We start from the raw sequence: 288,358 nt of genomic DNA on the forward strand, positions 1-288,358 counted from the left end.
TTTCAGATGAGAGTCTGGTATGCCTTTGAACAGTATCCATTAGAGGATCAAAGCAAGGGAAAGAAACATAGGTCAAATATGCAGTAATATGCTTTAATAAACTAGAGATGTATACATTGTACTTTGAATATAGTGCTCTCTACATTTGTCAATTTATATAATTTTTTCTTGTGCCTTTTTATGGTTCATTTATTTCTTTATTTTCCAAATTTTGTTTCCTAATGAAAAGCCAAATACAAAGCTAACCCTGCTCATCTGACAGGCAGCAAACTACTTCTGCAAAAATAGAATGAAGAGAAATGAATGGAGAGAAATGATGAAAGTATTTTTAGCATGTGATTTACATATGTAGTATTATTTTCTCTTCTCTGTAATTAATTACATTGGTGGAGATTATTTCCAATTTATTAGTATATGTAGGGAGACCGAATAAAATTGAAAGTTTTTTGAAGGAAGGACAGCACAAATAGTATAATTATTTAGAAAGACTGTCAAAGCCCAATGAAATTGCAAGGAGAAGGGGAACAAGGGAAGGAGAGTAGAAGAATGAATAGAGGGAGGGAATAGAATACAGACAAAAGTACATCATACATACTACTGAATTGAGAAAAATAAGAGAAGGGGTGGGTCAGAAGGGAGTGAAGATGTTGAAGGGATGACACAGATCAAGATGCATTATATAGATAAATTGCTTTGTTAAATAGCAAAGAACAAAGTCAATATGTACCTTAGGTTTTTAAAAAGTGAGGGAAGCAGCAGGGTGAGAGGGTGGATGACAATGTTAAAAGGTGCATTGGCTCACGCCTGTAATCCTACCTACCCAGGAGGCTGAGATCTGAGGATCTCAGCCCAGGCAGCCCCAGCACTGAAGTTCAGTGCCCATGAGACTCTTATCTCCAATTAACCACCTGAAAAGCAGAAGTGGGGCTGTGGCTCAAGTGGGAGGGCAGTAGCCTTGAGCTGAAGAGCTCAGGGACTATGCCCAGGCCCAGAGTTCTAGCCCTGCAACCAACAAAGAAAAATAATATTGAAAGGGGGAGACACTGTTCAAGAGGCATTTTATTCATCAACTGTTCTGTTGAATGGTAACTTCTTAAAGATAATAAACATATGTTTTAAAGGAAGCAAAAAAAGTTAGTAAGTAATAGAGCCGGAACTGAACTGAAGTGGAGGTTTCTTCTTCATTTGTTCCCAAAGCCATCACATTAATACACGCTTGAAGAGCTGAGAGGATAGAAAACAGGGGTAGATAGAGAAGTGTCATGTGGGGATACATCTGTGTGGTTTATTAAAATGATGATGGGATGACAAATTCAATTAGAAAGGAAGCTAGGGTGAGAGTAACGTAGACTTTGAAATCAGGAAAACACAAAGATGAAAACAAAATGGAATCTACGTGTTACATAATGCTATCCCGAGTGAAGCTTTTATCTAGAGCTTGTATTCCTTCTTTTCAAATGGGAATGGCAGCTGCCATATTGTATGTGTAGGAACATTTGATAACATGGTAAAGATGGCATCTATTGTGTAGTAGTGCTCAACTTCATTCCATTTTGTACAAAACTTTGCTTTTGGACTTAATATAATGCCAAACTGTTGTTCATTTTCAGGTGTTTTTCAAATTCTGATCAAAACAGTACTTAGTACCAACGTAAGGATTAAAGTTGCATCACAACTGATATTTGGTGGAAGAAAAGCTCCAATAACCACATTCAGATAAGAAAGGATTTTAAATCAATTAGGAATAAATAATGAATTAAGTATGGTAAAATTACCATATTTTAAAGAACTATTCACAAATATAAACTGAATTTAGTAATTTAGGAATAGTAAATAAGCAATCTATTTACTTACCTGAATCACATATAAAGAGAATTATAAATCATTTTAATCTGGGGAGGTGTGATAATTATTTCAATTTTCTTCCAGATTTAATTTGTAGATGTAAACCTAGATTATTATAAGTATCTTAATTTACCTAGCCAATAACCCTATTCATATTTGGCGGAGTGTTTTCAACATCTAATTTCAATTCCTTGATAACACAAGAGGACCTTAGCAGATGTTCAAGGGTTCTGTTTTCAGTCTCCATTGCACAAACTTGGTGAGAATTTCTCAGCTGATTTGTTTAAGAAAGTGTGATGTCAATAAAAACTGGTTTTAGTTTATTATCCTCTGCTAACCCTCTTGAAGTTCCTGGAAATGTCTATCATTAGCGTCACTTTAAAACGAAGAAAATGAAAATGTGAATAACTTACACAAATTTTCACAAGGAACTTCACATGTGAAATTCAAATACTGGTTCACTTGGTTCTAAAGTCCAAGGATATAAATGCTCTCATAAATGAGATTTCGGAGAAGGCTAAAAGGCTTTTTTTTTTTTGGCCGTTATCAATGGGTTGCTTTTCTCTGATTTGATTCACAGTGAAGGTTACTTGAATAAACACCTACCCTGATAAAGAATTATAATCAGACAGAATACCACCAAGAAAAGAGTAGTTTAAATTACCCATGCTAGAATTTACATTCAATCAAAAACCATTTATTGCTTTTGTACCTTGGAAGAATTACTGTGCTATGAATTGTATGAATCAGCATGAACTTGAAAATAAAAATAATGCAGGAAAGAAATATTGCAGAAAGACTTCTAGGATAACTTCATATATAGACAGGCAATTTCAATTTTTCACTAGATATCTAATTAAAAAAGAAAAGAGAGAGCCCTCTAGATTGAGTGCAGTGAGTAAGTATTTTTAAAGACAGCATGGTATTGGTCCCTAGCTTGCCATTCCTTCATTGCTTTTTCCTCATTGCAATGCTGAGAACATGGTCAAATCTCAGGCTAAATAAGGTGTCATTCTCATATCTTGGATGTAAAATTCACTGACTTGGGCTCCTATTTCAGATTATATTGTTGCTGTTTATGGTTTGTTTTGTTTCTTATCTGAGGTATGCTAACTGAGGTGGTCAGGAAAGCTCTTTCTTATTGACCTAAACCTACCATCAGAATTTCATTACCTAGTCTGTTTTGCTTCACTCCCCAAGCTTTGAGCATTGCACAGGTGCTCTTCTTTATTTCCTCCATCTCAGGCAGAGCATTCTTTGTTGGCATATTTCTTTCTGACAGCTTGTTGCTAACAACCATATCTATTACTGACACCACCATTATTCAATTTAGGGGAAAACACATTTAGCCACAGCTAAATTTAATTTATGAATCTAGTCCACTTTTATTGATGAGTTCAATATAATCTTGGTTACACTGTACGCTTTAAGCCCCAACATATTATTTTGAGCATCTTGTATAGTTGACCAGTCTATAATGGCACCATCTTTATGGGATGCCTGGGAAAACGAGTCAGTTGGTGAGTGTGAAGACTTCAGACTATATTGGGAGCACACATATCTGATGCCCTAGGCTGAGTCTTTTCCAACCAAAGGCTGGTGGGTGAATGATTTGGTCCTCAAGATGAAAGGGAGGTCATTAGGTCGTGAAGGAAGATCAAGGGACTCTAGCGCCATGAGATAAGTACCTTTGCTTCACAACCTTCTCCCCTCATGATTCACTGCTTCTCCAAAAGCCTAAAGCCAGGGAGTCTGTGTGCCCAAATAACACCTTCCTTCTTATAAACTGATTATCTGAGTGTTTGTGTGGTATTTTTATTTCCTTGGGTTTGTGTTTCTAAGAGTATTGAAATATATGCATCGTTCTCAGGGAAGACTCCTGACTGAAAATGACTGACAACTCTTCTTTTATAATCATTGTATCCCCTCAAATGTCATAAGATTTCCCCCAAAAGAACCTCTATAAAATATTCTTGAGACCCTGTTTTAAGATGCGAGGATAAGTAAATGTCTTCCTTTGGCCTCCCTCAAATTACTGGGAAATGAGAAGATGACACATAAACTAGGGCTTCACTATAACTACAGGCCAGAGTATGAGGAACCCGTTATCAGGTCAAGCAGAGGTGAAGCAAGATGCACCTGCTGTCACAGGTGCAGCCGTCAGAACTGGAGACTTGCCTCAGGAGAGCTCCATGCTAGGTATCATACCCTGAGGACAGAGGTAATAGAGTTTGTCAGGACGCTAGGACTGGTGAACACACTTGTTTGGACCCTGTTAAATGCTGCAGATTGGGACTGTTGGGATGAAAACATAATTCAAGAACACATAGAGCTTAGATTGAAACATACAAAAAGAGATTATGTTGTGATCTAGCCAGTATCTATAAGGAAACAAAACAAATAAATCACTTCTATGACCTGTGTGACTTTCAATAATCACACACACACACACACACACACACACACACACACACACACACACACACACAATTTGTGCACATTATTTTCCTGGCTTATTATTTTCTAAATCAGAATGCTGGATCCTCTTCTATATAGACTGCATCAAAGCAGCTCATCACAGAAGAATGCAAATCACTTCAATAGGAGAGATAATCTGTCTTCAGTACAAAAGTTAAGAGCATATATAAGAGGAAAACAAAGTACAACTGGCATGGCAGGAGAGTGACATGAAAAATAAGCTGGCACTGCTCAAGCATTTTTCTCTGTTGAAGAGAAAAATAAAATCACAGGGGGAAGAAAGGTCACTTTGAAATACAAAAGGAGAGACTAAACACAATGGGAAAAACAATAAATGCCAAAGTGGGGAGAGACTAAGGAACAACTAGTAAAATTCTGAGAAATAAAGGAAAAGATAATGATGCACAAAATTAGAGATATGGACTTAATGAATGAGACATTAAGAAAATTATAACAACCAAAGCATTTTGATTGAGAAGATAATTTAGAAATAATAGGAAAACATGATTCATTTGATATTGAAAGTACAATATATCTCCAACATTACTGAGAGAAAGTGAAAGAGGAAAAGAAAGAATGAGAGGGTTGTGGAGGAGAGAGAGAGAGAAAGAGAGACAGAGAGAGACAGAGAGAGACAGAGAGAGAGAGACAGAGAGAAAGAGAAAGATCCTTAAATATGGATAAAGAAACGTGGAGTAAAGTTAGGCCTTCTAAAACATATACAAAGTATCCCCTATGGTAGAAGAGGAAAACATGTTTCTGTCTATTGAGCCTATGAAAGAATTTGGAAAATTTCCATCCTTCAGGATATTTTCTTAAGTGCCACAGTCATTTTTCACTTCCTTGCCTTGGTTCTACGAGGTCAGAACTCTTTGTACCTCACTTTCTCCCTTGGATAGATAAGGCTCCTGAAGGTCTGTGGATGTTTCTTACTTTGATTGTAGGAAACTGGTGCTCCAAGAAAATCAGTTTTGGCAAAAAATAAATTTTAAAAAAGCATCAAAAATTAGGATTCCAGGGATACAAAAGAAAATCAGTACTGTTATCAAAATCAATAGAATTTGCATTTGTTATGTCTTTGACCACAAACCAACATTACAATCTGTAATTCTATGATTTGCCTCTAGTTAGTGGTAATTCATGAAGAATAAAACAACTAAGGGGCCAGGAATGTGGCTCAGTTGTAAAGGGTATACCTAGCATACATGAAGCCCTGGGTTCCATTCTTCAGTAGCACTTAAATAGAAAAGGCCAGAAGTAGTTTGTCTATACAGTTGTTCAATTCTGAAGTTTCTCTGTTGAGTTTTGGCCTGGTTGATCAGTCCATAGGTGAGAGTGTTTCGACCTATCTGTGGTTTTAGTGAAAGTAAAGTTTGCTTGATGAAGTTTGGTGCTCCGGGATTAGGTATATAGATATTTAGGATGGTTACGACCTCCTGGACAAGCGATCCCTTTATTAGTATGTAATAATCTTTGTCTTTTCTCACTAATTTTAGTTTGAAGTCTATTTTATCTGATATGAGGATGGCAACTCCAGCCTGTTTATGGGGACCGTTAGCTTGATAAACTCACCCATGTAAGGGAATGGAAAGACTTAAAAAATCATATTAAGTGAAGTAAGCCAGAATCAAAGGAACATAGGCTCAATGGTTTCCCTCAGTTGTCATAATCAGTAAAAACCTTGGGCTCTCCTAGCAGAGATTTGCAATAGAGCAAAACCTAGATACATAAGGCCATATAGTGTGGCACTAAATGAAAGGACATCCAGGATATAGAAACAAAAGCCATATAATGAGTGATTGTTGTCTTTAATATACTATGTTATCTCTCATCTCTTTTGCTGTCCCTTGGTTATCTCATATTGTTACAATATTTCACCTTGTTATTTGATATGTTGTTTATATGTTTATTTGGTTATTTGGAATAGGATAGGGAACGGGGGAAAACAAGATGAGGGGTGGGGATGGGGGGAGGGAAATAGGGTATCAATGTTTGTGAAGTAATGCACCTTCTATCTGGTGAATATAATGTAACCCTCTATTAATTACAATAAAAATATATGGAAAAATAACTAGGCTATTAGTTAAAGGAAGTAATGTTCTGATCTTTGTGGGCTGGTCCAAAATGTATAATCTATTTCAATGTACTCCTCTTTATTACTCATCCCTATCACTGAATAATTGGAAGTTAATCTCACATTTGAGCACTTACTATCATCTTCTCATGAATTCTTAATATAGTATTGCTATTAAGTTTATAATACACCTCATATTACAAGTAAATAATTAATAAAAATAGTGAGCCCTGGAAAAAAAAGAAAAGGCCAGAAGTGGCACTTTGGCTCAAGTGGTAGAGTGCTAACCTTGAGCAAGACAAAAACAAAAATAGGTGACTATAATATATTCCTGTGTGTGAGAGATAGAGAGGTATTAAGGATGAGGTAATTCCACAAGGCAGGGTCTTTTTCTTTTTCTGGTTCAGGTTGAGGCATATATTGCACTAAGATGATATTCAAAGCAGTTTAGGCTGCTATTCATTTATTTATGTTGAACTAAAAGTTGAGATCTACTTCTTGGCCAGTTCTTTATCAGCTGCTTATATCCTTCATATCTTAACGGACACATAATGTTGCATAAAATTGGTTTGTCAGAAGTACCCACTGAACCTTAGGTTTCTGTGAATGGTAAATGGCATTATGGAGAAAATGTACTACTTTGAGTCTCCATCTCTATCTTCCAAGTTTATGAAGCATGCATTTTTGAGGAGTTAAAGAAAGACCATTCAAATCTGATGTATTTGCCTATTCTCTCTCTCTCTCTCTCTCTCTCTTTCTCTCTCTCTCTCTCTCTCTCTCTCTCTCTCTCTCTCTCTCTCTCTCTCTCTCTCTCTCTCTCTCTTCCTCTCTCTTCCTCCCTTCCTCTCCTTGTCTTTCTCTCTCATTTTCTCCCTTGGTAGGATTAATGTTTAAGTGAACAAACAGAACAAATGAAAATAGAATAAGAGGAAAGTAAAAGAGAAAGAGAAAGAACAGAAGGAAGGAAGGAAGGAAGGAAGGAAGGAAGGAAGGAAGGAAGGAAGGAAGGAAGGAAGGAAGGAAAGAAAAGAGTGTGGGGAAGAAGGAGAGCAGAGATGCAAAAACAGCCCAGGATCCCAGGAAAACATTTACAGTTTTGACATCATCTTACAAATGAAACCAAACAAAATAAATGAAGATGCCAGAAACATCCAATCACATTGGCACAATCGCCTAAGGCTGAGTTCTATGAATCAATTTCACAAAATATAGGCATTGCAGTAACAACTTCATCGATTAATATTTATTGAGCAGCTCCTAAGGTACATGACACATGAACGGATAAGATTAACTTTCTGCTCTTTTCTCTTCTCTTCGGAAAATAGGCTAGTACAAACTCAAAATATATGCCTAAAGAGGCAAAAATGGACTTGCTGTAACAACCCAAACAAACATTATTTCAAGAACTAATTTTCCACTTATCTGGCTCTTTCCATCCCAAGTTTCAATATCCAGTAATGTCACGGAGTATGAACTAATGCAGTCAAGAACACAATTCATGTGCATTTCATTTGTCTAATATTTCACATTAATATTTCTCTTTAACAGTTTTTACTACCTTTGGCCAGTGGTCATTGTTTGTCTCAATTTACAAAAAGCAATGTATAGAATCTGAGTCATTTATTCTAGGTCTGTTTGTTTGCTTACACTTCAAACTTCCTGACATTTGTGCATTATGGAAACAAAAAGAAAAATGATACCAGTTCACTCAACAGTGCTTTAACAGGCTGCATAGAACTGCATGTTATTTTCCTTGTTTGTTATGAAGTGCACTTGTGAAGGTTGAGAAAGGGAAAGCAGAAGTATATTCAGCATGGTTGTGCTGTTAGCTTCATTGTCTCCTGGACTGTAACCTTTTGGATAAATGCCCAGAACTACAATGGCTGGATCATAGGGTAGTCCTACGTTTAATTTTTTGAGGAGCCTCTACCCTGCTTTCCAGAGTGAGCTAGTTTACATTACCCTTCCACCACCACCCACACACGTATACCCCCATGACATTTAGGGTTCCCTTTTGATTCTCCTCAGCATCTATTATCCTTTATTTTCTTGACAATGGCCATTCCGGTGTGTGTGTGGGGGGGGGGGAGTGAGGTGTAATCTCAATGATGTTTTTATTTGCATTTGCTTTATAGCCAGAGATGTTAACTTCTTTTTTCTTTCATGAGTCTATTGGCCATTTTTACTTCTTTTTCTGAAAAGTCTCGATTTTAGCTCATTTACCAATTTACTGATTGGTCTGTTGGTTGTTTGAAAGATTATGAACTATGATACAGTGAAGCTACCATCACAACCTTGTTTGTTAGAGTACTTTTCACCATAGCCTAGGTATTGGATCAGCCCCAAACACCCCTAAATGGGAAAATAGATCCAGAAAATGTGTTCGTTATACATGATAGAATTTTGCTTATGCATTAGAAAGAATGATAAAACGCCATTTGAAAATAAATGGAATAGCCCAGACAAAAAATAGGTTAAATGAAGTTAAGTCAAACCCAGAGAGACATAGGGTACATGTTTTCCCTTATTTATTAAAGCTAGATTAACATATGAATAAATTCATTGGTGCTCTGCAAGTGTATACAAACGTATTAATGGAAATATGATAGAGTCAAGGGATAACTCATATAGTTTAATTCCTTAGAAAGGCAGAGACAAAGTTTAGCAGAATAAAATGTCAGAAAGCAGATACTCAAAAGGGTTGAGGCATGCTCAAGGGAGAACGGGGAGACAAATGAAGAGGAGAACATGTAGCCAAGAATTTAATGTATATCCCACAAAATTAAGAAAAATAAGGCAAGGGCTGGGTGAAGAAAAGATGGGTTAGAATGTTGAGAGGAGTGGCGTTGATCAAACTATGATGTATTCATAAACTGCTTTGCTAAATGGTAACTTCTTTTTACAACAACTAAGAATAATAATTACATAGGTAAAGCAAAGAATTCTAGCTTTAAAAGATAAGGAAGAGAAACCCTACTCAATGGCAGTAAATGCTTATTAGTGCACTCCTATGCTAGGTTCTGTACTAAACCTTTTGCATTTGTTACCATGTTTGTGTTCATGAATAAAAACTGCTGTTATTTAGATTACTCTTATTTCAGACAAACTTGCAGCTACTTACAAAAATAGTTACCAACTAAGTGGTACCGCTGAGATTAGAACTCAGGTCTTTGGATGTCAGTGTCTAAGTTCTGCACTACTTCAGTGCATTGTGTTCATTTTGTAGAAGCAATTAATTTAGCCTTGTATTTTCTTTAGGTCTGTGTGTTGTTTTACATGACAAATTTGTTCTGACTGCAGGGTCATACTGGCCCTGTACAACATCTTTGCTAAATATCTTAATAAAAAGGATGTTATAAAAACCCACTGCAGAACTTGATTAGTTTGTATATTCCAAGACTGTGGTAGTTTTAACTTACTTGGATGCATCAAAGTGTGATCAGTACTACACAGAGAGAAAACATTATTATAACAATGAGATCCATAATTGAACACAGCTAACAGGGTTCCAGGTTTAAGGCATAAGCAGCTTACAATGTAAAACTGTAGTAAAAAATCAACTGAAATTAGAAGGTGGTTCTTTTCTAATTCATTTGTGACACGTGTAGAACTGTTTAATTTATGACAAATGGAATCATGCAAATTTTGTATCCATAGAAAAGCTATCTTCTTTTCTGCCTACAGTAGAGAGAGTATAAATTTCATAAAGAGCTCTCAGTATACAGCAGTAAAATATTTTGAGAATTCCTTGTATTATTTTATAATTCAGAATGCTCTAAATGTAGGTCTGAAACATGTTATCACTTTCAATATTGTAACACTAGGTTGTTTTTGTCATAATGTTGTTTTGGCAAAAAATTAAAGAGCTTCTCAATGTCGTTTATCTTTTCAAAACCTGAATAATGGCTTCATTGATTCTAAGATTATGTGTATGGCACTTATTTTATTAATTTTCATGTCAATATTTGCTACTTCATTTTTGTCTTCTAACTTGAGGTTTGATGTATTCTGATTTTTCTAAGGGCTGAAGGTTCCTCAATATGTTATTTATTTTGTGTGTGTGGATCATGGGACTTGAACTCTGGGTCTGGGTGCTCTCCCTGAGCTCTACAGCTCAAAGCTACCACCCTATCCCTTGAGCCACAAAATAAGCAAATGCAACAAAATGTTGCAGTTCCTTTCTATGTGACACTCAAGCTGATTGTTGAAATTGTTTCTCTTCAAATAATGCTCTTTCTCTCTAATAGATGCTACTGTCTTGTCCTGAATGGGCTGCACAAAGTAGATAGACTTGTAAAGGCTGTAACAAGTATATAGCAGACCCAAGACCAAACTCGATATGCCAGGAAAAGAAACATATCAGAAAATGGAGAGGAGGAAAATGTCATCTGCTAATGAGTCAAGAAAGTGTAAGATATCCATTATTTATTTTGCAAGTAGAAGTCAAGAAAGCTTGATATTTTTTCAAGGGAAAAATACCATCTCTTCCTTTCAATTAACCTTATAAAAGTGGTCAGTAAATTTTGTTTGAAAAATATTTCTGTTAGTTTTAAGGCATAAATTGTTTTAAAGGAAGATTTTGTGAAGATAAATGAAGACCCAGTTGAAGCTTGAGGTATGATCAAATTTGCCTGTGAAGGATTGGATTCTGGAAGCATGCCTCCAGGCCTAACTTAAATGCCCTACTCATTTACTGTAAGGTACAGTGAAATGTCCACATATATTTTAAGAAAAAAAAAAGAAGACAAGTTTCTTTCTTCATCGAATATAAATACAGCTTCATTTATCCCATGTTATTTTTGCTAGATTATAAGATGTTTCAAGTCAAAGTTGTTACAGAATACCAGGATTAGAAAAACAAAGAATTGCAAAAAATGAAATAGTATTAATTTTGAGTTAATCTAATTAGAACAAAACTTTTGTGGTGTGTGTGTAGCAAGTTATTAGGATGACAAGGTTACCATTTGTTTAAGATGTTTCAAATTTTTCTTTGTAAAGTAGAAGTAGATTAAATGATACATAATTTAAATCAGTACATAAACAGAAGGAATGAGTCTAAAGGATGTTGAGTGAAACATTTTAATGTTTTCTATACTATGGAAAATATAAGTAAAAATCTTAAATAATAAACACAATTGGTAACACATGCATAGGTAAAATCTGGAAGTTGTGCTGTGGCTCAAGTGGGAGAGCTCTAGCCTTGATAAAGCCCAAGGACAGTCCTCAGGCCCTGGGTTCAATCTCCAGGACTGGCAAAAAGAAAAGAGAAATAACATCTGATGTATACAAGAGGTCAACATATGATCAGATTATAACATGGCAACTAGAATTCAGTCTAAAATGTATGGAATTGGCGTTAGATTATACTAACATTTCCTAAGACTGCATCTGGCAGTAAGTGTAACATTATACACTTATATTTCATTCATGGATAGATTTTAGAAGATCAACATATGCTAAATGCACAAATATAGTAGGATTCAAGTATAGAAATGATAGCACACATTTTACCTTTAAAGAGTTTATAGAGTGGGAGGCAGACTCTGCAAATGAGTATTTATACTGCAGTAAGTACATAGTGTGTGTCATGATAGGAACACAGGCAAAGTGCTGCTTAGATTCACCTAAGAGAAAGTTGGTCGTGGTTGATTACAGTTGTGTTGTGAGTATAACTTTGTTTGAGGTGGGATTGAAAGGATGGATCCACAATGTTCTAATCCACATCACCTAATAAGGAAACAGAGGAAGCAGGGAAAGGAATCTCCAAGATAGAATCAACTTGTTCATTAATATAGAAGTTCTGAATATCACTAACTACCCAAGAAGGATTAGCCTTTGTGTAGAAAGAAGCAAATGGAAAAACAAAAAAAAAACACTGCAGATTTTTATGATAATTCTATTTAATGTGGACATATATACAGATCCCATATAAATTACGGTATAGGCTGAATAATTGCACACATCAACTATGCTTTTCGGTAGACTTACACATATGATTACCTACACATATGTTTTATGGGAGGAAACAAATCAAATGAATAGCATTTGTTTCCTCTGGAGATTTTAATGAGATGGAGGCAATAACATTATTTTTTTATGAGAATGAATTTGTTTCTTGTGTAATCAAAGCCAATTAAACATAATGTATATTATAAAACACAGTTAAATTAATAATCTGTTTCTTCCATATCTCAAAACCTGAGTTTTCTTTTTCAATCTCTAGGATAACTTTGGCTTTTCTTGGGGCCTTACTGAATTACCTACTTAGCTTGGTTTAAAATATTTATTTTCTTTTAAATTTTTCTTAATAAATTCCTTCTATTTGTACCCTCTGTCTTGTTATAAATCTCTTACTTGGATTTAACAGAAAGAATCTAACTAATACAAAAGATGAAGAGATAGTGTATAAAAATATTTGATTCTTACTCATTTTTCTTCTATAATTTAGGGGACATACTCTCCTTGGAATGTGGCTAATTTTTTTCTATGTGTCACTTTAGAACGTATTAGACGAATTCTCATTAATAGTAAAAACTGCTGGGAGAGGAATGTTACAGGAATACAATTACCATCCTGGACTTTGGACAACATACCAGGATCATGTCTCTGTCAGAAAGTGCTAGGGATGTGTTTCAGGTGTGCAGGATCAGGACCTGAATTTTGCATATCATCGGAAATCTTGGCCCCTGTCAGCATAGCAGGCCCTAGCAAATGTGTTCTGAGACTGACCGATGGGTCTGAACAGAACAGAAGACACTATTTATGGCATTCTGTACTTCTTCCCTCAGCAAATCTTATTTTTCCTGAAGAGCAGGTTGTTAAAAATCACATCCATAGAATGACAGTCTGATGCTGCTGACAGCAGAGAGATTAAGCACCAATTGTACACAGATCACACAGAATAGCAGAAGGGAAGCAATGGAGAAAGAACCCCTCTGTAGAAGGCCTGGAATCCATGTTCACGGCTAGATTCCTAACACTCTGTTATTTGAGGCAAAATTTGAGGAAACTGCAGTAATTATATTTGGGGTGGGTAAAAATAAGCATAGCTATGAATTTTATTTCAACCTGTAAAATATTTAAGACCTCTTCATATATCTTCCTAAATATGTAACTTATATTTATTAGCCATCATTGCTTCATTTCAACCTCTGGTCCTTGACCATCATCTCATGTTTTGAATTATTAAATTATACTGAGGGAGAAAAATCTGCCTCCTTCAACATTCTGCATTTCATACCAGTTTTCCTATATCTGATACACTATTCAATAATCAAAATTAGTCCTAAAAAGGCACAATTGTTGGTTGGGAATGTGGCTGAGTGGTAGAGTTTCCCTGGCATGCATGATGCCTTTGGTTCAATTCCTCAGTACCATGTAAGTGAAATAAATTTTAAAAAGTTAAGATAGGCACAATTGTAAAATCAGAGATGTTTGCCTTCTGAATTCACCAAGGATGTATGTAAAGGTGTTAATGCTAACACAACTCTGTGCTCAGTTATTTGGCCATGTTCAATTTCTACCAAATCCTAGGAAGAACTGCTTAAAAGGTACTTTAAGCTGGTATTCTTTTTTTAATGTGTGCTATTAAAGGAAAAAGGCAAATAATGGAATAGGGAGATATTTTATGGCATAAACTCCAAGGGAATATTTAAATCAGAACATTTGCTGATCCATATGTTTTATAATATGGGTGTTATTTCAATTTTCCACTGAGAAAGGAGATGTATAAGAAATGAATCTAGCATGACTTTTCCTGTTAAAGTTGATTTGTGAATATAAAACAAACACACAGGGAAATCTCTTGAATTAAAAGAACATTGTACTTGATTTTCTGATATACAAGGTTGTATTTATAATACTTGCTGCTGAGAAGACAGAGAATAACATAATTGGTAAACCTGACTTTGAGTCTAACATGCAGAGGGTAAGACAGGTATGGGGGAGAAATTCATTACTGACTGTGCAGTAAACAAAGGTGAAACTAGAAAAGAATAGTGACTTAATACAAGAGTTCTTTTTTTCTTATTTTTATTGTAATTAATAGAAGGGTTACATTACATTTGCAAGATGGAAGGTGCATTACTTCACATACGTTGATACACTTTCTCATGTCTTGGTCCCCACTGCCCTCCCCCACACCCCCATCCGCCTCTTGTTTTCCCCCCTTCCCTAACCAATTTCAAATAACCAAATACAAATATATCCAATATATCAGATAACAAAGTGAAATACTGTAACAATATGAGATAATCATGGGACAGCAAAAGAGATGAAAGATAACATAGTATATTAAGGATAACAATCATTCATTATATGGCTTTTGTTTCTATATCCTAGAGGTCCTTTCATTTAGCTTCATACTGTATGGCATTATGTATCTAGGTTTTGCTCTATTGCAGATCTCTGCTAGTAGAGCCCAAGGTTTCTACTGATTATGACAAATGAAGGAAACCATTGAGCCTAAGTTCCTTTGAGTCTGGCTTACTTCACTTAATAGGATCTTTTCTAAGTCTTTCCATTTCCTAACAAATGGGGCTATGTCATTCTTTCTGACAGCAGCATGGAATTCCATTGTGTATTAATACCACCCCTTGTTGATCCACTCATCAACTGAGGGACATCTAGGTTGGTTCCATATCTTTGCTATGGTAAATAGTGCTGCAATGAACATTTTTGTGCTGGTGGATTTAGTATGTCTTTGTTTCTGGATGGTTGGGTAAATGCCAAGTAATGGAATTGCTGGGTCATAGGGGAGTTCTATGTTTAGTCTTTTGAGGAACTACCATACTGCTTTCCGTAGTGGTTGAACGAGTTTGCACTCCCACCAACAGTGTAGTAGTGATCCCTCCTGGCCACATCCCCTCCAGCATCTGTTGTGATTAGTTTTCTTGATCCTGGCCATTCTAAGGGAGTGAGGTGGAATCTTAGAGTTGTTTGATTTGCATTTCTTTTATGACCCGAGATGTGGAGCATTTCTTCATGTGTCTATAGGCCATTTTTGTTTCTTCTTCAGAGAAGACTCTCTTTAAGTCTCTGGCCCATCGTTTAATGGGATGGTTGTTTCTTTGGAGATTAGTTTTGGAGTGATTCAATTTCTTGAGCTGTTGATATATTTTAGATATGAGTCCTTTGTCCATTGTATGGTTGGTGAAGATCTTCTCCCATTCTGTAGGCTTCCTAATTAATTTACTAGCTATGTCCTTTGCCATACAAAAGCTCTGCAGTTTAATGCAGTCCCACTTATCCAGCCTTTCTCTGATTTGTTGTGATTCTTGGTCCTTATTAAGAAAGTTTCAACTTGTGCCAAGGAGGCCTAGTATGTCTCCTATTCCTTCTTGTAAAGTTTTCAGTGTGTCGGCTTTTACCTCGAGGTCTTTGATGTGTTTGGAGTTAATTCTAGTACAGGGTGACAAAGAAGGATCCAACTTTAGTTTTCTGCAGGTGCTTAACCAGTTCTGCCAGCACCACTTGTTGAAGAGGCTGTCTTTCTTCCATTCTATTTTTTTGGCTCCCTTGTCAAAGATTAGGTGGCTAGAGGGCTGTGGGTTAATATCTGGGTCCTTAGTTCTATTCCATTGATCTTCAGGCCTGTTCTTATGCCAGTACCAAGCTGTTTTGATTATTATAGCTCTGCAGTAGAGTCTGAAGTTTGGTATTTAATTTCCTCAGGCGCTGTTCTTTCTGCTAAGAAGTGTTTTTGCTATAAGGGGTCTTTTATTATTCCATATGAAATTTTGGATTGCCTCTTCTATTTCTTTAAAGAATGACACTGGGATACTGATGGGTATTGCTCTGAATTTATAGATAGCCCCTGGCAAGAATGTCATTTTCTCTATTTCATTCTTCCAATCCAGGAGCATGGGAGGTTTTTCCATGTCCTCAGTTCTGCTTTAATGTCGTTTTTCAGGGTTTTAAAGTTTTCTTCAAAAAGTCCTTTACATTCTTAGTTAAGCTAATTCCTAGGTACTTTATTTTCTTTGAGGCTATTGCAAAAGGAGTTGCTTTCTTGATTGTTGCCTCGTTCCTCTCACTGTTGGCGTAGAGCAAGGCAGTTGATTTTTGAGGGTTAATTTTATACCCTGCTATCTTTCCAAAGTTTTGAATCAGCTCAAGGAGCTTGGGAGTGAAGCCTATAAGGTCCTTTAAGTACTGAATCATGTCATCTGCAAAGAGGGAAAGTTTCACTTCCTCTTTCCCTATTTGGATCTCCTTTATGCTTGCTTCTTGCCTTATTGCTCTGGTTAGGAATTCTAATACTATGTTAAAGAGGAGTGGAGAGAGTGGGCATCCTTGTCTCCTTCCTGATTTTAGAGGGAATGGCTTTAGCTTTTCGCCATTAAGTATAATACTAACTGTGGGTTTGTCATAGACTGCCTTTATTATACTGAGGAATGTTCCATGGATTCCTAGTTTCTCTAGAGCTTTTAGCATAAAAGGGTGTTGGATCTTGTCAAATGCCTTTTCTGCATCTATTGAGACAATCATGTGATTTTTGTCCCTGCTACTGTTGATGTGTTGAATTATATTAATTGATTTGTGTATGTTGAACCAGATTTGCCTCCCTGTGATGAATCCTGTTTGATCATAGTGTATAATTTTTTGACGAGTTGTTGTAGACGGTTGACCAGTGTTTTGTTGCAAAGTTTTGCTTCGATGTTTATCAAAGAAATGGGTCTATAGTTCTCTTTCTTTGATGAATCTCTGTCTGGTTTGAGGATGAGTGTGATAGTGGCTTCATAGAATGAGTGGACAAATGGTTCAAAAAATATGGCACATATACACGGTAGAATTCTATGCTACCATCAAGAAAAATGATATAGTACCAAAAGTCAGGAAATGTTAAGACCTGAAAAAATTTATAATAAGCAAAGTAAGTCAGACCCAAAGGAATATATATTGTATGGTTTGAGTCATGTGTGATAAATACAATTTGACTATAAATCTATAAATAAACATACTAGACAGTTTAAAAACTGGGAAGTTTTGTTTATATTGATTAACTTTTACAATTAGGAAAAGCAGAGTGAGTTTAAGTTTTAAAGAATGAAGCTCTCAGTAGTGGGAAATTCTCATAGAGAAATCTGATAAATTAATTTCATCCTGTAAAGTCATTCATATAATGATATATATGTAATTTTTTGTGTTTACCTCATGGGGCTTGAACTCTAGGTCTGGGTTGTTATCCCTGAGCTCTTCAGCTCATGGCTACTGCCCTACCCTTGCACCACAGCCACACTTCCCATTTTTTAGTGATTAAAAGATTTTCAATCTTTTATTAGCAGTTTTGTGAAATCTTTTTTGCTTGGGATCCTGTTCAAAACATCCTTATTTATTACAAGAAGTTGAACCACCATATTCACATTTATTTGTTTAAGATTTATAGTTTCACATGTTACATTCACATCTTTAATTCATTCATGTTGAGTTGCATTTTGTAACTGGTAAGCAATAAAAGCAGGGGGTAGAGGGAAAGGAAGTACCTAATCAATGGTTTCTAAGTTACATGTAGACAGAAGTAAGTAACAAGTTGTAGTACACACAGCAGGGTGACTGGAGGTAACAAATACATCTACTTATTTCAGAAATCTAGAAGGAAGATTTGGAATGCTCTCACTTTTAAAGAAATGGTAAGAATTTGATAGGATTTTTTTTTATCTTTTTTTTTTTGCCAGTCCTGGGCCTGAGGTCAGGGCCTGAGCACTGTCCCTGGATTTTCTCAAGGCTAGAACTCTACCACTTGAGCCTCAGCACCACTTCCGGCTTTTTGCTATGCATGTGGTACCGAAGAATCGAACCCGGGTCTTCATGCATGCTAGGCAAGCACTCTACCACTAGGTCAAACTCCCGGCCCAAGAAATGGTAAAAATTTGATAGGATTTTTTTTACCATGGTTTAAATATTATATTTAAATATTACATTATACGTACATGCAATGTGATGGCACATAGTTACCCCATAAGTAGGTATTGAATTTGTGTTTTCTATATAAATTGAATAACGAATAGAAAAATAGCCATAAGAAAGGGGAATAAGACATATCACTTTTTCCATTTTGATTATCTTTCATTGTATACCTCTCCACATTGCCAAAAATGTTCTTCCCATCGCCCCAAGGATTTTATGAACATATGCTCACATTAAAACAAAAACAAAAAACAACCAAATGAGCTGATCTAGCTAAAAGGTTTTTGTTTGTTGTTTTGGTTTTGGTTTTTGCTTCACCTAATATCCTCTACTGGTGGCAATGGCAGATGAGTTGAGCTGAGAACTCTTTTAACTACAAACAGAAAAATATCTCCAAGTGACCCTTCTAGACAGGGGAAATGTGGCCATTTTTTTGATTACTAAATGTGAAGGCTTACTAAATGTAAAGGGGTAGATGTAATCACATGGTAAATGCTATGTCTTCTGTTAGACAGTGGTAACATCAGAATTGCTCCCAAATTTCTGTCTGGAGGAATTTTTTGAAGAACAATGTAATCAAATGACCATGTGAGCAAACCAATTAGTCCCCAAGGAGAAAACAAAATTCTGAGGTCAGCCTGAAGGATTGATTGCAGTTACAATACTGGATGCTGGAAAAGAGGTTTCCGGAATCCAGCATGGATGTCTCAAGATCCATCTAGTTTGGTGTTTGGCCAAAAAAAGTTGCTTTCATTTAAGATGAATTTATATGAGTTCTACAAACAAGTACCAACCAACCAACTGACCAACAAAAACAAAAAACAAAAAAGAAAGAGTTATAGGGAAAAGTAGGCTGCAAAGCCTAAAAAGGCAGAAGAGTCTGAACTTGAAAGGTGAGAGATCATTTTGATTGATGTTACCTTTTTGGTCAGGAGTCCAAAAACTAATTTGCTAACAAGCCAAGTGCTTGAATGATATACTAAGGCTAGTCTTATTTGAACAATACTGAGACTATCCCAGTAATTTATGAGTAAGTTAAATCCCAAAATAAAACTCAATATTCCTTAAAAGAAAATGGTGAAAACTAGAAACAGCATTAGATATATTATATACATACAAATGATCTATGTATATAATATTACTTTTCTGTTTATATATAAATACATATGTATATTGTAGGCTAATAAATATACACATATAAATTTATATATACACACATATATACTCATATAAATTTATACACACACACACACACACACACACACACACTTGTGTGCTCAAGGAAAGTACACTACCTCTTTGAGCCACAGCTTGACTTCTAGCTTTCAAGTGAATATTTGAACTCATATAAATTCTCACTGACTTTCCCATGTAGGCTGCCTTTGATTCGCAATCCTTCCATCTCAGCCTTCTGAGTAATTGGGATTATAGATATAAGCCACCAATATATGACACACTGGAGTTATTTTTTAAAACTCAAAAAGTTATAGCTTGCATAGACATATAAACTAGCATAGACATATATAAACAATTACTGTTGCCTATAGTTAGGAGTAATGAACACAATTTCAACAGAATCACAAAGACAATATTTCCACTAAAACACAAGGGATGAAAACATTGATGTTTATTAGATTATATAAAGTATACACCTATCAGTTAAAAGCAGGGAGGGAAAGCAAGGGAATTTCAGTGAAGTGATGTCTGGGATAAATTAAAATGAAATCATCAAAGGTGGCACATATATTGAGAATTTCAAGCTGGCATTTAGAAATGAGTGTGATTAAGATGAATAGAAGTACTGGGATCTGTAGCTAGCATGTATGGGGAATTTTGGCAGAGAGAACCTCTCTCAAGCAAGGATAATGATCCATATTTTAAGTCCCAGTAGTGTGGGAAGCTTAAGTGATCATGGCCCAAGGGTTTCTCTGGAAAAAAAATTAGACTTCATGGGAAAAATAACTAAATAAATGGGGGTTATTATGTAGAACAATTTGTGGAACACTTATCAAGCATGGGCAAAACCTTTGGTTCAAACCCCAGTCCCACCAAAACATCATGCACACGTCACTCTGAGAAATTAATTAATGAATTGTGCAGTGTTATGGATTGAACTCAGGGCCTCAAGCTCTCTATGTAATTCTATACCTCAATTAAAAATACACAAAATACATACAGGATATCATTTAATAGCATCAGTGAGAAAAATATGAATATGGCACTTGATGGAGACCAGTGTACTTGCAATCAAGAGTAAGTGAAATTATTGGTTCATTTTTCTCCTTATATGCTCTATCTTATCTTAAACAAGTATCTCAATATATGAATTTGGCTAGCAACTATTTCAATGTCTTTTTACATTAGTTTAATTACAGGGGAATTTGACTGAGATAAAATGCAAGTAAATATCTGACTGTAAGTGGTTGAATAAATCATCCACACTCTCTGGAGATTTTTCTGACAATCATATTTAATCCAGGATGTAGAAGTTCAAGTTTGAAATTCAATTAGTTTATGGTCTTTGGGGCTTGCCACAAAATTTATTCATTTCTTCTCTTTCATGTTTTCCAAGTGATTTCATCAGGCATTCCAATGTTTCCACAATGAATGATGTATTATCATAACATCTTCTTCATGAAAAGGAAATCTAGCCCACTTATTTAAAAAAAAAAAACAACTTAGGACTTTACATAATTTTCTTTTCTCCAAGTAGCTCAGGTTCTCTACTTATTGGTTAAACTTGAAGGCTTTCATACTGCTATTGGAATTTACCTATGACCATCTTTTTCTGGTCAATAAAGAAAGTACAGTTGATGAGCACAGGCCCATTCTTACATTCTCCAATCTTTCCGTGATGTGATCAGACTCCTTTTATTATCTCAAAAGACCATTTGATTTCCTGCTATGCACCTTTTAAGACCTTAACACAACAATTTGTTTTGTTTCTATATGAAGCCTCCCAGACAACTCTATCTTTTACAATGAAAACAATGTCCTCTTCCTATGTCTTCTTCCTTGCCTACTTCAATTTGACTGATTGATCGCATTTGCAGATTTTTCCAGAGCCTCTATCCATGTCCTGTGTCCAGTAATACTTCCAGATTTTCTTTTTTTTCATATATTTTTATTGTAATTAGTAGAAAGGTTACATTATATTTGCCAGATAGAAGGTGCATTAATTCACATACATTGATACCCTTTCTCATGTCTTGGTCCCCATTTCCCTCCCCCCCAACCCCCACCCCTCATCTTGTTTTCCCCCCTTCCCTATCCAATTTCAAAAAACCAAATAAATATATATACAATATATCAGATAACAAGATGAAATACTGTAACAATATGAGATAGCCAAGGGACAGCAAAAGAGATGAGAGATAACATAGTACCTTAAGGACAACAATCATTCATTATATGACTTTTGTTTCTATATCCTAGAGGTCCTTTCATTTAGTGTCATACTATATGGCCTTATGTATCTAGGTTTTGCTCTATTGCAAATCTCTGCTAGGAGAGCCCAAGGTTTCTACTGATTATGACAAAAAACTACAACTGTCAATAGTTCCAGATTTTTTTTGAGGAATTTGATCGGTTGGAAGACTGATTATGTCAAGCAAAATTGTGCATAAATTGCTTTGCTTTGAAATAACATTCTTGCTTATCTAATATTTTACTTGTTTTGATGTTTAATTTCTTGTTTTGAACTACTACTTTTGTCTTATTTTGGTATTAACTTTTGTGACTCAGTTGATATACTTATTCCTACAACTCTGCTTTCTTTACTTTCTCCCTTGCCTCTGTCTTTCCTCTTTCTATGTCTTTCTGTATCAGTTGACTTCTATTCATCTTGAGAAAAAAAACATAACTATTTCAGCCACTGTGTCTACATTAATCTTTGAGTTCTCAACAGAAATTAGGTATAATTGTTTTTTTACTTCTTTCTTGATCCATTGTGGATCTTCCTGTGATCAACCAGTGTGGATATATAATTGCTTGACTCTAACTTAACATGATATCTTAGAAGGACAAAGATTCTTCTAAGATAGGAGTTTCTATACCTATATTAGAAGAAAAATGAGGCTAGTATGTTCAAGAATATTGATCTGAAAATTTATTAATATTTCTGTTTCATTCCAGAAAATGACGTTTTAACTTTTCTTTTTCCATTTGTGGAGCTTGAACTCTGGGCCTGCGTACTGTCCCTGTGATCTTCAGCATAATGTTACCACCCTACTCCTTCAGCCACAGCACCACTTCCTTTTCTTTTGCCTAAGCTGTAGCCCTGATAGGACTAAAAGGAGATGCAATTCAAATTACAGTTTGTATTTGCTATCTTTCTAACTATAAGTGAATTTTAGTCTATCTATTAGAATATTATCCCCTCTTATATCAACAAATCACCTTGTTTTCAATATATCCAACTCCAGTGTCTTTTCTTTTTTTCATATATTTTTTATTGTAATTAATAGAAAGGTTACATGATATTTGCCAGATAGATGGTGCATTAATTCCCATACATTGATACCCTTTCACATGTCTTGGTCCCTATTTCCCTCCTCCCCACCCCCACCCCTCATCTTGTTTTCCCCCATTCCCTATCCAATTTCAAATAACCAAATACAAATATATCCGATATATCAGGTAACAAAGTGAGATACTGTAACAATATGAGATAACCAAGGGACAGCAAAAGAGATGAGAGATAACATAGTACCTTAAGAACAACAATCATTCATTATATGGCTTATGTTTCTATATCCTAGAGATCCTTTCATTTAGCGTTCTACTATGTGGCCTTTTGTATCCAGTGTCTTTTCTTACTTACATCCAATTCTTTCTATTCTTCCAGGAGGAACAAATTCTCTCTATTGTCTACTTGTTTTAGATTTTTAATTTTGGAGATTTACTGCTTTCCACTATCATTACATTTGACTGATGTTGACATAATAGCACTACTTCTGTGTTCTTCACTTATCTTATCCATTTGTTTTCTCCATAGGATAGGAACAAGTTTTATTGAGCTCCAGTAGCAAAGATAATATGCATTTGTTTAGATTTACCTTTCGAAATTTACCATTCTTCAATGTCAGGCAGATGAGCTATAATTATAGTATAGAAAGCAGAACCAAATACACATAGACTCTTTTGTTGAAATTTCAAACAAGTTATCATTATAAGGTTAGATAAGTAAAGATTGTGTGGGGGGGGTTGTGAATTCAAGATGTAACTGTGCTAGGGAAAAGAAAATGCTTCTGGAGGAAATGTCATTTTCCCAAGCTCACTACATGAATCTATGTTCAAACACATTTCAAGATGAATGACTGGAAACAATTCTATATATGAAAACAGAAATAAGGCAAACTATTGGAATCTGGGTTTGCTCCAATATCTATTACAGCTCCATTTATGTGGCCTTCTTCTCTGATAAATTGTCCATGTTCTGACATGCGTGAAGCTGAACTAAAAGCCAAAATTGTGACATGAAAAAATATTTAGCAAAATGCAACCAAATGATTTTTTTATTTACCTTCCTTCTTCTGACATACTTTTGGAAATTATGCAACTGGGTTGCATAATTAACAACTTTTCTTATTTATTAGATATTTTGCTTCCAAGATGACTCTTTCATCATGGAACCTTTAATTAGGAAAATTGAATAATTTAAAACAAATAAAAGCAATTTTTGCAAGAATAATAATGATAGAAAAAGTAATGCTTCTTTTTTTCATTCTGCCTTAGCTGATGTCCATTTAAGAGTTGTGACATTTGTAGCTATGTTATTGTACCAACTGACTACTACTAAATATATTTATAAAAATCAGTCTACCAAAATATTATTAGAGATTATTGTGAGTAAAATCATTTTCTGGAACCTTTAGGAAGTCATCTATCTTGGTTAATTCTGAGGAATTAATTCCACACTGTGGTATTTATGCGACTTATAGTAGTATAACAATGGAACTAATGTGTCAGAATTTGTTAGACACTTAGGATGAAAGAAGTATTATTCTAAATATTGTATGGATATTATCACATTTCATTCTTACTGTTAGTATACATAATTCTCTTTCACAAAGGTTGCTAAGTTGCCTTAAAAAATCACACAGGTAATAAGAGCTAGAGCACAAATCCAAACCCTCATTATCTGATAAGATATCACACTCTATTCAATGAATATCCAATGGAAGTACAAAATTTGAGGGGGGCGCTAGGTGATACTGATCAAAATGTATTATACTTATCAATTGATGCACTGAATAGAAACACCTTGACTACTAAAAGATAATGAAAATAAAAATTATTCTCATTCATTACACTGGACTATAGCAATAATTATAACTTCCTTTGCCATCAGTTCTCTCCCAGAGCAGGGTAATTTGCTACATCATGTGGGTGCTGGAATTTGGTAAGCTATGATATCCTGCTTCCTCCCAGAGGGAATAAATATCTTCTAACATCAAGAAGACCTCAGTCCTTGAGTGTTTTTGTAGGGTTGTGATGGCTAGACAGCCTTTCCACAGCAAAGGCAGACAGGCTTTCTGAGACAAAACCAGAATTCGCACCATCATAACTCAATCAGAGGAAGCTACATTCACAGAATTCTTATACTTCAATGATTTCCAATTCTTCCTTAAATAAATTAAAAATGACGTGCAGTGTTGAGCCCAGATAGTAGAATCAAGATTTCTCCTCCTACTCACTAGAGACGTCAGATGAGATAAAGGCACGATACAGGAAATACAGAAGAGAAAAAAATACAAGCACCAACTCCAAAATGAGCATCCATGCAGAAACACAGACCACTCTTTCTAGATTTCACAGCCAAAAGAAAATCCTGGCAAGCAAATTACCTTTCATATCATTCCAATCAAGTGATGATGAATGAATAGCTAGCTGTTTCTCTCTCAAAATGTCAATTGTGCTCTGGCCCTGAGAGATAATATTCAGCCCTGACCTACACAGCTATTTCATCTGCCTCACAATAAGGGATGTACATTAGTTATTATCCCTGTGAAAGAAATGATTACCATTGTCTTCCCATGAGCAAGCCCATAGAAGGAAGACCTTGGCTTGTGTAGATGTAAAAGCCATTACCTTTGTTGTCAGCATTTGAAACACAGACTACCTGGTTTTCCAATTCATTTAGAATATTTAGTATACTTCGCAATGAGATTAGACTTACTCGTTGACAATATACTTAATCTGTTTATTCATTTTGTGGCTCCATAAAGGCGAACATACGATGTATTTACAGGACACAGAAAAAGCATTGAAAAGCAAGTGTGCCATTTTTTTTTTTAAGAAGGTGAATGTGAAGCTGGTGAACACAACACAAGCTAGGAGGCAAATCTAGGTAATTTTGTGGAGTCAGGAAATCAAATAAATCACAAAGGGACCATTCCTAGCTGTTATCCTTAACAGACTGGAGTTGGTTCATGCAGTAGTTTATCTTTGGTTCAAAAAGAAGTGTGATCAGCATGACTGAGATTGCAGGATTGATATGTAGATTTTGTTTACTTTTGATCAAAAGCTTTGTTTTTGTTTTTAAGTTTGCACTCAAAAACTTAGTCAATAAATCCAACGCATGTTATCACGAAAAAAAAAAAGAACTGTGATCATTGATTTTGGATAAAATAAGTCATTACTGACTCTATTTTTGTATGTTGAATCACAAAAGAGCTGAGGTTTTGGTGATGCAGACTTTTAGAGATTATTTACTGCACACTTACACCTGAGGGTAGAAACTTCCCACCAGAGCAATCACGATTGATGTTGATACAGTCTCTAGTTGAATAGAGTTGTTGATGGATTAGCTATACATCTGGCAGTATAATGTTCAATAATTTGACTTGTCTGATGGTTATAACCATGTCCATTAATCTGAGCTGAAATTCGTCTCACTGAAACAACACTTATTTTGAGACAGTTGTCTTTCCAGGCCTCGAGTTTCACACTTGTTTTAGGAAGGGCTTACAGAACACTTAGTATCCCAAATATGTGCTTAATTATGGAGTATTTCTCTTGAGAAGTACTCTACAAATAAACCAAATGTCACAATCTGGAAGTACTCTCTACCTTATCTGAACATATCTACATTTCCAGGGATATAACACATCCTGTGTTAAAATGTGAATGTTAGATGAAAACTTATCTCAGTTTCCCTTGTGGACTAAGATCAAGAGAGCCAAACAACTTTGTCTATTTCTACTCTCATACTTTTATGTTAATTAAGAATTTGGTTCTTAAGTGACCAATACCATCTCCCATGACATTTTCTATTGTCAGATTGAGGGTCCATCTTGCTACAAATGTTCTTTGCTTCTTTTCCCTCCTATATTCTTGACTTTTATTCTTTAATTTTTGTTTCTCCTTACTAGAAACATATAATACCCTGAGTATCTGAAGATCTAAATATGGCACTATCATTCATATCTGAACAAACACACCAGTATGCATACAGCGTGTTTATAATAGGCTAAATATAAAAAACAATGATAAATATAACAAATAAATATCTCATTTGCATTTATTTCTAACATTTCTGAAGGATTAATATTTAATGGCTTGCTTTTATATAATGGTAATTTTCTTAGATAATTCCATATTATAATTTCCCTGTCTTCTGTACATAGTTAGTCTGCTTATTTCATAGGTAAAAGTTGAGTCAAAACTTCTAAAATAGTTAAAGCTACACAGAATAGTAGAAATAAGACTAAGATGTCTATTCTTGATACCTAATATTCTGTAAATACAGCATAATCAAAATCTAAGTGTGTGTGGCATGCACTTATACAAGTAAAAAAATTATTCTTGATTTTCATATTATTGACCAATTCTTGCATGGTTTATAAAATAGCTCAACAGCAACCTCTAGTCATCATTAATACAAATGTTCTAGGATTAAGAGAATGTTCAATGCATTATGATAACTTTAAAGCAAAACCTCAAATAAAGCAGTGTACGTCAAAGTCAGTGAGTGTAAATTCAGAAGTTTTCAGTTGGCTTGCATTACATAGTGAACTTTACAATTCTTAGCAAAATCTCCCAGTTTAATAAAAGTTAATCATTCCTTAAATAAAGCCACATGAGTAGTTCAACATGTTATAAAGGCGTCTAAAATAAAACCACTTTAATTTTCACACTTTCCTTTTTCTCTAGTCTAATAGGAGCACTATACACTTGAATGTTCAGTGAAATCAGTCTTGGAGGTGGCCGTTTATTTTTAAAAGTCATTCTGTAGCCTACCAATTGCTGAATCTAGGAGCTCATCATTGGTACTCCATTTAATAAACTAGCAAGCCAGACATATTTATTTTAAAGTTCAGGTTTAATTAAAAGATAAGACAAGAGTGACAGCATGCAAAGCGGAGGAAGGATGTAAAATTTTTTGTTTATTATTGCAGAGCAGCTGCTTTTATTTTTAACTAAGCTCCATTAATGTCATATCAAAAGGCAGCACTTCTTATAGGCTTTGGCTTTTACCTGCTACCTGCTTCCCTTAGGAAATTACTATACATTTCCTCATTCTTATTTGAAATCCAGAATGTGTTGTTATTGCTTAAGTGGAAGTTCTGAGAAATAACTGACATAAATTTTACTTTCTAATTGAACTGCACTTTTTTATTTAGCAGTGTTTGTTGGACATCTACTATGGATTGGCCCCAGTTTTGAATATTGGCTAACTACTCAACAGCCAAACCAGAACTGGAAATTCAAGTATAACATCTTCAAATCCTGAGAACCGCTAAACAAGAGTCACTTTTGTTAGATTTGAAAATAAACTTGATATTTGTCAATTCAAATTACACAAAGCCTTTCTGGATCTTAACCTCTTGATTTTTTTTGTAGGGCCTGATTTATTCTATTATACAGCTCTCCTCCAAGATTATTGAAGAGAAACTAAAGTAAGTCAAGAGAGAACCTACACTTGGGAATGTCCTTCTATATTAATTCTTAGCAGAAACACTGTTATTAATGTTTACTGAGTCTTGTAAGACATTTAATTGTAGGAATTTCAAGCCGTTTTAGTTGGCTGTTCTTAAATCTAAGGGTCAGTAGCCTGGTGTGTAACAGGGTAGGCTTGCTTTGTTTTTGTACTAGTGCATTTACCAGAATTTTGGCTGGTAGTTCAAATAGGGAAGATAGACGTGTGGTAAATGAGATTTCTTTTTGATGCGATTTGAGGATATGTGGCAGATTGGAAGCTCAGACATTGTTTTCTGATGATTGAATTTAAGGACTCATGTTTACTTGAGCCACTCCTCCAAGTCCCATGGCAATTTTTGACATAGGCTCTTACGTTATTCCTGGGCCTGCATGCATCCGTTCTATGTTGCTACCCTGTATCACTAGGAATGATAACTGTGTACCACTGTGTCTAGCCAGTCAATCCTGATTCCTCAGTGGCTGGAGTAACAATCAGATACCACTTATTCTAGATATTGGCCAAAATGAAATCTCACAAATTTTTTATGCTCATGATGCTTTAGACCAAAATCCCTAATCCATCCTCTCTTTCCTTCTTTCCTTCTTTCCTTCTTTCCTTCTTTCCTTCTTTCTTTCTTTCTTTCTTTCTTTCTTTCTTTCTTTCTTTCTTTCTTCCTTTCTTCCTTTCTTCCTTTCTTTTTTTTTGGTCAATCTTGATTCTTGAGCTAAAGGTCTAGGTGCTATCCCTGAGCTTTCATGCTCAAAGGCTAACCATCTATCACTGGGTACCACAGCTCCACAGGTGTTTTTTAAGGGAGGAGATAATAATCTCATGGTCTTTCTTGTCTAGACTGGCTTTACACAGCAATCCTTAGATGTTAGCCTCCTAAGTAATTATGATTTCAGCCATGAGCCACCAGTGCCTGGTTCCCTTGATGTTTTCATCCCATGTAGCTAAGATTTCAGGTGTGAAACACCATGCTCAGTTAAGAGCACAGACTTGGAAGTCTGGCAGTTGTGAACTTATGTTTGCATTGCAAACGTAAGTAAAGATTTTAGTCTTTCTAAGCTGCAGTATTTAATAATGATTGTAATAATAATTTGATAAAGAATATTTAAACAAAATTAAAGAATATGTACACTGAAATAACTTTTCTAATTTGATCTGCAATGAAAAGAATTGACATTATTAGATTTGTTTCTTACTACTGTGATGCATCCTCATTAAAACAGGGTTTTTTTGTTTCTACGATTATAGATAATTTGATTAACATGTAAAGGGAAAAGTGGATATTTGATTATTAATTTACATATGCTTTATTATTACTAATTTTACTTACTTTATTATTACTAATTTACTATTATTACTATTATTTTATTAATTTACATATACCCTATTTCTAAGTTCTTATAGAACTTTGGATAAGCCTGAGTTGTAAGATGAGATTTAATGATACAATTTAATTTCAGAAAGGAGTATCTCCAAAAAGCATATTGCATATTTTTTAAATATTCAGACTTTTTAAATAAGCTAGAGTAAGGTTTTGTATATCACCTTAAGTTTTCTAGGGTACAGCTCTAAGAAAAAAGAGAAATATGACTCATGAAATAATCCTTTATTTGTGGCCAAATCCTATAAATTAGGCAGGAGTTCCTGAATAAAGTTAAAGGATATCCTTGAGATACTTTTAAAAAGGAATTTATGACAAGTTGCTACTTAAGAGAATCTGAGTAACAAAATGGATTGTCTACGACTTCATGAAAGACAGAACTACTGTCTGAAAGCAAAGAAAATAGAACATTATTAAACTGCAGCTCACTGAGAGGCTGAGATAATTATGCCTTAAATCCAGATTCATGCCAGTGATCTAAACTAATACAAGAACTGGGATTTAGAGGAAATATAATGGATATTGAGTCTCTCTCCATCCTAATATTCCTTCTCTCCAATATCTTATGTCTTAAGCCGGCATTTGACAGGTGTTAAATTGTGGTGCATTCATGATTGAATTCTGTAACAGGTACTTGTGGTACTGATAATCTATTGTGCTGTTTAAAGTACAGATCATAAGATTTAATCACTTCTGACATAGACATTGTGTGCAGAAAAAGAAAAGGCAAAGGACACAGATTTTCTACATGGGTATGCCAGCAGCACAGGGCATGGACGAGCTCTGTCTCAAGGTCATGCACTTAAAGCCAGGCTGAATCTCCACTGGTCCCAATCCTGTGCCCAGCAAGGTTTCAAAAGTAGTTCCTAGAACTCTGACATTATTTCTGTCTGGAAAATTCTCAGCAAACCCATAGAAAGGATATAAGAATTGATTCCTTATGTTTATTTTGATGCTACCACACTGTATTTCTCTATATATGTAAGTAACACTAAATGGATGAATGAATGAGTTAAGGGGGAAAAAGCCCAGTGATGATTCTAGGATATTTAGAATTGGACTTGGGTTCACCCCGGGAATGAGGAAAATGGAAGCTTAGTGTATCCTTGTCTGCATTCTACTCATTTTTCCCTGTTCAATCTTATACCTCTCTCCCCTGCCTCCTCCCCTACAAGTGCCCATTTTCTGATACTTTGTCAAAAGATAACCTAAAAATTAAGAAAAGTGAAGGAAGCAGTAGGGTGGGAATGCTGGATGAGACTCTTTTATTGTGATTAATACAAGGGTTACATTATATTCACCAGATAGAGGGTGCATTACTTCACAAACATTGATACCCTTTTTCATGACATGGTCCCCATTTCTCTCCCACCCTCCCCCCACTTATCTTGATTTCCCCCCTTTCCTATCCAATTTCAAGTAACCAATTAAGCACATATAAAATATATCAGATAACAAGGTAGAAAATTGTAACAATATGAGATAGCCAAGGGATGGCAAAAGAGATGAGAAATAACATAGTACCTTAAGGACAACAGTCACTCATTATATGGCTTTTGTTTCCTTATCCTGGACATCCTTACATTTAGTGTCATACTATTTGGCCTAATGTCTCTAGATTTTGTTCTATTGTAAATCTCTGCTAGGAGAGCCCAAGGATTCTACTGATTATGACAAATGAGGGAGACTGTTGGGCCTATGTTCCTTTGAGACTGGTTTATTTCACTTAATATGATTTTTTCTAAGTCTTTCCATTTCCTTACAAATGGGGCGATGTCGTTCTTTCTGACAGCAGCATAGAATTCCATTGTATATAAATACCACATCTTGTTGATCCACTCATCAACTGAGGGACATCTAGGTTGGTTCTATATCTTTGCTATGGTAAATAGTGCTGCAATGAACATTGTTGTGCTAGTGGATTTAGTATGTCCTTGTTTCTGGACGATTGGGTAAATACCAAGTAGTGGATGAGACTCTTAAAAGAGGTGACATTGACCAAGAAGCTAAGTGCTGTCTTTGTAAACTTCTCTGTTGAATGGCAGCTCTTTTGTACATCTACTTAAAGAAAAATTCAACAAATACTATACACAAAAGATGAGCTATGTTCCTCATCATACTAGGTGGAAAAAGTCAACTTCCATTTTCTGCTCCCATATGTATCTAATAACTTTTCTTACTCTCGTATATGCCATGTTCACCTTGTGAACATTTAGATAATACTCTCAGGAGAGTATTTACTCTCCATCTCCCTCTCTTGCTTTCTCTCTCTCACTCTCTCTCTCTCCATATATATATATATATAAATATTCAAATATATAGTGAATATATACACATCTATATATATGCCATATATGCACATATTTTACAAAGCACTAACAGTACCTTATTACACAGGAATAACAAATATTAACCTTAATGATGAAATTTTGAGAGTTCTAAACATAGCCCAATTGTTCTTTCCAACAGTCTCAAAACCTTCATCCACCTCACTCAGTTCACTGCAGTGTTATACATGTTGTTGTTTTCAGACATAATGACATGTTTTTAACTGACATGGCACACCTTTCTCAGTGGATTCAGTCTTATTCATTTACAGTGAATTTACTCATTGGCTAGAATGTGAAGAAGATAAAATGCAGTTTTTCCCAGGGCACAGAAACTCTGGGCATTGTTTTGAGAAGAACTAGGTGAGAAAGGAATTTAGTGCCTTGGACTTAAACTTATTAAACATCTTCACAATGAAAGATAATAAAAATAATATTTTAAAAATGTGCCTGCCAGCAGGCACGGCAGCTCACACCTGTAATCCTAGCTACTCAGGAGGCTAAGATCTATGGATCAAGGTTCAAAGCCAGCCTCGGTACAAAAGAACCTGAGACTCTTAGCTCCAATTAACCTCTAGAAACCAGGAAGTGGGGCTTGGTTTGAGGATAGGGCAGTAGCCTTGAGCAGAAGAGCTCAGGGACAGTGTCCATGCTGAGGTCAAGCCCCATAACCCCCCTCCCCACCCACACACAAATTGCCTGCTGCCAGGAGAGGTGGCTCATGCCTCTAATCCTAACCACTCAAGAGGCTGTGATCTGAGGATCGTGGTTTAAATCCAGCCCAGGCACTAAAGAACGTGAGGCAAAAATGTGAGACTCTTATCTCCAATTACTTCAAGAAAACGAGAAGCAGGGGCTGCAGCTCCAGGGGTAGGACGGTAGCCTTCAGCTGAAGAGCGCCAGGACAGTGCCCAGGCCCAGAGCCAAGCCCCAAGACAGACAAAAAATAATGCCTGAAAATTCCTTTGTTCCCTTTCTTCTTGCTAGCGATGACCCCTTTGTTCAATGGATCATCCAAGGCAAAACTAGTAAAAGCAGCATTACAAAGGGCCCATAATAATACCAACTTCAGAGCTCTGTCACACCAGTCCATACTCAACTTCAAAAAGCATCAAGGCCCAAAGTATGATTGATTTTGTTTCACACTGTTTTATTTATTTATTTTTTTCAGATGACACAATCACCAAGCAAAAGCTGAAAAACCATTCGTGTTGCTTTCTAGGTTCCCAGCTGAATTATTAATCTTTCTGTCGGTCTAATTCCTGACCCTCGATTTAATTCTATTTCACCAGCTGATGCCTCTATTAGCTTCACTGTACTCCAATTCTGTTGTTTCCTGGGCTATGGTCTGCTGAGAAACGGTCATTGGTGTGTTGGTGTGTGTGTGTGTGTGTGTGTGTGTGTGTGTGTGTGTGTGTGTTTACTTAACATATATTTTATTGACTCACATTTTAATTTCAAATACTGTTCTTACTGGTCAGCCAGCCACTCAAAAACAAATGTTCTCAGGTGCTTCCCTGATGCAGTCAGAGGTGACGGCAAAATATCACATATATCCAAGGACATAAATTAGAAGTGATTTTTCTCTCTTTGTATCATTTCATTTTTATACCACTAATAAGAATAGGAGAAGTCAATGGTTTTTGTGTTGCAGTTGAAAAAACATGGTTTTATAACAACTGAATACAGAGTCATTTATAAATTGGTATGAAAAAGAGACTTGTGCCAGATTTCACTGATTTTGAATTATTATCTACTATAACAGAATAAAATGTTTAAATTAAAGCATAAATTTGGAGTTCAAATTAAAATAAGAGGCAATCTAGTAATTAATACAAAGTAGTTCTATAGCAAAAGATCACTATAATTCAATGAGATGACTTCATATTTTGGGAACCACCTGTCTTCAGAATACATAAAACTGACCATGCCATGATATAGTGAGTCAATCAGCTAAATTGCCTCAATTTTATGACTGAACTCTTATCTCCAGTGGTTACAGAATTCTAACATGTATATAGCAGGAGTGTTTCAGGAAGTAGAGTTCTTCAGGACAGTTTTGATCGGAATTGATAGAAATAGATTGTTTGTTTTCTTTGACATAAAATTATTGGTATCTCTTCTAATTCACAGTCTTGCTGAATATCAAACCCACCCCAGCACCCCACCACGATTAAACTTGTGTACCTTGTTTCTCTCCTTTAGTGATAAAGGCATACCACTTCAGAAATAAATTGATTTTCTTATTTGTTTGATTTTAATAATTAGCGAATCTATTCCTATAATGAAATTTTTTAGTTCCTACCACCAGCTATCAATACTATAAAATTATTGTAAACAGTGGAATTATTTCCTTGTCTTTATAATTGGATTTCTAGGAAATCACCAAGAAATTTCAATTTCAGCCTCTGCTACCCATTCTCTGTATTGTTCCACATATGGAATTATTTCTCTTTCCTTACATATTTGATTACATTCCTGCTATAATGAGATTTTATGTTTCAAATTTATTTTTTGCTGAAGGATAACAATGTGCTGATACTCTCTAGCATCAACGTCTCTTCTTTGCGATCTCACCATGACTACTGAGTCACCGAGAAAATACTTAAACTGCATTTTTTATCTGTAAATAGTTGTAAAAAGGACTTGCCATTTGACAAAGCAGTTTATGAATATATGCATATTGAACAATATCTTTTAATACTCCCCTTCCCTCCCAAACCTATCACTTTCCTCAAGTTTCTTGATTTTTGCAGGCTGTGCATTGGATTTTATGACTGTGTTTTTCCTCCTCCTTTTCTCTTCATTCATAAAGCCCCATTCACTATTTATTTTGTTGGACTGTGAGCCTTTCTAAAGAATTATACTCTGTGCCCCAAGAATCTACCATATTTTGGTTAATACATTTATGTATTCTTGGATACCACCTCAAAGTATTTATTCATATATTTATAAATAAATTTTAGCTTCCACCTATGAGAGAAAAACACGTGTATCTTTAGTCCTAATGACACCAACCTGATTCCCTCCAATTCCAAACCTCTTCCATTTCTTTGCTAATGATGAAGTATCATTCTTTTTAGAGCATGAACAAAATTGCATTGTGTACATAATCTCTCACTGGTGAACATAGATGCAAATCTTTTCAGTACATTTCTGGCAAACCAATTGAACAACTAATAAAAGTATGCACTACAATCAATATATGTAAATCAATAAACATAACACAGAAGTAAAAACAAAAAATATCAAATGATCATCTCAACAGATACAGAAAAAGCCCTTCCCAAGATCCAACATCTTTTTATGACAAAAGTTCTAGCTAGGCATATGTGAAACATTCCACAACACAACAAAGGCTATTTATGACACATCTGTAGCCAACAACCATCATACTTAATGGTGAAAAAACTAAAACTATTTCTTTTAAAATCAGGAACAAGACAAGGATGTATACTTTCTCTATTCCTCTTCATTATAGTACTAAAATTCCTACCAAGGACAATATGCCAAGAGAGAAAAGCATGAAGTAAATCTTTGAGTCCTTCTTAGAGGGCTTTCCCCTGTGATCCTAATTGGTGTTAGAACAAAATTCCAGGCACAAACTCTATTCCCTAGAGAAAGTCTGAGGACAATAAAGTATAAACAAGCAATTCTAATTGAATGTTATAAAGAAATAAATATCAGATGCTGTAAGATGCTACTTTGCATAGCCTTACAGAATACAGAAAGACCTCTCAGGAGGGATAATGGTAAGTATAAATTATAGTGAAGGAGTACGTAACTATGCAACCAGAGGAAAGTGAGACCTTTTAGAAACAATAAGGAAAAAGAACAAAGAAGAATAAGAAAAGCCATGATATGCTTATTTCCTAGCAAGCAGTTTATTGGTTTTCAAAAGATGGACATGAAATGCAAATGACCCCATGGCAATAAACAGTGGTTGGCCCCTAAAGGCATTTGTATACCTTGATATGTATGCTAAGTTCACAGAGAAAATGATCACAAACTAAGGGCCTGATAAACAGACCTGTATAATTCTCCCAAGTTCCAGAGAAATTCATCAGAGACATCCTTCCTCTACAGACAATATGGCAGAATTGATCCCACAGGTGACTGGTTTGTTGCCTGGCTCACAGAAGGAGAACTCTCATTTCAGTTTCAACCCTTAACTTTATCCTCAGTATGATTTTCTGTTCTCTTCTCCAGAAACCACACAACGATCTGCAGGTCCACTCATAATCCAGCATAATTTCAGAATATTTAGCAAGTTCATCTGAAAAGAATCTAATCTTGAAAGTCACTTTCTGAGTTTCCCCCTATCTGTGGTATTGGAGAGATACTATTCCAAATGCTAAAGTATTGGGGTTTTGTTATCATGCAGTAGGAAACTTGGTTATATAACTTCTGTACATTAAAATGACAGAAATATAATAGCAGTTATGAGATGGAATGTAATTCATTTAGTTTGGGTAAACAAATCAGAATATGTGAAGATAGTTATATGGTGACTTTAGAGGGCATCTGATGTACAAGTATTTCTTCTTTTGTAAATAGGATTGATGATGGATAGACATAGTCACAGGTAGAAGCACAGATAAGTTATTCCACTTATCATTCACATCCTATTAAGGATGATTTTTTTCTTTATTGAGTAGTTGGTAAAACAGACAAAGATTCGCTAAACAATGACTTCAAATTACACATATACTAAGTATCAGTTTGGTGATTAAAACGCAGCTTTCATCAGTTGCTAATATCTAGCAAGTGAAAAACTTACGTAATATAGTCAGCTTATAAATTCTTTTATTAATGAAATATATTTACATCCAGAAATGAAAGTAACATCTTCAGTACATTTATAAAGCAATCACTCTATAATAAACACTATTTGTTTCAATATCATCTTGCTATCAAAACCATCTTGCTTCAATATCACCTTGCTGCTAAAATAGAAACTTTCCATTAAGTGGGTATACCAAATAAATTTCACAATGCCTCAAACTCAAATATCAGGCTTTAAATTGATTCTAGTTTTTAAACTGATTCTAGTTTTATTATTTGAAAAAATAAAAAAATGATTTAAAATGAGCTAGAATTAAGCGAAATATATTTCTTGCATTCATTCCATCTCACACACACACACACACACACACACACACACACACATATTTCTAAGTAGTTGCACAATTCAACATGTCAACTTATGAGTACAATACATCTTGATCAATGCCAACCGCCCTCTCGTCCTCCTTATCCCATTCTGTGTTTGCTTCCTGGTATTTATTTTGTAAAACTGTAATTTACTTATTCAAAGAAGGTACACCATTGCAATCCTGATGTGCCTTCTCAGGTGTTTTTCTCTTCTATCTCAACAGCCTGAACTTTTAAAAAAGTTGGCTCACATTCTTATTCTTCAATGGAATACCCTTTGGTTAATTCTTTCTTGTCTGATCTTAATGTTTCTCTGCCTACATTTTGAAACTATCTTAGCCAGTTTTATGCTTAATCTGTGCTGTGTTGTTGAGCTTTAACATTAAGAAGCACTACTCAGAAAATAAGATAGTTACTACATCCTATTTATAATTAGTGTCTTCCTCTTCCATTGATGTGATGGCAACATGTAACCGTATATTGTCATGTTTGATTTTGTGGTACAGACTTTCAGCCAGAGAATTAAAATCATCCTGCATTCAAAGAACTGGTTTTGTTAGGTTATGTGAGAAGAATGCTACCATCTGTTCGTTTATAAAAATACTCTCAGTAAAATAACACAGACATCACATCTGGGATTTGCTACCATTTATTTCCCTGATTTTCTATTTCAATTTAAAAAAAAACTCCCTGTTTGTCTTTAAAAATTCCTTGAATAAGTCCGGACTCCATGGCTCATGCCAAAATCCTCGCTACTTAGGAGGCTGGCCCATGGGTGGAAAAATCCCCGTGAGAGTCTTTTTTTCCAATTAACCATCCAAACCTGGAAGGGACAGTGTGGCTCAAAGTGCAAAGCTCTAGCCTTGGCAAAAGAGCTCAGGGACAGCTCCCAGGCCCTAAGTTCAAGCCTTACAACTGAGAAATAAAAACTAAAATTCCTCAAATATTTTGCATCTGCATCTTTTATAACATACGTGCCTTTATGAAAAGATTTTCTGTATCTGGAGCTTTCCTGTTGTCTTAAGGGTATCTTTAGCAGACTTTTCTATTTCTGACAAATGTTTTGCTTATGATTTTTATCTTATTCATTTGGTATTTTACCTAAAAATTCATCAGAAAACCTAATGTTACCTATGTTTTTCTTTTTCTTCTTTTTCTTTTTGGCTGTTGTTTGTTTTTGAAAGTCCTGGGGCGTGAAATCAGGGCTGGGCACTATTTTTGAGCTTTCTCAAAGCTAGTACTCTACCACTTGAGTCATAGCACCACTTTTGGCTTTTTCTGGAGATGAGGTTCCAAGGAATTGAATCCAGGGCTTTCTGCATGCTAGGCAAGCACTCAACCATTAGGCTACACTTCCGGCCCCCAGTGCTTTTTCTGTATAGTTTTTATTTGCAGCACTATTTACCATAGCAAAGATATGGAACCAACCCAGATGTCCCTCAATTGATGAGTGGATGAACAAGAGGTGGTATTTATACACAATGGAATTCTATGCTGCTGTCAGAAAGAATGACATTGCCCCATTTGTAAGGAAATGGAAAGACTTAGAAAAGATCATATTAAGTGAAGTAAGTCAGACTCAAAGGAACATAGGCTCAATGGTTTCCCTCATTTGTCATAATCAGTAGAAACCTTGAGTTCTCGTAGCAGAGATTTACAATAAAACAAAACCTAGATACATAAGGCCATATAGTATGACGCTAAATGAAAGGACCTCTGGGATATAGAAACACAAGTCATATAATGAGTGATTGTTGTCCTTAATGTACTATGCTATCTCTCATCTCTTTTGCTGTCCCTTGGCTATCTTATATTGTTACTGTATTTCACCTTGTTATCTGATATATTATATATATATATATATTTATTTGTTTATCTGAAATTGGATAAGGAAGGGGGAAAACAAGATGAGGTGTGGGTGTGGGGGGAGGGAAATGGGCACCAAGACATGAGAAAGGGTATCAATGTATGTGAAGTAATGCACCTTCTATCTGGTGAATATAATGTAACCTTTCTATTAATTATAATAAAAATATATGAAAAAATATAAATATTGAGCTCTATTTTATTTTGAGTTAATTTTAGTGAAAGGTGAATGAATGGCTGTTTAATTACTATTGTAACAGTTTCTGATGAAAATCTTTTTCTATTGAATTGTCTTTGTTTGTGAAGCGCAGTTGATGGTCTGTGTAGTCCTTTTGAGGACTCTCTCTTCTGTTCCACTGATTTCTGTGTCTGTTCTTTTGACAAGATCATGCTACCTTGATTATTGAAGATTTAGAGTAAATCAGAAGCATGGTCATTCCAGTCCATCAGTTTCATTCTTCAATATATCTCGTCTATTCTCAGAATTGTATGTTTCAGTGAACCTTCAGATTTTTTTAATCTTATTAAAGGCCCAGCTTTTGATTTCATTTTCAGATCCTGCTTTCTCTCTTTTCCTTCTTCTCTTTAACTTTTATTGTATTTTCTTTCCTCCTCTCCTTTCTTCTTCCTCTTCTCCTTCTCCTACTCCTCCTCTTCCTCCTCCTCTTTCTTCTTGTTCTTGTTCTTGTTCTTCTTGTTCTTGTTCTTGTTCTTCTTCTTCTTCTTCTTCTTCTTCTTCTTCTTCCTTCTTCCTTCTTCCTCTTCGTCGTTGTCATCATCATCATCGTCATCGTCCTCCTCCTCCTCTTCCTTCTCCTCCTCCTCCTCCTCCTTCTTCTTTTTCTTCTTCTTCTTCTTCTTCTTTCTTCTTTATTCTTTCTTCCTCTCCTCCTCCTGGTATAATAATTATTTTTCTCTAGATTTCTAAGTCTAAAATTATACTATTTTTAAAATATCTAACCTATTTTTAAGTAATTTCTTTGATGGTGCTCTTAAAATTTACCTTTACTACAACTAGCAAATTTGGTAGGCTGTATTTTGATTTTCATTTAAATTCATAATAGTTTATAGTTGCTTTCTCCACATTCCATGGCTTGTTTATATTTTCTTAAAGTATGATGGAAAGCTCAGATATAGTTTTATCATTGCGAATACCCCCCAAATTAACTGAACGTTAGAGAATATAATATCAAAATTAGTTTCCCGAAGTTAAAATGAATATATAAAATTCATGCTATATTTTAGAAAGTCATAAAAACTACACCATTAGCCAAAGATATGAACCTATTAAATAGTCCTTGGAAAGGAACAATATGAAGAATGCAGCTTCATTTGTGTGAAGCACAAAAATCTCATTTGCTATTAAGGCAATTTTATTATTGCAGAACTCACTTGTATTAATGAAACCTAGAAACTCTGCAAAATAAAGAAGCTTGTTTTCCTCATCATAATTTTCTAAAAACCAGCATTTGTGTTTGTTTTTATGCAAGAGAAACACAGGGAGACAGAGAGAGGAAAAGAGACATATTTTTAGCTGATCTGATTAAAATTAGTATTGAAATGTCTCTCTGTGATTAGCTTTCTTAAAATTTCATAAAAATATTGACACATCACTGAACAATTCATTTCTTCCGATTCCTTTGTTTTCCAAATAAACCACTTCTTAGACTGGTGTATTGAGATGTTACTCTTTTTGGTTTTGTACCCTTTGACTTTTTTTTTTTTAGACATAGCTTATGAATTTATTTTTATTCGATGAATTCTAACATGATGGAAAGACACAAGAGTCTGTTTCTGATACAGCTGGTTCATGATACTTGGTTCCATTCTGGACCCGCTTTCTTACTATCTCTCAGAATTTCAGTCACCCATTGTGCAATCCATTATTTTGTTCTTTAATTTATTTTTTTCATATATTTTATTGTAATTTATAGAAGGGTTACATGATATTTGCCAGATACATGGTGCATTAATTCCCATACATTGATACCCCTTCACATGTCTTGGTCCCCATTTCCCTCCCCCCACCCCCCATCTTGTTTTCCCCGTTCCCTATCTATTTGGTTATTTGAAATTGGATAGGGAAGGGGGAAAACCAAGACGGTGGTGGGGGGGACTACACAATTTGGGGGTGGACTGGGAGGGGAAAAACTGTTATTAAATAATGGAGTGGTTGACACTGTTGAAAAAGTAAGATATTCACCCCCTGAATTATGTAATGGTAACGTGTTCATCACCTTTACAATAAAAGTTAAAAAATAATTTAAGAAAAAACAACTGAATGAGAGTTCAGAAATGCACCTGGACTCTCAAGAGGGACCTACAGCAGAATGTTACCAAAGCTAAGAGAAGATCAAGTAAGAGTCAGAAAAAAAAAAAGTCAGTGGAATCATGAAGTGTAAGGAGAAGAGGTTAACCAGAAGAATGGAGATCTGAAGACCAAAGAAGTTTCTTTAGAGTGAAGTGTTTCAGATTCCCATGCTTCTGTTCCAGTCAATCAGCTTTTTTTTTCTTTATACATTGCTTCAGAGCCTAGAGACTAACTTCTTGAAATGAGGGAAGACAGGATTCTTACTAATAGCAATCTACATTTCAGAGGTTTCCTTTAACTCCAACTAAATAACATTGTATGATAAAATTCACATCATTCATCTTACATCTAATTTACCAATTAACCTTTGAACTCCTGTAAGATTCTTTTGTATATTACTTTTCCTAGTACATCATATTAGATCGACAAGATATGAGAGGACCATGACTGATGTTAAATAAATGAATCTCGAGATAGCTATGATTATCTGTCTTTAAAATTTATGCCCTACTGAATTATTAAAAACATAGAGATGGTATATGAATTAATGCACCTCCTATCTGGCAAATATCATGTAATCCTTCTATTAATTACAATAAAAATATATGAAAAAAAAAATCATAGAGATGATTCTCTCTCTATATATATATATACATATATATATATACATACTCTCTATCAAAAGAAAGTTAATAATATCCACATACCTTTCACCCATATAACTGGACTTTAAAATTTTCATATGTATTTCAAGTCTGCTAAATTGTAAAATGTATGAAACATTAATTTTGAATTTTTATTTTGCTTCCTTTTTGAATATGTATACCAATTTTTGGTTGCTACCAGGAAATTTCTTATCTTCTTAGGATGTAATCAAAGTATATGAACAAATAATAATTTTGACAAAAGAAACCAGGCTAGCAAAGTGATTCCCCCTAGAGAGGCTGTTATTCAGGAAACTGTGGTTCAAAGCCAGTTCAGGCAGACTCCATCACAAATTAATAAGCAAACTACAAACTGTAGATATAATTTGAGCACCAGCTTTGCAAGTTCAAAGCCCTGAATTCAAACCCTAGTACCACCCAAAACATAAGCCAACTTTCAAACTAACACATTGAGGCCTGATTGGCTCAAATGATGGCATATATCATCCAGTCTCAGAAGCTCCTTTCCTCTCTTCTTGCTGCCTTATATACATTTTCAGATTCGTAGGCAATACGTGCATTGAAGCTGCACAGGTAAAACCATAGTCCAGTTCTTTTTAATTTTTTTCTCTAAATGTTTTCATTGATTTAGTTGGCCATGAATGAATTTTTACTCCCACCGTTCCATGAATTTTTACCTGCCTGAGCTTACTCATAAGTAATCAATTCCCGGTTTCTGAAGTCTCCATCTCAAAGTAAAAAGGCCAGAGGAAAGAGGAATAAGTTTCCCAAAGAGAAAGAATGAGAAACAGTGCATATTCATTTTCCCAGATGCCATATGCTCAGTGAATTTGGTCCGCAATCTGGAGCTAAGCTTGCAATGGCCCCTGCTGGGTAAAACATTCCCAGGAACAGACATTTGTCGGTGCACAACTGAGGAATGTAAACACTTGGCACTCAGTGATCATAGTCGGAAGTAACAGTGAGAGCATTTTAGTGAAACAAAAGAAATCCGAGTAAATTCTCGACATCATGCAAAAAACATACTTCTTCTTTGGAATTATGTTGTTACCCCCAAGAAGGAATGTTTTTTGGGGGAGATTGTTGTATGATACCAAGAATGAAACCCAAGAACTTGAGCATGCTAAGTAAGCACTCTACTTTTGAGCTATAACCCAGAGCAGATTGTATTTTTCTGAAAAATCTACCTTTTTGTCAGTAATTTTTCAATGAATTTGTTACAAAAGTGTTCTCATTTTGTCATTATGGATAAACATAAACAAAGGTGAATAATGATACTGTGAAATAGAAAATAAGTTTTTACACAATTATTCACTTTCAAAATTCCTTATTACCTAAATCCCAACTACCATGGCTCCTTTCCTTTTATCCAGATATATTTCTTCATGGACAGAATTTGGATGGCTGTCATATTTAAAGTTATAATTAATGAGTTTTGGCAAACTTCGTTTTGGTAGACTTGACTCTTCATGATGGAAGACTCAGGAGTTTTGGGAAAAGTGGTGAAGCTATTTGTCCTAACTAATTAAAAGAGGTAACCAATCATAAATCTAAAGATGCTGTTTAAGCTTTAGGGCATGAAATAGATATAAGATACATAATCATTTTCTTCCCATCACTCTATGGAAAGTATATTCAAACTTTATTTCATTATATTGTTGAATGTTTTTAATTTGAAGCCGCTACATATAGTTACATTCAGGCTTTTGAATTTCCATTTGATATTTGTACTGAATATGATAGGTTGTATATATTTTCGTCAAATACAATTTTCTTATTAATTCAATGAAATTTTAACATTCATACCAAGATTTAGAAGTTTTAAAGGAATAAAAGACTTTTTTCTGTCCCCACTTGTCAGTAGTCTCAAATGTAGATACAAATTTAAAAGTATACTGTATGTGTCCAATATTTTATTTTATTATTACTCTTTTTTGTGGATCGTGGGGCTTGAACTCAGCCTGCATATTCTGTTTGAGCTCTTCAGCTCAAGTCTACCACTTTACCTTTGAGCCAAGCCCCACTTCCCATTTTCTAGAAGTTAATTGGAGATAAGAATCTCAGGTCCTTTCGTGCCCAGGCTAACTGAACCTTGATCCTCAGATCTCAGTCTCCTGAGTAGCTAGGATTTACAGGTGTGAGCCACCTGTATCTTTTCCAGTACCCAATATGGCCCTATGACATAAAGGTAGAAGATAATGCCACAGCATTGGTTAGAAGATTCATTGAGATAAATGAAAAAAATCTCATGGTTAGAAATTCTGAATATTTTCAGTACATATCTAATAATTAAATATTCGGCACACAGTATGTACACAGGAGAAGTGAGACCTGTGGATATTAAGACATTCCCTCAGAGACACAGACAGAGCTGGGTAGATTTGAAATCACAGAACCAACTAGAACATTGCTCTGCATTTTCATATAATTTACAAGCTATCCACAGTAGATGAGAATAACCTGAATAGCTTTTGTCTCTAAGTCAGCATAATGGCCCAATGAAAGAAACAATGCAGTTCTTCACAATAGCTGGACGTAAGTCAACTGTAGGACTTTAATGTATGAATTGTTCTAAATTTGTTCATTCATAAGGTATATCTTTTAACCTATAACCTACCTTTCTTGATTTATTTTTTACTCTTCTGATTCAGGCAAAATGGAAATATTGGTGCTTATAGCATTCATCTTGCAATGATGAAAAAGAGAAATATTTGGCATAGCTTCTGGAATATAGGATTATTTACTTCTTAGTTTTGGAGAAATCCCAGGGAATCAAAGAATATTATAAAGACATCAGAAGTCTAAAAACAGGAGGGAAGAAAGAAAAGTGATAGTGAAAATCAAAAAGGGAAAGAAAAGTTTACTTTCTGAAATGGCTTCAACTAAGATTTACTCCAGGATAGGATAAGTACCTTCCTAGTTCTGGTTTCAGGGATGGTCATGATGAGATCATCAATTACTAAATCTTCAGTCCTATGGCTCCATCCTCCTGTTAATTTGTAAAGAGATCAGACAGACAGACAGACAGACAGCTAGATAAATAGACAGGTATCGACAGAGACATATAGACATATATAGTAATTTTTTCATTTCTAAACAAAATGGAACATAGGTTGAATGCTGGCAGCTCATATCTGCAATCCTAGATACTCAGGAGGCTGAAATCTGAGGACTGAAGTTTGAAGCTAGCCCAAGCATGGAAGTCTCTGAGAACTTTATCACCAATTAACCATCAAAAAGCTGCAAGTAAATCTGCGGTTCACGTAGTAGAGCCTTAAACCAAGTTCTGAGGGACAGTGCTCCATCTTTGAGTTCAAGCCTTAGGACTGGCAAGCATACATACAAAAAAGAACTAGTGTCTGCCCTGTAAGACTGCAAGATACTCTTAGAAGATTGCCTTATTGATGTCAAAATTTGTACCCTACATTCAAAGTCAACATGTCTTTTGAAATCACGGTGCTCAAACAGACCAGGCTTTTTGTATGGTCTCATTAATGATACCTGTGTTGGAATATGCAAGCTCAAACACAGGGATCATTGTTCTCTATGAAACCATAGATGTGGATAGTTGACAGGAGCTCTTTTCCTAAAATTTTTGATCTGTAAGAGAGTCCAAGTGTTCTGGAAAAATCAATTCTACCCTAACTAGGCAACAAATGTCTTTTAAAACTTCAGGTAGTTTGTACTTTCAATTTTACTGCTAAGTGAAAACTATTTGAAAGCAGGTAGAGATGATCTTTAGAAACAATGTGATTGTACCTGGACTTAGACTCCAAAGGTATATATGAATTTGTGAGTGAACTAATTACACAGATGGCTTAGACTCCTGTCCCCAAAGTGAGACAGGCTATCCTGCCCTCCAATTGCTTAAGCCAGAGGTATTATTCATGGTTTTTCCCAAGGTGGGCTGTGACTTCGCTATTTTTCCTTAACAGTCTGTTTTCTATTGTGAAACCACCCCAGAACACTAGCTTGGCTGCTATTATCTTTCTTTCTGCTTTATTTCTCTGCATAACACTTATAATTACCTAACCTAGATTGAATTACATTTTGCTAGTATTTATTTTCTGTCTCCTCTGTTAGAATACAAGCCACATAAAATAGTGATCATTCTGTCTTTTTATCTTTAGTTTTTTTCTTCTTAATATCCTGCATCTGGAAAGATGACAAATGCACAAAGAGGTACTTAAAACTGTCTAACAAATGAATAGATAAATATAGATAGGAGGGAGCTTTCCCTATTTACTTAGTGTGAGGAACTGGTGGCTTATATCAGAATGCTCCCTTTCACTTGTTTCAGTTTGCTGCATATTTTTATGTTAATTTGACTATAGAAAAATCAGTCCACTAATGCGTTCAATCATTAATTTGGTAAACACAGAACACTACTGGGCAATAATCATCCTTTCTCAAGTGATTCTTATACTATCTTCATAAAAGTTGGAGTAAAGAACTCAAAATGTTATTATAGAAAATTATAACCTCTTTTAGTTAAGATTTGGGTGCTCAGTATGGAAAATTGAGCCAGCTAAACTCCTCGGAGAATTCTGCTCTGACAAGATTCTTTCTTGGGATGTTTCATATAGCAATAATAGCCAGTAAGTTGTTTTTGTATATGAGCATAGGTTCAGTTCTGACAATGCATGCCTTCCATTCTCCAGGCCTAGGTGTTTATATGTTAAAACATTTACAAAACCCTGGATTATCGTTCCTGGGGAAGCAAACATGACACTGTTATTGGCCCAGGAAAGTGTGCATTGTATGGACCCTAAATGCACTTCAGATACAAATGCAGGAAGAAATCCGGAGTCATTTTATAAACAGACATTTGTTCCAACCCCAAACACAGGTAATTACTACCTATGAGATCTTAGACAAAACATGATCTTTCTAAGTTCCATTTCCTTAGCTACCAGAGAGAAATAATGTTTCCATTGTTGGTTTTACCTAGGTGAGGATCGTCTCGAAATTGGGTAAAATATAGCTCAAGTTTCTAGATGTCATAGGAATGGTAAAGGATCCTCTTAGACAAATTGAGTTGTCAGACAATACTCATTTGAAAGAAGATTCATGGCATTCATGGAACTGAAATTTTTAATATTTAAGATTGCATATTATATGCTGGCTTAATATCTGGTGAACTGAGGTAGGTTTCAAATTGTCCCATCACAAGTTTCTCTCACCAACTAGTACCTTTAAGTAAAGGCCCCAATCCCAAATGTCCTTCCAATTCCTGAGCCTCAGGTACAATCCTGCCTGTCCCTGGGTCACAGATTCTGACTTTTGCTTCCAGGCAGAATTAATTAAACATGCAAATTCCATCTTCCCATGGGATTGAGGAGTCACATCACCATCTGAATACAAAAAAAAACCTGCCTTTGTAGCTCTTAAGTGATAGTTCAGTTACAAATACTTCTGTGATCCCATCACACACTATCTGAACTCCTTTCAGTAACTTTGAATGTGCATGACTATTACATTGCGGATCTCACATTCTAGTACCTTGTATAAAGCATGTGGCCCCACTCCATGGCCTTATAGTGAGGGTCCTTAGTTCGTCTACTCTTCCTTTATTCATAGAAGATGACTAGAGCAACAGTTAAGGAAAAGAACATCTGAAGATAAGAAGAAAAGGTAACAAGTATGCAGTGCAATAAGGGAGTTGATATGAAGGGTAGAGTCACAGGTGGAATGGCATAAAATGAGAAGCTATAATTGCTTCAAAAGTTGTCTCTTCCTCAGTGATACTCACAAGACAATATGTTGGAAATGCACTTTACAACTTGGGGGAGCTGGGGGGAGAGAAAGTAGGAGAAACATGGGAGGGAGTAACAACGTTCAACAAGAAATGTACTCACTTCCTTATGTATGTAATGTAAGGGTAACCCTTCTGTACTCCCTGACAACAAAATTTTAAAAACTAAAAAAAAAGTCTCTTCCTACAGACTTGGCATATTCCAATAAAGAGAGAGCGATCACCCCCAAAATATGTTTTCAATGTAAGCCTATATATGGACTGATGAGAACAATTTTTCAAAACACACGATTGAAAATTGGCAGTTCTGTGCCTTTCCAAGGGAGGAGAAAAGAAGTACAAGTGAGATCGTCTATTTCTTCTTAAAACATATTGCATAAGATCAGCAATGCCACTGGTGTCCTTTGATGCTTCAGTGTGGGTTGGAGAATGTGGGCAGAGAGCCTACTTCTTATAAGGAAATCTCACTTTGCTGAAGGCTGACATTTACAGATTTGTATTGGTTATGTCCTTCTTGAATTTCTCAGTAGACAGGAAGGCTTCATAAATACAAACTTAATTAAATGTGAAGACTTAGTGGTGGATTTGGGAGGCAGAAGTGGGAAGAACTCACACTGCCTTGTTCCTCAGTGAACTTCTTTGGTTAAATAAATGGGAAAGGAATGATAAATCCCCTGCTAAAGTTCTCTATTTAGTTTAAGAAGGTGTTGTATAGAATTAAAGTACTTATGAAGCAATCTTCTGCCTCTAAGTTAGGGAGCAACAAAACATTTCTTATTTTGGCTTTCATAGAACTTTGGTTACATGAAGTAAATAACTCTTTTGCACCTATAAAAGTTATCTTTATTGTATCTATACATGTAACTGAATCATCCAGCATGAGAACTTAAACAAAGAGACAATGTTTTCAAATAGTGGAGGAATCATATCTCTAGAGGGAACTCTGCTGTATTAGATTATAGGCAAATTGAATATTTATTCCTAATTATCACCTAGCACATATGGCCTTCAGCAAGCATCATCTCTTGTTTCCTCCCATGATTAAAAGCAACTGAAAAGAAATGTTATTTAGGTGTCCTCATTCTAAATAGTTACTCTATCATATGATCCCTTTTGGACCTCCAAGCTCTCCCAGTTTATAGGACTCTCATTCTCATTTCATGAGGTCAGAGATTCTATTTCTGTAAGTAAGGGGTTTCAAGCAAGCTGATCTGGCGGTAGGGAAACAGGGCTGGACACAGAGCTTACCTTTCAGTCCCTTACACACGGTAAGTCACATTTTCGAATACACATTACCCAACTTTAGTCCATGGCTCTTGAAGGGTTGTAATTTCTCCATTGGAATAGATCTTATGGAATCATCCTAGTGTAAAGCATGGCCAAGCAAAGAAAACAGGATGCAAGGCAAGAAGGATTTTTATTGTGCTCACCAATCTTCTGCATCTGTTTATTTGGTAGGGTTTTGAAATTTAAGCAGGAATGGCAAAACTAAAATGGAAAGGCATAAAAAGGCAACACTGATGGCAAAGTCGTTTGGCAGAGGAGAAGCTCTGATTTCGAATCGTGTTTGTTTATTTTGCAGAATTGCCTTAGCACTCTATCTCTCCTGGCTTGTCTGTGGTTATTACCTTGTCCTTACTATAAACACTGCTTGATCATACTGTTCAGTGCTTATTTTTTTATAAATGTGGTTGAAATCAAGTTTTAAAAACATAAAACAGCAGCAAGAACAAAACGAACAACCTACTCCTACAGCTTTCCAACTTTAAACCAGATCATGTTGTGCTGAAAATTCTTCTACTTCTTTACTATTTGTAAGTCGGATTATGTGTACAAAAAATCCAAGTAATATCTATCTTTCTTAGCAAAAATAAAGAGCTCCAACAGTAAGTTTATGCTGCAAACTGGAAAGAATGTTCAGGAAATCAAACTTGTGCCTGGAAATACAGACATGGATATAATTCTTATTTAATTTTTATTTGTTATTGAACAAATGATAGATTTACTGTAGAAAATGATCTTTTTAGTTGACCCAAATTTTTTAAGATAGTGGTAGTGGTAATTTGGTTTTAGGGTTGTTGTTTTTTTTTTTTTCATTTGGGGAGTTTTGACTTGCTATGGAAAACGGCAATTGTTATTCTCAAGACCTGGATTTGTTGTTTGATGGATGGAGAATGTTTTATTTCATCCAGTGACATACATAAATTGTTTCTACTTTTTTTTCTGGTGGGGGTACTAGTTCTGGGGCTTGAATTTAGAGCCTTAGCACTGTCCCTGAGCATTGTTTGCTCATGGCTAGTGCTCTACCACTTGAGCCACAACTCAACTTCCAGCTGTTTGGTGATTAATTGAAGGTAAGACTCTCATGGACTTTCCTGCCTGGGCTTTACTTGTGATTCTCAGATCTCAGTCTCCTGACTAACTAGTATTAAAGGCATAAACTGTCCCTGTTTTTGTTTCTACTTTTGTCAATGAAACTGATGCCCTCAGGGATCTCACCTTCAAATTCCCATGAACTCAAGGGATTAATTATATCCAAGTTGCTGGATCCCTGGATTGATGGTCTTCCTGTCATTCTGTGTATATTTCCTGATGAGTCCCTGACAGGTCATTGTTTGATGTTCTGTGGAGGCACTAAAAAGTCATTCCACACCAGTCTACTCATCACCTTCCTTCCCACAGAAGCTGTTCCCAGAATATTTGCAAATAGGTTATGCTTGCACATTACTTCTACTGCAGTATGACCCTGAGTAGAGCAAAAGCTGTTTCCCTTTGAATGAGTCTTTCCCAAATAAAAGTTAATTATTTGAAGACCTGACAATTAATGTCAGCTTTAGGAGCATAAGAAGAACTGAAGTAATGACAGCTGGCTGATAGCCTTCTGCTTGGTACAGGTCTGTATCTCTACTTAAAGATTCTCTCCACCAGACCTTCTCTGAAAAAAATTTAGACCCTGTTCACCCTTTCTTCAACTGAAATCTCTTCCTAAATCTTATATTGAAAGGGATGGAGGGCATAAAAGCAAATAAGATTAAGGCTTTGTTTTCAAAGACTTACGATCCAGCAGAAATTTTGTGCACACAAACACTAAACATAATTTTCAAGGGATTCCATTTCCTATCATTCTCATCCTAGGCTTTCACTCTAAACTAAAAGTAACTGACCTCATAAACAATTTGCTAGAATGTGCAAGTCTTCTTTTACAAACTAACAATTGCTTTATAAATAAGGACTCTCCGGACACAATAATGGCCCAGCTGAATAATTTCAAGGAAAAGAAGTTTCATGTAAATAATTAAAAAATAGTGCACCCCTTAGGTGCATCCACCGACTTCATTTTAGATATGGTAAAAAAGTTACTTGCCAATTCACTGAATTGATCCAGAAAATGCAAGCAAGTCTTTGAGTGAAGCAATAGCATTATCTTAATATTTTCTTTTAATGTATAGCTCACTATGCTCCAATCTCTTCGCAAGGTGGTATTTCAGAAGAAAATCAGCCTGATGTGGTCAGAATAAAATGTCAGAGTTTTCACATGATTAGTATTCAGGCTTTGGGTTAGGGAACAAAGTTGCCAGCAGACCTGAAGATGTGTTTAGAATACATTCTGTGTTAAAAGTCCTTTCAATGATTCAGAACAGCTACAATTTTGCTTTATATTAAACTAAAGCAATTGAAAAAGGAAGACACCTCTCCTTACTATACAGGGACAGACAGGGGTGGGAGAGGTGGTTAACCCCAAACCAAAATGTACAGTATATGCAAATTTGACCTTTCACAAGATGAACCAAATTGTCCATCTCAACACAAAGAGAGAAAAAGAAAGCATTCCCCAGGTTGTGTTTCCTCAACATTCTATTGTTCAATGACAATCCAATGACCTTTTGGAAATAAAAGATATATTAAAATCAACCTGATTTGTTTAGGTATTGCTAATGTGATCATGGTTATGCATACAAATCAATGGGATGAAAATAAAGAAAGAAAGGAACACATTAGAGGCCAATTCAACCACCTAAAATAAACCACTGTCACTTCACGTTATCATACTTGATGTGAATGTCTAAATAATCTCTTTCTGCTCCTTAGTCTTCTCTTGGGTATTAATGACTGAAGTCTGGTAATCTAATAATGAATAATGAGAAAGGAAAAGATATGGGGACTCTTCAGAGAGTGAATCTTTTGTGAAGGACTTTGAAACTACTGGGCCAAGTATCCATGGTATACAAAGAAATCATATAATTGTTATTAGTGTGTGTATATATATATAATACATATATATAATATATTTATATACATATATATACATACACACACATATATATATATATATATATATATAATCACGGAGCTTGAACTCAGGGCCAGGGTGCTATATCTGAGCTTTTCTGCTTTCAAGGCTAACATCTACTTTGGACAACAGCTTATCCAGAAACAAGGACATACTAAATCCACTAGCACAACAATGTTCATTGCAGCACTATTTACCTTAGCAAAGATATGGAACCAATACAAATGCAGAGCTTCTGTATGGCAAAGGACATAGCTAGTAAATTAATTAGGAAGCCTACAGAATGGGGGAAGATCTTCACTAACCATCCAACAGACAAAGGCCTCATATCTAAAATATATCAACAGCTCAAAAAATTGAATCACTCCAAAACTAATCTTCAAGGCAGATATTCTTAAACTTAATTTTCTTCCATTGGACTCTACTTTCTATTGAATATATATACATATATGTATGTATATACACTATACATACACTATATAGTATATCTATACATATATATTAAACTGAAGAGGGCCACTGCTGCTATTCTATTGGTAACAGTAAATGTTAAATGCACATGGGTGAAATCATATATTTTTTTATTCAACATGTAAGAACTGAGCATATTCTTTTTTTTTTTTTTTTTTGCCAGTCCTGGGCTTGAGCTCAGGGTCTGAGCGCTATCCTTGGACTTTCTCAAGGCTAGAGCTCTACTACTTGAGCCTTAGCATCAATTCCAGCTTTTTTCTATATATGTGGTACCGAGGAATTGAACCTGGGTCTTCGGGTATATGCTAGCAAGCACTCTACCACTAGGCTAAACTCCTGGCCTGAACTGGGCATATTCTTACCACAGTTTTAAACCAAATATAGAAAGAGCTCAAATGTATGCTTTCCATAAAGGACTTAAGACTAATCACTCCCCCTCCATTGTTATTTAGACTGAAGAGAATCCTAAATTCTGATCCCCAGAAGGTGAGAGAAGCTCCTTACAAAACTTAAAAAAAGCATATGTACATAGAATTTCAAGGCATAGAAAACTGTAAGAGAGAAATCAATTAGAGTTACTATAGTTATATCATATTACCATAAATCCATGCTGTAAGAGAGCCATTTTGAGCTGCATTTCTTGTGTCTGAAACCAATCAAAAACTATTCAGCTCAGTAAAATGAAACAATTTGATTCTATACTGCTTGTGCATGTGAGTGGGTGCACTGACCATATGCCATCACAGGAAATTTTCCAAACATAATTTATAAACTAACCCACACACAATTCAAAAAATAAAAATATTACTCTTCCTGTTAACATGCTGGCTCCATGGATAATAATTTTAGTAGCAGCAGGTGTTGAAATTTTTTCAGTTATTAAGTTTATTGCCTTCTCACTGATAATTAACATAAATATGGAAAAACAGTCAATGAGGAGAACTTTTGAGACTTTGAAATTCCCTACTGATTTCAATGAAATGAAATCTCATTTTTTTTTTTTTTTTTTTGCCAGTCCCAGATTTGGGCTCAGGGCCTGAGCACTCTCCTTGGGCTTTCTTGAGGTTAGAGCTCTACCACTTGAGCCACAGCACCACTTCTGGCTCTTTTTTAATATGTGTGTGGTACCGAGGAATTGAACCTGGGTCTTTGTGCACACTAGCCAAGCACTCTACCACTAGGCCAAACTCCCGGCCCCTGAAAAGTCATTTTTTAAAGAATACAACAGAATGAAATGAGCTTTACTTCTGCCTATTTGCTTCCCTGGACTTGAGTGTCTGAGGATGAAACCCAAAAGAAAATAGAAATCTGTAGCTGGGAAGGCAGAGATCTGGTTTCAAGGGTGAAATCTGAGAGGCAGGTTCTCAGTGCTGGGAAGTTACTCAGCTGGGTGGAATCAGCCTGAACACACAAGTATGCATGTCAATCCCTTCTATGGCTGCAGACTTAGTTGAAATTGTAATGTCTGTTCCAAATTCTGAGCTAGTCATGTTATATGCATTTGGAATATATAATCTCATAAAAATATTAACCTCAAAGCATTATTGTGGGGTGGGTGTCTGGTCCTTTCTTCAAGTTGTTTTTAGGTTATCTGAAAGTGGTTGTACACAGGGGTTTCAATTGAACATGTTACTTTGTGAGTACAGTGCAGTGTGCCTTGATCAATGTTACCCTTTCCCACATTCTCCATGTCTCCAAATGCAACCCATTCCCTCATCTTACCTGTGATTATCTACATAAATTATGATTGTATTCGCATACCCTTTCTTTCTCTGTTAGCTTGTCCCTCTTTGATTTTGCCCTGCATTGAAAACAGAAATTTCAGTTTCCTTGTATTCATTTTGTTAACCTGCTAATTAAGTTAATCAAATGATTTGTACCATTGAAAATTTCCCCTGAATATACCATATGTTAGTAAATATGTCTATGCATATATGTATGTGACACTATATATGTTTATATGCATATTTATGACTTAGATCTAACTTCCACATGAGAGATAAAGTATGTCCTATGTCTCTTTAAACCTGACCCATTTCATCTAATTTTTTTTCCCTCCAGCTCCGTGCATTTCCCTGCAAATGGTATATTTTTCTTCCTGATGGATGAATAAAATTCCACTGTAATCTATATATATATGTATAATGTACGTACACACATATACATTATACATATGTATTTGTATATATGCATATTAAATTATGTATACATACAGCAACAATCCTTGTGCAAATGCCTTTATTATATCTTGACTTGTAAACTTTTTTCATATGTTTTTTATTGTAATTAATAGAAGGGTTACATTATATTCACCAGATAGAAGATGCATTACTTCACATACATTGATACCCTTTCTCATGTCTTGACTTGTAATCTTTTGGAAAAGTCTCTGGTAATGCTATGGCTGAATCATGGCATAGTTTCATGTTCGTTTTTTTTTTTTTTTGCCGAATCTCCAAACATCTTTCCACAATGCTTATGTCAGTTTACATTCTCACCAACAGTATAATAGGGTTCATTTCCCCCCACAACCTGGCCAGCACCTGTTGTTGTGTGTATTCTTGATGATAGCCATTCTCACTGAGTAAGTGGAATTTCCTGTTGTTTTAATTTGCATTTCCTTTATTTACTTCTCTTTTAGAGGAAAAAAAAAACAGGCTCAAAAAGATTCCATAATTTGTCCAAGCCCCTGCACCCATTAAAAGAAAATGTTAGCACTCAAACTCTTGAGTCTGTCTCATGTCCATATCTATATTTTTTCCTTAATACCTCCTGGTGTGTATTTTTCCTCCACTGTCAACAAAGCAAGCAGGCTGTAAGCATGATAGAATAAGAGCCTATATGGAATCCCGTGGGAGTAGTATGATTTTTTTTTTTAGTTGTTTTCTTGGCTTTTCATCCTCAGAATGCTCTAATTTTTATATGGATTACATTGAGGCATGAAAAATCCCAACACAATTTTCATACAAAAATCTAAGTGTGGGGTGGATAATTGCCATTAAAAATAGAATGGGGCATTTAAAGCATAGTTTTTGGGATACTCTAGTGTCTCAGGGTATTGTTCAGTAGTAGAATTTGTGAGTTTGTGTGTGTGTGTGTGTGTGTTTGAAAGAATGTGGATGTGATTTCCAATACTACCATGAGAAAGGGTATCAATGTATGTGAAGTAATGCACCTTCTATCTGGCGAATATAATGTAACCCTTCTATTAATTATGATAAAAATGTATATTAAAAAAAGAAAAAAAGCAAAATGAAAATAAGGAAAAGTTTTAAAGGGAGTAAAAATGAAGCTTGCCAGAAAACCACCTGTCCACTTTGCCTTGGCTTAGTACAGGTCCATGTGTTCACATATTCACACATCTATCAACCATGCAGCATTTAAATGCACCACAGATTCACTCTGAAGGATGGCAAATAAGTATTCATTTGAACTTGAGGTGTGTGTGTGTGTGTGTGTGTGTGTGTGTGTGTGTGTGTGTGTTTTCCAAGAGGAAATTTGCAGCAGTCTCATTTACTGGCTAATCCATCAGTCCTGCCCTTCCTTTTATTTATTTATTTATTTTTTTTTGCAGGGATGAGCTGTTTGAAGTTCAAGAACTGATGGACCACTCTGGCAGCAAAGCCTGTAATAAGAAACTACTGTGCAAGATTTCTTTACAAGTTGTTCATGCGACACAGGCACCAACAGTGGTTGGGTTGTTTTCTTTCTTTTGAACTTAACATCTTTTTTTTCCCCTTGCTTTGAGTTTTTAAGGTTTTAAGTCTGTCTTCTCTCACAGCTTCCTGCATCTGCCAGTAAGTGACTGCCTCAAATGCATTTATTGTTCTTTTTACTATTCATTTTCCTCTCTACTTCCTTCATATTTCCTGACAAAACTATTGTATTATGTTTTTCCTTCAAAAACTCTACTAATAGCTTTACCTCTGCTGATTCTAAAGAGAACCATTATATATTTTTCCATCAAAATTCTGGACAAATACATCAATGATTTAAAAATATAGTCTCCCTGAGAAGCTTTTATACAGCTCTATTTCCTTAAGTAATGTTGGGAATATTTATGTAGAATATGAACAAATTCTTCTATCTATCTATCTATCTATTTATCTATTTTTCTTTCTATCTATCTACCTACCTACCTGCCATCTACCTGTCAATCTCATCTATCTCTTCTATTTATCTATCTAACCATCTCTATTGTATATCAATTTGTCTTTCTCATCTAATTTAAATCTATCTACTACCTAACATCTATTTATCTATCCACTACCTATTTTTCTTTTTTTAAATCATGATTTACTTTGTTGTTATTATAAAGGTGATGTCAGGGCCAGAAATTTGGCCTAGTGGTAGAATGCTTGCCCAGCATGCACGAAGATCTGGGTTCAATTCCTTGGTACCACATATATAGAAAAAAGCCAGAAGTGGTGCTGAGGCTCAGGTGGTAAAGATCTAGCCTTGACAAAGTCCAAGGACAGTGGTCAGGCCCTGAGCTCAAGCCCAGCACTGGCAAAAATAAACAAACAAATAAAGGTGATGTCAGAGGGATTACAGTTATGAACTAGGCAATGAGTACATTTCCTTTCATACAATGTCTTCTGTTCTCTCATTCTCTCTCAGTCCCTACATCCTGTCTATCCATGAGTTGTATAGTTTACTTTCATCAATGTCCAGTGAACTCCACTGTTGCACTTTTTACCTCTTTTCCCATAAGTCCCTTGAGTTCCTCTCCTCCTGAAGATACACACACCAATATACTATATACAAAGAAAAGAAGACAGAATCATCACAAAATAAAAATAAAAAGTAAAAAAGGGGAGAGGACTATGGTTTCTATATCTTGGAGTTTATTTTGATAAAATACATGTGTATATAATATATTATCTTGTATAAAAATAAAGAGGCATTGTACCTTTGTGCTTCTTTCCTGAGTATCTATCCTCTTTTGGTTTCACTGTATAAGTAGTTACTTCTTGTATAGATGCAGATAGAAGCATTTTACAGTTCCAAGTAACTTTTGCCAAAGGCCACATTGACAATGAACACTGGCATCAAAATATTAAAAAAATTTAAATTTTCTTCTCAGGGTGATGTATATAGAAGGATTCCAGTTACATTCCTAATGTAGTGAGTATAGCTGCTTGAACATTGTACCTTTCCAGTGTTTTTTTCTACTTATCTAGATATTTTTCTATTCACCTTTCTTTTCTCTTTCAGCTTTCTTTCTTTTACCTACTTGTAAACTTATGTATGTAGTATTTTATAATAATATGTATATGTGTATATACATTAGAAACATATATCATATAACATAACTATATTAAAAATAATCAATAAAAATTGATGGCAATTTGCATGCAAAGGATTTATATGACCATCAGCAGATAGTTTTATTTAAGTATACATTATTTAATGATTATATATTCACATCAACAAATGCTTATTAAATTATTTTTAAATTAAAAACAAAAGCATAGTTTAAAGCAAACTGTGGTTTAACTGATGTTTTAATCCTATTTATTACTTATTTATTTAGTTATTTTCCTTTTTTTGTTGGGGATTAAATTCAAGTGTTAAGTGCTGGCCCATAGCATTTATGATCAAGGTGTCACTCTACCACTCAAGCTAAAACTTCCCTTTCAGCTTGTTAGTGGTTAAGTAGAAATAAGAGTCTCACCAACTTTCATGCACATATTGGCCTTGAACCATGATTCTCAGATTTCAGATTCCTCAGTACCTAATAATAATAGAGGGATGACCTACCAATATTTCACTGGTTGGTTTTAAACTGTCCCTATTAAAATAGCTCAGTTGGCTCATTTCCAGAGAAGGATGTTGATAGCACTTGATAATGACACAGATCTAGGCATCTCTTTTAAAATAAAATGTTGTAATTAATTTACTAGCTATGTCCTTTGCCATACAAAACCTGCCCAGTTTAATGCAGTCCCACTTATCCAGCCTTTCTCTGATTTGTTGTGATTCTTGGTCCTTATTAAGAAAGTTTCAACCTGTGCCAAGGAGGCCTAGTGTATCTCCTATTCCTTCTTGTAAAGTTTTCAGTGTGTCAGCTTTTACCTCCAGGTCTTTGATCCATTTGGAGTTAATTCTAGTGCAGGGTGACAAAGAAGGATCCAACTTTAGTTTTCTGCAGGTGCTTCACCAGTTCTGCCAGCACAACTTGTTGAAGAGGCTGTCTTTCTTCCATTCCATTTTTTTGGCTCCCTTGTCAAAGATTAGGTGGCCATAGGTCTGTGGTTTTATATCTGGGTCCTCAGTTCTATTCCATTGGTCTTCAGGCCTGTTCTTGTGCCAGCACCAAGCTGTTTTGATAATTATAGCCCTGTAATAGAGTCTAAAGTTTGGAATTGAAATTCCTCAAGCGCTGTTCTTTCTGCTAAGAAGTGTTTTTGCTATACAGGGTCTTTTATTATTCCATATGAAATTTTGAATTGCCTCTTCTATTTCTTTAAAGAATGCCATTGGGATATTGATGGGTATTGCATTGAATTTGTAGATAGCCCTTGGCAAGATTGTCATTTTCACAATGTTGATTCTTCCAATCCAGGAGCATGGAAGGTTTTTCCATTTCCTTAGTTCTGCTTTAATTTCCTTTTTTACGGTTTTAAAGTTTTCATCAAAAAGGTCCTAGAAGATCTTCACCAACCAAACAACGGACAAAGGCCTCATATCTAAAATATATCAACAACTCAAAAAATTGAATCACTCCAAAACTGATCTCCATCCCATTAAAAGATGGGCCAAAGACTTAAAGAGAGTCTTCTCTGAAGAAGAAACAAAAATGGCCTATAGACACATGAAGAAATGCTCAACATCTCTGGTCATAAAAGAAATGCAAATCAAAACAACTCTAAGATTCCACCTCACTCCAGTTAGAATGGCCAGGATTAGGAAAACGAATAGTAACAGATGCTGGAGGGGATGTGGCCAGGAGGGATCACTACTACACTGTTGGTGGGAGTGCAAACTCATTCAACCACTATGGAAAGCAGTATGGCAGTGCCTCAAAAGGCTAAACATAGAATTCCCATATGACCCAGCAATCCCACTACTTGGCATTTACCCAACCATCCAGAATCTAGGGCATACTAAATCCACTAGCACAACAACGTTCATTGCAGCATTATTCACCATAGCAAAGATATGGAACCAACCTAGTTGTCCCTCAGTTGATGAGTGGATCAACAAGTTGTGGTATTTGTACACAATGGAATTCTATGCTGCTGTCAGAAAAAACGACATCGACCCATTTGTTAGGAAATGGAAAGATTTAGAAAAAATCCTGTTAAGTGAAGTAAGCCATACTCAAAGGAACTTAGGCTCAATGGTTTCCCTCATTTGTCATAATCAGTAGAAACCTTGGGCTCTACTAGCAGAGATCTGCAATAGACCAAAATCTTGATACATAAGGCCATATAGTATGAAGCTAATTGAAAGGACCTCCAGGATATTGAAACAAAAGCCATATAACGAATGATTTTTGTCCTTAATGTACTATGTCATCTCTCATCTCTTTTGCTGTCCCTTGGGTATCTCATATTGTTACAGTATCTCACTTTGTTATCTGATATATTGAATTTATTTGTATTTGGTTATTTGAAATTTGATAGGGAAGGGGGGAAAATGAAGATGGGGGTGGGGAGGTAGGGGAGTGGGGGAGGGCAATGGGTACCAAGACATGTGAAAGGGTATCAATGTATGTGCATTAATGCACCTTCTATCTGGAAAATATCATGTAACCCTTTTATTAATTACAATAAAAATATATTAAAAAATAAAATAAAATAAAATGTTGTTTATTAGAAGATAATACCTCACATGGTTATGGAGCCTAAAAAGAATCCAGATCTGCAGCTGGCAAGCTAGAGACTCAGGAATGTCTATAGGGGTAGTTCAGGCTGTGCTCCAAGCCCTGACAAATAAAGAACTGGTGGTGGAAGCTACAGTGACCAAAGGAAGCTAAGGTCCCAGTACACAGAGGCAGAAAACGTTTTCTTGGCTCAGCTGTTTTGTTTCATTCAGGTCTTCAATTTACCAAATAAGAGCTGCCCATACCACATGAACATCCACTTTACCGGTTCTAATATTAATCTTGTCTAGAAACAACCTAAGGGTCTTTCTCTTCTAGGTGAGTTGACAGACTAAAATTGCTATAAAATAGAAGTGACATTTTTTAGAGAGCAGCCATATTAAAGATGATCTTTCTGAAATGTACTGTTTTGAAACATTGATGATAATTGATATGCTTATTTTGTTCTTGGCAAAGAACAATGTCAATAACATTTATCTACTAAAGTATTTTTAATTATTGTATTATTCCTCTGAAAACATGCATTGTGGAGACATTTGTGGCCAGATATTACAATAACACAGCTATAGTTTCCAAAGAGCTCAAAATCTAACATATTTGGCAAAATGTGCTTCACGGGTTCATTTCTGTTAAGGTTCCTGGTGCCTGGCTTAAGAAAAAATGAAGTTTTCTAGTCTGCCACAATAGCTCATGCCTATAATTCTAGCTATTCAGGGGATAAAAATCAGGAGGATAATGGTTAAGCCAAAAAAATGTTGGGCATGTTTGAATTAGCTTGTTCTTCATCTATATGGGAAGAGAAAATAGGAAGTTCACTCAAGTGGCACAGCATCAAACAAGTCTCAAGTTTCAATCCCAGTGCCACAAAATAAATACAGAACATTTTAAAAAATGAGAGGGCAGGAATTTGGCCTAGTGGTAGAGAGCTTGTCTAGCATGCACAAAGACCCAAGTTGATTTCTTAGTATCACATACACAGAAAAAGCCAAAAGTGGCTCTGTGGCTCAAGTGATAGAGCTCTAGGCCTTGAGAAAGCTCAAAGACAGTGCTCAGGCCCTGAGTTCAAGCCCCAAGACTGGCAAAAATATAATGAAAGGGGAGTTATGTAATTCTGTTTCCATTACTAAGAATAAAGTATCGGAAGTAGGATACTTACAAAAAAATAAGATTTACTTTGCCTAGCAGTTCTCAAAATATATGATATAGGGACCTCATCCTGCTGCCAGGATTCCAAATCAACACTGCTGATTCTTAGTAAGAAAATTGCTGTTGGTGAATGTTCAAAATAGGAGACTTGTTGGGTAAACTGTAACACATAAAGTACTATGTAACCCTTAAAAATAATTAAGTGATACACAGTGGTCCCTACACAATTGTAAATAACAAAATAGGCATCAAATAAATATATGCACACAAATTCCTATCTACATGTGTACTTATGACCTGAACGAAATTTGGAATCTGAGAATGTTTTGTTTAAAAGTCAGATATACCAAGGATTTGTTACATGTCAGACAACTGAGAGTTAGACATGTGGTTCTCAGGCTACAGTAGATCAAGTAGGAAGCTAATGTCTTTCACATCTAATTCCTAGATGTTTGAAATGAACCTATAGAACATTTAGTATATGTCAGTTATGGACAGTATTCATTTTTTGTGGGTTGGTGAACTCGGTGTAGGCACTGGTCTGAGCTCTTCAGCTCAAGGCTATTGCCCTACACCTGGAGCCATAGCACCACTTCCTGTTTTTTAGAGGTAAATTGGAGATAAGAGTCTCAGGTCCATTGGTGCCCAGACTGGCTTTTAACCTTAATCCTCAGATCTCAGCCTCCTGAGTAGCTAGGATTACGGGTATGAGCCACCATGCCCAGCTAAGGGACTGTATCAGTACCTTAAAGGTAAGGAATTTTCAGATTAATAGGCCTTATTCTACAGTACCTGGTAGTGGCTGCTTTAGCAAGAGTGACCCATCCTTTAAGGATCTCATCATATGGGGTGTGCTGAGAACAAATTACATGACTCTAAAAGGACAGGGGGAAATGATCTCCAATTCTGTTTCACCTGAAAACTATGAAAAAAACATAATCATCACAAATGGTCTCTAGCAAATCCACTTCTGCACATTGTGCCCAGATACACAATTTTCTTTCTGAAATACAGAGATAAAATGAAAATCATAGAACTGTAGGAACTGCATAACAGTTCACAATTTTAGGAGACAATGTATTGATTACTTCGTTGGATGCACACAGAAAATTATTCAGCATACACAATAAATTAAAGGGTTTTTTCATGTTCTACAACAATTAACAATGAAATTTATAAAACAATGGTACACCTTGTCTCATTTTTTTAAATGTGTAAGAGAAGGCAATAGATGAAGCCACAAGAGATTAGGAGATAACATTAATGTAATTTTTCAGAATTGAATTCATCCTAACATATTGAGAATGTCTTTCTTACTAACATTATATTTCCAAATCCCGAATTAAATTATTTATTAAATAAATAGGAATTAGAATTAGCATGATGATTTCAAATATTTTGGGTGGCTAAAACATATTCAATGTATACAATATATACAATGAGAAGTTAATCAATAAGTATTACAGTTGTGGTGAGTTTCTGTGCAAGTATGTGAATGCGTATGTGAGAGAGAAAAAGAGAGACAGAGACTTTTCTCAGATAATTACTAACAGAGAGAAGATGATGGATAATCATAGAACTATTTTCTCTTTATTGATGTATTTACTTCCATAAACTTTTTTTCACAATTCCTCTCTCATAATTCATGTTAGGTTATATGGTCTCTGCTCATCTGTCCTACATCTAGCTTTCAAAAGATAGACATCAAGAGTTACTATTTAATGTACACATAGTTCTTTTACTATCAACACAGATTTAAGAGTCCTTTATGTATATGTAACAAAATGGACTAATTTCTGAGTCCATATACTAGTACATAAATAAAAGTTATTACTGCTTTTTAACATGATATGGCAGGGTGCAAAAGTGATACTGAAAACAAACTATAAAACATAATCCTGGGATGAGAGTGTGGCCTAGTGGTAGAATGATTGCTTAGCATGAGCAAAGCCCTGAGTTCTATTGCTTGATACCACATGTACAGAAAAAAAACCTGGAACAGGTTCTGTGGCTCAAATGGTAGAGTGCTAGCCTTGAGAAAGAGCAAGGACCATGGCCAGGCCCTGAGTTCAAGCCCCAGGACTGACAAAAATAAAACCCATGAAAACATGATCTTAAAAATCAGTGTAAAAATTTGTAAATGTCCCATGACTTTAGTTTTTTCTTTCAAAACACTGAAAATTCTCCTGTTGTTGGTCAATGAACAGATAAGTGAACACTTAACAAAATGGATACTGCTTTATTTATTTGTAATTTTAACTTTGGCATTGAGATTTAGATGTGTTAATTCTTTAAAAAAAACCAATTATCCACAACTCAATAAGACGATAACTTTCACAGTGTTCTTTATTTCTTGTCATATAAGTTTGAATATGGAATAAACATCTTTTCTGACTTAGGTGGTTTTTTTCCTTTATAACTTCCGAGATTTTGTTGTTGGCATGTTCATTGTTATGAAATACCCCCTGGGAATTGCTTTGCTTTAAAGTATTTTACCAGTGTTACCTCCCCTGGGATGACTACAATAATGTTGTTCATGTATGTGGACAAATGAACATTCAGTAACTTCCTCTGGCCATCTCTATTCCCTGGAATAGAGGCAGTATCAATCTTTCCTGAGCTAACATTTCTTTTTAACCTCTCATTTGAATTTCACTTCATCTTCTTTCTTTTTTGACCAGTGTCATCATTATGCTACACATTTTTGTATAACACCATGCAGTCTTACCACTGAGGACGACAGAGGCAAAAGGACTCCACACTTTGCAGAATAGCAAATGTGTAGGAAATAATAAATGGCAGGCGTTGGAACACAGGATGTGTTTAGTTACTACTCCTGACGTGTGTCAGCTACCATACTTACATAATAATTGATGGAGAGAAGAGGTTGAAGTCAAGTTTTCATTTTAGGTGATGAGCAACAGTTAATATGTGGTAAATGAAATTTATTATTGAACGACCAGTATGATTTCACTAAACAGTGAATAAAATTCCTGTATATTAAAACGTGCAAAATAAGAACTGCCTGTGTGGGTTAAAGTAGTGATATACCTCTATTTTTACACGAAATAGTGCATGTAAAAATATGAATGTGGTGGCATATGTAATACGGGTATGCTGACTTATGCAATATGGATGTGGCAGCATGTGTAGTATGAGTATTTGGGAAACTAAAATATAAGAATCTCAAGTATGAAGCCAGCTGGAGCTGCATTACCATATCCAGTCTCAATAGCAAATTTAACAAAAAAAATCTTCATTCAAAATTAATTTAAGGCAGATAGTACAAATAATTTATTTGGAGATGAATGCCAATGGCCCATAACTTGAGCAAAAAAGCTCAACGACAGTATCCAGGCCCTGAGTTCAAGCCACAGAACCAGCACACACACACACACACACACACACACACACACACACACACACACACACAAATCCAAATTTGTTTTGATCTTTGTGTGTATGGGGGGCAGGTCATTGGGTCTTGGGGCTTGAGCTCGGCTTGGGCGCTGTCCCTGAGCTTTTTCAGCTCAAGACTTACCACCCTATTCCTGGGCCTAAGCATTGTCCCTGAATTATTCAGTTCAAGGCTACCTCCCTCCTCATTTTGTAGGGGTTAATTGGAAATAAGAGTCTCAGGTGCCCATCGGTGGTTTTGAACCTTGATCCTCAGGTCTCAGCCTTCCCAATAGCTAGGGTTACAGGCATAAGCCACAGCGCCCTGCTTTGTTTTGCTCTTTAAGCGTCCTTACTTCTAACAAGTGTGATTGGATCTACTTTACTGATTAAGCTTTAGCTGCCATCAATATCAAATAAAGATATTCTATCCTAGCTGGCACTAATGACTTTTTTTCTCTTATGAATAAATAGATGCCTGTGATTTTACATCTGCAAAATTCCTTTTGATCTAGTAAATGGACTGCATGTAAAAATGGAATTAATGTTCATCAGTACACACAGCACAACTGCCTGTGCTTAGTAAATTTCAACCATATAGCACTGAACTTTATGAGTTCACTGTAACAAAACAAAATACCATAATGATCGCTGGATTTTCAGTGGCACTTCCACAGCATTCTCTTATTAATCAAAGCAACTACAGAATGTTGGTGAAAACTTGGGAGTTAGATTGCTGAAGAGGTCAGAGAGGATGGTTTTAAGTGCATTTAAAGCACTCTGTTGATTTAAGTTCATGTCATTTTGTTGTATTCCTTTTGTTATCGCTGATACACCTCAGGATCATAGTGCAATTATATGTTCACTGAGTGTCAACACTATGTACTGATTAAAACACTATTCATGTCAGATAGTGGTAATATGGTGCATGTCTGAAGACAAGGCAGTTTGCAGAGAATTAGAGGTTTAGAAAGAGAGCTAATTCCTTGCCAGGTTCTGCTAGGGAGTGACAATAGAAGAGAAAATGAAGGAGAGAACAGTACTACTCTGAGCTCATTCACACAAAGGTGGGGCTACAGGTACTATGCATATAGAGTTTCTAATGTCAAGGGAAAAAAAAGATTGAATGGAGAAGGCAAATGACAGGTTTTAAAGGTAGCTGTTGAGAGTGAGAAATTACCAATGGTGCATTCAAAATGAGAATTGCCTTTAGTCTTGGTAAAAAAAGAAAAGTTACCTGATTTAGAAACACTTCTCAAATAATATAATTAAAATAACACTTGTGATCTTTAGTTCCATCCTCTCCGCTCTTTAAAAAAAAATCAAATTTACAATTTTAGTCTGCAGTCTCTGGAATTTGGAACTTGGACATACACACACACACACACACACACACACACACACACACTCACACACACACATATATATTGCGGATAGAGCAAGCCCCTATTCCAACTCCTACTTCCAAAAATCCATTTAATATATTGTCCTCGGTTAGAGGACGTATCAGATATTAAACTGATTAGAACTACACTTGATCTTAAACATAAGGCCGAGAAGCAATGGACATATACTTTTGAAAAAAGGAAATAACAAGCTCCCAAATACTATCCCAAACACAGAAGAGAATTTTCATGAGAAAAACTGACATATTTTCATCGCATTCTGTAAAGTTGTCTGTTCAACTTAGATTCGGAGATGGAGAGAAACTTACTAAGAAAATAGGCTGCATCTGGAATGGACATTATGGACAATAGCTGTCCAGTTGGCTGTAATGAAAATTGTGAGGCTGAACTCCACCTAAGTGGAAAATTGAACTGTGATAGATTCAGAGAGAAATTGCACTCTGATTCATTTGGAATGTCTGTCATAGTCATGGCAAGCTATTGCTGATGCACAGGTAAAATGTGCTTTTCAATCCTGGGTAATCCTCTAGTTGAGCTTAGTAGGAAGGTTTCAATTGCAAGGTCACTGAGTTAGGGGAATATCAGCCAGATTGGTCTTATCATGAATCCTGCCCTCTGCCATTCTCTCATCTACCTGTGCTGTTTATCTCCTCCCAGCAGTATTACAAGTAGTCATAATGCAGAACGTAAGAACCATTTATATCTAGAATGAGTAGAAGCTATTCTAAAGATATGTCATGACTATAAGGAAAAATATCAGATATCTGTATGACATGATCTTATTCTCTTTCCTGTGGACTTACCTTACCATTACGAGAGTCTAGTGGCCTGGGTATGTTAAATTATTTATATAAGGTTTATTAGTGTGTGGTTAGTGGGTCCTTATTGAAAGTTATACATGCCAGCAACCTGCAGTGAAGCTATGTAAGATAGTGTTCTTGCTAAATTATTAAGATATAAAATGAATAATGAAGGAAATTTTAGTGGAAACTTAGCTATGAAAAATATAACTGCTCAAGTTAGGGAAAGAAAAATGAGAGAACACAAGTAAGGATTCCTTCTGTCCCTCCTGGACAGAAAAAACAATCTTCATCGTTGTTTAGTGTGTGATGGGTACACCCTCAAGAGAACACACACACACACACACACACGGACACAGTAATATTTAGGCCCATTGCACAATGAATTTTTAAGGATTAGCATTATAGATGACATTGACTGTTTTCCTTCTTAATTTAATCTACTGTGTTGCTGAATCATGGCATCTTTGATACATAAACATGATCTCCGTTTAGGTATATCTGTGATAGGTTTGTCCAAAGAATGAGGATATTTTTATTGAATTTCTCTCCCCTTAGATGTACTTTTGAAACTCTATACCTTTGTTCAGATTTTCTTCTCATCTTCATAGAAAGAATGTGATTTTCAGCCTTCATAAAGTTGGCATTTCTACCACATGTTACAATATTCCTATTGTGTTTCCTCCCTGCTACCACTATGATAAATCAGTACAAAGTTACATGTGTTAAAATAACACAAATTTATGATCTTATTGGTACAGAGATTGTAAATGGAAAATTAATTTTCCGGGCTCATTCTATCTGCAAGTATGAGGGAAAGTGTGTTTACTTGCAGACATTGGCCATATCTTTTGACTTATGGTCTTGCTTAATTCAGACTTCTGCTTCTGTCATCATATATTTGCATCTGCACTTACACAGTTACATTACATTCTCAAATTCGGTTCTTGTTGTACCCTTCCCATAAGGATTCTGGGATTACGTTAGACCTACTCAAGTAACTTTCCTTGCAGTTACATCTTCAAGGCATGTAAGGGAACAGATTGCCAGGCTGCAAAGAATAGAACATGAACAACTTTGGAGATCATTTTTCAACCTCACCCTCACCTATAAATCTCTCAGATGCTATCACTTAATACATTTAACTTACATTATAGACTTTGGGATATTTATTACAAAGTATTTAGCACACTTGAGTTTTTTTGACTCATCAGTTGATAGCATGATAGCAGACATTGTTCCCTCATTTAGCTTTGAATCTTCCTCACCTAAATATTTCTACTTGTGGTCCTTCTAGATGTAGGAGTGAGTGGGGGAAGGCAGTAATTCTTTTGGAATTTGAACTCAGGGCTTGCTTAACAGGTGCTCTACCACAGACTCACACCTATAGCTCTTTTACACTGGTAAATCTTGAGGCAGAGGCTCTTTTCCAGCACAAGCTTGCAAATGGACAGAGATCCTCCTATTTTTCACATCCTACCACAGCTGAAATGACTGACAAGTGCCTGTGACCACATCTAGTTTCTCCCATTGTGATGGAGTCTAATGCATTTTACTATCTGAGCTGGCTTGGAACTATTCTTCTCTTGATCTTTCGGATTTCTATGTGGCTATGATAATAGACACATGCCAGTGAACCCAGCTATTGATTGAGAAGTGATCCCATATGCTTTGGCTAATCTCTAACAACTCAGACATCTCGTTAAATTTATGGTCAGTATGTTTAACCATATTGACACAACTGATAGATATTTCTTTCTTGTGATAAACACTGTACACTTATAGCCGGCCCATATACTTATAACAAAACATCTCTGTCATAGGTATACAAAGAATTCCTTAACTATTTAAATTATTTATCTCTTTCTTTTTTATTTTTTAATGGAGGTACTAGAGCTTGAACTCAGCGACTGAGTGTCCTTAGCTTTTTTGCTCAAGTCGGTGCTCTTCCACTTGAATTACAGCTCCATGTCTTTTTCTTTTTAATAAAATCCTACCTTATAGCTAACTAACATTCTGATATATAACACTGAAATTTACATTTCAAATATTTGTGCCAGTTTTCACAGGAATATTTCTCTGAGTTGCAGTTCAGAGACTTGAAGGTGCCAAAGGATTTTGTTGTTCAATTGTTTGTAAAATGTGATGAAGATTTTCTTCTCTAAGAGAAGGCATCATGATTATTTGAAAGATATCTTAAATTGAGAAAATGGAGGGGGGCTTGGAGTATTAGAACAAATCTTTTCAAAAGAAAAACTAGTTTCATGATATTATTTGTTTCAGTTAAGCCATATAAAATGTGTCTTAAAATTTTAATTATATATGGAACATGAAAGAAAGAGATTGGGACAAACTGTTGTATTTAAAATTGTTCTTATTTAGATTAACTATTTCATACTTTTCATTATAGAAAATATAGAAAGTCAGGCACAAAAGACAATTAAAATAATTTGCAAGATAAATGTAGGAACAGAATTAATATATGTGGTAATGGTCAGAAGAATGAAAGAGATTTAAGGCAACTATAAACCAGAAAGGGGCTAGTATAGCAAAACATGCTTCCTTTCATTTCAACATACAAAGTATTTCCTTATTTTCAGAATTGCATGATTTCCGGACGTTAATGCTAATGCATATCAAATTTCTATTGTTTCATTTTTTTCTATCCTGATCTTTTTTTTTGAGGAGGGGGAGGTGCAGGATTGGAGTTTGAACTCTGTCCCTCATACATTAAGTGCTCTATTGCTTGAGCCACATACCCAGTGTTATTGTGTGTGTGTGTCTATTAGCTGTTTTTTTCAGATAATGTTTCACACTTTTTTTGGAGGGGCAGCCTGGACCCCATCTTCTCCCTGATTGTTGGTCTGACAAGTATGTTTGTTCATTGAAATAAAGTCTCATTACTTTTTTCTGGGCTGGCCTCAAACTGTGATCCTCCTATTTCAAATAGTTGAGATTATAATCACAAGTTACTCTACCTGTCCTTACACAGTGATTTTGTATATTTCCAGATTTTCAGATGGTAACCAAAACCAAGGAGGCTTAAAAGTATTGCTTACTTAAAGTACTTTATAAGTCCAAGCATAATAATTTAATTTGCTGGTACTAGTTTTTAAATTGATATCTTCATTTCAATGTTTTTGCATGAAGGGCAATAAAATCTAGGTAGAAATACTCATTTACTCATGATTTCATTTTGTTGCTTCGGTCTACTGAAATTGAGACACAATAATTCATCTCCAAGGAATTGTCTCACTTTTCAGGAGTTTATGTGTTAAGTATGCAGCTGCTTGAACTTGTGGCCTGGGTGCTATCCCTGAGCCCTTTGGCTCAAGGTGAATGCTCTACCTTTTTGATCCCCAACTCCACTTCTGGTTTTCTGGTGGTTAAATGGCACTAAGAGTCTCTTTGAACTATGATGCTCAAATCTCAGTCTTCTGAGTAGCTAGAATTACAGGAGTGAACCACTGGTAGCTGGCCTGACATTCTTAGATAATGTATTGATGAGAAAATCATGAAAAATAGTCATTCCCTGAGACTTCTCATCATCTGTGTTAACGAAGAGATTGCTATGGTTTGGTCTGTCTCAGCAATGAAACTCTTTTGTCAGTCTCTGAGAAAAGCAGCCATCAGGAGTCCAATCATTTTCTCCATGGGAGCTAGCACTCTCCCACTCACCAAAAGCACTTTTCAACAATTTTCTGAAGGTTACATATCTTGACAAGATATTTCAGAGCTGTGATTTTTGTAGTCTTTCCCTTTGGCTTACAAGAACCCTGCTGGAAACTTTCCAGAGTTGTTATTAAAAAATAGTATAGTGTTTTTAAATCTTTAAATCACTAGCCTACTGGTTTGCCTCTTTTCTCGCTGTAATTGTATTCATTTTTCAAATGTTTTCACAGTATGACCTCATATCAGTTAGGAGCATTGGACTCCAGCATGTGTATTTAAATATTTGCATAATTAAAAAACTTGAGTAATAAAATGGGACATGATGAAGGCACATGGGAAGATTATTCCAAGCAAGGATGTGTTTTACTAAACTCTCATTACAAAGGCATGAGAGTCCAATGTTAAAATCTTAATTTATAGAGTTCACGTATGCTAGCATCATTCAACAAGTACTGGTATAATCATCTACTTCTAATGCTAGCAACTGTTCATTTGCATTCTTCTTGTTATAGTATACATTCTATTCTCCTTTTCAAAGTCAAGGAAATACCACTGAATAAAAATCAAGAAGGTAAATTCAGTAAACATAAAAAGAGGAAAGAAGCATAGTTCAGAAAACAACAACATGGCAGGAAACATGACTTATTTCTCAATCATAATTTTAAAGAACAATGGGCTCAATTCCCAAACCAAAGTAGAAAAGCACATTATATTCACAAAAATACATTCAACCATTTATTTTCCCCATGTACAAGGAGCTCAAGAAATAAACTCAACCCAAAGCCAATCAGTAAATGACAAAGAAGCTAAGGAGAGAATTCTCCGATGAAAAAGAATAAGGAAATACATAAAGAAATGCTCATCATCCGTGACCATACAGAAATGTAAATCTCAACTCAGATTGGCCAATATCCTGAATTCAAACAACAAATGTTGGTGGGGTGTGGGAAGAAAGGAGTTCTACTGCAGTGTTGGTGGGAATGTAAACTGGTACAACCACTCTGGACAGCAGCCTGAAGCTTCCTCAAAAAACAAACATAGATCTTCCTTATGACCCAGCTATACCACTCCTGATCATCTCCAGAAAATTATGATCTATTAAGGATCATAGACACCAGCATGTTCATTGCCACACTATTCACAATAGCCAAGTTGTGGAAACAACCCAAACGCCCTAAAACAAACGAATGGATTAAGAAAAATAGGGTACGTATAAACAATGAATTTTACACAACTATTAGGAAAAATATTTTGTCATTTGCAGGGAAATGGATGGACCTAGAGCAAATCATATTAAATGAAATAAGCCAGGCTCAGAGAGATAAAAAGGTACATGCTTTCTTTCTTATGCCAAAGCAAGAGCTGAAATACACTGAAAGTAGGTCTTGTGGTTTTTCCCAGGCTAGTTTTAAGCTTCCAATATCTACATCTTGAGTAACAGAGTCTTGATGTGTGCCACTACCAGATTAATTTGAAGGAACTGATCTTGTAGTAAGCCTGAAAATCACTATCGACATAATTCTGACTTCTCAATGTCTTCCTCATAACAAACCATTTTTCATAACATACACTTACAGGAAAGATTACTGCTTGGGCATGTATTGTATGGCAGACATTGCCTCACAACTGTGCTGTTCATTTTCAAGATTCTTTAGTATATTTACCATTATGGCATCATTTTTTCTTTTTTGGTTGGTTGTGGAGCTAGAACTCTGGACCTGGACACTGTCTCTGAGCTCTTCAGCTCAAGGTTAGCACTCTACCCCTTGACTCGCAGCGCCACTTCTGGTTTTCTGTTGATTCATGGCCCAGGTTGGCTTTGAACTGTGATCCTCAGATCTCAGTCTCCTGAATAGCTAGGATTACAGGCATGAGCTGCTGCGCCTGGTTTAACCTATTTCTTTTAACATATCCTAGGTGTATCCCTTAAGAGCACCTCCAGACACGAAATTATCTTATCAATGGGCAAGAACAGATTTTGAGATACATGATTCTAATTATCCAAACAATGTTTATTTGCATGGAACATGTTGGAAATATTCTACCACATTTGTTTATTGTCCTAAGAAACTTCATATTCATGCTTCATTAACAATGCAGTATTTTTGCAAGATTAAATGCTGGTTATGGACATTCCATAGTCTGATTAAATTATTGAGAACTTCAATTCAGAATACTAGAATATTTCTAATAACTTAGTTTCCATGGGAGTCAGAATCTAAAAGTTAGGGGTAGATATTGAAGTAAATAATATATATTTATGTATATACATTGATGGATAGAGAGAAAGAGAAAGAGAGATACCTAGACAGAGAATTTATTTTAATCTGTGTATTTTCCTTCATTTGTTTTACTCTTCTCAAAATGGAAAGATTTAAGTAATAGAGGGATACTTTTTTTTAGCTTTTTTTCATATAATTTTTATTGTAATTAATGGAAGGGTTACATGATATTTGCCAGATAGATGGTGCATTAATTCCCATACATTGATACCCTTTCACATGTCTTGGTCCCTATTTCCCTCCCCCCACCCCATCCCTCATCTTGTTTTCCCCCGTTCGCTATCCAATTTCAAATAACCAAATACAAATATATCCGATATATCAGGTAACAAAGTGAGATACTGTAACAATATGAGATAACCAAGGGACAGCAAAAGAGATGAGAGATAGCATAGTACCTTAAGAACAACAATCATTCATTATATGGCTTATGTTTCTATATTCTAGAGATCCTTTCATTTAGCGTCCTACTATATGGCCTTTTGTATCAAGGTTTTGCTCTATTGCAAATCTCTGCTAGGAGAGGGATACTTTTAAGTGTGTGATGTAAAATAAATTGAGGTTAATTCATGAAAACTCAGAGTGCATACATGGTTAGACAATGATGCTATTTTTAAGGATTGAAAACTGATGTTTTTCCTATATGACCTCAATGATGTAAGTAAATTAATATAATGTGCAAAAGTGAACTTTGCAGAGAATAGAGGGACTTTCTAAACCTAACAATAACCACTAATCCCTGGGACCATTGTCCTCACTAAGAAGACACTGTAGGTGGCAGCCCCTTTCCATTGGTAAGTTACAAAATGAAAAGGGAATAAGTTAAACAGACCCAGAGCACCTTTTGGAAAAGTGACAGTTGGCTTTTTATCCTCATAAGGAAGCTATACATAGCTCATTTTCCTAAGTCATTTGTTGAAAAGCAGACAACATAGTCTCTCCTGGGGAATGCAATTTTTAGGCATGTTCATGAAACTTCATTCCTTTGGGAACTCAGCTATGTCTTCAGTTAATTTGAATGAATGCCTCTTGAGTAGGCATAACTTAGCATTCATTTTCCAGGAAAAAAAATAACTTTATCGAGCTGTTCAGAAAATCACCAGACCTCCTATTTAGAAGAATATGATTATTCCCATGACGATTAATTCCCTTTGTGGAATAACTGGAAATAATCAACAGTAGAAATGGAGAGGAAGTCATAAAAATGAACTCCCTTCTCCAAGAAAGAGAAATATAAAGTTTTTTCTGTGATCTTTAAAAAGTAAATAAATCGTTATTCTGTAAATATTTATTCAGCAGCTAAAATTCATTAGATTCAGTAATGTGTGCTACCTATTCAAATTAAATAAATCAAGGCCTTGGCCCTTTCAAAACTTGTAACAGAGGCAGAGAGGTAGATAATTGGGAGTATAGAAGTATGAAAGCCATAATACAAGAGAAGTATTTGAATTCTATAAGAGCACAGAAAAGCTTCTAGCAACACTTAAAGAAGATTGTTTGCTGAGGGTTATGATCAAGTTAATTTTTGTAGAAGTTGCAAAATTGAAGACACAGCAGAAGAAAGCCCATTCACATGCATAGTTTACAAACATAAAACCTGAGAAGAAAGATGGTATGGTAGACAGATTCTACACTTCAAAGGGATCATTGAAATAATGGAGTGACAAAGTAAATGCATAAAACAGACATGAATAAAAGTATCAAAGCAGGAACTGGTGACTTGTACTTGTTACACTATCTAATTAGGAGGCAGAGATCTGAGGATCATAGTTCAAAAATCAGCTTAAATAGGAAACTCCATGAGGCTCTTATCTCCAACTGACCACCAAAAAGCCAGAAGTGGATCTGTGGCTCAATTAGTAGAAGAAAAATTCTGAAGAATGGTTAGTGCTTAGTCTTTTGAGGAACTGCCATACTGCTTTCCATAGTGGTTGAACGAGTTTGCACTCCCACCAACAGTGTAGTAGTGATCCCTCCTGGCCACATCCCTTCCCAGCATCTATTGTTATTAGTTTTCTTGATCCTGGCCATTCTAACTGGAGTGAGGTGGAATCTTAGCGTTGTTTTGATTTGCATTTCTTTTATGACCAGAGATATTGAGCATTTCATGTGTCTATAGGCAATTTATGTTTCTTCTTCAGAGAAGACTCTCTTTAAGTCTTTGGCCCATCTTTTAATTGGATGGTTGTTACTTTGGAGGTTAGTTTTGGAGTGATTCAATTTTTTGAACTGTTGATATATTTTAGATATGAGGCCTTTGTCCGTTGTATGGTTGGTGAAGATCTTCTCTCACTCTGTAGGCTTCCTAATTAATTTACTAGCTATGTCCTTTGCCATACAAAAGCTCTGCAGTTTAATGCAGTCCCATTTATCCAGTCCCTCTCTGATTTGTTGTGATTCTTGGTCCTTATTGAGAAAGTTTCGACCTGTGCCAAGGAGGCCTAATGTGTCTCCTATTCCTTCTTGTAAAGTTTTCAGTGTTGGCTTTTACCTCCAGGTCTTTGATCCATTTGGAGTTAATTCTAGTGCAGGGTGACAAAGAAGGATCCAACTTAGTTTTCTGCAGGTGCTTATCCGGTTCTGCCAGCACCACTTGTTGAAGAGGCTATCTTTCTTCCATAGAGCTCCCCTATGACCCAGCAATTCCACTACTTGGCATTTACCCAATCATCCAGAAACAAGGACATACTAAATCCACCAGCACAACAATGTTCATTGCAGCACTATTCACCATAGCAAAGATATGGAACCAACCGAGATTTCCCTCAGTTGATGAATGGATCAACAAGATGTGGTATTTGTACACAATGGAATTCTATGCTGCTGTCAGAAAGAACGACATTGCCCCATTTGTTAGGAAATGGAAAGATTTAGAAAAAATCATATTAAGTGAAGTAAGCCAGACTCAAAGGAAGATAAGCTCAATGGTTTCCCTCATTTGTCATAATCAGTAGAAACCTTGAGCTCTCATAGCAGAGATTTGCAATAGAGCAAAACCTTGATACATAAGGCCATATAGTATGATACTAAATGAAAGCATCTCTAGGATATAGAAACATAAGCCATATAATGAATGATTGTTGTTCTTAATGTACTATGTCATCTCTCATCTCTTTTGCTGTCCCTTGGTTATCTCATATTGTTACAGTATCTCACTTTGTTACCTGATATATCAGATATATTTGTATTTGGTTATTTGAAATTGGATAGGGAACGGGGGAAAACAAGATGAAGGGTGGGGGTGAGGGGAAGGGAAATGGGGATCAAGACAGGTGGAAGGGTATCAATATATGTGAATTAATGCACCTTCTGTCTGGCAAATATCATGTAACCCTTGTATTAATTACAATAAAAAAATTTGAAAAAAAAAGAATGGTTAGTGCCCAGACTCTGAGTTCTAGCCTCAATACCAGCGCTTGCTCGTGTGCACACATGCACGCGTACACACACACACACACACACACACACACACACACACGCACACACCAACTATCTCAAAGCTATATAATTGAGCAGGATTTGATAGGTCAGGGTCAAGATAGAGCACAGTAATATTTAGGTAACAAGGTGAATTTGTCTTAAGTAATTGTGCACAGTAGCATCATTGGAGAAACTAAGACACATGGAAAGACTACATTTTCATACCTTTTGTTATATCTTTGATTTTAGATTTTTCCCTTTTTAAAGGGACACTGGAGATAGGGACTTGGGTTCCAATGTCAGCAAACATGCCTAGTAGTTGAACAGTGAAGGGTGTATTTTGAAAAAACTGTGAATTAAAAATGTCAGAATTCTGGAGATAAAAGGTTAGAAAAGCAAACCAAGAAACCATCCCTGTCCAATATCCACTTGTGCATTGTGTATGTACATTTCAGAGTTTGCCTTAACATTTTCAGAATGACACATTAAATCATGCAACAAAGGTTTTTTTATAACATATGGACCGTATACTATGTAAGGCACCAGGGTAATTTCAGATAGGCCTTGTAAGGACCATTATTTATCTATGCAGTGTATACCATAGCACTGAATTCTATTAAACTAGTTAATGTTTCTCTGGGAACAGCAGCAGGTGTTTCTGATCAGATCACAATTATAATTCATATGCTTCTGGCTATGCCTGGAAAACTGATGAGGTAGCCAATGGTGAATTTCCATTGTTTCTTGTCTTTCCTCCTAGAATTCTGTCAGAAAATGTGGACAGTGATTGGTAGGGCCATTAGAGCAATGCAGTCTATGGTAAACTTTGAGGAGAAAGCCTTGAGATAAAGCAGTGAGTTAACATGTATGATGATCTCCAAAATGTGCTCAAAGCATGCTTACTGTTAGACATGTATGACAGTTCTGGACACAGTATATCCTTCTAAGCTGAGAACCAGGCAATAGTCATGAACAAAGCTTTGTACCTGGGCAGTGGCAAAACTGAATTACTTAAGAAACAGATAGATCTAAGAGACATACTTGGTCATTTAAATCAGAGATTTTATTCCCATCGGAGGGCCAAATACTGATAACAATTTAAAATACATTTAGAATTTATATATTAGTCACTTTATCATAGCAATCAAAACAAAAAGTTAATGTGAATTTGTATGAGAACAAAGGTGTATATTTATGGTCAAATTCTGATGATTGATCAGCTCCTAAAGGGGTGATATTAAAAATAATTTTATACAGTCAGCAGAATATGCAGTATGAATGAATAATATAAAGACTATGCTTTAGCAAATGATCTGTATGTCCACAGACGCATGAATTTCCTAGCAAATCATACAGGGTTAAATGACTCAAAAGTTAAAAGTAAAAAAAAATAGTTTTGTTTCTATAAAGTGCTATCTTGAAACCAGATTATACATCAGAATTGTCAGTAAAGTGTTTCTTTTTATTTTCCAGTTCACAAAGTGTGTTTAGTGAACTCACTCTTATAATCTTTGACAATTTGAAGCAGACTGTTGTGATAAGAATCAAAATTCTCTCAAATTACAAGGCTATGTCTCTTCCTCCAGAATAGTTCAGAGAGGCAAGAAACAGCTCTTATATAAATTCATATCCAGATTTGATTTTAGAGAGCATACTTGCAGGAGAATTTTGTTGACAATACAATGATGGAGAAGAATTGATTGAACCCAACAAACTGAAACACAGTACACAAAGACAAATAGGATGATAGATACATACTCATGAACATTTTAAATGGAAAATAGATGGGAATTTCTTACCATTTGACATAAAAATGGCACAAGCAAATGTCTCTGGGTGTGTTCTAAGCTGAATAGTTACATTTGGTACAAAACATAGACTGTTGATGATTCTTACTTTTTAGTATATCCTGATTTCACAATTTCTTCCAGGAATACATTTTTGGGGGGTGGAAATCCATGTTAAAATGGAAAATCAGTGACAGTAAGGGAAAAGCTTAACCAACTAAAGTTTAAGCAAGATTAGATATATCTAGATAACAATGATGGAGAGAATCATTGTATTATATAAACACATACAAATTGACCTTGAATGACCTTCAAATTCTTCAGGGATAATCTACATCTACTTAAGATTAAAGAACACTCAAGAAGTGCAATATATTTTATGCTCAAGTTAGGTGAAGAGAGAAGGGGTAAGTCCACTGAAATGAACGTGGTAAGCAGAAATCATCTCCATATGCATGAGATAGTCTAGTTGACCTTGTGGAACAGAAAGGAAATTAGAGGTCTGGGATATCCTCAGATCTCTTGGTACTATAAACTAAACATTGGATATTAAGTATGAAACTTAATAAACCCAGAAATTCCTTTTGAAATATGGCTAATTCAGCATCAAAGAACAACATGACTGAATTAATTTTAAGCACTCAGTCAGTTTTGACATGTCATCTTCCTTTAATGTACAGTATTCAGAAATGGTTAGTAGATGTAGCAGTTTAGATTAAGAAACTTGATTAGGGAAAACAAGCTTTCTGAGAGAGTGTAGCAAAGAAATGGTAAGTATAATTTAAGAACTTCAAGCTTTGGATACAGACCCTATACAGTGAAAAAGACCAGCTATTTCTACTTTACATGTAGCTGCTTACATGAATCTCTACGGGCCTTGCCATGCAACCCAACACTAGGACCTCATCTACATTAGGTTGGATGTGGGGCACATGAACAATTTGGAAATTGTAGTCTGAAATCCAGACATAGGGTTGTTAGGGAGCATATTAAGCCTGATAGAGGTACTTTGCAGAGTGGTAGTCCATTAACTTTCTCCTTTGGAATGCTAGGCAACAAAGGAAATTATAGACCACAGGGGTTCATTGCCTTGTAATGAGTGAACATTCTAGAACAAGTGGGATGAAAGAATTATATAACTTATGAAGTGGTCATTCTCTGGCCTTACTTCTGTGGTGGGTATCTCCAATAAGCCGTTTCTGTAAAGGGCCATCTATGAAGCCTTAGAAACAATGTCATTGATTTATTATAAAGCACAAATAGAGTAACACAAGAGTCAGAATTCCGTAAATGCTGAAGATAAAAGGCTATTGCAAAACTAGGCTGAGTTTAAAGCAAAGATCTAAAAGTAAAACGGTTTTGATCACAGTGCCATTACATTCATAGGAGAAATCTGCATAGACCATACAACGTTTGCCCTTCAAAGTTGCCTGGATAAATATGTGCTACATTTAATTTACAGATTTAACATTTTAACACAGAGATGTTGAGATGCACATCTTCTTTTTTAGATGGGGTACTCATAGTTAGTTATGACACAGAGGGAATCTAATTCCAGTTGTGTAGACTTGGGTTTACATACCTGCCTAAGTGCAGAGCACGTTTACCAATGAAATATGTTTCCTCATGGTGATACTTAATGAATATCTACATCCCCTGTGTGATCCATTGTGACATCAAACACTGTCATAGAGGTGATGGGAATTGTAAGTGTGGTGAGGTCATTTATAGCATAAAGAGATTTTTCTTAAAATCTACGCTTTTTCTATGGGAAGAGAAAAATCCCAGTTTGACTGGTAGAGTTCTAATTTTGAATGAGTACTCAAACATTGTGTCATAGCAAATGAAGTGTTAGTGATTACTGAGAGGTGTTTTGTATAATCAAACTATATCTGCAGATGAGGTGCCTTTTGTTGAAGAAAGAATAAAAGTAACAAAATTAAGAAACACTGATGGCTATTTTCTTAATGCTTTAGTTTTCCTGCATTTTACAACTTCACCCATATGATCTTAAGGAGAATGAGCATCAATTGATCAATTGTCCTTTTGTAAAGAAATTTTTAGAATAGCTATTTCTCCCCCCTCTCCCTCTCCCTCTCCCTCTCCCTCTCTCCCTTCCTCCTTCCTTCCCTCCCTCCCTCAAAGTAACACTCTTCTACTTAAGCCACAGCTCTACTTCTTGCTTTTGTTTTTGGTAGTTAATTGGAGATAAGAGTCTCACAAGCTTTCCTGGTAATACTTGCTTAAAAACATGATCCTCAGAGCTCAGCCTCCAGAGTTGCTAACATTAGATGCCCAGCTCTAGAATTGCTTTTTAAAAGTTGGATGCGAAGTCAGAAGCAGAGTGGAAGAACAAATGTCAAGAAGAAACTACACTGTTTCTTACAATAGTATGAGAAGAATAGGAGTCACTGAGAGCCAACTAGTTTTCTGGCCTCTTTGCTACCCAATTCTCCTATACTGAGCAGAGGTTGACCTCATTTCTGCTATGGTCAATTCAACAGCAAAATGGAAGTGTTGGTAAAGACTTCTTTCCAGGAAAATTAGAAGTGAGATGGCTCATATTAAAAGACTATTTTCACACATAGACTATAGTAACTGTCAAAAAATAGCAATTAGGGACTTAAAATGATCTATCCCAAATCAACAAATTTTAAAACTAGGAAAGGTGAAGGCCCTAAACACAAAGTATCATGTTTTAATAAAGCCTTAAATGAAGAAATCAAAAGTAGAGGTGACATGTCTCAAGGCTTCACTTAGAGATTTTTGAATAAGAAACACATATATAAAAGGGTTCATGTCATACTTTGTTATTTCCAATTAAAATATTAACTATCAATGTATTTTCAATTATTTTCCTATTTCAGTTTCCAGAAAGTGACAGTTATTGGAATACTCTTTCACTTGGTCTATCTGCCACAACTCTTTGCAAGTGAACTATAAAAGTGTTTCTTCATTCATATGTTAATAATAAGAATTGTCACGAGGAAAACCCAGACAATAGCAAGCATAATCTCAAATCCTGTGTTCTTAAACCAGTAAAATGACAGAGGAATTGCCTTGCCTTTCAGAGTTAGAATGTCTACTTATTTATGCATTTGACAGCCTCCATGGCTTAAAGTAAATTCAAGAATGAAGAGGTCAGCCCGAGAAAACACAAAGCAAACTGAAAGCAAGAGAACCTTCAACCTTGGCTTACTTGTCAATCAACAAAATCCAAAGCCAGGTACATGGTCCATTGACCATGACAGTGACCAAACTGTCAAATTCATAATGTTATCCTAACTTACAGATTTCAAACAATGCAGTTCCTGATACAACTAGAGCAAGGATTGAAGTAAACATTATCATATTTTATAGTTTCTGTTTGAATACTAAAGGTAAGCAAAGAAGGCTTGAGTTATTTGAAAACAAGAGTCTCAAAAAGAATCTGAAAAACCTGTACAATGGTTCCTAACATAGAAGTGAATATAGATTCTGAAAAAAGATTTTAAAAAGCCACCAGTTTGATTGAATTGAAATATGGCTTCTAAAACTATACAGAAGCAAACAACTATTATGTGTTTGTTCACTGAATCTTACAAGATTACTACAAAATTGGAAATGTATAAATGAATTTAGCCATGACCCAGTCTTATGCAAAATAACAGCCGAATTCTCTCGATACTTGGCCCATGATAGAAGTATGTTCAGACCATTCTTTAGTCTTTCAAATTTGAAAAATAGATGTCTCATATAAATGAATATCAGTCAGAAACAGCTAGGCCTCTCTATGTAGTTCAGGCTGTTTTACAATACACTATGCAGCCTAGCCTGGCCTCAAACTCACAATCCTACTAGTACCTCCAGAGTACAGGAATTCTAGGTGTGAACTACACACCAGCTACAATTGTCCTCATTTATAACATATATGATTATTTAAAAATCATAATAAAATTCACTTTACTTATATGTTTTACATTGAATTCTTTGTAGTTTTGTTATTTTATGAGTTATTTCAGCCTGCTGCTGGTGGCTCATGTCTGCATTCCCAGCTCCACAGAAGGTTGAGTTCTGAGGATCCTGATTTGAAACCAGCCTGGAAAGGAAAGGCCATGATTCTCATATCTTAAATTAAAACTGCTAGAAAACTGGAAGTAATGCTGTGATTCAAAGTGGTAGAACATTAACCTTGAGTGATGAACCTCAGATACAGCACCCAGACTCCAAATTCAAGCCTCACAAGAGAAAAAAAAATTACATATTCCTTAAATCTCATAATTTTCCATTTTGTTAGTTTTACAGTTTTGATGCTTATAATAATGGCAAAAGATAAGAATTCAGCCTCATTCATCTAATTAGGATAAAAACACTCACTTTTCTTGATCTTGGGTTTCCTTTTAATCTTACAAAACAATTTTCCACTATTTCATAAAGCATTTTGAAAACAGTGGTTAGTATCTAATTTACAAGGGTAGTTTTCTAGTGCCTGGATAGATGGAATGCTAAAGGCCATATTCCTGGAACTGATGAATACTGAAGAGACTAACAAGGCCTAACTTCTGAAGATAGTTAGATATCTTGATAGGTCTTATATGGTGATTATTTCCAGGCTTTATTTTTTTTCTTCCATCTAAGGATATACATGAATGTTATAATCAGTGGGTCTCAATGTCCTCAAAGTCAACCAGAAATAAGTTGGGCTTACTGTATAATTGGAGAAATATTCTCTATGTTACAAGACGGTATGCTGAACATTATAGAGTTCAGTTTGGGCCAATAGGAGACTAGCAAGGCATCTTGCAGGTGCCAGGAAACAATTGAAGGAGAAGGCACTGCTCTACTTATTTTATGGTCTTTATTCAAAGAATCCAAAGCCTAGATTTGCATAGATTTCTTCCCTCTTTCTGATGCTTAACTATGCACAATTTGTCCCCAAATTTATTGAATTAAAGTTATTAAAATATAGCCAAAGAACCAGGAAATAAAATCAAATTTATGTTATAATTTATTACTCAAGTCAGAAAATCTCTGATATTTTGACTTGTTGTTCTCTAAGATAAAAGATATTTAAAGTACTGTATGATCTAGCCAGAGGGATTACAAGGAAAAATATATTAATGAGATTGTTACTAGATCTCCTGTGTAAGCAAATAATCAATATAACCCAAAATGTGGTCTAATGATTAAAACCTTAAAAAACAATTTGTCTCTGTGAAAACAATCACTTTCTAATAATGTGACAAATATTGTTTGCAAATTCCAAGTCAGCAGTAAAGTTTGTGATCCCCTATTTGTATTCCACTCCTTCCCTAGGTTTACAGTATCAATTGAACAAGTTTCAGGTTCACATTAGAGATTTAAAGGACACTCTTTGGAGTAAATCAACTATTTTTCCTTCAGAATAGTGAATTCAAGTTAAATGGAGACTCATGGGAGGACCCGCTGTTAAGAAGGAGCCAGTGTTTCATAATTTGCATATTCCTTTATTCTCAAAAAAGGCTTTTACATGTATTTTAGTATGTTATGCATAAATATTATTAAGAGAACCTTATAGAAATATTATAAATCCACTGAGGCTTTTTGTGCCATTAAAGAAAACTTATGATTTTTTTAAATTGTCAATGATTTCTTTCAGACATTACCAGCTATTTTGAATTGTAAGCAAGTGTTATTTTAAGTTTGTATTAATTGTATAAAATAGCAAGTTTCATGTTGATATTTTTAAACATGCATAAACAAAAATATGCAATACTATTAATTAACCTTTTAGAAGTTCTTATTTTGGATACAGAAAGTATGTTGTATTTCATGAAACTGCAACCGGGGTGAAAATTCCTATATTATGACATCATTTCAAAAATACAATTGTATCTCTTGAATGCACTAACTCGAAACTTATGATAGAATGGCTACCATCAATTGAGTCTGCTCTACAAGCCTGATATGATCTTAATAAATCAGTACACAATGAAATTAGAAAAGCTCACATGGGGATAATAAGTAAGGAATTTATATAACTAAGGTAAAAATGAGTGCCTATGATCTGAAAAGTAAAGCTACATTACAGAATCTGTTTAAGAAGTTGATTTTTCTATTAGATTTCCTCATTTAAATTCCATACAGAGGAAGGAAAGACTGGGAGAAAAGGGAGAAGGGGAGGAAGGAGAACTAGGGAGGGAAAATGGTAAGGGGTAAGGGGAAAAGAATAGGAGAAAGGAAGGGAGGGGAGGGGATGGGGTAAGGGAGAGGAGAGTGCCAACAATTATGAGAAGAAATTCTGGAAGAAACTATGGAAGAAATTCTCTTGTTGCAGGGAATATAGATTAAATTCCCCTGCCATAAAATAGAACCCACACCCATTCCCTTGCAGTGTTTAAAATTACGAGAAAAAACAAAGGATGGATTTTTTCCCTTTCCATTAAGTCAGCAGCAGACTATTAGGGGGAAAAAGGTAGGAAAAGATTCGTGCTTTCTCTCGTTTTGTGCACAAATCCAGGATGTTTAAGAAACAATTTAGAAGGCTTAAGTAGTCTTTTTCCATTCTCCATAGCCATATTTGAGCCAGCAGAGAGCTAGTGTTAATGCAGAGTTAAAGTCACCATTCCATACTGAGTAATCAAAGGGTGTTTTGTCAACTTACAGTCTTGAAATATTTGTCTGGCTGCAAATGTGCTGTAGGTGATGGAAACACAGGATAGCTATATTATAAATCACACTCCTATGCACTATAATTTCTCAATGTAAAGAAACTCCTCATAAGAGACTTCAAAGATGCTTTCTTTCCCCGAATATAATACCCAGAGGCACTTAGGGGTCACACTGACAATGAAAGAGATGGGAAAGAGAAAACCTATTCCTTGATTGAAAATACTACTAAATTGAGTATTTTAGGTAAAACAGTGTGATGGTATTATCGGAGTGGAAATTTAAGAGAATTCTGCATGGTTACAAATCTAGAAAATAAAATAATTTATTCATAGGACAAAAAGTATTACTTGCTACTTTTATTTCCAAATATATAACTTTATTTAATGACTTTCTTCTAAAATAAGAGATCCTATTATATTTAGAGAGAGAAAAAAACAGAAAGAGACAAATTGTACTCTGGAATTACATTTTGTCCTCAATGAATTTACATTTTCATTTTTTGTCATGGAATTTATCATGAAATTAACTGTGTCAAATTTTGAGTTTCTTTCAAGTTTAAATATTAACATTGAAAATGCAAATGTATCTCATTTCCTGCCTGGAAGCCATAAATGATTTTCTTTCTTCCTACTTTAATAATAATACTTCTGTAATGTTAGAAGAAATCTTCGCTGAAATTTTTAGTATTTTAAAAAATAAATAAAAATGAAAACCTAAACCTATTGCAGTCATCTAGTTATAGAAAATATTTAATTACTAATGGGTATCAAAATAATTGAATTTTGTATGTGATTTTAAATAGTAGAAAAAGATACGATTTTTGAAAGTCTTGTTGTGAATAGTAGTAATCAAACCAAATATGGTAATACATCCCTATAATTTCAACTCCAGAAATTAACAAGACTTTATCTCCAACATAACCCAAAAGAAGCAGGGGTAGAGATGAGACTCAAGGGGGAGAGCATCTCAGTTCAAACTCAGTGGCATAAAAAAGGGAAGAAGGGAAAGAAAGGAGGGAGGTAGGGGAGAAAGGGAGGAACAGAAACTGGGTGGAAGGAAGGAAGGGAAGAAGGAAGGAAGGAAGGAAAGAAGAAAGGTGTGATACCCTGTATCACCAGAAGGATATGAACTTAGCTGTCTATGATTTAATATCCTTGACCTTTGTTCAATATTACAGCATCCTACCTTTCCTCCTCCACACAACTGAAAAGAGAGCTCCCAGCAATCCCACTCTTTGGCCTCTACCCAAATATCCAGAAACCAGGGCATACTAAAGCTACTAGCACAATGATGTTCATTGCAGCATTATTTTCTTTAGCTAAGATATGGAACCAACCCAGATGCCCCTCAGTAGATGATTGGATCAAGAAGATAGGGTAGCACTAACCATACAACAGACAAAGGCCTCATATCTAAAATATATCAACAGCTCAAAAAATTGAATCACTCCAAAACTAATCTCCAAAGTAACAACCATCCCATTAAAAGATGGGCCAAAGACTTAAAGAGAGTCTTCTCTGAAGAAGAAATAAGAATAGCCTATAGACACATGAGAAATGCTCGACATCTCTGGCCATAAAAGAAATGCAAATCATAACAACTCTAAGATTCCACCTCACTGCAGTAGAATGGCCAGGATCAAGAAATCTAATAACAACAGATGCTGGAGAGAATGTGGCCAGGAGGGATCACTACTACACTGTTGGTGTGAGTGCAAACTCGTTCAAACACTGTGGAACGCAGTATGGCAGTTCCTCAAAAGACTAAACATAGAACTCCCCTATGATCCAGCAATTTCGCTACTTGGCATTTACCCAACCATCCAGAAACAAGGGCATACTAAATCCACTAGCACAATGATGTTCATTGCAGTACTATTTACCATAGCGAGGATATGGAACCAACCTAGATGTCCCTCAGTTGATGAGTGGATCAACAAGATGTAGTATTTATACACAATGGAATTCTATGCTGCCATTGGAAAGAATGACATTGCCCTATTCGTAAGGAAATGGAAAGACTTAGGAAAAAAATCATATTAAATGAATTAAGCCAGAACCAAAGGAACATAGGCACAATGGTTTCCCTCAGTTGTAATAACTAATACACATCTAGGATTCTCCTAACAGAGGCTCACAATAGCTCAAAATCTATGTATATATGCTTATATAGGATAAGACTAAACAAAATGGATTCTGGGTTATAGAAACAAGAAGTTTATCTTTGTGATTGTTGTTCTTAATTTACTATGTGAAGTTCTTTCTTTTCTCTTTTTTTCCACTTATGGTTAATCTCATGTGGTTATGGTATCCGACTTTGTTACCTGGGATACTATATATATATATATATACTTATTTGTTAATTTAAAATAGATAAGGGAGTGGGGAAAACAAGATGATTGAGAGGGGTGGGGGGAGGAAAAAAGTGATAAAAACATGAGAAGGGGTATCAAATTTTGAGAAGTAATGTACCTGTTACCTGACAATGTAACCCCTCTATACATTATCCTAACTATAAATACAATAAAAAAGAAAGCCAGAAGAAGACAAAGTATTATAATGAACAACTGAAGTCAGACTTGCGCAGGGATTTCCCATTTGGCCACACCAGTACATGGGCTTCTTTGGTTTTAACAGAATGGAAGTTTGTCAGTAAAGTTGAAGTCAGGTACTAATCAGAAAGTCTTTCTAATTAGAAAAGTGATGTGACATAGATTTCTGATTGTCTAGGGAAATATAAAAGGGAGTAAATCATTTGCTTTCTGAGAACACTTCCCCAACCCTCTTTCTCAACAGGTTCCTACTAGCAGTCTTTGCTCAAAAGTCAAAACAATTTGGAGAGTTTTCCAACAGCGAGGTTCATGTTTAGTCCCTGAATCATAAAAAAATAAAAACTTCTCTTTTAGTTTTTAACTAGTTTTCCGCCACACACAACATGCCACTTCTTTCTGAAGTGAATTTTCTTTGAGATCCATAGTTTATTTTTTTTCCTCTCTTCTAAGTCAAGTTCATGAAAAGGTGTTCCAGCTGTGGACAAGTTTTTCTGAAAGGAACTGAAGAAGAAAATTAACAGAGAAAAATGGCCACATGTGGGGACATAGTTTAGTGTCGGGAGCAAGAGTGGAAACAAACTGTACTTTGATTTGCATCAGATAATTGCTTGATTGTCTCATTGTTTTTTGGCCTTCTCCTGTTCAATTGATCTGAGATTTACCATATGAATGTAACCCTCAACAGCTCCCTGATTAACGATCTGGATGTAACACCTGGGAGGGCCCTGGTCTCCGGAGGGGATAAAAACCTTGTGTTAAGAATAAACGGGGCAGTTTTTGCTTGGGCTGCAGACCTCCTGGACCCGATGTGTTTGTCTCTCTTCTAATTTTTCCAGTCCCTGCCCCTTATTTCAGGAACCCCAATTTGCTGCCGGGAGGCCCCGGCATCTGGCGCCCGAACAGGGACCCTGAAAATCTGGGACGAAGGTGAAGGACCCCTCCCTGTGGTAAGTAACACATCGTAGGACTATTAAGAGAGTATAGTCAGGAGTAATAATTATGGGTCAAGCTAATAGCCATGAGTTATTTCTACCGATCTTAACAGGCCTATTTGAAGCCCACGGAACGTGGGTGGAAGAGGGGGTGCTTCAGAGCTTCCTACAGTTTCTCGAGGAAGCATGCCCGAGGTCTGTAGAGGAGGCATTCCAAAAAGCCTGGCAGCGGATAGGAAAAAGAATTAAAGATTATTATGAGGTATATGGCCCCGAAAAGACCCCAATAGAGGCTACTACTGTATGGAATTTAGTAAGTAAATACATAGATCCTCTACATGAAGATGCTGAATTTAATCTTGAATTAAGGGAACTTTATGAGTTAAAGGACCCTTCTGAAGAACCTGAGGCTGAGCCATATGCCGCAGCCCAAGAGAGTCTAAGTGAGATCTTGCAAACGGAACAACAACCAGTAGATATTGAGTATCAGAATTCAGGTTTGAATACCAAGGAGGAAAGTTATGATGAGTCAATGGAGGGCCGAATGGCTACGATGGAGAAGAAGTTAGAAGAAATCCTACATTTTCTATCGAAAATGGGGACAGAGCAGAGAGCCCCCTCAGAAGTAGGAAAGAAATATGACCCTCAGGCCACTATGGTGTCTGATTCTAAACCTTACCCCTCACACCCACCGCCTCCGGCTGCAGCCTTACGGCCTCAATCCCTTTCTCAACCTTTAGGCAAGCCTAAAGGCCCTAGCAACAAGTCCCTTTTAACAGGCACTACAACCAGGCACAGTGCATCGCAATTAAACCTGACTCAGGCTGCTAGAGAGAGGGAAGGTATTTCAGGGCCTCGATGCTTCCCTAGTTCAGTTGATCATGATGAACAAGTACACCATCAGCCTGTTCCTGTTAAACTATTACAGGATTTAAAAAATGCCTGCTCCCAATATGGGCCAACTGCCCCTTTTACTCAAGTAATATTGGAGGCCGCGTGTGCTGGTATTGCATGCCCAAATGACTGGAAGCGGCTTGCCAGAGCATGCCTTAGTGCAGGAGAGTACTTATTATGGGAGACAGAGTTCACTGCACAGTGTCGGGCTAAAATTGAAACAAATAGGTCTAAGAACCTGCCTTACACTGTTGATCAGTTGTTAGGAGAGGGAACCTATAAAAACACCGAAGATCAATTGGGTTATGCAAAGGAGGCCTATTTACAAATAAATGCTGCGGCGAGAGAGGCTTGGAAAAAGTTACGCAATTCCAATCGTACAAAAAATCTAGTAGAAGTTAAACAGGGACCGAATGAACCTTATCTAGAATTTTTGTCTCGATTAATGGAGACTGCAGACTGCCTAGTACAAGATGAGAATGCAAGGGAGAATATAGTTAGACACATAGCCTATGAAAATGCCAACGCCGCCTGTCAGGCGGCTATCAGACCCCATAGGAATAAGGGAGGAATCACGGACTTTATTTCACTGTGTGCTGATATTGGACCCTCCCATGTACAAGGCCTTACTTTAGCCGCCGCTCCTCAAGGAAAGACTGTTACTGAGTCTCTAAAATATAGAGGTCAGCGGCATTCTCGGGATGCTAGACCCCCAGGGCGTTGCTTTTCTTGTGGACAAATAGGACATTGGATGACGCAATGCCCACGCCAGGCCAGGCAAAAGAGAGAAAAATCACCTGGCACATGTCCACGCTGTGGTAAAGGGAAGCACTGGGCTAAAGATTGCAGGTCAAGAACAGATCGCAATGGCCGCCCGCTTTCGGGAAACTGGAGGAGGGGCCAGCCCCTGGCCCCGCAAAACCATGGGGCAGTCCCTCCCTCTTCTCGGCCACAAGTGCATCTTCTAACAACCCCCCAAGATCAGTCTCCGGCCTCCTCCGTGCCACCCCAGGAAGTGCAGGATTGGACCTCTGTTCCTCCACCTGCTCAGTGTTGACCCCAGAGATGGGGACACAAGCTCTCCCCACGGGGGTCTTCGGCCCCCTTCCCCCGGGAGTGGCTGGATTGCTGTTAGGGCGAAGTAGCTCAGCCCTTAAAGGGATACAGATTATTTGTCTTGGATCATCTGCCAATTAATTTATGGGGTCGTGATATCATGGAAAAAATGGGAGTGTATATGTTTAGTCCTAGTGCTGCGGTCACTAAGCAGTTACTTGATCAAGGCCTCCTCCCCTTTAGGGGACTAGGCCGAGCAGCACAGGGGGAGCTAGAGCCACTCCAACCCCAGTCTCACCCTACGAGACAAGGATTGGGGTATCCCTTGACGGGAGCTGTCGTTTGCCCTCCCCCTCATGCTGATCCCATAAATTGGCTCTCTGAACGACCGGTATGGGTTGAACAGTGGCCTCTTTCACTAGAAAAGATCATTGCAGTACAGCAGCTGGTACAGGAGCAGCTGGATTTGGGGCATGTGGCCCCTTCTAACTCTCCATGGAATTCTCCAATTTTTGTTATAAAGAAAAAGTCAGGTAAATGGAGGCTGTTACAGGATTTGAGAAAAATAAATGCCACAATGGAACTGATGGGGGCCCTACAGCCTGGCTTGCCTTCACCCATGGCAATCCCAAAGGATACTTATAAGATTATTATAGATTTGAAGGATTGTTTCTATACTATACCCCTGGCGCCTCAAGACTGTAAGCGCTTTGCCTTCAGTGTCCCCTCTGTTAATTTTAAAGAACCCATGAAGCGATATCACTGGCTTGTGCTCCCACAGGGCATGGCAAATAGCCCAACTTTATGTCAAAGTTTTGTGGCTAGAGCCATTTCTTCCACTCGTGAAAAATTTTCTTCTGTTTATATTGTTCATTATATGGATGACATCTTGTTGGCTTGTTCTGACCCTATCGTCGTACGACAAGCCTTTGGACAACTAAAGCAGGATCTGAGCCTCTTTGGCCTTGTAATAGCAGCTGAAAAGGTTCAGGAACACCCGCCTTTTACATATCTAGGCCATATATTAGGCCCACACTATTTTAAAAGCCAAAAAATACAATTAAAAACTTCACACTTAAGAACTCTTCATGATTTTCAGCAATTCTTAGGAGATATAAATTGGCTTCGGCCTTATCTAAAGCTCTCCACAGGAGAGTTAAAACCCCTCTTTGATCTCTTAAAAGGAGATACCAACCCTACATCCTTGCGCGAATTAAATCCTGACGCCAGGAGGGCCATCCAAATTGTAGAAAAGGCAATTTCCCAGCAACAAATGACCTATTGTGACTATTCTAAACCCTGGGGAGTTTACATTTTAGCTACTTCTCACTCCCCAACTGCTGTATTGTGGCAGGATGGCCCACTTTTATGGCTTTATCTACCATCAACACCCGGCAAAGTGCTGACCCCCTACTACGAATTGGTAGCTAATCTGATACACATGTGCCGAGTGGATTCCCGTAAATATTTAGGTCAGGAACCTCATTTTATCTGTGTCCCATATAATTTACAACAACAAGATTGGCTATTCGCCCATTGCGATCCTTGGGCCATTGCTTGGGCCAATTATACGGGAAAAATTTTGCATCACTACCCGTCTAACAAACTTCTCCAATTTGCTGCGTGTCATACGTTTCTATTTCCTTCCATAGTACAGGCCTCGCCTTTATCTTCTGCCACTTTGGTATTTACAGATGGATCCTCAAATGGAACGGCTGCTTTGACCATTAATGGGAAAACTCAATCTTGGGTTACAGGTTTTTCCTCCGCCCAAGAGGTGGAGTTAGAGGCTGTTTTACAGGCACTCGTCCTGTTACAAGACGAGCCCTTTAACTTATACTCAGACAGTCAATATGTAATTCGTGCTCTTCAAGTCATAGAAACTGTTCCCTTTATTGGAACTACTAACTCCAATATTCAGACCCAATTTCGCCAAATACAAACTTTGCTTTGTTCTCGCAACCACCCCTGTTTTTTTGGCTTTGTTCGAGCTCACACTAATCTTCCTGGCCCTTTAAGTGAAGGCAATGCGGTCACTGACTCTGCCACCAGAGTTTACTTAACTCAGGTTGAACTTGCTAAGCAGTCACATGCCATCCACCATCAAAACAGTCGAGCCTTGCGCCAACAGTTCAAATTATCTAGGGAAACAGCAAGGCAAATAGTTAAGACTTGCTCCAACTGTGTCCCTTTTTCACCAGCCCCCCATTTAGGTATAAATCCACGAGGACTGCTTTCTAATCACATTTGGCAGATGGATGTCACGCATGTTCCATCATTTGGCCGATTAAAATATGTTCATGTTACTGTAGATACTTATTCTAATTTTATCTTGGCCACCCCCCTTGCTGGGGAAGCCACTAAACATTGTATTTCTCACTGCATTCGATGCTTTGCTGTGATGGGGATTCCCTCGCAAATAAAAACAGATAATGGCCCTGGCTATGCAAGCCGAGCATTTCAATCCTTCTGCCGTTCCTATAATATCACTCATATTACAGGCATTCCTTACAATCCTCAAGGTCAAGGCATCGTGGAGAGAGCTAATGGATTATTAAAACACCAAATTGCTAAAATACAGAAAGGGGAGTCGTATCCCGCTACCCCTGTGAATATACTTAATCATGCTTTATTTGTTTTAAATTTTTTGAATTTGGATTCAAATAATTTATCTGCTGCTCAGCGATTCTGGGAAAAAAGAGAGCAGCGTCCTTTTGCCTTAGTGAAGTGGAAGGATCCCCTAACTGGTGCTTGGCATGGACCCGATCCTGTTCTAACCTGGGGTCGAGGGCATGTATGTGTTTTTTCACAAGGAGAAAATGACGCCCGCTGGCTGCCTGAACGCTGCGTTCGGATCGTGGAGAGTGACAGTGGCCATCCAAGCAGCGACTCACTGGGCCTACACCCCCAACCCTCCAGTGGTGCATCCTGCGACGTGGAAAGGACCTGAGTTATTCGTGCATGTCTATTGGGACTGCTACTGATCCACTTGTTCCACACATTCATATGAGCTGTGTTTCTCCTCCTTTTACTATTATGTAGGGACCTTTTAACATATTCATTGACTCTACACAATTTAATATGTGACATTATTTTGTCTTTACTATCCCTCTTCTTAATAACCTTTTTTGTAAAAGATGCCCAGGTGAAAAGCAAAGGCCTCCAGAGGTAAGTAGAAGTCGGCCGACCCCCTGTATGTCTGTGTTTTGTTTTATTTTTTTTTATTCCATTTTATTTTATTTTATTTAAAAAAAAAAAAAAAAAAAAAGGGTGCACTGTGGGCCTAAAATAGAGGCCTGGGTGGTCAAGGGACGCCTTGACCCCCCTTCCCCTTCTGAGTTTCTTGTCAATATCAAGGCATACCAGAGAGTCCCACCTGCAAGACATGTCTAAATCTAAAATTAGCTGTTAAGTGTATCTGATTGAGTCCAATTTTCTTGTTATATGTCAATGTCTGATTATTTAAAAGTCTCCGCTTCTCTGTCTTGTTCATGTTACATATTTTTCTTTGTCCAGTTTTTGTCTTTAAAATTGGTACCATTTCTAAGTGTGGGTCCTTATGGTTTTTCTGTGCGTACTCAAGCACACATCCTTGTTATTTATTTGAACATTTCTGGGCCTAGCATGGCCGCTCCCCCATGTCTGCAGTTGTAACAAGCCCTGGAAAAATAAATTCCAGCTAAGCTGCCTTGCAAAAAGTTTTGTTTCGAACCTGGTTCTCACCTGTAAGAGTAAAATTGGCAAAACTCTCTTGACACAAACTTCCGGAAATTGAACGGCCGATATTAATTTTGCGCGCTTTATGATCTTTGAGTATGAATGTGTGTGAATGAGTGAGTGAACATGTTCAAGGTTAAATTGTCAGCATGCTGAAAAAAAAAAAAAAAAAAAAAAAAAGGATAAATTTATACTTAAACACAAAGACAATTGGGTAAATCTAAGCTTAAAACTTCAAGAAAAATATTAGGTTTGGATGTTTTACAATGTCTCAAAGAATTATTGTGTTGTCTTAAAGAAAAACTGGTAAATATTTTTCTAGATCCTGAAATCTGCATTTTATTGCAGGGCATACAGCTGTTTACATTGTAAACATTGTATCCTGTTCAGCTCAGAGGTGTTAGGGAATTTGGGATTTATTACTTTAAGTTAAAGTTTGGAAACATGTATTAGAGATTTAAATGTAAAATTGTTCATTAACGTCAGAAACTTTGCCTGTCCTTTCTTGCAAACTGACACTAGAAATCTGATGGTAAAATGTGGATAATGTGATTAGTATTTTAAAGGAATGTTAAAAAGGAAGAAAACTAAGTCCAGACTTGGACTTTTGGTGCACTGATGTCTATAGTTCTTGCATTAGGGAAAAACTGTTATTTGAGTTTAAACTGTCGTTGGAGTTTTAGACAGTAATCTAAACTGCATAAGAGCCCCTTTTTTCTAAAAGGCAAGAGGAGTGCCTTGGGCCCTAGGGGGCCTGAGGGCAGGAGCTCTTTGTGCCCTTAAAGGTTTTTCAATTGCAAATAAAGGCTAAGGTGTTAATTGTTTAAGCCAGTATCAGTAAAAGTTATTAAGAACATTGGAAATGGGTTTCTAAACAATATTTGAAAGTGAAGTTGTCTTATATGTTTAAAGAAAGAGAGAAAAGGAAAATCAGGACTACCAAAGTAATTGCTTAATTGCTATTTCAGCTTGCTCTTGTAACTTCCAGCTAGCCCATTGGAGAAGAACAGCAATCCTTATTCAGATGTAACTTTGGCCTTTTCCAGGTTCTAGGTAAGCTCATGCTTAGAGACTATTTCTGTGTCTACCACCTTGTTGCTCTATTGGAGATACATGGCCGTTCGTAGGACTCACTGATCTGAAAACTGCAGTTTTGAGCCAACCCCGGGCAAAGCAAAGTCCCTGTGAGATTGTGGTGTCTAATCTGGCAGCAGAGTGCTATTAAGGCAGAGTTGCTTTGGAGCTTGAAGCCGCAGAGTGCTAGCTCTGAGCTGAACAGCTGGGGGACAGCACTCAAGCACCAAGCTCAGGACTCACAGTGGCAGGGTGCTAGCCTTGAGCTGGAGAGCTGAGGGACAGTGCCCAAGCCCTGAGTTCAAGTCCAGCAACTAAGCAAGTGAATTGCCAATGGGACATTTATCCCTGTGTGGGGAAACTCTACTGGGACACGACGCAGAAAGCCTCTGCTTGGATGGCAGAGATGGTGTCAGATCTTAGTCACTTGTGCTTGGCCGATCAAATTAATCAGAGCCGGGAGGTCATAGAATAGTTTGTAAGCATGCCTTACTAATGCCCGTGCCTTTCATAACTGGGCAGGAACTTGTCAATCTTCTGTGATAGTGGATAGTTTAAAGCCCTAATTGAGCAAAATTTTTATTTATTTATTTATCTATTTATTTTTGACACCAGCCACAAATTCAGGAAAAGTTTGTGGATCTGAGACTTGTGTCTCTATTAATCTGTTTAGATCTGACAACTGAAGCATTGTTAAGGTTGCAGAAATTTAGTTCCCCAGACAATCAAGAAAAGGCTTTTGCAAATGGGTGCTATGTAACTACACTATTGTAGCCAAAGATGGTTTGTGCAGTTGTTAAATGTCAAATATGATCTCTAGTTTGGAGTAAATTATTATTCCTGATATCTAATCCTTGCAATCCCTAATAAACAGGCTAGGCTTTTTAAGGTCCCTGGTCAAGCACAGAGACAACGCCCCTGAGTCAGCTTGAAGAAGTCACAGAAGCCGAATCTCCGCCCATCTATCCCCTTTAGATGAAGGGACCAGTCATTTTTGGAAAGTGAGACAGGATAATGAGATATTAGAGATAGTGAAAAGAATAGAAATTGCACTTGTGTTTCTTTTAAAATAAAGGCGGGGGATATGTCGGGAGCAAGAGTGGAAACAAACTGTACTTTGATTTGCATCAGATAATTGCTTGATTGTCTCATTGTTTTTTGGCCTTCTCCTGTTCAATTGATCTGAGATTTACCATATGAATGTAACCCTCAACAGCTCCCTGATTAACGATCTGGATGTAACACCTGGGAGGGCCCTGGTCTCCGGAGGGGATAAAAACCTTGTGTTAAGAATAAACGGGGCAGTTTTTGCTTGGGCTGCAGACCTCCTGGACCCGATGTGTTTGTCTCTCTTCTAATTTTTCCAGTCCCTGCCCCTTATTTCAGGAACCCCAATTTGCTGCCGGGAGGCCCCGGCAGTTTAGTTTGTCTACCTGTTGGCTGGCTGACTGGGTTTCCTTAGCTGTCACAGCTTTCTCTGCTTGCTAAACTAAGTCCAAATGCTATCAAATGAAAGCCACACACACACACACACACACACACACACACACACCTCTATGAGTTCCTTTTGGCTTTGCCTCTAGAAAATATGTTTGGTGCAAGCTCTTTCACCAGAGCATAGGGATTCAGCCTAGATGCCCTTCGTGAACAGATTGAGAAAATGTGGTATATATACACAATTCAGTTTTACTCATCCATTACAAAGAATTGTTTCATTTGAAAATAAATGGAAAGACCAGTAAAAAATAAGTCAGGCCCAAGAATCCATGTTTTCCCTTACATGTGGAACCTACATTTAGTTTACTTGTAAGTAAGTATGTTGGGTGGTATGAGTATATAGAAATATAAAGTGAAATACAGTAGAGTCAAAGGAGAACTCTCATAGTGAAATTTCTTAGAAAGTCAAAATTCAGCAAAGTAGAACTCCAGGAAGCAGGTACTTAAAAGGAGGTGATACGGTCAGGGGCAAAAGAGAGATGATTGAAGAGATGAGGAAGGAAATACAGACAGGAGTCCAATGAGCATCCTACAAAATTAAAATGAGGGAAGAGGTAGTTTAGGGAGGGATAGGTGAGATGAGGAAAATGGTTACATTGATCAGGATACATGGTATTCGTAATCTGCTTTGTTAAATGACTATTCCTTTGTATAACTACTTAGAGATACATAGCCAACCACACTATGTGTTTGTCAAGTTACTCTGAAAAATGCTAGGATATGAGTACACTTACCACCTGTATTTTATATATAAGGACATATGACCGAAGAGGTAGATAGCTTGAACATTTTTCAAAAAGAAATGCAATATTTATTCCTAAGGAATAGCTTTGTGTTAGTAATGTTTCAATAAGGGAGAAAGATCATTCTGTGATTCAATGTAAGGTCTCAGGAAAGTCTGATGTGGTTAGGTCTGGTTGGTTGCTCAGTTGCTTTAGCTGTCAGTCTTGCACATATTAGCCAAGAAAAAGGCACTCATTTTAATTAACCTACCCCGTCAACCACTTACTTCTTCATTCATTCCCACTCTGAATACAATTTATTACAAGTCTGATATTTTACAAAGCACTACCTTGCATTATTGAATTAAGTTTAATGCTGTTTAATCTGTCTCCTGCATGACTTTTAATTGAATGTACATTACCTTTTAAATTCTGTTTACGTGAAAAATAGAATCAACCTATATGAAAATATAAAACCATTCCCTAGCTTGTTGCCTTTGTCTGCACGCGGTTTTGATTTATAACATCAGTTTCCTAACTGAACCTGGATCACTTGATGCATTTCCTATTTGACAAAAAACTTAATCACACTTTTAGATAATATTCGGCGATATGGAAGTTGCTAGCGAGTCTTATTTTTCAGATTTAGAAGATGCCATGACGGCTTTCTTTAAAATGCTACATTTATAAAGAAAGATAAGATTCTTATCCCTGGCTTTTCTCCTCTACAAACTGTCACTTTTAAAAATAAAGTGAAAGTTTACACTGATGATTGCCTTTGTCAGAAGTGTATTGTTGGCAGGATACACTTTTCAGGGAAGTTATTCAATTCATTGTTGGATTAAAAAATACTAAAGGAAATATGAAATGACCATAACAGCTTCTTCTATTTTCAAATCACTGAAGTTTTATTCTAGATAGTTCTTTTGGGTTGATAATAAAAGAAATTTTGTTCCCATTGTTCTGGCTTTAGTCAAATACTGCACCTACCTTCATTCACACACACACACACACATTTATACACATGTAAACAACTATATATATTCAGATATTGTACTTCCCTAAACTATATATTCATGTATAAACATATAAACACCCATATGCACATATGCATATGCAATCATATGTATATATAATACATGTACATACATAATCATATATGTAAAGCCATACTTCATCATTTAAAAACACACATATATAATCATAAATGTAAACAATGAAATCTGCATTTTGCAGACTTCTGAATAAGCATTAACTGGTTTTAAATATCCTGAACCATATTCAATCATGGATCTTATTTAGCAGGCAATACTCTGTGGTTTAATCATTTCTTTTTTATTTCTCTACTGAGCTTTTGGTGATAACCCTGCATTTGCAATTGCTCTGAAGACTTTGGTGGTAAAACTCCCTTTCAACAGGGCAGAAAAACGGAGAAAACCAGAGCCTACACAGTTGCAAGGAAAATATTTTTATCATTTTGGCTGCCATGTCTCTGGGAACCATAATTAATGTACTACATTTGTTAGTTCCTCTCAGGGGTAAAAGGAAAGATCTAATTGAAACCATGTAAAGCAGCTACCCGAGCAATTGGAAAGGATATTGGCTTTTATCTTCCAGCCCCACCTTTTCTTAGTCACAGATTATTAATGTGACTCAAGAACGATTATAAGCCTTTATGCTAATATCACTACAACAGTTGAAATTAGGACATAAATGACAATAGAATCTTTAATTGGTAATGTTTGATGGAATTTCTCTCCCTAAAATCAGAAGCAGTGGACTCTGAAAATAATTCCACAATTAAAAATAGTCATTTTATAATTTTAATAAACTTTTTAACAAATACATAAAAGTTTCAGGTAAAAATGTTGTAATTAACTAACAAGTTTGATTCACTAAAAGATAGGTAGGAGTGACTTTCTAGGTAGATTATAAGCCTGCCCATTTTCTCCTGACTGTGTTTGCTGGTATCTTTTGAATATCATGAGCAAAGAAAGTAGGAATCTCTGCCTTAGTTAAGAAAACAAAAATAAATAACAACAACAACAAACCCACTCTTCTCATTTTCTCCTTCAATATTTTTTCTTCTCTTGTGGGAAAAGAGTAGTATGGGCTTTGCCTATATTTTTTAATTGTGTCTGACTGATTTAAATGTCTTTGTGTGGTGTGTCATGAAAAGAACTCAATGGAACTAGGTGTGGTGACATATGCCTTTATCTTAGGAGGCTCATGAGTAGGAAACTCGAGTTTCAAGCCAACTTGCATTACATGGACTACATAGACAGAGCTTGGTTTTAGTAGTTCTGTTTTTTCAAAGTGTATTTACATTATTGTTATTTTAAAGGCGATGTACAGATGGATTACAATTTTATGAGTCAGCTAATAAGTACATTTCCTTTCATACAATGTCTTCTATTCCCTCAATTTCTTCTAGTTCCTCTCTATATCTCCTATTTCATCAGTGTCCAGTTAGCTCCACTGCTGCAATTTTTCACCCTCCCTAAGATATACACACAAATGCACTAGACATAAATGAAAGAAGACAGTTTCTTTTTGTGTAAGTATTGGGGCTTAACTCAAGGCCTGAACACTCTCCTTGGACTTTTCCACTCAAAGCTAGTTCTCAGCCACTTGAGTCACACCTCCACTTGTGGCTTTTTGATGATTCATTGGCAAAGAGTCTCATAGACTTCTTTGTCCTGGCTGACTTTGAACCTTGTCTCCAGATCTCAGCCTCCTGAGTAGCTAGGATTACAGGCGTGAGTCACTGGCATTCAACTAGATGCATTTAATTAATGGTGTGCTCATATCTGAAAACGGAACTCTAGAAAATGCAAAAGAAAAGCTCTAATGAGTCCCTGTTTCTTCCTCCTTCCAGGTAAGTCAAAAGTGATATCACATAGCATTACAAAATGATAGACATCTCAGAAAGACACAGATGATGGCTTTATTTTAACCCTATTTAGTTAATTAGTTTGGTTGCTTTTTCATTCCATAATAAAAACAAACAAACAAATAGATAAATAAATAAGTAAATTGAGATGGAGTTTGACAAATGACAGCAAGTACTATGAAGTTATCCAGTTGTTATTGCCAATTGTACCTGCTGTGCCACATGTAACTTTACTACAAAAGATCAATATGGCCTAGGGCATTTGAAATACAGCTATTGATTTGGAAAATGTACCTCTAATTCTCTCCAGTGTTAATCAGGAAAGAAGATTAGAAGCAGTTTACATCAAGCCTGATTATATGGTACTATACACTTAGTCTTATTCCCCAAAAGAGTGAGCTGCCTTACTCATCTTCAATAACCTAGGTTATCAGACAATTTTACAGGCATACAGCTATTTCTCTGTATTAATGCCATCATATTATTGGACCTAGGAAATAGGAAGTACCAAATACATTGAGTGTCATATGATCCAAAGAATGGGAGAAAAACTCATGCAGTGAAATCCAGGTTTGTGGACATTGTAAATAAAGAAAATTTTAGGAGTCCAGTACACTGACGCATATCTTGTAAATTAAAGTCATGGCCGGGAGTTTGGTCTAGTGGTAGAGAGCTTGCCTAGCATGCACAAAGACCCAGGTTTGATTCCTTGGTACCACATACATAGAAAAAAGCCGGAAGTGGAGCTGAGGCTCAAATGTTAGAGCTCTAGCCTTGAGAAAGTCCAATGACAGTGCTCAGGCTGAGTTCGAGCCCCAGGACTGGCAAAAAGAAAAAAAAAAAGACTAGGGAGTAAATTAAAAGTCATGATTAAACAAGGGTCATTCTATTTGATAGATGCAGATGGGTGTTGGAGATAGATATAAATGCTTGATGACACTGATTCTTTCTATTTATTGATGTATGATAGCTTTGAGTAGGTTCTGAAGAAAGACACACTTCTGCAGCAGTTTCAGCCTGACATGAAAAAAACCCCTTAACTTTGTCCATAGGCCAAGGTATGCGGTATGGGGCAGGGCGGAGTAATCTTTTCTGGAAAGTGTATAGCATGGTGCCTCTAGCACAAAAGGCAGGCATTTGGGGGTTGCAGGAGAAAATGTATGAGTGTTAGAATATCATCTCTGACATTTACAGAGCCCCAACAGACACTAAGGACCTAGAGTCAGAATATCAAATGGTGATGCTGATACAGATTACTATAACTCAGGAATTGCTAGCCTGTCAATAATAAAGTTCTATTGATACAACTGAAACACATGAAGTGGTGGAAATGACTTAATCCGGAGGTCTGAATTAATTTAAAGACCACAAATTATTTTTTTTAATGGCCTACTCTCCAAGTTACCTAATTTTTTGTTCCAGAAAGTCTGTCTCGGTGCGCAGTTAGGATATGGAATGAGATTCCCCATGTCCAACTTGTGGGCAGATTCCAGGACAGACAGATTCGTTTCTCTGTAAACCAACGCATTAAAGTTAGCCAAAAGGAGGAGTGCTTTCAAGACTGTGGTGAAGGGAAAGCTTACTAAGGCACAAAGCTTGGAAAATGTTTCTGGCTATCAGCCTCATGTAAAAGAAAATGCCTGAGCTAGGGCAATTAATCTATTATTGTTCAGAGATGAGTGGCCTTGTTTGTAAGCCAAGAATCTGTACAGAGTGGAAGTAAAGGGACGTGAGGGAAAGCATGTTAGCACTTGCTCTGTGTGAGCCTGAGGATCTTTGTGTTTCTGAGCAATGTCAACCACACTTATATAATACAGGAAGCACTGGTGAGCAAGGCAGAAAGACTCGCCCTGGGGATGGCTAGCTGCCCCAGAACTCCATCACCTCAATATTATGTAATAACTTGACACAGTTGGAGAAATGGAGGCTATACCTTGCACTTTCAACCCAGGGCCCTTCTCTCTGTGAAGGCTGTACCAAGAGATGCCATCAGCAACGCATCCATTTAGATCAACATCCTCACCCCCATCCCTCCTTCGCCAGTCATACAGGTCTATGGTCTGTACACCCCTTGTTCTCTGTCCTGCACTAAGATACTAAAATTCAATCCGGTAAATATTTGCCTTGGTTCCTTGCTACAATGTTAAACGCGGTCCACAGGGGGCATTAGAAGGGCACTCCTACAACATCCTACCAAGAGAAAAGAATTTCTTGAGCTTGTCAAATGCCAAGTCAAATAAGGCAAACGGTATTTCCGGTAGACGAATATACAGGAAAAGTTGACCTGTGTGATCAAATCCTGTGACCTTGTTGATTGGTTCTCAATTACTTATAACTAAGCTCCTGCTCTTCCACAGAGATACGATTTGGGCCCTATTTTCCTTCCTGCATATTCAAAAAAATATATTCTTTAAAAAATCCATATATTTGATGCTCATAGCAGTGTTGCTTTACAATAGTACCATATTTGAACTGCTCATTAATAATGATATAGAAAATAAATTGTAGACAAGTATTATCAATCTGTAACTGTTTATAATAATTCAAGTCACTGGGAAAGAGGTCAGGCATCAGAAAGTACACTTTGAAGTTCCATTAGCATAAAAGGAAAAATAGACTAAATAATTTATGCTATGAGCCATCAGAATCACACTTAGTTTGGGGGACAAGCAATGATAAGGAGAATGGTATAATGAAGACTTTGAGTTTATTAAAATATTCTTTTTAAATTCAGTTATTGGTTGCATACAGATGCTTGATTTCTGAAAATTTTAATGAATTTTAAACTTATGTACATTTGATGGTACTACTAAGAAGTTAAGAAAAACTAAATGCACCAAAATCAGGTATATTGTTCTGAAAGTTATCTGGGACAAGCACTTTTGACAAACAATAGACTTTATTCTGTAAAGACATCAGGATGTTTCCTTGGACACTTACCATGATTTCCACTGAAATAGCTTATCACTGAAAGTAATTGATTTCTATTATAACACCATTCCTTCTGTAGATACATGCTGTTTAGAACTCCAACATCCATACAATATGTAGCATGGTGCATTCTCAACTCAATTAAAATTCATGACAGGCTTGACAGGTTCTTTTTCAGAACCTTAAATGTATCCTTCAGATTAATTTCCATGATATTTCTTTGAAATGCTTTAAAATAGGCTTTCAACTTTTTAATTTCATTACATAAATCATAACAGACAGCCAACATTTCTTGGATACTCACATTCTTATTACATTGGCTTTCTCTTCTTTCTCTTTCTTACATTTTTCTTATAACTCAAAAAAGTAATCTTTCTATCTTAAAATTATATGATAATCTAGTCCATTTACTATTCTGTTTTGTTGTGGATTTGGATGGCTGTAATTGTTTAGAACAGATGTTAGTGGTAGAGAATAAATTAGTAACTTTTTCCATATTCTATAGGAAAAACATATTGGTGTTGTCAAAGTTGGTTACATAAAGCAAACTGTGTGTGTGTGTGTGTGTGTGTGTGTGTGTGTGTGTACGTGTGTGTGTGTGTGTACTTTTTCTGTGTGATAGGCCTAGGCCTTGAACACATGGCCTTGGTGTGGTATCTAAGCTTTTGTGCTCAAGGCTAGTGCTTTACTACTTGAGCAACAACTCCACTTCTTGTTTTTTGGCAATTAATTGTAGATAAGAGTTTCATAGACTTTCCTGCCCAGGCTGACTTCAAACTAAGATTTCCAGATCTTAGCCTTTTTGAATAGCAAAGATTACAAGTGTGAGCCATTAATACCTAGCTATACTGTTTTAACAAAACAATCCGTTCTTAATCATCATATATAATAACCACTTTCTGACAAATAGGTATATTTTATTTTTTAAAGATTTTTTTTAGTCTATTCTGTCTGGCTATATCAAAATATTCAACATTAAATATTTTATGAATAATAGATTTATAAGGCTCATGATTTTGGAAGCTAAAATACCAAGATTGAGTGGCCATATGTGTAGCCTTGGGTGCAGATATTCAGTTGTGTCACACACAGCACTGCAGATGGTACGTAGTGAGAACATGAGCAGAAGAGGAGATCCATCTACACAGTGAGAAAGGAAACAGAAGTCTCCAGAGAAATGGCTCTTCCTAACAACCTATTGTTTGAGATTATTTCATTCCCAAAGACCAGATGTGCATTCTTCCAAAGGTGCTGCTGCCTTGACGAGATGATGCTCTAGTAATCTCCTAGAATGTACCCTCTCAGCACTGCCCTATTGGAGACCAAGTCTCTTTGTGTAATACCAGACCAAACCACATCCAGACCAAACCAGAGCTCATTGTCCTGTAGAACTGATGACAGTTACATTATAGGATGTCTTCCATTGTTCTACTGTACACTCTGATAGAAAGTCTGAAAACTTATAGGGTAGAATGGTAAGCCTTTCTGGGTGAGTAAATGGTATTCTGTTAGACATATGAGTTGAATTAGTGATGAAAGATCACTTGCCATTCATTTATTTTAAACTTTCTGGGCCCATAGTTTCTTCACCAAATTCTACTCCTAGAGAATTTCATGTCCACATGCAGAAAGCAACAGGGATGTTTGGTTTGATCTCTTCACCTGCAAAGAGTGTGAGTGCAAGAACCAAAATTTATTTAAGAAGAATTTGTTTTTAACAAGAATTGATGACCTCCATGATACTTTTCAAAGAAGAGCCAAGGACTGGGTAAATATCAGAAAGAAATCAGAAAGCCAGGCACTGGTGATATGCACCTCCTTAGATTCTAAGGTGGCAAAGATCTAGAGGATCCAGGAAATCTGTAGGATTAGAGCTCCAATTAACCAGAAAATTGTTGGACAGTAGGTGTGGTTTCAGTAGCAGAGTGCAGTCATCAGTGAGCAAGCTAAGCAAAAGTATGAGGTATGAGGGCCTGGCCTAATTTCAAGCCTGGAACTAGAGAAAGAAACAAAGAAAGAAAGAAAGAAAGAAAGAAAGAAAGAAAGAAAGAAAGAAAGAAAGAAAGAAAGAAAGAAAGAAAGAAAGAAAGAAAGAAAGAAAAGTAGTAAGGGAAGTAAGGGGGAGGGAGAAAGGGATACAAGGAGCAACAAAGGGAAGGGAAGGAGGGTGGGAAGGAGAAAGAGAATAAATGGAATGACAGAGAAAGAGATGAGAGACAAAGTAGGGAAAAAAGACAAAAAAAGAAAGGAGAGAAGGAAAGAAAGAAAGAAGAAAAGTAAGAGAGGGGAGGATAGAGGGAGGGAGGGAGGGAGGAAAGAAGAAAGGAGAAAGGAAGGAAGGAAGGAAGGAAGGAAGGAAGGAAGGAAGGAAGGAAGGAAGGAAGGAAGGAAGGAAGATTTTTCAATCCAAGTGACAGTAGTTGAAAGTGAAGGAGTGACTGAACACTGCATTGGGGACTACAGACACAGGCGATAATGGTTTTGGGGAAAAGGACTTGGGAAGTTTTCACCTAAGTGGTAAACTCCTTCATGAAGGGTTTTCTTCTCTTCATGTGCTGATCACCTCACTGGGAACTGTGAATGTACTGCAGAGGAGTCAAGTTTTCTGTGTTATCTGTTGTCTGAGCTGCAGATCAGAGACTGTCTTGGAAGCTTCTTTTTCTTCATCACTGGAAGGACCCATTGCTATTTTGTTAAGTAGTAGCACAGACCATTCACAGAATCCAGATTAAATATTCAGGTTAAGCATTACAACAAAGATCTCAGCCATTATCACACAGGAATCATGTAAATAAGCAAGTTTGGGGGTCATTTTAGAACTCGAGCAACCAGCTTCCTCAATTGGCTTGGAAGAGGAGTCAAGGTGAACTGTCCCCCACTGAGCCCAGCTCTGCAGCCCCACCCAAGGTTCAGATGTGAAAGTAGAACAAATCTTGTCATATCAAGTCACTAAGTTTTGGATAGTTTCATCTCCTCATGATAACCACAATAACTTTGGGAGTCAGAGAAACTGAAATGAAAGTCTGAAATACTTTTTAAATGGAGTTTATAGCCTGCTGCTGGTGGCTCATGCCTGTAATTCTTGTTACCTAGCAGATTGAGGTCTGAGGGTCCTGGTTTGAAGCCAACTCAAGCAAAGAAATCTGAGACGCTCTTATCTCCAATTAACCAGAAGAAAATTGAAAGTAGAAGTATGGCTCAAATTATGGTGCTCCAGTCTTCAGCAATAAACCAAGTAAGAATTAGGTTCTGAATTTATGGCTTAGTATTACCACAAGCTCACACACGGAAAAGAACATATTGATTAATAAAGCAAAAACAGAAGTTCATGAATCTGTACTATATAATACAATTCTTAAAAAATATCATGAGGCACAACAATGATCATGAAGAGTATTAAGCTGAGAGAGAAATCATGAAATTGAAACTCCACAAATGTTCATGAAAGAGGTTTTCCTTGAGAAGTGTTTTGCACAATTCATATCCAAGAAAATTCTGTTCTCGTGCAAAATCACTACTTTGATAATAAATTAATTCCTTTCGAGGAAGAAAAATATTTATTTCCCTTATTCTCCTAACTTCTCAAATGAGACTGCTAAGTAAAGGCAGATGGGCAAGCTGAAGCATCCAGATTCATTTAATGTAAATTTTATACGATGTGTGAGACTTCATGAGAAAATGAAGACAGGAAGTATTTAGATCAGAGTGTTTTACAATAGTTTGAGGTAGAGTGGAGAGTAGTGTGGAAATGTTGTGGAAGGATGGAGATATAAATACACTGAAGAAACTTAGCAAAGCCTGTCTTTTGAGTCTCCTCTAATCCTCCTTCACTGTTCTTTCCTCCAAGTTTTCCTTTTCTCTGGGAAAAGCAAAGGTAGCTCTCAAATGAAGGTCTTATAACTTGCTTTGAAAGAGTATTAGTGCTTCCTGTATGAATTCTTTCTCAAAGTTTTACCGAAGATATTCAATATATCAAACTACTACATTGGTGGGGAGGGAAACGTATATTCTGAATCCTGTGAAGCTAAAGTTTAAGTCTTACAAATGTAAAAAGAAATACTTTTATCTCCTTCTTCTCTATCAATATTCAGTCCATAGAAACTTATTAAAGATAACTATGGAGAATCCCTAGAGATGAGTTTTACAGTGTTCTATAGAGGACATTATAAGAAATGCAAGATCTATTTGCTTCACACATTCACCAGAGCACAAAACAACCAGTAGCCCAGTCCTGTGTTCACGACAAACACAGAGACCATATCAGTAACACTGTGCAGCCGGCTTCAAGACTGAACCTACACTGGAGAGACTTGCTTCAACCCTCAGTCACGGGGACACACTGTGAACTCCCATGAAGGAAGGAGAGGGGTTGAAGTCAAAGCTGCTAAGAATTAGAAAGAAATGTGATTCTTGTCTTTTCATTCTTTGCCTTAAGTGTTTTGAAATTGCTGGTGAACACCCTTCTGTGAAGTCACAGGGACAATTGCTTTCCAATGGCCAAACCAGAGTCATTATTTCAAATAGCCTTACATTTTTAAGATCTTAGATCTAGCATTTTCTTAGTACTGAAGTGACCCTGAAACTAGTCAGTGCACAAACTGGAAGAGCCTCAGAATTCAAACCACTTTTTTTTGGGGGGGGGGGGGAGAGAAGTATCACATACCAAAGATCTGTAAAGAACTTGTATGTTGCACCTTCTTAGGCTAAACTTATCCCAAAGAATTTTTGCAGAATTGTATTTCGTGACCTAATTGTTTATTTCTCAACTATGAGTAAGAAGAGAATTGTAACATCTACAGAAAAAAAAAACAAATATCATAATGTTCAGGCAGAGCTAATCTATTGGACTTTTGCTGCTTATTTGGTATTTGTTGTCCTCTAGTGCTAATATCAATCCCAACTTATGGCATCATTTTATTTATTTTTTGTAAGCTGTCCATCAAGCTTTTAATGAAAGGATCATAAAATAACAATTTCTCATCATTGTGGCTTAAGACTGCACATTTCTGAATGGAGATCAGTCGTCAATCACTTTTCTATGACACTGTATGCAGCTCCGACCTGAATTCATCCTAACTCTTGAGGGAGGTGAGTGCGACGTGATGAGTGACAATGGCGGCGGCCAGTAGAGGAGTGCGATCCCGGTGTGCTTGTATAAAGTAGGACATGATCCTCTTCCAATTCCCATTAAACAAAACAGATATCACCCAATCCCTTCCCCTACCCCTCAAGGTATTTGAGAATGGGCCAGAGTATACCTAGGGCCCCTGGGGGCCAATGGTGGGTAGGGCAGGAAGGCTCCCCTCAGTCCCTGGCCCCATGGGATCCTGCCAAGAGGGGGGGGGACCCTGGGACCCTCCTTATCCCATTTGAGGTCTGTTATGCATCATTTTTGAGGTCAATAAATGACAACAATCCATAGTAAGATAAAGTAAGGGAGGGGTTCCTGTAGAAAATTAAAGTGGGCAATTGAAGCTGGGGGCATCCTAGGAAGGGGTCCTGGGCAGCTGCCACCCATTTTCTCTGGAATGTCAGCCTGAGGCTCTGCTCAGCTCCCTTGTCATTCCCTGGTTCCTGGCAGCCACTTCAAAGATTCAGCTACTATGGAGCCCAATGTGACTGGAGAAATGGAGGACCTTGGTCCCTTGAAGGGGCATGGCAGTGCTATGCGCCCTATCTGCTCCTCTTCGCCCAAGGAGGTGCTGTCCTGAGCTCTGCCCTCTGGACTGCCCAGGGCTCCCCTCACTCGGGAGAGGGCCAGGCCAATGCCTGCCAGCAGCCTCACCTGATGGCACTCCTGCAGGGGCACAAGTCGGTGAAAGCCTCCAGCATGAGGGAGGTAGAGGGAAGTGCAGAGCTCTCAAGTGGGTCTAGATGGCTCAGTTCACAGGCTGGGGTGTGTGGCTTTGCTGAAGTCTCTGAGATTCTCATCTGCTTAAAGGTTGTTTGTTGTTTGTTTGTTTGTTTTTGCAGTCCTGCGGGAGTCCTTGCAATGGCAGAGCCCGGCCTGTCACTACCTGCTTATTCCAAGTCTGAGAAATAAATGCATTCATCATTGCACAAACATACTGCTACAAAAACAACACCGTTGAGATGGTTTGCACCGTCTGTGTTGGTAAGGACTGGGTCCCACGGGAGTCGACTGAGCTGTGCAAAAGTCCCCACTTTTTGGCTTCAGTGAGACCCTCCCATCAATCCTCCTCCTGCCCCACCCCAAGAGTCACAAGCAGAGCAGTAGAGGGAGCTCGCCCCTCCCTTGGGGCCTATGCCCAGACTCGGGTCTTGTGGCCAGAGCTGATAGTCACTCAGTGTGTACCAGCTGGCAAGACCACTAGGATCTGGCCAGCAAGGCCTCTTGGTCAGCAGAGGCTCACGATCTTTGGTGTCAGCTGGGTTTGGAGAGGGCCTGGGAATGGGGAGCACAGCCCCCGAGAGTCCAGAGAAGCTTCCACCCCTATGCCATCATTTTAATTTGTTGACACTTTCGCAACCGAACTGGCGCAAACATACTAAACTCGTGTGACATTCCTGGGCATTTTCAAAGCCGAAACTGATGAATTAATGAACAGAGACTAATTCAGCACTAACTTGCTTAAAGCCTCTGATTGATTAGCAACCACATTCTATAAAAACAAATTTTGCCCTCTGGGTGGGAATTAATTGCAAGAAAGACTGTAATATTTTACCAGAAATGATGAAAGGGATGCTATTGACCAAGATGCCCAGTCGTCAGAAACCAACACGCTTAAATTGCAATCCCCTTGTAAAAGTGTTTAAAGTAAATAAAATTATAATTTTTCTTTTTCCCGTCTTGGTGTTTGGGCTCTGGTCCTAGGTGCTATCCCTGAGCTCTTCAGCTCAAGGCTACCGCCCAAACCTTAAGCCAGCAGCTCCACTTCCTGTTTGCTAGTGGTTAATTGGAGATAAGGTCTTTGCTGCCCCTGCTGCCTTTGAACCCCATCCTCGGATCTCAGCCTCCTGAGTAGTAAGGATTGCAGGAATGAGCCACCACGCCCAGCTAAATTATAATGTTTTAAAGTCAAAGGCATAGGCTAAATATGATGGAGGAAAAAAGTAAGAAAAAGAAAGGAAGAAGTAAGGGAGGGAAGGAAGTAGAGACAAAGAAAAAAAGATTGAAAATATGCGTATAGCTGGATTTTTTAAATAGTCTATAAAGCAATCCGCATTACAAGTGTGAGTTTATTTTGTATTCTGTTCTTGCTTTATTTCCTCTATATCTTAAATGAACTAAGCTTGAAGACAGATGAATCTGTTATATTAAAGACTAGAAAATGGATTGGAATGGAAAGTTTTAAATAAATTCCTAATTGTAAAATGGCATTAAGTTACCGTCTCACATAAATGCAATGGCTTTTTTTGTGTGAAATGTAAGCCTTCTTTTGTGAAATGTAAGCATTTTGAAGTTTGACAAAGCTCACTTTATAATTTAAAATGCACAATAAAGCTCCATATTTTAAATGTAATTTTAATAGTATTGATAAATCCCTTATAATTATTCCATTAACCTCTACAAACATTTCTACTGTCTCCTGCAATTCAGTAACTGAATGAAAACAGACCCTGAGGACCTCATTTGCTTGCTATACCTGTCTCATTTACAAGCCAATTAATTTACATTTTCAGCATTTCAATTACATGGCTCCACTAATGCCCAACTAATCTATAGAGAATAATTCTTAAATTCCAAGTATTCTGAAACTCTGAAATTGTAACTTGTATAGTTTGGCCTAAACAGCAACAACAAAAACCATTTTAATTAGTTATATGATATGGGCTCAAATACATATATTATGGGAAGGGTTTGGTAACAATATTAAACAAGAAATGTTCTCACTTCCTTACATCTGTAATTGATCTCTCTGTACATCACTTTGACAAAATAAAAATACAAAATAAATATTATATGTTTCTATAATACAAATAAAATAGTATATTATTATAAAAATGAATAAACTAATATTTTATAATCCTCAAATAATGCAATCCTAGCATGTTAACATATGTCTATAATCTCAATACTCAAGAATTTGAGACAAAGCCATGTACTGGTGACTCAAACCTGTAATCCTAGCTACACAGAAGACTGTGTGATCTGAAGATCACAGTTCAAAGCCAGCCTGAAGAAGAAAAGTCTGTGAGACTCCTATCTTCAATGAACCACCAGAAAACTGGAAGTAGAGCTGTGGCTCAAATTGATAGACCACAAGCCTTGAGCCAAAAAGTTCAGGGACAGTGTCCAAACTCTGACTTCAAGCACCAGAACCGACAAAAAAACAAACCAAACCAAACCAAAAAAACATTAAGACAAAAAGGTTGTGAGTTAGAGATATCAGACTTGGAGTACGTAGCAAGACCCCATCTCAAGTAAATATGTAAATAAAATGCATATATATCACCATCTCACTTCTTGACTCACAGTCTTAACTCTAGCAAAAACTGGGAGGATCTGTTACGTTTTAATGGAAAAAGTTGTGATATGCTCTCAGAATTACTGGGTTTTTTTCATTTTGGTTTTTTTTTTCCCTGCATGAGACAGGTGGAGTGTCTACACAGGGAAATCTAGTTAAAAGAAAGTAAGCAAGAGAGCACTGTGCACTTCCAGACTTGTTCATGAATACTTCCTCAGGCAATATTTCCTGGATCTGCCCTCTTCATTTCCCTTTCAGTTAGGTAGAGTGGAGATAACCCCAGGATGACTCCAGGATGACTTGGGCCCTTTAATTCCAACTGACTGCTAACAAATGGCACTTCTTTTGATCGAGTGCCTGAAGAAGAAATTTTCCAGAAAATGAGTTGTGGAGTAAGAAGGCCCACTATTTTACCTGTAATAGGAACCAGTATTGCCCTAGCAAAATGGAGTTGACAAACTGTAAATATACCTTCTCTATTTAATACACAACGAAGTCATGGAAATTACCTGCTTGGAAAATGTGCATGTATGTATTTGTGTATGCATGAATGTTTATGTTCTCACATTTGTGTTTGTGGGTGTATTCATATACTTACACATGCATACATATCAAAACATTCATATAATTTGATAATATACCTAAACAAATATTCTTGCTTTGACCTTCTCTATTAATTGCTTATTTATACTTCATTATTGTTCTTCATGAGAAATTTTCATCTAAAACCACCTGAATTGAAAGAGGGGAAGAATTAAAAAGCCTTTCACACTCTGCTGTCTTTTCCACTTGAGCACACAGTAAGATGCAGAAACTTGTGTCTCAATCATTTCCTCTGATTTACTTTCTCTTCTCTGATTTTCCTTCCTCCCCAATGGCTCAACTTCCCACCCTGCCATACCACTTGCCTTCCCTTTTCACTCTGAATTTATCTTTACTCTCCTTGAATTTTCTGCCATTGGCATTTAAGACTCATAAAACTCTTTTGCCACAAAAGTACTAGACATTCGACTTCTCCTAAATATTGCATAAACCTGGACTGCATTCATTTTGCATATCCTCTTTTGATTAGATCCATAGGCAATATTTCAGACACCACTGAACTGAAATTCACTTTTTTTATAGAGCTCTTTTTGTCCTCATTTCAAGCAACTGAACTGAACAAAAATGATTGTGTCCTTTTTCCTTTGTCTCAGATCTGTTAACCCAAGTAGCATACGTAAAAATATAAGTATGGATTTCACAAATTATATGCATCTGGTGACATTTCTCTTTACTACGAGAAGATCATCGCAGCAGTGTTCCTTTCCACTGTGATAGCTTTTACAAGGTACACCATGTCACTGGCCTTTTATTTCACGGAGATGCTTACCATGTTCACAAAAGGCTGACAGCTCTCCTCTAACAAGTGGGATTTGTAAAGAGAGGGTGACAGTGGCTAAGCCAGCCTCACAATGGGTAGTCTTTGCAGTGTTAACACTGAAAGTCAGAGAGCAAAAGGAAATCTGAAAAGAATCTCAGATAAAAGGGAAGGAAAAACCTAAGGTCTTGCCAACATGACACTTATTTTTTCCCCTGAGTAAAAGTAACTGAGATATAATAAAGAATAATGACAGCGTGTGAGAAAGACCTAGATTCGCATATTTTAACTTCTCTCACTTTCAGAGCCTTTACTTGAAAAGGAGGACAGAAAAAAATGCATAATAGAGTCATTAAGAAGTTGATAAATGTGTGTAAATAATAGAATTCTGTATTGGTCACCAGAAGTACTTGCATTTATCGAAACCTTCTATGTGTTCTAGGCACATAAATAAGATTCTTTCCCTATGGAATTTGCTTACCAATAAAAGGAACTGAGATTTAAAATAATAATGAAAAGTAAAGTGATCTACAAAAACATAAGATGATGACAGCGGGAAAGACAGCTACATTTTGTGTAATAGGATTGCTTGAAAGATCGTAACAATCTTTGGAAAAGGTGACATTGAAGGAAAAGGAGAGAAAGCAATGAAGACTTTTGAGAACAAGCGATCTAAGAAGAAAAAGATAAATGCAAAGTCCCCATAGCAGAAACAATCTTATGGTTTTACAACAAACAATAAGGAAGATGTGGCTCAAGCAAAGTGAATGAGGGTAAAGTGGTGGGATATGAGGGCCAGAAATGAATGTATCATATAGGTCCCTCCCTGCAAAGACCTTGAAAAGAGCTCTGATTTCTCACTTTAATTCTGACACTTTCTACTTCATATACTTTATAGTTCTCGTATTAAGTACATAAAATTCTGTAATCAATGTATCTTCTGGTTAGCTTAACCTGCTTACCATTATAAATGATCCATTATTTCTGGAAAATGTGTTATATTAAATTCTCTTTTATGTGTTATTTGTGCAATATTCTTGCTTTCTTTCGGTTCCTTTATGAATGACATAGTTTTCATTCTTTATGTTTGTACTTGTTTTATCACTAATATCACTTTGGGAGAAAACAATGGCTTATTTCCTTGGGAGAGAGCAAAATAAACTTTTCTTTGGAATGTGCAACTTGTGGTGGTAAATCCTGATATATCCTGACTTTCTGAGTTAATTAATTCTTTACAGCACAGAATCTCAGAGATGGAGGAGATCTGAATTCATGTAAAGGACCATAATCTGGCAAACCCTGGGGTCTCAAACAGAGACACATACGTACATACATACATACATGTATCAAACATACTTAGATACATAAGATACAATAGATACATTGGATACAAATCTATTCTGCCCTCTTTCTCTGTCCCTCTCTTCAGAAGAACCATTCAATATTACTGTGCTACCCAATAGTCCCACTAGCTTTCTATACTCAAAAAAAGAAGCACCTTTCAGTGCAATTCTATCCCAGAAACAAAATAGACTCACAGGAAATATTAAGTACCTACCTCTTTTACATCTAGCAATAAATTTGTCCCTCCAAAGAAGTTACAGGAAAAGTTACAGAAAGCTCAGAAAAATCAAGTTTGTGACCATGGGAAAGCTAGCTGTAGGAAAACGGTGGACAGGACATGATGAGGCAGAAAACGTTAATGAATTTTGCTGAAGCAGGCAGGAGTCACTGCAGATGGGAGTGACAGAGAATGGACCTTCTAAGAGGAGACAGGGGGAAAAGAAGATGAGTGCATGATAATCATAAAATAGGGTTGCACAATGAAATTAATGCCTTGGGGGAAAGTGGAGGATTTAGTTTGGAAGAAGAATATCATGATGACAACCTGAAATACAACAACACTGGAACTTGTGGAGGTTCAGAACCGTGCCATATTCAGGACAGAGCCACTATCTGACACACTTAGCTTTCCATCTGTGTTTATCCCTCCTGACACAAGGAAACACAAATAAATAATGATGAGATTATATATGAATAATTGAATATTTTATTTATTTAATGATCTACTTGTTTTATTTCTTGATATAGTACATAATTTGTTCTAGAGCATTTCAATTACTTTGGAATATGCATGAGCCAACAAATATTAAGAAAACCCTAGAATGTATAAGTGAAGGTTAGGTAAATTAGAAATACAAGCTAAGGTATGATTCTCAAATACAGCAAATTGATACTCAGAGGAGTAAACTCACATTCAGTGAATCCATATCATGTAAAATACAGTTTCAAATAGAAACTCTCATTTCATATCCTTTCTCCCATCCAGAGTATTGCATTTCATGTTATGTGCTAGGTGAGTCTTCTCATAGCTCTTTATATTCCAGAGGTATGGCTAGTTGTATGCTATGCATACCTTACGTTCTGTAAATTCATTTTTCGCTGTTCACATTGTAAGAATGAGCAAATATGCCTCTGGGTGGCAAATTGCAGATCCATTACAGTTGTAGCTTCTGCTTCAAAAGTATCACAAGGGGTAAAGGCAATTTCAAAATTATTGCTAAAGCATCAGCTCTTCAATAACTCTCCTAAATATTGTGAAAGAAAGGTTAGAACACAGAGAAGTTGTTAGATAACAGACTAGGAAAATCCCAGGCCAGAACCATGAAGTGATGCTAATTCTTTTGAGCTAATCATAACAACATTGTAAAATGATCTATCCATAGATACTGTAAAAAATTAATGGGATTATTGAGATTGGATTCAGTAGTTACAAAATTTAGCATTGGATGCTTTTGGTTTAATATGGATTTTTTTTTCTTTTAAGCAATGTGAAATTGCACCAGGAAATAGATACTGCTAAGTCTGTACAAGAATTCAAAGGCTGACAACAATATTACTGGCATGATGGAAAAGTGCCAAAGTAAAAAAGCAGCACCCCTGGGTGATGTGTCTGAGCTACAGAGAACAAGGCCCTAGAACTATTCCTCCATCATACGTACCATACTGGCTGCTGCCAGTATCTGTGTTGATTTCACGAGGGAGAGGCTATTACACTGAAAAGCCTAGCATAAACACAAAGTGATCAAAGGAGATGTCTCTGAATCTGGTCACACTGTAGATTCAATATTTTGAAAGCTATATCCTTAGTAAAGTGTCTGATAAACCTCTTTCAAGGTTATATTATTACCCACAATGAAACCGAAATGATGCTCTGAAAGTATTTTTTCCATGCCTCAATTAGACATTACAATTAGAAGGTGGTAACTGGATCTGTGTACTCTGATCCAACTCATGCAATGGATCTGGAAAGATTTAATCATGACAACGAATACACTTTACTAATATAGGTAATTCTTTATCAATCTTTAAATGCGTATGTGCTCTCAGCTGGATCCAGTACCTACTGGCTGTTTCTGAAAGCCAGAGATTAATAACGGCTGCTTGAAAGAATAGATTTATTGTCTGTCCTCACTACCCAAATAAAAATGTTAAAGGCTGATTGTTCAGATCATTGCTAGCAATTAATTCTCCGGGATAATGCATGTGTTGATGACAAGTTGTGAGTGCTAATGGTCAACACTGCTATGAGTCTGCAATATTAACTGTATAAATAATGGTAGAGCTTGGCTCAAAACACTCATGATGTATGCATCTGATGATGCAGGAGACAAAGGTGGAGAATAGAGGTGGGAGCCAGCATTTAACTATTGTTTAGAGGGGAAATAACTGATCTCAAATAGATTGTATTTGATGCCTTGCCAGTCAGAAAGGCTTATGACCAGTCATCTGCTCCCAATCCAACACAACAGGAAATGAAAGAGGAAAGTAATAAATACCACAGCATAGCAGAAACATCAACTTCAATTAAACTTACCAAGGCATGTTTGCAGCAACATGTGTCATAATTACTTTAGAGATATGTAAATGTCTGAAACATGTAATTAACTTCATTATGAACATAGTTGGCAGAAAATTTAGTGACTCTCCAGAAATAAGTGATAATAATATTGATTTAATACTATTATATGAGAGGTTGCTATAGTAAAGAATTGGGGTGGATCAGAAGAGATAATGTCTGCAGTCTTTGTCAGGCTTTAGAATATTTAATGGAAAGGGCCGGGGGTTTTGCCTAGTGGTAGAGCGCTTGTCTTGCATGCACAAAGACCCAAGTTCAATTCCTTGGTACCACATACATAGAGAAAAGCTGGAAGTGGTGCTGAGGCTCAAGTAGTAGAGCTCTAGCCTTGAGAAAGTACAAGGACAGTGTTCAGGTCCTGAGCTCAAGCCCAGGACTGGAAAAAAAAAGAATATGTAATGGAGAAAGGAAGAAAGGAAGAAAGGAAGAAAGGAAGAAAGAAAGAAAGAAAGAAAGAAAGAAAGAAAGAAAGAAAGAAAGAAAGAAAGAAAGAAAGAAAGGAAAGAAAATTGGCCGGGAGTTTGGCTTAGTGGTAGAGTGCCTGCCTAGCATGCACGAAGACCCGGGTTCGATTCCTCGGTACCACATAGACATAGAAAAAGCCAGAAATGGCCGGGAGTTTGGCCTAGTGGTTAAAGTGCTTGCCTAGCATGCATGAAGACCCGGGTTCAATTCCTTGGTACCACATACATAGAAAAAAGCCGGAAGTGGTGCTGAGGCTCAAGGGGTAGAGCTCAAGCCTTGAGAAAGTCCAAGGACAGTGCTCAGGCCCTGAGCTCAAGCCCAGGACTGGCAAAAAAAAAAAAGAAAGAAAAAGCCAGAAATGGTGTGCTGAGGCTCAAGTGGTAGAGCTCTAGCCTTGAGGAAGTCCAAGGACGGTGCTCAGGCCCTGAGTTTGGCAAAAAACAAAATAAAAAAGAAAGAAAGAAAGAAAGTCTCTTGTATGGGACAGGATTTGGTAAACCATGGGTCACAGACTACATCTTTCCTATTGCTTGCTTTTTGTAAATAACCTTGTTGGAATATAGATACAACACACACGTTCATTTTATCAATGGTTGTTTTACAGAACACACCTAACGTTTTAGGGGTCTCGACAGATAGTGAGCCCCCACAGAGTCAAATATATTAATTAAGCTCCAGCCCTTTCAGAAACTTCATTGACCTAAGTTTTGAAAATGTAGTTAACCTTGGACTATACCCACTGTCTATATGCAAGGCTCCTTCAATTGAAGGCCATAACTAGAGTGAAGGATCTCTAACCTGTAGATTTTTGTGGATGTCACTTGATGATAAATGGCATGTCACTATAAGGGTGAAAAGAATTTCTTTTTCCTCTCTGAATATTTGAGTCTGCTTAATAGAGTGCCAGTAGACAAATTAATAGAAAAAATTGTGTTTGAATTTATGAACATCCGTAGCTCTGGAGGAGGATGAGGAAGTATGAAGGAATCACAGAAGAATGATCATCCAATAACCCTAGGGGATTCATAAACTTCATAGGGGAGAAGGAAATGAGGGGGGTAGGCTATCTAGAAGGGGAGTTAAATAAATAGGCCAAAGAAGGGACAGTAGTTTGTAAACTCCCAGTAAGCGCTAGAAACTACAGTGAGAAACACAGATGAAAACTTTGTCTAAGTAATCACCAGTTCCCTGGAAGGAATAGACTGAAGACTTATTCCTTCAGAAGAGAGTCAGTAGACAAAGAACTTCACAGTGAATGAACCTTTATCAGAGGTAACCTTTAGGAGAGCAAGGGATTTAGATGAGAGTTAGAGAAGCCTTAGTTCTAGGTTTACTGTTGTTTTTGTTTAGTCTGAGGGCAGTGAGAATTATAACTGTCTGGGTCAGTATATCAAAATCAGTAAAATTATTCACAGGGAATAGTGACTTTCTTACAAGACCCAACTCGATTGGCTTGCCACTCAAGAAAACAATACACAGGAACAAAGAACTGATAAAAAAAACAAACTAGGTTTACTCAGGAGTCCGCTTCTGAGAATATGGAAGAAGTGATTCCCTCCTGCCTCAAAAAAGATAATCTTAGAGAACTCTAACACATTAAACTGCTTTCTATAAGAATGAAGCACAGGTACAGAGTAGAGGATAACATATAGGTGGGAGGGGACTACAGGGAAGGGGACTACATTGTGGTGGCGCTAGATGTGGACTACATGGAGGAGACACTACATGATGTCCTTTCTCCCGGCTCTTCTCTGGGCACCATGGTGTCCCAATTCAGTTCTCCATTGGAGCTGAATTGGTTTGTTAGTATTGTTTTTGTTCTTTCTTTCCTCTCTGGCTAGTTTCCTGTGTTGTGTATTTTCTGGCTGCTAGTCTTTCAGGCAGGAGTCCACCATTCCCTCACTGGTCTTTCAATAAAGATTCCAAGATCTAACCTTTCAAAATGTGGCTTTTCCATGTCCATACCTTACAACACTCCCTTTTATGTTATTTGTCTAGGTATTTCATCACAATGACAAGCAACACAACTAATATAAACATTAAGATTCAATGTCCCCTCTGGTGAGTGACTTCATGCTGATATAGTCACTAAGCAAACCAGGACATGAATGGGAAGTGAAAAGTATTGAAAGAGAGAGGGTAAGAGAGTTTTCATCATTAGGGCTCCACTCAATGACTCCTTGAACATCTATTTCATTTCTTAAAGTCCCCATCTCTAAACATCTAGGTCAGATTAAATGCCCACCATTTAATAACATTAACCTAATAGATTTGGGATGATTAACAGGAGTTTACTACCTGTCGGGTTGAGGACATAGATTTGTCTAAATTCCAAATATATCCAGGAATTTCATCCAGGAATTTCATCCAAGCATTGCAAAATTAAAAAGAGGAAATATGAGAGCAAAGGATTGGAATTCTTATGAGATAAACTCCACAATAATGTTTTGCGGCTGGAAGGGAAGAAATTTTATCTCCTATCAAATGTAGAGAAGTTTTATGAATATGACCCAGTAAGATTCTTGCTAAATTGGACCAAATGATCTAAGGCCTGAGTTCATATAGGGATTTTTATCCAAAGGGCTGGACTCAGAGTTTAATCAGAGAAGAGCATTAATGTCTGTTATGTTTGAGAAATGTTTTCCAGATATATGAAGGAACAAAGGATTCTAGATATGCAGGAGATTTATGAGACCCTCTTAGTTTTTGTGTTTCTACCTGAATTAGAAAGCATGAACAATTCCAGAAACTGGGTTTCTGGGAGCAAAAATAAAAGGTAACATAGCAGTCAGCAAAGCCTGATTCATTCGCTAAGCACATGTATGTATATATATATATATATACATGCATGTATATATGCATGTGAGCTCAACTACAAGGATTCCGCCAAAACGCATATACACATATGACTTCACATGTGCTGTTCTAAATGTAAGGAGCAGTCTAGAAAGAGGAACTCTGCTGCTGTCACCTGTATCTGCTGAAAGTGATGAAGTGATACAACAAAAATACACAAAAGCATATTCTGTTCCCAGTTTTCCACTAAGACCACTTGTGAAGGCTATGAAAAAAATATTTATGGTAACACAGATTGTATAGTTTGTTTCTATTTCATGCTATTGTTGCTTATCTTTTTTATGAATGCCAAACTCTTGGATGAGTAATTGTATCACTTGCTAGAATGAAATAACAAATACTGCTTCTAAGATTTAACCTCTACCGGGTATACGGGCAATGCATTCACAGATACAGTGCAAATTGTGCACCAGAGATGAAAGGTTAAACACAAACCTCACAGAACAAGTTCTGCTGGCCATTCCTTTAATTTCCTCTGGAGTTTGAAGTCAGCTTGACAAATCATCAGCAAAACAATGAAGAACATGGGCTAAAAATCTACACAGGCTACCCCAAGACATTCATTTTTAGTGCTAGGTAATGTGCTTAAATTGAAACCAAAGAACAAGAATTTTAATGATGCATTGTAAAAAATATCTTCTTGTGGAAGTAAGGGAAACTTGTCTTGCTATTTTAATTTCTGAAGACCTATAGGGAAAATCGTGAATTCTTGAGGTTTTGAGCAAGTGTCTGAAAGGTAAAGCTATTCCAGTCAAAGGTTTTTTATTAGCTAAATCAAAACTATCATCAAGGAAAAAATTCCAATACAGTTTTATAAGTAATAAATCTCTTAAATTTGTGTAAGCAAAAGAACATGACATAACAAGAGAGAATAAGCAAGACATTTTAATTTGATGGATTTGAAGAGCCACTGGCTCTTCTTAGAGATGATGGGACTGAACAACAGGAATCTACTTCATGCTTCATGTTCATATAGCGTCATCCATGTGTTCACAGGTAGCTGTCAACACCCTGGAAGGAAATTTTTAACAATATTTGGGGAATCTTTTCTAAAGACTATGGTGGTAGACACACACAGGCTTAATATAGCTGCTGGAATTCTTACCAGAACAAGATAAATTACAAATCAATAAGTAGGCTGGATGTAGCAAATAGAGAATGGGTTCAACATCTTCTAACTTGTCAAAATGCATTCAGACCACTAAACTTACTTGTGAGAAAAAAATATCAGGAGCAAAGCTGAAATTCCTTGAATGTCTACTAAACAGTGTGAGGATTTGGAGACCACAAAACAAATGACACTACGTTTGTTTACAAGAACCTTGTAATACCTAAAGGGATCTTCATTCAAATGAACAGAGAGCAATGAAGCCTGTCAACCTCTACAGTGAAATCAAGGAAAAGTAGTGACAGCACAGATTGTGGAGCTTCACAGCCTGATGTAGGAGGGCACATGAAATATAAACATATGCACATAATTATGTCATTTACAGGGACATGGAAGAATCTGGAAAAAACATGTTGTCAACTAAGTCAGGATCAGAGAAACAAAGCAGTCATGTTTTCTCTCATATGTAGGATTTAAATCTGAACTATAAGCATAGATGAAAACATTGACTAAGATGTGTTCCACACAGTGGAGGATTACAATGGTACAACTCCATTGAACAATTAATTTACACTCTAAAAAAGTGAATACCCAGAATCTGGAATACATATTGTCAGGAAAGGAAGGTTAAAAGGGAGAAAGAGGACAGCAAACGGAGAGAGGAAGAGTGAGCAAAAGCAGTCATAACATTCAATGAACATATATTGAAATGAAAGCAGATAATTTGAAAATTTGAATATGCTGGTGAAAATGGGAGAGAATAGTGAAAGAAGTGACATTGATCATGACAAATTGAATTCATAAACTGACATGTTGAATTGAAACCAACTCGTATAACTTCTTAAATGTAATTTCAAAAAAAAAACAGAAAGAAAATTGTGAAAAATACCCAAATCAATATTGCCCCTAGCAATGATGGAGACTCAAATAACATGGGTTTATGACTAGTTCATCAAGTTAATAATGACATTAAATGACATGAAAAACAGTATTTGATGGTTTAGAATGTGTTTTATTGTCTTATTTTGGCTTGCATCTTGTTCTTGTTTTTATCTTTGTTTTGTTTGGTCAGATTTTGATGGCATAAACAATATGTTAGTTCATCATTTGGTTTTAAAAAGAGGACCAAGGGGGCCGGGAGTTTGGCCTAGTGGTTAAAGTGCTTGCCTAGCATGCATGAAGACCCAGGTTCGATTCCTCGGTACCACATACATAGAAAAAAAGCCGGAAGTGGTGCTGAGGCCCAAGTGGTAGAGCTCTAGCCTTGAGAAAATCCAAGGACAGTGCTCAGGCCCTGAGCTCAAGCCCAGGACTGGCAAAAAAAAAAAAAGAGGACCAAGAAGAGAATAATTGAGTTCGTAAACATTAACAAATAATAACAACAACAAAAGTTCAGTTGTATTAGCAAATAGAAAGCTGTGCTTTTGATGAACCTCCATACTGTTTTCCGGAATAGTTGGATAAGTTTACATTCCCACTAACAATATAATAGAGTTCCCTTTTGGCCACATAACCACCAGTATCTGTTGTTGTTACTTTTCTTGATAATGGGCATTCTAACTGGGATGAGGTGAAATTTCAGTGTTGTTTGGATTTGTGTTTCTTTTAAGGCCGAAGTTGCTGAACACTTCTTCATGTGTCTATTGGCTATTCACAGTTCTTCTGAGAAGTCTCTTTTTAAGTCTTTAGTGCATTTATTAATTAAAAGCAGTATGGAGGTTGCTCAAAACATGAAACCTAGAGCTTCCCCATAAGACAGCAATTGCACTTCTGGGCAATTGTCTAGTAGACCACAAACAAGACCACATTAAAGCTGACAGTGCAACCATGGTCACTAACTGCAATATTTTTACCATAACAAAGATATAGAATGTCTTTGCTCCTCAGCAGACAAATGGGTTTTGAAATGTGATATATATATGAGTGTGTATGTATGTACATATATATACAGATGTATATATATATATATATATGTGTGTGTGTGTGTGTGTGTGTGTATTCTGTATTTCCATTCTAAAGAATGATACTGTACCATTTGTGAGGAAATGGAAAGACCTGAAAAAAGTTATAGTAAGTAAAGTAAGCCAGATCCAAATATTGTAAGTTGCATGGTTTCTTTCATTTATTGTAACTAGCAAGTATCTACAAATCTACAAATAAACACACTGGATGGTAAAAGACAAAAAAATACACTTGGACATGATAAACCATATAGGAATCTTGACATTTACCCAGTGAGACCAAAGGAAGATATTCTTAGGAGAAGATCATAATGGCTCAATAGCTATGTGCATATTGTAATATAAAATGATGTTTATCAAAATGAACTCCAAGAAATCTAACAAGAGATTTTTGTTAATTTGAAATTCTTTTTTTGTGTCTCACTTTTTATTTTCTGTACCTTTGTCTTGTTTGCAATTTTATCTGTCTTGGAAGGCATAAGAAGAAGTACATGGATGGACAAAGGGTGAACAACTGTAATAGTGATACGTACTGGACACTGTGTCTAAAATTAACTATACAACTTGTGGAATAGGAAGTTGGGAGGGAAAAACTGGGAGAAAACAAGAGAAGAGGTGACAATGTTCAAAAAGAAACGTGCTTATTACATGACATGTAACTTTAACCCCTCTGTACATCACTCACACAATAACAATAAAATTAAAAATAAAAAAAACAAAACAAAACACCAGCTGGGGGCATGGTCTAAGTGGTACAGTGCTTTCCTAGCATGCACGAAGGCATGAGTTCAATTCCTCAGTACCACATACACAGAAAGAAGCCAGAAGTGGTGCTATGGCTCAAGTGGTAGAGTGCTTGCCTTGAGGAATGCCCAAGGACAGTGCTCAGGTCCCGAGTCCAAGCCCCAGAACTGGAAAAATATACATATATATATATATATAAATACAATATTTATATGCAAGAATGACCATAAGTTTTGATACATCTTCATTGATTTAACATATATTAATTATTACTAAAAGGATTTGATCATGTTATTTCAACATGTGTATATTATATTTTGCTTAGAAGGAATCTATTCCAATAAATCTTCAAATTAGTGTTATAAAAATATAAAAGAGCTGGGTGCATTGGGTCACGCCCCTAAACTTAGCTACTCAGAAGGCTGAGATCTGAAAATTGCAGTTCAAAGCCAGCCTGGGCACTAAAGTCTTATCTCCAATTAATCTCTGAAAAATGAGAAGTGGGGCTGTGGCTCAAGGGGTAGGGTGGTAGCCTTGAGCTGAAGAGCTTAGGAACAGTGCCTAGGCCCAGAGTTCAAGCTCCATGACCTCCATATAAATATATATATATATGTATATATTAAACTTCTATGTTACTCTTATCTTTTCTCTGAATAAAATTACTGGACTTCACAGACCATGCTAACAGCTCCATTGATGAAGTTTTCCAACAATTCCAGCAATTTCTAGCTGGGATACTGTGCATGTGTGTAGACTTTTCTATAATTCATATTGCTTGTGCATTGACATTATATGTGTATGGCTGTATTTTCTATACAGCTGAGAGTAAAAACCATATTTTATTCAAATTTATAGGGAATCATATTTCAGCTTAATATAAGCCAAAATTTTCAAACAATTAAAAGCTTTTCAGCAATAGAGTGGAATGTGGTATTTTGACAAAAATGTAAGTGGAAATTCATCTTTCTAGGGCTGATTGAGGAAGCTGTTTTGTTTCTTATCAGATTAGATTGGCAATGAGCTAGATATTGAAAAGATGAGTACACAGTGCTCTTTCAATTTCAAAATGTAGAAATTCAGTGGTCTCCTTTCCATATTTTCATATCTTCTTTTCCTATAACACTTGTACTGTCTTGCTCTCATTCCGCTATTCACAAAATTAATTTATCGCATTTGAGTTGTGAAAAAATAAACAAAAAAGCACTCATGCCTATAATCCTAGCTACGTAGGAGGCTGAGATCTGAGGATTGTGGTTTAAAAACAGCCCATGAGACTTTATCGCCAATTAACCACTGGAAAACCAGAAGTAATGCTGTGGCTCAAGGGGTAGAGTGGTAGCCTTGAGCTGAAGAGCCCAGGGACATCCCTCAGGCCCAGAGTTCAACCCCCATGATCAACACAAAAATAAATAAATAAACAAAATAATCTCCATGGCTTATAAACAGCACGAATTATTTTATTACAGTTCTAGGACAATTGTAAGAAAGTGGTGGAAAGATCAGGATAGCAGCAGATTCCTAACACAATTACCTTCAGGAATAATAGCTATAGGGGCCAGGAGTTTGGCCTAATGGTAGAGTGCGAGCCTAGCATGTACAAAGACCCAGGTTCAATTCCTGGGTGCCACATACATAGAAAAAAGCTGAAAGTGGTGCTGTGGATCAAGTGATACAGCTCTAGCCTTGAGAAAGTCCAAGGACAGTGCTCAGGCCCTGAGCTCAAGACCCATGGCAAAAAAAAGAAAAAGAGGAATAATAGCTATAAAATTCATATTTAAGAAGATAATGATTGAAATCTTGGCAAAGATTGTCCTGATATTGTGTTCTTTACAGATGTGGTTCTCATTCATTACTGAATATTCCTTAAGCCATTTCAGTAAGACCACTATTATGTAGATAAATCACCTAAGGACAGATTCCAACATTTACAAGTGGAACACTGCCCAGAGCACTGGGTATGAGTTTGAATTTACCCCAACTGAATCAGCATGTGAACTTTGGTAACTCACTCAGCTTCTTTGATTGTAATAGCATTGTACTCCACCAAAAATGAAAATGTTATAAAGTATTTTATAATTATTACTTTTTTATATTGAGGCAGAATAAAAGGACAAGATTGACAGGGAATTCAGGAAACACCTAGAAATGAGCCAGAATGAGGAACTAAAATGAAAAGAAACCACTTAACCACATTAAATATTTCATCTATGGATTAAACATCACACTGTAGCAGTGCCCATTACTTGGGGAGTTTTCTTCTGCACAATATCCTCAGTTTCCCTTGCTTTACCTGGCATTCTACATTCAAATGGAAAGCCACATCTAAACGGTTGACTGCAACATGATCTTTATTTTAGAGCAACAAAGGTTAAGCCAATTTTTTTTTAAATTTGAGAGTACACATACTCATCCAGCTTCTTTGTTTTAGATGTTCAGCAAGTTACACTTAAATGTTTTAGATGTTAATTAAAGTTATACTTTCCTTAGATGAGCCCTGATTCAATACCTTCTCTAACACAAAGGAATACTTTAGGCCACACAAAACAGGTGTCTATACTAGAAAGTCCTTTGATAGAATAGCCACCTTTTATCAAACTGTTTGGTTATTAATATTAAAAAAAGAAATTAGCAAAATTACAGCACCCAAGCCCAGAGTTTAAGTCCCATGACCGACAGGGGGAAAAAAGAAATTAGCAAAATGACTATAGTTGCCAGGAAATTCAATAAAAACTTTATGATAAAAAAGAAATAATGAAAATGATAAAAGTGAAAAAAGGTTCAAAAAGAACTACCTCCATACCAAATGGCGTAAATATTCCTGGAATAAAGACTTCTCATATGTTTCCCTCACCAGAGCATGCCTTGGGATTTTATGCTTTCCACTTTTGCTTCTTGTTTCACTCCAGTTTACAAAATAAACCTTTGCTAGTTCCTTACCTCCTGTGCCTCTTTTGTGAAGCTCATTGTTATTCTTTACACTGTTGAATTCAAAGGCCCAGATATTAAAAACAAATTGGTGCTGATTTGAGGATTCCTTCTTGTGATTGCCTCCTCAATCCCATCTTTTTTTCTTGTAGTAATATTATTGAAGTATTGAAGTAGTATTATTATCTGGGCCATTTAATCTTCAGTTCTTTCAGTGCATGTGAGTGTAGCTCCTTCTATGTGGGCAGGGATGTGCTTAAGCTATAGTTAACGCAGGATTCTGACTTGCCATTGAACATTTTCTGCAGACTCCCTAATACCATAAAAATAATGAATAAAGCCAGTAAAGTATCTTCCTGCTTATCAGTGTTCTGACCTGGAATAAAGAGCATTCAATGACTGATGACAATTTATGCCTGATGCTATTCTTTTTTATTTTTATTTTTATTTTTTTGGCAGTTGTGGGGCTTGGACTCTGGGCCTGGCCGCTGTCCCTGAGCTCTTCAGGCTACTGCCATACCCCAGGCCCTGGATGTTTTCCCAGAGCTCTTCAGCTCAAGCTACCGCCCTACCTCTTGAGCCATAGCACCACTTCCAGTTTTCTAGTGGTTAATTGGAGATAAGAGTCTCAAGGCTTTAGTGTTCCTGCTGACTTTGAACCAGGATCTTCATATCTCAGCCTCCTGAGTAGCTAGGATTACTAGCATGAGCCACCAGGCCCAGCTTACCTGGTACTATTCTTATCAACAAATGCATTTATAAACATCACTTTATTATAAACACTTTTTCATTAAAAAATGTTTAAAAATACCCAGGCATCTTAGATACTTATTATGAGCACTTGTTCAGGACGACCGGAATTTCTCTATCATCCTGAGTGGACATCCTTGCTTTGTCATGAATGAGTTCTTTGTTCTCATATTTACCATTACAAAACCTTCATATTAAAGCAAAGAAAAATTTCTGAATAGATAAAATTCATTAAAGAATTTAACACACAATTTTAAAGCACAAATAGATAAGAAAGAGGCTAGCATTCTTAAAGCAAGGCTGAACACGTGCAATTTGTTCTTTTGATTATCAACCTGAATATCAGCCATGGATAAGTTAACATGAATTAGCTCTTATATTTTCAGCAAAGGTGGATGCCACCCAAGGAGCAAAGTGATACTGGTACAGTTTATCTGTAAATATTTGTAAATGATATGGAGGTAAAAATATCCCTCTGCTAATACATGATACTCTTTGTATAATGTTCTCTGTTGGAGATTCTGTTCATCATTTTTTATTTTAATGGTACTGAAAAAAAAACAAGAAAGAAGGTGGAAGGTAAAGAGAGGGACGGAGAGGGAGAAAAGAGTAGAGGGAGGAGAAATTGGGAAATATTGCAGTACTTACACTGGAATTCCTTCTTATCACTAATGTTCAGTGCTAGAAAATATGAAACAAACCTTGAGTTGTGGCTTGGCTCACTTCAACTGCAAGCCAGAGATTTTTCAGGCAAGGTTTACAACATGGTAATTTTCATTTTTTCTTTTCTTTCTTTCCTTTCCTTCTTTTTTGCTTTCACTCCATCTCAGGGCTGGGTTCTGTCTCTCAGTGTCTTGCTCAGGGTTGGTGTGCTACCACTTGAACCATAGCTCTGCTTCTTGCTTTTTATTTGGTTAATTAGTAATAAGGAGCTTCAATACTTTGCTGCCTGAGCTAGCTTCAAATTGTGATCCTCAGATCTCAATATCACTTTTTTTCACTCTTTACTGTGGTTAGTATTCTGCATCATATATTAGAAATATGAATACTTATCACAAATTATACATTAGTCTCTCTCAAAACTGAGCTTGTCAACAATTCATTCTGTCCTTAGCAGGCATTACACCATGTGTACACATTCAAACTTAAATTGATATCCCTTGAGAAACGTCTTATAGGATGATAATATAATTTGACTTAATATAAAAGGCCCATCTTGCTATCTCCCACACTGATAAATTTAGAAAGTTTTTTCAAATAAGTAGTGCACTGTAAGCTTGGAAATGACTCATTTTTAAAACCAAGTCAACAGGAAACTTCTGTACCTTTATTAAAAGCCATAAAACTATACTTTTAATCCATAATGGAGTTAATCACTAAAAATATTACATGTGGCCCATGAACAAGATCAAATTTCACTCACTCAGTGAACATTTACTGAGTAAATGCCATATGCTTCACCATGTGCCTATTATTTTAAATATGAATTTTAGTGGAAATTTTCAGGTAAATGTAATCCCCTTTTTGTTCCTTTAAAGAAAATAAACTTGGCTGTATTCTAATAAAATACTAGCATATTAAAATGGGCTGAGAGTTCATAGCATGTGTTAAAATTATTCATCACCTATGAAAAGATTAGCATGCATAGCAATATAGCTGATGCATCTTAACAACATAAAGAGAAATTCATGGTAGTAATTCTTCACATTTTAATTTTTAATTTATTTTCTTTTAATTGATGCAGAATTACTTATTTGCTTACAAATAAACATTTTCTAAGAGTCAGTTAAATATTCCAGCCTCTATCTACTGTAGACAACTGGAGAATTTTGCATAAATTAGACACATTTCTGCTTATGGCTTTGAAACTTTTTATAGGGAAAAGAATTTCTGCTTATCAAACAGTGTTTAAAGTTGGCAGTCCAAAATCTTTAGGAACTGTATTTATTCTCTGTATGTGTTTCAATCTTAATGTGCGTATTCATTTGTTTCTTCATTCTGGGTTTTGTTATTATCAGTTCTAAAAATCCACATCTAAATCCATGGGAAAACACGAGTATGGATGGCTCATACTTGTAATCCTAGCTATTAAAGAGGCTGAGATCTGAGGATCACAGTCCAAAACCAACCTGAGCAGGAAAGCCTATGAATCTCTTTCCTCCACTTAATCACCAAAATGCCAGGAGTGGAGGTATGGCTTAAAGAGTCGAGCAGCAGGTTTGAGCAAAAGCAACCGTGCTCAGTTCATGAGTTCAAGCCCAAGTACTGGAACAAATAAACAAAATTTCATGGGTCAAGATTAAAAAAGACACAAGTCCAGCTTTCAGAACACCTGGTATCTGCACATTTGCCAGATGGTGATTATTACCAAGATTCTAAAGAATACCTCAGATAGCCAGCTTCAGAGAATAGACTGATAATTTCATATCTTCCTTTAGTGAGACTTGCTTCCATTTATCTTCTGTCCAACTTTACCTTATTCTCAGACCCTTAGCACACTTAATGCATATAAGAATGGGTGGGAAAGAGAGAGAAAAGAAGGAAAGAAAGAAGGGTAGGAAAATTTCCTCAGAAAGATATACATATATTTTACTAACACATAGTAAAAATTCCAGTTTTCCCAAACTAATTCTTTAGTCATTTGAATTAAATATTTTAGTCTACCCAAACAAGATTTTGCTGGTAACTAATATTTCTTTTCTTTTATTAAAATTGTATTTTATTGTCACAGTAATGTATCGAGGGGTTACAGTTACATTCCTCAAGTAATGGGTACATTACATCTTGAACATTGATACCCCTTCTCATGTTTTTGTCCTAGGAATTTTCCTTTTTGCTGGAAACAATTTTTTCTAAATAGCTGTACAAAGGAGTTGCCATTCAACAAAGCATTTTCTGAATACAATATATCTTGATTAATGTCATCCCTCTCAACATTTTCATCCATCCCTCCCCTAACCACCTGCTCTCTCACTCTTCTTAATTTTGTAGGATACCCATTGGATTGTTGACTGAATTCTTCTCCCCCTCTCCTTTTCATTCATCTGCCCCTTTCCCCTTGACCCCCATACCACCCCTTTAAGGAACCCGCTTCCCAGTGTTTTACTTTGCTGAACTTTGCCTCTCCCAGGAATTACACTATATGAGATTTTGGATCTACTATATTTCAGTTAGTACATTTGGTAGGGTGTAGAATTTATGTATAGGTGGATATTTCCCCATATTTATGACTCATGGATTCCGATATTCCTCAACCTCTTTGATAAGAATAAGACTATTACTATATTTCAAGAAGGCAGCTTCATATCTTCTGAAGTGGCACATTAGCTGTGGTTGCAGAAGGAGGTTATGCTCTGCTCTGTTGAAAAGTTTTTGCTTCCAGACCCTATAGCAGGAAACATACCGTGATTGTTGGACTTGGCCTGTCTGTCTTCATCAGAAATGCATGGAAGTGCTGCTTAGTTTTGTTTCCAATTTAATGTCTCATTCTGCCCGTATTTCCCCCCAGGTAGTAGTAGAAATGGAACCTTGCATGTAGAAAGACTCGTGAGGATGACATATTTTCTATAATCATTATCTAAAACACTCTAACATGTATTCATAATGATAAGATGTTTATAAGTACACTACTTTTTATTGCTATTTTACTTCCAGTGATTTTTCTGTAATCATGCCCATTGAGCTTATACTTCATAGTCTGCAGTTTACAAAGCATGGATCACCACCAATTTAAGGAGGAAAGTATGGGAATCTGGGAAGCCAGGCATAAAACATCACACCACTAAACATTCCCCCAAATGGACTGTTGAAATGCCAGGTTCTGATTTATCTCTCTACTTGAAGAAAATACCTTTATGAATTCTATTTTCCTAAAGGAACATCGCTGGTTCATATTAGGCATCAGTCCGAGTGACAGAACCACCTTGCCTGCCATTTGCCCTATCAGCACATATTAAGACAGTCTTTGGGCAGGGAGTTTGGCCTAGTGGTAGAGTGCTTGCCTAGCATGCACAAAGACCAAGGTTTGATTCCTCGGTACCACATACATAAAAAAAGCTGGAAGTGGTGCTGAGGCTCAAGTGGTAGAGCTCTAGCCTTGAGAAATCCCAAGGACAGTACTCAAGACCTGAGCTCAAGCCCAGGACTGGCAAAAAAGAAAAAAAAAAGAAGACAGTCTTTAATGAGATATGTCTTTGGTTTCCTTGCTCTGCATATTGTCAAGTTGAAGAAATCCAATGTTTCCTGGATTAAGTCTACAGCATGACGTGATGAGATTTACCATCATGGGTGCTGATTCACAGTCATGTGAAGAGTTGGGAGATGCAAAGAAAGGCCATCACAAAGACTGCTACTTTCATAGAGAAAATCCTGCAGAGCAATGGGATTAGTTATTTCTGGAGACTTTTAAGGAAGGCTTAATTATGGCTTTCAGAACATCCTTCCTTTTCATTTTGTATTATACCTGAACAGATGAGAAAGCATATTCACAGAGTAAACCCTACTGAGCAACAGAAAGGAGGAAATTGAATAGGTGTCCTTTGGAAGAGATCGACTAGTAGTTACATGGCACAATAAATAAAATTCATGAGCACATAGCATGTGCAAAATATAGTACATGATAAAATATTATCAATATGTGATTCATTAAAGCCTGAATTGTAACTCAATTAGCTATGCTGGTAGATAACTGATGTACCAGCAAGATAAAAATATCAAAAATATGGGCCAGGTGTTTGGCCTAGTAATAGAGCGGTTGCTTAGCATGAACAAAGACCCAGATTCAGTTCCTCAATACCATATATATAGAAAAAATTAAAAGCCAGAAGTTGTGTTATGGCTCAAGTGGTAGAGCCCTAGCCTTGAGAATACCCAAGGACAGTGCTCAGGCCCTGAGCCCAAGCCCAGGACTGGCAAAAAAAAATGTATATATATATCAAAAATACTAAATACTGAATTCTGAATCCCCATGTTTCCAAAATAACATTCATTATCCTGGTGAGGATAAACATGGCCATCTAAGTGTGCATCTCAGGGTGGAGAAGGTAATATACAAGTTCTTTGACAATTAAGATTTGGCTTAAGGGAGACTTTCAATAAGAGTAGGAGGAGGAAGAGGAGATTGGAGGTTAATAGGAATTGGTAGGATACACCTGTAGACCTAGCTATTCAGGAGGCTGAGATATGAGGATCAAAATTCAATGCCAGGCCAAGCAGGAAAGTACATGAGACTCTTCAATTAAGCACCAAAAAAGCCAGAAAAATGGAGCTGTGATTCAAGTCCAAGGACAGCACCAAGGAGCTGAGTTTACTCCCCCAGACTGGCACACACACACAAAACGGAATGAAAGGGAGGTAAGGGAAGAAAGAGGGAGGGAGGGAGGGAGGGAGGGAGGGAGTAAAAGAGAGAGGAAGGGCGGAAGGCAGGAAGGGTGGTAGGAGGAAGGGAGGAAGAATGGGAGGGAGGGAGGTGGGGAGGAAGAGAAGGAAGAGAAGGAAGAAGACAGATAGTTGAGGATGAATGTCAAAAGCAAGGGAAGAATTTATTGTGAAGAATTTCAGAGAACTAGCTAAAAATTTTGGTTCTTTGGTAATGTTTCTGAACAATTAAGCAAAGCTAAGGAAGGTAATGGAATAATATAGTCACATTAATGTAGGTTAACAATCTGGAAACTAAGCCTGGGGCCTACCGCAGCCCTGTGGGCTCACCTAAGGAAACATGTCGCATTTTTTAAAAAGTTACTAAAAGTAATAAGATATAACAGAGACATTATATACCCTATAGAACCTATGCCATTAAAGCTTTGTTAAACATAGATGTAGTCACTAAGCTATCTGAATAGGAAGGTGGTTTCAGAACTTAGCTTTCATGCATTATGTCTTTTTAGATTGCTCTGTTTCTTGATACTCAAGTAAGAGAGAAAGAAGGCTGATGACTGATAAGAAATTTGGTTGGGCCTAGAAACTGTGACAGAGGTTAGGATGAAGTTGAGAATTTCACATGTAACATAAGAGGAACAGTAACAAAAAGAGCAACTTGTTCCAAAGAAAGCATTTTCTCTTATTTTAAAAATCATACTCCAAAAGGTACTGGGTTAGTGATCCTGATTAGTGATTAGTGGTTTCAAAAGCAGAGAAGTTGGCTTGATCCCTGTGCTGTGTAAACTGATTTTCTAAAACAATAGGAGCTGAACAATTAGAGATGCAATTTCCAAAAGAAAATAGCTCATCTCTCTGCCACACCACATTGGCAATCTTCTATAGCTGAGAAATCTTTTGGTTATGTAGAACATTATTTGTGAAGCATAAAAAATGATCAACACCATCAAATAGGGGAAGGAAGCTAATGAGAAATGTACAAGATGCTACATGTCATGTACAAAATAATTTTTCAGGCCTTTTATTACCCACAGGCCAATGTTACCCATGTCTGGAACAACAATGTTTATAGAAGCTTTTTCCTTCAGGAATTCTTTTCCCACTACATTTTCTTATCATGAATAAGTAAAGATTAAATAGAGTTGAATACTTTTATGGTCCATTTGGAATCTATTAGAAGAATTAGATCCAACTGACATGTTAAAAATTAATTAATGAAGTGGTACAAGTAAATACTTAACTACAAAAGTAACTACAAAAGTAGTAGATAACAAATTTTTCACAAGTTACAGGAAAAAAAACATATTATTTCATAATCTTCCTTGAAGATATAACCAAAACGAACCAGCTAGTATATCATCATGTGGCCATAGATTGCAGTCCTATGTTGAGAAAAATGTAGCAATTTCCTCTGAAAGTAAAATATACTCAGTGCAGAAAGATTTAATCCACAGTATACTTTCAGCTCATTTTTCCTTCACAATAATCTAATTTATTTGGATTAATATGTCATAATATTTAAACAATAATGCATGACTATTATAAACGTATATGTGTAGATAATGCCAAAAATTAGTCATTCAGATAAAGAGGTTGGTTTTTCTTGTGTCAACTAAACTAAGATGTTCAGGTAGCTGGTAAAACAATATTTCTGTCTAAGTCTGTCAGGTACTTTGGGAAGATATGAACATTTCAATAAATAGACTGTTGATTTGAAACATCAATTTGCCTTCACCAATATGAGCAATTCATTGAAGGTGTCCCTCTCTGTTTCTGTTTCTTTCCCTGTCTTTCTCTCTCTGTCTCTGTCTGTCTCCCTCTCTCTCTGTCTCTCTTTCTCTCTGTTTCTCTCTCTGTCTCTATCTCTGTCTCTCTCTGTCTCTCTCTCCCTGTCTCTGTCTCTCTCTCCCTGTCTCTGTTTCTCTATCTCTCTCTCTGTCTCTCTCTCTGTCTCTCTCTCCCTGTCTCTGTCTCTCTCTCCCTGTCTCTGTTTCTCTCTCTCCCTGTCTCTCTCTCTGTCTCTCTCTCTGTCTGTCTCTCTGTCTCTGTCTCTGTCTTTCTCTGTGTGTGTGTGTGTGTGTGTGTGTGTGTGTGTGTGTGTGTGTGTGTTGTAGGTCAAGAGGTTTGAACTTGGGGCCCGGGCATTGTCTCCAGGCCTTTTCCCTCAAGGCTAGTACTCTACCACTGTGAACCACAGCATCACTTCTGGTTTTCTGGGAGTAAGGTGGAGATAAGAGTCTCAAGAACTTCCCTGGCTAGGCTGGCTTTGAATCACAATCCTCAGATCTCAGCTTCCTGAATAGCTAGGATTCCAGGCATAAACCACCAGCACCAACCTGTCTCTCTCTTTTTGGAATGAAGTGCTCATCTTTTCTGGCCTTTAGACATCAGTGGTCCTTATTTTTCAGATGGGAGACAGACAGTTGATGTAGCTTGGAATTATTTCACCTACTTTTCCAGTTTATTGGCTTGCAGATCAAACCTTTTCTTCCTATGGCCACATGCCCCAATTTGAATAATAAATTTTCTCTTCTGTATGTGTATATATCTATGGCTATTTCTATGTGTCTCTGTATCTTAGTATTTCTATCAATTCGATCTATCTGTGTAACCTACCTATTTGTCTATATATTCATGTCCGTGTAACCCAACTGCTTTTGTGTTTCTGGTCAACTTAATGATAGAGGTAATCTCTCTAGATTATTGAAGCAAAGCTAAAATCCAAGAAAGATGAGGTTTTCCCCAGAATGTCTGAAAAGAGAGAGCCAGATAGGCACAGTCAAACCAACTGACAGAGAAATTTTAGTCACAAACAATGAAGTATTTAAACAGGTCCTTCGAATTAAGAATATTAGGCATCAGCAGAATGAAAAATCAAAACTCAAATTTTTTATTTGAATAATCCTCTTCAGCAAAGTAGAAAACACTCAAAGGACATCATGTGGTTTATTCTCATTAAGAATGTAAGTATAATTTTTAGTGAAATATTAGAGAAGAAACAGTTATTCTCATGATGACTTACTCCATTTGCTGTGGCTCATTAAGTTCATCTATTTTGCTTTATTTGAATTGTAACACTGCCAGAATTTTATCCTACTGATCAAATGGAGAGAATATAACATAATAAATGTCTTACTGTGAATGAAGCTTTATTGATTATAGATATTTGGTAAATCGATTCTTTTATGGATTACTTAATTGAGGAAGTTATGTCTTTGGTCTAGTCATTTTTTCTAAGAAAATTAAAATGGAAGAACAGAGAAGAGTAACAAAATAACTATGCCAGGTATGAGACGGAACTTAATCAGGGTCTATCAACACTCAGTAGCTCAGTTTTATAGTCTACTATGTTTATATTTTACATTAAAACTTTGTCCAATTATTTTCTGAAAGGCCTTGGTTTTTCTGAAGGATGTGGGTTTCAGGAGAGGATGGAGAGAAGACATAGAGTACATAAAAGACACAGAGGGCTTTTATTTCAAGAGACTTTTTGCCCATGAGCCTCTCTGCCTTGTTCCGTTTACTGAAGTCTTAAGGAAACTCACAGGACTTCAATCTCTGAACTTTCATTACACTGTTTATCATACTTCCCTTGACTCTGGATGCCATATTGATCATCTAATTTTCCCTTCAACATCCTCCATTGCCCACAAGTAACCCATTAATTACAGGCACTTTACCAGTTACATGGAAGTAGACAAAAAATGTCAGCCAAACTGCATGTTGAGTGATTAGGGGGAAAATAGTATGATCCTGTGATTGAGTGGGAATTCAGTTCTAGAAAGGGACTTAGGCTGCTACACAATGGTTGACTATGGATTTGGTGACCTCCTTATCCCTCTCAATGCCTATTACCTAGCCCATCTTCTGTATTCCTTATCTTCTATACCATTTGCAAGGTAATGGAAAGACCTAAAAAAATCGTGCTAAGTGAACTAATTCAAATCCTGAGAGAAAGGAATACATTTTTTTCATAGACAGAGCTAGAATTAATCTATACATATGAAAATATACATATATACAAGTATATAAAACTGTATGCATATGTATAATATATTTATAAATATACTCTTTGGTAATATAATACAGGTATTCACAGAAATATGGTGGATTCAGGGAAAACTCAAATGATATAACATCTTAGAAAGGCTAACTCATTGTCCAACAAAATAAATACCAGGAAATGAGTACATGAAAGTGGGGTCGGGGAGGAATTGAGGAGAGATGGGTAGATAAATGAAGAGAGGAAATAGAGGAGGGAAAGAAGTTATAAAATTCAATTTCAGATGCTAAAAAAATTAAGAAGGGTGAGGGAAGGATTGGGGTTGAGAGTGATGAAGAGTGACGAAAAAGAGTAACACTGATCAAATTTATATATGACTTTGTTGAATCACAACTCCTTTATACAACTACTTATTTTTTTAAAAAAATCACACAAAGGACCAAATCATAGCATTGTAGATTCTGTCATCACTATTTGATCATAAATCACTTAGGAGGCAACCATTTCTTCTTTAACATTATAACTCTGTCTACTTTTACAGAAAGATCTAGTATAAGTACAAAAATACTGATTTACTCCTCTACTTATGTGCTCCAATGGAGCCTTCTGAGAGTCTGTGTGAACAAATAACTCTTATCTTCTCATGATCCTTCCAATTCATTTTTAATTTACTTCTGAGCTTATTTTATAATGAACCACTCATAAACTCTACCTGGAAAGACTTACTTGAATAATCCTCTTTAGGCTATTTACCTTGATGTTTTGTTCACAAAATATTTGTAAATGATTCCTTCTGGCTAGTGTTGCATTGCCTCTACTAATTAATTTGGATACACAGGAAAGAAATAAAACACAAGAAGGTGGGGAATTAACACTAGATATTCTTTCTTGTTCCAAAACACTAGAATTTGCATTGAATTAAAATGATGGTTTTCTTTTTCTTTGGGAAGACTTAAATCATCTCTCATTTTATTTGAATATGAAAGAAGCATATACCTTTTGCTTAGTTCTAAGGTCATTTAAGCTTCCTTATAATATTTCTTTTGGTAAAAGCTCTCACTTGAGGTTTTATTTGGAGCTAGTTATTTTCTAAGACTGAAAACTCTCATTCTGGCTTTTTAAACAAAGGTATTTTTAAAATCTCACATATTTTTCCTGGCTTCTTTTTTATTATAATTTTGACAACCAATTTTAAAAATATAAGAAAAATGTTATTCTCATACATCCTGAATGAACTGTCAAGAATACAGAACTCTATTTGATGCAAATCTGATCGCTGTATACGTGTCTCTAAACTGACATTCTTATTTAGTCACTTTTAAGACCATCTGTTCATTCTTGATAATCTAAAATTTCATGGCAATGAGTTTTAAGGAGTACTTTAACCTTATTACATTTCTGGTACCACTCGAGTCCGCTAAATCTGATTCTTGGTGATCATTGTCATGCAGTCATCTCAGTTATTCATACAACTAGATGTTTGTCTATGTTCCTTTCTGTTACTATTTCTAAAGTTCTCACTATTTTGATAATGGGAACATGACTTTCCTTATATGTGATGATTTCCCCACAATTTCTCTTTTTACTTTTGAGTCTGTATTTTGCGATACTTCCTTATTTTTATTCTCTAGCATGTCTTTAATGTATTTCTTTCTGGCAATGACTCTTATTATTTGTTAACTTCTTTCAAATAGAAATTGGATCTTGTTAATGACGTAGAAACCTCTAATGTCTCTGAGATTATTCAACAATAGATTTCAAAAGCCATTTTATTTTCCAATCCTTGAAATGGGGAGAAATAAGCATCACCACCAAATCATCTTTCTTGTGCCAAAATAAAATGTTTACTCTTAGGCCTTGTCCTTTCCCTAAATAAATCATAAATTGTTTTGACAGCTGATTGCTAGTCTTTAACTCAAGGATAGATATTTAAATGTGCCTGGTAAGATTGTTCAGTCATTTGACTTTGCAATTACAAATATAAACAAATGAATTACTTGACCTATAGTTTATTCCTGATATCTAAGGTCAAACTCATAGTGCTATTCCAGGAATGACACTTTTACTTTCTGTTTCCTTTTCTCTGAATTGTCACTATATTCTTTCACAATACCTTATACTCAAAATGTTTGTGCAAATTACAAAATATAACCAACTGATAAGACCTCTCTCATTCTAAGAAGTTAGTTATTCATCGATTTCCTTTAATATCACTGCAACAGGTCTCATGAAATTAGAAGATAAGCATACGTAGACACTGGAACAATTACACAACATACGAAGGCATGTTGTCCAGCAATGAAATATCTACCTCAGAGACAGTGAATTTTGTATGACCACATCAAGTTGACCACCTGTAGAGACCATTCTGTCTCACAAGATTTTTGTTTTTCAATGCCTTCTGGTTCTGTTTCAATTCTTATATTTTAATGTCACATCCCACTGTTAACTGCAAATGAGAGAAAGTTATGCCAGCAAATAAAAGTAAAGGACACATGCGAATAGCTAGTCACAGAACATGACTTTCTGGATGAATAAAATCTGATGATTAAAATGTTTTCTCTGGTTTCTAGCAGGGGATGGGACTCTATTCTGGTAATGATGCTATCTTTTAATGAAGGCATTAGTATCTCTCCATTGAAATTGGTGTTTGCTCTAAATGTAGCTGCTTTTAATATTACACCCCAACTTATTCAGAACTGGTGCTAATTAGCCAAATGAGAAGGCATAAAATTTAAATATAACAATTATTATTAAAGCAATGTAATTATAAGAAAAAATTTATAATTTCTTAAGCAGCACAACTTCTTTCCTGTCATACAAAGAGGCTCACAATAGTGTAGAACTTCTGTTGGACAACATGTCTGGTCTTCGCTTTCACAGACTTTTTTCATAGCTATTTTTATGTAGGTTTGTAAAAGCAGACATAATTTTCTAAGCTCAAGACACAAATGGTTGTCTTGTGTTTACTATAAACGTGCTGAGCAATGTCTCTGCTCTTCCAATGTTGATAAGTATTTTAAAACTCAAAACATGTACAATTCTAAAATATTTTACTGTTTCTTTAGTATCATGGTAAGAAAAAGTATCATGTCTAAGCATGCTCATTTCAACAGTGTCAGATTTGGAAGTACAAAGTTGGAACTGAATTGTACAGTGGATTTATTTGCTGCTGTCATGAAAAATAACATTGTGATAGTTGGTAAAACTTTAAAAAATGCTTTAGCTGGAAATTCTAACCTTCCTAATCTGATCCTTAAATATTGAATACATAGAGCAAAATACCACATTACATCCCACAAAGATGTATAGTTTAAATAATAATTGACAAATCCAAAATTCTTTTCAAAAATTTCCTGATGCAGGATGTTATTGAATGTCCGTACCATCGTCATTTGTCTTCAGAAATAAAGATTCATGAATGCCGTGGAAGCTTCCTGAATACCCAGCCTGCCTTTCCCTCTTGTTTTCCTCAATTATATTCATTAATTCAGTTTCATCCCCAATGTGTTTCTGCATGGATTGATTTCTTGTATTGATTCCACATACACGGAGATCCATGTATTTCAATGTACTGTTGTATGTTTTTAAGAAAATGCCAAAGCAGAAATAGTCCATTGCCCAGAGAGGCTTGATGCCATCTGGGATGCATTGTCACTCTGTTTCTGATCTACTACTGCACCTTTTCACCTAATGCTTGTTTATCTGAAAATGTAGGAATTATTATTCTATCCCATGATATGATATCTAGTTCTTAAGGTAAAACACAGGAAGTCATGGGCCCTTTTGTTCCTTCTAGCATCAACACATGTCATCCAGAAATCTCATTTCTCAGGATCTTGAGTCCTGTGGAGGTGTGAAGAAGTCAATGTGTGGATGTATGTGGGTTTAAATTGTGATATCTCACTAAAAAGAGGCCAAATCGATATCGTTCCCACTTTAATCAGCACATTACAGGCCTGAAGTCCTCTCATAGATGCCTGAACATCCACCTGAACTTCTACCCTGGATATGAGTAGGTAGTGAGAAAGCTCCCCCTGCCCCCCGCACCATGGGCTTACAAGCTTAACACCCTATGTTAAATGCACCCCTAAGAGGCAGCAATTTGTTTGTTTAGTTTTCTGGCTCAAAATTGCTGAAGAAATATCTCAATCCTTTGTAGAAAAATCTTCTTTTACATTTCCAAACTAATATAACAGGAGTGACAAGAAACCTGCTTTGAACCCCTTACTATGGTCTGCAACCCACTTAATAAGTTCTGCGATTTCATCTCACAGGAAGCCTGAAGGGTAGTGGTATTAATACTTCTGTTGTACTAGTGAGAAAACTTAGAGGCTTCCTTGTGTGCTAAAGGTTTTTCAAGAAAGAAGAAACTGAATCTTAAATGCAATGTAAGTTAAATAATTTCATACTCTGTTATGTTCTGGCTGAGTAATTTTTATACGCCTCATATTCCAAACCAAAACAGTGAATGGAAATATAAGAAAATAGCCAGATTCAAGTCACATTTATCTAAGGAGATGGGGTCTCTCACATTTTTTTAGATCTCACACATTTTTTGTGTGGTAAAGTTTATAAAGAGATAGTGTTGTTTTTTTTATCTGAAAGGATAATGAAAGTCTGTAAAAAAAAACTGCCTTTGAAGTGTGAAGATTTGGACAAGAGGGTTATATGAAAAATATGCCTTTTTGAATAAAAGTGGAATGTACTTTGTAGCCAGTATGTAGCCTCGTATAGCTAAATGTGAGTAGTTAACATAGTTTAGGGTTGTTACATCACTATGTCATGGGATCAGACAATAAATGACAGTGATAAAGACCAAAGTCCTAAATAAAAATAAATTGGAGCAATCCATTGATTTAGTTGTAATGGTGAATTAGGGAAAGTAAATTTCATGTGCTAGCCAGTGAAGGGGTGACACAGAAATAATGAGCAACCTGAGGATTGGCTAATAGAGTCTTTCAGGAGTGGAGAGACAAGGTGAGCCTCCATAGGTAGTATCTAATCTGAAGGAACAGTGGTGGCAGAGCTGATATATTTGGCCTAGAAGTTCCTGTTGATATTGCTGCTCACAGAAAAGAAATAGCGAGGCAGTCAACAACGGACAGCATACCAACCATCTTGCTGCATGAAAATTAATGTGAGATCCTCTCCCAGAGACTGCTATTTTCTGTTACTACACAGAAACTTCATTGTGCTAATCGTGTGTGTCCAATTCCATGAGAGAGATGCTGCAGGGTCGGAGCCTGTGATTTGGAGAAACAAACCAAAGCATTGCAGAAAATGATCAAAGATCAATTCTTCAAGCAAATGGCTGTTTTAAACCAGCTGCTATATAAAAAATTGTATAGACTCATAGTTCAACCAACAAGCAGTTATTCTCATGTTTCTGAAGGCTAAGGTCAAGATAGCAACAGCTGCAAGGGTTCATGAAACCCTCAGATATCTGAGGTCATGCCCTCAGATATCAGTCAGAGGCTAGCTTTCTGTCTCTGCTTACACAGGCACTCATTCACAAAGACATGAGCCTTATAACTTAATCTCCTTGCAATGTTTTCTTCACCTAACAACATCATTTTGGGGATGAGGCCCCCAATATGCCACTTCGGATGAGATGCAATCATTTGGTCATAGAAATGCCTGAGTTCTCATATTCACACTACCCATGTATATTCTGTACTATAAAACTCAAATATCTTCAAGCCGCATATAGCGCAAAACATTTTTAAAAATTCACATTCTGTGTTAGGTAAAGAGCATCATGTAACACAAATATTTATTAAGCCACTCCAATTATAAACATAATGATAATGAAAAGATATATAGTGCAGTCATTTCTTGGTATGGACTAAGTATCAAGTATTTGAATCTTCATGATATTAATATTAGTAATAGTAATTATATATATACATATTTAATTAATGTTTTTTTATTTTGGCTTGACAAGTGAAGTGACAGTCTTTTAAAATTCCAAATAGCTTTCCTAAGGCAGTCTGTATTTTAATCACTATAGTATATGCTTCATACACTTTCTATCTGTATCACAAGTCCAGTAGAAGCCAAGAACAGAGAGCTAGTAACAATAGCACACATAGTCAATGTGTGCATACAAAGCATTATACTTGTGTATTTATACTAAAATTTCCCACAAAAGTATTTGTGTGTTTATCCTAAAATTTTCAACAAAAGTATCTCACAGTCTAGCCACTGCAGACATCTATAGATATTTTAATAAACACATATACCAAATATATGGATCTTTAGTAACAAGTTTTATATATACATTAAGTCAATCCATTTGATTTGTATGAGGCAGAAATGATCATTGATGGTACAATTTTTTTTCAGTCATTTCCCTGTGCAAAGGGGTTTCGATCCAGCATGTCAGTTTGTGACTACAGTGGCATCTTGAACAACGTGACACCTTCAGGCCTTCTCCTGCTTGTCTCTTCTTGCATCACTCACCATCTCAAGTGATCAGCTCCCAGTTTCACCTCTGTATGTTGAGTATAAGGACTGTACTCATCCACCTTTCTCACCCCTTATCTACTAGTCTCTTGTCCTTATGCCTTACTCCCTACTACAAACTGTAGTCCAGTTTCCTGTTATTCATTTTGTTGAACCGTTAATTATCCAAAGGAATATTAACTATTTTATAGAAGAGAGAATGCCGAAGTTAAGAGGGATTAATCGTGAAACTGCATTGGATTTATCCTATCAGACCCAAGCCTGGTTGGGTTTAAAGTCCAAGCCTGGACCATTGTCTGTGATACATTTCTTGCTTGTGCTAGGGATAAAAATGCAAAAATAGAATGAGCCTGACCTCATAGAAGCAATGTTTTATAGGAGGAGATTTCAAAATCATGCCCAATTTTCTTTCCAGCTTTAGGTACTCTCATTCCCTCCTGAATATGTTCTCGAATAAATCAGCTTTGAAGCCAAAAGAAGTAAGTGTTCATGCTACTGACATATAACCAAGACTCATGTAAGTTCAGTGGACTATAAAGAGGCACAAAATGGAGAAGACCAAAAAGAACTTATGGAACTATAGGGCTAACATTAATCCCTTATTTTCTTCCTACAGAGTGTAGTTTTTGAAGGGATAATAAAAAGTAATTGTTAAAAAATATGAGTATTAGCTGGGCACGGTTGTTCACGCCTGTAATCCTAGCTACTCAGGAGGCTGAGATCTGAGAATCATGGTTCAAACCCAGCCCAGGCACTAAAGTCCATGAGACACTTATCTCCAATTAACTACTAGAAAAACCAGAAGTGGCACTATGGCTCAAGGGGTAGGGCAATAGCCTTGAGCTGAAGAGCTCAAGGACAAAGCCCAGGCCCAGAGCTCAAGCCCCATGACCAACAAAAGTAATTATATTTATATATATGAACATATATATGACTACAGAATACATGCATCTACTTGAATATTTACTTTGCATGTGTTAAAAATACACAATATAATATACAACATATACGATAAATAAATTATCTACACTTGATCTTAGCCAAAAGGCCAAGAGGCGATTACAAATATGTATCTATTTCTATGACATAAACTTGATTTTTGCTAGCACTTCTAAGAGAAGAAAGATCTTAGATAATTCTTAAAATTGAGGAAGATATCCTTGAAATGATTGATAATAAATTTTTAACTCTTTATATTTTAAAAGCTTCTAGAAATAAAAAACCATGGCAAATCAAAGAACTAAAGAAATATCCTACCATTTTAGATGCTTGAAATAATATCAAATAATAACATCAATTCTGATTTTAGAGCAGCTATCAATTTCTATTAGCTGAATATAGAAAATGCCAAGGTGCTAGAGATCTTAACTTGAGTGAAAAAGCCAAGTGAGGCCCTGAGTTCAAGCATCAGTACTAGCATACACACACACACACACACACACACACACACACACACACACACGCACTCACCAAAAATCACGGCAAACCTCAGATCTTCCTTGATATTTAAGAAGATAAAGAAAATTAGAGACATACTTCAGCAGATCCAAATACTAGTCAAGGGAGTTCTATCTTACAAAACTGCTTAAGAGGCACTACAGTGTAGGGGCAGCTAGCGTGTCACACACAAAATCTTTAAGAATCTTGGATTGATATTTTTATAACAAGATGAGAATTCAGGAAGCTTTCTATACTACATTACCAACATAATTGACACACACTCTTATCTAAGAAACTGCCAAGGAAAACTTTCCTAGAAAAATAAAATTAAACAGTTTAATTTCCAAATTTAGTGCAAGAACCACTGCAATCTGTCTATTCCCCACTCCCTTCTGGCTTACCTTTTTTATTCCGAGCCATGATGCTGAGTTAGTAACAGGGTCCTGACAGGGTGCTCCAGCCCCCTTCATCTGAATTCTTATCTCCTGTGTGACAAATGTGCTGTTTTATTTACTGGCTGAGGAAAAGCAAGATCTGTAAATATATCCTGCCAACTAGTCAGCACGGAAGCATTTCTATTTCCCAAAAAGTGCTTCTCGGGAGATCTGTGGAAGATGGTGGTGGATCAGGGTGTCTTTCTGAGCTCTCGCCAAGATACCAGTTTGAGCATTGTAGTGGAAAGTTTTTAGCTAAAAAAAAAAGATTCTAAGTTAGCTGTAGGAGAACAGAGATCCCAGTCAGAGAGGAAAAAGTCAGGCAGCCAGCTCAAGAAGAAAGATTTGAGTCCACACCAGGGTGGTAGCCTCTCCTCAGAAGCACAGCCATGGAGACACAGGCTCCCTCTGGCCCCTGAGTGGACAGTACCTCGCTGCAGCACAGACCTGCTGGCTACAGACAGAGACTGACCAGTCACTCCCTCACTGGCACTACAGACCTGCTGGATACACAGACACAGACAACTGAGGAAACTGTGAGTACCTCACTAAAGACATTTTCACTCCTGCTCGCAGAACAAGTTTTACTTTAAAGCAAGTATTTGATTCTGTATCTACTATTAACTCTGTGGCTCTTTGATCCTGTGGCTTAAAACATATGGGAGCATAGTAAACGACATAATATTCCATATTTATTCTATTCCAGATACTGTGCTGTCTGCATGTATGTCTTCCTTTCATTAATAGTATCTCTAATATATTCTTAAGTGTACAGATGAAGAAACTGTGTTTTACAAGAGGAAAGCATCACATGAAAGACCACGCAATTAATAAATTTGGAAACCAAGAATCTCATCCAACCTGCTTGATACAAAAGGTCCTGAGTGGAAGAGCAACATTATTCTTTCATGTTTCTGGCTGAGGTGTAATTCTAAGACACAAAATTCTATTGTTTTATTATTCTTTCACAGAGGAAATAGCAACACCACTCGTGAAATGGATCATGTTAATATGAAGCACAGTTGCCCCAGACCTTTTGGAGAAAAGAGGCAATTTTCTATCATTATAGTTATTTTCATGCTGAGAAGCCATGTCTACCATAATCACATCTATTTGTCACGTGTTTAACTTTTCAAAATGAAGAAATAAGGATAGAACTAAAGGGTCCCCAGAATGGCCCTGTGCCATCTCAGAATCAGCAATTCTCCAACTGGGTTTACCAACACTTCTATGTTCACATGGGCCCCTGTCTCCCAAGGTTTGAGTTCTATTAGCAAGGTGTATAGACATGAAGACATCTCTTCTTCCTGCACTGATGTTTTATATCCAGAATCATTGCTGCTTTTACTTCAGTTTAGTTCATGTCTAGTCCATATGCATCTTGAAGACATTAAGTCTATCTGGTTGACCTCTAACTCCTACACACTAGGGCATACTCTGCTAGTAGCATTAGTGACTATTATTCCCTAAGCACAGAGTTTTTACATCATTTAACACTTCATGCTCATTATTAAATTCCAGCAGTCCCTTTGCAAGGTAAATACAAGTACCCATGCATTAGAGGTGGTGAAAGTCCAGAGGATTAATTTTTCAACACCAGTCCTCTTAGTAAAATTATCCTGATTGGTAAATAAACAAAGCTATAACAAACTTTAGTCTATTTTGAATTAAAGTTCAAAGTGTTGTTTTCCCCCACTGAGTATGACTCTCATGACATTTAGTGAATTGAATAAAGGTCATTGATAGGCATTTGATGCTGCCATTTTTAAAATTCTCTATGTGCGGGAGAATTGGGGATATTTTCGTTATCTTTGTTCATATTCACAGAAAAGTAAAACATAGGAATTTAAGTAGAGCTGATGCCAAAGAGACTCCTTCCTCACTGAACTTTGACAGAAAACCATATTGGCATGATTAATAAAAGCAAAGGAGAGACAAAACAATGATGGCATATTTCAATCTCAGGCTGTGCAGTAAAGAATATGACATTGCTTGGGTTTATCAAATATCCAGCTGAATTTACTGAATCTCAAAAAGGTGTGTGTTTTATAGACTGTAAGAGAGCCACCTGGTCCAAATTTGCCATCCTCAATGCTCAAGCAGCATTTAACTCTACTGTCCAAAGATTTTAAAAGTCTCCATTTCATTCTAAGTCCTAGTACAATGCAAAATTTTGAACCTGTCAGAAAATGAGTTTCAATGTAACACCTATACATACTGAAAACTACTTGATTTTTTTAAAAAAATTTATTGTAAAGGTAAGGTACAGGGGAGTTGCAGTTATATAAATAAGGTGATGAGTACATTTCCTGTCATGGTTACCCCTTTCCTCCCTGCACTCCCGTCCTCACTCCCAAGTCTACGTTCATTTCTACCATAGTACTTGTGAATATCACTGTTGCATTAGTTCACAATTTGTCCCTTGTCTCACTATTTTATTCTTCTTTGTTTCTCCAAATCAGATAAATGTATATACAAGTCACAGAACACCAAAACAAAAAACAGTGAAAACAAGATAAATCAAAAGGGCAAAAATGAAAGAAAAAGCAAATAACTTTATACAGTACACTAAAACAAAACCACAACAAAACAAACAATTTGGAGTTCTTTTTTATTAATATCATTTTTAAGGCCATATGTACATAGCTATTGATCTACTGTGATCCTCTGCTACACACATGCAGATTATTACAAATGAGGCAAAACAGGGAGCCTATGTTTGTGTATAGCTTAATATGATTTTTTCCAGGTCTTTCAATTTCCTTATAAATGGGGAGATTTCATTCATTCTGATGGAAGCACAGAGTTCCACTGTGTATATATACCACATTTTCTTGATCCACTCATCTACTGAAGGTTATCTGGGTTGGTTCTATATTTTAGTTATGGCAAATAATGTTGCAATGAACATAGTTGTGCTGGTAGCTCTAGTATGGCCTTATTTATGATTGATTGTTTGGGTAAATACCCAGGAGTGGGATTGCTGGATAATAGGAAAGCTCTATGTTTAGTCTTTTGAGGAACCTCCATACTGCTTTTCAGAATGGTTGAACAAGTTTACAGTGTCACCACCAGGTATACAATAAACAGAACACATTCAGCCAACAGATGCAGAGTTATAGAGTTTAGGTGGTTTGCTACAGTAGGAACGATAATTAGAAGTTCTTGGATGGTGACAGATAGTACATTTTGACTTGAAATGCTGGGGCATTTTAACTACAGCACTCCCAACGGTGTCTCTGCTACCTTTGATGTTTTACTTTTTGTTGTCATTGGGATTTCTACAGTAAGTCCAAAAGGCTTCAATTTAATTTAATTAATTAATTTTCTTGCACCTAATACTGGGGCTTAAGCTCAGAGCCTGGCTTTGTCCCTTACCTTCTTCTCTCAAGGCTAATGAGCTCATACTTAATACTGGGTTTTGAACTCAGAGCCTGGCTTTTTGCCCCTTACCTTCTTGTCTTAAGGCTAATGAGCTCATACTTTAGTCACATTTTTACTATTTATGGCTTTTTGCTAGATAGAGATAAGAACCTCACACATTTATCTTGCACAGGCTAGCTTCGAACTGTGATTCTTAGTTCTGAACTACCTAAGTGGCTTGCTAGGACTTCAGGTTTGAGCCACCACCACCCAACTTACAAAGATTTTACCTCCTACCTACCTACAAAGGCCATTTATGAAAAGTTTCACACTCATCTCTGTGCATGGGATTTATAGACATTTTAAGTGTGTCATTTTACCCCCTAAATGCTGCTCTAATAGTCTCATCTCATCAGAGTAAAAGCTTTCTCTCAGTGAGTACCTGAATCTGTCTGATTTAATTGAGGAGTTGATTTGTGTAACCACAGAGTAGGATATCAGTTTTCTGCTTCCTGAAACAAGCTTCAGCAGAGAGCAAAAGTGCTTCACCGTGTAGTATAGATGTGAAGGAAAGCACGGACTGTGCTACTGGGTGATGAGCTCAGCTGCCACCAATGAAGTGAGACGTCACTTCAGATAATATCACTTCTGGTTACATGGTTCAAAGGCTTGCTGCAGCTTATAACAGCACTCCAAGCTACCAGGAAATCTCTTTATGATATGTTGTTGTCACTGAAATGAAGGTGTGGCCACTTGAATGAAAGAAGTGGACGAAATCCTTGAGTGTAGAGCTCCAGTCCTGTACTCAGAGATGATGAGCAAAAGCACAGGGAGGAAAAAGCACAGGGCTCATCAACTCCTCCCTCACAGCTTTATGGAAATGTCCAGTTCATCTTGTTACTGCGCTCACATCACAAAGGAGACTGAGGGCCTGAGTCTTAAAAGCTGAGTCTAACCCTGTGAAAAGCTAGTCTAATTCTATTAATGGTAAGTCTCCTGACTCGTAAAAGTAGTCTTCTTGTCACTAGACTTGGAGAATGACAATTAACCTGAAATAAGGACCCCCACAGATGTGTGCTAATGACCAGGATACTGACTATAACTATACAGCCTGGGGCTTGTGTAGAATGTGCATCAAAAACTATTTCCTCCAACTCCCTGCACCTGTCATTCGGAAGAAGTGACTGGTAACTTATTACTGGCTCCAGAGAGCTTTGTAGCTTTACCATGTATTCACTTGTGAAAAAAAGGTTATCAGAGCAGATTTTGCTTAGAATGATTTTTTTCTATGTAAATTTTAACCACTGAATTTAGTAAATGCAATAAACAATTGGATAACCTGGAAAATTTAAAGAATTTGATAGCAATCTTAATTTTTTTAATTTTTCTACTATATACCTTGATTTTCTTTATGGTTCTGTCAGAAAACACTTATCCATCCACTACCCCAATACTGCATTATCCAGGGCTAAAAGCTCTGATCCTGGAATGGAAAGTGAGGGCAGCATTGTCCTAGAATCCTTGTCAAGTAGTTCTAGCAATGTTTAAAGTTTCTCCCCAACAGTGAAAAAATAAAAAGAAGAGCTATATATAATAGCATAGTATTGCATCTAATAGAGTTTTCTTTAACATACTTCAGTTTGATCTTCAGTGCTTTTTCTTACATTGGATTCCTGTCAATTACTTCAGAAAATAAAATTGTACATTCTCCAAAGGTTACCATGACATAATTTATAATGAAAGGAAAAAATACGTTGGTTTTGGTCATGGTAGCTGTGGTGTTTAATTCTAGCTGTTCAGATGGTGAAGCCTGGAGATCAAGAATTTAAGACTGGTCCAGGCAAAGTTAAATAGATCCTATCTCAAAAATAAAATACAAATGTATTTGGAGTGTAACACAAGTGATAAAACATATAGCTAGATTTTTAGTACTGGAAAAAAGACTCCAAGAAGGAAAAGGAAAACAAGTAGGAAAAAGAAAGATAACTAAATATAATACATCAACATTAAATTATTAGGAAGGAATTATGTCACTAAAACAAAATAATACAAGATTCTCACTTATTTTCTCGGTATGCTGATGCTATTTAAGCAGTTTACCTGAAATGGAATAATTTATGCACAACAGAAGGTAATTTCTCCAAATTCTAGAGGCTGAGAAATATAAGATCAAGGTATAAGCAGAAGTGTCTCTAAGGAAGATTTGTAGATATCTCTGCAGAGAAAAATCAACCACTATTCATTTTCTACTATATATTATGAGTTACATAAGTACTTTCTGCACTTAATTTCTCCTCTTCTTATCCCTTATCCTAGTCTCTCACTCTACAGATTCTTTTTTTCTAATTGTATTTTACTGTCAGGGTAATGTATATACAGGTTACAGTTATATTCGTTAGGTAGTAGGTACATTACTTCTCAAACATTGATATCCCTTTTCATGTTTTTGTCTCCCTTTCCCTCCTTTGACCCCCTTTCAGTAATAGTATTTTTCCCCTTCCCCTCCCTATTTTAAATAAACAAGTAAACGTATATACAATATACCAGGTAACAAATTCAGATACAGTAACAATATGAGATAAACCATAAGGGGGAAAAAGAGGAAAGAAATAACTTCACATTAAGAACAACAAGATAAACCTCTTGTTTCCATGTCCTAAAGTTCATTTCATTTAATCTCATCCTATATGGCCATAGTTACAAAGCTTTGGAGCTATTGTGATCCTAATAGCAGTTGTCTAATTAGAGGAGACAAATCAACAAACAGAAGAAAGTTACATCTCTTCTCTCATCTGTCTCAGAGATTAAGCAGGGCCTCTGGTAGGATAAAGATTCAAATATATACCATTAATTTTGGTATTTAGTTTTCACACTGTGCTGTCATTTGAACAGACTTCATTCTTCTGAAAGAAAAATGACTGAGAGCCCTTTGAATCTTGTGATTATCACAACTGATTGAGAACCAAGTGGTTTGAAAGAAACATTTGAATTGAGGTAAAGATTTTAATGCATGTACAATATGAGTACAGCTGATAACCTTCCTGGTACATATTTAGAAATGGATTTTTGGAATTATTTGTTTTTTTTTCTTCCTTCCTTGATTCTGAATCAAAGTTGACATGATATCAGATTTTTCCCATAGTTCTTTCTCTTTTCTACACAAGTATTGAATGATTGTGTAAGGAGGCACAGTTATCTATCCTCCTACCGCATGACTAAATTAGATTCGGTAAGCATTCTTGACTTCCAGATGTCTATGTAAAATATAATTCTATGCTAGTCCCAAAGTATGTGCATTTTATTAGCACACACATTTTATGTGGTACAGCATTATCACATTTTCAGGTTTTGTTTTTCAGAACAGAATATTTATGCTGTTATGTAACTGTCACAATGATCATTTGGCCTATTCGTGGGCACTTGAGTTGTGACTGTCTTTTGATTAGATATTATGAACATGGTGTATACAAGCATCTCTGTCAGTCCTTGTTTCACTTCTGGGTTTATACCCAGAGGTGAGTTTATTGGATCCTGTATAATATCATGTTTAATTTTGCAAGTGATTTCCATACAGTTCTCATAGCAGCTGCATTATTTTAAATTCCTATCAGCAACACACATGGGTTCCAATTTGTCTACATCCTTAGCAATTCTTTTTTATGTGTTAATAATAGCTTCTCTGGTGGGTCTGAGGGATTTGAAATTTTTACCTAATGATTCATGCTACTGGGAATCATTCCACATACTTACTGTCCTATAACAAATGGCTTTTTAAGCTGGGCCCAGTGGCTCACCCCTGTAATCCTAGCTACTCAGTAGGCTGAGATCTGAGGATGTTGGTTCAAAGCCAACCAGGGCACTAAAGTCTGTAAGACTCTTATCTCCAATTGACCAATTGACTACTAGAAAGCTGGAAGTGGTGCTGTGGCTCAAGTGGAAGAGCACTAGCCTTGAGCTGAAGAGCTCAGGGACAGCGCCCAGGCCCAGAGTCCAAGCCCTATTCCAGACAAAAAATGAAATAGCTATTTAAGTCCTTTGCCCATATATTTAATAAATGTTTTTCGTTCTTGCTATTGCTGAAATATAGGAGTGCCATGACATATTCTGGACTTTAATGAGGGATTTTTACACTATTCTACAATATTATGTGTCATCCTTTTATTTTTGGAGTGTCCCCTGGTACACACAGCCTTTTATGTTCCATGAAATCTAACTATCTATTTTCTATCTTTTCTTACCTGTACTTTTAGTGTCATATTTAAGATATTATTGCCCAATGTGATGATGTCATTTTTTCTTTTAAGAGTTTTAAAGTATTATCGCTTACACATTAATACAATAAAAGTTGGATTAATTTTAACATATATCAACCTAAGTACAAAATTTTATTTTTTATGTGTAGATGTTTAGCTGGCCTGACACTATTTGTTGAAATACTACCACTTGCCCCCATTAAATTTTCTTGACATTCTTGTCAAAAAATGATTTGACTATATACACGTAAGTGTTTATTTCTGGACTCTCCATTTTCTTCCATAAAAGGAGATGCTTGTCAACTAGAGAATATCCTGACTTACGAAGTACCCTACACAGTGTGTGTTGTAACTTAATCCTGTCATGGTGGTTAACAGGATGGTATAGGGAAAATGATTTACTTAATCATAACAGTGAGCCTTCTTTAGTGGGCTGTGCTTTCTATAAGGGACTGGCAGGAATCAGTTTCTTTGTAGTGTATTTTGGCTCTATTCCTTGGGGATATAAGGAACTAACCTGCAACTGTCAGCCTTTGAGGATGCAGCTACAAGGCATCATCAGTGAAAACTGAGACTCTCTGAAGATGCTCAGTCTATTAGAGCCTTGATTTGGTTCTTCTGACTTCCAGTACTGTGACAAATCAATTTCTAATTACTTGTAAGGTACGCAATCCTCAGGTATTTTGTTTTATCGAGACAAAATATATCTCCTCTTATAAAATAAAATAGTTACCAAAATGAATGTGATGGTATTTATTTCTCTTTTCTTTGGGAGTAGCCAGAACGTGGAATGCTCTATTAGGATTGTATTCCTGAAGAAAGATGAAGAAAAAATAGTCAAATTAAAAAAAAAAACCATAAAAATCTATAAAAAGAATAGAGACAATACTAGGATGAATGGTCCTAATTTGTAACCTGGCATGAACAAAAATAGAAAAACACTCAAAAATTGTTTATATTCTCCTATGCTCTCTCAACTTCAGCCTCTCCCTCTCCTTTCTACTTTAGCATGGAGGTACTAGTCTTAAATCAATACCAGAGGCCCGTCCAGGATAGCAGTATCAGCCAATCTGATTTTTCACTCTCATTTTCCACTCTCTGGGCAATTGCTCCATACTTCCATCTTATCTTAAATTCATACATTAACATGTGCAAGAACAAAAAAAGAAGCACTTTGTTACTCATTTTATGACAGAAAGGCAAAGATGGCATTGTGTAAGAGTCATTCAGAAGTACTTATTTACTTTTATAAGAATGTGAATTACTTTTAAATCTGCCAAAAGTTTAGCAGCTGCAGTTTGAATAAAGTAGTTTATCTTCACATCCCACCTGAACTAGTCAGGGTGGACTTATGTCCCAGTCAGTGGAGGCCATGAGGATGGTATAGTGGTTGAAAGCTGAGGTGAGATAGGTTAGACTTGTGCCCCAAATGATGGCAGTGATGGATTTATCCATAAGCAGGGTATCAGCAGACCCCATCCCACCACAATTAAAGCAGATAGATGGAAAGGCAGGAATGTATGTTAAAAAAAGATGAGATAGTGCCGGGGCCAACCGGCAACAAACCAGAGTTCGCAGATTGGGGTTCCTGAAATCGGGGGCAAAGACTAGCAAGAAATAGAAGAGAGACAGGCACACCGGGTCCGGGATGTCCGCAGTCCAGGTAAAGACTGCCGAGACTGCCGCGTTTATTTTCCACTCCCGCTTCTTCCCTCCTCCAGACCCAGGGAACCTCCAGGTGTTACATTCATATGGTAATTCTCAGGTCATTTACATAGAATAGGGCCAGAAAGCAATAAGACAATAAAGCCATCGTCTGATGCAAGTCAAGGTACAGTTTGATTCCACTCTGGCTCCCAACAAGATAGGCTGGGAGTTTGGCCTAGTGGTAGAGTACTTGCCTAGCATGCACGATTCCTCGGTACCACATACACAGCAAAACGCCGGAAGTGGTGCTGGTGCTGAGGCTCAAGTGGTAGAGTGCTACCCTTGAGAAAGTCCAAGGACAGTGCTCAAGCCCTGAGCCCAAGCCCAGGACTGGCAAAAAAAAAAAAGACGAGAAAAATTAGCTTAAAAATACAGCTTCAATAACTGCATACCCATGGACATGGTAATGGAAATATAAACATAACTATATAGACATAAAAACCTATGACTCTATAGACATAATGTTTTATTTCTTAAATTAATACGTTTCTATGACATACAAACCCTTAGCCTAATTTTGATTAAGTTCTAAATACTAAGTCCCAGTGATTGTAAATAGAGATTCCCTGTCTGAACACTTGTCATTTAAAATATGATGTATAAATCAACATTAATAAATTCTTTAAAAAGTACAGCTTCAATACTTTGTATAAATACTTTACATTTACTTTTCCATGTGGACATATGTATATGAATGGTCATTAGAAGATATATGGCTCTCAATGAATGTATGTATAATCATATATCAATTTTAAGACACAGGAGAAATTTCAAATATGTAGTTTTAACAGAACGAATTAAATGGAATCCTAATTAAAATTTCTAAGAATATGCTTAAGGGAAATAGTTCCATCATGCTAATAAGGGATAACCTGAGCTCAAGTAGTCAAAACATGAAGACATTTAATTTAAGCACACAAATAAATCATATTCCTCAGGTTTTTCTTTTTCATGGAGAACGTAAGTAAATTCAAGTGACCTCAAGATACCATAGTGATAACAACTGCAAATGGTGTGGTAGATTATTTTTTTCTAAGGACAGTGGTCTACACACGCATGTACATATCTCTTATCTCAACTTGCTACAATACCAACATAACAAGTGCCATTGTTAGGACTGTAAATACTATGCATTCTTACTTTATGATGAAATAATTTTTTTGTTGAATTCTATCTTTTGGAAGGAGATAGAGAAGAGACCAGGGGGAACTGACATCTAGAACTTTGAAAGTTCAGCAAGACAAGTAAGCCCAGCAGAGTTCCAGAATGATCTGGTTCTACAGAGGGCATGAAAGAAGCATATGTGAAAGAAAGCAAATAAAGACTGGAAACAAAGGCTTCATTGTAGGTCACTGTTATTTTCCTCTCGCTCTAAGAAGAAAGGGAAGCAATCAACAAAGCCAGGGAAAATTTGTGAGTACAATTGTGGTGTGAATTTTAGGCATATTAAATACCTCCGAGTGACTTACACAACTCAATGTCTCATTTTTCAAATTTGCCTTTTCTTCATAAAATGACAGAAATTACAGGAAAATTAGTGGAAAAACAATCTTTAATATTTGACAAATTCTATATCCAAATTTTATTACCTGTAAGAAATTAACACAATGTCACCTTCAATTTCCTTCTGTGTAAAGTAAAGATTGTTTTGCCTTCTCGCAGCAGTATTCTGAGGACCTGCTTTGGGGCTAAGAATGTTGAACATTTCTCCATGTGTTTACTGGCCATTTGTACCTACGAAGCTTTGCTCATTTCTATACTATCAAATAGTCTATATTGCCAAGCTTTATTCTCTGTTAAGATGATAGCAGGATTTCAATATGCATTTTAAAAAAAATCTCAGCCCTGATCTAAGGTAAGGTTGTCTGAGTTTTACATATTTGTTGTTTATTTTCCCTAATCCTTATCCTTAATCTGCAAAGTGCATCTTTAAAAAACAGGGAAAAATTTGAGAAAATTTAATAGTTCCAACTTATGAACTTGGAATGTTTCCAGGTCAGAAATATCTCCTTTACATGCAAGTGACAGCAAAACACCTAAAGAGTAGAAGAGGGAATATGTGGATGCAACATTTCCTTTCTGTACTTTTCCCACTTTAATTTTTCAGATTTCTGTCATGGATGTAACCTGGAAGGCAGGAAAGGCATTATAATAAATGTAAGTCCAATTAAATAGAATTATTTCAGGCATATAAAGTACTTATTTAAAAGCAAACCTTATTGAATCTCCAGATATATAGGAAGAATAAGGGAAAAGACTTACTTGCTATAGAATATTAGAAAAAGACAATAAATAAAATAGCCTATCATATCACAGAATGTGTCTATTGTAAAAATAGCTAAATAATAATATAAATAATAAAATATACATTAATACATCATTCATAGTGAAAAGGAACACTAATCTCTAGTAATCCATGAAAATTCCACCCAAAGCAGAAATTAATGACATCTAATGACTTCATCATTGGTTACTAACTCTAGTTAAGTAAATATCAGCTTTTCTTTATATTTTATCTAGTTAATAGAGTTCCTAAATCAATTCAACATAGTATATATAGAATGATGAAACAATACTATATGGAAGATGAGATGTTTTTGTGACTCATATATAAATATCTCAATCCATGGAGTCTTTGTTCATTAATTTGAAATTATTCTTTCAAAGTATAGTTTGTACCTTAATACTGAATATGAAAATTAATTTGGGTGAAATTTAAATTTTTCTTTTATGAAACAGATAAGATAGAATAGAAAATAATATGCTGCATGCAGAATGGTAAATAGTGGAATATTAATACTTTTCTTAAACCTGTATTTCAGGTGTGTGTGTGTGTGTGTGTGTGTGTGTGCTAGTTCTCAATATAACATACTGTGGATCATGTCAAAATAAGTTGGAATGCTATTATCTTTTTTATTGTAATTAATAGAGGGGTTACAGTTATATTCACCAGATAGAAGGTGCATTATTTCTCACACATTGATACCCTTTCTCATGATTTTGTCCCCATTTCCCTCCCCCTACCCCCTCTCCTCATCTTGTTTCCTCCCCTTCCCTTTCCTATCTCAAATATTCAAATAAATGTAAATAAAATATATCAAGTCAGGTACAGTAACAATATGAGATTAACCAAAGTCAACAAAAGAGATGAGAAATGACATAGTACATTAAGAATAACAATCACACAGGATAAAGCTCTTCTTTCCATATCCTGGAGATCCTTTCATTTAGTCTCATCCTATATGGGCTTATGTATCTAGGTTTTGAGCTATTGTAATCCTCTGCTAGTCTACGCATTTGTTCTTTACTCAAATACTTAATTTTGACTTGCATTTTATTTGAAAGAGTAAGCTGAAGTTCAAATAGCAGTGAATATTTTAAGACCTATGAAATATTTCATGGAATGATCTGACCTTCATAATTGTATTTGGAAATGAGAAACTGTACAATATAAAGAAAGAACACATTGTTAGAAATCTCACTATTAATCCCACCATGATCATTTAGAAATTAAGATGTTGTTGAAATTTCTTTAAGGTTATAATAAGATTTCATTTTATGCATTTTATTGATTAATAAGAGAGATATGTAAATAGACTACTAAATATACTTTAAAACAATAGAAGGGCCAGGAGTGTGGCCTAGTGGAGAGTACTTACTTAGAATGCATGAAGCCCTGGGTTCAATTCCTTGAGCTATGACTTAAGTGGTAGAACACTATCCAAGAGAAAAAATAATGCTCAATGACAGTGCCCAGGGCTGTGTTCAAGCCTCACAACTAGGGGAAAATTATAATAGAATATATAGACAGAGGCAGGACATGGTGGCCCATGCCTGTAATCCTAGCTACTCAGGAGGCTGAGATCTGAGGATCAAGGTTCAAAGCCAGCCTGGACACAAAAGGACCTAAAACTCTTATCTTCAATTAACCTCTAGAAAATGGGAAAAGGGGCTGGACTCAAGGGTAGGGTTGTAGCCTTGAGCTGAAGAGTTCAGGGACAATGCCCAGGCCCAGGGGTAAAGGGTGGTAGCCTTGAGATGAAGAGCTCAGAGACAGCACCCAGGCCAAGTTCAAGCCCCATGACCCACCCCCCCCTACACAAAGAATATATAGACAGGTGTGGAGGGAGTGTTTGAAATCAGCTCTCACTATATAACCCAAGCACTCACCGAAGTCACTCTCCAAAGTTTTCTGCATTCTTTATATGTTTAGCTCATAGTCCATACTATTTTACTCATAAAATTGTTATAAACCTATTTAATCACTACTGGTCATTACTTTTTAATATTCTAGTTAGATGGACCTTCAGAGTATCCCTCTACAACATTCAGAAATTCCTCAGAATTAAATTATTTTTGAACCTGTGAAGATCATCGCATTCTAGCTTTGGATATTTTAGCTTTAGACTTCTGATAGTTACATTTTAGCCTCACTAAAAATTTCAAAAATCACTATAATAATATGGCTAGATTGAAGGTTCATCTTCAGAAATTAATCACACCATGGAAGAAATTGTACTAATAATTGAACTGATACAAACAATTAAAATTTATTTTTAGAATGCTTTGGATATTTGGCTAGAATATTGAGAAAAAATTACAATGAAAAAGACAAATATCTGTATATACATCCCTCTATATATAGAGATGTTCTAGTTTTCTTTTCCATTTCAGGAATGTGATAGGTGACATTCATGGCTCCCTATAATGTTAACCAACATGTACCCTTCAACTATGTTTTTTAAAAAATCCATATACTCTCAAAAAGTCAGTTTCTAAACTAAAATTATTGAATTTTATCTCAAGAACTTGTAAGTAGAATGTAAATTATATTACAAAGAGAGAAACAAATGGAACAGAATAAAAGATGGCTAAATTAAAATCAATAGCACTCTTCTAGTGATTTTTATACCATATTTTATACCACCTCCCATGGAGGTGTGGATCAAATGCCCATGGTATTTTATTTGATAAAATTTCCAAGCCATGTAATAAAGACTCAGCCATGGCTTCATCATCTTCTTCCTCACATGTAGCCTACAGTCAAGGAAGAAAGAAGCTTGTTGTTGCTAAGCAACAACTCAAGTATCAGGAGTAGATTCAGAGAAACATCTCTTTAGTCAGGTACTATATCACCAGGTTTTTAAAACAGTGAAGTGCAGTAGTGAAAGACCTATTAAGTCATCCGTTTTAGGAACAATGATGAAAGGTAAATTACCTGAAATATAGTACGATTCTTCTACACAGTTCCATTTGTATGGAGTAGAATCCAATCTTTAGAAATAAAATCAACTTAATGATGAAATCTTTCCTGAAAAGCTAATGTTTTATAAACTAGCTGAGTAGTAAGCATAAAGTAATGTTTGAAGTGGATTATTTTAAATCCCTCCAGAGCGAAATATGGGGATCAGAAAAATAATAGTGAGGAACATAATAAAAGTTTGTATATAGAAGATGTGGATAAGTATTTCATTTGCCAGCATCTGTGAGGGAGCACAGCCTGTTGGTTTTTTTATTATTATTTTTCAGATGCATAAAAGAAAATGTTAGTCGAGGTGCCAGATGAAACTACAAGCTTACCATAAATGACATGCTTAGCAACTGAACAAAATTCCAGGGATATGAACCTAAAGTTAGGTGACCCAGATGGAATGTCACCATCTTCAGAATCTCTGGGGGTGAAATCCTGAAAGGCTTCTGTAACCCCCACTCCAGAATGCCAACTGTCATTTCTAAAGGTGAGAAAAGGCTGTAGTCACAGGAGAAGGAGAGTAGGGGTTCACGTGAGTGTGGAGAAACCACCATGAGAGAGCAAAATGAAGAATCTTAGTCCACCCAGGGTCTGACACACTGGACCATGGCGTAGATATGTTTGGCTTCAAGCCGCGGATTTGTTTTTCCTCTTCTGTGGGAAATTTGTTTTTCCTCTTCTGTGGCAAATTACTAAAGCACTCCTTAACTTTTAGCTGTATTTGGTATAGTTATTTTATTACTGCATCTTTGTTAATACTATCGTGTAGATCTTCAAAGAGGAGGGGAAAATGCATCAGAACGTTAGTGCCAACAATGTTCAGATCACAACTGAGAAAGCTAAATGCTTACTCTAAGGTAAACATACACTTTTTTTTTCCAGTTCTGGGGCTGTAACTCAGGACCTGAGCGCTGTGCTTGGGCGTTCTCAAGGCTAGCACTCTACCACTTGAGCCACAGCACCATTTCCAGCTTTTTCTATGTATGTGGTACCAAGGAATTGGACCTGGGTCTTCATGCATGCTGCACAAGCACTTTACCACTACTCCAAACTCCAAGCCCCTATTTATACACTTTCTATAAAGAGGGATATGAATAATAATTTTGGAGCAAATTAAATTAGTATTATATTATGCCGTGATAATTAGTACGTTGTTGAAAGATATGTCCGTCTGCCTCTCATCATTCGCAAATAAATATCTATAGAAGAGCAAAATATGAACATAAAAATGAACTTATTTAGGAGGAATACAGCCACAAAGCTCTCAAGGTACATTAGAAAGTGACAAGTTCAGCCTTATCATAACAGTATAAAATTAAGAATAAATAAAATTACTCCACAAAAGAAGTTTATAACCTTGAAATTTTAAATCGTGTGTAATAAAGCATATAACTAAAGGGTAAATAGAACACAAATTACTTGCAACCCTCAAGATAAATTATGTAGTACAGAAAACTTATTTTCCTCTCAAAATCTTACATGCTGATGAGAAATCTTACAAATATAAAAAAATAAAATAAAGCATAAAAAGGAAATTAAATTAGGTACTAATTAAGACAATTTTTATTATATTTCTTGATTATGTCCATTCTAACTGTAGTGAGGTGGAATCTCAAAGTTGTTTTGATTTGCATTTCTTTTATGGCCAGAGATATGGAGCATTTCTTCATGTGTCTAAAGGTCATTCTTATTTCTTCTTCAGAGAAGTCTCTCTTTCAGTCGTTGGCCCATCTTTTAATGAGATTTTTGACCTGTGCCAAGGAGATCTAAGGTATCTCCTATTCCTTCTTTTTTTTTTTTTGTCAGTCCTGGGCTTGAGCTCAGGGCCTGAGCACTGTCCTTGGACTTTCTCAAAGCTAGAGCTCTACCACTTGAGCCTCAGCACCACTTCCAGCTTTTTTCCTACATGTGGTACCAAGGAATCGAACCCGGGTCTTCATGCATGCTGGGCAAGCACTTTAACCACTAGGCCAAACTCCCAGTCCCTCCTATTCCTTCTTGTAAAGCATTCAGGGTATCTGCTTTTACTTTGAGGTCTTTGATCCTGGTGCAGGGTGACATAGAAGGATCCAAGTTTAATTTTCAGCAGGTGCTTAACCAATTCTGCCAGAACCACTTGTTGAAGAGGCTTTCTTCCATCCTGCTTTTTGGCTCCCTTATCAAAGGTTAGGTGGCCATAGGTCTGTGGGTTAATATCTGGGTCTTCAGTTCTAGTCCATTGTTCTCAGGCCTATTCTTGTGCCAGTACCAAGCTGTTTTGGTTACTACAGCTCTGTAATAGAGTCTAAAGTTTGTATTGGAATTCCTCCTGCGCTGTTCTTTTTGCTCAGAATTGTTTTTGCTATACTGGGTTTTTTATTATTCCATATGCAATTTTGGATTGCTTCTTCTTCTATTTCTTTAAAGAATGACATTGGAATATTGATGGGTATTGCATTAAATTTATAGATAGCCCATGGCAAGATTGCAATTTTCACGATGTTAATTCTTCCAATTCAGGAGTATGGGTGGTTTTTCCATTTCCTCAGTTCTGCTTTAATTTCCTTTTTCAGGTTTTTTAAGTTTTCATCATAAAGGTCCTTTATATTCTTAGTTAGGTTAATTCCTAAGTACTTTATTTTTTTTGGATGAGGCTAAATGAAAGGATCTCTAGGATATGGAAACATGAGCTTTATCTGTGTGATTGTTCTTCTTAATGTACTATGTTATTTCTCTTCTCTTTTGTTGCCCTTTGGTTAATCTCATATTGTTACTGTATCTGATTTTGTTCCTTGATATATTTTATTTACATTTATTTGATTATTTGAAATAGGAAAGGGAAGGGGAAAAACAAGATGATTGGGAAGGGGAGGGAAATGGAGACAAAATCATGAGAAGGTATCAATGTGTGAGAAGTAGTACACCTACTATCTGGTGAATGCACCTGTAACCCCTCTATACATTACAATAAAAATAATTAATAAAATAAGCAACAGAGAAAGTACAAAAAAAGAAAAAAAGAAAATTGCTAGATAGAAAACAGGAATTAGGGGAACACCAACTAAGCCAATGAAATATTTTCTCCCATATCATATTGCTCCTTTCTTTTGTCTCTCACTGTTGATATTTCAGTATCTGACAGGAACTTCTTAGTTTTGTATTGATGAGTTAAATTCCCACTGCTCATCTGGAGTATATGGAAAGTTCTTACAATAATATTGACTGATGGCTATTACTTAGTAAATGAAAATTATTTGGTTCTAATTATAATTGCTATCATTTACTGAGAAATTTAGCTTAAAACTCATAGAGGTGGATGGATTACAATTTATATGATTGTTCAAGTAAAGAAGTCATATCTTTTCATAATTTCAATGTTCTAAAACCTTATTCAGAAGAAAGATGGAAAGATTCATTTACTGAAGTAAAACTCTTCACTAAAGAAGTTGCATCAGCTAAAATAAAGTGGTCCATGAGAAAATATATAGGATTCTATGTCTTCACACATAATGAGACTAAATAAAAATATGCTTAGGAGAGGAACCGAAAGGTGGATGGCCTGTGAATATTTAAAATACTATTTATGAAAATGAATTCCAGGAAGTAGAAGCATGGGTTTATCATTATTGCTATTGGTGGTGGTGATGGTTGCGTTTTTGTTCCTTTGTCTATCATCTTTGTTGGGGGCAGACATGGAAGGAATGGTGAACAAATGCAGTCAGAATACTCAATATACACTGTGGAAAATGAACTATGCAACTTATGGGCAGAAATGGAAGAGGGCAACTAAAGGAAAGTTAAATAAGGGTTAACACTGTCCCAAAAAGTCATAACCTCTATATAACAGTTAAATTACATTTAATAATATAATAATTAAATTATAATTTTAAAAAATGTAAAGTAAAATAATTGAAGTTGATCAAGATGTATTAGAGTCATAAACTGACATGTTGGAAGGCTATCATCTGTGTACAACTACTTAAAAATAAAAATAAAATATATAATTAAAAAGGGGAGTCAGAGTTTACCTTTCCTGACCACATCCTATTCTTCAGTCATAGGACCTTTTGGGAACATATTTTTATGAGATGCAGTAATTGAATACATATTTTTGCTTTACTATCTTTTCAAGACTGCAAACAAATGACAGACAGAAATACGTCTCTTTCTAGATCAAAGATCCTTGACTTCATATGGAAAAATTCTTGTAGCTATCATTTCAGAATTGAGGAAGGCAGTATGTTTTAGAACTATTGATAAAGTAAGAACTGCATACATATAACCATAGTTAGTGTGGAACCTGTTATAAATATGTAAGAATACAATTTGACCTAATAAATTCTATTAAATCTGGTTGGCATTAAGATGACCTTTCTGAAATATGAAGGATGTCAGGGAGTTTAACTTATTAACAACTCCCCTCCTGGTTTTGAAACAATTGACAACAGTTACAAGTTGCTGGGTAAATGATCAAAAAGCAGGATCAGCTACATTGCCACCAAACATTACCCTCTAATCAGTTGAGAGGCTCAATATTCATTTGTTTAAGGACTAAGTCATAAGCCCTCCATGGAAGAAAACCTTCAAGAAGTTTATTACAACATGTACACTTAACATAGCCAAGTGATTTGGAGCAGTGGTGTAGTGTACCTTCCTCAAATTTAGGGAAAAAGAATGAGGAAGAGGCCTTAAACATGACAGTGCCATTGAACGGAAAGATTCAGCAGAGAGCCAGGTAGTGATCCAGTGCTGCTCTTAAGAGAAAGGAAGGCAGAATTAGTCAGGAGTCAAGCCAGACAGAAGCAGGGAACTTCCCTGAGCTCCACTAGTCAGAAATTTGTCTCCTGTGGTTTGAGAGTGAAAACTCTCAATAGAGTTTTCTCCTGAGAGTGGAGCTCAAGGGAAACCTCAGAGTTTGAGCAACACGTTTCATGTGAAAGACTTGTGAAATATTACCTGACTAGACTTGCAAAGCTAAGTCCTTTTCATTTAATGTTTTCCCCCTGGAGGGATGTGCTTTTCTAGAAAGTAATCATTGAGAGACGTCTGGGGCAAGCATGGTAATAATAATGGTTAGACAATCTCAAGAAAGAATAAAGTGCACATATTTTCCTGAGAAATTAAGAAGGGATAATGAATTTCCTATCTCCAAGAAATGATCATTGTCATCTTTACTAAAAATCTGATGATAATAAAAACAGGGATATAACAACATAAGAGAAGTTAAAATTGTTTATATGTAGTTTGAGAGAATTTATGGCTCAAGAAAGAGAGAAAGAGAAAGAAAGAAAGAAAGAAAGAAAGAAAGAAAGAAAGAAAGAAAGAAAGGAAAGAAAGAAAGAAAAGTAGAGAAAACTTTGATTTGTATACACACACACACACACACACACAACCTGTTGTCTATCTTCAAAGTATTTCCCTCGAATTTTTAACTTTTATTTCTGCTTATACTTCTCTTATTTTAAAAAAATGTATTTTACTGTCTGGGTAATGTATATATTGATTACAGTTACATTTGTCAAGTAGTGGGTACATTACTTCTTGAATATTGATACTTCTCGTGTTTTTGTTCCCTTTTCTTCTTCCCATTCTCCCAATCATCTTGTTTTTTCCCTTCCTTTCCCTATTACAAATAAACAAATAAATGTATATACAACCTACCAGGTAACAAACCATAATGGGAAATAAATAATGAGAACAGAAATAACTTGACATAGCACATTAAGAACAATCACAAAGATAAACCTCTTATTTCCATATCCTAGAGTTCATCGGGCTTAGTGACTTTTTTCAATAGAGGTGCCAAAGTTTTAGATCTTACATTATTGTTCTATTTTGAATTGATTTCTCTACAAGCCCAAAAGACAAGTACGGGAATGTGAAGAAATGGTGTTTGAAAAGGGAGTAAGACAGCTAGTATGAAAGGAAACGTTGATTGGGATGGTACATCTCATTATGCATCGATAACCAAACACCTTATTGTGCATACACACTGTCCCTTCACATTACTTAATATTTGTCTGTAGCTTCTCTTTGGCAGTAAGAAAGGCATTTGATAATTCTTTTGTGTTGCATAAATGTTTTCTCTTCAAAGAGACTGCTTGGCCCCATCCCTAGGGGCTTCTGTCAAGCCAGATGTCTCATATTGACAGATAGCTTTAACTTTTGCAAAATCATCTTGTGTGTTGTTAGTGGAGTATTATTAGGCACAATTTGAAATTTTCAATATGCAATAATCGAGACGTTTTCCTTTCATATACTATTCTCCCAAAATTTTGCCTTTTTTTCCCGCCTTGGTTTAATATAGCTTTGGCAAACATTATCTCTCCACCTGACTGATAGTTACTAAAATATGGTGAACTCTAAATCTTACACAAAATACTAGGAAAAGATGTAGTATCTAAAATGAGGCTCAAGTTAGGAAGAAAGAAGAAACAAACTCTGGTGTGGATACGGATGGCTACAATGGTCATGAAGTCTCAGATCTGGCATCTCTTGATGAGATTCTACATGATATAACTTGAAATATTCAATGTTTTGCTTTTAATACAAAATATATAAAGCCTATGAATACCCTAATGGTCAAATCTGATTTTTTTCTTAAATGCCAAACTTAAGGAATAATTCTCATCTAAATCAATTTTTACAATGAAGAATTCCAAAATGCTGGCTGAGGACTAGCAGTTCACACCTGTAGTCCTAGCGACATGGGAAGCTGAGATCTGAGGACTGTGGTTCAAAGCCAGTTTGAGCAGCAAGTCTTTGCGAGACTCTTAACTCCAATTAACCACCAGAAAGCTGGAACGGCACCATGGCAAGTGGTAAAGTGCTAGCCTTGAGCCAGAATAGCTCAAAGATAGGACCCAGCCCCTGATTTCAAGCCCCATGACTAGAAACAAAAGGCAGATTCAAAAATTTTTATCATTAATTTTTCTGTATATGTAATGACAACTGATTTTCAAAAATAGCTCCTCTATGTGACTATCACCTCTTTCCATTATTTATCTGTTTATCTACCCTACTTAATTCCTACATAATAATTTATCTATGTATATTCTGAATCAATTCATGGGTTTTGTATTACAACTTGCATGGTTTTCTATTTCTGTAGAATCTCCCTTGTAAATTGTGGCTTTTAGCATTAGAGTCCTTTTTAATCATACTTAAAGGTCTTCATTCTCTCATCCTTTCCTTTTAGCTTCCTTTTTCTGCATTATCAGCATTAATTAGTTATATGAAGGGAGTTCATTTTGACATATACACATTTGCGAATCATACACCTTGATCAGACTTATTTTACTTGTCTTTTAGTTACCCAGTGGGTCTTTACCCATGTCCACCTTTTCCTCATAGAATCAAGTGGATTCAAATATACCCCTTTGGGACACTAGTGTTACATGTTTTCTGTATGTTTGTTTCAACCAAAACACATAAGATGAAGCCAACGCCATCAGCAATAATAGTAGTAAACTGACTTCAATGTAGTTGAAACCAACATAAGTAGAAGCCAATTGTCATTGTCAATTTAGTAACTCCTTTGTTAATTGTGAGTATTAATAATGGATGAGGAATACAGAGTGGCTTTTCCTGATTCTAGGCTGTTTCAATATCTTTCCCCTCTTATTTCTCTTTTTCCTATCAGGGCTCCAGCTTTGATGACTTAGCCTCTTGTTCTAACCAGAATCATAAACTAGTAAATCCTTAATCTGCATTTAAGTATTTTGGCACTTATTGTCATTCTATCTCTTCTTGGGATTGATTTTGTGTTGTCTGTGGTCTTCTATCATCTCTCTTTGCTACCTGTGGTCCACTAATTCCTACATTCACAAGCTTGCAATCCAAATTAAAATATTGTGCTTATCTCCCTACATACAAATCATTGAAAATCACCACTTCCAGTAACCCCTAATAAAAACAATAACAACAATACATTGCTTGTACACAAATCCTGTGTTGATATATTTGGAACGATGTATAATGGATTTAATTCTGCTTTTTCACATGGACTTGTATAAAGTTTTAAAACCTGAAACAAATTTAACATAGCTTTCTGCTTGTGGAAGTAATACTAACAGAAATTTTACAAAATACAAAACAACTCAAACTGGTAAACAATCTATTTCCAAGAGACAAGCACCAATAAGATTTAGATTTTCTCTTCCAAAGTCTTTTTCTGTGCAAATTGACAGAGGTAATACAGCACCTAACATGTGGTGTTCCATTTTTCACTTTTCTGTTTTTCACTTAGCTATGTTTCATAATCACTTTCGTACACAAATTAAATTATTCATGTATCATATTCAATGGCTTCCTAGCAATAGACCATATGGACATTTTCTTGATGTTGATTGAAACTTCTATTATTAACAAAAGTCACTCAATAAACATCTTGGAACATACATTTGCATCCATATTTCAGATAATTTTCTTAGAAAGCATACTTGTAGAAGAGAATGTAAACCCAAAGCATCATCATTATTAAATACTAAATTTGTTTCATTCTCTACAGCTTGTAAGCATGAATTTAAGTGTTTTCTTTACAAAGCAGGAAATGTATGCATCCTTTTGGATTATTACACATTATTGCCTTTATAAATGGCAAACCATTTTTTTTATATTCTATGTTTTTCCTGCAATATTATTTTTGTGGGTATGGGGCTTGAACTCCACTTGGGTGCTGTCCCTGAGTTCTTCAGCTCAAGGTTACTGCCTACCCTTGGGCCTGGACATCGTCCCTGAGCTCTTCAGACAAGCCCCATTTCCTGTTTTCTAGAGGGTAATTGGAAATAAGACTCTCGGGTTCTTTTGTCCCTGTACTGGCTTTGAACCACGATCCTCAGATCTCAGCCTCCTGAGTAGCTAGGATTACAGGCGTGAGCCACTGAGCCAGCAGTATTTTTATTTTCAGACTCTACTCAATTTTTATTACTTAATAATGTAGACCTTTTAAATACAGACTAAATTTTACTCTTTTGTAGGTTATCAGTTTTTTGTTATCAACTCAGAAACGTTATCTCTAACTCAGTGTTCTTTTGAACAGTAATAATTGTAGTCATTAACATTTCTCTATATCCAGCAGATATCTGAATTTTAACACAAATATAGAGCTTAACATACCTCATAAACGAAACTGTTGGTCTTCTTTATTACTAAATAAAAACACACAGAGGGGAGAGGGGAGAGAGAGAGAGAGAGACAGAGACAGAGAGAGAGACAGAGACAGAGATAGGAACAGAGAGACAGAGAGACAGAGAGAGAGACAGAGAAAGAGGCAGAGACAGAAACACAAAGACAAAGAAAGACAACAAGACGGGAAACAGATTGAGCTGCTATATTCTAGTGCACATTTGATTATTCATTTAGTGCTTAAGACAAAATTTTAACATCCTTTTAGCTTACTTTCCTCACATTCCACATCTGGTCTTTCAATAAGAATATTGTGACAAAATAGCTACTCAGGAGGCTGTTAATTTCAGTTAGCTTACCTAATATTTATTCCTATGTGTTGTATTGTCCATTTTTACAATTTTTACTAAGAATGCCAAGTATTTAGTTATGTTTCATCTGACCAATAACCAAACCTCACTTCTTTTTATTCTTTGAAGTAATATTAGCTTGTTCTATAATATTTGTGGAGAGCTCAAGATTTATGGTTGTTTAGTCATCCTGAAATTAGGAAGAAATTTAGCCATACTCAGTGTTTATTTCTACCCCACTCCCACAAAAAAGTGAGTATAGGAAATTTTATTTAATCTCTATAGATGCTTTGGTGTGTCGCCTATCAAGTTTTGTTAGATTCTCACCCACAAGCTTTCTCCACTATAGACATGCTGAGGTTAGCTATGAATTCATGCAGACTATGAAAAATTAAATATCTTACAGTGTGCTTCTTGCCACCAGAGCTTGTTTTCTTTCCATTTTCAATTTCCATACACTTGTGAGGATTATGTTGCCCAAGATATTATGCATTTCTAAGTCTATGTCCTTCCTTCCCTGTTTGGGGCTTGATTGCTTTGTGGATATTGAAATCTAATACTACAAAGTAACAAAACTGACTAGTGTCAGCATGGGCAGTACTCTGGTTGCTTCCCAAGAAAGGCACAATACTCCCTACAGGACTGCCATTTTCCGTGATAATGCTCACATTGTTTATATGCAGAGATAAGACAAAGACAGAGTAATAAAATCATCCTGAATAATTTCATTTGAGGTAATCTGATGCAAACTAAATTTTCACTCTGCCCTTATTTATTAGGGAAAAATCTTTCCAAATGTGAGGCAATAGGTTGCTTCTTTGTTCTTATTTTGGTATCCTATATTCACATATTTTCTTTGATTTCCTGTGTGTGTGTGTGTGTGTGTGTGTGTGTGTGTGTGTGTGTGTGTGTGTGTGTCCCTGAAGCCTGAACTCAGGGCCTGGGTACTATCCCTGAGCATGTTGTACTCAAGGCTAGCACTCTACTAATTGAGCCAAAACTCTTCATTTTGGTGTTTCAGTTGCTTAACTGGAGATAAGAATCTCAGTGGCTTTAATGGAATTCTACGCTGCCATCAGAAAGAATGACATTGCCCCATTTGTAAGAAAATGGAAAGACTTGGGAAAAAATCATATTTAGTGAAGTAAGCCAGACCAAAAGGAACATAGGCTCAATGGTTTCTCTCATTTGTAATAATTAGTACAAACCTTGGACTCTCCTAACAGTGGATTACAATAGTTCAAAACCTAGATACATAGGGCCACATAGGATGAGGCTAAATGAAAGGACCTCTAGGGTATATAAACAAGAGCTGTATAATATGTGATTATTGTTCTTAATATACTATTCTATTCCTTATGTCTTTTGTTGTTCCTTGCTTATTCTCATATTGTTACAGTATCTTACCTTAAAATCTGGTATATTGTATATACATTTATTTGTTTATCTGAAATAGGAAAGGGAATGGGGGAAACAGATGGGGGGTGGAGGGAGGGAATTGGGGACAAAAACATGAGAAAGGGTATCAATGTTTGTGAAGTAATGCACCTTCTGTCTGGCAAATATAATTGTAACCCTTCTATTAATTACAAAAAAAAAGTATCTCAGTGGCTTTTCCTGCCCATGCTGGCTTCTAACCATGATCCTCAGATCTCAGCCTCATGAATAGCTAGGATTGTGGATGTGATCTTCCGACACTGAGCTCATTTTGTATCTTAATAGGAATTTAAGGAAGTTGCTTAGGTGACTGCCATCCTGAAAAAGTTTTAAACATGAATCCTTTTATATATTTCTTAGACAAAACAACATGACCAAGAGTTGGCATTTACATCATACACCACTGTGAGGTTGTCAAGATGTGTTTGCTGCAGAAAAAAATGACTCGCGCGTGTGTGTGTGTGTGTGTGTGTGTGTGTGTGTGTGAGAGAGAGAGAGAGAGAGAGAGAGAGAGAGAGAGAGAGAGAGAGAGAGAGAGAGAGAGACCTTGAGTCCAGAGTAAATCAAATACTAACAATAGCAAATGGCTTTTCACATCCCACAAACATCTTTGGGGTTTTGCTTTGAAGATCCAGCATTGTTCTTTTTGTGACACCCCCAGCAGTTCCCAAAAGACAAAAGTCACCTATGTGATTCTTCAGGTTTCACCTAGGCAATCTGGAGTCTTTGCCTGGCAAACTTTCTGAGGGAAAGACACCTTATCACAGCAAACTTCATGCAAAACCAGGCCATTTTAGCTTTCTGAAAAGAGTTCCCTGTATCGCTCAGGCGACCTTGGGTTTCTTATGCTCCTAGACATATGTGCAATGCTTGCATTCTGAACTCCAGTCCCATAATTAGAACCACGGCCAAAATACTTCCTGGTTGCTTTCGCCAGGATATCAACACTACATGGCCTTAGAAGAATCAGTTTCTTTAGCTTTGACTTGTGACTTTTCTATTCTTAAACTCTTAGGTTTTTTGTTGTTCTTGATGTTTTCTTTTTATACCACCACTTCTAGAATCAATAAAAATGTAGGTTCCTTTCAACTCTGGTTTTATTAACAGAAATGGCCTGCTTCTCTGTGAGTCTGATGATATCTGATTCCATCTTGTGTCATCTATGGAAAATAGAACAATGAGAACTATTACCTGTCTACTTGGTATTTTGTCAGGACTGTTGAATGAGTAAGGACTCTGCTGTTTTTGTCAGATTTGCTTTTTGTTTTAAGTGACCATCTCAACACAAATGGCCACATTAGTAGACACATGAATGTTAGATATAGAAGATATCTGACAAACATTTACATCATTTTACAAATGATAGTTTTTCATTTAGGGTTATATTAAAATTATAGCTGTTTTAGAAATGATTATATTTAAGTAGATTTAAAAGATGAATCTTTTCTATCTTATTGCTAAATGTTACTCCAAGATTCTTCACTCACTTATGACAAGATGTAGTTGTTTAGCATAACAAAGTCACTTATAAAAAGTGGTGCAAATTTCTTCCTCAGTGTATGTTTATGTAGTATACCGTGTAGCTAATTCAATAAGCCTGGCACTATCCGAGATAGAGTTACTATAAATCTAGCAATATTGTATCATATTAATTTATCTATTTAGAAGAGCAAACCTGAAATATAGTTATTGATTAGTAGATACACTGTGCAAGCTAATTTTAGTAAGACAGGAATTGGCTTGAAATATTTCACTGAAATAGGAAAATGTAGATGCATAGGAATGACCCTTAATGAAGGCTTAAAACACACTGATGTAATTAGTATTTGGTAATGGTATCTACAATGTTTTGGGTAGTTCATACAATTTGTCAGCTTTGTTCATTGTTATCAGTGTGTGATTGAGGACAGGGAACTGATCTCCATGAAGAGTCATCTTCCTTCTCTGTCTCAATTTTCTGCTAATGGAACTGGTTTCACCACAAGAAACACACTGAAATGGGCATCAGGATGATAGAGATAGTAGCTGGACTCCATTTATATTTTCCTGATTCCCAGGGACCAATGTGTACATACACTGGTCACTCCTGGTCTGAAAGACACAGCTCATTCCAGCACATACTATGAAAGAAAATTAACTAGAGCTCATCATTGGCTTTCACAACATTTTGCCAAGAGGTGGTCTTTGGAAATGATACATATCCTTATTTAATATCATGCTTATATTGCCTCATTTTCTAAACTCATAAGTATTGTAATTTGAACAATGGACAAAGGCCTCATATCTAAAATATATCAACAGCTCAAAAATTGAATCACTCCCAAACTAATCTCCAAAGAAACAAGCATCCCATTAAAAGGTGGGCTAAAGACTTATAGAGAGTCTTCTCTGAAGAAGAAATAAAAATGGCCTATAGACACATGAAGAAATGCTCGTTATCTCTGGCCATAAAAGAAATGCAAATCAAAACAACTCTGAGATTCCACCTCCATCCAGTTAGAATGGCCAGGATCAAGAATACTAATAACAACAGATGCTGGAGGGGATGTGGCCAGGAGTTATCATTACACTGTTGGTGGGAGTGCAAACTCATTCAACCACTATGGAAAGCAGTATGGCAGTTCCTCAAAAGACTAAACAAAGAGCTCCCTTATGACCCAGCAATTCCACTACTTGGCATTTACCCAATTGTCCAGAAACAAGGACATACTAAATCCACTAGCACAATGATGTTCATTGCAGCACTATTTACCATAGCAAAGATATGGAACCAACCCAGATGTCCCTCAGTTGATGAGTGGATCAACAAGGTGTGGTATTTGTACACAATGGAATTCTAGGCTGCTGTCAGAAAGAATGGCATCGCCCCATTTGTAAGAAAATGGAAAGACTTAGAAAAAAATCATATTAAGTGAAATAAGCCAGACTCAAGGGAACATAGGCCCAAGAATCTCCCTCATTTGTCATAATCAGTAGAAATCTTGGGGTCTCCTAGCAGAGATTTGCAATAGAACAAAATCTAGAGACATTAGGCCAAATAGTATGACACTAAAAGTAAGGACCTTCAGGATAAAGAAACAAAAGCCTTATAATAAGTGATTGTTGTCCTTAATGTACTATGTTATCTCTTATCTGTTTTGTTATCCCTTGGTTAGATCATATTGTTACAGTATTTAACCTTGTTATCTGATATATTTTGTATGTGCTTAATTGGTTATTTGAAATTGGATAGGGAAGGGGGGAAATCAAAAAGAGCGGGGTAGGGGGGGAAATGGGGACCATGTTATGAGAATGGGTATCAATGTATGCGAAGTAATACACCTTCTATCTGGTGAATGTAATGTAACCCTTCTATTAATTACAATAACAAAATAAATTTAAAAAAGAATTTCATCTTATCTGCAGTAATTGGATTCTCTTTTTCTTTATTACGATCCTCCAAACTTCTCTTCCTTTTTAACCACCCTAGAATTCACAATCATCACATCTTTTTTAGTCCTGCTCCCCATCTAATTTTTGTCCTTTAGATTCCATTTCTGTGAACACTCACATTCCGATTGCCTTGTGTGCCATAGATAGGGATTGTTTCCCATATACCTCATGTGGTCAGTCCTGCACCAAAGGGATTCAACAAAACTATACTCTATTTGACTTTCATAGTGATATCAAAGTTTAATTGGAATCCTGTTTCGTATGTATCCTGAGTCATGTCCCTCATCTGGCAAAGAGATGAAGTAGAGGCCACGATTCTTATTTATTGCCAGTGGTTTCCTAAATACATAAAGTGACTTGTGCTGTGGTCTATACAGTGGAAAATTTTCTGTGTTTGAACTTTATACATGCATGAATCAACACATAAATTAGTGGCTCATTTTGTATGTCAATAAAGAGTCATTAAAGAGAAAAAATGAGGAAAACAAGTTTACAATAGCCTCAAAAAAGTGGAATATACCTTACCATGGAAATGAAAAGTTTTACAATGAAAATTATACATCAGTGAAGAAAGAAATGGAAGAGGACGCCAAGAAATAGAAGATTTCCCATGTCACTGAAAATGGCCACTTTGACAAAAGCAATCTATAAGGGATCCCCCACCATAATTCCAGTGTCATTCTTCATAGAGATAGAGAAAACAATTCAAAAATTCATTTAGAATCACTAAAGGCTCTGAATTGAAAGGAAAAAAAATGGGCTAAGAGAAAGAAAAGCAGTGAGTGCTGTATTCACCTCAAATCCAGACTTGAAATTTATGACAGATTTATAATAACAAAACCAGTTTTGTCCTAGCAAAAATAAGCCTGAAGACCCCTGGGACAGAATAAAAGACCTCCTTAACAAATGGTGCTGGGAAAACTGGATATTCACATGCCTAAGACTCAGACTGGAACCCTGTATTAATCCTTGTATTAATAACAATTCAAAATGGATCAAAGACCTCATGTGTAAGACATGAAACCATGAAACTACTATAAAAAGGAACAGAAAAATTATTAGAATTTGCTGGTATAAGCAGGAACTAAGGAGAGTTCCAGGTCAGCCAATGAGGGAGAGAACTGACAAGAGGGATTACATCAAGATAAAATTTTTCTACACAGGAAAGGATATAGGTACTAAGATAAAAGGGCAGCTTATAGAATGGAAGAGATAATTCATTTTTAAGCATATTGAGAATATATACATGACATAATTCTTTCATATTAATAACGATAATGACAAATTATGTAAATGGACATTCACTAGCACCATGGAAAATATTTAGGCCAATAGTGCTTTTTTCACTTTAGAAGATGAAATTTGAATAGATAGGGAAGGGGAGAAAACAAGATGAGGGGAGGGGGTGGGGAGGGAAATGGGGACAAAAACATGAGAAAGGGCAGCAATGTTTGTGAAGTAATGCACCTGTATCTGGAGAATATAATGTAACCCTTCTATTAGTTACAGTAAAATATATTTAAAAATGTGAAATCTGAAGCACACTCAGTCAGAACCAGTCAAACCAAGGACTGGTTCACATCTCCCTAAATTAAAAGGGCAGTTCTCTGGTCCAAATCCAGGACTGCCTCAGGTCTCAGCATTGTCTTTGCTAAGGCACTCAGGCTATAATATGCAATTTGAAATCCCTGTGTGTTCCAAAGCTTTGGCTGCGAACAGAAGCGATTTTTTCCAAATAAACAATGCAGCTTGCTAGGATGAGCGAGAGAAACATGGTGTTATTACTTGAACTTCCACAGCAATTTGTTGTTTTGCCAATGCAAGAATGATCCTTCCCCTGTGCTTACCAAAAAGAGATGAGAGAAATAAAGATGGCTGCTGCTTTCCAGACAAAGAGTATTGATTGTTCAGCAAACCAGTAAAGACGAGTTAGCACTAGATGGAAATCATAATAACACTGTGATGATCTCTGTGGACAAAAATCAATAGCAAGGGAATAGTTTTATCAGAGATATACAACATTATTATTCTAATACCTCAGGTCATAAAGCTAAGGCATTTGAGTGTGGTATGACTTATTACCCGAGGTGACTTGAAAACAGGGAGGGTCAAAACAATTGTGATAGTTTTGGATCCTGCATGTCTGCCATCTTTTCCTCCCTACCTCTACTCATAGAGCAAAGAGCCTTAGCCACATTCCCTTCCTCCATTTACTATAATTTCTGAACTTTTCTTTTCTTTTTTTTCTTTTTTTTTTTGCCAGTCCTGGGCTTGAGCTCAGGGCCTGAGCACTGTTCTTGGACTTTCTCAAGGCTAGAGTTCTACCACTTGAGCCTCAGCACCACTTCCGGCTTTTTTCTATGTATGTGGTACCGAGGAATTGAACCCAGGTCTTCGTGCATGCTAGGCAAGCACTTTAACCACTAGGCCAAACTCCCGGCCCCTGAACTTTTATTTTCTTGTCTCTTTAGCTTACAACATTGTTTAACAGCTCTTTCCATGGCTTGTTTTTCCCCTTCATTACCCTCATTTCTGCTCAAAGTCAACGCCTTTGAGAACCCTTGCCAAAAAAGAAAATACTTTAAAATTTTCTGAAGCCTACACAGTACCCAATGGCAGAGTCCATTGACTTTCAGAGCCTGTCAACCCTTCTGTAGCTCATTCAGTCTTGGTTCATCTACTGTCTCCTCTCTTAACAGAAGTAGAAACTCCATTTTCAATCTTATTCAATATTTTCTTCTTCAGACTGAAGAACTCTGTATCGGCTATAGTTAATACAAAATAAATATTTGTATACTAAAAGATTTGCTATAGAATACAAGGACCCACCTGCCCCCAGGGAGCTGGGCGGGGAATAAGTCATTAGTTAGAGCTTTATGAGAGCCTTATTAGAACATTATTAGGACACTATTAAAATTGTGAATGCTCTGTTCATTGTAGCCTCTTTCTTTTGTAGTCCTTCTTTCAATGGTTATTTGTCCTTTAAATAAGCTAAGATTTGTGGAGGCAATAAAATTTGACTCTAATTAACATATGTCTTAAGACCATATCTGTAAAAGTAAAAGGACTAGGAGTGTGGCTTAGGGATAAAAAACTTGCCTAGTGAGTAAAAGATGCTGAATTCCCTCTTCAGTATTTCCAAAAAGAAAACCCAAGAAATAAATAAACAAGCAGATGAATCTATATGCAAAAATACATAAGTAAATACATGCAGAACAAAGAAGCTTATTCCTTTTGTTGTTTCCCATTTTTTATCTTCTTTGAAAATATATTAACTCTTCATTAGCTTGAGGGAGAAGAAAGGTTCTAGGACAAAGCTAAAACTCTCAGAACCAAAGTGGCACAGTATGCCTCATCCTATGTATGAATTCTCTACATGATAAGTGAAAAGGGAAGGAGTGATATGAAGAAACAAATTGATTGGTTGAGGTTAACATTTGCCTTATATGGAGGGGCACATCTCCTATCTGTTCAGGAAGCTTACATTTGGGGAAAGAACATTTGGTAAGATGAGCTGACTTCATTACACATACCTTTTTAAGTTACCATTTGTTTACACGACAGCCTATATTCATGCTCAGTATGTATGAAGGAAGCTTCAAGCCAAGTTACCACTCAGGTAGAGAGGTTTAGTCCACTTTTATTTCAACTTAGCAATATTTCTAGGGAAAGGTATAGTAGAGTTTAATTCATTGCCTGGGGCTTGCTAGATAATTATTCTACTACTTGAACTATACTTGCAGTCCTTTTGCTTTGTTATTCTTCAGATAGCAGATTGTTATTTTTTTGCACAAGTTGGCCAGGGCCTATGACTATATTTATGCTTCCTGGGTAACTGGGATCACAGATATGTACAATCACTGAGTTTGTTACTTTTTGACCATGCTAGCATTGAACTGAAATCTTCCAGGTTTCTGCCTCTCAAGGAGCTACAAATAGAAACTTGCACATCCATCGCAATTCAGCATTCTCAGTATCATTTGAAGTTTGTTTGATGTAAGACAATATTACTGGTGTATTTCAGGAATACAGTTACCATGGGAAAAGGCTGTCCCTTTCAACAACAACAACAACAAAGCAACTCTATGACAAGAAAAGATCCTTTGTTCTTCATCTGGACATAATTTTTTTTAAAGTAGAAGAAAAAGCAAGCCATCATTGTAAGCCTTAAAGAATACATGAAATTCCATCGATTATTTTCTATACTATCTATCCTGCTTTCTATTCTTGGGTTCATCGCTAAAGACAAGCCATAGGCTTTATCTTATAATAGATATTATATATTAATATATTATATACTATATATAATATATATTAAAGACTGTTTGACTAATGCTTACATGAAACACAGAAGGTAACAAATAACTGAACCAAATTGATAGTTATAGGCAGAATTCTTCAGGTCAGTAATTTTTTCTCTATTGTCTTGGAACACTAATGGTTTTCTTATTACATTTCTATAACTATAAAAGCATTACATTTTTCGGGTCTCACGGACTTTCCTACCTGGGTTCAATCTTCAAATCTCAGCCTCCTGAGTAGCTAAAACTCCAAGCATGAGTCACCAGCATATAAGTGCAAGCAATACTTTTTATTTCATTTCTCTACATTCCATTTTGTCTTGTTTATAAAGAGGATCTTTTAAACACTATTTTTCCCTATACCATTTGTGAACTGAAGATGAAAAGTTAGATGCTCCACACTCAGAATTGAAAACTCAACAGATAAATTATCCAAGAAAACATTTCACAATCTAGAACAATATTTCAAAGTATAAATCCAAAGAAAAAGCAATTGGATTTATTTTAATTTAAAGCTTCGTTTCCGATGTTTGTACTATCCAGTTTCATTCTGTAGCATATGATATATCCTTTCACTCCATTTCACACTAGATATTTCTTTCCTATCCCTTGGAGTTTATTATGAAAGAAAATTAATGGGCTCCTTATTTGGTATTGCAGTATTTGCGGTAGCAAATGGGTGACAGCTACCTAACCAACTCCTGAGTAGCCAACTTGTGTGTGGCATTGATGATTTGGGGGAATCTTAACTAAGTACATCTATCACTTTGTCATGTACGGTAAAAGGATGCATCCATCAGAGGATAAAGGGCACTGTCCAGGTTCTGTCTGTCAGTATTACTGAATTCCCTGACAAAAATCAATAGAGCAGGGAGGGTCACCTGCATTCAAGCTGATTAAATAATACTGAAAAATAAAAACAAATCTGGTGCCACAGCTTCTGAAGTACAGCAAGATATTGTTTTTTTTTTTCTGAGACGGGTACTATGTTTATGAATTGAACATTCTGGAGAGGATTTTCTCATATTGCTAGCTTATAAGAATAATCTAAATGGCTGACAAATTTTTTCCTCCAAAGTACTATTTAAGCATTACAAATTGCGAATATTATGACATCTAGAGTTTTGTTTACAAAATCTAAAAGGGATAAAATGACCTTAAAAATAGGTGATATAAATACAGGAAGAACTGAAGAAACAGATTTAAAAAGAAGTCTAGAACTATTGTCACTCTCTTACACAGACATAGAAGTTGCCTGAGCAAAGAAAGAATCTAATTTTGAGACTAGCTGAGAGTAAATAAAAATGAATGATAAAGCAATGTTAGTTTACATCACAAAGGGGATAAAACATTGATTCAGTTAGAAGAGAATAAGAAATGAAGCTCTCACACAAATAATTACCAAGTATTACAACATTCCGAGGAAAAGTAATATATGTATTCTAATACACACCAAGTAAACACAAATGGCACAATTTTATTGATTACTGAGAAACAAATTTAAGTTTTGTTTAAAAATGGCTTAAAATTTTAATACCATCTCTTTCCTTTTCCCCCTCTTTTCCTTCCTATATTTTCCTCTCCCCTTACTCTTTCTTCTTTCTTTCTTCTTTTTGTTTCTTTTTTTATTTTTTATATTTTTTATTGTAATTAATTAAAGGGTTACATGATATTTGCCAGATAGAAGTTGCATTAATTCACATACATTGATACCTTTTCACATGTCTTGGTAACCATTACCCTCCCCCCCAACCCCTCCCCCCGTCTTGGTTTTCCCCCTTCCCTATCAAATTTCAAATAACCAAATCAAATAAATTCAATATATAAGATAACAAAGTGAAATACTGTAACAATATGAGATACCCAAGGGACAGCAAAGGAGATGAGAGATAACATAGTACATTAAGGACAACAATCATTCGTTATATGGCTTTTGTTTCAATATCCTGGAGGTCCTTTCAATTAGCTTCATACTATATGGCTTTATGTATCAATGTTTTCCTCTATTGCAGATCACTGCTAGTAGAGCCCAAGGTTTCTACTGATTATGACAAATGAGGGAAACCATTGAGCCTAAGTTCCTTTGAGTCTGGCTTACTTCACTTAATATGCGTTTTTCTAAGTCTTTCCATTTCCTAACAAATGGGTCGTTGTCATTTTTTCTGACAGCAGCATAGAATTCCATTGTGTACAAATACCACAACTTGTTGATCCACTCATCAACTGAGGGACAACTAGGTTGGTTCCATATCTTTGCTATGGTGAATAGTGCTGCAATGAACATCGTTGTGCTAGTGGATTTAGTATGCCCTAGATTCTGGATGGTTGGGTAAATGCCAAGTAGTGGAATTGCTGGGTCATAGGGGAGTTCTTTTTCTCTCCATCTTTTTTCTTCTATTTCTATCTCTCGTAATCATACATATATACCTATACATTTACATTCATATACCTATACATTTATATAAATACTTATTATCTTTTTGACAATGTTAGGGATTATACCCACAACCTTATACATGTTAATCAAGTTCTGGACTACTGAGCTCTGTTACATCAGCTCTGCTAATATCCATTGACTCAATCCTTCTTATTAAAGACATCTACATGAAGTATATTTTAACTTTAAGTGCACATGTATAACAATAGAAGTGTTATTTATAAATCTCAAAATGCTAAGCAATCATAAATTTACAGCAATAGATAAATGTTCAGATGAATTATGCTGTATCCATTCAAATTTATTTTGGGAGGCTAGTAGAAAAAGACTCATTAAAATTTTAGGTGAATAAACTGAGCTGTTCACAAGATCTTTGTATATATCATTGTAGATATATTTATTTATACTTGATAGAAGCTTCCAGTTTTCAACTACAGGAGAAATACTGAGTAATCACCTTTGGCCGAAGTAGAAGCATTAGAAAAAACATGGTATGACACTAGGAAAAGAGCTTGCAATTGTAATACTCTGAACTTAATTTGTTTTACTAAAATAGAATAGCTTAGTGCTTATGAGATTTTCCACATTTTCCAAGCTAACTTTCTGTTAGAATGGAATCTTCGAAGTAGTTCTGGTTTCTGGTCAAAGAAATAGGAAAATAATGGCTTTCTCACCAGAAAATAAGACCAGCATGCTTGCATTATCCCTCATCTCACCCCTACAAGATGAGTGTCCTAATTGTGTGATCAGAAGATGAGAGGCAGTCCAGCTTATATTGAACTGTGGTATATGTGAAAATAAATTAATGTTAAGCCAATAATGTTAATGGTTGCATATGTCTCTCTTTCTTTCTTTCTTTCTTTCTTTCTTTCTTTCTTTCTTTCTTTCTTTCGTTCTTTCTTTGTCAGTCATGGGGCTTGAACTTGGGGTCTAGTTGCTGTGCTTTCCCTGAGCTCTTCAGCTCAAGGCTAGTGCTCTACCATTTTGAGCCACAGCACTACTTCCAGTTATTTGGTGATTAATTGGAGACAGGAATTTCACTGACTTTCCTGCCGTGGCTGGTTTTCAATTAGTATCCTCAGGTCGCAGCCACATAGGGAGCTAAGATTACAGGTGTGAGCCACTGGTGCCCAGCTAGGGTTTTACAGCACAAACTGCTAATCTATCCTGATACTCAATTGTCCTATGAACCTCAGATAGCTGTTTGAACTCCTTAAGTCTCAATTTCTCTTATGCAAATAGTTATAAATCTTTTCTCTAAAACATGGTAGATTCTAGGGGATAGACCCAAATATTGCAATTCCTTACAAAGGTCAAATCAAAATTATAATAAAATAAGCACCAGAAAATAGTGGGATGGATGAGGTGAAACCAAGAAAACAAGGATAGGCTAATAAAGAAGAGAAATGGAGAAGAAAGCTGTCAAGAAATCAACATATGTTCTAAAAAGTAAGAAAAATTAAGGGAAGAAGTGGGCCAAGGGGTGAGACTTTTCAAAGGGGTAACTCTGACCAAGATGTATTGTATTCAGAAACTGCTTTGTTAAAATGATAACTCCTTTACACAATTAAGTAAAGATAATATTAATTTGAAAAGAAGGAGAAAATAGAGTTCATTGGATCTTACAACAAAGGATGGATCCTCTTATAGTTTTAAATTAAACACCACATACTTTAAATGAGTTAACACTATGATTTCATAGCTGTCAGTTGTTAAGTAAACCAATTCACGATGTGATATACAATAAAAGTACACTTATTCCCCAAGGTGAAAGACGAATTTGTGTGGAGTATGGATCAATAGCAAACTTCACATGAAAGCAAAGCAGAGATGGAAGATTAGACAGTATAGACAGAAGGAAATAACACCAAAGCATAGCCACAGAAGTCACTAGATGTTACCACATTCTTACATGCTAGCTTAAGCAATTTTAACAGCATGATTTTTCTCTGAGGCTTATTAGCCTCATTAACAAAGCGTCTGACAGGAACTTGAAAGTATATTAGCTCTATTATTTCCTTCCCCTGAACTCTACTAAATTCAGCAGCAAACCCCTCATTGGTTAAACCAATATTAAAATTTGGGCAATGTAGAAAATTCATCTGTAAGATTTGTTACAGATTATAACACTAATCACAAGGGGAAATATACTGATCCAGTCTCTCTGGAACTGTATCATAGGCACTGAATAGAAAAGTGAATAAAAGCACCCAAACTCCAAATTAACAGGAGAAAAGAAACAAGATGAGAGCAGAAGTTAGTAAAATATAACCAAATATAGCTAAAATATAATGAAAAGAATCAATAAAACAAGGAAGTAGTACTTTAAAAAGATAAAGAGGATAGGCAAACTCTTAGCCAAACTAAACAAGAGGGAGTGAGAGAGAGAGAGAGGACCTAAATGAATAAAATTGGAGACAAATTGGGAGATAATTACGGCTATATACAAAATACAGGAGATAATTAGGAAATCTTTTTTTATACTCAATTAAATGAAACCTATAGAAGAAATGAATAAGTTTCTAGGCAGGGGATTTTAAATTCTATGGCCAAGAGGATATAAACTAGGTCAATGAGTAGTAAGAGAAGGATTACTAGTTATAGTGAATTAGTAAGTATTATCGGTATGATCATTAATGAGTATTATGAGTCAAACACACAAGAATCACTCAAAAAGGGACTATCCCAACTGGGTAGATTCATTACTGAAATTTAGCAAACCTTCAAAAGACTGATGCCAATGCTTCTCAAATTATTCCATAAAATAGAAAAGGAAGCCTCAGAAAAATACCTAGAGGAAAGCCTACCCATGAGATGTAAGAAATTTAACAAGATACCAGAAGGTGAAAATGGCAGTCATAATCTTCAATGTATGTATATGAAAATGGAACCAGAAAACTTGAGTGGAGTTGAGATGCTTGGGAGTGGAGCTTCATAGAAGGGATGACATTGAGCAACGTTTCTTTTCTTCTTTCTTTTTCTTTTGTAATTTTGCTGATCTTGGAGCCTGAACTTGGGGCCTGCGTACTGTTACTGAGCCTCTTTGTGCTCAAGGCTAGCATTCTACTACTTGAGGCACAGTGCCATTCCCAGGTTTTTCTTTGTAGTTTATTGGAGACGAGTCTCTTGCCTGGGCCGCAGACTATGACCTTCAGATCTCAGCCTTTTCAGTAGGTAGAATTGCAGGAGCGGAGCACCGTGATCGACTCTTTCATGAAAAGAAAAAGGTTCCAAGAATCTGTTTTCTACTTTATTTAAAGCTGGTTTTTCAAGCCCAAAAAGGGGAGAAATGCAAAACTGTGATTATTTCCAACTTTCCTTACCTGTCCCCTTCCCATGACAAAAATCATCCCTAATTGACAAAATTCCTTCATGTCCTCTGGTTTCTCATTCAATGTCTATGAAGTAAATGAAAATGAAATCAGAAACTACATAAGAGTAAAGTGATAATTTTATTAAATGATCCTTGTCAGGGATAGATGGTTTGCACACTGAATCCTTCTCACTGAGACCACACTGTGATACTGCATAATGCAGAAGCCATGTCCTGGAAGATAATCTCTGGGTTCCAGAAAGACCATGTAGTATTTACACAAATAGCAGCTTGAAGTGCTCTACACTAGATCTTACACAAACTTCAACCATTTGGGTAAGAATACAGTTCAGAAAACTATTTACTTTCCTTTGGTGATTACAGGGAAACAGGAAGCTCTTTTCAGAAAAGAACAAAAGTAAATGGGGATTTTTTTTTCCAAAAAGATTGAATTATCCTGTTCTCATACACAATGCATTCAACTGATATAAATGTTTTTAGACTGCTAAATTTAGTGTAATAGAACTATACTTGAAAATGAAGGGGTGGATATATGTCATATTAACCTTGTTCAGCAGTAAATCTTTTTGAGTAAAAGCTGAAAATACCTTTTTACAGATGACACATCATTTAAATGGATTTTCTCTTGAAATGTGCTAGAAATATTCACCTATCTATTGAAATATCAATAAAGATGAAAGAAGCCCAAGCAAGTGATAAAAAGAAATGGAAATTGGGCTATGAATTTGAGTGTCGCATGCTTTCATTTCACTATGATTACATAACTTCTTTGATATCATTGTTATTAGAAGACTGCCTTCAACAATACAGGAAAGTTTTCATAATCCAAAAATATCCAACAAATTACTTTTTGTGTGTGTTAAATATGCAATATCCACAATTTCCTGGTCTAGTAAATTAGAATACAAATACTCATTTAACTGGCTCATTTAGAGGATTTAATAAAAGTGAAAACGTTTGTGAAAATTTAAGCATCTAAAACTGAGAGAGTAGGATACTTCCCATACATATCCCCTCACGGCTGGAAGATAATGGCTGCAGCAATATATCAACCCCAGGTCTGTGACATTGCCTCTATGCAAATGCGGGGCAAAAGTAAGCACTAAGTAAAACTGACATAATTTTTCTGCCTTCACAGAGCTGACAGGTCTAAAGAACAACAAATATTACTGAATTAATTGCAAAATTAAATCTCAATATGTTATTATTCCTTCCAGGGAAATGCACAAGAGTATCAACATGGTGGCCTGAGCTAGTTTGGGAATTCCTGTAGGAAGGAAGGCTCTGGGGCAGTGTTCAGTATGACTGTATTAAAGAGTTAAGATTGCTGGTGTTAAGATATAAGGCATGATTATGAGTCAGTAACAGGGGAAGAGAGGATTTTCAAGAGAAAGCTGTGTGTTGAAAGGTCTGGACAGAAGAAAGCACAGGGAGAAGGCACAAACATAAAGAGAAAGCTGTGAAGCAGAGGATGTGATTCTGCAGTGAAGCCATTATTATACAGAGCCCAAAGGAAATGCAGAATTTCATTTTTAATCTAGCAGCAATTGGCAATCAATGAGGGATATTTAGCAGGAAGGCTATGATCACATGCGGGCTTTCAAGGGTCTCCAAAATATAAAGAGTTGGATAGAGGGTAATGATTCAGTAAAAGCAGAATAAAAAGGACAATTTAGGAAGGAAAAAAATAGCCAGCAGAAATAGTGTCATGAGATAAAAAAAATAGCATTCAGTAATAGGCATAGTTTCAACATTATTTGTTGCTCTGAGGAGTTCTATTAAGACAGAGCCTGAGAAATACCCAATAGATTTAATAACATGGAAATCATAGTTGATCCTAACATTTTCTATCTCTATGAATGTGATGGAGTAGAAATCAGAATGGAATGGATTAAGAAAATGAGAAATGAGGTCAGTTGATGTCGGGGAACTTGCTCTGTTTGTAGAAAAGAAGAGATAAAGAAATGAAAAGGCAAGTTGCTTTTATGATTTTAGACAGAAGATTTTTCAGTGTAGATGTAGATAATGGAGAGTAGAAAAAGCACTAGAGAAGAAGGTAGAGATTGAAAGTTGACAACAGTGTCCAGAGTTTCTCAGAAGGAAAATGTTAAGGTGGAGATAAATGATTAAAGGAATAGAGCAGATATGCATGGGTGTAGTTTAGGAATTTAAGTATCACCCATTTAAAAACTTTTTGTTTAGTTTGCTTAAAAACAAAAGCAAAGGTAACATCACATGTCAGAAATAAAAGTGGAGCTAACAGGGTTAGAATCTTGTGGGAAGTCAAACAGAATTATTATCACAATTATAGGATAATAAAATAAGGATCCCAGGCAATACTGAGAGCCCATTTGTATATACTAGCTCGTGGTGTATGTATAATAGTGTAAATATTTCCTGAAAGTTTGTTTCTTCAGGACTGCTCACCTAAATCACCTGCAAGTTATAAAAAGTGAATAATGGAAGGTCAAATGGAGAAAGTATTAACTCAAAGGAGTTTAGATTTCTATTTCAGAGTGACAGGAAATGAATAATAGTATATTCAAAACTTCAGTGTGAGCATACTGCAGATGGGAGGGCTAATCTGGAGAAAGAGGTGAGTTACCTACCAGTTAGTGGTCAAAATGACATGGAGGGGACATCTCGGTATGTGCACAGCAAGGTGCATGATTAAGAGATGATTAAGGAAAGGAATTATTTTCTATCACAGCACTGGTGTCAGTCACTCCTCTATTTCTCTATGTGTGTCAATGCTCAGGCTTTTGGGAATTTTTCCCCCATCAAGGCTGTCACTGTACCACTTAAGTCACTCTTCCACTTTGGCCTTTGGAGCTGGTTCACTAGAGATGAGTCAGACAGATTTTTCTGTGTAGGCTGGCTTCAAACTATGGTTCTAAGATCTCTGCCTCCTGAGTAGCTAAGATTTCAGGCATGAGTCACAGGCATCAAGACTTACTACTCCATGTTTAAGACATGCTTTAGCCTACTTTACCTTCTTTGTCTTTTCTCCCAGATTCTCAAAATTACTCTACTTGTCTGATAATATAGAGAAGAATCAGATAATCAGAAGAATAAGGAAGAGAAGAAAATATTCGTGAAACCACAGTCAGATGTAGATAAACTAATGAAATTTCACTCGTGTCTTAGATTTTCTTAGCTTGCAGTAAATTATTGTAAAATGATAGCCTGGCTCTTATTCGGCAGAATTTTATCAGGCTGAGTTTTGTAAAGCTAAATTATAAAGTGAAAATAAAATCATTCTTCATAAAATGAATGTTATTTTTTGCTACACAACTTTCCCATGGTTACCACATTTCAGTGCATTCTACTTTGTAGAGGATTGACTGTATATATGTATGTTTTGGGAGAGAAGAGGGAGAAAAAAGTTTCATGTATGAAAATCAGTGAGATATACACTTATCTTTCCCATTCACTATTTTATTTCTGTTGCTTAGGGTAATACAATGCTCAAGACATGACAAATATTAATATTTAATAAATTAATATAATTTATACTTACATAAATTGAATGGAGTTTTCTTCCCTGGACTAGACATGCATCTACACATCTATTTTAAGTGCAATTTTACTTTTGCCCTGGATTTCTTCCAAGTGTATCAGGAAGGAAAGAGCACCAGACTGTGAGCTAGAATTTTTCCAGTTGAAGCCCTTAATCATATGACTATATAAAAGACTCTTAAATTAACTCATTACTTTTATAAATTATCAACAGGATAAAAATGATAACAATACACATAAGACAATATGTTGGAAAGTAACTATACAACTTGGGGCGAGATTGGGAGAAGGAAACATGGGAGAAAAATATGGGAGTGGGTAACAATGCTCAATAAGAAATGTACTTACTACCTTATGTATGTATCAGTAACTCCCCTGAACATCACCCTGACAACAAAAGGAAAGTTAAAAAAATAAAAGTAAAAAAAAATCATCCTTCATGGAGGATTGCCAATAAAATCAATGTAATAGTAGTGATAGAGCTGTCATTTCTGAAGATCTCAAAGTGTTCGATTGTTTTTCCCAACTTTACATAATTTATCTACCTTAATATTTCTGGAAGCTAGACAGTATCCTTCCTGTTTTATATTAAGAAAATAAAAAGCTAAAAATAAGTTTTCCTTTGGTTAATCTCATACCATTCTTGTATCTGACTTTGTTACCTGGTATATTGCATATATGTTTATTTGAAATAGGAAAGGGAAGGGGGAAAACAAGATGATTGGGAGGGGGTGGGGGAAGGAAATAGGACAAAAAGGGGTATCAAAGTGTGAAAAGTAATGCACCTACTTCCTGAAGAATGTATCTGTAACCCCTCTATACAATACCCTGAAAATTTAAAAAAGAATAATTTTTCCAGGTTAGTGAATTGCTAGAAAAACCCAATTCTAAATGTAGTTGCCATTGAAAAGCCTATCTACTTTCCCTTGCATGAAACTGTGAAATGTACATAAAATTGATATATTTAGACATCTTTATACTTAGGTATGTAACCTATGATTGTGTGAATTTACCTATCAATGACATATGAGCAAAAGAATTATTTTTTAAATTTTATTCTTTAATGTGCAATGAGTCATTAGTTACAGAACCTTAGTTGGTATTTTACCATAGTGCTAGGAAAAAGCTTAACTAGGTCGCAAATTTTATTACACTTACAGAATGGCTTTAATCTAAAAAAATCTCTAAGTAGTTATATATGATTATAGACTTGAAGAATGGAAATCAATCAAATATAAAGATTTGGCTAGAGATGCACAGCCCAAAAATTACAAAATATACCTGCAAAAACCAGTGAATAAATTTCACATGTAACAAAGTGAGTGTAGAAAGAATCTTTGTTCTAAATTTGTATTATGTCAAGCCATACACTTTCTTAAACACTTCACATTTGCTTAATCTTTAAAATGCGCTCTTCCAAGAATTGCTTCAAGGAGAAATAGCTAATAAAGACATTAAAAAGCAATTTCTTATGACATTGCAATTTGTGCTGCATGTTATACAAAGTCAGCTATAAAATTTTAAGATATTATTCCCAAATCTAGGAACCATAGGCTTCATATCAGTTACCAAGAGACTAAATATTGATTTTTCAGTCACACGTAGACACAGCCTTCCAAAGATGAAGTCACACCAATAAATGACCAAATCCTGACTTCCAAAAGGTAGATTTGGGACAATAACATGAGGTGTGCCCTGGTTGACCTCCTTTGTTTTGAGAATGCTTTAGGGGGCAATAATTTCTACTGGAGTGAAGACTAAAATTCTAAAAGATTTGCAGAACAATGTTAATGTTTTAAGTTATATTCAGGAACAATTATCATCTAAGGCAGTCAGATGTCCTGTGCATTGTATGATGTATTTATACATTTTCTCCTACACTGAATAAGAGCAAATCAAATTACTGACTATTCTGAAAGAGTGTAAGAGAGGAACACTATGAATCTGTTTAGTCAGCACAAACAGAGAAATGAATTTATCAAAAAATGATCTGTTGAGACAGACCCTGGAGCCTCATCCCTGTAATTTTAGCTACTTGGGAGACTCAACTGGGAAGACTGCAGTTAGGAACAGGTTTGGGCAGAGAATTCTGTAAGATGCTTACCTGCAATTAGCCAGCCAAAAAATTAAAAAGCGTGGCTCAAGAGAGAAGGAACCAGCTTTGATACAATAATCAAAGAATGCCAGTACTAGCACACACATATGCATACACACACACGCACACACACACACACATACACACAAATTACCAGTTGACTAGGAATTTCTTGAAAGATAATTTTCAGTTATTTAGATGTTACACATATGATATAAATAAGTACTTCAGCCAAGATAATTCACATAACTTTGAAAAAAATGCGTTTATAAAACTTTTTTATTTTGACATAATCTCAGTGTATACCTTCAGGAGGATTAGTGGAGGTACAAAATGCAAAGGGAAAACAGTGAAAAAGTGTATCACATAGCTCAATTGGACACAAATGCAAGTGAAGAATACAACAATACAACTGGGTGGAGAAAGGAGAGAATAAGGAAGTGGAAGAAACTGTACATGACTCATGTAACTGTAATTCTCTTTGTACTTTACAATAACAGTAAAATAACTTAATTTTAAAAGAGTTTTTACCTCATTTACTTGCACTTTTTATAACATGACCAAATATAAGAAGAGGTTATGACCTTAATGAAGCTGCTATGTTACGAAGTTTTTTTGTGGAATATTATTTCCAGTGTTATCCAATCTACAGACATTGTCCAACAAATGTGTCCTTTATTTAAATGTTATATGTCTGCCTCTATGAGTTTGAAATACAGGACCATACCATCTAGCACTGACATCTTAAAAAATGTAATCCTGGGGCCAGGAGTTTGGCCTAGTGGTAGGATGCTTGCCTAGCATGCACGAAGACCTGGGTTTGATTCCTTGGTACCACATACACAGAAAAAGCTGGAAGTGGTGTTGTGGCTCAAGTGGCAGCATGCTAGCCATGACAAAGCTCAAGGATAGTGGCTCAGGCCCTGAGTTCAAGCCCCAAGAATGGAAAAAAAGAAAATCCCAGATATTTCCCTATACTTGCCTTCCCTTTCCACAGTGTATATTTCTGCCTAATATTGATTTCTGTATCAAGGTAACATTGGAATGTCACTTTATGATAAATCTCTAGGCAAACTAGAAATGGAAGTGAACACTTAAAGCTTATAATATCTATCAAAAATATTATAATTCCCTTAGAGTAAAAAGCTAAATATTTTTGTTCTAAATGCAGGGCCAAAACCACGATAACTACTCTGACTAAGCCATTAAATGAAAAATATGAAGAAGAGCAATAAATCACGAGGGGTGGGGAGTAAATGAGATGCAGTCTGGAAAGAGAAAAATAAAAAATTCCCTTTTCATGAATGTCATAATTACCTAGAAACTGAATCCATGAAAAGATTCTAGAAACCAAGAAGTTTATTTGTCATCTTTGTAGGATACAAATATTGATAGGTAGTACTCTCATATATTTCAAATAGGCATTCAAAATAGCATATTCCTTCAAAGATACATTATAGTATTAGACTTAGATATATATTCTTTGAAATTACATGTATCTATGATATGGCCAAGTAATTCTACACGCACATAATGTACACACATACAGACACAGACACAAACACACATGCACACACACATACACACACATTCAAGCAGGCAGGCAGACAGGCAGAAACAAAGAAGAAATGCCATATGAAAACATGCTTGATTTATAAAAGGTCAAGAAAACATGTGTCAGCTCTCTGGGGTCACCAAAGAGCTATGTACTTTATCAATAAATTATTTTAAGGAAAAAGTGCAAGGCAGATGCGCAAGTCTCTGATGACATGAAATATTAGCTTTAAGTGGTGGTAGGCTGGAGTAAAACAGCCCCTTTCAGGCTCTCATGGTTTAAGTGCTTTAAGCCCTCTAAGCCCTCTGCAGATGATTTGCTTTGACATGGTAATTGAGGAACCCAAAGTGAAGATGATTTCATTCTAGAATGAAGGCATTCCTACATCCAGGGCAAGGCTGTGAGTCATCTCCACTCAACATCCAAACACTTCATGCTCTTACCACTGCAGTCACTGCTTAAAACACAACTGTTTTCTGAGATCAAATGTGAGGGTCCTGTCCCCAGAAAAAAATGGTATATACTAAGTCACTCTTAAGTACAATGGTTAAACTCCAGGAGTCAGACATTCTGCTACAGAGGACACAGAGTGAGGGGCAGGATCTAAATGAATACAAGTCTTCCCTTTGCTCTGCCTGCCTGGAGCACAGAGTATTTCCCACTTCCTAGGTATGCAAGGAATTCCCTCCTCAGGTCTCCTTCTTTTTAAAAAAATATCTGGACATGATTATAATCATGAACTTAAGTGTTTAAATCAGTGTAAAATATTTGTCCAACTATTACAGATGAGGGAAACCATTCTGCCTATAGGTGGTACACATCCAAACCTCTACTAGCAGAGGATTACAATAGCTCAAACCCTAGATACATAAGGCCATATAGGATGAGGCCAAATTAATGGACCTTCAGGACATGGAAACAAGAGCTTAATTATAAGTGACTGTTACTCTTTATGTATTATGTTTTTCTCCCTTCTCTTGTGTGCCCGTTGGTTAATCTCATATTGTTATTGTATCCCACTTCGTTACCTGGTATATTATATAGATGTTTATCAGTTTATTTGAAATAGGAGGGGAGAAATGATGAGAGGGGGTAGGGGAGAGAAATAGGGATAAAAATGTAAGAAGGGATATCAATGTGTGAAAAGTAATGCACCCTCTATCTGGCGAATATAAGTGCAACCCCTCTATACATTAAAATAAAATAAAATAAAATTTTGTCCAACCTTTTTAACAATAGCAAATATCTACTGGCATTTCGAAAGAGGGATAATTAAATGTCACATTACTAAAGCTGAAACGTTGGACTTGAATCTACTGACATGTACTATCCCATAATAGCATCAGTATACTTAACTAGCATATAGGGAATTTTAAAAGGGTATCTTTTGCTGTGCTATTGCTGTTACTGTTGTTTTAATATGTGTGCTAGAGTACCAGCTGTATTTTTTAGTTGCTAGAAATATCTGAAGCCTACACTGGTTTGTGTAATTAACTGTTAGTTCTGTTACATCCTTCTAATTGTTGGCACATTATGAGGCCATGAATTCAACACTTGTAACACTGTATCAGGACCAGTTTTCTCAAGCCAGTTTGATAAGAATTGGGACAGGGGGACAGCATCATATATTATCTTCAAAGTCCATATTCCCTCTTGCTTTGATTTATAATAATTTCCATCAAAACTCTCTCTGGATTCATTTCTTTCACCCTCATTTGGTTGCCCATTTACTTTTTACTCTAAGGGACCATTAGTAAATTTATAACCAATTGTTCTGTTTCTCTGAAAGTGCACATCCAATTAGAACTCTGCATAGAAACCCTGCAATCATTTAGGAATAATAAAAGCAACAGTTATTTTTCAAAGGCCAGAGCATTTTCTGGAATTAAGGCATTTTTCTTGTATCATGATCATTGAAAATGTCAGTATGTTTATCATTGCTTTTTTAAGTGGAGAAAACTACAGAACGAATAGAGAAATCATTGATTCATTTATGTAGTTGATGAGATGTTAAAATTGTTGCATTTTTAATTGTGCCTTTTTAACAGGGATTCATTTTATGGTGATGCTTTAAAGTGTATTTCAAATGAAGCCAATGGCAGAGATTTTAGAAAACCACCACCACCAATTTTGTGCAGCTATACTGACCGTAGGGCCAGACAACTGGGTTTCAAATCTCATTCTTCTTGCTTACTCTCTGTGTAACACTGGGCTGAGGTTATCTTCTGTAAAATGGGAATCATAATATGAAGCATTACAGAGTTTCTGTGAGGGTAATTACTGATATGGGAACTTTTGCTCAGAGTTCCCTAAAGTAGCAGTATTTATATGCATATTTTTAGTTAAGAAAAGCTGAGTCTGTTGCTTACTGAACAGAACACCTCTATAGAGTAAGAGCATATTGAAATAGAAAAGACATTAACATGTATTAAAATTTTGAAGTTTGATAGAAAGGATATTTTCAGTGTGGATTGCGATGAAGACTGGATTATGGTTGTTTAATACAGAAAGAAACATCAAGAATTATATTTTGAGGATAGACAATGTCAGAAATCTGAACCTATAAAATTGACTGAGCCTTACTTAAGGGAATGATGGATCTTTACTCTTTCCTATAATACCTTCCTAGACAGAATCCCTCTGGAATAGAAAGAGTTATGCTAATAGAGACTATGGAGAAGGAAATTATGATGAGATAGTTTTGGTTCTTAGTTCCCAGCACTGTGAAAGTATCTTAAAAAGAACAAATAATAAGTAAATATGATGCCACACACCTGTAGTTTCAGCGTATAGGTTGAGGAAAGAGAATCCTGATCTCTAGACCATTCTAGGCTGACTTTAATCATCCTGTCCGAAAAATATACCCATACAACAAAAGAGCATATATTGTGAATGTTGTCTCCATGTGTATTCATTTCATCATTAAAAGCATGTAGATTAACTTTTATTTAAGCTGCTCCAAATGAACATGGTCCATGTTTTTCTCTGTTCTGGGTTCTGCCATGCATCCACATTCAGTTCCAGAGAGTTGAGTGTTTGTGTTTTGCAGCTCTATTCTTTCCTCAGTGTTCTGCTTCCTCTCAGGAACCTGTTGGCTGAGGCCTACCTTTTTGTGCCAAGTACTACACAGAATAATGAGACATACATTCAAATGGGGGAGAGGGATAGCACTATGAAAATTAAAATGCAATAAAGAGTTTTTAAAAGAGGCATGGAGAAAGGATTTAAAGACTTCAAAGGATCATGGAACGTGCAGGCTCCATCTTCATCCTAACATATACTGGTGCCTCTTTTCCAGTGTAATATGTGTCTATGTCAAGTCATTTACCTTGGACAAATGACTTGACCTCAATATATTATTATGGTTATGTGTAAAAAAATCAAGACACAGATGGTATAAAAGTGATCTACAAAGCTCAGTTTGTCAGAATAGTAAATAATGTTATAGGACTGAGGGACAGGGCTCAGAAGTAAAGTGTGTACCATGTAGAAAGTTTTGTGTCTAAAACCCAGCATTGTAAAAACATGGCACCATAAAGAATGAGAGGAGGAAATACTTTAACAAATATAAATGATTTTTATAAACATGGCCTTTCTAATACAAATAATGTTACTTTATAAAGCTATACAGACCTATGCTACAGTCTCTGCTTTAGCTGTCCTAACCAATGTAGACTCGGAACTAAAGACTCATAAATACAAAAATAATAGCAGAGTATCTAGGACCATAATAAACTTATAAGGTCAGTGTGGATCTGTCATACTTTTCAGTTTCAATTTCATCAACACCAAAATAATATAACCTTCTCATCTGTTTCCTCTAGTTCAGTCCTTGAAGTCTCTCTTCTTGAGAGTGGCTATAAATTCTATCCTGATATCTCAGGATGCTTTTCCCAGTAGATGACATGATACCTGTGTCTGACCTGTAACTCGGAAGCTTACTCACAGTGCTTGACACCCTTGAACTTTCTTGACACCCTTGATGTGGGCTCAGTTTATTTGCACCGTGAGAGTCATTCCCAGGATGTTTCTGACCTGGCTGAGAGCTAGTGACCAGTGTGTCGGTCATAAGAGAGACACCGGAGGCTACATAACAAAGCACATGTAATAAGAGAAGTAGTGTGTCCCAGCAGAGCAGGCAAGGAATAGCACACAGGAGAATTGCTTAGGACACTTAAGCTCAACCAGGAAATGGTGATCAAGTGGAAACAAAGACTTCACTGGAATCTTGTGCGTGGATCAAGCAAGGTCCCCTTGGAGAGTTCTAACTCTATGAAGTGTAGAACAAGCAGAAGCAAGCTGTGGATTCATGCTGTGACAGTGGTGTGGTCATTAACACATCTACACAATCCATGGGGAGCATGGGACAAGGGGGTCAGTGGAGTAGATCAGGTGGGTGATACGTAACTATCCCGTGTAAAGGTAGTCTCCAAGGGATAACTGAGCAAGCTATATATCTGGATCAACCATTTTGAGTGACTGGGATGAGGAAGGGGACTAGAAGCTGTGTCCATTGTGACAGACCTCTAATTCCTGTATGGGAATTTCCAGCTTGTATTTTACAAAGATACTAGGGCATTATAAATTTATTAAAAAATGTTCTAAGCCTGAAATTTACCTTATCAATGTGCCAACCATTCCTCCTGGTGATAGAGGAAGCCCAGGAAGGGCAAGACAGAGAAATGGGAGGGAGAAAAGCCCCACAGCATATACTCAGTGGACAGTTGTTGTATCCACCACAAATCCTAATATTTTAGATAGATTGCATAATGATCATACTATTATTTTATAAGTGACAATTCAAAAGGACAACAAAGGCTAGTTAGCTCCCTAGCACGATATGTGTTTCTTTTCACATTCTAGAGGTCAGAGAATAAAAATCAAAATGTCAAGACATCATATATGTCAACCTTGTTTTAAAGGCTCCAGGAGTCAATCTTTCTTTGCTTGTCCCCATTTCTGATGCTACACACTTTGGTTTATACTCTCTGAAATTCAAATGGAAAGTTAATTTCCATAATGAAACATTAAGGTTCACTCAGCATGACCCTTAAGGAGTAATTAGGGCTTTGCCCTCTCCAATGGATTAATCCATTTTTGTGACTAATGGATTAATGAGTCATGGGTTATCTTGAGACCAGGTTTTCTCAAAGGCCAGTTTGGCAGGTCATATACCCTGGCTCTCATATGCGATGACCTATGCTACCTAGTGATTCTTCAATTACCATATGTATTTCTCAAGACCTTGGTCCTTAACTATAAACCAGAATAGTCCTTCTTCTTTTACTTACTATGTGGAATTATGTTGTTTGCATGAACAAAATAAATTAAGACACTTAGTTGGTGAAATTGTATCTGAGCCTTGGGCTGTGAACTGAACTTACACAGTCATTTGCATAATACTAGAAAAATATTGTAAATAGCAGTGCCTGCAAAACTTCATTGTGCCTTTAAATAAGTTGTTTATTTTTACCTGTTATTTTCTGGCATTTGAAAGAATAAGAGAAATGATTAGGAATAAAACATGTAGAATTGAACTTATGGGTTACAAATTAAAGAAAGAGAAGGTAGGTAGTATTTAAGGTTAAATTTAATGTTGACATCAACAAGTCGTGATGAATAGAATAGTATATGAGTAATTGCATACTATACTAAATATACTGTTAGGAAAACACTCTGTGTTACATTTCCTGAATAATTTCATTCATAATAATGAACCAATTATATTTCATCATGTAATGAACAGAACTAAATGAAGTACATAGAAAGGTCACAGTTTTTTAATTCAACTTATGTCTCTAATATTGTGTAGTATTTTCTGCTAGAAATAAAAATTAATATAAAAATGTTACCAGCTATAACAGGAAATACTAAGCTTGTTCTCTTTGCACTGGGCCTTGGTAAGTTGTTTTATTTTATATTAGTTTCCACACATTTGTTCAAATTTACTTTTATTGTTGCTTTTGTGTTAGTTCTTAGGCCTTGAACTCAGGACTTGGATGCTGTGCCTGAGTTCTTTTTGCTCAAGGATAGCACTTAGCCACTTGAACTACAGCTCCATTTTCATCAATTTTTTGATGGTAGTTAATTGGAGCTAAGATTCTCATGGACTTTCCTGCCTAGTCTGGAATTTAATCCTCAATTCTTGGGTCTCCTCATTCTGAATAACTAAGCTTACAGGTGTGAGTCATTGTTGCCCATCTCAAACTGTTTTTACATCAGAGTTTTGCTCTCCACGTTACAGAACATGAAATTGTTTGATGAGAAGGATAAATCCTGCTTGCTGAAAACTTTCTAAAATCTTATATTAATTACATTAATTATTGAACAATAAAGCCAATTTCATTTAAAATTAAGGATTGAATATGTAGATCAATTCCATCCATTGATTACATAGAACAAGCAATGAAGACGATTACATAGAAGCTAGAAGTAGCATAGTCTACTATTAGGTAGGAGTGAATGATCTGTGTGTTCCATTTCCAGACAGTCCTGTTAAAAACATTAATCTAGGGCTGACCGGGAATGTGACCTAGCGGTAGAGTGCTTGCCTAGCATTCATGAAGCCCTGGGTTCCGTTCCTCAGTATCACATACACAGAAAACTGGAAGTGGTACTGTGGCTCAAGCAGTAGAGTGCTAGCCTTGGGAAAGCTCAAGGACAATGTCCAGGCCCTGAGTTCAAGGCCCAGGACTGGCCAAAAAACATAGCCAGAAACAAAATAATCACTGTGCTAACAGATGGGTTCTATAACAATAGTACAAGCATAAAGCACAATATTTTTGTATAGCCAATGGTGTAGGTAGGTACTGTGTTTTTATTATCCTAGTCCTTACTTTAGACATGTCATTATTTCAACTGGTAAACTAAAAGTTATCCATAGCTCTCAGGGAGTCCTTGTTCCTTGTCACATCTCTATGGAACAATCCACAAGTCTTTCAATCGTATGTTATATTTCTAGTTTGAGACCCTATTTCAAGACTATGCTCTAGGCTCATGTGGCTACAGAGCTCCCTGTAAAATTGGAAGAGGCCTTTGTCATGGAGACATCACCTTCTCTTTAGATAATCTTGCCTTCTTTCAGCCTTCTTGCTACGGGAGGTACTGATTCTAGGACCTGTTCCTCAGAAAGATTCTGCTTGCAAAGCTCTGTATTTAAGCCAGTTTTCTGAAAAGTAGAAACTGGTCTAAGAAGAGTGAGGAAAGTTTTGTAGATATTGTATAACTTAAGACTTACTTCTCAATATTAATTGAAAGTTATTAATTTTCAATATTAAGAGCTTACATATTATAGGAAAGAAACATATATTTCAACAAAAAAAGGAACAAAGAAACAAATACCTTTTCTTTGCAAGGTAAGTTATACAGCTTCAGGAATCTATACAATTAATTGACAAAGTATGCATAATGGCCGAACTGAGATGTATGACTATTTCTCCGTCCAAAACAGAGAGACTTTTATGGATCACAAATGTTGGATGACAGATGTTTCCATAAGAAAACCAGAGACATGTAGTTGGTTATGTTGAATAAAGTTGAGAAGCAAAACTGGGAGACCAGTCAGGAAGCAGCAACCATTCTGGAAGGAAAAATTTTCAAGAAGTAAACTGAAACATGGAAGGGGTACATACAAGGCAATGGAGGTTGAAACAACTTCATCAAGTAATAGAGGTCAGAATTAAAGATGCAAGATAGTAGTCCTTGTTGGGTCAGGAAAGAGGGTATGATTATCAGTGCCATAGAAGAATAGGTCAAGGAGTTTGTTGTTGAGACTTAATGTTAGAGGATAGAGACTAAGCCTACTAGCATGCCTAACAGAGATGTCACAATGAGTGGTGTAAGTTATTCATTGAACATCACACAAATGCACACATCATTTCACTCCAAAATATGATTTAAAGGCTAGTAGCATATGTAACATAGTATTAAGTTTGGAAGTAATATGAGGAAAGGGTGTATTTTCCAATAAACAACTTCAATAGAACGAATCAATAATGACATGACCTAAGATAGAGTCAAAGTTAGCTGGAACCCTTAGCAGAAGAAAACAACACATGACACCTGAAAAAAATTACAGCAGACACCATTGAAAATGCTGTCTAGTAGGGCTCGAAAGAAGTTGTAAGTTGCTTATTTTCTCTAACAGCAGGGATCCTGGAAGCAGTTATCTGCTATAATACTTTTCCTTTTGTGGGACACTAAAGCAGACTACATGCAGTAATTGTGTAGGCAGAAGCCTTGACAATAGAGCTGACAAGACTGTCAGACTTGGCAAGATGAGGAGGGTGTTAACCCTGGCTTGCTTCTCACCAGTAATAGGCAGTCAGGCTGGAGCTCCGTGAAGCTCATTTTAAATATTTCATACAGTCAAGAATCACTAAATACTAAATGCTTTTATTGAATGCTCTGTGCTGATAATAATTTTATCATGTAATTGAACAACAAATAAAATAATTATCCAAATGATAAGTTGACCCTTTCAAAGATCATGAATCATCTATCAGACTTTATAGACTATCAATACATGCCAAATTCAAGGTACTAGTTTATCTACTGAATTAGAATCTAGAGCATGATTTCTTAATCCTGGACCTATTTATAGTACCCTGTATTCCATTGTGACATAGACCCATGTTTCAGAGAGTCTCAGCCCATAAGAACCCAAAGTACAAATCCCCACATCTGTGGTGACAAACAAAATTATCTAATGTCTGGGAAATCAATGTCCAGACACTGTTGAATGTTTTCTGGGTTACCTGTCTAAGAAACACTGATTTAAAAGGATGAATACAAGAACCTATTATTCTTTCAAAAAAAACACTGCCTCTTGTACTGTATTACCACTTACTATGTGATTCTTAAGGTCATCAATCTTGATATCCGCTGAGTCTAGTAAAAAGTATGACTCATTTGCTTTCCTTTTTTACTATTTGCTAAGTGTCCACTAAATGCAAATCTTGTTCTACAGGTGAGATGCTTCTGTAAACAGACTACATTTCTGTATTCTGTGGACCAACTGAGGAGCAATGTGGAGAAAAGAGGAAGGCATTTGAACTAAATCTTCATCTGAGTGTTGAAGAAAAATAAAATGGTAAAAATGAGTCAGGCACTATGACTCACACTAGTACCCCTAACTACTCAGGAGGCTGAGATTGTGAATCAAGGTTCAAGGCCAGCCTGGACAGAAAAGTCCACCAGATTCTTATCTCCATTTAATCAGCAGAACACTAGAAGTAGATATGGCTGAAGTGATAGAGTGTTAACCTTAAACAAAGATTATCTGGGGGCCATGGCTCACACCTGTAATCCTAGCTACTCAGGAGGCTGAGATCTGAGGAACACCATTCAAAGCCAGCCCAGACACAAAGTCTGAGAGACCCTTATCTCCAATTAAGCTCTAGAAAACAGGAAGTAGGGCTCAGTGGTAGGGCGGTAGCCTTGAGCTGAAGAGCTCAAGGACCTTACCCAGGCCCAGAGTTCAAGCCCAGTGACCCACAAAAAGTAAAATAAAAAGCTGAACAAGAATGTAAAACTTTCAGATCAAGCCCCAATACCAGAAAAATAAACAGTTATAAAAGTCATGAAGTGACAGAACACAATATAATAACAAGATGATGAGGCATTTTCTCTAATTTCTAAAGTGAAAGAGTTAGAGCAAAAATATAGATAAACTTGAGCCAAGGGCTTGGGACCTCTGCAGAGTGACGCATCATTACATCTGGCAAAATACTCCTCTGAGGACAGCTGAGGGAAATGAAATCAGAAAGGCCCATTGTCAGCTCATCTTCAGTCCCCTCAAGATCTACATCATGGTCCACACTCACTGCAGCTTAATGATTCCAAAGACAGTTTCACCTAAAAGTCTTCTTACTGAATTAATCAGAACACTTTAATTAATCAATAGAGCACTGATGTCCTTGCTAAATAGATCAAACATGTCATTTTCAGAATCATCTAAATGGCCCATTGTCAAATGCTTAATGATAGTGGTGACACAAGAATAGAAACATTTTCTACTATTAAAGCCAAATCTGAATGGAGGCAAATGTAGTAGAGATAGTCCAAAATTTAAGATGGCACTGCCTGTCGGGAGCATGCAAACTCCTCTTTTTTTTCTGTACTAGGTACTTCATTTGAGTTCTTGTCTTAGCCCAGTAGGATCCAACAGCAACCCACAAGCATATTATGCTATAATATGCTGTTTATTTTAGCACAAAGAATCCTACAGATGACAGGAGCAATATCTTTATGGTAAATATATGGATATAGGCATCTTTATAGTATATCTATATATGTATGTGTATGCATATATATGTACATATACACATATTTATGTATAGTCAACATGTACGTATATAATGGCAAAGAATGGTTGGACTTGGAGAGTATTTTATAAGGAATTTGCCAGTTTGTGTTCCCCAAGCTATATAGACCATAATCTGGGATGCAAAATGATCAGCCATCCTCATCCTAAACAATTTTTCAGAAATAAATATCTAATTTCCTACTTATTTTAGATCTATAATCTAACAGATAATAAAGTTAATGTTCTAATCTTAAACATATCAAAATCCTGGTAACTGAATCACTAGCTGTAGGGCAAATAGACTATCATTTTTTTTTGGAGAGAAAATGGATAACCATCCCCTGTTAATTGCTAAATCTGAGAACTGATGTTAATTTCCCTCTGATCACATTGTCTATTCTTGGCTCTCAGTTTTACTGCACTTTAAATTTACTGCTTTCCTTCTTCTTTACCCTAAATATAATCTATGCTAAAATTTTTGCTAAAACATTGTAATGTTCTTCCATTTGGGATTTTCATCATTATATAGCACTTCACTGAAGCTGGCCCTCTGTATATCATTATTTTATTTAATAGATCCAGCAGAGAATTTTAGTTATTGTTACAGATTGGTCTGGAATGGCCCCAAATGACATGTATTGCAGGCTTGGTCCCCAGCTGGGGATGCTGTGGAGCAGTACCAGGGCCACGAGGTCTCCAACCTCCTCAATGGATTGCTCTATAGATGTATTCATAACTGGATAGGCTATGAGAGGGTAAACAAAGTTGGAGTGAGAAGGTGAGTGGAAGACATAGCTTTTTTTTTTGCCAGTCCTGGGCCTTGAACTCAGAGCCTGAGCACTGCCCTTGAGCTTTCTCAAGGCTAGAGCTCTACCACTTGAGCCACAGCACCACTTCTGGCTTTTTTCTACATATGTGGTACCAAGGAATTGAATTCAGGTCTTCGTGCATGCTAGGCAGGCACTCTACCACTAGGCCAAACTCCCAGCCAGGAAGGCATAGCTTTTGAAGGCATATCTTATGTCTTAATGGTTCTCTTTTTCTCCTGCTTCCTGGCCTCCTTGAAGCAAGAAACTCTTTTATCTTAGGTCCTCTCTGCTTCACAATAGGCCTGAAAAAGCTTGAACTGAAACCTATCAAACCCGGAGCCAAAAATAAACTGTTCTTTTATTTAAATTGTTTCTTTTTGATTGACAGCAGCCACAACATCCCGAAGGACAAAAGTATTTTTCTGTGAGATCCAAAGATCTATGGAATAACCACAATTAAAATAGTATTTTCTAAATGGGTTTGTGATTTGAATTTTTTTAATCGCCAAAAGTTGCTAAGTATGAGAACAGAAATTCAACTTAAAATGTCTCAGTGTCCCCTTTTGACAACATGAGAATAGCAGTAGTATAAACCTCCTAATATTACTATGAGAATTAAGTAATTTGATATGTGAAAATCCATTTGCATAGGGCTATGGACACACACACAAATATATATTATATATACAGATATATAAATTCTGAATAAATCTTCATTCCGCATACCTAAGTATATGGTAGCATGCTCTTGGTAAGAAGGAAGGAGAAAGTTGATGTCTCTTAATGGAGACGGTGTCTTTTAATAGAGGCATCACTTTACTTGTTTTTGCTTGTGATATAACAACTGTTCTTGGGAAGATGATATTATTGGCAGCTATTTTCAGGCTACAGTTTTTCACCTAGTTCCTAGAAAATGTGTGGGATGGTAAGACCTAGGTTATTAGCAGGCATGGTCTAAGATCTTACAGAACCACTTCTAGTCTTTTGCTTTCCTGTATGTAATAAATAAGTATGTGAGAGTAGAAGAGGAAGGAGGAGAGCATGTGTCCAAGAAACAGTAGATTTTCTTTTCCTCTTAGGGGAATGGCATGGATAGAGGGCACAGGCAAACCACAGCTAAACAAATGTCTAGATGCTTACTCATTTTTGCAATTTGCATTCTGGCTCATGTGATAGATAGAATGTTGCCTGTCTGAAGTAGGGAGCATAGCCTAGTGGTAGAGTGTTTGTCTAGCATTCACGAAGCTCTGGGTTTGATTCCTTGGTACCAACTACACAGAAAAGGCCAGGAGTAGTGCTGTGGCTCAAGTGGTAGTATGCTAGTTATGACAAATCTCAAGGATAGTGTCTCAGGCACTGAGTTCAAGCCTCAGACCTGGCAAAAAAATAGTTGCCTGTCTGATATTCAAGTTATTAGGAGATGCTGAGGGCTTTTGCTGGCTGTCACAGACTGACAATTAGCATGCTCTGGAGAATAATGTAAAGATAAGGGAAATAGAGCTTCTAGTGATGGGAAGATAACTAAACATGCACATTAAAAGAAATATTGACTAAAATTAGCAGTGGGGATTTAAAAATAAAGGCGTCCAAGGAAGAAGAGGTATGTAGTTTGTAACTTGAGTCTCTAAGCTAGAAGAATAAGGGTATTATCAAGAGGGAGATGATTATACTGAGAGAAATAAATTTTCAGAGTAAAATGCTCAGTTCTTAAAATACCAAGTTATTAGTAATAGTGTGCTAGATGAAACTATCTGACAGATATGTTAGTGAATTGGGTTTCAAGGAAAATTCAAAATTATATAATTTAAGAAGTCATTTGTAATAGGTAACTGATAAGTTCCTGAAAATGGATTTAATATCAGGAGATGAAATCCATCAGCAAAGGCCTAAAGGTAAAATTTCAAGGCACTAGGTATATTTGAAAGAATAAGGAGTGAACAAAATCTGAAAATGTGAGATAAGAAGGTAATTAGATAATGCAGAGTTATAGAATCCAAGGTAACAGAGAACTTTGAAAGACAGGATGTGGCTAAGAATGTCAAACGCTTCACAAAGGTAAGAAAAAGACTCCTATATTAAGTACAGTTTGTATTTGCACATATTTTCTGATTTACTATAATAAGAAGAGAGGACAAAAGCTTTGTGAAAAATGTGAATTATCTGATCAATTAAAATAATTGTGAGTTGTTTTAAGGTACAGTGAAGGCAATATGGGAAGCTAATATTAAAGAGGCATTCTAACTTTTCACTGCCTTTGTGTTAAGCATTGTAGCAGAAGTCAGGAGGGGCAGAGGAAAAGAAAGATTACTGTTTCTTTTATGAAATGGTTTCTATTCTATTAGTGTCTCTTTAAAAATCAACAAATAAATGTCTATTTAAATTGATCTTCTTTGGGGCTGTGGTATTGGTCTGACATATAAATTAGTGCTTCTTAGATTTAACTATCCCTCTGGGATAACAGTGAGAAACAACAATAGTATTTTATAGAGTATTAAACAGCTTGCATATAGCAGATTCTTTCTCTCTCTGTCTCTCCCTCTGTCTGTCTCTATTTTCCTCCCATCTTTCTCCTTTTCTTTCTCTTTCATGCCCCATGTCAATGACCTTAATAAAATATTACCAAGTTTTATGCTAAAGTATGACAAAGAAAATGTCTGCAGATATATTGACACAAAATTACTATTGTCTTTTCAGGATACTTTTAAATTAAATTAGAATTTCTTCTCACTGCTCTAAGTCTGTCCTGTACTAACTTTGACCTTGAAAAACTCCTTTCATTGCTTAAGTCTATTTTCCTCCTATATGAAATAGAATGAATGGGAATACTCAATCTTTGCTCACATAGTGACACCAAATGAGAATTTTCTTACAAGAGGATCACTAGGCTTCAATAGCTATATACATATAACCATATAATACGGTGCTTATCAAAGCGAACTCCAAGATATGGAAACAAAAGAGTTCCTGTTTTTTCCCCAAGTACTGGATCTTGAACTTAGGGTTTGAGCACTGTCCTTGGGTTTTTCTCAAGGCTACTCTACCACTTGAGCCACAGCACCACTTCCAGCTTTTTCTGTATATGTGACACCAAGGAATCGAACCCAGGACTTCATGCATGCTAGGCAAGCACTCTACCACTAGGTCACACTCCTGGCCCGAGGGGTTTTTAAAATTGTATTGTTTCTGGTTTATTTTATTTTACTTTGTTTGGTTTATTCTCTTTTGTTATATTGGATTACTGGACCCATTGTCCTATAACTGAATTTATCTGATTTGGGGAGGGGAAGGGGAAGCATAGAAACTGTGGGACAAAGAGTGAACTAATTCAGCAGTAATACTCACTAGACACTATGTTAGAAGTGAACTGTATGACATGGGGGAGTCGAGGGTGGGAAGGAGGAAAACTGGGAAGGGATGAGAGGGGGGGTGACACTGTTCAAAAAGAAAAATACTCATTACCTGACTTACATAACTGTAACTCTTCTGTATATCACCTTTATAATAAAAACATTGATTAAAAAGTTCACTGAGGCAAGCAACAGGCCAAAAGGGAGTTTTGTTTCCCATTTTCATTATCATGTTAGTTGAATTCATGTGTATCCACTTGTGGTTTCCACATATTCAGACAATGCATCCTAATCAAACATCTCCCCTCTACCTTCTCCTTCCTCCCTCATCCCCTCTTCTTGCCAAAACCTCAGAAGATTTAAGGATTCTAGATAACAAATTTTAAACAATAATTAGAGTCCATATACGGGATGTTCAGATATATTCATTTCAAAGAAGCTTCTGTCAACTGAGGGACGTTCTTCCATGCACATTGTGCGTTCCCAGCGCACAGTGACAAGGAACTGTATCTACAGTGTTCATGCTCATCCACAGCATCTTTAAAGCAGAGGTGACAGTGGATACAGAGACTTGGAGAAATGCCCTTGTTGGTGCTGGAATGCTACTTACTCCTTAGGCTTAGGCCTGTGATACTCAGACATCCTAGTGCTACAGGAAAGGAAGGGCCTGGAATATCTCTGTTTGCATCAACTCCCAGGGTGCTAGAGGTCTAGAGGAAAGATTGTCTCCATTTGAAGTCCTGCTAAGGGATGTTTGCTCACTCCCAAGGAAGGCTGGGGTTGAACTGACAAGTCTCTGGAGGACATCTGCACTTCTCTCATTAACCTACACAACTAAATGCTGGCTTGTTCTCAGAAAACAAGCTCCTATTGGCCATAACGGCATTACATGCACCGTGAGCTTCTGACTTCTTGATGCACAGACCATATAGTTGAAATAGAGTTTTATTTTCTCCCACACAGCATGATGGGTGATAAAGTAAACAATATAATAAATGATCACATTTTACGGCTCCACCAATTTCATACGGGAAAGATATGGCCTTATTATCTGGAAGGAAGAGGAAGAGGAGCTAAGGAGAATCAGTTGAACTGATGGTTCTTATAAGCTCTGTAAGATATGTTAGTAAGCATTATCACAATGTGTCAGAGATAATTTCTGCACTAAATGCACATCTTGAATCTGGGTAGAAGTTGAAGTAAGGATGGTTTTGATACAACTAATCAATCTCACCAGGCAAGTATGACAAGGCAGAGTATGCATAGTATATACTCTCAACAGTGTACTTGTTCATCTTCAGGCTTGCAGAGTATGGAGTATTTGCTTGTTCTATATCATGGGTCATTCAAAAACCTATGGTTTCTACTGTTCATTCCCTTTCAAGTGGCTTGATTTATAAAGCTACAATTCATACAATGTGTATCTTCTCCAGTATTTCTTTGTCTTACAAGTTGATCTGTTTTTATCCATTTGTTGCATTTTTTCAATCCTAGGAAAATTATATTTTTCCCTACAATTTCCCTTTCTCCTTCTTTATTCATAAGCCTCCCCCTGAAGCCTACTTTGAGAAATTAAATTTTTTAATGAGATGTGTTGCATGACTGCATTGCTTCTTATGTTACTGGGGCATTAAGAAAATAGAATGCTTTGTCCCTCTTCTTGTATAGGTAGAGGAAAAATGGCCAGAAGGGGAAAGGAGAGGGAAAATGAAGGCCCCTCAGAGTATGCATTCTCTTCTACTTCTTCCTTTGTTCTGTCATGAGATTCAGGCCCAACACAATCAGGCCAAATTAGACCAGCATTGTAAGGAATATGTGGATGCTTCTAGAAATGCATACTAATGATTCATTATCTGACATTGTTTTGAAGCTCTTTTTGGAGTTAATTTCAAATCTTTACTAATATACTGAGGTTATCTTCCCTCCACTGTCAAATGATAATGTGTATCATTTTTTTATGGAAAGATAAATCTTTTCCTTAGATAATACTTAGATATTAAATCGCAAATAAGAATCACTGTTTTGTTTGAGCATGCATTGGGGATTGTGTGTATAATTTTGTTTTATATAAAAGTACTGGGCCAGGAGTTTAGCCTAGTGGTAGAGTGCTTGCCTAGCATGCATGAAGACCCAGGTTTGATTTCTTGGTACCACATACATAGAAAAAAGCCAGAAATTGTGCTGTGGCTCTAGTGGTAAAACTCTTTGAGGAATCTTTGAGAAAGCCCAAGGACAGTGTCCAGGCCCTGAGCTCAAGGCCCCAGGACTGGAAAAAACAGTACTGGCTACAGGACTGAGTTTCATCATGTCTCTTTACTCATTTCTCCAATCTTTATATTATCTTCTGTTCTACAGTCTTCTGTCTACTATTGTAGCCAGAATAGTTCAAGATTATTCATGTTTCTAATGATTATCCAACTGAAAAATCTTTGTCTCAGAACTGAGAGTAAAATGTTATTTCAAATTGTTTTCCATGAGAGCACGTGTTTAACCTGTAGTGTGAACTACTCATTATTACTAAAGCACAATTCTGACTTATAGATATACAAGTAACTTCCATTGTCTTCTATCCATTCTAAATCTATGAATGGCAAAACTTGATAGGGAACAAAGGAACACTATATGAGACTGACAAATATCCCAAAGGTCTTGATATCTCAAGAAAACTTCATCATTTCTAGGTTATAGCTTCCTATCCTATGTCAAAATGTTCTAATATCCACTCAAGTCAGGTTTGCTGTTTTTTCCCACCCATTGAAAGTAGCAGGATGCGTATTTATCAGGGAAAGTAATAATCAGGGAACAAGCTATCCACTGGGAGGAGACTAAATGGAAACCAAACCACAATGAAGGACAAGTGGTAAAACAAAGAAAGGCCAAGTGGGCAGGTGAGTGAAGCTCTCACTTTCGTCCCATAGCCATGTCATGTGCTAAATAAAAATTTCCATTTATTAGAAATGCAGATCTATTTGCTTTCTTTTCAGGCAGAAGAGAAAAAAATAACTGGTTGTAGCCAAACTATAAACTATTGGTATCAAATATAATATGAATATATCAACTATTTTGCTCTGTCAATATTAATTATATATAAATTTATAAACACAATTTGTTTAGATTCTTAATCCATTTAGCTTTACCTTTTTTCTGTTTTTACCTATACTTTTTTTTGTTTTTGTTTTTGTTTTTGGGTTGGTTTGTTTTTTTTGCCAGTCCTGGGCTTGATCTCAGGACCTGAGCATTGTACTTGGACTTTCTCAAGGCTAGAGTTCTACCACTTGAGCCTCACCACCACTTCCGGCTTTTTTCTATGTATGTGGTACCAAGGAATGGAACCTAGGTCTACATGCATGCTAGGCAAGCACTCTACCACTAGGCCAAACTCCCGGCCCCTAACTGTACATTTTTTACGCACAATTAAAGAGTATCAAATATTTTACGCTGTTATAAAATGATCACTGTAATTTACATACATTAAGTGATAAAAACAATATCTTTTGTTATTATTAGTTTATTTTATTGTTTGGAGAGATTACAATTAATGAGTCAGATAATGCGTGCATTTCCTTTCGTACAGTGTCTTCTGTTCCCTCATTCTCTCCCAGTCCCTTCTTCCTGTCTCCATTCATGATTTCCATAGTACTTCCATCTATATTCAGTGAGCTTCACTGCTGTGCTTTTTTAGTGTTTCTCCATTGAGTTCTGTACCCTCCCCCAATGCTTTCAAACTAAAAGACAAAAAGAAAAGGAGAGGTGTCTTGTTCCTATATCTTGGAGTTTGTTTCAATATGTATAATATTTTATATAAATATGAAGACTCACATAAATGTTGTGTACTCTCCTAAGAGTATCCTTTTTGGGTCTTACTGTGTATATCTAGAATCCTGTATAACTTATCATATCCCAGAATATTTTTAACTATTTTCTGCATATTAGAGACAACTTGTACTGATAAAAACAATGTTGGGTATGAAAATTTCTATTATCTAACTTAGTTTAAAAAGTCAATTTTTGTAATTTTTTATATACACACTACATTCTCTTATTAAACATGACTCTTTAATACTCTATTCATTGGCAATCACCAATTCACTTAATTATATTATTGGAGACACCAAAGATACTAAAAGAAAATCAAAGCAGAAGTACATGAATTTAAATTTTGAGAATTTCACCAAAAAAATTGTTAGTCACCTAATTTCACTTGAACCCAACATGTTTCATTTCCTTCCATAGGCTAAAAAGTACACCCTCCATTCAGTTTGCCTATTTTTGTCATGGAGTGCACAGGAGGAACCTGGAAGATATTATTGAAGTTAAAGGCTCAAGGTCAGCATATAAACTGCTGAATCTTACCACTAGCAGTCACTTAGTTCCAACTGGCATCTGAGGGCAGGGGTTCTTACATGTATGAATTCTCCACTTCACTGATTCCCTTTCAAGAGGATTACTAAGCGCTGCGTGTGCACCCTGGGTCTGAGGGAACCCAGTTCTGCAATCTCTGTTTCTATAGGATAAGAGAAAAAGTAGGCTTTTCAGGGAAGATCAATAATCTGAACTTTCAGTCCAGAAGGCTCATTCTGTTCATGACAGGGCTAGAACTGCTGACAGCTCAAAGGCAGAAGAACAGGAGGAAAAGAACAGAAGAAAAGAAAATCAACTTAATCACTGGACTTCACTATCCCTTTCTCATTCCTTTCACACTTCATTCCATTTCCTTTCTAGTTTCTTTAGGCCAGCTTCTTCTTCTTCTTGGTAAAATATTGTTGGCAATCTATGCCTTATAGGCCTCTACACCACCGATTTTTGCAACCTCCTCATTTTACCTAGAAAATCTTCACCTCTCCCCCATCCTCTTTTTTCCTGTCCTGGGGCTTGAACTCAAGTCCTGGGCACTATCCTTGAACTTCTTTTGCTCAAGGCTCACACTCTACCACTTGAGCCACAGAGCCACCTCCAGCTTTCTTTTCTGTTTATGTGGTACTGAGGAATTGAACCCAGGGCTTCATGTATATTAGACAAGCACTCTACCACTAAGCCACTTATTCCCAGCCCTTAACCTCCTCTTTTACAACCCAGAACCCTGTCTCTTCTGGAAACTTTTGCCTTCAAACATCAGATCAAACTAACCTCTGCTCTTCTGACTTGCACAGACTGGAACTTGAAAGGGTCTTTAAAATAGAAATGCCAATGAGCTGGTTTTAGTGTGAAGACCAAGAGGTGTTATTTCAGGCTCACAGAAGAGGGAACTTGAAAGTCATCCTGAGCAGATGAGGAGATAGCTAAGATGGTGTCCATTCCACAGTTGTCCTCTATAAAGCCCACAGACTTCATAGAAACCGCTAAAAGAGCAAAGCACATTCCGATTACTTCATTTTCTAAGCGTTTCATCCATTTCTGAATGATTGTCAGGAATGCTGTCAGCAATACAATGCTGTCAGTCCCACTATCTTTCAAAGATGACAGCTCCGTCACTCCCATTTGTCTGAAATGGATTAATTTGTTCTGTGGGCATTTTTGTATTTATTCTCATCTCAGCGTGGTGGAATCAGAGAATGCAAGAGCTGGAAGGGAGCTCAGGCATCATCTCACACTCCCTGCCCCTATTATTTTTCTGTAAATATCACTGTGGGAGTGTGACAGGGAAGAGAGCTGCACAGCTTCACATTCACTGACATCTAATAGGTGGGAAACAATCGTGTTGATACTTAGGATACTTATGCCTATACCAGTCTCTAGGCATGTGGAAGGGGAGTGGGAAGCAGTTGGAGTTAAGCATTAAAAAAATGTTAATAAAAGACTCCATACACTTTGTCTTCTCAAGCCAGTTCATCCTCCACAAGAAAATCAATAGTGAATGATGAAGCACAAGGCTGAACTTGGTCTCCCCCGGGTAGGTACTCACACTTGGCAGCTCATGATAGAGTATCTGTCTGAGCTTGTGTTTTCCCAGTTGCAAAAAGAAGAGAGGCCAGGGAGTCATTCACAATTTGTGAATTTCGATATGCTTTATGAATACAATGTTAGTTCATGGCTCCTCATCTCAGGACAATAACTACATTTTGACCCAGACCAATGAAACACGTTTCAATCCTGTGATGACATTTCAACCCCAATGAAGATCAAAATGATCCCTTCCACTGAGAATGTGTTAGATCCTTACTTATGAAACTCTGCTGCCTAACAATTTCCAAATATCATTTCAGTTAACCTAAGTGAAGGTTAGGAGGAAGGAAAGGAATAGCTCTAAAGATTAAAAAAAACAGGTAAACTTTATTAATAACAGTTGCTAGATACGATACTATATTCTAAAGTTTTGAAACGTGTGAAGACATATTTAAAGGCTAGAAACATGTCTCCAGTTGAGAAATGATATTAAAATTCTCTTTTTAAAATAAGATTAAAATTCTTTTAAGATTAAAATCAGAGTATGGTTCCCTTTTAAAAAATCAATGATTAGCTGGCATTTGGTGGATCAGACCTGTAATCATATCTGCTCTGAAAGCTAAGATCCATACTTTGAAGCTAGCCCAAGCAGTATAATTTCTAACCAGTAAAAATCCAGAAAAGGAGCTATTTCTATGGTGGTAGAGCAATAGAGCAGTGGAGAAGTAGCCTTGAGCAACAGAAAAAAATGGAAGAAGAAGGAGAAGAAGAAGAAGAAGAAGAAGAAGAAGAAGAAGAAGAAGAAGAGGAAGAAGAGGCAGCAGAGGCAGCAATAGCAGCTCAGAAACAATTCTGAGGCCCTGAGTTCAAGCCATAGGATTAGCACACACACACACACACACACAAAAGAAAAAAACAATCATTATGGCTGTGAATTACTAAAGTGTGATAGAACATGATATTTTCTTATTATCATCTACTCATGTTACTTAATTTAATGTTTTTTAAAAGATGTAAGATTAAAATTCTAGTGTTTCTATAGAAACATTTTTAATAAAAATATAGGAGGAACACAATGGAAGCACTGATATTTTAAAGCTGATAATATTGCTAAAATGTATTTGACTAGCTCTAATATAGCCATAATATAAGTAAGCATATTGATATAATAAAACTTTTATGAAAATATAAAAAGATTTATATGTGTTTAGATATTTCCCCACTCATACATACTTTCTTTGAGATTATTTTCAAGAGGAAAAATATTTTTAATGAAAACATGAGTATTGCTCAAGTATATTTTATTTTCTCTCTTTTTTTAAAAATTTCTTCCCTGCACAAGTCCACAGGCAAACCTATCCCCTTAGTGGTTTTAAACATACTAGTTTTCCATAGTGGTAGACTAATCAACTCTTTCCTTTTCAAACTTAATTGTCCATACAACAGACACCCACTGGGTACCTGCTACAACACAGGTGCGATGGGAACGTGGAGACTGCATTAGTAAGATGTCCTAGTCTTAGTTCGTTGAGCAGCTTACACTCTGGTGGCACTGATTAGAACTCGATATTGTCAAAGCACAGATCCATCCCCGAAAAGGCAAAAAGGATATTTCAAGTAAATAAATAGTTCTTGGGTCTTAATTCTAAGTTCAGATGAATTGTTTTACTTTGAGGGTAAATTACATTATGCTTCGTGTACAGTGTCCAGTTAAAAATGATAAGTTAAAAAGGATCAGCATATAACAATTTGTAAATGCTAACCAATTTTATAATCAATTAAACCTGTAAAACTATTATTAAAAAACAATTCAATTTTCTTTCAAGAAAATTCTAAGACCCTTACATACAACAGTCTGGCTTTGCCAGTGGATTGAAGCCTTAAATCATATGACAAAACAAGCTACGCTAAGACACTATCATTTCATATATCTTTGTGTGAAAGATAAAATAAATTTGTTGTGCTTCATTATAGATTTTTTTAAACCTCCATATAACTGATGATCATCTTTTGTAAAAATTGAAATGTCTAAGGGAACAAGATATAGTTAGTTAAATGGAAAATAAGAAAGCGAGAGGGGGGGGAGAGAAACTCAGGAGACATTATTAGAGGAAAAAGCAATAATCTTTGTAAAAGAGGAAAAGTGAGCATGGAAAAGAACTTTTGCAATAGAACTCTTAGTTCTACTATCCTCTTTGAGCTAACTGAAAGTTGTAGTGATTAATTGTGCTTCTGAATTATTTGACTAATTTTCTGTCTGTTGCTGTAGCTCAGTTTCTCTTCTATAGCCCAGATCCATAGATTTTTATCTCTTAATTATTATTATGATTTTCAAAGTGGTGGTTATAACTGTTACAGCTTTCACCTCCCTAATATTTATAACACTACAATGTTACAAAATCTTCCTCTAACTTTTAGTCTCTTCTTAGCCATGTTCTTGCTATAATAATAGGTACTGAAAACTAAAAACTGATTCCGAAGTATGGGTTTGTACTAGAGTTGCCTAAGTGCCATAAATCAGTCTTGCCTGAATCAGTAAAGCCATAAGCTCAACCTGTTGCTCTTGTATTAAAATACACAAATATATAATTCAAGACTATAGATTATATAAAACAATTTTTTGAGATGAGCTATTCTGTCAACAGTTGAGATTATTTTCTGAAGCACATGTGTATGGGGATATTGGAAATAATGACTCAGCTACAATATAATTGTTGCCCTTAAAACTAGTTATTAACATTTTTCCTCCTCTAGGTTTAGCTTTTGATTCCATAAACTCACCATAGTAAAGATCATCACACATCCTCAAGGAAATACCCATGAGACAGTGAGAAAATACATGGGAAAGATGATTCTATCTTTCAGGACTCTGCCAGAGGATGTGAAGAAAAATAGCTTTCTCCTTGCCACCTCCTCATTCCATCAAAGTCCAAGAGCTCTCCTTGCATTTCTGCATGTAAAATTACAAGCTGGTGACAGAGATGGTAATTCCCTGAATGCAGGGCAATGTAAAGGATAATGTAGGAAGTCTTTTATTCATCCTACATTTAGGCTGATATTCAGACATAGGGATCAAAGATTAGATATAAGGTCTAAGTAATAATTGTAAGTCCTGGAATCCAAAAGAGGAAATGAGGATTTTCTGCTGTGCCCTTATAGGACATGCGATTCCATAGAAGATGCCAAGCTCCTCTGTGGGATGAGAAGTCCATCCTGGGTGACATTGTACTTATTTTGACCTTACTAGCAATCACTTCATAGACCTTGCACATGGTGGGATGGCACAGAACAGTGTATACACAACTTAACACAGAAATCAGATGACAAAGTCATCTGATTACGAACAACCTAATTTTCAATTAGGAAATACCGTGCAGTATTCCTATCAGTATGTATCCAAATTCTCATTTTCTTGCCATTTTGGCCATCAAAGTACATGGTAGTTACCTCTCCCTATTGTCAGACAGGCTTATGCTGTCATCTGAACCACTATGGAGAATTCACTGCTGCAAAGGGTTAGGTATGGCATTCCTTTCTCTTTAATGTGACATGCTCACCATGACAAATGTCACCAGGGTAACACGGTTTTGTTTGCCAAAAAGCCCTCTAGCAATGATAATGTTAGGTTAGGGGAGATGAATAAAAAGACTAGTAGTCATTCACGTATTGAACTCAGGAGTGTGTTTTTTTTTTAATAAAATGTCAGTCCAAAGGTACAAAGAACATAGCACATTCATGTGTATGATATGATAAATAATAGATACAAAAGTTCAGTGACAACATAAGAATCAGTACTAAGAGAGCCAGAGTTCTCTGAAAATTATTGACATGTTAAACTTCATATTGTAATGTTTCTCTAAAGAAGAAAAGAAAAACACCAGGCTTTAGAAAAGCCCTTTTTCACATAACTATTGTATTAACCTCAAGGGCAAATTAAAGTCATTCCAAACTTAGAAATAAGCCCTGAAATGCCAGGATAGCTGTCAAATCAGAAAATAAGAAAAATCTCACCACTAGAGAAGAAAACATTTGAAGGTATTTAGTTAAAAAAGCAGCAGATTGGATGGAAAAGGATATGTAGGTATAAAGGGAATGTAAGAAGCCTTATTCTTTCCCCTTAGCCATGTCCTTAACATCTTATCTATATTTCATTCAGCATATTAAAAACTCCCATCTGCATGCCCTTGTAGTTCACCCAGTCTTTATTTCCTACTTTTGTTCCTTGAGATATTCAATAGTACTCAGTAGGCAGTATATTTCCTTTCAGGGAAGCAAAACCTGATCATATTATTATACTTTGCTGTGTCACATCAAACTGTCTTGAAGCCTGGTGATACTTCTAAGCTGTCCTTCATATGTATAGATTTCAATGAAAGAGCAACTTTGATACTTGCCTGGAATCCCTAATGAAATGGGAAGTGCTATTGGAGAATAAAATGATGTTGAAAATATTGTCTCCTTGGCAGTTAAATATACACATTTTTAGTTAATGACTGTTAGAAAAGAATCTATTTACTTTGATGTCTACTTCATAAAAACCACTATGAGCCTCTGTATGTTTCTTGTACTTGAAAAAATTCTTTTTGGGGGTAAAACAATTGGTTTGGCACCAATAGTTTTTCTAAGGCTCACATACATTTCTATATCTAAAATACCTAGCATCAAGCATTTTTCTTTGTTAAAGAATTTATTAACATTGATTTTTACATCATATTTCAAATGACATATTTAACAAAAAGTATTCAAGAAAGGAATCTCTATATGCAATTAATGGAACTTAGATTTTAGAACATAAGTAAAATTAGGCTGAGGGTTTGTATGTCATAGATACATATTAATCTATGTAATAAAACATTATGTCTATAGAGTTATGGATTTTATGTCTATACAGTTGTGTTTATATTTCCAATACCATGTCCATAGCATTGAGTATGCAAATACTGAGTCCATGCTCTTGTACTGAGAAACAGCAATTTTTAAAAATTAGTTATCATTGCCTCAAATCTCTTTTATTCCAGAATTATACTCTAACATTTGAATGGAATGGTATCTTATAAGTTAGTTATTACATATTCCCAAGTTCTATTCTTACTTCTTCCAAATTATGAGAATTATTACAATCTTGTCATATAAATAAAAGGCAAAGTCCACTACAAGGGAAGATTTTATTGATAATTAAGGGATACTTTGCTCTTTAACCATTCACAACTTCATATTCCTTTTCTTTAACACTCTATCAATTTTTTAATCAACAAGTCATTATATCTGGTATATGATCACAATCAGGAAATTATATTTGTAATTAAGCCAATTAGCTCCTGTTATATTTCTTTAAGATGTAAGTGGTATGTAACATGCCTTATTGAGGTGATACTGCTTCAAGTTCCAGATTCAGAATTACTGATAAGGAAAAGAAGAAAATTCTTTCACATAATCTGCAGAAGACAATGTTTCCATATCTGGCTGCCAGAATTTTAACTTTCCTGGAAGTCCCCAGAAATGTTGCTTAGGGTTTGGACTCATTTCAAGAGAAGAATGGCAGATGGAAAAGCATGAGTTATAGGCCATAGACAGATTTAATTCCTAGCTCAATCTCTACCAATTTTGTGACATTGACAAGGTGTTAACCTCTCCAAATACCCTGATATTCCCGTCCACAAAATGAGTATGTTCTAATATGTATGTTGGTAGGTGGTTCTGAAAATAATATAAAACCACATAAGTGGTTTTATACAGCATGGTTATAACGTTCTGAGATATGCACTTACTACAAAACTTTAGATGTTCCAAAGATATTCAGTAATTCCTGCAGTTATTTGACACATGATGCTGACATTGTATATGCTTCATTACTTTAGAATACAAGAATATCACAATACATGTCAATAATTCAGTCATTGTGCTGAGTGAGATGAATTTTGTTGATGTTCTTGTAATAGTTTTCATACATGTACAAGTCTAAATGTTCTCTGTCCAAACACTATCAATATTAGGTCAGCTTTAAATTGCTTGAAAAGAGAATGTGTGGACATGAGAATCAAGTTCATGATAGGGCTATTACAGAGACTACTTGAGATCCAAAAACTCTGTGGCAGCCCCCACACAAACTGGGCAGCATAAAGTGTAATCCCTACATGTTTAGGTGTTTAAACAGCATCACAAATGGCAGGTATCAATGAGTGAAATTGTGGGCAGAGTGCCCACAATTTTAGATCATGAGCTGTTTAAAAGCATAGGGTGCAGGCACATGGGGAGATGCTTATGAGATGATATCAATATTTGCCTTGTTAGCCTTCTCTACATGCCCCAAATCTGTTTCCCTTATGAGAAATTCTAGAGAATTTGCTATTCCACCCTAGAGTCTTGGGAATGAATGTCAAGTTGACTCGAAGGGAGGAAATTCAAGCTTCAATCGTTGAGCGTATCCATGTAAAACCAGCTGTTACTCTCTAGGAGCGACGGATACAATCCTATCACATCCTTCTCTTTCCCCCTAGCCCTCTTCCCTTCCTCTCCTTTCCCCAAAGCAAGAGGAAACATCATGGGCTAAATGTCTTTCACTCCATCTCCTTACAGAGGTAAACATGCTGGAGGGTTAAGCTATCCCAGTTTATCTTTTAATCTTTCATTTTGCCAGATATTGAGGCTGCATTGATGAGATGATAGCCAACACTCAAGACATTTCTTGGCCTATGACTTCTCATCAGGGAAATTCTCAGAGACAGGAAAACCCCAAGTAAAGAATAGCTGCTTGGTACATCAAGACAGAAAAAGCAATAGAAAGCCTTTCAGATTGCCTGGTGTGGCCAAAGACTTGGGTCATCACTGAGATCCCTGCCTCACTACTGCACTCTGTGTTTTCTCCTTGAGTATAGCTAGGAAGTGGAACTTGCTTCTAATTGAGTACTGCAAAGGTGGTGAGATCTCACTAGGTGATAAGGTTAACATCATCATGCTATAAGGTTCTTTTCCTGGGGGATTTTTTAAAAACTTTAGATTTTTATTATCTTTTTTTTTGAATTTTATTATCTTTAAGTAGCTGTAGAGTGGGCTTGTCATTCAACAAATCAGTTTATGAATACAATAGATTTTGACAGATATCACTCCATTCACAATTCTCCCCTTTCCTTCCAAAACCACCCTGACCCCTCCGTTTTCTTACACTCATAAGATGTGCATTGGTTATGACTGAATTTCACATTTCCCCCACTTCCTCTCTTTATTTGTAACTCCTTTTCCCTTGTCATCCATATATACACTTTTCAAGTACCAGTTTCCAAGTATTCATTTCATTGAATATTTTCAGTTTTTCTAAGGAGTTATACCATTTGAATTCTCCCCTGAAAATTCTGTATTTGGGTCAACACAGTTGTAGACACATAAAACCAGCATGTGTTTCTTTGTACATTTATAAATTCTGACTTCCATTTATGTATGAAAACATGTCTCCTTGTCCATGTTTCTGATTCATATACCCACAAAAAGACTCATAGTATACATGAGTTGTTTGAGATAATATTTAGCAATGTGAGAAATAGATAACTAATATGTAAAATAAAAATGGGCTAAAAATAGCAAATCTGAGAGAGCCAGAAGAATATAGAGAGAAGGGAAACTTCAGCTCATCTTGGTTGAAAGTAGATAGAACTGAAGATATAGTTGCAAGTTATCCTCCCTGGCCAAGAGAGTCTGAAATGTAGTTTGCTTTGCAAGAGGTTTATTAGAAAGCAACCTTGGATTCAATGCTCATTAAAGGAAGGCAGGAGTAATAGGATAGGACAGAAGAGTAAGTAGATTTGTGATAGTAGATCAACCAATATGTTAGAAAATACATGAAAAATAACAGAGAAAATGTCTGATTCCTGAAAATAGATGGACTTTTCGAAAGTTCATGCACTTAACCAGAATGCGTGACACTGCCATAGTGAATTGAGCCATGTCACTGCCATAGTAAATTGTCATAGAATAAGTACAGTTTAAGAAAGGTCATGACCTTGGGACATATGGCACCAATTGAAGGCTGTCTCCTGACAGTACCCTCAGCCAATGAAGCTTCCTGCCCTTCTCTGAAGCCTAGTATCACCATTGCAATGACAGATATGTACATACATGGATTGATGAATTGTCCCACCATTTTATTTCGGTTGGTGAGGCTTCCTCTAAATACAACATTGCTTCGAAGGAAGGATGATTTCAATTGTTGGTGAGCTTTTTCCCATCAAGTAAGAAGAGAAAGACTCAATATAAAAATGAAGCTTGATTCATAGAACAATAATTTTATTTTTGGTGGACCAGGAACTTTGTAAACTTTGACATTTAGTTTTATTTTATAGTATTTTACTGTAACTAACTGTTGTTTCAGGAACATGAAGGATGGCAGTACAAATTTCAAATGGAGTTCACATTTGAGGAACTATTGCCACCATCAGAAAAGATCAAAGAAAATCAATTGAGAGGACCTATGAAAATTGAGCAAATAGGTTAAATGAAATTTAAAAACAGGTTGCTATAACATCCTGGAACCAGGAAGAGTAGGCCATAATTGTATGGTGAAATAGCCATAGCTATAACTCAAAAAGAAGATTATAATTTGAAAGATACATTGAAAAAAACCTCCCTCTATCATTTCCCTCTCATTCGCATATTTTTAAGCCACAAGTGTCTAAACACCATCAAAAGCCAGGAAGTAAGTAAACCTTGGGATACATTATGCGGTAGAAATTCCACTTCATAGAAGGAAATTCAAAAATGGTTTAAATACTCACCACTAAGGTACTCTGGTGAGGCTAATGATGAGGACCTCAAGATGGTAATTTGATTTAAAATGGATTTGATGATTTAGGAAAGAAAGAAGGGTAGAGAACAGCAGAGTCCAGGCCCAAATGGTCAAGACACAAGCTCCAATCATATTCTAGAATATCCTGGTGAAACCCAGCTGGGTATCTACAATATAATCTCACAATTTTCGCCTATTTTCAACTTCAGGGAGTCAATAGACTGTAAGGGTAATTTGGGGGAGGTGCAGTAATCAGTCATGTTTTAATCATGGTGTAGATTTGCATTGGGCCACCCCTATTGGTCTAACATGCTCAGCTTCTTCAATTCTTCATCAGAGAACATCATAGTAAGACTCTTAACCGTTGGGAATGATCTCTCTAAACTTCCATCAGCATCCAGAGACTAAGGAGACCCAGTGTGTTTATATCACTGTGTAAGCGGAAGGGTGATTTTTGTGGTGTGAAACCACGCAAGCATGTACCACAGTTAATTAATTGGATGCCTAGTAATTGCTCAAGACTAGTCTAAAATTCTTGCATTGTTAGCTTTACATATTCACTAATACTTTTCCCAAGTCTATCCGCTTTTTTAATGTTTTTCTCCTATATATTTAATTGCTTTTCCTCTTTTTTCCTTTTCTTTTTTTCCAGTTTTCTCTTTACTGAGTAATCAAACTGTCTACTAGGCCAGTACTTTACCAATAAGCCATATTCTCAGTTCTGTTTTCGGTTATTTTTATTTTTAAGTAGTTGTACAAAGGGGTTGTGTGGGGCATGTCACATCAAGGGTAAAAGACCTACCTCGTGGTCCACTGCTCACTTCCTGGTTTTGGAAAATCAACATGCCTGTCACCTCTTTGGGAGGTTTGGCTGTGGTTTGTGATGTAAAATAGGGCTACCTCGAACCCACGGATTGGCCCCACCGCCCTCTCTGACTGCACCTACCTCCCTTTGCCCTGCCCACCTGTATGCTGATAGACTCCTGCATCTTACTTTAGCCCCTTGTACTTTCCCAATAAACTAGTCTTTCTGTGACAGTCTCCTTGGCATGTCTGTGTCTTCCCTCTGGAGAGGGAGGGCTGGGTGAAAGCGGCCAGTGGGCCCTAACCTTTCTCGGTCTTGTCTTAGTTGGGGAGTGTTCTCCTTGCCCCTCCTGCGGGTCAGGAGGCAAACTTGCCTTTCACAAGGACATTTATTAATATAATATGATTTCTTTGGTATTTATCATATATCCTGAAGAAACATTTCCTTTGTATTCTATTGGCATATACCTCCCTCTTTTGGGGAAGGAAAACAAATCACATTTTTCTTCAGCAATAATGTTTTGTTTTCTTCATTTTTTATACTTAATTAGTTTTACAGAGGGAGTTATCTATAGCTGGAAACTATTTGGTACCAAACCTTCTATTAAGCCTTGGTCACAAGCTACTCTATTTCAAAAACATGCATAGCATGTTGTGCTATGCATATATATATGTACATTTTATTCACAAATTTCCCTTTACAAAAAAAAAATCTCTTGAAGACAGTGTTTTGGTGCCCATTAAGAAAAAGAAGATACAAGATGGTAGTTAGATATTTGGATGAAATTATGCAAATAACACATTTTTACATCCAGCATTTAAACTCTTCCCCACTCTAGAAACGGCCTCAGTCTTTCACAAATAGTGTAATTCGTAAGTTCTCCATCCTTCTTTCTTCTTCTGCCTAGTTAGTAAAAAATCTTCAGCCAATGGTCATTCTTAGGTGATCTTGGAACTGTATGACCATTCCATTCACTGCAGTGTGAATAGATTACTACTGTTATCTTTTCTAAAGATATTATTTACATTTTGTGAGAAATAATAAGAGAAAATCCCCAACGAACGTCTCTAAGAAGGCTTTTAAGCCTCTGTAATTGGCTAGGGAATGTGCTTTGAGATAATTGCATTAGCCTTCATTGTTGTAACAAAATATCTCAGGAAGCTATTTCAAGAAGGAAAGAATTATTTGTATTCATGGTTTGAGACAGAGAGGAGAGACAGAAACAGACATTAAAAGTGGTTGGAATTCGAGGCAGCCATTTATGTGAAATACTATGAATATTCAATGGGGAAAAAGGACATTTAAACCATGGTCCATTTGGGAAAATGAGGCTATGATGAAGAAAATAATGTTGGTTTTTAGACCCTACAATAAATTTTGAAATGAGAAACACACACACACACACACACACACACACACACACACACACACACACAGGATTACAAGCAAAAGAATTGCTTTTGCATCTGACAGTAAATTCAGTAGTAACAATAGCAATGGTGTATTTTGCAACTAGGTTTATCTACAGGATAATGTAAAGTTTTCTGTTCTCTGGATTATAGAGATATGGGATGATAACAAGACCAAGAAAAAGCTTGGTGTTCTAAATATCAGATTTTATGTATGCCCATGTTGGGTTAGCAATGTCAGTAAACTCTTTACTAAGTGCAGTCAAATGTTGATTTTTATAATAAATACTTGCACCATGAGCATTATTCTCCATTATAAATTCAATTGTACTTTCCTTGGTGAAATGTTAGCAACACATCTTCTTTCTTAGATATAAGAAATTACCTGAATAGCTTCCCATTTGCCCGAAGTGATCTTATTTTATGTGTCTTAATTTGGGAATGGCTAATTATGTGATTAAAACAAGTGATTTCTTTATATGTCCTCCTAGTATATAGGCTGACATTTTTTGAAATTCTCACAACCTTTGTCCTACTCAGTAAATGCCAGGATCAGTTTCTTATAACATCTTTAACCATGATTTCAACACCAGGCATGATTGTAAAGCTTCCATAATTGTGGCTTGTTTTCCTTGGCTATCTTGTTGTTGTTGTTGTCATTGTTTAGAAGAATGGTTTGGGTAGGAATACAAACCCAACTGTTATTGTTTTATCCCAATTAGGCTTATTTACAAGGCACGCAGCTTACTAACCAGTAATTAGTGCAAAGGAATCTGAAATGTAGGAGTATTCATTGCCCTTATGAAACGCCATTCTTAGTTACTCACAGAGCATCTGTTTTCCGTCTCAACAACTTTTAGGCTTATGTCTACAAATTGTATGTTGTATACTAATTAGGAGAGTTTTGATGGAGATCCAGTTATATTTCTAGTCCTAATCAGTATCTATAGTCTAAGGAAAGTAGAGCCAAATTTGGTCATCGGTTCACTTCTGTGAATACCTAAGATTCTCCAGTGTGAAACAGGGGGAAAAAATAATGTTTTTCAGATAAGATTCACTCCACATGACTAATATGAGTAATAAAACTGACATGCATTAAATAGATATAATGTAATATATTTCATGTTTATTTTGTTATCATGCTGAAACTTCTTTCTAGCCAATGTCTGAAGGTATAATATGTATAACTTCCATTATAAAGTGCTAGCAACCTATTACAGGTGACAGTCTCTAATGATTTCAATATTTTTAGTTTGTGTTCCATTGAAACTATGAAGAATGATTCCATGATATTTCCTGTCATCAAGAGTTAAAGCAAGAAAAATAAGATCTATAACAGGTAGGTCTTGCTGTATATTCACTGTGTCATTTGGTTTTCATGTTCAAGCCATTTACATACATTACTGCAAATACATTTTTAAAATGATGGAGACATTTACAATACAATACATGATGCACAATATACTTATCTTGAACTAAACCATTTTTTTCTAATAAAGGAAAGGCTGACTTACAATTTGTTATGCTGAGAAATAGTGTGTCCTTTTCTTTCAAGAGCAAACTATTTTATACCTTAATTTCAGCTTATGTACCACCATACCCTTGAGTGAATGTCAAGACGGGACTTGAGTTTCTAAGTTGCTAGACTATGTATAGTTTTATGTGTTAAGCTATACACATTATATATATATATGTCAGTTTATATTAATCGGTTCATATCTAGTTTGAGAATCACCTCAATATTGGTTTCTGCAAGGACAATGTGAAATATTATAGAGAAAGCTGAAGATGGAGTCTACTGATTGGGTTCATAACTGGTCCTTAGTTCTTTCAACATAAAAGTCATCTAACTTTATACCAGTTTATGTCTGGCTAGTTCCCAAATTTCTCACTGATGCTGAAATTGCCAACAGGGACATTCTAACATGACATGTCTTCCTCTCTCATTCCATAATATTTGTTTCAGCTATTCACCTCCCATGGATTCCTGTGACTCCTCTGTTACTCATATGCTCACAGCCCTGATATTTTGCAGCACTTCTAATAGCAATTGTGTTTTCCCAAAGTCTTCCTGCTTGACAAATCCTGGTTAGAGAAAGTGAAATAGACACTGAACATTAAAAAAAAACTATACTATACAAAATCCTAAAATGATCTTTAAGATAAAACTACCTATCATTAATTCATTCATGCATTCATCATACAGAACAAGTTAGATGGCTACCTGCAAGACAAGAGTGTGTCCATGTAGGCTACCTTTGAAAAGAGAGCTAAAAACCAAGACAATAAAAAGAAAATAATACTGCCAATTGACAAATGGAAGAATTAGTAGAATAAAATTCTGCCAAGATTTAACATTGCAGATGGAAAGAACTAGAGCATAGAAAATGAAAACACTTTTGGTCATTGAGCAGGTGAGCTGAATGTGGAATAAAGCATAGAATTAAAACTGTAGATTCAGCAATACATGTGCAAATTGGTACCCCATTCCAACTCCTGAGATCTCTTTCTAATATTCTAAATAATATTGTAGGCTGTATTTTTAAGAAGTAGGATTGTTTCAACCCTTTTTCAGCCTTTTTAAAGTCATCACACCTGGGTACAAGTCTCAGACCAATTCCTCATCTGTGCACATATATCAGTCCCTCATATTTCTAAGCTATAGCTTTCTCTTATGTAAAATTCAAGCAATGTAATTGTTCCTATACAACTCACTGGATGGGAATCTACCATAAATACCTTGACTTTCCATAAAGCAGCAATTTCTGAGAAACATAAAGACTAGAATTGGAAAAACTAGTAATTAACTACCCACTTACCTATGAAGAGGTGAACGGAGAGTCAATAAAATCATATATTTAAAACCCAAGTATTCTGCTAAAACTACAGAGCAAAGAGCAAGTTAGGTGGAACAAATGGCTGCACAAATTACATTTTTATCCTGTTCATAGTCTAATGCTTTTTACTGTTCTTTGTGTGATATTCCATAAAATATAATTACCATTGGAAGACAATAAAAAATTTACTAACATTTAAGTAGAACTTTAGGGTTTGTAAAATTCTTATGATCACTTGTTCTTGTTTATGTTTATTTCAAGAGCATATAAAAGCCAAGTGAGTATGCCATACTATATGTGTACATAGAGAACTTTGACAATGTTTGGTAATTCACCTATTCCAACCTGCTATCTGTTCAGAGGTGAATAAAGCTGAAGGGGAAAAGGCTCAACTTTCCTGTTACTTGATGATATCGCCCATTCTCTGTGGTGGCATCTGGTACTTAATGGTAGTAGGAGCTGACTTCACATGGGAGATGACTGACTTTGGATGGGTCCCTAGAGTTGATGGGCTATTCTGTTATGTCTCTATTTTTGCAGTTTCAGACAGTTACTGGAAATTTTCCTGCCTTCAACATCCCTTTATGCACTACACCCTTAGCTCATCACTGATTTTTATAACTTCATAAAATGGAAGTGATTAGTCATCTTCCCTTCAACAAGTTCACATGTATACTTTATAGCTGCATACTTTTTCTCCAACCTTATGCTGCATCCACATAGATAAACTTTACCTGTTAAAATATTCATCCCTGTTCTCATGTACTGAATCCCATCCCTTCTTATTCAACAAAATTGCTCTAGTATTTGCCCATGTTTAGTTTAACCTTCAGGTTTTCCTTTATACCAGATGATTGTCATCATCATAAAAATTTGAATTGAGTGTAATATCTCATACCTATCATCGTTGCCACTTAAGGAATTGAGATTACAGGCTCCTGAGTTCCTGAAACTCCCTCTCATGCAATAAAAAGCAGAGCATATTGGCATGCACCTGTCATCCCAACTACACAAGGAGCGTACATAAACGGACACTACCATAGTCCAGCCCAGGAAAGAAAAACCATAGATCTATTCAAAACAGTATGAAAGCAAAAGAATGTGCGCCCACTCTCCCGCCTTGCTAACCTACTGAATTCAATCTCCAAATCTTGCCAAAGTAAAGCAAACAAAAGACCTGGAATCACTCTTTGTTCTCCTAGTTGGAAATAACACATTTTCCTTTTTCTTTACAGAAAACCTTGTCAAGTATTGATACACCAGCTCTTTCCAATTCCTGCTCCATTCCCTCTTCCAAATCAGATTCCAAAGTCATCACAACAAAATACCTCTCTCGATCACATGGATTCAAATCCGATAATAAACTGACAGTCCTAATCTTTCCTTGTTAGCAGTCGATCCCGACCTCATCCTCAGAGAAACCTTTATTTCTTCAAGTAGTTGATAATTCTAGTTACTCTGCTTCTATACTGGCTAATTTTCCAGGTCCGTTCAAAACTTTTCCTCTATGAATTATTGAAAGAAAACATTTCCATCAGTAAGCAATGAGGAAGAAAACTACATTCCAGGGTCCAGTTAGGCTTGTAAACCCAGGCAGTGTCACTTGAAATTGATGAAGTTCTCTTGACTTTTCTTTAAAATACTGCTGATTTATCAGAATCTCTTCAGAGTTTAATCATAAATTTTTCAGTCCAGTTTCACCCTATGGACCAGAAAATAATTCTGTCGAATGTTAGCAATTTGTTCTGCAAATCTGAAGAATTGATTCTCTAAACATAACATGAAGTATACTACATTACATTTTACTTTATTACATTTTGCCATCTTTTCTGTTTTGTAAAATTTTAGATCATAATAGAAAAAATAAGGACAAATGATCATTTTTACTTATCAAAAATCAAATACTTTGTTTTTCCGTGGTCAGTGGCTCATCTCTATAATTCTAGCTATTGAAGAAACTAAGATCTGAAGATCAGAGTTTGAACGCTGTCAAGGCAGATAAATCAGTAGGCCTTTAATGTCTATTTTAATTTTTAATTTTATTTTTACTTCAGAAGAGGAAACTACAGCCAGGCAAAGTGACTCACACCTGTAATCCTAGCTACTCAGGAGGCTGAGCTCTAAATATCTGGGTTCAAAGCAAGCCCAGGAATTAAAGAATTTGAAAATCTAATCTCCAATTAATCACTAGAAAACCGGAAGTGGTACTGAGGCTCAAGGGGTAGGGTGGTAGCCTTGAGCTGAAAAGCTCAGGGACAACACAGAGACCCAGGGGTAGGGTGTTAGTCTTAAGCTGAAGAGCTCAGGGACAGCTCCCAGGCCCAGAGTCCAAGCCCCAGGACCAAAAAAAAAAAAAAAAATAGGAGTAGAGACTTCAGTTCAAGCCTCAGCATTGAGCAAAAAAGATCCCAAGGAAACTATATAAGACTCTGAGTTCTTGGCATTTACCCAAATGTCCAGAAACAAAATCCACTAGCAGCACTATTTACCAAAGATATGGAACCAACTCAGATGCCCCTCAACTGATGGATCAACAAGATGTGGTATTTATACATAATGGATTTCTATGCTGATGTCAGAAAGAATGATATCGCCCCATTTGTTAGGAAATGGAAAGACTTAGAAAAAATCATTAAGTGAAGTAAGCCAGGCCAAAGGAATATAGGCTCAATGGTTTCCCTCATTTGTCATAATCAGTAGAAACCTTGGGCTCTCCTAGCAAAGATTTACAATAGAGCATAACCTAGTTACATAAGGCCATATAGTATGACACTAAATGAAAGGACCTCCAGGATATAGAAACAAAAGCCATATAATGAGTGATTGTTGTCCTTAATATACTATGTTACCACTCATCTCTTTTGCTGCCCCTTGGATATCTCACATTGCTACAATATTTCACCTGGTTATCTGATATATTGTATATATGCCGTATTTGGTTATTTGAAGTTGGATAGGGAAGGGAGGAAAACAAGATGAGGAGTGGGGGTGGGGAGAGGGAAATGGGGACCAAGACATGAGAAAGGGTATCAATGTATGTGAAGTAATGTACCTGCTGTTTGGTGAATATAATGTAACCCTTCTATTAATAAAAAATATGAAAAAAGACCCTAAGTTCAAGCCCTGATAAATTTTTAAATGGTTTTATTCATATGAAAGCTTGAACACATGACAAAAAAAGAAATGATGAAAGTGAAAGTGTTTCTGTTTATGTGTTTCTGAGGGAGGAGGGAGTTGGGTATGTTATTCCTATATTCCAGAATTGGTCAGTGACAGTAAAAATAATAAGAAACTGTAGGAAGAACCATTTGCCTTACACATTTGATGTGGGTAATTATTTTCCAAAATAGGACTTTCATGAGCTATCTATTTTCTTTGCATTAAAAACCTTTTTATGTTTGTTTCATTTTTATTTTTATTTCTTTATTTTTACTGGCCTCAAAAAAACAGCAACCTGATTAATAAATTAGCTAATGGCTCTCTTTAGAGAATCTTCTCTTAAGAAGTGGAAATGGCCAATAGACACATGAGGAAATGCTCAACATCTCTGGCCTTCAAAGAAATGTAAAACAAAACATTAAGATTTCCAACTCATACAATTACACACACTTTGAAGTGAGAAAACACTGTTCAGATTACCAGAAGTAGAAGATTTCTCATTAAATTTCCAGGAGAGATTCTTATGAAGTCATTCTAATTAGAACAGTTTCGAGTTTAAAATCCCAGTGTCCATGAGAGAATCTTGGAAAACATGTCCCATTATGCCTTTGGTTTTCAAGTTCATCTCAAAGCCCTCTGGTTCCCTATGGTTATTCTCTTCAAATCCCTAACACCACCTGCCAATTCTCTTCTTCCTGACACAAAATTTTCCTGGGTCATTATTAAATTAGGAATATTAAACTCCAAGCTAACATCCAAGAAATTTTTAACAATTTTCCTTTAAAATGTCCAATAACCTACCCCCTGGTCTCTTCAGTTTCTATTCATTTCTTCCTTAAAATGTGTATTTTTTTCCTCCCATGATTGGTTATTTGTGGCATTGCTAAATGTTCTTTTGGGTGTTATAAAATTTTGTCTTTCTGGGTGATCTTGTCCTTTTATGAGAGGTTGGGAAGACAAGTTACATTTCTTTAATATCTTTTTAGTATCTTAGTTATATAGACATGGAAAACATTTATACATGCACACACACACACATGCATGCACGCATGCATGCACACACACACACACACAGTGAGAAAGAGCAGCAGCTGACCATGAGTCATGTGAATGAGGTAGAATTCACCCTTCCATGATCCTGCTGAGCCATCATTAGCTTCTTCAAAATACTTTAAATCTTCTGATGTCTTGAACTTGCTTTATCACATCATTCATCCTCGCCACTGACTAGGTAAACTTCTTGTACATAATTCAATAGTTTTCAGCCTGATTAGTTTTATGTACTTCATTAAAACAGGAAATATGAGTGGTGTATTTTGTGAAGGATGCTTACTTAGGTCAATATTTTTCTAAAGTACTTAGCATGTTAAATAGTAACTGAATGTGTGACTATTTCAAATAGGTTTATTCTATAGGGGATATTCCTTCAAGTTCATTAGGCATGAAAAAGCATTTAATTATGGTTTTCAAACACATTTTCATTAAATAGAATCTTTAGTCCATTTTAGGTCAAAGGCAAACATAACTGTATATATTCTCTCTGTCAGCACTAAATTTGTAGTGATAGAACACAGCAAAAGAACATTGGATTGGGAGGCAATTCATTTCATTTCATGGCTCAAAGGTAACCCCTTTAATGATGTATTTGTTAACATAAGTGACAGAGGCCAAGGAGCTAAAACAGGCTCTAATGACATATTAAGCTGACTAATGATCAACCAGGCTTCCTGTCTCTTGTTCCTTTTAAACTTAGCAAATGCGGCTACTAAACCATTACCTTCATATTCAACTCTTACCCTATGAACTACAAAATCCTATTTGGGAAGCAGACAATATTAACAGCATTAGTCAAGTATATTATATCGGCTTTTCTGTCAAGTCAGGCTTGCTGTGTTCTTGGAACAACATCAATTATTAGGCTCCTGTTTTCTCTCCTACACTCCAGAACTTGAATTCTTTCCCGTTGTTGCCCAACCTTCATTTTTAAAGTTTTAATTTCTGTGAATCACCTTGATCAGATTTCTGATATCCCCCCTTTTTAAAAAAAAATCTGCGCACATCTTTTTTCTCTTTAGATCCGTGACTGTGTATCTCTATCCATCTTTCCTTTTGTGTGCATTTTAAATCTGCCAACTTAGACATTATTCCTGCCTTAGCCTTTGTCCACACTGAAAAACTTGTACTGGCCTTGGGCTAACTCATTTATCTATTCCCCTTCATGTCTTTAAAAAGCCATTCTTTCTGTATTTATTATACTCTAGGGATATAAGCAACCCAGTATCTCTAATAGAACACTTGGTTCCTATTTTCCCTAATCTGGCTGATTCTGCAAAAAGAAGTCAACTATAACAAGAAAATGGTCTTATATAATTAGACACTTATAAGAGAGTGAATTAGACTAAAGAAATCATAATCTTTTTTCCCCAGTAAGAGGTTTCAGTGGCTGATATGGTCAGGATCTTCTTTCCTCTAGTCTTATTATTTTCCTATATCATGTCTTTGAATATCCATGTTCTAGTTGCTTTCCAGAATTCTTAGGTTCTGACATTGCCATCAAGTATATTTCTATAGCTCCCTGAGCCTCGGTTTCATGATCCACAGTGTTTTAAAACACATTAATTTTTCTGTGAAGTTAAATGAATGATTTCAAGTAATATACTTAGCAATGTTCATGGCACAATGTAAGCACCTAGATTACTATCACCACTGATCTAAAAGAAGGGCACATTTGCCTTTGTCACAGTTTAAAAAATGAAGACACACCTCTTCTGTCCCTGTGTAATGAATATAATTTGCCACTGAAATCTACAATGCTGTGTAGGCTCATAAAACATATATTCATACAGTCTAGTTTCAAATTGGTGTCACAATTAAGGAAAGAAATAGAGTAGATTAACTTTCCATAAATGTGCGTAAGCCCATTGAAAATACCAAAATTAATGTGCTCAATATACCTTTAAAATATTTTATCCTGCCAGTTGAACTAGAAGGAAATAGAAAAAAAAATGGTCTCTAGAAATGGCTAAAAAGAATCTCATGTCTGCCTGGTTGTATCTACTGACTTTTAGTGGCTCAAAGTTTGAGTGTTGAAAGGAAATGGTAAGGATATCCAATGCTCAAGAAAGATTGTCGTTGCATTTATAAGATATAATATAATTATGTAAATTTGTAAAAACCATTCCCACTAGAAACAGCCTTTCCGACAACTGAATGAAAAGTATGGGATGATTCTAATAGTATATTATTTTCATTACAGTTGAGTGCACTAAATGTTTTAGGAATACATAGTAACATTATGAAAAACAAAATCAATGGAGTGATTAATCACCCAAGTCAGTGGCTCTCTACAATGTATATTTGCATGAGCTCACACATGTGAATGTGTTCCTGTGATTGTGTATGTCTGCTCGCAACATAAATGGATGGTGGATGAGTACAAGCCTCAAGTATATTATAAATTTCCTTGTTCTTAAGCTTATTATTTCTTCATTTAATGTCATCTATAAAAATACTATGAATAAAAATTATGCTCCAACATTATAATTGATGCTAAATATCACAAAGCTTTCATTTTCTCCCCCAAATATCCTACAAGTAAGTTCGCAGGCATACTAGACTGACTCTTAGGCTTCATGAATGAAAACTTTTTCATGGAGAAGTCAAAGGAACATTCATCAAATATCTCATGTTGTTACTGTACCTGACTTTGGTACCTGGTGCATTGTTTATATGTTTATTTGAAATAGGGAAGGGAAGGAGAAAATCAAAATGATTGGGAGGGGTGGGGGGAGAGAAATTTGGAGAAAGACATGGGAAGGATTATCGATGTTCAAAAAATAATGTACCCACTACCTGACGAATATAACCTCAACCTCTCCTATACATCATCCCAACAATAAAATACAATTATTAAAATAAACCAGATTCAACTGATGCTGGTTAAAAATGAATACAAATCCCACAGCTCCAATTGAGAATCTCTGTTTCCCCCTTTCATACACCCCCTCCTCCACACATTCAGTTTCCATTCCTATCTTTTTCTTTAAAAATAGATAATTCTAGTTGATTTCAGTAAAGAAAACAAACAAAAATGAAGTCTTCATAAACATGGAATAAGGGAGTTTTCCAGCCAAGACAGAGGATTAAAAGAAATGTTAGCTTTTAGTGGTTTGGATAAAATTGTGAGCAATCCTTGGTGAGTGGTTAGTTCTTTCCTCAAATGCAGTATTCACTCATGCATTCAGCCAATATTTACTCACTTCCTACTGTGGGTTAGAAACTGCATATTTGTTAGAAATCACAGAGTGAACATCATATAAAAAATTTGCCCACTGTAGGGCTTTCTAATCTAGTGGCTAAATTGAACTCAAATAATAAAATGCTGCTAACACAGACTTAAAAGGCAATGTAGTAGAATTCCTGGATCATATAAGAATGCATGCAGGAATTATGGGTATGCGTTCAAGGTCAGGGTAAGTTCTTTCAAATCTAAGAGAATACAATGCATGCATTGGTGTTCCAATTGGGAAAAATATTTTAGAATTATTGTAAAATCATCAGTAAACCCACTTGAAGTTCTGACTATATTTTAAGTGTGTGTGTGTATGTGTGTGTGTGTGTATATATATATATATATACACATGTGCTTGCAAGACAGTATTGAAGCTTGAACTAGGGGTCTCATGCTGTCACTTAGCTTCTCTCAACTCACTCAGGGGTAGTGCTCTACCACTTCAGCCAAACTTAACTTGCAACATTTTCTTATTGTAAGAACATGTTTCATGTGAAGATTAACTGAATCACTTAGAATCATGCCTAACAGAGAAAGGGTTTAATCTGAGAAGGCACACATTTTGTTAAAAAATCAAATTTGGTAGAAGAAAATTAGATTAGTCAAGAGTCTAACTCTAAACAGTAATGCCAAAAATGGCCTAGTAAAACAGGAGTGCTGTGCCATTGTTTAAATACCAAAATTTGGAAGGATTTGCATATATAATGTTCAGGATATTCACACATACAAGTAGTCTATCTACAAAAGAGATTTATTTTTTTCTCTCTCTGAAATAAATACTTGAGTCAGAAAACTCCTGGGAGTCTTGAAAATTATCAGTGGTGGACCATATCACAGTCAGAAGCAATCAATAAAATAGTTCACAGGATCCCTGTTATAGGATGCTTTTTGTAAAGGAAATGTCACCTTCCCTATGGGCTAGCTTCCTTGGTCTTTAGAGTTGAATGGTACCTGGTACCATGGTAACATCTAGAAGCTGAAACTGCCTATGATAGGAGTAACAAAAGCTTATGGGATTTTGACAATAGAACTGAGGGCTCTGAAGGGGAGAGGCCCAAATTACAATTGCACAAAACCAAAAGAGTTCATTAAGTCCCAAATGTCAGGGGGAAAGTTATCAATTGAATCTTTCTCCCTCTCTCTTTACAGGATATAATTAGTGGCTCTAATGCAAACTGTTACACTGAAAGATGACGAAGCTCAGGAATTTCTGTTTCTTTTGAAGAAAGAAAGTTTGAATGTAGCATTAGCTGATCCTTTGTTGAAGAAAGAACTACAAAGGAGACCCTGATCACAAATATCCTCATCTTGAAAAATTATATCTTGAATCAGTGTGGGAGAGGAAAACATGGCAAGGTGTAACACTTTCAATAAGTAATGTACTCATGACCTTATGAAAATATCTGTAACCCCACTATACATCACACTGATAATAAAATTAAAGAAAATAAATTATGTCTCTGAGATCTGGCTTGAAGATATACTTTTTCCCTGATAAATTATTTTAGACCAATTTAGTCTACCAAAATAAATGGGACAGCAAATACAAATTTTTAATTATCCTCACAGCTTCCACTGTAGTTATCACTTTACTTTACCATGATATATCTGTCACAGTCCTGGATCCTGTAGAGATTCACTGTTATTAAACAAAAGCTCATCATTTACACTGGCTAAATTTTTCTGTGGCATGGTTCGTGGTTTTCAAAAAGACTTGATGTTGTTATGGTATCTTACAGATAGATTCAATGCTACAAAAGTATCTTACAGAATAGATTCATTACCTGAAAAAAAAAAGCAAAAGAGCCCTGGGACCTATTCATTTACTCTTGTTTCCTCCTTTTCTGAGAGACCCTTTGAGATTTATTTTTCCCTGTGATTTTGCTGTGGACAGTCAAACCTGACATGGTCAGAAAGGGTCTAAGAACCTAAGGAACTCTCAACACTCATCTCATAGTGTGTTCTGTCCCCTTGAATCCTTCCAACCATGGATTCTTTTTTTTTTTTTTTTTGGTGGGTCATGGGGCTTGAATTTGACCTGGACGTTCTTCCTGAGCTTTTAGCACAAGGCTACTGCTCTACCCCTGGGCCTGGATGTTGTCCTTGAGCTCTTCAGCTCAAGACTAACCACCCTATCCTTGAGCCAAGCTCCACTTCCCATTTTCTCGAGATTAATTGGAGATAAGACTCTCAGGTCCTTTTGTGCCGGGGCTGGCTTTGAACCATGATCCTGGGGGAGGGGGCGAGTAGGCAGCCTCCAGAATAGCTGGGATCACAGGCGTGAGCCACTGCACCCAGCTAACCATGGATGTTTTAACTATAATTTTTGCTTTGGTTTTTCCCAGAATGTCACACCATCATAGTTACTTACTGTAGCTTTTGCAAACTTGCTCATTTCACTTACCGATGCACATTTAAGTTCCTGCCATGTTTTTGTTTGTGGTATACTAACACCTTTCTTTTTATTGCTGAGTAAAAAAGAATTTATTGTATAAATGTGACAGAATTTATCAACTTGCCTTTTAAAGGATTCATAGTTCTTAAGAGTTATTGCCTAAGTATAACATGATGGTGATATCTTTTAGAACTTCATTTCAAGAAATAAAGTCGACTAATGTAAGATTTCTATTTTTTTAACTTATTCTTTGGAAATTATTTTTGCCTGAATACCATTTATAACAAATTAGACAGGCCTGCAATGAAAGCCTGGAATTTATCCTAACAAGCGATTTCATTTTACTTGCTGTCATACTTCCTCCTGCTCACAGAAGTACAAATGTGGGAGAAATGTTTAATTGTCTTCTCCTTTTGTTTTTTCTTTCCCACTTTCCCATTCCTGTCACCTCTCAATGGGACTGTTATCAGTGTGTCCTAATTGGTAGTGTGTTTCATATTTCTGTGGCCTTTTCTTCTCCAAAATACTGTTCACATCCCTCCTTAACAGTCACCTATGTAACATGGCAGGTACCACACTTCCTGGCTGAATTCTGTACTCTGCCTTCAGAAGAAGCCAAGCTGCAAACACATCCAGGTCCTTTTAGTAAGGTCAGTGACTTTTCACCATTTTACTACCTTTGCTTCTATAATTCTGAATGAATGGCATTTGGTTCCTCCATTGAGCTTTGTTTTGTTTTGCAATTCACTATTTTTTTAAATTGTACTCTTTGTGGTTTTACCACCTCCCCCACCCCTCTTACCCCCAACACACACACTTTGGCTTATTACCTTTTGTTGTGTGTTTTTTTAATTCATTACCACCATTTGTCTTGTATAAAAGTTTAACAATTTGGGGAGGGGAAGAGGAAGCAAAGAAACAGTGGAACAAAGGATGAACCAACTCAGCAAGATACTAACTAGACCCTTTGTGGGAACTGAGCTACAAAATTGGATGGGAAGGGGGTTGAGAGGGGAAAAATGGGAGAAAATGAGGGAGGGGGAACACTGCTCAAAAATCAATGTGCTAATTTCCTGGCAAAAGTAACTGTAATCACTATGTGTATCAAATTTACAATAAAAATGATTTATAGAATATGTAACAGTATATGAACATAGTCATTCACTCTAATTCTTATGCAAAGACTTGCAAATGTTATATATATATATATGCATGCCAGTCCTGGGCTTGAGCTCAGGGCCTGAGCCCTGTTCTTGGACTTTCTCAAGGCTAGAGCTCTACCACTGGAGCCTCAGCACCACTTTTGGCTTTTTTTCTATATATGTGGTACCAAGGAACTGAACCTAGGTCTTTGGACATGCTAGGCAAGCACTGTACCACTAGGCCAAATTCCCAGCCCTATATTCTATATTTTCTAAATGAGGCTTGGAATACATCAATAACTTGACCAAGATCATGAAACCATAAAGATTTTTATTTTTTTACTGGAACTTTGATACTAAGTAGGATTTATTGTCAAAAGACTCTTTTTTTCATTTTACTTTTTATTATCAAGGTATTAAATAGAGGGTTACAGTTACATTTGCCAGATAGTAGGTGCATTACTTCTCACACATTGATACCTCGTCTCATGTTTTTTGTCCCCATTTTCCTCCTCCACCTCTCACAATCATCTTGTTTTCCCCCTTCCCTTTCCTATTTTAAATAAACAATAAATTTATATACAATATACCAGGTAACAAAGTCAGATTAACACTAAGTTAAAAATATTGAGGGGTCTTTTTTGTGGTTTTTTTTTCCTGCTCTCTGAATGTTGTCCCTCTCCCTACCACTTCACCTTTGAACTTTTCTCAGAAAACAGATTTCCAGAGCCATATATATTTTCCATTGGATGACAAAACTGTGTTTATTTTTGAACTAATTCCTTGAAAATTAAGATTCTAATTGAGAACAGACAATGGGAAATTCTTAGATGCACAGTGTATCATCAATGTCTGAGCTTCTCTACAATCTCTTTACAATATTGATTTTTATGCTTCTAAAATTCCGAGTGGGAGCTCAACAGTTCACCAAAACAACACTCTGATGATAATTAAAGACTTAATCAATACAAACTACTTTTGCAATGCTCAGGGAAGGTGGATGTCAGTGTTCTTAATCAGTTCTCACAAATACCACCAGGGAAGTATGCTCAGAGTGCTTTATCAAATACAAGGTTTAATTTTAAATATCATGTGACAAGAAAGGTCAGAGACAGGCCTAGGACTGGATGTGTCGCTTTCAGAAGAAAGCAGTGGTCTGAAATATTTTATCCATTTGTTCTGAATGCCTTCCTATTTCTCTTCATGACCACAAAATGGCTGCTCTGCATCCATTTTCACCTCTCTTCTTCAGACATAAAAATAAGAGATGAAGGAAATAGGAAATAAAATTCCAAATAAACATCCAGATTTAAAAAAAAGTAAACCCCATTGGCTACAACCAGGGGAAATAATACCTGTAGTTGCAAAAAAGTTTGGATGTGTTAAGAATAAAGTCCTCCATTATTTTGGTAGGATGGTGAAGATTGTGATTACTAGTTAAGTAATTAAAACTGTCTAATATATGAAATCAAACAATATCACTATACCAAAATAACTATGAAAAGTTATTTGCTGCATCAGCACACATGATGAGTATATGACACATGATCTCATATCTAGACAGAGACCTATTTTGTTCTTCATTCACTTAATGAAATGTGATATTCATTGGAACATAAAATATTGATCTGAATGCATTATAAACTTGCCACTGCTTTTTATCTGTTGGAAAGGTGCTTAGTACGATAATGAATTGAAGTATCAACTAATCATTTGCAGGGTTTCATTCTTTCAGTGAGAAAAGCTCAATTTTGAAGCAAACAATGCAAAAGCTTTCTTCCAACCTCCAAATCAATATTGGAAAAATCCTTTTTCATCCATCCCTCTCTCTCTTTCCATTGCTGTGAGACACTCACCACATCATGTCATAAGATGCTATTGGGTATCTTTCCATAAAAAAGGACTGTGAAACAAGTGTAAGGAAAATAACAAAGGGCTTGGGCTCTACTGTGTGTGCACCAAACTGTACTTTACAAATGAAGATGCTGAGGCCACATTGAAAGAGCACTAAAACTTACTTTAAGTAATGTACTGACTGGCTGAAGAGCATGACACATACAACAAAACCAATTTTATGTTAAAGGTGGTTGGTAGAGGGAGAAAATACCTTTCATTTTACATAATAATCACAGAGTTGGCAAATACATAAGCCAGTGCTGCTGTGTGTCACACTGAGATGTTCATAAAACTTCAAAGATATGCTAAAAGTTTTCTGACTATATGAAATTAATCCATCTCTGAGAAAATGCCCCTTGTGCATTTCCCAAAGTATATAGATGATGATTAAATATAGTTGATACTCATTTCCTTCCAAAAACAGGTTGCTATTTGGAGAATTTTGTCACATAAATGAGCACCCCAAAATGCATTTTCAGTGATTTAATTTTTCTAAGGTTTTGGACATATGTACATATACACATACATATGTGCATATAAATAATGCATATTTGTATATATGTACATCACACACACACAATATTAAATAAGCAGCTTTTCATTCTATCTCACACAAGATTGGAGGTCCTCATTCCCCCCACACCCATGAACACTGTGCTTCAAAGGTGTATGCACAGATTTAGTATGAATGATACTAAACTGTGATGACAGCAGGGCATTTTTATCATGAAGCCACCAATTGTTCTCCAATGCCATGGCAACTCACCTCTTTAACAATGCTAAAACCTTTAGAATAGTGTAATTCATTTTTAAAGTAAGTCAATGTCCTCTCTCCAGTCCAGAAAGCCTTTCTCAATTTGTTTCTCAATGTAATATACCAGTATCAAGATTGTATAATTGAAAGTGCTGAGATGCCAGGAAGTTAATGAAGAAAACAGTAAGCATATAGGCGAATGAACATTTTTATGGCTCTAGTGCCCAAAGCACTTAAGGCTAATTATTTTCAGACTGGCCAATAAAGGAAAAGTTGTCCTGGGAGAATATTCACTTCTAGGACTTGTGATGATCCTCTGATTCAGAATTTGTGGTGATTCCTCAGAGATGGTTCTTTCATATTTTTCAGCCTTCTGTGTTCAGAGAAAAATCCAATGAATTTTTTTATTATTGGGATAATGTATACAGGGATTACAGTTACATTTATCAGGTAGTAGATGCATTACTTCTCACATTCAATGAATTAATTTTAAATTTTTATTCAACCGTGTCTTTTCATCACCTGATTTCAGTGTCCACAGCCAGCACAAGGATTGTGTGAAAGCTTATTTTCCATAACTTCCTGGCATATCTATGTATAGAAATAAGGGAAGTCCCAAACATAAACACTTTGAACATACCAGAGAAAGCTAAGGGATTTCAATTTTAGTTTTTGATCAAGGTCTCTATGGAGCCAGTGTTAGAAAACAGGATAGAGGGAAGATTGACTTAATGTTCTCAGTAAGTGGTAGCTCACTTTCTGAAACACACACTGAAACAAAAGACAGTTTTCCCTCTTCTATATAGCCCCCCCTTCAAAATAAACTGATATGAAGTAGGTGTCATATTCTGCATTCAGACAGTAAATTTACAAGGTAACTTTTTTGACATTTAAGCACATTAATTTTTCAGGAAAGAAATAAAGAGTGATTTTCGAGTTTATGACTTTATGGCCAGATGTAATGATACTGCAGATTCATCTGTGTCTTGATTTCATATGGGTTGTTGAGAATTTTCTAAATCTCTTTTCCTTCTCCATATCTTTAAAACATATCTCAGACTAATACAGGAAGGGTCAAATTTATTGATCATTTGCTCTACTTATAATTGGATTAATTATAAGACCCCTTGCTTCTGTTTGCCCATTAAGGTCATGTTTAGTCAGATATAAGTCCCATTTGGAATTTCTTTTTTTTTGCGTGAGTTTTGTTCTGACAGATGAATAAATGGTGAATCAGTCCCCTTTACTCAGTGGTTATGTGTGTATGTGACATGGAGCTTTGGTGTAGTAGTCATAAAAATGTCATGGCTTCCAGCTCTGATATTTGTTCCACATTTGAGCCACAGAGTCACTTCCAGTTTTCTGGTGGTTAATTGGAAATAAGTGTCTCACAGACTTTAGTGCCCTGGCTGGCTTTGAACCATGATCCTCAGATCTCAGCCTCCTGAGTAGCTAGAATTACAATAAACAATATTACTCCCTCCCTCATTTTCTCCAGCTTCCCCTCTCCCCTGCCCTATAGGTAGAATAGGTCATTTCCAACATAGTGTGTAGTGAGTATCATTGTTGCATAAGGACATCCTTTGTCCTGATGTTTCTATGATTCCCGTTCACTTCCACAGATCAAATAAACATATGCAAGACAAAGGGCACAGGAATCCAAAACAGAGGAAAAAAATAGAAAATAAAACAATAGAAATGACTGCATAAAGGACATAAAAAGAGCCTATTGTTTTCACTTCTTGCAGTCCAGATACTCTCAGGTAGATGAATTGATCAAGAAGATGTAGTATACCTGCACAATAGCATTTATGCATCCATCATAAAGAATGACATTGCCCCATTTGTAAGGAAATGGAATGCTCTGGGGCTATCAATATCCAAGAAGTAAGTTACCTACTATTGGACGAATGTAACTGTAACCCCTCTATATATCACCCTGACAATAAAATAATTTTTTAAAAAAAGAAAAGGTTTGATTCTATTAAAAATTACACTAAATGAAGCAAACCAGGCCCAAAGAAATGTTGGTTGCATGGTTTTCCTCATTTGTAATAACTAGAATATGTCTATGATATTCTTAGCAATGGACTACAATAGCTCAAACACTAAGTACATAGGACCTTATATATTGAAGTCTATCAAAATGATGTGTTATTCAGTTGAGGAAGAATAGTGAAAGGGGTGATATTGATCAATATGCCTTGTATTCATACACTGAGTTGTTTGGACAAAATAAAAAATTAATTGAAATTATTAACAATTTAAATCAGTAAATATTAAATATCACTGTGTCACAGCCAATATATGACAAGATAGAACATATTGAAATGTTTGTCCATAATATAGAGCTAGACACAAATAAAACTAATGTATGGTGTGTAAGTGTGAAGAATAGAAAGCACAAGTGTTCATTTGAATATTTTAAATATTCAAACATTTGTTTTACAGAGTTCTGCCAACATACAAGTTTTGTCTTAGAAAAATTATGATTTTTAAAGCCAGGTTCTAGTGGCTCATGCCTGTAATCTTAGCTACTCAGGAGGCTGAGGTCTGAGATTGGTAGTTCAAAGCCAAAGGAAAGTCTGGAGGCTCTTATCTCCAATTAATCACAGTAAAAGCTGTAAGCAATGCTGTGATTTAAGTGGTAAAGTGCTAGCCTTGAGTAAAAGATGCTCTAGGATGCACCCAGCCCAGAGTTCAAGCCCCAGGAGAGGCAAAAAAAAAAAAAAAAAGAAAACCAATGTTTTCAAATAGCTCTTCCTATGAAATATGATGTTGGTCTACATAATAAAATGTAAAATGACATAATTAAATAACCATTTAATTATAATGATTTAATTATAAATAAATGACTTAATCACAATTAATTTAAATTTAAGATTATTACTTATATAATTATAACATTTCTGTATTATAACTGTATTATGATTTAATTAAACTTTCAAGTTGCTATAAGTTAAATTATTTTAAATATTACCTCTCTCCCTTTCCAAAGTATCCCTGTGTAGATGGTATGAACACCTCATAGATACAGAAAATGTGATTGCCCCTGTTTTGCCAAATAATTCTGTATCATTGACCTGTTGTTTGTTAAAAGCATGTTACTACCTCTGTTTTACAAGGAGCTTATTGAGGAACAGGAAGATCACAACCCAAACCCACACATCTAGTTAGATGTTTACTCTGAATGACTTCAAAGCCTGAGCCCTTACGATCTTGTTAAGAGTAGAATTCTTTCCTCATTTCAATAAATTCATTGGCATTTTAAAATAAACATTTAAAATGCTTCTTTAATTTTAGCTTGCACAGACTGGGATCAGAAGAAATTGCTTCCTCACTTGTATGAATGTTTAATCATCTAATAAACATCATAATATAAAAATTTGAAATATTGCAAATAAACAAAGTCTCTCAAGCACTTAAAGGTAGGCTGGTTATTAGAAACTAGTAGGGATTGTCAAAATCTTTTAAATGAGTTCATTTGAGTTAATTTCTATACTAAATGAACAATCAGGAACTATAGTAATAATAATAATAACTTCTAAAAAGCAAATGAAATTAGCAAGTATAATTAAAGTCAACACAAATAATTAGAGATGCCAAGTCTTATTAAAGGATAAATTTCAGAATGAATATGACCTCCAAACTACTATTTGACCTCAGGCCTCTCTAATCCACAGTTTATGCTATTGTTTAGCTATGGTACTCTTTCACTTAAAAGTTAAAATATTGCTGCAAGTGTTTAAAATTTATATGGCAATACTCAGGCCATTCCCTCAGCAAATTTCAATATTTTTCCTCAAGAAGTTATGGGACTGTAGATGATTAACCAATGAAGAACAACATGTCCACCTAAATTGTCTGAAATGTATGGATTTGAGTCTTGAAGTAAACACTGGGAACTAAACAAAATTTTCTAATTCAATGAATATATTGTGCCCGTAGATAACCTTTAAAATGAAGATAGCTTCGTCCACCTACAATTGGTTAGACAGGAGCTAAGTACAGTACATACTGTACTTTCTTTGGCATGTATGTTTTACTTTTCTAAGTATCTTTCCCAATTTTCAAGAAACATAGCATTACACATAAATCTTAACTCCATCCCATAGTATCTATGTGTATCTGACATATTACTTACTTTCCTAATTCATATCAGTGAGTAATGTCACCAGTGTTTTAGGATCACTTTTAGATTAACATTCAGCATTTGGCACCTTGCCATCACTTAGCACAGAGTATCTTATTTTCATTCTTATATCTGTGGAGTTCATCATAATATTTGCTTCATAAAATAATGATACTTTGAGACAGGCAGGGTGACTCAAGACTGTAACCCTAGCTACTCAGGGGTGGTCTGAGAATCAAGGTTCAAAGCCAGCCCAAGCACAAAAAGACCTGAGACTCTCCAATTAACCTCTAGAAAATGGGAAGTGGGGCTGTGGCTCAAGGGTAGGGTGGTAGCCTTGAGCTGAAGAGCTCAGGGATAACACCCAGTCTGAGTTGAAGCCCCATGATCTACAAAATATAAAATAAATTAATGGTACTTTATGTGAAAGTCACTCTTCCAATATGGAGATTTGTTTCATGGTGTGCTTTGAAAGACAGACAAATTTCAAGAGAGATTTTTCACATAGGGCAATGTTTATTCTGTTCTTGCTTAAGAGTGTAAAGCTAGAAAATTTTAAAGACAGTTTTATGTGGAGTGTAAGTCTCCTCCACCAAAGAAAGAGTGATATCTAGTACTATTTAACAGAAAAAGTTGGGCTGTTAAGGAAGGGAGGAGGGATGAAACAAAGAAAAAAAGAGTTTTCCTAGGTAGTGGGAGATTTACATGTCAAAGGCACAAAAAAAATTGGTAATCACAAGTTCTCTAAAACCAATGTCTGAAGAGAAGATTATCACCTGGAAAATATCCATCTGGAATCTAGTCAACCTGAAGGGAAGATTAAGACTTCTTCTAACAAAGTGACTTTCTAACCAGGAGGATGGAGTTGTGCAACACAGAGCCTTACAATTAACACATGTGGTCTTAATGTTGAACTCAGGAGTGGGTCTAGGTATGTTAAGGATGATAATAATGCTCCTAATTAATAGTGCCATGAAACCTATTCTGGTTTAGATATAAAGTACCTCTGAAATTTCATGTATTAAGAGCTGTTTCTAGCTGATCAGACTTTGGGGAAGTGAACAGATCACGAAACTCTTTCTTTTAAAACTCGATTCATCTACGGAAGGATTTAATTATTTGATGCTATTGATGGGAGGGATGCCTGCATGGAGGAGCGAGGTTGATAGAACATGCCTTTGAAGGGTCTCTTCTGGAACCTTTCTGCTATCTCTGGCATGAAGTAAGCAGCTTTCCTCCACCTATCTCTTCCTTGCCTTTACTCAGGAATGGGAACAACCCACCACCCACTGAAAACCTGGACATTTACAGCCAAAATACGTCCCTTCTCCTTTAAGGTCACTGATAGTCACCATAATAAAAACCTGATTGTCCACAAGGCCTATGGGTGTTCCATGAAGGAACTCAGCAGAGCCCTCAAATGTAAATCATTCTCCTGCAACAGAACAGAAAAGTGGAGTGGGAGATTTGGAAATCTTTCTTAACACTCCACGCTTTCCTTTCCCGGCTGTTCCAAATGGGGAATTATAGTGTGGATCATACTTTCAATTATCTTGGAAAGAATCATTTCATCTATTTCATTTACAAATAGAAAGATGTTCTTAGAAAAAATCAAAATGCAAAGGTATATTAAGATGGTGATGGGTGATGAAAAACTAGATATTTCTAGAGGAAAAACAGATGGTATTTGATTAAATAAATGGCAAAGAACTTATTTGGAGTTGAATTAAAACATTTATAACCAAGATTGAAGACCATCTACAGATGCGATATATCTTCCATTCAGAAGAAAAATGTTTGATTTATTAGCTTATGAATGTTTAATGATTCATTTCTGTTAAATATAAGTGCCCGCATGGCTTCAGTTGTCTAAATTTTAAAGGAAGCACTAAAGTATATCAAGAGTAACCCAGAATACCCTCGTCCTCACACTGTACTATGATGTCATCTAAAGAACCCTTGGACTAATTATTGTTGGCCTGAAGGAATTGCCCTGATATTTTAAGACCTTGGTTTAGGTAGCTAAATGCCACCTTTAAGAACTGACATTAAATGTATACCCTCAGTCTGTTTCCACATTCAGAATAGCAAAGCTACTTTTAAAAAAGGAACCATCAGAGTGATTATGAGCCCAGTTTCCTGCCTCAGCTCTTTATTCTCACTTAGTTTCTGATTCTGAAAAATGTAGTAGCCTACCGGCGACTCAGTCACCTTCCCCTACATAAATACAAGAACAGAAGAGTTAGAAGAGGTGAAAAAGGAGGGCCATAAGCATAGCCTAGTGGTAGAGTGTTCGTCTACTATGCACAAAGCCCTGGATTCTATTCCTTGGTAACACATACTCAGAAAAAGCTGGAAATAGCAGAGCTGTAGCCATGAGAAAAAGTGTCCAAGGACGATGCTCAGGAACTGAGTTCAAGAGTGGGGGGAGAGGAAGGAACCACAGTGCACAAAGCATAGTGATAATCTAGAAAATATTGGCTATTATTCTGCTTACAAAATTCTGACAATGCACAATCCTGTTTCCCATTACAGTGCAGACAGTAACAAGACATATGCTTATTTAGCAGTATTGTCCTAATACTCAGTGCTCTACCAGTGGTAAAATAATGAGATCCTATACTTCCCTTGAAATCTCTTTCTCTGGAACATTTGATTTCTAGCTCAGATGATGGGTTTATATAATCTACCTCTAGTCTTCTTACTGCTATCCATATGTGCTAGAAATGTAATCCTTCTCCTTGATTGCTCTAACCCATGTTAATAAACTTTCTCTCCTAAGAACACTGTTATTTGGATTATCGTTGAACTGCAATAATTATGCCCTACCTTGCATCCACATTTGCACTGGTTAATTCTAAAATTTCAGTGTTTTAGAGTGCTTAACTTTTGTATTTCCGAATGCACTGTGTCATCTTCTAAAAGTGGGATTGAGCAAAAGAGCTTTCTTTTTTTTATTTTATTTTATTGTTGGGGTGATATACAGAGGAGTCACAGTTACATTCATCAGGTAGTGGGTACATTACTTCTTTTTTATTATGCTTTACTGTTAGGATAATGTATAGAGGGGTTATGGTTACATTTGTCAGGTAATGGGTACATTGCTTCTTGAACCTTGATATACCTCCTCATGTTTTTGTCTCCCTTTCACTCCCCCACTGCTTCCAATCATCTTGTCTTCCCCCTTCCCTTCCCTATTTCAAATACACACATGAACCAGTAACAAAGTCAGATATACTTGACTAGCAGAACACCTGACAGGGAGTGGAGCAAAGGTAAATTCTGAGGTAAAAAAGCTATGAACATACTCCTATAATGTGCATAAATTGTACATAAATCAAAACATACTTTTTTAAAGACATAGCAAATTAGCTTGATTATACATAGGCAATAAGTTCGTTTATATAAATTGACATGCATGATTATACAATGTGTCTGTTATTATTGTAAGGTGGTCTTTTTTATTTTCCTTTGAAATTTCACTTTTCTCTTTAATTTTTCTTTCATTCCTCCTATAAAAGCTCTTTATACTCATTGATATAAAATGAATTTATATTAATATACATATTTTGATCTATATTTAGTCAGTCAACTGTGTTCAAATATATACTTTATGGGATATACAAAATAAATTAAAATAAGACCATATTTGCTATGTTTTTCTCTTTGTGTCTTTGCTTAGAAACAAATGTACATCTTGCTTGCTCTCTCTGTCTCTAGTAAAAGTAGTAAAAGTAAGATTCAAATATCTTCATCTTTCAATCTGACCTCACAGATTAATGCTTTAATGTCAATGGGAAGAAAATCCACTAATGAAGTGGCTGGGCCATAAGAGTTTGCAAGTTCAGTTTTAATAGCAGCTATCCATTGGCTTTTTCAAATACTTGTAACACTTTATATTTCCATCAGCTAACTTAGAAGAACTATTTTATTCTACAACCCATCCAGCAAAGATGATATAACTTCTTATATATTTATAAGTCTGGCACATGTCTTTTTTATTTTTTCCTCTATGTTTATGATATTTAAATTTGCACCTAATATGGTTTCTCAATAAGCTGTTTGTCAACTTTAAATTCCCAATAGCTGACTGGGAAATTGTTTCATAGGGTTGTTTCTACTCTCTGGACTACCTCATAACAACTATTTTTATGGTGTAGCATATTCATAATAGTAAATATAAAAATAGAAGTAGGAGACTGAAAAAGAGAGATCTAAACATGGCACCAAGAACTATGTATCTTTCCCCAAAATACCCATAGGAACTGAAGAGTTAGGCTAATTCTCAATGCCCCAGAAACTGTGAAAGACTCAGATAAACTTTCTCCAGATCTTTCATGCTGGAGAATGTGAGCAGGCTTGCTTTTCCACATGAAATCAATCTAGGGAAGAGAAAGAGTCATTGGAAATCTACAAAGGGCGCACTGAAACCTCACCACTCCACCTATTATAGTTGACTCCTGTTTTAGTTGGGAGACAACTAACTAACCATCCATCTCAGCTCTGAGAATGTCCAACAGAATGGACATGTGATAAAACAATGGATAGCCTAAATGGAAACAGTAGTAACAGAACTTACAAATACTGAAGCATAGCCCACTGGTGTTGATTATTTTGTCTTGCATAACTTTTCATTGGAGATAATAACACCATGGAAAACTAAATTAATGGTCTGAATGATATAAAGTAAGAGGGGAAAAAAACATGACTAAGTGAAGACAAAAGCAGAGGTGAATGGCAAGCAAAAATGGTTGACAGCTCACCTTTTTATCTTTTAAAAGCTCATATTAGCCAACATGAAATGCTCTTTTTCTTACCAGTAATGATGACAATATCATTGAATTGAAAATTCTGAATCTACAGACTAAATGACTTCTCTAAATTTCAGACTATATTGTGGTTGTATCTTACTAGAATTCATGTAAAGGAAGAACCTGACATTGTCATGACATCTGTATTGTATTGGAGGCTGAAAAACTAGATCAGAGCTGAGCATCTAAAGGTCACTGGGTGAGAGAATAAAAGGTTACAGTGAGTTGGCTGCGTGTTTCCAGCTCTAACTCACATAGGTGTCATTGTTCAAACCAGAAAATTCTACCTGTGTTTGCCTCAGCATCCTCCAATTAGACACCTTTTTCCTACTAGGATGGGTTGTTTTGATTTTGATCATTCTTTTTTTTTTTTTTTGCTAGTCCTGGGACTTATACTCAGGGCCTGAGTGCTGGCCAAAGCTTTCTCAAGGCTAGAGCTCTACCACTTGAGACACAACACCACTTCCAGCTTTTTCTATGTATGTGGTACCAAGGAATGGAACCCAGGTCTTCATGCATGTTAGGCAAGCACTTTACCCCTATGTCACATTCCTGGCCCTAGTCTTTAAACCTTTTACCAAAACTGGGGGCCTCACTGTGCCCACATCATTATTCTCTGTTGACTGTTTAAAATACCTCATGCCAGGAGGCCTCCCATCCACATTTTTGTTGTTGTCATTATTATTTTTCATGGTGTTCATCTAGCTTAGCTCACCTGAACATCCCACAAACTTACTTATTTTCTGTTTTCTAGAACACCTATCAAGTCCATATAGGCTATTCTCTCCACCAGGCTATGTTTAAGGAATCATTGTATTTAGTAGTTGTCTTATATTAACTGCTTCTGGGTTTGAGTGTCCCGTGGTTTAGAAGACCATTCAAAACGTCCTTTCTCTCCAGTGTTTCCATGTCCACTAACCTTCATTTGTCCTGTGTCATCCTCACTAGACTGAACCTCTCTCAGCATTTGACTACACTAGCCATATCTTCCACCTGCGCTCTTTTAATTTCTAACCTCTCATTCATGCCCTTCTAACTTATCCACATCCTTAGCATCTGGCCAACATTTCTACTTGACTCTAAAGGTAACAATATAATGAGAGATAAGCATTATTAATACAAGTGAAGAGATTAAAAGAGCACTTTCTAATGGAGATCAGAAAAGATCAAAGCACCTAATATCTTAAAATAATGCATTAGTAAGGAGATTTCCAGACTTACAGTGTGAAGCATGTAAATGTGAAACTTCCCTCACTGTGAATACACTTGCTGGACTCCGAAGTTGATCTGCCAAATGTATTGACCTATACATTTGTAGTCAATGAATGTTTATACCCTCATTCTATTTTATCTCTGGAGTGTGTGTGTGTGTGTGTGTGTGTGTGTGTGTGTGTGTGTGTGTGTGTGCGCGCGCGTGTGCGCGTGTGTGTATAGTTGTGAATATCTTCTCTTAAACCTGGGTTTGGATCTCAACTCAAGAATCTAAAATCTTAAAGGGGGATCATATTCTTTGCCGCCCATTTACTATATTTCTCCATTCCCTTTATTTTCTCCCTTCAGATCTGGCAAATAGGATTTCATTATTTTTAAGATCATGGTTCTGTGTATTTCCATTCCACACTAAGTATTCATAATAATAAGTGATGAGTTTTGAAGAAGTTCAGGTTTGGAGAACAAAGGCAGAAGCCAGATTTAAATAGAATTTAATGCTCGTCTCTCTCCATCTCCAATGAAACACAAGAGAATATGAACCAAGAAGGTGAATAACTGTCACAGAATTGCTATCTCTGGTATTATTGAGAGACAGGAAAGCTTATAAGCTTATAATTAAATATCTGGAAGAAAAAACAAATTCTGATGACTCTTATACTTGTAGCCAGCTCTGTGCTGCAAACTTGTGTGTAGGGAACAAAAGAAGACAATCAATTCTCCATGAATAAGCAGAGAGGAGAAGAGTACAAACAAAATCATTAAAGGAAAACATGAAGCAATAAATGATAAAATACTAAACACAATTCAAAATGGAGTGACACTCAAAATTGATCACAGGAGAGAAACTTAAATGCCTCTAGTTCCACAAGTGACAGTATTTAAACACAAAGAAAAGAAATCACCCTCAGATATTAAACAGCAAAAGGAACTTATTTGTATTTGGATATTTGAAATTTGATAGGGAAGGGGGGAAAACCAAGATGGGTGGGGGGTGTGGGGGGGGAGGGAAACGGGTACCAAGACATGTGAAAGGGTATCAATGTATCTGAATTAATGCACCTTCTATCTGGCAAATATCATGTAACCCTTTTACTAATTACAATAAAAAAAACCAAAAAGGAAAACACTAATAGAACCAACACAAATATTAAAAGTGAAATTGGTTTTACAGTTTTCTTTCTTCAGAAGCTAAAAATAAAACCAAAAATACCTTAAGGAAAGGAAAATTAAAAAAAAAAGAAATTCAGGGTTGTATATAAATTAAAAACTGACATAATCTACTCAAGGATAAGATTCAACCAAGCAAAGATGATTCGGAATATATTGACAAAGTAACCATATTTCATGAGTTTTTTGTTGATGTTGTTTTTGGCAGATTGTAGGGCTTGAACTCTTAACCTGGTTGCTGTTTCTGAGCTCTTCAGCGCAAGGCCAGCACTCTACCACCTTAGCCACAACCCCACTTCAGGTTTTCTGGTGGTTGAATGGAGATAAGAGTTTCGTAGACTGCAACCCAGGCTGGCTTTGAATGGTGAACCTCAGATCTCAGACTCCTGAGTTGCTAGGATTATAGGTGTGAGCCACAAGTGCCTAGCTCATGAGTTTTCTTATGTTTAACCAAGCTAAAAATAAAGGAAGTCCATTGGTAGAAAGTGTATGTGTGTGTATGTGTGTATGTTATCTGTAGATACACACATTTATCTATACAAAGCACATATTTTCTGCTTTTGTTGGATAAGAGGCAAGAAGCAATGACTTCCCAATAGTGCCCATATTTCCTGCATAGATACTAATTTCTAATACTACCTTTCTATTAAAACTAATCATAACTCCTCAGAGACCCTATTTCCAGAGCTAGGATAAATTAAGTACAAGATAAGCCAGGAATATCTTATTATAACAGAAAGTAAAGCAGTTATCTGTAATCATATACATATATGGTTATATACTCTTATACACACACACAAACACACATATATATATAAAATCATACATATATGTGTGTAAGGGTGTGCTAATAATTATATATGTACATAATTAAATGGCACAAATAAATGTGTTCAATTACATCTATAATTCTATTATTCATTAAAATTTTATATGTATAAATACTATATACTATAATAATATATAAAATATAAATGTATATTTTTCCTGTTTTTTAATTTTACTTTTTAAATGGACATATAAATTGTATGTTTCTGTGTATCTCAAGATGTATTAAAGTTACTTTCCATAGGGGAATAATTGAATCTCACTAACTGAATTATTCACCTCCTCAAATAGTTACCATTTTTGTGGCAAGTACATTTAACTTCCTCTCTTAGCATTTTTCAAGAATCCCATATATTAGCCACCATCATCATATTCTACAATAGCTCTCTTGAGCTTAGTCCATGTATCTGACTGAAATTTTATATCCTTTGACTAACATCTCCCCAACCCCTACTAATGACCATTCTACTCCTGTGGGATCAACTTTTCTTAGATCCACATATAAATTTGACTGTATCTTTTTATAGAGACAAAAAAAGAAGGAAAGAGAACATTATGAAACAGATGGTCAAATGTTAACAATAGATAAATCTGGGTGAGCAATACAGAGGTGTTCTTTGTGGTATTCTTATTCGTGCAATCTTTTGAGAGTTTGAAATTATTCCCAAAGAAAAGTTTATAAATTTAAACAGAAAAGGGGCTTTTTAAGATTTTCCAGAGGCTTCAAATTCCTACTGTAAATTGAGGTTATACGATTTTTTTTGGAGATAGCCTGAATAAGCCACTTATAACTCTAACTCCACTTTAATATGCGCCTTGCAAAATGGTTGGAGGCCCATAGTCAACTAGAAAAAATAACATAATAGAGGAAAATAACATAAGATGTCAATTATCACTCACAGGATAATTATAAGAAATAAGAAGCCAGGCAAGGTGTCTCACACCTGCAATCATAGCTTCAGGGGGCTGAGATCTGAGGATCATGGTTCAAAGCCAGCCCGAGCACTAAAGACTGTGAGACTCTTATCTCCAATTAACTATTAGAAAACCAGAAATGGTGCTGTGGCTCAGGGACTGAGTGGTATCCTTGGGCTGAAGAGCTCAGGGACAGCACCTGGGCCCAGAGTCCAAGACCCACGACCAACAACAACAACAAAAAATATATATATAAAAATTAAGCTTTTTGAAGAAAGTGTCCTTCACTGATGTTATTTTTGAGAGCCATTTTGTTTAATCCTACCAATAAGATCACGAGTCTGTGAGAAAGATGACAGGGAAACAGTCAGGAAACACCATTTATATACCTGACACAAGAGCCCAGGCTTGAAAAGGGCCCGTTTAATTCTAGGCTTAGTTCAATATCTTAATGTGAGAGATGTCTAAGTTTCTTCTCACACATATCCCTGTTGATTTTAAATCCTTTTTTAAAACAAAATCAAGTAGTAGAGGTAAATCAAGACTGAAATGACTTTTGTTGTTAAACTCTATAAAATTACTTTTTAATGGTAAACTCAATCTCTTTTTTTTGTTGTTGATTTTTTTCTGGCAACGTTTTAATCACTTTAAAGACTCCTAATAAAATATTTTCTATCCATTAATCACAACACACCGCATTGGTGTCGCTTTTTATTCCCCCCAGAGGACTATACAAAGAAAAACTTTTTCATTATCACATGTGTCTGATAAAGAGGGTTTTACCCTTACTGTTGCATATTAGCCTTAATGTGATGCTTCATGTTGCTAGGCCGTGTTATAGCACGTAACATTAGAAAAAAGCATTACAGCTTTCCCTCAGAGACAATTTTGAGATTGTCTAAGACATAGACAAATCTCTTAAAGAACAGCATGGTTAAGTTGTTTTCTAGGAAATCCCTACAGAACTGACTGGAGGATGATTTGAAACCAGCTCTGTGAGAATAGCCTTTCCCAGAAACCACTCTGGTAGGCTGTGACCTTTTGACTTGAACAACTTCAAAAGCTGTGCAGAGCATGCTAATCACCTTGACAAATAAACACGTGATTTCAGAGTAGGCACAACCTGTGCGAGAGAATCTTGAAGGTTTTCATTCTCAACACTCAAGCAAAAAGTCACTTCTCTCCCTCTCTTGTAAATTCTCCGGATATTGACATATGATCAAGGAGGCAGATTGTGTGTGTGTGTGTGTGTGTGTGCACACTTGTGTATTATTGTATCTGTCCTAGGTGCTAGTTGACCTTTCTACACAGTTCTTTCTTTTGACAGTGCCATTGGCTTCTGTGTACCTCAGTCAATCTCACTTTATGAATAATCAAGTTTTGTATTAATAGTGATTATAATTTCAATAAGGCACACACCTATACATATACACATATGCATTCATATACGTCATACTTATATAGTATCTATATGCATTTATATATGGATAGGATTGAAGAATGCCTTTTGTAATTCTCCTGAGGTGTTTGATGTTACTTAATGCTTCCCTTATCTGATGTGTTTAAACTTCAAGATAACATTGACTTACTGGGTTCAGTTCACCTAGTAATAAATCACTCCAGAGGCACCATGATTCTAAGGAATCCTTAGATAATGAAAGATTCCTGCAGGAAAGAATATTTTAAAGTCAGTTTGCTTACCATTAAAAATATATTACCTCCTATTTAAGAGACAAATCCTGGAAAGCCCAGGAATTGTTTATTCAGCTTCCTCTTCCTATCTCCTGGGCCTTCTTGTTATTATGTGACATATTTAATAATTAGATAACTGCTTGTTTCAAGTAAAATAATTAGGAAAGAAAAAGAAGTAACTCTTCTTGAGATGGATGCAGGCCCTTAAAGCAAGAATGTAACATTTTTCGGATAGTTACAAACTATTTCTAAATGGCTTGGTCTACTGACCATTTTGGAAGACATAAAGAAGAAAATCGAGTAGAGAACTTACTGTATGTTCTTTTACTACCAAATGTCCTCAATTTGTAATCTTTGAATGGAGAAATGTAGGGCCAACAAATATAGTCCTAATATTTAATACATTTATGAGAAAATGAGGTAACTTGAGGGATAGATGGGGTTGGGAGAGGGGGAAAAGATGCAGATTATATTTATAAACTGACACATTAAATTGAAACCCCTTTGTACAACTAAAAATAATTTCTAAAAAATCATATTTACTAAAGAAAAAAAGATGTAAATAAAGGAGACTGAAACGTTTAAAGATAAAATTGAATTAAAGTTACCTCATAATTCTACTTTTTATCTTTATCTTTTTCTTCTTTTTTTTATTTTTTATTGTAATTAGTAAAAGGGTTACATGATATTTTCCAGATAGAAGGTGCATTAATTCACATACATTGATACCCTTTCACATGTCTTGGTACCCATTTCCCTCCCCCCCCCTACACCCCCCATATCTTTTTCTTCTTTTAGCTGGTCCTGAGGCTTCTCAGAGCATAAGCTTCTTTGGACTCAAGGATAGCACTCTACCACTTGAGCCACAGTGCAACTTCTGGCTTTTGAGTTTATTGGATATAAGTGTCTCATAGATGTTCCTGCTCAGGCTGGCTTAGAACCATGATCCTCAGCTCTCAGATTCCTGAGTAGCTGGGATTACAGGCATGAGACATGCCTGTAATTGTGATTTTTAAAAAGTTCTGCCATGAATGTCTGCATAATATTAGTGATAAAGATACACTTTCAGGTAATATACTTACTGTGAAGGAAGAAAATCCCACTGAAACTTCACCTGATGGGTTCAAAGTTAGTTCCTCTAGGGACTGGGAGGCCTGAGTTCAGTAGGTAAGACAGGTCTATGGGGAAGGCTTCACTCAGCAGTCAGGTTCCTGACTGCAAAACTCCTGCTGACTGAGGAAGATGGAAAAATGAGAACTCATTTTCTCACAAAGCCACTCTGTAGCATGTGTACCCAACTGACTCTGTTTGTACTAGCGCTGTGTTTGTTGCGTTAATGATGGCAATTAATTATGGGTAACAGATGTTAACTATGAAACTAAAAGGCCACTTGGCATTTAATTTATGGAATTTTTTTTCCTAGAAGCTATACTTTGGTACTAACAGAGAAGCTCCAGTCTCACCACTATTGTAAAGGATAGCTCTTTATTACCAGTCTTATGTGTCTTTGGAATTGTGTTTAGAGACATGCTATTATTATGTGACCTAGACAACTTCAGCTAAAAATAACTTAACAATCATCTCTTCCCATATTTCTAAAGCAGCAAATGATCAGGTTTAATTTGTTTTCTTAGGACCCCTTAAACAATGTATTTTTGACCCTGAATTCAATTCTTCCTTTTGTATCACAAATTATGTGTGAGTGGAGTAGCTCTGGTAAAGAAAACACATGTAAAGCCTCCTCCAAATTATGTGGGTGGTATGTGTTGAAGGGAGCAAGTTTATCCCAGGTTTTCCATAGCTTTTTTCATTTTCAAAGGCCTATGAAAGTTTATCTATTTCTTCAGACTTTAAGAGCCATACCCAATCCTTGTCCTGGCCTGCTGAATCCTTCTTTTTAAAATGAGCAGAATGCCTTTTGCTTTCTATGCTTAGTTATTTGTTTATATAATTCTTCTTTATTGAAAGGCAAAGTTCTTGACCTAGTTATTTCAAAATTTCTAGAACTTAATTGAGTCAGGTGAGAGTAAACAGCACACACACACATACATACGCACACACACACACACACATAAGTGATTAAAGATTTTCATGCTACTTCTAAACCATATTGAGGAAATCTAGACTTTTTATGCATGTTTGAACATGTTTGCAATTGAAGGAAGGTAGATCCAGGAGTAGATACACTCAAACATTGTAATTCCTTAGAAAAGCAAAAATCATAATTCAACAAAATAAACCCCAGGGGACAGGTACTTGAAAGGGGAAGGGTACAGTTACTGGGTGAGGTAGTCAAATGAAGGGAAGGTAAGGAGAATATAGTCACAAATTAAATATGTATCTACAAAATTAAGAAAAGCAAGGGAAAAGGTAGGTTGGGAGAGATAGGTGAGATATCACAATAGGTGATAGAGATAGGTGAGAGATGGGGATGGCATCAATTTGAGTTAGAAATGTTTCTCAAACACTAACTTTCTTTGCCCAGAAAAATGAATTGAGCATTATTGAATGTATGATGTTATTGTTTGAACATGCTGCACAAAATTTAACTAAATTTTATACCTTTATTAAATCCAAAGAAAATGACATCGATCTTTTATGCTAAGATTAAGCTTTTCAAATTTTCTTCACTATTTTTATGTTTTTTAACTCCTAAAATTGAGGTCTAGAAGGTTTTGTCCCAAAAGTATTTACTTACATTATTTAAGATCTCATTTAAAAAATCTTTGTATTTATACTTAGTATCTAAGTAAGAAGTTTGAAAATATTTATGAGGACTATTATTGGTCTACTTTAGAATGTTTTACTTCAATAAACAATGAAACAAGAGGGTTTATCTTATGCAATTGTTGTTCTTAACATATTGTTATTTTCTTCTCTTTTTTTGCTCTTATCGTTAATCTCATGTTGTTACTGTATCTGACTTTGTTACCTGGTATATTGTATATACTTGAAATAGGGACGGGAAGGGAGGAAAACAAAATGATTTGGAGGGGTGGAGGGAGGGGAATAGGGACAAAAATAAGAGAAGAGGTATTAATGTTCAATAAGTAATGTACCTACCTGACAAATGTAACTGTAACCCCTCTATACATTATTCTGACAATAAAAATAAACAATGAAAATTTCCTGTAAATCCTACATATGGTAAATATTATAAATAATCCACTACATAAATTTAATGATATATTTTATGTTTTTCCTTGTTATTCTAGAACATAGCTATAACTCCTAAAACACATAAATGAATTTGCATGTTCTCAATTCACAAGGCACAAAATTGGAAGGGAATCTTTTGTTCCCCACCTATCTCATTTCTGGTTGGAAACATAGCCCAAAGAGCTCTCAAGTTAGTGAGATAAAATTATAGGTACTTTAAGAACAAATGCACAATAGAATATCTGTTTTAATATAGAAGATGAAATGTTGAAAAGTCACATCATGAAGATGTGTATAATAAAGAAAAAATTGACAAAAGTCATATGTCAGCTAGGTCTTAAGGCAAAAGAAATTGAGAAGAAGGATTCGTGTTGGAAAAACAAGGAAATAAGATATTAAGATGCCAGGAACAGAAGAAAAATATGCCATTGGGGAGGAATAAATAGTACACTTGCTTTGTTTGTTTTTTTTTTGTGATTCTGAGTTTGAAGTCAGGGCCTATTCCTTGCTAGTTACAGTTATGCCAGCTCAGTCACACACATGCCAGTTTGGTCACATCCCCAGACCAATGATGCTCAATGTTAAGATCATGGAGTAATTATATGTAGCACAACAGAGTGGAGAAAATCAAGAAAGAAGTAAACAGAACAAGTATCATGAGATCTGGAAAATTAACAAAAGGACTTTTGAGAACACAAATACAAGAACACCTACACAAATATGTAAGGAAACAAGATACCAGCAATTAGGAAGAAAATTTGTTCTGATCAAGGAAAAAATGAGTTTAGATTTGGTACTTATTTTTGCCAGAGTTTCTTGAAAGTGTGCATATCCATGGAAATCCCTGTCGTTAGGCCAAATCAAATAATTTGTAAACTGATAGATAATGTCATCAGTAGCATAAAGAGAATAGGCTTTAGAAATACAGACAGCTTAAAATTGAGTAATTTGAGTAAATGTCACTTTCCATTTTAACCCATTTCATTTCCTATACCTATCCTAATTTTCTGTCTTCCTACCAGGGATGATTCATGGCTTGTGAGCTATAGACCATCCCTCAGTATTCAGGAGGCCATTGGTACAGGAGATTTGGTTCTGAGACACTTCAGGTAAGCTAGTTTTGAGTATTAAGTTCCATACTCCATTTGTGGGGGGGGGGGATGGGACTTGAACTTGGCCTGGGCACTATCCCTGAGCTCTTCAGCTCAAGGTTACCACCCTAACCTTGAGCCAAGCTCTACTTCCCATTTTCTAGAGGTTAATTAGAGATAAGAGTCTCATGTCCTTTTGTGCCCAGGCTGGCTTTGAATCATGATCCTCAGATCTCAGCCTCCTGACTACTTCGGATTACAGGCATGAGCCACCGAGCCCCACTCATACTCGATTTTTTCATCTGTGTTCACATTCATAAGTTGCTCACGGGTCTGCTAGGTACATAAGCCAATAACATGCAATTTACCAAAGACACCTGGCTGTGTCTGAGTAATTTCCACCTATACAATCATAAGAAGGGAGTGGAAAGGCAAAATGAATCTTAGAGAAATGAGCTTTGCCACAAGGAACAGAGGGCACTCGCACCTACACTTGTTCATGTGTTCTCTGGTAGGTCGTTGGTTAAAGGCTTTGAAAGTGAACTGAGTGAATTTCAGGCAGGCAACTTGGATGATTCTCAATGCAGTGCATTTTCTGAATAGAGAAACTTTAGTAAAAATTGTTTTTAGTTCCTTATATTTTTGGAGATTATACCCACCATGTCTCATTTCCCTTTAGACTTTATGTAATTTATTTTCCCACTGATCTATCTCTTAGAACTAAAAACTAATAAATTAATATTAATTAAAATCATGCCAGATGCTTCCTGCCTTTAATCTTAGCTACTCAGTAGGCTGAGATCTGAGGATCATGCTTAAAAGCCAGCCCAGGTAGGAAAGCCAATTAACCACAAAACAAACCTGCAAGTGGAATGATGGCACACATGATAGGAATCAGCAAAAAAGCTCAGGGACAGTATCCAGGACCTGAGTTCATGCCCCATGGTCACCACAGAAAAGAATTCCTATAGAGGTTTGCTTTTACAATTAGCTCCACAAAAGTGAATATAATGTTATGCTCCATTTAACTAGTTTTAAGATTATCCAGAATTGGATTCATGATGGGAGAAAAACCCAATTACTGGAAGTTAAAGAAGTATATATCATTGTTTGGTTATGATAGGATAGTGAACTTTGAAAACCTAAACATGTTTAATTAAAATAAAGTAAATTTGGCAGACCTATATTTAAACAGACAACACAGTAGCAACAATTATCTATAATTATGCAGCTCCACTCACAGAACAATGGAAGTTTCAATGTCACTTACCACAGTAAGAATAATTGTGCTTTGCATTATTCTATCAGCCTGTAATTAACAGCTTTAAAAGACCTTCATAGGAAATATAACAGTTTCTTTAAGGATGAATATTATAAGCAGCTGGATTAATTGTACTGTACTTAGAATGACCTTTTCTCTAGCAGTTTTAAGTGCCGCACTCACCGTTTTTCAACTAGTGCCTACTTTTGCCTTTTCAAGCATTAGCAAACTTCCATTGCCACAATAGAAGCAGTATGTCTGGCAGCGGTATAATATGTCTTAGAGAATTTATCTTCATCCAGTCTAGAATTTTCTAGTCTGCCTGCTGTCTCATTTGCCAACAAACTGAAGGTTGGTTTTGCATCTTAGATGCATGCAGCCTCGGGGGGAACAAGTTGAAAAGGAAGCAGCTGAATACATGGCTAATGCACAGGCTACAAAGCTTGTTTTATTATTATTATTATTATTATTATTATTATTATTATTATTATTATTATTTGTGAGTCATGGGCTTTAACTTGGCCTGGCCGCTGTCACTGAGCTCTTCAGCTCAAGGCTACCACCCTACCTTAAAGCCAAGCCTCACTTCCCATTTTCTAGAGGTTAAATGGAGATAAGAGTCTCAGGTCCTTTTGTGCCTGGACTGGCTTTGAACCTGGATCCTCAGATCTCAGCCTCTTGAGTAGCTAGGATTATAGGCATGAGGAATCTTACTCCTATTACACAAAGAAGGGAGCAATACAAAGTGAAAGTAGCCTTGAAGTTGACTGCTTAGCCTATATGAAGCAATGTCCTGTACAAAAAATATTCCACATACAAAAGACTCCAATCAGTTTCCTTATCTCTCCTCTGTGCATAGCATCTCACCTGGGGCTCTGAGCATTAGGAAAAGTATTTGGTTACTGAACTATATCTCCTTTTATAAGGAACTATATATCAACCTACCTAAAACATAGTCCTAATTACCTTTGTGACAGACTATGTGATTAAAATTCCCATTGAATAGCCATGTCTGCATAAATCCTATTATAAATAAACAATATAATATCATATCTCCAATACTCCACAGTTTTGCACTATGTACTCTGATGATAATGAAATCTCAAAAAATTCTTAAAAGATTATGAAAACAACCAATGAATTTAGAGAAGACACAAAAAATGGAATGAATTAAAAATATATACAGAAAAATAAAATGACATACAGGAGGGAATAAGGAATTTGAAAGAGGAATTCACTAAGAATATGCAAATAACTGGGAAAATCAAATTGGAATTTTACAAATGAATAGTTCAACAGGTAGCATTTTTTTAAAGACATCATTTTAAACCTATTTAAGAGGTGGAATCAAGAAGGAGAAAGAATACCAGAATGTGAAGATAAAAATAGATGAAGCAGCCAAGCACCAGTATACTAGGAAATTATTCTTGCAATCCTAGCTGCTAGGAGGCTGAGATCTGAGGACCATGGTTAGAAGACAGCTGGCAGAAAAGTGCAAAACAGACTTTTCTTGAATGATATAAAATGGGCTGCAGACCTCATGCAATCACATGTACAAATACATATTTGTGTGAGAAAAAAAGTTTATTTGCAGCTGTATATAAAAAAAGATTCCAGAAGAAACTTAAATTCGTGTATGGATAATATAGGAGTAGTTAATAAAAATTATTATCCTCATTAATATAATTAAATGGACAGTATGATTTATATATATATATACATATATATATATATATATATATCACAGAAACCAAATAAGTGCATAACAGAAGTAATCCTGTTGATACTAAACCGGTATAAATACAATCATTAATATTAAAATTTACCTGAAAAGGATGTATTAGGAAGAAATCTTCATTAAATAACTGTCAGCAATCTTCATTAAATAAGTGTCAAAAGTAGAATATCTTTAAGTACTGGTTTCATCTGTTTGTTAATGTTTATTAGGGTAGATGCCAAGTTTACACTTAAATTTTATAACTGAAAGAAATACCATGAAAAAATACTGTCTTAATCAAGTATCACTAATATTTTTATGCTGGTACTGAGCTTTGAACTCAGGGCTTAGGCTCTATTCCAACTGAACCAATAAATTACAACATACCCTTATTAACACATTAATATTTGGTTTTTAATTTTTAAACCTATCTGATCTGATTATCTTCCACTGATATATGCCCAGTATTAGCTCCTTTGTGGTTGCTGGTACTGTTTTACTTAGGCAGCCTTTCTCTTCTTCCTTGTAAGACTACTTATAATCAATATCTCTATGATTATCTAGCACCCTAGAAAATTACAGTAAGTTCATTGTCTTAAGTAGCTTTTCTCCTTATTTTGACAGAAATGCCCAACAGACAGAAAGAAAAGATAGAAAGATTCATTTTCATCCTAATATTAGAGATTTTAATCTATCATAATGGGGAGGACATGACAGAGATGCTCTTATTATGGTGGGCAAACAGCAGAGTAGAGAAGTAACAGGAAAGATCAACTGTAAGACACACAGTGATAGGACATAGACACAATGACTTAGTTCCTCCAACCAGACCCTACTTTCTGCAATTCCACCACTTTCCCATCATGTATTGCCATCCAGTTCAACGTTAAGGTATCATTTGTTACTACTGCTTGACAGTGAGATTAGTGAGCATTATTTTGTCTTGTTTTATTTGCTTTTTTTCTAATCTCAACTGACTTCACAGTAGGCAGAGGACACTGACTCAGAACCACCTGAAGATAATTAGAAATTCTATGCAAATTTCAGTGACTGAAAGTCAGATATGGTTATGTTCAGCTGAGAAAATTTGAAATAATTAAATATCAACTTCAATCCAGCATGGCTATGTTTAAGGGCCAAAAGAAACTCAAAAATCAGCCATTGCCCTATACATAAAACCAGAGTAAGAAAGGTTTTGGATATTCTAACCTTAAGCAGCAGAACATAATAAATTAAGAAAGCATATCTTAATAAATTAAATAATAAATTGGAGCAAAGTCCAATTATTTAACCAATGTTCACCACCAAATGCCAGATCTAAAGGGAAAGATTTGAGAAAGGATATACCCAAGATAGCTGCTACACTGAAAATGCCCTTGTCTTGCTGGATAAAATCTTATCTTTCAACATCTCTAAATGTATATCTCTAAAAGAAATTTCTCCTCTGGGTATACCTTAAGCCTAATGTTGAAATAATTCTCATGTCTCATGGTCATGCTGGACCACAAATTAAATATACCACCTGATTTATCACAAATCATAAAGAGCTCTAGATGAAAATAGAGTTAGGTTCTGAGGGTGCATATAATAATACTTTACTGGGAATTTCCCCAGTTGATTACTTGGCAACCTTGTGATCAGTTTCTAAACTTACCCTCAAAAACCTGATAGCATCTGACAAAACAAGGAAGAGCTTATTGGGTAGGTTTGACTGATTAATCTTGAAGCCATAGAAATAAAAGTTGTGTTGCTTTAACTTACACATCATAAAGGAGAAAAGTCTCATTTATCTGTAATTAATAGTGGGCTAAGACCTTTACCAGAAACTAGCTTGAGTATGATAATAGTTATTCCTATGTAAATTTTTTCTATTTTCTAACCTAACTTTATTTAGAGCAATTGGCTTAAGTTTGGTTTAAATAACCATTTCAAATATATTTCTATAATATAGAGGGGATTTTCTAGCTTGGTAACATTACAATTGTGAGGACAACAATCACAGAGCTTATAACAAAATATTTCAGATCCCATTCCAATATAAAATTTTGCTATAGCTCCTTGAAAATCCGAGGGATTTCATACAACACCCTTTCCCTAAACATGCTCCCCTAATTTCTCTCAAGTGGGCTAGAATATATCAGAATATTTGCATATCAGAAATAATCTGAGATAGCAAACTTGAGGGTAGTTACTTCTTAATGATGAGCAGTAATTACTATGTAAGGGTACAAAAAGATTACTATTTAGATGGTGTTTACTTCATGCCTACCTATTAACCTAACACTAGAGTATTGAGTTTACCAATCTTGCCTCATAGAAAATGTTCATGGATTTACACCACCTTGACTATAAAGAATATCCACACAGTATTTCAAAGTCAATTTTTAAAATGTGCACATTTACCTCTCTTAGGAAATGTATCCAGAGGTTAAGGGATCAGCCTTCTTTTCAGAGTCACATTTTTCCAGGGTTAACAGCAGAGTTGGATTTACTATTCTAAGAAAGTCCTTACTAACTCTGATAAATTGCTCAAAGCTCAACACATTTACTCATGAGAATAAAATTCTCTGTAGAACAAGAATTGAATGTACTTTTCCATCATGAGACTTTCAGAAAAATAGTTCTGACTGAAAACAGATTCATTAGGAAACCATTAAGACTTTTTGAACTCAGAATTATAAAACTTTGAGAGATTTGCTCTTGTACATGCACAGCACAATCTACTTTGATATATGAATTTAAGGATGAGATTTAACTACATTAAACTAATTGCTTAGGGCCTTAAAAATCGAGAATTCACAGCTCATCAAGCTCCATTTCTCTATTGATCAAAAATGCCTGTGCCAGCTCTTTGAAGGAAAAGCATTTGACCTATTCTTGGTCATAAACTCAAACTTTCTTAGGACATTTCTAACTAATTTGAAGTTCCTCCCCTCATTAATTCAAAAATCTACCATGGTGACTCCTTCCTCTGGGAAAAACACACTACTGGTACTTGTTTATTCTATTTGAAAGCAGCTTAAATATAGAAGGCAAATCTCTTATGATGTCATGACATACTTCCATATTACCCCATGAACTCTAGTGCAACTTCCCCTGGTTAATTCACTGCACAAGGGAAACACACTAGTTGTACAACGTCACTCTTTACAAGTTTGACCTCATATTGTCAGTTCTAAGTAGCATTCAGGTTAACAAAATCTTCATCCCTTTTCATGTGAAGTGGTGCCATTTTGAATGTGAACACTGGTAGCCATTCAACTCCTCATCTCAGTGATATTCAGTTCCTTCTAAGCTGAATAATGTTCCTTTTCTATCCCACCAGTGATTGGAGAGACTGGAGACTCTACATCTACCTGTCTTCCCGAAATTAGACTAATGATTGACAATTCAGCATATCTTCCTAGTGACTTTCATAGACATGAGGAGAAGGACTGGTTCCGCTATTCATCTCAGGAATTAAAACAAATGGAGTGTGGTTCAAAGGATGGCATCTACATACCAGCAGCAGCATATGAAATCATTTTAGGTGCTCTGTTTTACATGTATGCTTGCCTATATTTTGGAGAAAAACTAGCATCATTATTTTATAGTCTGTGATGGGTTGAGGCTCGGTAAGAAAGAAAACAGTTCAGACTTGGCTTAGAGCAATCTCCAATCTCACCTCCTGAGTAGCTAGATTATAAGCATGAACCATCACCCCTGGCCTCAGATGTTTAACCATGAATTATACATTCCCTGGGAAATAAAATTTATAAAAAGGGAAAAGATAAACAGTTATTGGTGAATATATTGTGTCAGCTAATGTCCAACTTTTACAGATCAACTGCTTCATCCATTCCAAAGAAGCTAACGGTGTCATCTTTGTGTTCCCATCGCTAATCTTTACAATTTCCTTCTTCAGAGTTCTAATGTAATATCTACTTTGTCAAATTTCCAGGCATATTTAAAGTAGACACAAAGTGTGGTTGATGAGCTGTTATTGTTTATTAATCATACAAAAGAATTTAGGTGAAATACTGCATTCATTTCACTAGGGTACTACATGTCAAGTGACAGGGACACTAAATTCATCTAATCCCTACTATTACAAACACCGTATTAATCATTACTAGATAAAATGATAGTAAGTTTTGAAAACAAACTTGCAAAAGACTCATAAAACACATGATTGTGTCTACCAGTATTCCATAAGCAGATGATGGCAGTGGCGGCAGTAGAATTTACTTCAGAATGAACAGAATGCAGCTTATGAATGATCTAAAAGTTATAAATAATTAAGGGGAACACATTTATGTCTCTGATTTTATATTCTCCCGTGTTACTAATGACTGTAATTTCTTGTTGGTTCATTAGTATCAGAACTGTTAGCTAACTGAACAAAATATTTTTATTCTAAAAACAGATTATTTTAAAAGTCAATACCATCTTGGTAAAAATTTATTCCACTTAAAATGAGCTCTGCTTATTAGAAATATTTTAATTCTAAGTGATAGGAATTAATGACCACAAGGTCCTTTATGAGATTAAAAGGTACAAAATACCTCAGGTAATCCTTCAGAGTATAATATGAAATTGGACTAATCCAAACATCTGCAGGGCTATATAGCCTAATATATCTGAATACAAATTGGATACATTTCCATTTTAATAATCTTCACTACTGATACTCACCTACATGCAATTTCAGAAATTCAAAGCAACAAAATCATTTATACTCAAAGGCATTTAGAGAGAGAAAATATGCAACAATGAAATGTTAATTTGAATTTTCTTTTAGGCTAATAGACAAGAGAGATTTGATAAGAGGATGATAGGAATAGAATCTGATGCTTTCATTAATGAGCAAGCCAAAACAGGCTTCTTTAAAAGATTTCCTTCTAATTAGACGTTGTCAGTATGGTAGACAAGAGAGAAGTTAAGTGTCTAGTATGTCCCTCTGCAGAGCAGAAATGCGAAATAAATGTGTAACTTCTAGGGAATGTAATATAATTAGAAAATCCTTGGTGAAATTGTTGACATCAGAAAAGTCATTAAAAACCCAACCATGATCCCTTAAACAAATCAAATTCCATTAAACAAAAACCCTGGGAAAAATCAGTGAACTCAGTCACAAAAGCAAAATGAGGTGTTTGAAGTGATCAATATCTCACAGGTCCCTGTGCCAACACTCTGATTTATTTTAGAACCAGTGATCCAAGTGACAGGAAATGGAACTCAGATACTCCTGCAAAATTTGCTCTTGATGTAACCCCCTCTATACATTACAATAAAAAAGTTGCTTTTGACTGGGCTTTATTTACCAAGTCATGGCTATATTACAACCAGAGATCTTATATGGCGAGTTCAGTACTAATACGATACAGGCATTTTCTACCACAACTAAACAGAAGGAATCCAAGCAATCATTGGACACACATGAAAGTTCTAGTCTATCAAATGAGCTACAGGATCAACGGAGATCTCATCACGTCTCTGAGTTCACCCCTAGTTATTCTTTCCTTCCAGCACTGTTCCCTAATCCTAAAATGTGACAGACAATTGTGTGTGCGTGTGTGTGTGTGCGTGTGTGTGTGTGTGTGTGTGTGTGTGTGTGTGTGTGTGTGTTCTGCACTGTGCTTGAAATATTCTTTGTCCAGACAACCACAGAGTTTGTTCTCTTACCTGCTCACATATAATCTAACTAGCTGGTTTTCCTTCACCATCTCATTAAAAGGGGAGGGAAATCCCTTCACAACCCTGCGTTCTCCTTCCTCATTTCCTTTTCTCTCATATCTTTCAAGTTCCGACCCGCTGTATATTGTAATTAGTTCTATTTGTTTTCACAATGTTTCTCCTAGATAAACAAAATCTTTATCATCGCATGAATGATTAGAGGACAATTTGTAACAAACTGAATCCTCAGGGAGTATCAGTTGAGTACTTTGATAAAGAAGTAATAATTTGTCTATTAATCTTACTTCTTCATAAGGTAAATGGAGAGTTATAGAGTTAGAAAAGTTTCAAAGACTTTTAAATCACATATGAATTCTCTCAAAAGAATAAGCTGGGCACGCCTGTAATCCTAGCTACTCAGAAGGCTGAGATCTGAGGATTGCCAGCATTACTGTTCAAAGCTAGCCCACTCAGAAAAGTCCATGAGACTCTTACTTCCAATCCTCTAAAAAAACAAAACAAAACAAAACAAAACAAAAAGACCTAGAAAATGGAGTTGTGGTTCAAGTGGTAGAACACTAGAGCACTAGTCTTGAGAGAGGGTAAAAAGCTCAGGGAACTAGTCCCTGAGTTCAAGATGTAGCAAAAAGAATCCAAAGGTAGTGGGCTACTAGAAGAAATTCACCATTTTTATCTATCTATCCCATTAAGCTAGAGAATGCCAGGGCTGTTGAGATACACAAGACTGAGACACATAGGTTAAGATATGTAGGAAGAATGATGGAAGGGAGACATTGATGAAAATGCACTGTACTCAAAAACGGGCAAGTTGAATTGAAAACCTTTGTTAAGTCTACTTAAAGATAATTTTTAAAATGAATACAAGTCTAATGGGGTTTAAATACAACCAAGAAGAAAGAAAAAAATACATACTGCAATATCCATGTAAAGAAATCATAGTCACCTCACAGAAGATAGGGCTTAAGATTTATCTGTATTATAAATTAACAGAAACAGGAGAAATTAATGTCAGTAAAAAATGCAAACATGTGTTTGGAGCAGAAGCATTAAGTTTTTCTGTTTGACTGCACATAGGACACATAAAGATGAACATAGGAATAAGGTTGGAAGAGCAGTTAAATTATGGAATCTCCTCACACATCTATAATTTGAATAATGTTTACTGCCTACTTGAATAGAGTTGCTTAGATCCCTATTTAAATCTTGGGCTTTGTTTTCCATCTTTGTCCTTTTTTTCATTTCCAGGAGACTGGGAGGGGGAGGCGGAGGGGGAAGAAATTGTTAATCAATATACAATGTGGATTTTTAAGATAGTTTTGTACTAGTGATTTCCCCCACATTTCCATCTTTCTGAGATCATCTATCTCCATACAATGGATGACTGTAAGAGATGGCTCTGCTCTCCAGCAAAAAGCCCCCAATCAGCTGGGCACAGAGCTTCACACCTGTAATCCTAGCTACTCAGGAGTCTGAGATCTGAGGGTAGAGGTTCAAAGCCAGCTCAGACACAAAAGGGCCTGAGACTCTTATCTCCAATTAACCTCTAGAAAATGGGAAGTGGGGCTTGGCTCAAGGGTAGAGCGGTAGCCTTGAGCTGAAGAGCTCAGTGGCAGCACCCAGGTCAAGTTCAAAAAAATTTTTTAAAAAAAATCCTAAAATCCTCTTTTATTGTGGGCATAGACACATAGGTGACTGAACATAGTTGAACCTGAGGAGCAACTTCAATAACTTCAATTGACTGTTTCTGTCTGCTTTGGATGCTTATTTTACTGTTCCTAATTTTCTATGATTATTGTTACCATTACAGCTCTACACATTACCTTTACAATAAAATAAGAATTTTAAAATGTCATATGTATACACACACACACACACACACACATACACATACACGTTACTCTTTCTGATCTTACAGTCAGGAGCATGTCCAATTTTCCTTTAGGTTTCTTACAGTATTTCGTATCTAATTCACTGTCACTTTTTTTTTCTTTTTGGTCCTGGGGCTTGAACTCTGTGCCTGGGCGCTGTCCCTGAGTTCTTTAACTCAAGGCTACCACGCTACCCCTTGAGCCACAGTGCCACTTCCGGTTTTCTGATGGTTAACTGGAGATAAGAGTCTTATGGTCTTAAGTGAACTGCAATCCTCAGATCTCAGCCTCCTGAGTAGCAAGGATTACAGGTGTGAGCCACCATGCCTGGCTTCACTGTGACCTTTCTAATGGCACTTAACATAATGTAAAACACTATAACAGTGTTTTACTCTTGAATTCTTGTCCCATCGCATCTCTGCTGGGTACTGCCTTCATTAGGACTTCACATGTTCATTAGAATATAAGATACAAGAAACTAGTCTAGGCTTGTATTTACTAATACCTGCTCTATGGCACTTCTACCAATTTTGAGAAAGTTCCATGGGATACTGAGAAGAATACTTATTTTGCATGTGCCGAAGTTTGGGAACAAAGATTTTCAATCATTATCTTCTTCATGGGTTGTTCCTTTTATTAAAAAATGAATTGCCAATCTTTATCTCTTTTGGCAAATTTTGGCTTGGAAGTCTACTTTGTCAGATATGAGAATAATGATTTCTGTTTGCTTTGGGTTTCTTCTGGCTTGGAATATAATTTTTGATCTTTCTGGTTTCAGTCTCTGAATGTTTTGCTAGTGTGCTCTCTACTTCAGACCATAAATAGTTGTCTATTTAATCTAATCAGAAAATACAGTCAGCACCTTTTAATTACAAAGTTAGGATCCTACATTGAGAGTTGCTTAATGTTTCCCCTTGATTCTGCTGGTGTTTTCCAAGGTTTGTCATTTTCTTTTTCTTTTTTTCTTAGAACGGTGCTGAGTTGCTTAAACATGTTGGATTCTTTTCTAATACTCATATATTCGTCTATTTCTTTCATAAAATTAATTCTTCCCTGAGCGTGGTGGACATTAACTACTTGAGTTTATGTGTACTAAGTAAAAGCTTGGTTTCCACAACAATTGAAAGGCTAATGTTGCTGGATATATGATAATAATGTGAGCCATTCTTTCAGAGTTTGAAATGTATCATTCCATACTTTATGGCTCTAGGGATTTCTGCTCATAGATCTGAAGTCATTCTGACTTACATTTGCTTACCTTTATAAATAAGTTAGTGTTTTCCTCTTACAGCTTTCAGCAGACTTGCTTTGTTCTCTAAGTCTTTGAATTTTAACTACAATTGAAGTTTCTTTTCTGGTTATATCCATTTGAGTGTCTGAATGAGTCCTTTACTTTGGTGTACATGTCTTTCCAAATACATGGGGAAAATGTTGGTATTATTTCACTGAGTAAGATCTCCATATCTTTAGTTTTATCTCCTTCTTTAGATTTTAGCTACTTCTTCAACCACAGCAATTCTTAGATTCGATCTCTTAGTCTATTTCCAGAATTTCTGAGGTGTACAGTCAGGTTCATTTATTTTCAATGGTTACATTTTTTAAGGTTCAAGACTGGGAATTGAACTGGATAGCTGCTGTTTATGCTCATTGGCTAGTGCTCTATCAACTGAGCCAGGCCTCTAATACCTAACATTTTTTTCTATCTGAATGTAAACATTTCCTGGATCTCATCTTAAAATCCTTTTGCTTGCACCAGCCTACTGATGACATTCTGTATAGTTTTCATTAGATTTATTGGAATATTCCCTTCTAACTTTCCTTCCTTCCTTCCTCTGTCTCCGTCTCCGTCTCCGTCTCTGTCTCTGTCTCTCTCTGTCTCTGTCTCTGTCTCTGTCTCTCTCTGTCTCTCTGTCTCTGTCTTTGTCTCTCTTTCTTTCTTTCTTTCTTTCTTTCTTTCTTTCTTTCTTCCTTCCTTCCTTCTATTTTTCTTTCTTTTCTTTTTTGGCCAGTTGTGGGGTTTGAACTCTGGGCACTGTCCCTGAGCTCTTTAGCTCAAGGCTAGTGCTTCACCACTTGAGCCACAGCACCACTTCCAGTTTTCTGGTGGTTAACTGAAGATAAGAGTCCTATGGACTTTAGTGCCTGGGTTGGCTTTGAACTGAGAACCTCAGATCTCAGCTTCATGAATAGCTAGGATTACAGGCATGAGCCACTAGTGCCCAGCTAACTTTTGTAATTTTTCTACCGATTTGAATATCCTTGCTGAATTTCTTTTTCATGTTGCTGACTTTCTTGTCCAGATTTGGATCATTGGTTTTATTTACATATGTGACTGTAGAGCTTTCAATTCTATAACTCTCTATATTTTTTCATGATATATATATATATATTCTTATATTTTGTTGTTTTCTTCTGTTGTGATAATGAATGATCAGTTGGAAATAATTCTTGATATAAATTAAGAAGTTGTTCAAAGGCCAGTATTCTGTAGAAGTATACTAAGAAGGCTCACCAACTTTTTCCATGTTACATCCTCATCCTTATCTCCATTCTTTACTCCAGTTTCTATTTCCCACATTCTTAGTTTAGTAAATAATATTGGAAAAGCAGCCATGCTTTGTACCATCCCATTCAACATATAATATAAACAAAGATTCCTTAGCACACAGAGATGAGAACAACAGTATTAGACTTCAGCAAAATTCAGCAACCGTTGACTAGCCTCTGTCCTGAGTGCTCTTCTGGATGGATTGTATCGTGGACCTTGTGGCTCTTCCGTGAGGGTTTTCTCTGCTTCCTTCCTCAGATCACCCTTTAAGATCACTGGAATAACAATGTGAGCCTATGCCAGCCAAGAGCTTAGCTGATAAAAATCAACAAGATAGCAAGATTTCCTTTTATCACTTGGCTCACAAACCCCAGGAGGGACATTTTTAAGGTTATTATTGGTTGTCTATAGCTCATGGAAGATCACTTCACTCTCTAATTAGAAGCCTTGCCTCAGCACTAGAGGGGAATTTTCTCACAGAGACTGCCTTAAAGTCAGAAGTAATAGATTGGAATTAAGGGGATTGTGTCATTTATAGACTGCCTCCCAACATATGGCAGGGTCTGTGGAAGCCAGCGCCAGTCACTCTTAATTAAAAACTTAGATGGGATGTTTAGAAATATGGAGGGTTTTCGCTAAGCTCTTTTACATTATTCAACTTGACCATATGTCCATCAAAAGAATAAAAAGTAGTAAAGATGAAAAAGGACAAAAAGTCTAGAAAATGGAGAGTTGTTCTCCTTAACTTAATGTCATAATAAAACTTTTTGACATATTTGTTTAAGGTTTTCAATTTGATAGGACAACGGTGATTTGCTATCACTACTTTAAAACAAATAGACACCATTTTCAATCTATGTTAAGTTACATAAAATTGAATTTAGCTTTCTTTCACTGCTGAAACAGAGGAATTTTAAAATAAAATATACTGTAAAGGGGGAAGAAAAAATAAACAATGTACACAATAAACCACTTTTAGTCATTCCTAAATATACTTCTGAATTATTGAGATTCTGATTATTAATCTTTCCAAATTTATTAAGTATAGCATTTAACAGCATGGTTTAATTGGTTGGTTGGCATAAAAAATGAACAAATTGTGTCTAGCAAAATATGCTTTAGTAGAACTTAATATTATTCCTTAATTCAAAGTATCCTTCATCTCAACTACTTTCCATAGTTTATCAGAAATTAATGGGGTTTGGGAACTATAATCTTATATTTTTACAAATTTTAGAAAATTATTTTTGATTTATGCTAATTGTACAAAAGAGCTTCATTGTGATACTTCCATATATGTCTGTAATATATTTTGATAGAATTTACCTTTCTATTGTTCTTTATTGTATTGCTGAGATAGAGAAGAGAGAGAAAGAGAGAGAGAGAGAAAGTGAGAGCGCTGAGCTTGAACTGGGGACTGAGTGTTATCCTTGAGATTTTCTACTCTAAGCTATGTTCTCTCCCTTGATCCATGGTTCCATTTACCACTTTTTGGGTGTTAGCTGGAGATAAGAGTCTCATGGATTTCCTGAACAGGCCGGCTTAGAACCATGATCCTCGGACTTCAGATTCCTGTGAAGTTAGAATTATATGTGTGAGTCATCAGCACCTGGCTTTCCTATCACTTTTTAGTGAGTTTAAATTTTTTTATTGTAATTAATAGAAGGGTTACATTATATTTGCCAGATAGAAGGTGCATTACTTCACAATCATTGCCACCCCTTCTCATGTTTTTAAAGCAGGTTTTATTTTTATATATGTACGCATCTGGTATACTTCTATCATCACAGCCTCCATCATCTTAGCATTTTACTTCTTCTGACTGGTTCTCCTTCATAACTGGTCATCAGTTCACACTCATGTCCATTTTCAGTAGATCTAAATTCTGTATATGAGAAAGAATAAGCAATAATTGTCTTTCTCAACCTGGCTTTATAGTTCCAGTTCCATCCATTTTCCTACATATAATTTTATTCTTTTATATTGACTAAATAATACCTTATTGTGTATAGATACCACACTACTTTATGCACTCATTGGTTAATGGGCACATAGGCAGAGTGTAAAACTTAGCTATTGTGCAACTGTAAATGTGTGTGAGTGTGTGTGTGTGTGTGTGTGTGTGTGTGTGTGTGTGTGTGTGTGTGCCAGTCTGAGGCTTAAACTCAATTCCTGGGTTTTCTTCCTGAGATATTTTGTTCAACATAATGCTCCACCAGTTGATCCACAGCTTCATTTCTGATGCTGTGGTGGTTAATTCGACATAAATATTTCACTGCCTAGCTGGCTTCAAACATCATCATCAGATCTCAACCTCTTTTTTAGTTAGGTTTATATGCATCAACAAATATTTCTTTGGTATGCTGGCTTAATATTTCTTTAGATCTAATACCTAGGAAAAATAGGACAGGAGTATATGCTAGTTCTAATTTTCATTTCTTGAGGAATCTTAGTTCTGAGCACCATAGCAGCAGCATTCATGTGCACTCCCACTTGTACTGTGCAAAAGTTCTTTTTCCACTGCTTATTCACCCATGTTCCTTGTTTGTTTCCTTGGTGATAGAGAGCTTGTCTACCTAGCATGACACTGAATCTGGCTAAAATGTGGAATACAACTTCATATATTTAGTGCCTACCTGCACTTCTTTTGAGGAGTAGGATAGTTATAGTATTTAATGCATATCCTATGAAACTAGGAAATTGAGGGACGTGGTTGGACTGGAAGAGATAAAGAATGGTGAAAGGGGTGATGCTGATGAAGATGCATTGTTCTTGCAAACTGATTTGTTGAATGGTAACGCCCAATACAACTCCTTAAAGATGAGAAAAATACGATTTGGGGGGGGGGAAGGATTTGCTTTATGCCATAACAAATTTATTTTGGATAATGTTCTGTGAGCTGCTGAGAAAACTGTGTATTCTCTAGCTGTTATATGGGATGTTTTGTCAGGATAGAAGTTGTGCTCTATGTCCACCAGTGTTTGTTTTTTTTTATGAAATTAAGCATATTTGCAAATAGTGCATATATGTTTAAAATGATGCAGCTTTTTGATAAATACATTCCCTTTGTCAAATAAGAAGTGTCATTGTCTCTTCTGACTAATTTTGAAGTCTATCTTTTTAGATAGGAATATGAATAATCCTGCCAGCATTACAGCTGTTTTCTTGATAAATCATATCCTATCTTTCATTTTAAGCTCATGTTTGTCTTTACCCTTTGGTGTGAATTTTTTTCTGGAAATGAATCTTTGGGTCTTATTTTTAAAGAGAAATGTATTAAAAATAAAGTCAAATTGGTATTAGGAACAGAAATGTTCCACAGACAGAAGTGAAATCCTATATAAGCTGAGGTCTAAAAAGCAATCAATATTTGTTGTTATGACAACATTGCAAATGAGTCTCATATATATTTATAACCTTGGAGGCTATAGACTTGATAAGGTGAGATATAGGAGAATAAAATGATAGAAATCAATACGTAACTACTTGTTCCTCTCCTTCTTCCATCACCAGTTTGACATTACTGGGAACAGATCTCATACATGCAATTTTTGAGGATTCTTGCAGGGGAGACAATGTTCAATTATTATAATAACTGAAAAAAGAAAAAAAGCGAAATAGGACAGAACTTGGCGCCAGTGTTGACTCAAAGATGATGTGACTTTAAGCAGGAGAGAAAAAAAATTCCACGATAGTCTGGAACTCATGCTGTTAAACTGGGATGAACCTTTGAAGCAGAAACAATCTCTCCTCAGTACAAAAGCATTAACAGTTCCCTGCCATGTTCAGAAAATGAAGAAAGAGGGAATAGTGTTTGCAGTAAGGTAGGTGTTGGGACATAGGCTAAAAACAGGTTGTAAATTCATAAACATGTAGGAACTTGCAGGTTTGTGATCTGAATGAAATGGAGAAGTTTTAAGCAGTAGTGACAATAACTTTTGTTTAAGGAAGTTTATTTTGACTTCCCAAAAAAGAGCAGCTCACGTGATCAAGTCACTTTGTCAAGTAACAAATGCCCTGAGGAAAACCCCAGGCTGGATCTGTCGGTCTACACTTTAAGGGTACATGCAATGATTTATGCATCAGCTTGTCTGCTGCTTGACCATGTGGCAACTCGAAATGGCTCAGATTAGGACGTGGTTTCTTTCTGAAGACCAATAAGTCAGAGAATGTATCACTTATCTGAGTCAAAAAAATTCAGAGACTCCATTACTATTGGGGAAACTCTCACTTATCTGATACAATACATTTTACACTCTGCCAAAGTCAGAGAAAAGGATATTCAGACACACAAGCCCTCTCTCATTCCTCTTTAGCTATAAAGAGTCATGCTCTCTTTGTCTTTACATGGACTGGTTACTACTGCACATCAGACCAACAAAATGCCCGAGTAGTTCATCAGTGAGGGCTAGGTGTAATGGCTCAAGATTATTATCCTTGCTAGAATTTACCTAAATCAATGGCTGAGTAGGGAATGGGGGGAGGGAGGGAGAGATCTGCATGCCATCTCAGTGATGTGGAGAAGCACAAATAGTAGAACTATCACCTGCAGGGTCCTGAACATAAAGCCAGACCTTATCTCAAAAATTTAACCAATGCAAAAATCTGACAGATTAAGTCAAGTGGCAAGACATCCATCTAGCAAATTTAACCTCTAACTTCAAAGCCCAGTATCTCCAAAAATAAAAGTTCACCAATGAGCTTCAAGTTATCAAAAATCAGAGGATCTTCTTCCTTTATTTTGCCAGTTTTTGTGTCAGGACCACTTATCACTAAAGATAAATGTTTGCTTCTAAAATTCCTTTTTCATTCTGGATGTTATTATTCCCTGATCTTATCAACCATTTGTAAGTAAGTTGGTTTTATCATTCCCACATTCTTCCTCTGTGACTTTTTCCCTCAGGGCATGGAGGTTGGATTTGAACTCAGGGTTTGCAGTTTTAGCTCTTTCACTTAGAACTGTTATTCCACCACAAGAGCTATGCCTCCAGTTCTAGAGTTTCCCTTGTTAAATGCAGATAAGAGTCTCTTGGATTTGTCTGCCTGAATATACACCAAGATTATCAGATCTCAACCTCCCAAGCAGCTAGGATTTTTTTGGCATGAACTCTTAGCACCTGGAAGGACTCTAACTTTTGTAACATACCACGTATCATCATTCCTCCTACCTTTTCTCCAGGCATTCCAATGAAAGGCATATCTGAAAAACATTTTACTAATGTATGTACATATGTATTTATTTATTTGTTTGTTTGTTTATTTTTGTTGGTCATGGGGCTTGAACTCAGGGCTCGGGAGCAGTATCTGAGCTCTTTTGCTAAAGGCTAACATTCTACTGCATTGAGCCACTTAGACGTTTTTGGTGGTAAATTGCAGATAAGAATCTCAGGGTCTTTAGTGCTCCAGCTGGCTTTGGACTGTGATCCTCAGATCTCAGCCTCCTGAGTTGTTAGGATTATAGGTGTGAGCCACATTGCCTGATTTAATTATTAATGAAAGATTTTTTTGCCTCTCTTTCTCTCTCTCTCTCTCTCTCTCTCTCTCTCTCTCTCTCTCTCTCTCTCTCTCTCTCTCTCTCTTCCTCTCCTCTCTCTCTCTCTCTTTACTAAACTATAAATCCAGGTCCATACACTTGCTAGATAGATGGTCAATCATTTGAGCTATGCCTCTAACACATTTTGTTTTCACTGTTCTTCAAATATCCTCACACACTGCATATGAGTGTACTTGCCCTGGTTGACCTCACACCATGATTCTCCTATTGACATTTTCCATAGAGCTGGAATGATGAATGCATACCACCAAACACAGCTTTCATTGGTTGAGGTAGGATCTCATGAACTTTTGATCAAAGCATGGTACTTCTCAGCACAGCTTCCCTGGTAGCTAGGATTACAGCTGTCAGCCACCATACCTATTACCCTTTCAGAATTCTTAAAATTTCCCTCTCCAAATCTTTTTTCTTCTATTATCTTAATATACACTATAATTTGATATAGCTGGAAGCTAGAAATGGCCATGAAGTATAGTTTTAATTTTTTGCCCTATAGCTAACCCACCGAAGATCACATGGCTCTGTTTGTACAAGTCCATACATGTACTGCCATTTCAAGACCACAATCCTCTTTCTGCTATCATCATATCTTACCCAAGCTATACTTGACCCACCGCAGTTCCAAACTAGCCTTTCCTTGCATCCCCTTTGTACCACACAAGTGAAAACCACAGGAACTCTGGGAAAGTTTCTTTGAAAATTATTTATTTAAAAGAAAGTAAGTATGTTTGGAGCTGCAAGAATATTTGCTTGATGCTGAATAAATAAAATGTTTCTTGAAGAAAAAGGTTCAGTGATTACTTTGCTCTCATGGAGCAGGTTAGTCTATTAAATTTAACCTGTACTTGAATTTTATATTCCTCCAGTAGTAAATAGAGAAAATAAGCTTTGTATTTGGGGAAATTTAAGACCAAGAAAAGAATAGCTTTAAACACCAAGTGTTCTCTTGAAAGGCCATACGAATGGGGAGTAGGGAGGGGTGGAATATACAGTAGAATGAGAAAAGAGCAAATCTTTAGGTATGCAGTAAGTACTGTGAGTGTTTAACTCCTAGTTGTTTGTTTTCTTTATAATGGAAAGTCATTCCCAGTATCAATGCAATGCCCGAGACTGACATGCTTTCTCATTTTTCCTGACAGAAATAAAGGAGGCATCAAAAGAAAAGTTTTCATGGATTCTGTTGGGCTGAAGAGAGTAGATGAAGATCTCTTTAGAAAAATGACCATAATCCTGGTCATCTCTCTCACAAATCTGTGTCATTAATCCAGTGGAGACAGTGAGAAAGAGCATGGATCAAACAAAAATCAAAGAAAGTCTGTGACAACTACCGATGAATCACTTATTAATGGGAAGTGTAACCTTGAGCGAGTCCCAGCTTCGAGCTGTTTAAGAGGTAGATGGGTTATATTCACTTCAAAGACCTTCACATTTGTTTCTTCTATAATTTATCATTGTAATCTCAATACTAGAAAGTCAAACAGATGCTGTCCTGTTTAAAACAATTCTTTTAATTGAAGAGTGTCACTACATTCAAAAAAATCAACTAAAAATCTGGACTATGCATTTAACTCTCAGTCTGGGTAACAGGTGAAATCAAGATGCAATTTTGAAAGAAGGTGACATTCATGAAAGAATAGAAATGATGTCTAGGAAGGGGGTTCATCTTACAAACAACACAGTGGAAGAAAACATCAATGAAACTGTATGTTAGAGCAGAAAATAAAGGCACTGAGCAGACAGAACCATCATCATCAAAGTCAAGCCTTTAAATGAAACAGTGAGCAACACAAACTTCACACAGTGGCCTCTGTCTGAATTCTGACATCCCAGGACCATATGAGCTGTGTTACATCCCCACAGTATTTCATCCATGTAGCAAAATCTGGAAACAAGACAGTACTGTCCTCATTTTTCACTCAAAGATACTAAAGCATAGAAATCGTTGGTAATTGTCAGTGATCACAAAGGCAATAGAGAGAAAATGGGAGACATGTTCTTCCAAACCCAGGGCCACTGCTTTTTGGTTTGTGGTAAGCTGCATAAATGAACCACATGCCAGTACTCTGAGAGATTATGTAAGAGAAACAGATGAGCAGTGGTCAGACCACCAATCACCACATTCATAACTGAACACTTGAAACAAAAGTGATTTAGAATGCCTTAACAAGGAATACTCGTTTCTCTGTATCATTGAAGCACCAGACTTGAACATTTTAGCTTAGTGAGAGAAAGCACTCATGCATAAACTCCAAATAGTCAAAGGAAGTGGTTTAAGGGCATCTTTTGGTATGTAAGCAAAAGCCAGAATGTATTATATCTGAAAATTCAAAAATTCACCTTATCAAAATAGCTTTATACATTCCATAAAAATACTAAGTGCCAGTTTAAATTTCTCTTTATTCCTCTGAATGATAAATAATTTTTGTCAGTCCTGGGGCTTGAACTCAGGGCCTGAGCACTGTCTTTGGGCTCTCAAGGCCAGAGCTTTACTACTTAAGCCACAGCACCACTTCTGGCTTTTTCTGTGTATGTGGTACCAAGGAACCGGGTCTTCGTATATGCTAAGCAAGCACTCTACCACTAGGCTAAACTACCAGGCTAAGAATGATAAAAATTTTGGCCTCATAGTTCTTGTAGGAGTCAATTTGTTTCACATGGATAAGCAGTAGCCCATTATTAAGGAAGAGAGAAAATGTAGTCATACAATAAAACAATGGCAAAGCATTACCCAAATTTCCTTGATGATAAGAGTTTTGGTTTACCATCCTAAGTGATATGATCCTACGCACATAATTCTGGTGGAATTATACAGTGAACAGCCAAATTTATCAAGTCTTAGTGTCTTGTCTACAGCAATGTATTTGACAAGGATTGGGTATGGTCTATGTAGTTTTTAAGACTGGTGGAAATGCCAAGCAGTGTGATAGGTAAACACCCTACCACAGGACTATGTCCTCAGCCTCCTGCGAGGTTTTGAAGGGGATATCCTCAAAAGGTATCTTCAGAAACCAACAGTTGCCAGTGTTGCTTATTGAGAAGTCGAATAACGTTCTCTTCATTTGAACCCATTTAGGAATCATAGAGCATTTCCATAACCTATACAAGGTCCTCAGTTCAATCTTCAGAACTAAGAAATTAATTAAAATTAGTGGATTTAGGGGAGCTCCTGAAATAAGCAAGGACTATTAGTCACTTTTCTTTATCAACAGTCTCCTGAAATAATGAAACCCAGAAGGCAGTTAGTATTGACATAGATACTTTGGGGTCCAAAGTCAGTAAAATTAAAACACAAATACATTAGTTGGAAGTCAAAGTTGATTTAAAAATTTAGTACTTATTAGATTTGGTTTATAATTAATCATTTTTATGTATTCATGTTTAAATGTGGTGTCTATTACTTACGAGTCTAGTGTTCTACCATTTGAGCCATGTCTCCAGCCTTGACTTTTTTCTCTCGGGAGAGGGTCATGTAAACTTTTATTCTTACTTTGGTTTTAAACTGTGATCCTTTTGACTCAGCCTCCTGAGTAGCTAACATTACACACAGAAACTATAGGTATATGATCACAATCTTTCAAAAGAATGTTTTTCCATGAAGAGTAATAGAAAATTTCTATGCTCACAGATTGCATTAAATTATTCTCATTGATAATTTCTAATATTGACTGAAAATTAATATTATTTAAATAAATATGATTCTTACTTTCTCATCTGAAAGCAGTGCCCTGTGAAATAACATTTTATTGAAAAACTTCTTTTCATGAACATACACTTAATTCACTACTTTTTGATCCTATCAATAGAACTAGCAAAATAATTTTCTACTGTTGAACTTGTAAAGGAACAAGTGCATAATTTAATATATCACTATAAATATACTATATATAACATGGATTGAATAGATTTCCATTAATCTCCAAACTCAACTAAAAAATGTTTAAAGGTTAATGTGGTAAGAACTGTAAAAGACACACTGTAACCCAGCAGAGGGAAAGAAAATGCAATTATTGCTTCTCAATACCTATCCCAGTTAAGTGTCAGCAAGAAAGCAGTAATTGAACTAATCTTAAATCGTGTGTGTGTGTGTGTGTGTGTGTGTGTGTGAGAGAGTGCGTGTGTGTGACTAGAAGGGCTTAGTGGTTGCTTAGGTCACAGTGTTTTCTTTTTAAAAGTTAAATGGAAAAGGAAGCATAACCAGGCAATAAGTTATTATCATTTCTTTCCCCTCCTCCAATCTAGTTTGTTTTCTTGACCAGAACAAGATACACACACACACACACACATGCACGCACACACACACGTGCACACACACACACCTACTCCCACTTTTTATCATTATTTTTAAATGAAGCCTTATAAGCCCAAGTTCTTTTTCATCTTTCTTTTTTACTCCATTCCAGACAATAATAAATTGCTTTGTTGAATGGCAGCAACTTTGTACAACTACTTAAAGATAATTTTGCCAAAATATCAAGATCAAAAATTGCAAAGAAACTACACATTAAATAAAAATAGTAATTAGATATAAAATAGAAAATAAATGGCAACTAATATTATTATTATCTGTGCAAATACAGATTGTGTGTTGTGGTGCTATCAAATGCTTGATGGTCTGGTCAGGAGAGCTACAAAAGTACAAATGTACTTTTGGGTATTCACACTTCCAATTTTCTGTAACAATATTAACAGAAAGTGGGAATTTTGCAGGTTGGGAAATTGTCTTTCTTCAGTTTTGTGCCTAATTCATTGAAAGTAAGAATAGGGAGCTGGGTGCCAATACTTCATGTCTTTAATCCTAGCTACTCAGTAAGCAGAGATCTGAGAATCCCAATTTAAAGTAAACCCCAGGCAGAAAAGACCAAGAGTTTATTTTTATTTAACCAGAAAAAAAGCTGGAACTGGTGGTGGAGCACAATGATAGAACACCAGCCTTGAGCAAAAATGCTAAGGGTTAGTACATAGACCCTGAGTTTAAGCTCCAGTTCCAACAAAATAAAGCAAGGACGTGAGACAGTGAGATAAGCAAAAATTGACACAGGGAAGTGTAAGGTCTGCCGAAAGGAAACTCCACTGCAGTTCAGGAGAAGATTGTTTATTGTGTGAGGAGAGAGCAGATCTCCTGCTGCCCAAGGTGGAGTCAGGCATAGCAAGAAGGCTTATGGCAGGAAGTGAGAGATTATATAGGGAGAGGAAGGAGGTCACAGCAGAAGTGGATGTGATCTCAGAGGATGGGAAAATACTTCAGACTAGGGGACCTCCCACTGCCCCCAGGCATGCCATTGCCAGGGTTACAGGTGCTAGGAGGGTATTTCCAGGGTGCAGGGGGAAAGAGCCAAGGGAAGAAGTCATTTCTTCCAGGTGGACCTAACAGGAAGAAAGGAAAGAAAAAGAAAGGAAGGGAAGGAAAAAAGGAGGAGTAGGTATTAAAGGCCTACCCTGATCCTTGCTTTCAGTGTAACCCTTTAATAAACAGTAATGATCCAACTAAAGAATTAGACTAACTCTTCCAATATCATATGCCAATCACAGTTTACCATAATGCTGCAGAAGTACCATGTGGCATTTTGTCCCCTTAGAAATGGATTAAAAAGAAACAATAACTTCTGCTACTCTTGGAATATTCTTGACTTTTATAAGAAACCATAATGGAAATGTGTCAGTTAGGCATGTTACAATGAGCATCTTAACACCTAAGGGGAATGGAAAAGCTATGGCAAAGACCATGGCCTCTCTGCACAGGATATCAAATAAAGATAAGATTTGGGTTCAGAGACCTAGCATGCACAAAGACCTGGGTTCGATTCCTTGACACCACATATACATAGAAAAAGCTGGAAATGGTGCTGTGGCTCAAATGGGAGAGTGCTATCCTTGAGAAAGCCCAAGGACGGGGCTAAGGCCTTGAATTTGAGCCCCAGAACTGACAAAAAAAATAAAAACATACAAATAAAAAAGATAAGATTTAACTCCAGGTAGAATTCTTAAGCCAACACCAACCATATTATTTACAATTGGGGCTTTTTTTAGGTTGCTTAAATTGAGTTTTAAGTATCTTGGTATAAATAATTGTCAAAGCTTGCTGACTTCAATTCAATTATCTTCATTTTTTGACAGAATAATTGCTATCAAATTCAATTCTAATGATGTACTAAATCTATGATTTCTTTTGTCTTCCTAATTGTAATGGAGTTATTTAGCAGAGCACAGCTCTTGTTATCCTTCTCTTTTCCCTTACACAAAAAAGTGCTCAGTTTCAATTTATTCATGATGATGAATAGCTAATTATCATTCACTGTGTGCAGGAGAAAAAGCATTATTATAATGTGGTTCACAGGAAAGAATCTTTATTAAAAAAATTGCTAACCATTTGCATCCTAGAGATTCACATACTATTTAATAGGAGAACTTAAAACACACAGCTTCATATATTTTCTTCTTCACTAGATTATGGATATACCCTCTTGACACAGCAACCAAAATCCTTCCTGATATGACGTTGTTGGTGCTTTGCTATCCATTCTAAATGTGAGCAATTTTAGATGAGATAATCTTAGAAGTTCTCTTGCTTCTACCAAAACTCTACAGAAAATCTGGGTTGGCTGAAGTTGCTGTGGTCCTAAATGCTGTGAGGAGCAAAAAGAGATACTATGTCCAGTAGTAGCCATAAAAATGGTGAGTCTTTGGAAGTTCATGTGTCTGCAGAGTTACCCTTGAAGTAGGAAGAGAGGTGCATTTTGCTGCTACTATTGACTAGCCTTTACTCTTGAACATGGCAGTCTTCCATGCTCTGTGTACATTGCCCTGGATGTTCAGAATTCCCCCTCAGGGATGTATACACAGAAAGAAGTATACTCCTGATATTCAGACTCTATGGTTTCTTATCTAAGAGCGACAGACTTCAAATAGGATACTAACGAGATATTTTTTTCTACCCCAACAGTCATCCTATGTAGTGATTCTATAAACAATCTATCTCAGGGCTTTTTTTATTTTACTTAATAGCTGCAAGTCAGGCTAAAGAGAAAAATGCTAATTTATAAGTCACTGAAATTACTGAGAAAAATATTACAATTATATGTATGCTCTCATTCAGTATTCAGCAGTAAATTTCTTTTTCTTTAATATGATATAGAACTCTTAGTAAATACCTTATTCTCCTACATGAATTAAATGACATATCATGTAAGTAGAAAGTTCTGTTCCTTGATATGTGACTGAAATATGTAAGCATAATTTACATTAAGAACTGGAGCCATAGTTCAAATGGGAGAGGGCCAGCCTTGAGAAAAAAAAAAGCCAAGAAAGAGTGTGAGTCCTTGAGTTCAAGCCCCAGTACTGGAACATACACACACACACACACACACACACACACACACACACACACACACGCACGCATACACACACACACACACACACACACACACTACATTGTATCAGATGAAGAAGATATAATTCCATTAAACATCCAGTGTTAGGGTAGTTTTTTTAATATACTTTTTATTGTAATTAATAGAAGGGTTACATGATATTTGCCAGATAGATGGTGCATTAATTCCCATACATCGATACCCTTTCACATGTCTTGGTCCCCATTTCACTCCCCCCACCCCCACCCCTCATCTTGTTTTCCCCCTTCCCTATCCGATTTCAAATAACCAAATACAAATATATCCGATATATCAGGTAACATAGTGAGATACTGTAACAATATGAGATAACCAGGGGACAGCAAAAGAGATGAGAGATAACATAGTACCTTAAGAACAACAATCATTCATTGTATGGCTTATGTTTCTATATCCTAGAGATCCTTTCATTTAGCATCCTACTATATGGCCTTTTGTATCAAGGTTTTGCTCTATTGCAAATCTCTGCTAGGAGAGCCCAAGGTTTCTACTGATTATGACAAATGAGTGAAACCATTGAGCCTATGTTCCTTTGAGTCTGGCTTACTTCACTTAATATGATTTTTTTCTAAGTCTTTCCATTTCCTAACAAATGGGGCGATGTCGTTCTTTCTGACAGCAGCATAGAATTCCATTGTGTACAAATACCACATCTTGTTGATCCAATCATCAACTGAGGGACATCTGGGTTGGTTCCATATAATGAACTGTTTCCATTTGAGCTACAGAAAAGACAGGATAGTCTCCAAAGTCAGTTTTACACTGCTGAACTTACATTTGAATATAAGCCACAACTGAGGTCCATTCCTTTAAAAACATGTCTTTAAGCCATTTTATTAAAAACAAATATTCATAAATCCTGCATAGTATATTTTTTGTTTCTTCTTGAAACACACAAGAATATTCTCCATATTGTTGCATAATATCAAATTGCTATTCTATTACCATCCCCTGAAAAACAGAACGGACTATGGTGAATACTCAATAATTTGGAATAGCAAAAATACAGTTTTGAGAGGGGAACAACAAAAAACATATATCCTATCTAAATACAATATGTTTACTTTTCACTGATTTTATTTCCCCCCACAGAGCACATAATCATCTTTCACAGGACTTTGTCGGTTAGATTATTAATTTTTGTTTTAAATTCCTATGTTTTTCCCTCCAGCCATAAAAATGCTAGTCTTTGCTTCTTCATAGTCCTCTGGGAGAAAATATTATGCATTTTTTCCAGTAGAGTTTCCTTGACACTATACTTATGGGAAGTGATTTTTTTCCTGCTATTGATTTCTTCGATATTCATTTCTCATGTGTTTTCTTCAGATACACTTTTGTGTTTGCATTTTTTCCTTTTCAATTACCCAGAGCCCTATGCTATCACAGAACCACAGGAAACCTCCCCTTCACAATTATTTTGATTTAATCTCAGAATTCAAATGTCCTTTTCTCATTGAAGACGTTTCTCAGTTTGTGATTAGTTGTTTAGAAGTCTTCCAAGCTGGTGAATTCATTTACATGCGGATAATGCTAAAATCCATTCCACTGCATTTTCCCTTTCTCTTCCAATCATAATACCTCGTGGGATTCTTCCCTCTTCTGTACTTAGGGTGTGTTGTAGAATACTTGGAGCTTTTCCTGAAGGCTTCCCCCCACAAGACAAGAGATTAACAAGTAAGAAAGCAGCAGCAGAGGCTCTTACAGGCATGCACTAGAACTCACTAGAGAGGATGGGAAATGCTCCCTTCTGTCGAGGAGGAGAGGGGCAGTAGTCACTTCCTGTAATGTTTGCAAGAAATGTCATATGAATTGACCTTGACCTTCTCCTAGGACTCTACATGGCAGAACTAAAGGTGGCTAGAGTGTTTTAGTGTAAATGCTGGAAAAAAGAGTAGCAAGAAAGCCAAGCCTGTAACACACAAATAGCCTCAACCCTAACCCGACATGCTACAAGTCCAATTTGTAACCCCCTTAGATTCTAAAAGGATTGTTGTGTATAAGGCAAAGCCATCCACTGCAAGTAATCCACGTTTTCTGTGCCTCTTTTTTCTGCATTTCAAATGGAATGACCTAGTAAGTAAACTATTAACCTTTACAGAACTATAGGAGTAGAAGCTGGGTGAGAAGGACTATCCATATTGTCATCATGGTTATTAATGTTCTGCCATTCTGTTTAATGTGAAGGGTGCTGATTTTGTATTTTTAAAGGATTCTTAAAACTAGAAAGTGAAAGAAATGGAAGAAATTAGATGCATAACCTGAGAATCGTTCAAAGAAGGACTGATTAATATATATGAGCTATCCTGGACTATAAAATGGCAAAAGAAATGATTATAAAGAATGAAATCTTTTAAATAAAATCTTAGAAAAGGATTTCAAGTCATAGTAGATATAAGGGATACATACAAATCAAAGAAAAATGATATTTCTATTCATTTTTTCAAAACCCAGGATTCAGCTGGGCTCTTATGACTCATGACTATAATTCTAGCTTCTCAGGAGACTGAGATCTGAGGATCAGAGCTCAAAGCAAGCCCGACAGAAAAGTCCCCATGAGAAGCATATCTAATTAACCACTCAAAAACTGGAAGTAGTGCTGTGGCTCAAGTCTTAGAGCATTAACTTGAGCACAACAAGGCTCAAGGACATTGCTCAGGCTCTAAGTTCAAACCCCACACATACCAAAAAAAAAGTCATGATAGCTCTATACTTTGGGCATGAAGACCATTGGCAGAGCTTTAATATGCTTTGGGATATGGGATAAAAAATGGATGTTGTCACTAAGTCTACCCTTTAGAAATTCTTGAATCTTTTAAATCTCTTGAATTCCTGCCAATAAACTGACAGAAGTGCACACAACATCCCGTTTTTTTAGTGATTGTTATTTATTTAAGAACATTTTTAAAGTATTATGTAAACTATACAAATGTGCACATCTGTGACTACACAGGTCTTTTGTATGAACTCATGAGACCCAGGAAGACATGTGGCCACTTATCATCTGAACTTGACAGAGCATATCATCAAATTCTTTGTTCTTCCAGAACTGTTTTAAGATTCATTTCATGTTTGTAAAACCTACTCTCTATGAAAAAAATGAACATGTTTCCTAAGATCTTTTTTCTTTTTTTTGCTAGCCTGAGCACTGTCCTTGGATTTTTTTTTTCAAAGCTAGAGTTCTACTATGTTAGCCACAGCACCACTTTCAGCCTCTTCAATGTATGTGGAACCAAGTAATTGAATCCATGCTAAGCAAGCTCTCTTACCTCTAGGCCAAACTCCTGGCCCAAGTTCCTAAGTTCTTGATGTTCCCTGTGCTTTGAGTTGTCTACCAAGTATGCCTTACTTAGGCAATGCAGGCTACTAGAAAGAATGTGGACACAATACTTACCAGATATGTGTGGGATATCCAGCAAGCCAAATAACTTTTTTGAAGATGAAACTTTTCATCTGTGAAATGACCAAACATCTGCCTCATACAGATGCTGCATATTTATGATTTCTAACTAGTAGAGTATTTGGCACAATAATGAATTTTCACTATCTCTATTTCAGAATAAATCCATTTCCCTAATTCAGTCTTACACAGATTATCTTTGAATGTAAATAGTTTAAGATATAATGAATTGTCCTTTTAACATATATTTGGGCAAAAAAGTGATGCCAACTCCCTCAATAATTGGCTTTCTTAACTTGGTGAACAGGAACATGATCACTTTGCATTCCATAATGCAGGCTATACACACATACACACATACACATACATACATACATACACACATACATGCACATACACACACATACACACATACACACATACATACACATACATACGCACATACATACACATGCATACACACATACACACACATACATACACACATACATACACAAACACACACATGTCTGCACAATTTCTTTAACCCTTTCAAATTACCACCTAATTATTGTGTATTCCTTAAAACAAAAGATAGTTTCTTCATTACTGTGATTACCTCATCGATTTAACTTGGAAATTGGAACAGAACAAGCATTAAAA

At 36.1% G+C, this 288,358-nt stretch overlaps 1 pseudogene; it reads right to left on the bottom strand.

Moving 5' to 3' along the window:
• Positions 1 to 66,234: 66,234 nt before the first annotated feature.
• LOC150060889 (U2 spliceosomal RNA) lies at positions 66,235 to 66,396 on the bottom strand (annotated as a pseudogene).
• Between the last annotated feature and the right edge of the window lie 221,962 nt (positions 66,397 to 288,358).

Source organism: Megascapheus bottae, chromosome 7 (assembly GCF_031878675.1).
Source record: "Megascapheus bottae isolate mThoBot1 chromosome 7, mThoBot2.hap1, whole genome shotgun sequence".
Taxonomy (NCBI): Eukaryota; Metazoa; Chordata; class Mammalia; order Rodentia; family Geomyidae; genus Megascapheus; species Megascapheus bottae.